Source organism: Vidua macroura, chromosome 1 (assembly GCF_024509145.1).
Source record: "Vidua macroura isolate BioBank_ID:100142 chromosome 1, ASM2450914v1, whole genome shotgun sequence".
Taxonomy (NCBI): Eukaryota; Metazoa; Chordata; class Aves; order Passeriformes; family Viduidae; genus Vidua; species Vidua macroura.
In genome coordinates, this window is record NC_071571.1 from 13,126,170 (window position 1) to 13,384,191 (window position 258,022).

A 258,022-nucleotide genomic window follows, 5' to 3' on the forward strand; every position below is an offset into this window, starting at 1 on the left:
TCCAACAAGGCAGGAAAATGGGAAGTGTAAATCTAATGGTTAAATTTCCACTGATGTATAATGCCAGAAAACACCAGTTTAGGAAACTGAAGATTGACTTTTTTTTTATTTTATTTTTCGGAAACCATTGCTATTAAACAACACTTCTCACTGAAAATGCAGGACTGGTTTCTGCTGCAGTTTGATACATTAATTCCAATAATTGCTGGCATTATGTTTCAAGAATTAACTTGCACAGTTCCATGGCTACTAGAGAAAAGCAAGGAAAATATGAAAATATAAAAATCCAAACACACATCAATATAAATACTCATTTAGAAGTGAAATAATAAATTATTATTTTGGCAAAGCACAGTAACCCTACCCTCAAAGAGAAAGGGACATCTATCAGTTATATTCTCATTGCTTCCATTCCAGAGGAAGACTAGAGAATTACTACTTTAGCAAAAAATAGAAGCAGCAATACTTCCCCTGAACAAAATTTGTTACTTTACCCAACCATGTACATGCAGCACCCCATCTTCAAACTAAATTTTCTCTCTTTCCTCTTCTATCCCCTCCACAGGCACAAGGGAGGGATGAAATCTATCTGCAGACTTCACCATAACCAACCATTTCCATATTTATGAAGACCCAGAAGCTAATGTAAATTTTTGCTGAGATGATAGTTGTGCCTAAGCAGAGGAAACACGAGGGGAAAAGGAAAGAGAAAGAAAAATGATGAAACAAAACACCTGAAGTAGAAAGCCTAGCTCAATTGCAGCTTTTTAGATCTTCTGGAAAGAGCAAATGAAGACAGAATATAGGCAAAATAAGCCTTGCCTAAACTAAGGCTGCTCAGAGGATATGTTTTAGCAGACCTGTGACACCTGCACTTTTTCCAGCGGTGAAGCAGAGGGTGCACACATTACAGTGTGATTTTGCATTATGAGGAACATCTACCACATAAAACCAGTACTCCCTCATTCTGTGATTATGTATGGAATTCTGGGATTTGTTCATCTTCACTGTGAATTTTGTGCTGTATTATTTTTCAGAGACATTTCTTCTCCTAGATGCCCAGAGAAACGTTTGATTGATTAGTGTGGGTTTTCTGGCTTACCCACTAAGTTGATTTGAACAATCCATTTGTTAATATAGTGAAACACACATTCACAATTATAAATTGTTTAACAAGTCTTAACAAACAAGTCCCTTGGTAGTCCTGAAGTTTCTTAAAAGCAGATGGATGAGGTACAATTTTATAGATTGTCTTTCCTATTTGTGAAAAGCTGCTAAGGTCGGAAATAGGCTTTAGTGCAAACAAGGGGCATTGTCAGACAATAAAGAGACAATTGCCTGTGTTAGCACAACAATTAATTTATTTGCAGAGAACCACTCAGTCTATTTGTTACCAGAAATGTGCTAATTATTCCTGCTAATTACATGCAAAACCTTCATTATCACCTATATGAGGAAGAGGACCCCTCAGGTTTCAGTGACAAATTAATTACTGTGTTTTCCTTCTGAATGTACTTCTTGACAGTCCCTGTTATCTGAAAAATAAATTGGCTAGCAGGAAGCTTGTCTCTCAGAGACAGTCTGCAAACTAAAAGTAAACATACAAATATCATATCAAGTCACTACTGCTATTTTTTCAGGCAGATATATTTTGAAGCTCTCAGAAATTCTATATTAATTTACAAGCTCTTAATCCTAATAAAATGTATCATGCACTGCTAAATTCCACCATGTAGCTGCTTTCAGAGTCCTTTACACATCTATAAAACAATAAATAAGATAGCAGGCATTAGGTTTTAAAAATACAACAAACAAACCCAAAGGTAAGCTATATGTCAGTAAAACACTTACATAATTTCAGGGAATAAATGTCATTTAAAATTCATACCTGAAGTGAAAAGGACAGCAAAGTCCTGAAAAGGCTGAATCACTTGCATTATCACCATTCTAATTCAACACGTAGGAGACTTGCCACAAATTCTTTGCAATGCATGTCTGGGGCAGGGGAAAACTCATGCAGAAGGGTGAGGAGGAGGAGGCAAGTAGGATGAAAGTCTTGATTTGAAAGGTAGAAAATGTGGTGAGTAAAAGAGTTGCAGCACAATAAATCTGGCAGAGGAATGAATGAAGAGGCTGCAGTGAATACTCAGCACACAAGAGAAACTGACTATTCAAAAAAAATTATTTAAATCTCTTAAATTTTGCATAGAACCTCTCAGGTAAGTTTCAGCCATTCCTGCATGACACCTTGCCAACAGCCTGCCTCCACTTTCATTAAAAGTTGCTTTGGTGAATTGTGCATCCTGCTCATAGTTACTCAAAACCTCCTCAGTTTCTGGGTTCGGTATCTGCTATTGATACAGCAGAGTATCAATACCTTAACAATTCAGAGTACCAGCAGCATCCATAAATGGGCACATGAGCATCATCCTACAATTCCAGAATGCGCATTTGCAACCACAACTTTAGCAGCAGCTGCAATATGACATTGTACAAAACAACAGCTAATTTGAGGCTGGATACAAATGCTGGGGTCTTGGCAATGTGTCAGGGATGGGAGACAGTATCTCAGACAGGGCTACTAAAACGTTAGAAATAGTTTCACAATGAACCAGGTGATGATTAACACACATGCAAAGTCATATTTCAACAGCCACTCCACCTTATGAAGATAAAGGAGGAGTGGAGGAGTGGATTCAGACTCTGGATGTCTGTAAGACCCAGCCCACTGCTCCAGACCATCAGCACAGAAAGGCAGTGCCCCAGAGCTGCCTGGCCTTAGAGGCTAAGAGAGCTCAACCATGACTGGACCCGTGTCCCTCCTTCACTGTAATTAGCATATCACTTGTCATGCATCATGCTCTTCTATTTAAAACTTATTTTTAAGTATCTATAAGATACTTAATTTTTTTTCTTGCATATGTAGCCCATTTTTCAGACCCTTGTGTTTTGTGTATCAAGCAGTCCAGATAAGCCCTTAATTCACCCAAGTAACCATGTTGGTGCTTTCTGCAATGTTGTCTCTCTGAGGCAGGAAATTCCCAGAAATAACTAGACAGCAACTTCATTATTCTTCAAGTCTAACTTCATCCTCTCGTTTCACCTGAAGCCTTCAAAAACCTCAGGAACAATATTGCTACTAATAAGCTCAGCTTCCATACCCTGTACTACTGAATGCAGTTTCCATCTGTGCATCTTGGTTTGTCTCTTTGTTAGAAGGTAAGTTCCCCAAAACAAGAGACAACTCTCTTGTGTATTCTTGTTATAATTAGCACGTCTTAAACATTACTCAACTATAATTACTGATAGAAGTAGTAGCAGTAGTAGCAGTAGTAGCAGTAGAGGTAGTAGTAGCAGGATGAGAAGGAAGCACAGTGATAGTTTTCCAAATCACAAATGCAGCAAAAGATTCAACATTTGAAGACCAATACTACCTTTATCATCATTTAAAAAAAAACTAAAAAATTAAAAATTAAAATATAAAAAATTAAATTAAAAATAAACAAACAAACAAAAAACCTTTTATGACAAACTAGCAAAGAAAATATGCAAGCTCTCATGTAACCACAGCTGTATGTACTTATAATTTTTGTTTTAATTTTAGCCAATAATTCTGACTGAGGTTCTGGCATACATGCATTGTCTTTGTGTCCTCTAGCTCATCATCTACCTTCACTCAAATAAATCAAAAAGAAAACAAGTGGATGAAAAGGAGTGCTGTACTCCATCTGAGTGCAGCAAGTTGGGTTTTTTTTAAATCAGAGACATTCATGTAAAAGATAGAATGTGCGTGATTTTATTTCCCAAAAACAGTAACTCATAAAATTATGCCTAAAGCTCAGTCCCCACCAACAGCATAGAATCTGTGTTATTGATAGGTATTAGTCCAATCCATGAGGATAATAAACAAAACTTTTTACATATAAAAAGTTCTAATCTCCAAATCCCAGTTTGTTACAGGTTTTTTGTTCCAAAGGATGGGAAAGGTTCCTTTGACATAAGCAAAAAATCCCATCCCTGAAATCTTAAGCACATTTTTTCAAGCACTATAACACTCTGTATGACTGAAAACCTCAAAAAAGAAGAGGTTACCATTGCTGCTAGTCTTCTAACAAGTGCACTCTAACCTCCTGTGCCCAATAGCAGTACAGATCCAGAAAACATAAAATTAACCTACTATCAATCCATTGAAAATTGACCTCAACAAGCAAGACTTTAGGAACAGAATTCAGAAACAGGACTTAACTTACTCATGATAGAAAGTTCTTTTTTAGTTTATTATAGCAGGTCACTCACCAGATTCTTTTGTCTGTTTGTCAATAACAAGAACAGCAATATTTGACTGACCCTGAGAGATGACTGGCAATAGGGATGCCCCGTGGCAACAAAGAAGGATTCTAAATCTGAGGGTCAATTGATGGAGGGGGGAGAATAATCTAAAAAACAGAGGTGCATAAAGAGACCTGCATGGCATCAAAATTATTGAGAACTGGACATGAAGGGGACAACAATGGAAAAGCAAGTGATTCTAGACTATATTTGTTGTGACACAGAGGAGGAACAATACATTGCTTTCACAGTGAAACTTTTGAGCAATAAAATAATGAGTGTGCCTAGCAGGCAAAGCCTTTCTAATTTGCCTGGTCTGAATTATGAGAACATATTTTTGGCCTGGCCTATACCACAAAATATGAGTAGGATTAAGTGCATTCAAAGTAGCTGACAAGATGCTGAAGCAGAAGAGAACCTTCCCACAGAGACGAGAAAGTTGGGGTCAGCACTGGATTAGCTGACACATAAACTGTGTCTTGTGTTCCAGAGGCTTAATCACTCTACTTGAACCTATCAGCATGCAAAAGTAGCAACAAAAAAAAATTATAAACTCTTTGTCATAGCTGGCTTTGGCAACTAAGTAACAAAGAATGACTCAGTAATATGTCTTATTTCTTTCCCATGTATGAAGCTTTTAGAGAGCACCTCCTCCCTTCTTATTCATTTACATCTAGATAAAAATTTCTGTAGTCAGAATTGTTACAGTTGTAACAATTTGGTAGTAAGGTAAGTAAGCTATTTTTTTCAAATGTAGGAGCCTAGAGACTTAGACACCTACAGCTAAAAAGGATATGGATCCACTCCTCCTGAAACCACTGGTTTATCAAGTTCTCCAACAGAAGAAATAAATACTGAAGTGTAAAAGAACTGATCTAACTCAAAATTATAGCACTCGTAGAAGTTTTTTTGCTCTTTTTCTTTTAATTAAAAACCACGTGCACTAAAATACCAAGAAATTTAAAATTCGTTTACATTTGATGAGGAGAGGGAAGTAGTTTTTAGGTACAGGATTTTTTTAGATCTACATTTTCCTTCAGGTTTTCACATGCTCTTGCATAAACATTTCCTGGCTCAAGATTGTGTTTGCTCACACCAAAGTTCTTCCACAGACGCTTTTACTTCCTGCTGCAAAGAAGGGGGAGGGAAGGCAGTGTGCAGTGCAGCACCATTTATCCTCTCCAGACAAGGCTTGATTTAGAAAAGGACCAGTCACAACTTGCTGGGAACAAGAAGCCAAATAAATTATTTTACTGTTTGATTATCCACATCATTCAAAACCTGTGTCAGTGGCAATTGGCTTGCTTCCTGTCGTGCTGGGACCTGGGTTGCACAACAAGTTTGTCTCACAGAGAAATGAGAAGTTTTTGGAATTGAAGGCTCCTGGAACTGTTAGTTTTCAAAAATTTTGTCTTGCACTGAGCACCTTAACTCCTCCCTGTTCTGTAGCACAGCAGCTAAAATGGAGCCATCCTGCTGGAGCCTGTACAGCCAGCAGCTTCCCTAGGGATCCCCCACACCCTTCCCCTCACATTAATGAGCAGCTAACTAACAAAGTAAATAGAAATAAATTAGCAACAAACTTATTCTGGTAGATGTCAAGGAAGAAAAGAATTCTAAAGAGGAATTTAAACAGGGAAAAAGATATATGAGCTTAGCAGTTAATTGTACGAAAGAGTGCTTGTGTAAGGTACCACATTAAAAAAAATAAAAGTCCTTATACAAAAGGCAAAATACTTGTTTAAAAAAAAATAGAAAGTAAGTCTCTGAGGCTTGCACCACTAATGGAACTGTAAGGAGGGATGAAAAATGTTAGCATTATCTCTAGCTCAGGAAGTCCCAAAATTCAGTAGAAAGTAGGAGAGTACACCAAGAAGGGATCATTACGTGCTTGACATTTTCTTACTGGCTACCCCAGGCTGCTGTCAGAAACAGGATACCCAGCTAGACAGATGTTTAGTCTGATCCTGTATGACTGTTCCTCCTTTGTGATAGTAAGACATAAAATGTGGATAGGAAGAAGGTTATGTGCAACCCAGGGATCACATGAAACTTGATGCAAGCACAGCAGCTGACAGTGCAGAGATTCAAACCAAGGTGTGTCAGCTCTGGGCAAATTCTGATCACTATGGACTTCCCCCCTGGGAGAAGTTCATACTGCCCAAAATCCTTCTCATAGATATTAGGATTAATCTAAGGGCACCTTTGGAGACAAACCACTTCCCCTCTCCTCCTCTGGTCTTTCAGTTACATATTTCATTATTTTCAAAAAAAAAAAGAATAAAAAAATAAAATTGATCTCTCTCTGTAAATTAATACCTGGCATCATGCTATTGCCAATGTGGACATTTTTTGCATTGCATTCTCTAGGTCTTTGCAAGAAAACAAGTCTTCCCAATGCCACCAGTCTTTCTGATATGCAAGTCAAAACTTATTCACAAAGTACAGCATTCATTATCCTGCCATCAAGAATTTGGGAACTAAAGCAGACATGCAGAAAAATTTTGCAGTATAGTGATAATGTCACAATGTCAGCCATAATTTCTAAGTTGCACATAGATGGTCCAAATCATCGCAGTTCAAATACAGCTGGAACAATTCCTAGTCAGGAAGAGTTTTACTTCCTCCTTTACTACAGACTACTGTGAAATAAGGAACAACGGTCAAGAAATTTTCTTTCAGCACAACCATCAGAAAGACTACCTGTTCTTGCTCCTGGCCATTTTAATTCATGCTCTTTCAGGCAAGTTTGCTAAAGAAACTGTATCTAGAAAATGTTATACAACAATTGCAGCAAGTAGCCTATAGAGAAGCTTATTTGCTGTGACAAATTGCACAGAGCATGCTGCACACCAATACTCCATATTCTCTTCTGGGTCACTGAATTGATTCTGGTTCAAATTCCTGACAAACCATTTCATATGTAAAGACATCTAAGGACTAACACTATTTTACCAGCTCAGTCTAGCCTCTACTGTAGGAGCTAGGGTGGCCTGCAAGGCAATACACAGCACGGATACAAGCCCACTCAGACATTTCTTGGATTAATATCTAGCTACTGTAATGTTATGTAAAAGGGAGCTGCCCCATTTTTCTTGCAGCAGCGGCTGCTGTCACTGCATTTTAGGAGGAGATGAAGCTGTCCAAGGCTATTGTGTGCTCTGGGAATGTTTACCAGATCAGCTGTCCCAGGTAATTCTGATTCCATAACATCTGCTTCCTGGATCCGAGTCAAGCTGCCAGAGCAGGGCAATAAGCTCTGCCACAATGGAGCTGGTTTGGACCTTGGCTGCAACCAGCCTGGAAATATGGCATGCTGCAACCAGCATGGAACAGTAAAGCTGCCCATGGAATTTAGGTGTCACCTGGGCTACACTGCAGTTAAGGAGGCACTCTTAGAGCCACAGTTTTGGACTTAAATAGCTTACTCTTTCAAATCTCAGGTTAAAAACGGGAGACTTCAGTGGTATGTTTCTCTCAGCAGTATAATATGCTTTACAAATTTATTGTTCAGCTGACTTAGAAAATTGCTTACTGGTTGTGTGCACCATAGCCTGATCCCTAAGATGATTCTTCAGGATAGGTAGATAATATGTGAAATAGTTATAATGGAATGATTTTCACTCTGGAGGCAATCCCCTCATTTTACTTCAGCCATCTTTAAAAACCAGAATCTCTTTCATAATGGGAAGGTGATTTGGTGACAGTACCAGCTTAAGCAATAGCTTCAACAAGGTCAGACCTGACCTTAACAAAATACTCATAACAAAATACTCATGAATGAAAAATACTTAACAAAAATACTCATGAACAAAGTTTAAACCAGGTGGGGAAACTGGCCAGAAAGTAATATTTTCTCTCTGTTCTGATAAGAGATGAAGAAACATAGACAGATAGCTTAAATTAGAGAGCAAGATCCATGCGTTTAAATTATAATAATCAATGTCACCTTGCACCAGAAGAAACAATACACATGCAGAAGGATTTCTTTAAAGATAATGCACTTTAATTACATTGGTATACATTTAGTTAACAGCTATAAACTTTTTCTACTCGGGAACTCTTGCAGACTGGAGACTTGCACAACAAGCCAGGTACACCAGATAAGATTCACACTATATTACGAAAAAGAGAAGTTCTCAAAACAGCAATAGAGTTGTTTAATTTACCTTACCCTACACTGTCTATCAGAAAAACACTAGCTCTTATTACTAAGTAAAAATATATGTGTGTCTATGTAGAGAGAGATACAGAGGTGGATATTCTGTTATTAAAAAAAGGTTAAAGATTTTCATCAATCTTTACATATTATAATTTCTATCATAATGCCCATTCCAGTCATAATTTATAACATGTGGAAGACCACAATTAATCTGCTACCTCTCCAAATAATATTTTAGTGACTTTGGTTTAAGACCCTTCCAGATCAATAGTCCCTCATGACTGAATCTGTGTTTCAATAGGGACTTTGAATAGGTTCAATAGGGACTTTACTGGGGTAGGCAGGGGGGAGGTAACTTCCACTAAACCTGTAATGCTTATCAGTGATACTGGGCAGCAACATTTTGATGCTGTCTGACAGTAGATGAGAAATCACTTTCTAATTAAATGGGAAAGTAGCATATATATGAGGTAACAGCCAGCTTCTGAGTGGGGAAGTAATATCATTTTCTCATTTTGCAGGGTAGGTCTGGCCTGCTTCTTTAAAAGAAGACATTTAAAAAAAGATGACCTTGGAAAGATTTGCTACGTATGGCATATAGAAACTATTATTCCCAAGACTCCACAGCTCCTGAGTGTTTCAAAAACAGGCACAGAAGAATGAAAAAAACAGACAGGTGACAATAATGGCATCAGCAAAATACCTTATTCCTCACTCAAGTATTTTATATTCAAGGCACAAGTTGCAACTCATAAATTTCATTAAATCTACCTAATTTATACCAGAATCCATTGCCTCTTTGTATTTCAAGGGAATAGAAATACATGAGAGATTGTGGACAAAAGTGATATTTCTTGTAGGAATAAAATCCAAACAGAAAAAGAGAGAGAGTTAGGCTTAATTTTCCTTATTATTTGATAAAAAAGCATTTTCTGAGTAAAGGTACAAGTTATTTATGGTTTTGATCACTCCAGTACACTGTTCCATACCTAAGAGTAGAAATGTTTCAAATATTTAACAAATCAGGGCTAATTATACAGAATAATTGAATCCTTAATATAAAGCCTGAGAGACTTTATTCTTTTAACATTACTTGCTGCTGATGTGAATACCATGAGAAGAGATAAAGCCACAGACCTGTTAATACAAAGAAGACAGTTAAAAATTACTTTCAATTTTGAGAAAAACACTAGGCTCTGAATATAAGTTAACAATTAAAGTTTGATTCCCTTTTTTCCCCAAAAAAAAGTTATTTTAATTACTGCTTTTTTTATGCCAAGTGTCTGCTTAACTTAACAGAAGAAATTACTTTTTATTTGAAGCATTGCCTACTAGAAATAAGAGTTACTCAAGGGCAGTGTTTTATTGATAAAGCTTTTTTCTTAATAATCATCATATGTCATAACATTTCACAGGATTCATGAGGTTCATATTTTTTCAAAGGCAGAAACAACTGGAAGTTCTGATCTGAAGCTAACAAAAAACCCCAAAGCACTCTCAAAAGTTGGAGTCATTTTTGCATTTTAAACCCTGTAGATATAGTAAAAGTCAGGTCTTCATAAAAGTGAGAGAGGTTATTTGTTACGATAAGAGCCACCATTTTTAAACTGTTATGAGTATTTGCATACATTTACATGCACTGAAAGCACAGCCATTCAGAACAAACAAGGTTCATTATGAAGACAAACATGCTGAGTATGACTGACTGACAATCTACACAATGGCTGATTTAAACTTTACATTCACCAACCATTTTTCTGAGGAGGAGGAGGAGGAACAGCTAAGGATGCCTTACATCTCTTCGGCCACTTTTTATTTTTGATAAACCCTGGGGCTGCCTCTGTTAAGGTGAGAGAATACACTAAGCCCATTCAGCCTGCTGAAAACCTCTGCTATGGTCTCTGACTTCTAGCAGGCAAGCTTAAATGAATCTCTCTCAAGTAGTGGAATAGGTAGGAAAACTGGTTTATCAAAACACATACACAGTTCCCTTAAACAGTTCAACTTTAAGGCATGTCTGCATGCATTCCTACTGCCTGTGACAATAGTAACACTTCCTTTCAGCCTAATAGGTCCTGAGCCCCATCCTTTGTCTGCTGATTAACTGCTCTATTCATTGACCAGACCACTAATTGCATGCTCCTTATAGTTACCCTACATTACTGTAAGAATTAATGAGACACAATTACAGCTCCCAGAAATCTCAGGCCTAGCCAACTGCAAAGCACTCCAACTGAATAAGAACTCCCCAAGAATAAAGAGAAAAATTCAGCCCATTGTTCACAGGAAGCAGAATGTTTTTTGTTAAAAAATTGTATTTATTTGAAGCTGTTTCATAATTAGGCCCTGGAGAAAAAAAAAAGGAAAAAAAAAAAAAGAGAATAGAGAAAGAACTTGGGAACCAGCATTCACTGAGAAATCACAGAGGATGCAGAGACGAGCACACAGTTCAGATATGAAGAGAAAAAACCATAAGGAAGGAGTGCATAAAAAATTAGTGCTATGAACACTACAAACATCTATAACCAATCAGCTGTTTCAACAGAGCACATCCCACTGTATGAGAATTACCACTAATGCAACCTTATATTTGACAGGTTCAATCTTGAACAATTTAAAATAAGTATATGGAAGCTTCTTCAGTCATGTCTCTACTATAAGACAGAAGAAGAGGAATTTAATTTCCCACTCCCAGAATTTAATATGCATTAGAAGTCAGTGTCATTAGCCATGAAAGTCAAAATGAAGGATAGAAAATTAGTTTTTTGAAAATCACCCATATTGAAAACTGCACTCACATTTAATCTGTGTAATCAACAGCCACAGCTATTCAAAGTCTTAGTGACTACAATCACTACCTATTAGCCTGTAAGTAGTTCAAAAGCTATTATTCTCACTTGAACAATTTTTCAATACACAAGAGACAGCATTAAGTTAATGGAGTTAATATGCAAAGTCAATATTCTTTGTTATGAAGTCATCTTATTCCATTGGTTCCTCTTCAACATATTTTCACCACATAAATTCGATTTAAATTACATATATAGTTTGACAAAGCCAGTGATACTTAAAATAGGGCTTGAAATGCAGCACTATACTTTATAGCCCTACTAACCATTTTCCAGGGTACAATTTATAGCAGCCACTAAGACCCCAAACTAAGCATGTCAGACTGGCACTGCTACATTCCCGAATCAACATCTTTGGACAGAGACAACATTTTTTGTATGTCTCTACAGGGATTCTCAATAATTGCACCTAACTGCAGTAATAGTTTAAATTCATGGGAAATGGATGTTCTTCTGATATTATCGCTCACTGATATCACAGCAGAACACTTTCCTGCATGAAGCAGACAGTTACCACCATGTGGTGCTGAATCCCAAGCAGGAAACAAGGCACAAATATGGATCAGAGACCTTTGTGTTCAGTGTATAATAAGTCCAATATCTCTGTCATAGAATAGCAATCATTAACTCAGGGATCTTTTGTTAAATGGCCCCTGTGGCTGGACTGGTAACAGCAGGGATCGAATTTGCAATCCTCAAGACTAGATTCATCTGTCAGGGAGACGGCAGGCCTACAGATTCATGCATTTCCAAAGTGAGTCTCTAGGACTTCACATGAAAATACCAATTTCAATTAACCTTGGCTGATTAATCAACCTCAGTGCATGGCCACAGAGCTTACATTTGCAGCTCTAGCTCTGGCAGTATTATTTGAACTGGGCTTTCCTCATGTCTTGAAAAAACCTTTGAGGAAAAAAGAAACCTTTGTCTCAAATAAAACATCACCTAGCTTGTTCAAGCTGTTCCTGTTTCAAGCCCAAAAATAGAGCAAGTCTGAACTCCTGCAGAGTATGATGTGAAATTTTTTCTACTAGTGCAAATAATGTATTCTGGTATCTGGTCCAGCCTTCATTTCAGATGTTATGAAGTAACTTAACCAATACAAAATATCCACACACTGGAGGTTAGCTGCAATTTCTAGTTAGAGTGTCTCTCTCTCTGTAAAGAAAAAGGAGTCCTTCCTGCAACAAACATTATGAGCCCACACTTTTGGGCATCAATTCTAAGGTAGAACTTCTAAATGAAAGATTATTAGAGGCATACAGGAAGAGCATTGTAAGAGACAAGGGAAGGTTTCAAGTCATAACCTGAGATCACTCAAAACATTTCTACTCTCCTGTTCCACTACCAATTTCTTTAGAACTACTTGTTATTTATGGTAGTGCATATAGTACCAGCAAAGGACAATCCTGATCCATCAAGTGTTCCCATGTGCTAATTCATGCTGGAACTCATTCACCCAAGGATAATTCCACTTTTATACTTCTCATCCTTCAGTTTGCATGTTGCACATCATAAGCTCCACTACCAGGGAGCGTCCTTCCCTCCTTTTCATCCAGCCTTCTTTTTTCCTGAAAGTAGTTCAGTTAAGCAATGGTTTTGTCTATACTATCTCCTAAGTGTGGTCCCAAAGGTATCCTCAAGACTAGAACCACCAACAGGACAGATGCCAAACATCTGAAAATTCAGGTATTGTCAGGAACTTGCAGCTGTAAGACAAGCCTGTAGGCAGAAGATGAACAGGAGACAGTGACACTAGTCTTAGAGTTGCTCAGGAGGTTATTCTTGGGAGCAAGGTAAGCATAAGCTATGATGTATCATCTCTGTGCAGTGATAAACTGGCACATGAGTCCCTACAGGATGAGGCTTACAGTTGATTTACACTAGAAAGGTTAATATAGAAATTACACTAACAAGACTCTTCTCAAGCAACCCACACCTATCCCTCAAGAGAAGTAAAATGTACAGGTAAAAGAACTCCTTATGCAGCTTCTGCACTGGGGTTTTTGCTGGTATAGCTATGTCAGCAAAAAATTCATATCCCTCCCTGACAGGCCTTCTTGATAACACTTTCAAGTGCAAACCAGGTGTCAGTATTTCTGTTATGATAGAAAAAGAGTTCTACACTAGTCATGAGCTGAATATTTGGCTTTTCATGACCTGGAAAAGTCCTTGCTTCCAAGGAGGTCAAACCCCATGATCATGTTTTCCACCAGCATAATCTCTCATGACCATAGTACTGGTATGGTACTGTATTAACACATATAGAGTAGAAGAACATATATCAGTAGCCAACCATTTATATTCTGCATTCCCATGTAAAAAATATTTGTTTACACTACATTAATACCACAAAAAAATCCAGTGAATGGGAAGCACAAACAGTTCTATACAAAAAAAATTGCTGTGATTTTTAGATTTAGTCTAAAAATTGTTTGAAATCTACTAATCTCTGGACATTTCAGTTGGTTATATTTGGCACTCAGAAATATTTAGATAATTCTAAGAACAGATTCTATAGATTGAATTCCCAGATGCATCCCAGATCATGGAAGAAGCCGACCAAGTACAAATATCTTTCATTTTAATCAGCTTTGTTAGGTAGAAAGTTAACACTATTGGTTTGAAAGCAGCTGGATAGCTTTAAAGACAAGACAATTAAATGCATAAATCTACCACATGGCATTAGGCAACAACACCAGAGCTGAAGAGATGATTGGAAGAAGACATGCTGCCACAGGCAGTGTTGCAGAGGGTCCCTCAAGGATCACCAGCCTGTTCATAACATAATTTACCATATTCTGTCCATCTCCAGTTCAGTTAATCTCTGATCCTGTAAGATTGTTTATGGAATATGTTTAGGCCTTGCACTGATGGAGCAAAAAAAGGCAACAAAAGGTCTTTTGAAAGCACCCCTCATTGGGGTGGAATACACAGGCCATGGTCCACCTGGAGCGCTCCTCAGTACAAACTAAGATGTTCTGTGATAAAAGTCAGCATGAATAAAACAAAGTGTTTGTAACTACTTACACATGCAACACTCACAGCCATTGATTAGCCAAACAGCATGAACCTATGAGCCACAAAAAACAGTCAATCACATTAATTTCTTTAGTTAATTAATTAATTAATGTTCCTTTATTGACTAGAAAGAAGGAAAATATTTCAGAAACAAAAAGCTATCTGCAATATCTAAGCACTTAAATCCCTACCCAAACTGCATCCTACTCCTAAAACTAAGATAAAATTTAGCACGGGAGGAAAGTGTTATGTTGATTTATGCCCTGGTTTACTACTGCTGGTTTCAGAAGAGGAAACAGCAGAACAGAGAGTAGTTCCTGTGACAAAAGCATTAGACTGGCACAAGGTTCTGCATCGTTTAACTACCTGTGATACAAACCCCTACCCTGTCCTTTTTGTCGCTCAAATGAAGTAAAATTTGGCTAATATGCAACTTGAATATTGGCCAGTCATACATTGGTCAAAAAGTAGATTGGACAAAATAGTCAAATCTCTGTCAATTTTGAGGTCTAATTATTCCTTTTATAGCATCTTTACAAGGTGCTCTATAAATGCCAGCAGCCCTACGGTTCACACATGCCATTGGAAGAGGGAGGCCAGTCACTGGAAATTAAGTGCCTTTATTATGTACAGAAAGTGTAAAGAGTGGGAAGAGTTGAAGAGGAACAGACAGTCGAAAGAAATACAGAATAAGATAAGGAAGAAACATCTCCCAAACCAGAAGCATAATTAAGCATCCAAACTGCCAATCAACAGTAAACAGCCAATGAGAGAAATGAGTATGGAAGAATGCAGGCATGTGTGGGGAATTAAGAGGCTATATTGCAGCTAAGCTTTATACATGGAGAGTTACAAGGTATTTAGGTTACTGAATCCTACTTAAGAACATAAAGTTCCACTCAGTTGTACAGGAGATTAGGCACCTTCACATCTCTGCCAGTTTGGGTTCAAGGACTGCTCCCACGGGACGTGGGCTCCGTGCCTCTCATGGGCCTGTCTCACTGCATCAGGCAGCCAGAAGAACATTATGAAGAAACTCTCGATGCACCAGTGACTCGGAACAAAACTCTCACTCTACCATAAATACATTTAATGTCCCACATGTAGGATCATTTAATGAGACTCAGTAAAAAGTAGTTGTTTGGGGGAAGGGAAGTTACAGGCAGCTGCTTATTCTGAACTTATGCACAGGTTCAGAAATTTCCTCTGTAAAGCTGCCAGCCTTTCTCCATACACAATTAACATGTACCATTTGTGTTACTGTGGAACCTGTAAGCCCAGGCTACAGATCAGTCCTACACAGATGAAAAGAAAAAAAAAGGACATGCTTATACACCTGATGCAAGTCGTGCAACCCAAACAGTACCCATAACATAATTTTTAAAACTTTTATTCCCTTAAAGCTAATTAATATCATCCATAGTAGAATTATCATAAAAACATTCTTCATATTACATTTGAACAGGTTTAGAAAGGAGAAATATGCATTGAGCCACAAGGAGAAATACAGATTATTACAGTATTACATAAACTCTGCACAGATAGGAGAAACACCTTCTTTGAAAGCAGTGGGGTTTTTTACATACCTAGATAAAATGTATTCCATGAAAATTACTTACAAAAACTGAACACATGGGAACAACTCCAGTAACTACAGTCTTGGAGGGCTTTCTGTTACAAACACAAGAATATGTTTAGATATCATTTATAACACATACTCCCCGGCAATAATTTACCCTTCCACTCAAAAACCTTGTATAAAGGTACTTCACTGCTACCACACAAAAAAATCAGAATAACTTCAGAGAGAGCAACAAAGGAAATTTGCAACTGACACTAATATCTTCATAGGATAAAGTATATTTTAATGAAGATATTGTCAGGAATACACATGTTTATGCTTCTTTTTTCCCTTCACACTTGGATTTTATTTCATTTATGTCATGATCTACCTTGCAAGTTTAAGAAATGCATCATTTATTCATGACCTCTACTTTCTTTCAGAACCTCTCAGTTACACAGAAGACCAGGTTAAGGAAAAATCAAGTGGTTTGTCTGATAACAGTTAGTGTCAAAACAAACTGTGTATGCTGAATTTCCTTTAGTTGAAGTCATAATAAAAAAAAAACCCAACCCAAAAACCTATGCTTGCTTTTCCATTTTGCAGAATAAACCCTCATAATTAAACTTTCTACTTTTCCAAGTAGCTGACTATGTATTCCTGCACAGCGGGAGGTTTTCTCCACAGACATATTGACTTGGACAATAAACAAAGCAAAAATCCCTGACTGGAATTTACAGCTAAATTTAACCATGCATATTGTTAATAAAATTTGCATATATGTCTTTCTACATTAAGAAAAAATAAAAGTCGAAATTCAATGAATTTGGGCACTGCACTGATTTGCAAGAAAAAAAATAGATATTTAAGTTGTAATTTCCATATTTATTGAGGCTGTATGTCAAAAGAAATCTGTGCACAAAAAATCCTGGTGCTGCCTTGATGAGATTTGAAAGATGACAGCATATTAATAGTAAAGGAGCTTCTCCTTAGCAAAAATGGCTTAAACAGTACCTATAAAACACTGATGAATGGCCACATAATTTTAGAAAGTATTTTAAGCATCTCTTATTTCTCTGTCCTTCAACCACAAAACAAGTAAAAGCAGATACCTTGTTTTGAAGTAATATCACCCACCCTTTCCCCTCAGTGTCAACTTTCCCTATGAAACATCAACAGATCAGTCAGCATTGACTTCTTACAATTAAAGTTGTTAAAGGAAACTTTAACTGATACTTTTTCATTGATTTTTTGTCACAACACTGCATCACCACTAGCCCTCCAAACCCATGAACTATCAGTAGCAAACATTTTTAGTTTTTGTGTCTCTCTTTTCACAGCATCCTGGACATCTGGATGTTTTAGGAATTTAATTTAAAGGAATGAAGGTTTCTAGTCCCTTTAAAACTAAGTCACTTTACTTGGATCTGCCTAGCCACAAAAAGGAGACAATGAAATGTAGTTCTGTCAGCATAAAACCTTTTAGATAAGCAAAAAACTTTCCCACTAAAGAGAGAAGATCATACTCCTTTGAGGTACTTTTCCAGTACAAAAGCTGGATGTATTCCAGGGATTATGCTGTTGGTTGGGTGGTTTGGGTTTGTTTTGTTGGTTTTTTTTTTTTTTCTTTTCTTTTTTTTCTTTTTATTTTAACTGAAACAGTGAATTTTTATCAGTAAAGCTCTCATTAAATTATGAAAAAATGTTCACATTAACACAGCATGTACTTTATGGCTTTTAATACTTATCCTTGGGCAAGGACACCATTCAAGGACACCTTTAACCTTTGCTTAAGTCTTCAGAGTTTGGCTACTCCTCAGCTGGAGGAGTGAGAGGGCAAAAGTGAGGAACTTGGTCATCACTTAAGGCATTACCTACAGTTGACTGTGCAAATAAGTGGCCCCGTCATTCTTTTCTCAGGTTTCAGGTGAAACAAACAACCATTAACACCCCGGTGAGATGCACAGATCAGCTCTCACCTCTCAAAGCACTTCTAGCACACACTGCAGGCCTGGGAGGAGATCTCTCAATCCTGCTCCTGAATTTTTCCTTCAAGTACAGCCACAACGTTTTCCTTTTCTAACCAACAAGCCGTGCTGTGAGAGAAGTGCACTACAAGAAGCACCTCTAGCACTCAGCCTGTGCCTATAAACAGCTTCACATCATCCCAAGGTCTCACTGAGCCTCCATAAAACAGTATGGCACCCTCCAGAGCACCTTTTGTCACAAGAGGTCACTTCAGATTTTTTTGCAAAGTGCTGCATTCAGATATGGCGGGACAGAAATAGCTGAGGAAGTGCAGGAGTAATTTTATTCTGCAAATGCACAATAAAAACTGGGTAAATAACCTCAGTGACACGGGAAGTCTCTGCATTCTGGTCCAATCATAGGAAACAAAAAAACTACAGGAAGATATGACTTTCAGTGAGGTTACCCATGAGAAGCTGAGAGCTCACCGGGATGTGTTCATGACATTGAGGTCAGCAGAAGTCAAGGATCACAATTCTCCAAATACAAATTGCTGAGCAGGAACCCAAGGCAGCAGTTAAACATTGCAGAATCAGGCACTGAAATTAACGAGTTAAAGATTAATTCACTCACAGACTGTGTGTACATGGTCACCTCATGGGGCCATCACCAGGAAGACAAGAGATCTTCTTAGAAGAACTGGCTCTACCAGAGGCTAATTAACAGATATGCTGACTGTAAATAAAAGCAGGAGGTGGTAAACAGAAAAGAATAGAAAGTTTGATGGGGCTCCCAACAGATGCTGTGTGTCAATAAACGTCAGTTGAAACTTAGATGCTGCTTTTGTGCTCTCTTAAGGAAATCATTATAATCACATTATTCTGTAACACAGTCTAGCCTAATCTCCATGCCTCATACTAGAGAGGATATTTTTGATCAACTAGACATTTGTTAATTACAAAACCAAGCACCTCAAATCTATTTTGTTTTACATACAGAATGAAGCAGTGAAAATTATTACATCCACATTTACTACCCATAAAACTAACAATACCCATAAAGCTAAGAACTATTTTTCATATCCCAAACTAAATTAGTGGCTCTTGTAAAAATATTGTTTGCTTCAAAAATGCTTGTTAGATAGCATAAACATTCTACAAAACAGACAAGAGATTGATATATATAATGACAATTAGGCTTTTTAAGCACAGAAACAGTTTTTCAGTTTATCCTCATAATTTCCTAAATCTGTAGATGTATGCCTTAACTCTGGGTTTTGACATTAGATTCTTTATATATATTTTACCACAGCATTTGCCTTCACTGTCTATTTTACAAATTTTCTGCAATAAAGGATTCTCCATAAGGAAAACAGTTTTAATAGTACTGAACACTTAAAAGATGGTGATATTCATTGTCCATTCTCTGCCCCACACCCCCAAAAGTTAACTCCCACTAAAAAACAGATTTTTTGTTTCCTAATCCCCTCTCCCATTTAATCACCTGATTTGACAAACCTTTTCTCAAGCAAACAGACATTTTAAAGTAACCAGCATCACTGACAGGAGGACAGGCTATTTTGCATGAGAAATTTTACAGGATGTAATCTTCACTTTTCCTTGAAGTTAAAGTAATTACTACTTAGTACTGAAATGAAAGAAATTTAATAGTGTCAGTCCAATTACTTGTGAACACATGTTTATTTTGCACCCAATTACTCCCCTCAATTCTTCCAGTTTCAAGAGAGGACAGATTTTGCAACTCTATTCGCTTCTCAGTTCTTGACATTATCATAAAAATTCTGATTAAGCCATACAAATTATGTGAGAGAAGTTGCACTATTCTGCCATTCTTGACACACTATAGAGACAGGATTACAATATCTTCTTTCACTTCACGGAATTTCTAAACTAATTTAAATAGAATTTACATATTTTTTACTGCTTTTCTGGGAAAGCATGAACTTTTTATTCTACTTTTTCCAACTCATGAATTCTAATATACAAAATTTCTTCCTTGTACAATGATTATTTGAAGTAATGCTAATTGACTGTGGAGCCCTGTACTTCAGAAAGGATTTAGATTCCACACATGAGCAGCTGGTACCATATGAGCTCACTCTTATGCTTCAATATTGTGCTTTTTCTTTCTCTGTTGTCCTTCCTGCCACACTTTGGGTTGATGAATCTATTTCTCAACAATGCTCAAACTCTTTCTTTTAAATGTTGCCTGGCTATTATATTTTCTTGCAAATATTTATTTTAAATAGTTCTAAAATAATAAAAGGGAACTTCTAGTACTAACAATGTACTGTTATAAAATTGTGCTGACAGAAATCTGAATAAAAAGCGTCTGCCATGTCAGGAAAAGAAATAAAAGAGACTCCATCTATTTTGGTCAATATAGCACCCAGGTAAATTTAAGCGCACAGGAGTAAAACTAAATATATATTTTTTCAGGAAATCATAAAAATTCTGAAGAGTTTATTAAAAATATAGGGAAGAAAACCCTGCTGGTTTACTAAGAATATGCTCCTTTACAGATTTGACCATTAATGCCTGTGAAGACTTAAACAGCATAGTATTATTTAGCAGTCATGAACTAAGTTAAACTACCATGAAAACAAAGTTAAGAATATCTGGAAAGATATTTCTGTAAAGCTGTTACAATACAAAATAAGCAATAAAGAATAAAAATGAACTTTTGCTTGAGAAATGCCACATGTTGCCAGTTGGTGGTAGCTTCTGGCTACAAACTGCATTCTGACACTGAACTATTGACAGAACATAACACATACTGAAACTAATGCAGATCATACTAATAACTTTCCTCCCTGATTTTTAATATTTGCTTTTTTTTTCTTTTCTTGTAATAATACAATGTCCAGTGAATTTTGCAGGAGTTGCACTAATGTTCTACCCAACAACTTTGGAAGAACACGCAAAAAGGTTCACAGTTGTATTTAAGACATAGTTGTTGCAAATTTTTACTTCTACAAAAAGCAAAAAAGAAGAAATGGAAGCTGCAAAACCTACTTAAAAAAAAAATCAACAGAGTGCTTGACTCCAGAATCACAATCTATTCAGACAAAATTCTCTATTCCTATGCTTATATATTTAGTGATTCTCTTGCACTTTTCTCGGTGAAAAAATATTAATTTTTGATAAATTTTGCTGAATTCCAGATGGCCCAAGCCCCCACTTACTCATTTGTCAATGTACTTCTCCTCATCCAAGGATGGCTTTGACAATTCAGATCAAAGGTCCATTTAGGTCAGTATCATGCTTCCAAAAGCAGTCCATAAGTCAGAGTGAAGAGAGCATGAACAAAGAGATCAAATACAGTATTTTCCCAGAATAACTCTCTAGTACTTCAACTATATTCCACTCAAGAATTCCTGAGATTGATGTAATTTATCTATTTATCTTGCCCAATGGACCTTCTCTTTCACTTATCCAATTATCCCTTAAACTTATATAAACTTTTGTATCACAATGTGTCAAAGAAAGCTACCCTGGGCAAAGAACTAGGAACTGCATTGTAGTGATACTGTTTTGTGCATAGTCAGTACACAGCACTCATATTTTCCTAGTAAAACACAGCCAAAATAAAAGAATTTTAATTTTTTTTTTAATTTAAAAAGCAAGATTGATGCATCCCTTGAAAGAAACTGAATTTGCACATACCCGAGTGAGTTGAGTCCAGTGGGAATTAGCATTCTGAACACAGTAAAATGCTGCAATAGCAAGAGTTATAACAAGCTTGAATATAGCTTGAAAAGCAGGCAGATGTCATGAGTGAAAAAACAGACACCCTAACAAAAGCAGCCAAAAAACTCTGTAAGCCTCCCTCAGTCCAACAACCAAATTCTGATCCAAGGAGGTTAAATATAGGGCTGCTTGAAATTTTTCCACTGCATCTATTTTTGATGGGAAATGAGGCTTTCAGCTAAACACTTTCTGGTTGGATTGTTTGGGGGGTTTTGGCATGTCTAAATATGTGCTTCAGCAAGTATACTTTTCTTACCAAAAAGCCAAACTTATCAACAAAAATATTTTGATTGAAAAGTAGTATGTTATTAAGAAATGGCAGTGTAGCATTTCATTGTATCTCCTGCTTACCTGCTTTATGTGGTAGATCTCTATCAACTAGGCTTACCATTTAAATGAGAATTCTGAGGACAGATTACTTTGAGGGATTCCCCACTAACAGCACTCTCTTCAAGGAGGAAAGATCATGGCAAAATGTCAAAGGTGGAAGGCAGCCTTAGCCTTGCAGAGCAGGGCCAGAAGGCACCCAGTTTGTGATGACAGAGGAGGAATACAGTAACATTTTTCAAATCCAGAAGTTTTAGTTTTCAGATAAATTCTTCCAAAGTCCTCTGAATTCTGTCAAAGTATTTTTTGTTTCCTGGAAAATTAAGACAAAAAAGAAACAGAAAAAGCTTTTTATTTTTTTTATCCAAAAGTCATGCAGGAAATTTCATGGGTCAAGAAAAGTCTTTCTTTCTCATTAACCTGCAGATTCAAACATATCACCTGGACCCATCCACCCACAAATCAGAAAAAAATTAAACAGCAGTAAAATGTTTCAAGTTTTCTATCACAGTTCTGCTAGCAGGACTGTTCAAAAGCCAAAGAGCTAAACCCAAACAAAAACAAACAGAGTTGAATGGATGTGATAACTTCATGTGACCCCTAACTTATAAAAGACCAACCAGCCTACCTTACGGAATCAAAGGATGAAGATGAGATTCATACAATGGCTACACTTACTAAGTAAGAAATCTATTACACAAAAAATGTATAGCAAAATTAGCAAAGTGGCAAGAAAATGAGATACTCCAGTTATTATTTCCTTTCAGGGTTCTCTTTTCAGTAAAGTAAACCAGAAGGAATAAATCCAGTAAGTCTAATACAATAAAAAGTATCAGCTATCCCAACATGGCTATTAGCATCCCTTTTCTTGGAACCCCACAATCCCCTGGAAGAACTGAAAGCTTTTCATCCAAAACCAGGCCCTGACCAGGCCAAGACAGAGAAACGCTCAACTAATACTACCAGGAAAAATGTTACAACTAAATTTCTAGTATTTCTCTCCCCTTGTGGCTGTTTCCTGACATACAATTGCATACCCTCACCCCAACTGCAAAATAAATGTATAAAGAAAATAAATAAAAGATAAGAAATCAATTTTGTAACACTGTAGTGAACCTACAAAAGAACTGCAGAAAAGCTCATGCCAGTGGGGTACTTATTTCTTCCCCCTCACCATACACAGAGAGGACTATTCCTGCAGTCATTATGCCAACTAAGAATTAAGAAAATTCAAAGGAACTGGCAAAGAAATAACCTTAGTTTAGAACTCAGTGAGTAAAATGAAAGGAAGGACATTTTGCTATTACAGTGAAATTCCTTTCAACACCTTGCTTTTCAATCACACCATTATTTTACTGAAATAAAAACAGAGAAATGTTTTTAGCAGTTTCTGCTGAGACCAGGCACCTGAGCACTCCCTATGAGCAGTTCCAAACACTGCCTAATGTTGATTCCCTACAAAGTGTTAACATCTTTGACTGTCTAATGTCATAAAGTGAAAAGTACTAACACAATTTGTCATTCTCAAGGCAAATTTATTCATCAAAATTAGTACAAGCCCAAGCTTGCTGTCCTTACTCATATTTGGAATAACCAACCACAGTTGTGCCAGCAAAATTAGTACAGTGAAGAATTAATCTTACAATTAATACTAATTGTAAGAATAAAAAAAATATTTAGAAGAAATGAAATACAAAGAATAAACATCCAAAATCAGTGATGAAAGATACATCTGTTATTTCAATTTTATCTCCTGGACAAAAATTTCAGTAAGAATTTTCAGTGTGATTTTTTCACTCAATATTTTAAAAATTACTACTGGGCATCCATCAAAAATTGGGATTGGAAGCAGTGAAACTTAAAAAATGTCTACTTCAAACATACACAAAACATGATTCCCTTAACTTATAGTTTCACTGACCTCCAAGGTGAAAAAAGTAGCATCAAAATTGATGACCAACTTCATATTGTTCAAGGATTTAATGACATGTTTCTCTTCAAATCAGTTATACAAAGTTTTGCTTTCTTATATCTGGGTTTTAGCCTTATCCATGCCTTTCAAAATAAAGCGTCATTTTTTCATCAGTTCACTTCTTACTCATAAGCACATTACCTCTTTAGTTTCTCATCTAATTTACAGCATGTGAGAGGGTATATGTGCAAGCTAATGTCTCCGTGTAGCTTATGCAGAAGTTCTTCGCTCAAAGTGGACTACACTGCTTAATTTTGTCTCTGCACCAACCTTCTTCCACGAGACTAGATGAGCTGGCACAGAGCTGCACACAGGCTGGGCTGGATTTCTTCCCAGGAGTCCCACCACAGCTGTGTGACTGTGGCAACTGAGCCATCCCAACTCTGACTTACCCTACATGAGAGACAACCCTGCATTCCCCACCTCCTCTGTTGTGGCTCTTCCTTTCACCCTGTCAGTACCAATACTCAGAGTTGGTAAGAGTTAAATGTGCTATTCACCCATCTGCTATCACCCAAACATGGACTAAGTAACAAAGTCAAGGAGGTCAAGTTAATGATAGAGTCCCCTTAATTCCCCCAAAGCTATGACATCAAAGTCCAGGTACCTGCAGGTCATACCATCTTAAGGCCAGGTGGAAGTTGTAATTTGGAAGCTGCCAATCCCAGACAGGTAAGGCAGGGGCAATGCAACAGCAGTGGATATTTACCAGAAGTTTTGCAGGGGTTTACACCCAAGTTGTTAAAACGAAGATCTCCAAAGCTAAAGACTGGCCAAATGGACTTCCCAGCCCATGCTGGGATGTGATGGTGAATCTGCCATTCAAGCAGATATATGAGCATTAATTACATTTTGGTGGAGCATGGAGACAATCACAAACATGACTGCAGGAGTCACTGGTGTGCCAGAGGCCTGGACATGCTTTCACTTTGAGAAGACAGTGGTGCATGTTTATACTCATATTAACCCCCAGAGACCAGACCTCTCCCTGTCAAGCTGAATCCACATCACCTTCCTGAGATGCAGGAGTGCATTTACATACTAATGTTCTAGCAGTAGCCCAAAAGTAAATTCATTGGTACCTGGGTAATCAGAGGAAGACAACACTACTCACTCTGTCCATACATACCTTACATACATTATGGTTAGCAATTCAACTGCATTAAGTTTGTGCTGTTCTCCAAATACAGTAACAATGGATCAACAGACTGTTTAATTCAGTGCAATTTGTCTTCACGAGTCACAAGATTTATCATGTGTGAAACACCACACCATGAGGTATTACAGTCTGTAGCACAGGTGGATTATAAATGCAGCTTGCTAACTAGTGGTGGGAAAAGAAAAATACAATATTTCAGAAAAAAACCTCAAGAACACTTATTTTCCTTCACAATCTTTATCATCTGTATTTTCTTGCATTCCTTCCTCCTGTATTGCTTCACTAATGAGAATTGAAGCAATATACAATTACACTGAGAGAGCCAATACTTTGCAGCCCAATCACCAACTGCACAGTGTGGGAGAACAGGGCTAAAGCCCTTCAATATGAGCTCATCTTATACTGCCCTCATGCTAAACTGCTGTTCCCACTGGCTCCTTACACTCATTCTGCAGCTCATCCTCCTTCTCTAGTGAAGCCCATGCACTCAAAGCAGCCTCAGGAAGAAATCTAACCATGGTCTGCTCTCATATTCAGCAGAAAATCCTCCAGCCACACTCAGGGCCACAGCTTGCATCTTCACTATCAGAGCAATACTCAGACCACAGCACTGATCAATCCCTTTGCGATCATCCTTTATGACAAAATAACAGCAAAGTTCTCTTCCAGAAGTTTCTCCTCCTCCTCTGTCACCTGCTCACTGCACTCCAGGAGTAGCTATTGCAGCACATTGTATTCAGCTTATTTTCTTGTTTCCTGAAGTCTCTCTTCAATCTCACTGAACAACAGTAGCACCACCATGGTACTGTGCCCATCCCCGATCAGATCTGACAAGCCTGAAAAAAATGTAAGCAGAACATTGTTCTTGCCTACAAAAAGTTCTCATGAATCACAATAAAGTACACGCTGGCTCAGAAGATGTATGAATTCCATTTCTTTATTTTTTATTTATTTATTTTTGTAAAAGGAACAATAACAAACTGTAAGACAGAGATGCACACTGTATTTATTCTCCTATCCTTATTTCTCTTCAGGTTTCACAGCACTGGATTTCTGCTCATAATTTGTGCTTTTTGGACTTGCAGAAGTACAAACCAGGCAATTCCTCCCCACACTTGGATGTGCCATCATGTTGCTCAGTTCTGGACCACATTTGGCATTGTGAGAGAAAAGGATAGAATGGGGGGAAAAAACAGCCTCCCTTAATTTTAATTTGAACTTTTTAGGGGAAATCTGAACATAGTTAGATGCAACAACTCTACCTCACTGTGTTTACTAAATGCTCTGTAAAAATACCCTTTCTTCCTGCTCCTATTTATCCTGTCCTCAAAAAGTTCCAAAGTTTCCAGTTTCATGGTGTTGTTCAATGTATTGTCCACGCAAAATCCCCTATGTCTTGCAGCTAACCAGCATTTGCTTAGACAGTCTCTGCACAAAGCTCTGTGGCCTGTGATAGGAAGGAGATCAGCCTAGCCAGCCCTTCTGGGTTTAATCCATGAAATTACTGCCTTCAGTCAAGGCTTCATTCTAACAAGATTATTTGAACAATTTCCATGGACCAAGTTCTTCTTTTCAAACACATTTATAAAAGCACCATTCAGTGACCTATCCAATGCAGACAATGCCACACTAAAATTTACTGGAGAACATTCAGTGGGAATTAAAAAGCAATTTTTTTCAATCTTATAAACTAAACATCTCTATTTTTACAGAAACCAAATGGCATGTTAAATCCAAGATTTCATTAAAAAAAAAAAAAAAGGCAAATTTACTTATTTTGAACTAAAATGCCCTGTAGTTACCATTACCATTACCTGGTTTGGTGGGATCCATATAATTCCAAATGCAAAGCCTCAGATGCACAGAAAAATTAGGCTTATGTTAGAGGGGCCAGTGCCAAACCTAATTCTTTGACTAAAAGAGGCGTGAGTGTCTGTGGCAACAAAGATCTGTAGTGACAAAGACTAGTCACAAAGTGACTAGATTTGACAACAAGTCAAATCTGTAACTTTGTAAAAAGTTATAATATCTGTAACATTCTTGCCAGCTTTATATTTCTGCAGGATTTGATGACTGGACATCTGTTTTGAAATCCCAGGGGGGGAAAGTGCTCTAAAGTATTCTGCATTGCTATAGCAAAGTTCAGCTTTTCAGAAAAAGCAGCTGCTGAATTTTCTGGAATAAACACACAAACCATTTTAAAGACTTGACCCTTGATTCCTTCATCACAGGACTTCTAGGGACTTCAGGGAAGTCTCCAAATATGAGGAACACACAATGGGCTCTGATTCCACAGTGTTGAGCTAACCAGGCTGCTTTTCAGTCACATAAAGCAAAGCAGCCTCCTCACAGCTGTGCTGTTTTATATACCTGAAAGACAATTTAAAAAATTATCATGGTCTTACTAGGGAATGTGGATATGCAGTCATTACTAAAATGCCATAAAGTTCCATATTACCAATTCTGTCATTACTGAACAGCTTCAAGACACACAGTATCTTTGTGCTGCATCTCTTCTTCTCGCTGTAAGAAAACAAGAGCATATGAATGACAGCAAAAATGAAGCCAAATGTACTGTTGGGAAACTTGGTATTCTCTTATTTCTAGGAGAGTTACAGTGTAATTCTAAACTGCAGCATTCAGCATGTCTCCTGAGCTTCCTCGCTGAAATATAGCAATGGAAATGTTACAGCATCTGTGTTGCTTTTGGAAGCCATCACCTCACATCTGCTGTCTCTGTAGTGTAAAGTTTAAGTTCAGCATAAAAAGGTACTTTGTAACAGGCAAGAGGAATCCTGACAGAGTGGTAATTTACGGACTCGCCCGGCTCCCCCGACTAGACTCACTCAGTTTTACATTCTGTAGAGATTTTTAAATAAGGTGCGCTTCAAGCAGCCACCAGCAAAAGAGTCACTTCTTAAAATGGAGCATCGCATTCAGGACTGGAGACTTTTTAAACCTCTATCCGTCACTGAGTCCTGTGCCAGACGTTTTCTTCATCGGGCATTGTTCGATCTCGCAACACTTTCCACAATGGTGTTAACTAAATTAGCGCTAAAATAACCACCTGCTACTTTTGGAAAAGTTCTGATTGTGGTCAGAAACAGCACCGTGTTTGTAACAGCGGGACCGATTCCACAATCCGAGCACGCGGAGGAGCGCGGCCCCCGAGAGCTTCCCAGTCCCGTGCGACCTGGGCTGGGCGCCGGGGTCGGGAGCGGCGCTCGGTCAATTGCAAATCAATTGTCCTTACACAGCGGGCGAGTTTATCGCCCCATCATCGCCCATTTCCTCCTAACGGGGTAATCCGCGCGTTCGCTCACACGGCGACAGCAGCCTGTTGGCTCAGCCAACAACCCGGGGATTGTTCCTTGTTTGGCCTCACGCGTTCCATTTCCTCCTCGGGCGCCCCGCACCGCCCCCCGGGGCGGGCTCGCTCCCCCCCGGCCCCGCTTCTCTCCGTGTGACTCCCCGCGAATCACACGATTCCCGCCGCCGGCAGACGGGCCCCGCCGCGTTCCCGCGGTTCCAGTCATTAGGGCCGCAGCGGGAGCGCCGCGCGAGCGCCAGGCGCAGCAGCGCCTCAATTAACAAACAAACGCCCCGTCCCGGGAGCGCGACAACCCCCCGGGACGGCCCCGCCGCGCTCGCAGCCCGCTCCCGCCGCCGCCGCTCCCCTTAAGGTGGTCTGGCTACGGCGGGGCCACCGGTACTCCCGCCCGCCCCCCTCCCCGCCGCGGAGCGGAGAAAAGCGGCGACTCCTCTCGCGGCCGACCCGCGGTCCCCCGGAGTGGAGGGCGGGGGGAGCTCCACAGCGCGGGGCGGCGGCGGCCGAGCGGGCATGCAGCCGCCGATGGCTCCTCTGCCGGCCCGGGCGGGACACGCCGCTCTGGGCGCCTGCAGGCGGCTCCTCGGCGAGTCACCGCCGCGGCGCCGGGCTGGCGCGGGCGCTCGGGAGCCGCGGCCGTGCCAGGACCGGCCTCCCGGCGCTGTCCCGGGGCTGTGGGTCAGTGGCCACCCGTCCCGCGGGTAGCGTGCGCCCAGCGCCGGCCGCCGAGCTACGGCCGTGTCCTTGCCCAGCTTGGAACCGAGTGTCCACCTGCCGGGGCGCGGGGCTGCTCCCCGCCGTCCCACCGGGAGCTGCCGGCGCCGGCCGGGGTGCGCCTACGGCACCGCCTGAGTACGCCCCGGCGAGAGCCGCGACCCGCGGCTGTCCGCGCCTCGCGGGTCCCCATGTCACCCGTCACACGCTGTGACCCCGGCCCCGGGCAGAGCATCCAGCGCTGCGCTTGCACCGCGCGTTGTTCGGAGCTCCGCGCCGGGGCCGGGGGCGTGGGCAGCCGGGGCGGCGGGGCCGGGTGTCGGCTGCGGTGCTGCCGGGATCCCCGGCTTCGCCGCGCTCCCACCCCCGTCACCAACACGTGCAAGGGGATGGGGCAGCGCGCACACTGGTACGGGCGGCGAATCCCTCGGGCAGCAACGAGGTGATACGAAACCCCTTCCGAGACAGCCCCGAGCGCTACTTAAACTGCAGCTGCGGTGACTACGGCTTGGCCGGGAGCCCTTAGGGACAGAGGTCCCCTGCGCAGCCCGGGTCGGTGCATGGCTGCCGCAGCCCGCGCACCACGGTGCAGAGCCGCGCGTCTCCGCACGGACAGGGGCCGAACAAACACCGCCACGTCCCCGCAGCCGCTGCGACCCAGAAGCGCCCACCACCGCCACAGTCCGCCACCGGCTCCACCTTAAGGAGCCCCGGGGCCCGCCCCCCGCGTCCCGCCCGAGCGCGGCTGATAGGCGGGCGATGCGGCGGGGGCGGGGCCTGGCGGCACTCGCTATAAATATTCATGAGAGCGGGGCGGCCGGAGCGCCGCTGCCGGGGCCGGAGAGCGAGAAGTTGGCGGAGGCGCTGCCGCGCTCGACCCGCGGCTCAGGTGGCGCGATCGCGGCCGGGGCGCCGGGCAGCCGGAGAGGGACCCAGCGCAGGGCGAGGACCGGCCGGCTGGCGGTCACCCGCGGAGCCGTGCGCTCGGGCGGGCGGCAGAAGGAGCTGCTCCGGCCTCCCCAGCTCCGGCCCCGCCGCTGCCCGCCCGCTCGGGGCGGTGGGAGCCCGGCACCGCCTGGTCCCCGGGACGCCTCAGCCTTCTTCACCGCGCCACCCGGGGGCTGCCGGCGAAACTTCTCTGCCGCCGCCACCCCGTGCCCGGCCGGCGCTGGAGCAGCGGCGAGAGGAGCTGCGCCTTCCCCTGCGAAACCGACCCCGCGGGGAGCGATGCGACGGCGGCTGAGGGGCCTCCCGTGAGCCGACCCCCATCCTCCGGCGCCGAGTGGGGTCTCCCCCTCACCGGGTGCCCCGCGGACGACGGAGTCCGGCGGGGGCTGCGAGACCTCTCACCTGCGACCGGCACGGAGGGGCCGCCCTCCGCCCCCCCGGGGGTAGCCGGGGCGGGGGGGTGCTGTGGCGCCGCGCTCCCTGCGGCTGCTGAGCGGGACGGGAGAGGAGCCGGGGCCGCCGCCCGCGCGCCGCCGAGCATGGAGTGGAGTTACCTGTTGGAAATCACCTCGCTGCTCGCCGCCCTGTCCCTGCTGCAGCGCGCCGGCTGCGCCGCCGCCTCGGCCGCCGCCGCCGCGTCCTCCTCCTCCTCCTCGGCAAAGGAGCTGTCGTGCCAGGAGATCACCGTGCCGCTCTGCAAGGGCATCGGCTACAACTACACCTACATGCCCAACCAGTTCAACCACGACACGCAGGACGAGGCCGGGCTGGAGGTGCACCAGTTCTGGCCGCTGGTGGAGATCCAGTGCTCCAGCGACCTGCGCTTCTTCCTCTGCAGCATGTACACCCCCATCTGCCTGGAGGACTACAAGAAGCCGCTGCCGCCCTGCCGCAGCGTCTGCGAGCGGGCCAAGGCCGGCTGCGCCCCGCTCATGCGCCAGTACGGCTTCGCCTGGCCCGACAGGATGCGCTGCGACCGCCTCCCCGAGCAGGGCAGCCCGGACACGCTCTGTATGGACTACAACCGCACGGACCTCACCACGGCCGCGCCGCCGCCCGCCAAGCCCCCGTTCCGCGGCTCCAAGCCCGGCACCCCCGCCAAGGCGCCCCCCGCCGCCGCCGCCCCGCCGGCCGAGGCTCCGCGCAAGCCGCGGCCGCCGCCGCCCTGCGAACCGGGCTGCCAGTGCCGGGCGCCCATGGTGTCGGTGTCCAGCGAGCGGCACCCGCTCTACAACCGCGTCAAGACGGGGCAGATCGCCAACTGCGCCCTGCCCTGCCACAACCCCTACTTCAGCCCCGACGAGCGCGCCTTCACCGCCTTCTGGATCGGGCTCTGGTCCGTGCTCTGCTTCCTCTCCACCTTCGCCACCGTCTCCACCTTCCTCATCGACATGGAGCGCTTCAAGTATCCCGAGCGCCCCATCATCTTCCTGGCCGCCTGCTACCTCTTCGTGTCCCTGGGCTACCTGGTGCGGCTGGTGGCGGGGCACGAGAAGGTGGCGTGCAGCGGCGGGGCGGGCGCGGGCGGCGCGGGGGCCGGGGCGGCGGGGGCCGGCGGCGGCGCGGCTGCGGGGGCGGCGGCGGCGGGGGGGCGCGGCGCGGCGGGCGGCGCGGCCGAGCTGCAGCCGGAGCTGGCGGTGGCCGAGCACGTGCGGTACGAGAGCACCGGCCCGGCGCTGTGCACCGTGGTCTTCCTGCTCGTCTACTTCTTCGGCATGGCCAGCTCCATCTGGTGGGTCATCCTCTCCCTCACCTGGTTCCTGGCGGCAGGCATGAAATGGGGCAACGAGGCCATCGCCGGCTACGCACAGTATTTCCACCTGGCCGCCTGGCTGCTCCCCAGCGTCAAGTCCATCGCTGTGCTGGCACTCAGTTCTGTGGACGGGGACCCCGTGGCTGGCATCTGCTACGTGGGCAACCAGAGCCTGGAGAACTTACGGGGCTTTGTGCTGGCACCTCTGCTCATCTACTTGGCCATCGGCTCCATGTTCCTGCTCGCTGGCTTCGTCTCGCTCTTCCGTATCCGCAGCGTCATCAAGCAGCAGGGTGGCCCCACCAAGACCCACAAGTTGGAGAAGCTGATGATACGCCTGGGACTCTTCACTGTGCTCTACACCGTGCCAGCTGCCAGCGTGGTTGCCTGCCTCTTCTACGAGCAGCACAACCGGCCCCGCTGGGAGGCCACGCACAACTGCCCCTGCCTGCGAGACCAGCAGCCTGACCAGGCCCGCCGCCCTGACTATGCCGTCTTCATGCTCAAGTACTTCATGTGCCTGGTGGTGGGCATCACTTCTGGTGTCTGGGTCTGGTCTGGCAAGACCCTCGAATCCTGGAGGGCCCTCTGCACTCGCTGCTGCTGGGCCAGCAAAGGTGCTGCTGTGGCTGGGAGCACAGGGGCAGGAGCAGGTGGACAGGCAGTAATCACCACGGCAGGAGGACTTGGGGCCGGAGGTGGTGGCTCACTCTACAGCGATGTCAGCACCGGCCTGACGTGGAGATCAGGCACCGCCAGCTCTGTCTCCTATCCCAAGCAGATGCCCCTGTCTCAAGTGTGAGGAGGGGGAAAGAGGCCAAAGGTTAGGGATTGAGGGACACTGGCCTGCCTAAAATGCCTCCTCACTGTTTGGTGCCATTAATGAACCCCTAATGGTCCTTATTAGCCACAGCTTGTATAGAACAATGCAGCTGGCAGAGGCCCCAGGCTCCAACCCCCTCCTCCTTCCCCTCCATTCATATGCAGGGAGCATGTACTTCAAGGAGCCAGCTTATTATTTTGCTGGCAGAGGAGGGTAGAGGCTCACCCGTGTCTTGCAGAGGGCAAGGCACAGCAGCTTCTGAATCACTCTGGACTAAGAGCAGCTCTTTACTCATGGGAGAGAGGGTCTTCCTCCCCCCGTCCTGAGGTGGGAGTCTGCTGGGGACTGCAGGTTTTTGGGATGTGGGTGACCAGGCAAATGCCTTACAATATTGACTGAATCAAAAAATGTCTTAATTATACACCCCAGCTAAATACGGGTTTCCTACATTAAAGGATGTATTTATATAATTATTTGTTACCTTGTACAGATGTGTAAAATATGTATATATCCAAAGCTATACAGTCTGTAAATTTTTTTGTAAAAATTTAGAGGCTACCCCTGTAAGAGCAAATATGAGTATTCTATTTTGTCAATAAAATGACTTTTGATAAATGACTTTTTCAAGCTTTTCTGCTCCCCCTGCCCTTGTTATTCCAGCTGCTGTATCTTTAGGTAGTTCCATAAACTGAACTACATTCATGCTCCAGTCATTACCTGTTAAAGAAGTGAGATGTGTAGACACAAGAAAACAAATCATTCAACAAGTTGTTCTGAAAAAGTGTTTGCCAAAACTGGGAGGTGCTTTACCATACTTCTTTCCTTTTTGAAAGATGATGGTGTCTTTGAGCCTTTACAAAAGAGGCTCCCATGGCATGTTAAGTATCCTTTTAAAACGGGTGTTATTTTAGGAATGTGCACACCCTCCTCTCATATCTGTTGTATACACTTCTGTAAGCACCTGCCTTTCCTAGGATGCATACTGAAGTGTAAAAAGTTAATGTTTTAAATTCATAGCTCATGTACTATGGTGGAACAGTGAGTTGAGATTTGTTAGATCAATCTCTTCTTAACAGATTAAACTAACATCTTAACTTTTGTATATCAAATATGGTCCTTTTTCAAGAGAAAAGGTATTGTTCTTCTGTCAGGAGTAAGCTAATTTATTTGAGCAGAAGGCTGTTGAATTAACAGAAGAATGCTTTGGCAATTGTTGAACTTTTTACCTGTCTGCCCAGTGGCTCAGAACATCATTCCTTTAAGAGGAGCTAAATGAATAGGGTTAATCTGTAGGGAACTTGGTTTCTTTTGAGTTTGGGAAAACTTTGATCTTTTCTCTTCACCAAACGTGATGTATAGTCTGAAGTTTCTTTCCCTGCTGCCTGGTTCCTCTTGTTGCAGACCAATTGGCCACCATGGAGCCTTAAAGTTCTTCAATTAAAGGGACATGGGACTTTTTTTTTTTTTTTTTATTTTAAGAGGAAGACTTGTAACAGTTAGTGAACACCAGAGGGAAAAGGGAGAACAGCCTTTTAAACAGCTTTTCCCTGCATTGTTAGCCAGACTGCAGGCAGCAAGGCATGGCTTGGAGCATTATAGAAAAGAGCTATGAATGCCCTACAGGTGGTCTGCTCACATAATCTCCCCAATTTAAAACATTTTCCTTTACAGGACAATTGCATTACAAAACTCCCTTCTCTTTTGGTCCTAATTGAACCAAAGAACTACAAGATTTTCTTTACTGAGTGTCCAAAAAAAAATTAAAATCTATTAACTAACATTCTAATCTGTTTTCTAAAATGAGAGCCCTCAGAATACCAGGAGTAAAAACTGCATTAGACATTACTCCAGATATTTTTGCATCTTCTGCTTATATTCTGTCAAATTAGCAATCATTTAAAAGCAATTGGTTAGGTTGTGTGCTAGCAGTGAAAAGATAGCCCCAGGTCCCTTATTAACCTGCCAATCATGATAAGAGATGGGCAGCTACCCTACTAATGATGCAGATATCAGTCATGATTTGTGGGAAAAACCTTGTTTCATTGAGCACTGACTTGATTATGGTGTCCCTTTCAAAGATCTCCTGACTTAATAGACCCCACTTCTACAAAGTTGCCAGGAACATGAAAAGGAGTATTTTAAAATGCTCCTAATTCTTTAATGGGAAAAATAATTTTAACTTCTTAAATACAAAGGAAATTCCACTGGGATTTATACATGGTACCTATTTATGCCCCAATTGACCAGCATCAGAATATTGGCATAGCTGTAAGTTGAAAGGGCCATACTATTTTTCTATATTGCTGGAAACATTTTTTCATGGTTGTTATTAAATCAACGTGGCACTTTTCCCAGCTGTCAGGTCTTCCTGATGGGGAAGACCCACATAGCACAATCAGTTCTGCAGATAAAAATCTGAGTTCCTTCCCCTCCACCAGGTTCTAGCAAGGAAGACAGAGGAGAGGTAGTCACAACTCTTTTCTGAGAATTTATTTAGATAGGTCTCTCTCAGGCTGCTGGTGCAGTTTGCTAGCACTGAGATAAAAGCACTTCTAGTAAAAGAAAGAAGTAGCCCTTTGGCTTAACCTCCTCCAGAATGAGCTGAGAGGTGCTACAGGTAAACTAAAAAAAAGGGGTCACAGAGCTAGCCAGGTAAACAAGATGCCTGCTTTGGAAGTGACTGAGTAATAATGCAAAGGTTAAACAAATGAAAATGAGGCAAAATTAAAATCGCTAGAGACACAAACCTGAGGAAATGGAGCTAAAGAAGCTAACTTAGAACTGCAGATTTTTGTGAGTCAGCATAAAATTTGTAGATAGGGAAAAACAATCAGAAACACCAACAGCAAGGCATTTAGGTACATGAAAAATAAAAATCCACAACTACAATGAACTTCACATTATTAGGATGCCCTTTATCAAACTTTAAGGTTAAATTTGCTATGAAGATCCAAAAAGTATTGGTGAGGTGACAGAAATGACATGTTAATTTTCAAGATCTGGTGATAAACTACCTTCTCCGTAAATATGCCAGAGAGGTACTGAAAACAGCCCAAGGAGACCCATGGCCCAAGCCCTGGCCTGCAGAGCAGGAGTGCCATCAGCATCCCTCTGCTGGCATAGGCTCATCCGTGGGCTGGGGCAGCACCCACACGCACTGGCTCCAGAGAGCTAAGGGAAAGTTTTACTGTCACTGATGTGGCCCACAGCACAACTTATATGGCAGCATTTGGGGGGCTGGATAAAGGCAGCTGAAAGCCTTCCACAGAAAGGCCAAACTTCTCTGTTCAGGCAAATTAGCAGAAAAAATTACCAAATTATCAGAAAAACAAGGTTTGGGATTTTTTTTCTTCTCTAATAAGCAAGATACCTTTAGAGAACTCTCTTCTTTTTTTAATTTTTTTCTCCTTTTTTTTTTTTTTTCCAGGACCTTTCCTTAATTTACATGCTCCTGCTTCAGAAAGGAAATCTTACAGATCTTTCTTCTCCTGCTGCAAAAACTAAAAAACCCTACAGCCTCCCAGAGAGCTGGCCTAGCTTTTGGTAGGCTTCTTAAATGGAGGCACAGCAGTGCAGGTGTGCTGCAGAGCCTCAGCAGGGACATGGTACATCCCCTGAGCCCTGCTGCTCAGTCCCTGGGAGCTAGCTGGAAGTGTGCTCCAAAGTTTTCCCTGTGCAGGAGAAGTCCCTGAAGCTTTGATAATCAATCATTTGGTTGGGAAGGGGCTTTGAGAAAAGAAGGAATTAGGAAATTCTCATATATTGTAATAACACAAATGTGACCATGCTTTCTGGGAAGGCTTAGACTGGCACATAAGGAGTGTTTCTCCTTTCTTACACAATATTAAAATATTAGGGTGCTCAAAGCTGTCCCAGGTGGGGTAGAAAAACTGGAGGCAGGGGTGCCTCTGTGCATACATTACCCACAATGTTTTCACCCCAGCTTCAGAGCCTGGGCTTTTTCCAGGTTCCCTCAGGAGGACGCATCTCTAGACACCAGAAAGTGGCTTGTAGAAGAAAGCAACAGCAGTTTTTTACAAGAGGAAACCAGTACTGGGAGATAAGGCAAAATGCCCAAATTTAAAAAGGAATCATTAGCTAGTGAGAAAGAAAGAAAGAAAGACCTTGGGAGAATCCCAGCTCTACTTTGAAATAAAAAATTCAATACAACACCACTTCTTGATCCCAGTGCTGGTGCTCCACACACTTATGTCACAAGTACTGCATGCAGTGCAAAAGCCAAACCTAGCCTGCACAGTAATTTAACCCTCTTAAGCAATAAAAATATAACATTTTACATGGTATAGCCACCTAATGTGAGGGAACAGAGAACTAGTAATAATGTACACTGAAAAATGACAAAAGATGCTCCTGGAATGAAAACTCACCTTGCTGGAGGAAAGCTCAGTGTGGACCAGTCAAACCAGCTTGTGGAATCACAGCCAGTCTCCAAAGTGCCTGTTACAACCTGCCTGTAGCATGCCCTGCTCCTGCACCCCATTCCAGAGCCACACAGCCTGTGTTTCTCCAGGCACACACTTCCACTCCCACACACCATGGTCAATGCAGCTTCTGGCCCAACAGGGAAGGGAGTGAAGAGCAATGTCTCTCCATTACCCATCCTGGCCATGTTCCCTCTTTTTTTGTCCTGCATACCAGAACTGGATGGTATGGAAAGAATAACACATCTCTCCCTAGAATTAAAGAGGCTGGGCAACAAAGGTCACCCTGGAAACAATAGGATGAGACTAAGAAGAATAAAGAGATCTGAAAATGTCAGTCCAAAGAAAAAAACATTAAACAAGGTAGGGTCCCAGCATGTGGCCATGATGAGTTCTAGGCAGTCTTGAAGAGAACTCAATTAGAAATCTTCAGACAGCTCTATTTATTTAAGTTTTATAACTGCTCATCATTACTGTAATCAGGTATATGAGTTTCACTAGTTCAGCAGAAAAGATCACACATAATAAATGCTATGGTGGTATGGAAATAACTAGTGTCTGGTATTAAAATGTGGAGCAACAATCTGAGGTGACTAAGGATAGTCAAATCAGCTCAGAAACTAGTTCCTAAGGTCAAATGCTGAACCAAGCTTTTTGAAGGCTGAGATAACACTTCTTCACTCCTACTAGGCTCTTATCTGTGATCTTAAATCACTTTACATTCACTTGTGACTTAATAGCCAAATTTCTTCTTGTGAGACAGAAATTGCACTAATAATACCCAGGCTAATGAAACCTAAATGCGAGTCTAGGAGAAAAACCTGGATCTCCTGACTCTGCTCTGTGTGCTCAGTACAGCTCCATTTGACGAGCACTTTCTCACACCTGTGTCCCCGCAGACCCCCAGAGGCCACAGCCCCATGCCCGGGGTGCCCAGGTTTGCCAGGCACGCTCCGAATCTGCCGCCGCCCGAACACAAGGGGCCATGGATGCAGCAGGGCTGAGCGAAATCGGCTTGTACAGCACTGGAGGAAAATTGCTCATTCTTCCCATTCCCGACGACAGGCGGGTACGGAGAAGAAGGTTTACGGCACTTCTGGAGTTGCACCGGGCTAGGGATCCGGCAGGCGGAGGGGCGTGCGGGCACAGCGGCGGGAGCGGGATGCGGGAGCCCGGCGGCCCCAGCGCTCGCCATCCCGCAGTGCCCTCCGCTGGGGAGACCGGGAATTCCAGCGCCAGCCCCTTCCACCGCTCCTGCTCCCGCAGGTTTCCCGCTTTGCCCCCCTTTCCGGAGCTTCTCCTCTCCGCGGAGCGCAGCGGGGCCGCGCAGGGGAGATGGCAGCCGCCGCTCCCTGCGCTGACCCCGCACACCACTGCTGACACCCTCTGGGCAGGGCTCACCACCGCTGCGACAAGCAGAGCAGAATATAGAACTAAGACGCTCTTTCCTAAAATCCAACTTTCCAAGAAAAGAGAAATTTAGTCAGAGAGATGCGGCCACATTCCTGTAGATGCCTAATGTATTATAAAGGAGAAAGCTGGGCTATTTCTCTTGAACACTGACTTCTTTAATATGTTGCATTAAAAAAGGGCTCTTATCCCATCAGTTTTGCCTTACGTGTGACTTGTTAGATGCTTTCAGGTGTGCTTTAAATGCATTAGTTAAACTCCAAACTCCAAACTTCTGTCATTGATAATTATACGTGACATACTTCACAAAGAAGTGTTAGTCTGCAATTATCTTTTTCTACTTGACTTTTTTTCAAAAAATAAACTTACAATCAGAATGCCCCATTTTCACATCTTCTGAAATTAGAAAGAATAATTTTCATGCTACGAAGAGACTTGATTCAAAATGTGTTTGAGACACGATACCTTCATAATTTCTCAGTGGTTGAAATCTAAATGCTCTCTTTCAATGTAAATTAGAAAATGTAGCCATCTGGCTTAGGAAACAAATTACTCGCTTTAGCTTTCTGACCAGATGTAGGGAGGGAACAGAGTGAAATTTTTTAGGAAAGGAGGGGGAAATGTTTCCCGTGCAGGCTGTGCAGCTTTGGGCACTGTGTGTTCTGTACATCGCTGCCATCCGGAGCTGCAGCCACTCTGCAGGGCTTTCTCTCTCCAAAACTGTGGGGTGGAAAGCACATTTATCATTGTGGGGTTTAAACTGAAGTTACTTTCTCGCAAAACTCTATATATTAGAGGGAAGGAATTTTGCTATAATAAGTTATAAAACCTTAGTTTTCCAGGACATAGAGCAGGGCATTAGGAACAGCCAGATCAGGAAACCACGGAGACCCACATGGAGCTTCATTGCTGCCATCCTCGAGCTCATTAGTGTACAAGAATTGTGTGTGTTGTTTTTAGCAGCTAAAGAGTTATTTATGGCTTCTATGTTCTCAAGCCAAAGTGAGTGAGGGGTGCAACCAGGGCAAATGCATCAGAGCAATGCAAATCACTGACAAGGCATCATGAATACAAGCTGAGCAGAATTTAAATACAATCCATGAATGAGAGGAAAGATTTGCATGAGGGAAAGAATCATTAGAATCTGATTTAACAAGCAGTACATAAAATGGGCCATTGCAGCTTAAAATGAAGCAAAGCACATTCACGTTATACATTCTTAATGAAAAAAAAAAGCAAAATCACAAAAAACCTAATTTATTAGTAGAGCTTGGAATAGAAATGGTTTTCACAGAATACCTTTAGATCCTGGTTCAGAAACTTGTGCTTGATTGCTTTCTTGAATAGAAGTGGATCATAAGCATGTAGGGTGGTAAGGGCTATTTAAGTGCATGCCAAAGTCCCATTGATTTCAGTGAGATTTTGTAAGATACTTAAAGTAAGCATGTACATAAATGTTTTCCTGAACAAGGGTGCTTTTCTGAATTAGGGCTTAACCCATGAATTTACACAGTGCTTTCAAATATAACTCCTTCTGGGAAAATAGAGTAGACAAGAATATTTTTTTAAAGTGCATATTTCTGTTTGTCTTAGAAGAAGTTAATGGAAAATTATTCTGGATAGAATTTTCTGTAAGGTCCAAAACCAACAGTGAACAATCTGTGGAAGCTGAAAGTAAATAATGTGCATACAGCAACTTTTACAGACTCTCTGTTGGTTTCATCTCAACTAAATTATGGAAGCTTTTGAATATAAGGTGTTATATAGATAATTTCAGTCTCTTGGAAGGAAAGTGATAAGTTGTTTTACATTTAGTAATAATATATTTGGTCTTTGAGAAAAGTAAGAGTATTGCTTTTAAGAAACACCTGCCATTTTTTGTTTCCAGACAATGGCCACTAACGTTGGGCAGAGCAAACTTTTTTTATAATATCTGCTAAAATAAAATGTGTCTACCTCTAAATGTCTTGTCTTTTAAAGTAATGGCTGAAGTGGCAGATTCTGATGCAACTGTGTTTTCCTGATACTAAGAGATCATCTGTCTCTGTCAACACTGGACAATCTTTTTATTTCTATAGAAGCATTGCTCCAGCTGTGTATTTACATTTCCTACCACATTCCTCTGGAAATACAACACTTCTTTTATGCACTTCTCTCAAATAAGTCTTTCGCAACAGCGCACATGAGAATTCAAAGAGCTGTATGACCATGTGGCCATATTGACTGTACTTATGGAAGTCAGACTCTAGTGTCAATTTTTCTTTTTGCATTTTAGAAGATTGTGGAGTGTTGTGGTGGTGGCTTGCAAAATGTCTTTTTGAAATCTATGGATTGTATGACCAGAGTGATTTTTGTCTTTTTTGCTCTTTTCTAAATAATTCTACTGTGAAAATGTTTGGCATCATATACTATTCCAGGTCAGCAGCAATACTGTTCTCCCAGCTTAGCTTTCTGTGTCTCTTTTGTTGAATAAAAACCAGTATCATGTTTGTTGAAAGGTAACATCCTCTATAGTAGTGCTTCTCTAGCTGTTATCACTGCTGAAATATTTCTCAGCATTATCATATGTTTTTTTTTCCCTCCTCCCTCCACCCCTCTCGCTCCAAGTGCCATGTTTAGGTGAAGGCTGAGGTTCATCTCAAGGCTAGGATGTGTAAATAAAGGTAAATATTTCAGTATAGTTTTTTTTTAAAGTAAGGCATTTTATGAACTCTTATTGTAATCAATGGAGTATTAGAAATGTTGTCAGTAGGTCATAGAAGCAGAATCTGGACTCTAAGTTACTTGTGAACCTCAATTCAGTTGCTCAGACATGGGCTCCAGGTGATCCTGGAGATTCCTATCCAGTCTCTACCTGCCTCTCCAAACGAGCATGGGTCTCCTGTAATTTCTGTCATGTCTGAAAGAAAGAGGTGAATATCTCAGTTAACCTCTGGCTGCTCTAGCAACATGGGATACTTTTGTGGACAACTTACTGCAGTGGAGATCTGGATTTGACCAGATCTCCTCAAAGAGTGGTGGAACTATTGACATCGACCTCACAGCTATGTGATAAAGCATAGGTGTCTTAACCTTGAGCTGAACCCTCCCAAAAGAGGCTGATTATTATTTCTGTCATCTCTGTTGCAAGATTTCAATATTTTCTTGCTGAAGGGTTCTTTAATTGCTATTTGCTCAAGTTTTACATTATTTGCTGTGCTCTTTCATGTCTTTGTACAAGCTGGCACAATGTATAATTTTGATTGTTCTGTAGAGAGATTTCTTCTTAGCCACTGCTCTGACCTCTTTGACCCCTTAAAAGCACTCTCTACCTTGTCTGCTAAGGATTTGGACAGGGGAGTGTTGTTCTTGATAAGGCCTCTGATTGGTATAATAATAATTTATTCAGTATAACCATAATTTATTGAAAAGATGTTATTTTAATATCACGTCTTTTGGTAGTCCCCCACATGCTTTCTTCTACCTCTTTATGGTATATTAACTTCTCTATTCTCTAAGTTTTGTCTTGCTGTTGCTTCATTTCCTGACAAATTTTTGAGAGGCTATTTTTTAATTCAGTTTTCCTCCTTTTTGAAATTTTCTTCATTTATCCAAATTTTAGGATCACTTAATGTACATAACCATGTATCCTTAAATCATGCAAGTTCCATCACCTCCTCTAGAGAGCAGCAAATATGTTCAAATAACATAGTAGCATGCTTCAACCTAATGTTTCCTGAAACAAAATCTTTTGTAACTCAGCTTGCTAAGTACTGCTAAAGAGCAAAAAACTATCAGGAATGAAGGTCTTATACCTGCGCCTGGCATTTTCAGACACTGTCTGAGAACTGTCCTAGCCCTGGTATTTAGTGTGGAAGCCTCCTACCTTCTCCAAAAGCCAGCACCAGCTCACCAATATCTTATGGCAGAGGGGAGAAGGAAGGCAACGGGGGTTCAGCCTGGGCCAGGGACCAGACTTGAATGCGCACCAGATCTGTGGGCTGTAAATCTTCCATCTTTACACAGCACTGGCAGCCAAGAGGAAGCACTCACTCTCAGAAAAACACCCACAAGTTCTCCATCCTCCTGTCCATCAGTGGGCGTTTGACAGATGGGACTCTGGCTCCTGGTGTGCACTGACTGGGGCTTAAGGGAACTTGGTGCCTGACAGTGAGCCACAATTGTTTTATATTTTAGGAAAAATAGCCAAGGCAATGTAAAGTCTTCCCAGCTATAGACCTCTTCAGACTAAAGCCACCAGGAGTTTGGACCTAAATGCTACATAAATCTTCAAGAGAAGGACAAAGGTCCCTCTGTTCTTTGAGACCAGTCTCCAAGCACAACTGACAGCTGCCTGCCTGAGAGCTCGCACAGCTGGCACAGTCCTAACAATGCAAACTCATTCTAATGGGGAAACCAATACAACAGAGCTTCCAAAAACATGCTCATGTTCCCAGACCTCGCTGGTCAGGTTTTCTGCCAGTAAAGCTTCTTGGCCTGTATTGACTGTCTAAAGCAGCTTTTGCAAAGGTTTTTCTCTCAGTTAAAAGCCTGGTCAATTAAGCCAACCCCATAGCTGCAAAAGACCCATGGCTGCAAGCAGAGCAGCTTTTCCTCAGTTTCCTGTGACCTGCATTACATGTCATCACCACAACCACCAGTGCTGGTGGCATTCCCTTCAAATTGCCAGGTACCCAGGTACAAATGGGAACCATCTTCCCCAAAGTCACCACCTGACCTCTGTTAGTCACAAAAAATGCTGGGAGACAGTTCTGGACAGACAAAAACTATCACCAGTGTAAGAGTGACTGCCAAGGCCATGACAAAGCAAGAGAGTACTTTCTGGAAAATGGATTTACCATGAGTTGGCGTCTTCCATTGCCTCAAGGGTGCTCAGCTTGTCCCAGCATACTAGCATAACATGGAGGAGGAGATGGATCCAGTCAGGCAAAGAGGAGAAAAAAGCAAGGAATGCTTTGTATGCAGCTAAAGATGATGCACATCATCTTCATTTACACATTTATCACATTTTTCCCCTTTCCTGTGTCACCCTTCATAGCAGGATCTTGCCTCTTCAGTTGCTTTGTGGACTATTCTGCTGGTGGGCTGGATCAGTCAGATACAGCAACAAAGACAATTTGCCAACCAAGTCCCAGCTCATATTTTGGAAACATGCTGCCAAAGATCCTGGAAACGATGGAAGTGGTGCTCCTGGGTGAATGGTGGAGGCTGTACCTTGCTGCTTTTTGAGGTGTGTGCTGGCAGCTGGTGCACTGAACAAACACAGCCTTCTGCACCAAGAGAGCCCACCTGGCATCAAGGCAGAGAGAACATAAAGGCACTGGCAAAATGGGGATTAGCTGGCACTTACCAGCACTTCCTCTTTACAAACTGATTCCTGCAAACATTAACATGGACACTAACATGGAAATTCCATGGAACACTCCACCAAGAGAGCTCAATGCTCCCTGAGATGGTGGGTTAGCTCTTGTCAGGTGCTGAGGCACTCACACCCTCATGATATGCTTTGTATAGTCCATTTTTGAGGAAGATCTTGATGATCCTTCAGTCCAAATAAATTTATCTGTAGTTAACTTTGCAGCCACAGACTTGTGCTTACAATTGTAATAAACAGTTGCCCTGTCTGGCCTTAGCTTTGCCACAGTTTCTCAATGCAACCCTATAGCACGGGATTAGCTTCAAGTGATCTACCAAATTCTCATCAGCAGAACTCCTCAGAGTTCAAGGTGTTCAGTCTGTATTGGCAGGGCCTGCAGGCTGCCTGAGGGATGCAGAGGGCAGCTCTGTAGGGACTGGAGAGACATGAAAGCTGTATTTTGGTGCCCCAGCTGGACTATTCTTATGATGCTTGCGCATACTCCCAAATCGGGTCAGAATTTGTATAGAATTTGTGTGTCAGAAGCAGTGTGGGACTATATTTCAGCTGACCTGGTGTCCAGGCTCTAGTGAGTTGAATCCCAGGTTCTACACAAGAATATTATTGATGGATATCAATGAGCATATCAACAGAAATAAGCAACCTAAATGTTTTGTTTAAGCCTTTGCTTTTAATTTGTAGGAAAACTTCTCAGAAGATAAAGTGTGCTGAGCCAAGTTGTTTCTGGAAATGAGCCTTGTAGGAATATTTCAGGAACTTCATGTATAAATAAAGCAACTGTTTGGATGTTTTAACCAACCTCTGACTCCTTCCCTCTTGCCCCCCCCATACTATTTTAAGGATTTTTGCTGAAGTACAGAGGGCTAAGTAAATAGGGAACATAAGACTATTATTCTAAGGGGTTGTCAATATTTCTGTGTAAAAGTCATGGAATATATTTCTCAGATATGGGTAATTTGAAGAAAATAGTTCCTATTTATCTGCACATTCCAAAGTCTATTGCTATAAGCTCTGAAAATTAGGATTGATTTATTCTAAATTGAAGTAGCTCTGTTTCATGTAACTCCAGCCCATGAGGTGGATTGTTACCATGTCTGTCTATCTATCTATATTACAAAAAAAGATATTTATGTTTGGACCATTCCTTAATATCAGGTCACCTTGTAAATTTCAAAGGTTGATAGTCTGTGGGATCAGCTCTGAGTGACTGATGGGAGACCAAAGTGGGACTGCAATACAAATCCTGTGCTTTTCTCCAGTCATTCCAAGATTAGGTCCCATCAAGTCATCAAGTTATATGTGAAAGCTTCTGGTGAACCCAGACAAACAGGTATCTGTCAATGCATCACAATTGGTAAACTGTGTTACAGATATTCCTTATTTATGTTTCAGAGAAATGCTTTACAAAGAGGCTTGCTGAAAAAGAAAAAAGCTTGGATTTGTTAGCCAATGCACACAAGTTGTTCATCTGCCTACCTTTGAATAGCTCCACTAGACCTCCAAAGATAGCACAGAGCTTTAAAGTTTGTGCCAGAAAGAAAGAGCTCATTGCACTGTATATTGTCTGTCAGAAGTAAGAATCACTCACACTGACTCATAGAGAAATGAGCAGAAGGAGTGGGTGTCTAAGTGGGTGTTTAATTTGTCAGGACAAGTGGGGCTCTGAAAGCATCTTATCCTGGTTTCTCTTAAAAAAAAAAAAAACCGCCTATCTTCAGTGCAAGGAAAAGGCAAGTCATCACAGGGGGAAATGCAAAAATTTATTTTGCTAGGTCAAAATCTCCTGTTTATTTCCATTATTGTTATTTCTTTTCTAAAACTAACATTTTCAGTGCCAGAAAATGCCGTGGTGCCAAAAGTCTCACTGGCAAAATAGATGCTACTCACATAGGAAAGCCAGAAATGAAGGAAATTACTTCTGATAGCTGAGCCCAAATCCCCCATTGTTCTTGAGAGCACCATATATAAACCTCAGTTTCTAACAACAAGCTCAAAATGTCCCATCATCCTCACTCAGTAAATTGCTCATCAGTGCAACCTTTTCAAAGCTAATCCAGTACTCAACATAAAGTGTTACCTGCAGACACTGAATTGGAGACAGCTCTCTACCTCCTGGCATTTCCACAGCAGCGTGAACAGCACAGGATTCTAAAACTGTTCTCGGACTTAGCACTGGGTGTGCACTCCCATGAATAAACTACAGCTGTGGAGATGGCCTGGGACCTCCTGCCTGCCAAACCAAATGGAAGGAAACAGTAAAGTGGGAGAATCAGAAGCTAGTGAAGCAGATTGTGATTATAATCTAGCTACATGGACACGGGATAATTTTAACATAGAGATGCAGTTGATACATTCTGATCAGATTTCTGCCTTGGTGAACTCATCTTTCAGAACTGGCATTGCTGGGTATCACAGGCCAAGAGTTCAGGCTATGAGTGAGCAGAGACCATCTAATCTGCAGAACATTTTAGCAACTCAATTACAATGTAAGACATTGTGTTGTAAAATTACTTCTCTGTCAGTGGAGAACATCAGGCTATTAAAAGCAGATCAAAAGACAGCAGTTAAAGAACAATCTTTTGAACTACTCCACTGGCCTATTTTTTGAGATGTATTTCTTTATTGTCCTAAAATATTACAAACAGTAACAATTTATCTGTTCTCCACTCTAATAATGAAATACATTACAATAATATTATACCCAATTAATATGCTCTTTAAGGATTTATTTTAGAAAGCTAATAATTGAAATAATGATGTATCATGTAAGGGCAGATAATAACTTGAAAGAATACATTGAGGAAATCTCTACATTGCTAACTTCAGATTTAACACTTATTCTGGGCTGAACTGAGATATTCATGGAGAACAACTGCTGCTGACAGGAAATTATACATTCCCTAGACACCTGTCTACAGTGTCTTTCACAAGAGAATAGAGAGAGTCACAGTTTTCTGTTATGCTGCTGAGAGTAAATCAAAGTGACCCAACCTAAAAAGTGCAAGAAGAAGATAAAGTGATTATAACTGACTGAAACTTGGCTTCTAAACTAGTTTGGTTTTTACTTTGATATTTAAAAATATATTACAAAACAAAATAAAATTGAAAAAAAATTGTTTAGAGAAAAATTTAAATATACTTTAGTTAGAGGTAACAAAATTGATTTTTTTTCTTTCAATCATGTTCATGCTGCAGAAACTTCCAGTGATACTTTATTTTGCTGCATAAAAAACATGAAAACTCTGTCTCCAGCTGCCTACTACATACTTATTTAGCAAGAGAATTGCTATTGAAGTGCAACTGAAGGTACTAAGAAAAAAAAAGCATTTTTAAGATATTTTATCATTTTCCAAAAAAAATTTTATTTCTTATGTGAAAACTATTTTATCCTAGATTTTTGGATCAGTTCCAACTCTTATTTCGAGGGAGCTCAATTCTTCCTGTATAATCTCATGGTCAGCACCACATGAGGCTGGATGAGAAAAAAAAAATATATATATATATCTTCTGTATTGTTCCATAAAGCCACTTCATGGGGCAAGTGACACCTGCACTTTGAGCACAAGACAAGGCTTCCTGAGGGCAGTTTGAGGAGTACTGTGCTTTCAACCCATCTCTGAAATGCTTTTCTGAAGTATATAAGTTAAGAAATTATTTAAAGACACATCATTAAACATAATAAGAACCTTTTGTAACATTTTTCTGAGTATGCAATAATTTCTGGAAGGACTTACAAAACAATGCATGTGTTTAAAAGACTAAATTTTTGTTTTAAAAGCAGAAAGCCTTGCTGCTTCTTTGCATCACTTCCATCAGTTCTTTTCTCACTCTAAGACATCTAGACATGCCTATAGCACCACCACATTCGGTGATATTGAGTACAAGGGGAAATTACAGCTGATCTTCTTTGTTTTTTCAAGCAGATCTTTTTTTGCTTTTTTCTTCTCCCCACTGTGGATGTCCCTCCCAACCATCGCTTTTAATTTCATTGAGCTATGGAAGTTCACAACAGTTCAAACTTCCTTTACACTTCTTCCCTTGCTGACAAATCAGCTGACCCTGTTGCATCTTTGTAATTAATAAATGTGACTTGGAGAAATAGTAGTAAAAGACGCTGAGTCATTGCCCTAGGAGCAGGTTGTTGATGTCAGAGGTTTATATTCACTCCCCAGGGAAAATTCCATACCAAATTTTTCTCTTTTAATGTGCAGTTTTTATAAACACATTAAGTGCTTATTACACTGACTCTGAATTATGTTTCAATGGACCCACAAGTCCCAAAATCAGTCAGGTTTGCAGAGATGCAGCACAACCCAAAGGCTACAGTCTCTGCAGACAAATGAAGACATCCACTAATTTCACTTTCCATTTCAAACACAAAGAGGATCTTTCCAATTTCAAATGAGACTCTTCAGTCACTAAAAAATGTCTAACCAGAGAGAAAAAACCCAAACTGTGTCCAGCCACAATGCATTTATTATTTTTCCTGCCCTATTTATATCTCACACCGTGGGATATATGCAATAGACTGAATCCACTTTTGCTCCTTGCATTCCTTCTCACATCTGAGAAGATGCAATGCATCATAAAATATTTCATTGTTGAAATGTTTTGTCAGGGCATGTGTAATCAGCACAGACCCCATTAAAGAGGCTTTGGAGGACGAGAAGTTTAAATATTTAATGTTTTTCTGCCTATGATAAGTTTAATAATTAATGCTGCTTCTACCCTGGAAATGACAAATCACACAACAAGCATGCACAATAAAAGAAACAAACAGAGCTAATGGAGAGGAAAACCTTACTTAGAAGGTAGTAGTTAAAAATGCCTGTAGCCTACCTCAGGATCCCAAAGTACTTTGCTCCTGACCCCAAGAGCAGTTCTATCTCCCTATTAAGCTGCCTAATTTTGGGGGAATACAGAAGAGAAGGGATAATTGCTAGTCTTTACCTTATACATGTGAGCAATAATACACAGGTGAGATAAGCCTGTCTTGAAGACTTCTGCACCCATAGGAGAGAAAAGGTAGACTGTGAAAGCTGTTGTCCCTTCATGCCCTGCACATGGGAGCCAGCCCTTGAGTTATTACTGAAACTTGTTACATGGCAGCCCAAGAGCAAGACTAGACCTGGGCCTGGTCTAAACAGCATCGTAGCTACTCCAGCACCAAGCAGGACCTACAAATACCAGTTCTTGACACCCTTGGAATAATTTGTTTTATAAGACACTACCACCAGCACATTTCTCTGGGTACATGCTCATCCACATCCACTCCCACTGATGATCTGCAGGTATGTGCAACCGTCAAACCCCGCTGACTTGTAGCTAAAAGAAAATTCATCTCATGCACTGCAGTGCTGTAGTGCTGGACCACGCTTATGCAAATGCAACAGAATTAACACAAGGAAAGCACAAAGTGTAATTGTAATAAAATCTTCTGTGATTCACTCAATTTAGACATGTTTTCAAATTATTAGCATTATAAGTCTGTCAGACAAAGAGGGCGAGCACTTTGATAGAGACATTGAGACTATATCCTTCTTTCAGGGTAGAAACCATTTTCCCTAAACCCAGGTCTCAGATAATCATATTGTGGGAGAAATAGGTATATCTAGAAAGTGACTCACCTTTACAGACCCCTAAAACAGTCATGTGACTCATTCCCACCTCCTGAAATTGAGAGCCCACTGTGACTATTTAAGGCTGAGAAGTAACACCCTGTAGATGTGTCAGTGGAGCCAGAGCAGGGGCATCGCTACTCAGTCCCTGTCAAGCTGCTGGAGCACTCCCTGACACCCTTGCAGCTCACACCTCCTTGTTGTCTCCTGAGAAGTTCTCAAGCACAGGACCATGCCCAACAGCTAATGTGGATGCAGCCACTCTGTTTTGGAGGTTATTGTCTTTCATAGAATGGTTTGGGGTGGAAGGGACATTAAAGATCTCTGCCATAGGCAGAGACACTTTCCACAAAACCAGATTGCTCAAAGCTCCATCCAACCTGACTTTGAACACCTCCAGGGATGGGACATCCAGGACACCCACAGTTTCTCTGGGCAAACTCTTCCACTGCCTCACCACCATCAAACAAAAAAAATGTCTCTTTGCATCTAATCTAAACCTACCCTACTTCAGTTTGAAGCAATTCCTCCTTGTCCTATCACTACATGCCCTTGTAGAAAGTCTGTCTCTGGCTTTCCTTTAGGCCCCTCTAGGTACTGGAAGGTGCTATAGTTGAATATCTCAGGTGTGGGCAGACTGCAGCTGGCATCAGTGTCAGAGAAAGGTACTGCCCTGCCACTGCTAGCTGGGAGAGGTATTGCCTTCAAGCAATAGGATCCAGGGGTTTTAAAAATTAACACTTTTCCACAAAACAGTGTTTTTATTTTATTCACTGGCTAATCTTCTTCTTGAGCATCCTGTCTTAGAGTGAGCTTTGAGAATTTAGTATGAGGAGATAAGTTAGGCTTCTGAGAGTAGACAACATACCTTTGCTAAGCTCAATCTTTTGCAATAAAACTAGGTTAGAGTAAACAAGTGTTCACATATACTGGAAAACTGGGTCAGTCACATCACCAACAGTCCACAGCCTTTTTAAATTGTCTACATGCAGAAAACAAAGATGTCACATTTTCTAAAGAACATGTCTCTTAATGTAATACCTTTCAAACTCATATCCAAAGTTTTTGCTTCTTCTCTAATGGAGTAGAGTGTCTCTGCAGCATAACCACAGCCAAGGGCTTCAGCTGAAACACCCTGAAGCCTCTTCAGTGATGCAATGATTTGCCCTGTCAAGGTCACAGCGTAGTGTTCACTCTGGCTTCTATACCCATTCGGACTTTTTTGACCTCAGGCAGCTTGTGCTGCTATAATTTGATTGTGCATCAGGGCTTTTTAGCTCAGCTGAAGGGTAGAACCCTAAAAGCTTGCTCTGAACAACAGAGGAAGAAACTCCAAGGGGAAACTCAATCTGAGGTCTCAAAGCCAGGGCAGTATCTTTAATGAGGTCTTGCTGAAGTCTGGGTCTCATTTGGCTGCAGGGAGTTCCTTGGTGGTCACTGGCACACAAGGATTCTTCAGTGCTCTGTTGTTTAACAGCAAGGTCTCCTGATACACAGCACTTATTGCTGCTGCTGCTGCTGAGGTTAGTGCTGGGATTTTGCTGAGGGACACCTCCAGGATGAAGTACAGCCTCTTCTTCCTCATCAGGGAGAAGCGAGCAGGAGCCATCACTGGTCTGACAGCTATTTGCTACTGGGGCATCCCCATTTGGAGGTGGAGAGGAGCTACTGTGCTGGACTGGGGGAAGATCTATCATGCACTCCTTGTCCGTGCAGAGGTTTGCCAGCAGCTTGTTCTTTTGGTTTCTTGCTGTCATTCTCTGGAGAGCACAGACAAGATCAGCAAGGCTGAGCAGAAAGGACAGACTGCTGACCCCCCAGATGAAAATCATCATGATGGATTTCTCAGTGGGACGGGAGATGTAACAGTCAACAGCGCTTGTGCAAGGTGAGTGGTAGCATGAAAAGCGGTCAGGAACAAAAAATCCAAAAAGAAAGTATTGCACAGCTGCAAAGGCAACCTCAAGTAGGGTCCTAATAAAAAGATGAATGGTATACGCCCCTGAAAAATTAAGGACACTTAGGTTGTCTGCATCACAATCTGCTCTATTGACAACTGCACTTCTACAGAGCTCCTTCACATCTTTGGGGCTTGATAAACCCTTGTTCCTCTTGCACCCATGCACCACACAGTGCATTCTCACAATGTACATAGCTACCTTGTGCAAAACATAAATGCTGAATGCAGCATAGGGCAGCAGGACAGACACGGTCTGAATGAGCCAGAACCTAAAGTGAGACACGGGAGAGAACAAGTCATAGCAAACGTTGGCACATCCTGGTTGCAGGGTGTTGCAGACAAAGCGCTCCTGCTCATCTTGGTACAGGGGGTAGCCTGCTAACACCACCACTGCCATTCGCAGCAGAATTGTTAACATCAGCCAGATCTTCCCTACAAGAGAAGGAAAGGTAAGAAAAAGTCAGATCCCGAGAGGGAAGTCAGGTCATGCAGTGATGCTCTTTTTATACATGAGGCGTTTGAAGAAATAGTCTCCCCTCTTATTAGTTCCCTTTTTATTTTTTTTTTTTTTCTTTTTTTGACTGGGACTGAAAATCCAGTGAAAATGTGTAGCTGACATATTCCATAATCTTCACCTAGACTCGACAACGTAGGAGTTAAACGTACAATAAGCCATGCTAACTGGAACCTAATGAAAACACTCTGATAAAAAGAGATCAAAACTGACTAAACAATCCATTGCACTCAGTTTTTCCTTGTTGTTGGGTTCCTGCACCTAAATTTTGTCCTAGGTCAATAATACAGTTCAGGTAACACAGTATGAAACTCATCTAGACAGAAAAGATTGGTCCATGACATAGTATTTGTTCTTAGTCTTGGCCATGTAAAGTTTACTTTGGCCGACTAAATCTCTCTGTTGTGTCTAGAATGCTACTTACTAGAAAGCTATTAATTAGTTATTATTTTTATTATTAGCAAACTCATGCAAAGTGTTCTACAAACATGCATTTGTGCAAATGTGCACCCCAGACATTTCTCTCTGCTGCTTCTTTGGTTGCCCCACCTTGGACATGATTCCCGACCTTCATTCACCTCAGTGAGCAGCTTTTCTCCACTCACACCTAAAGTTCCTTTCTATCAAACCACTCTATGATTCTATGAAAATCTAAAACCTTTGGCTAGTCAGGATAGGAAGGCTTAAAGATATACCATTCAAATGCATTCTGTACAAACACATATTCAACATCTGAAGTTCAGTTTAGCATTTGAATTTCTCAAGTTTCCTTTTGAATCCTGTCACCGATTCCCTATATAGTTTTGAAAAAGTAATTTAATTTAATAATCCCCTACAAGAAAAGAGGAAAAAATTGTTTGAAAACAAAAAAAGGGGGGGCAACCAACATTAAAGAATTATAAGATTAATTCTGTTTTAATGTATTGTTAAGACATGAATTGTTAACACAGGCAGAGAAATAGCAAGACTCAGTGACTAAAGAAGTATATTATACAGAATTAGTGGCTGAGAAATGTACTGAAAAGCTCAAGTCAATAGTGAATGCACATCTCACATGCACACAAGGTTTTGTGTGCAATCTGTGAAATAGCACTAATACACACTATAAAAGCTTAAAAAAACATATCACAAAGCATTTTTCTATATACAACTATTTATGGGTGTTGCTTTGGAGAATTTTCTTCTGTATTTCCCATAAAGCTATTTCCCAGTAGTTTGTGTGAATTTAAAATATTCAAATATTTCCACAACATCGTGTGATACCTGTTATTGTACTGAACATCCAGTTCAAGTGCCCTCTAAAAACCATTTGTGGCCAGTAGTTTGATTGTGGGCTAGAACAGTAAAACTGCACTCTGTAGTGAAAAAATATGAAGAATATCTAAGGTTGATGAGAGATCAGAGAAACTGCTGCTCCTGGCAAAATAATATATTATCCAACAGTAAATAAATTCAGGCCTTTCCATTTTATCTTTAATCACCTGAGTTGTAGTGGTGGTTTTGCTGTGTTTTGCTGTGTTTCCAGCTTCCTGTCTTTGCTGGCAGGCTGTACTGTTACTCACTTTTTGACAATGGGTCAATAGGAAACACCAACTCTACAGAATCTGTCATCTTTAGCAAACCATGTTTCATCCTTTGGTAGCATTTTTTCCCTGTGAGGACCTCAAAGTGTTTGAAGCTCATTAGTTAATTAGACTCAAAATACTACACACTATTTCACTATCAATTTTTAATTTGAACATGTACGATAGGGAGTACTGCTTAAGGAAAATCAATGGCTCCTTAGGAAGTAGTTTAGCGTGACATACATTTGAGAGATAACCCCTCCATGCATCCCTGTCCCTAAAGACCCAATTTTGATTTAACACACAAGAACAAGCCTCTCCTGCAACCCTGCTGGGGCTCAGCTGGATGCTCCCTGCAGTGCACAGCAGAAACTACAGCAACTGCTGCAGGCAAAGACTCTTTAAAGGGCCCTTGAAAGTTTTTCTCTGGCTCACACTTTGTTCAAAGTAGCCCATGAAAGAGGAACAGAATCTTATTTAAATAATAGGGGTAAAAAATAAACAGCAAACAGTCAGATAAGGAAAAAAACAATGGCATTTTGCTTTGGTTTGTTTTTTTTTTTTAATTGCATATGATCCTTATTTGTTAATAAAAATAAAGAATGAAAAGCAATAATTAACCACAATGGTAGTAACCACAAAATTCTTCCTGTAAAAGAGAATGTCTTCTTCTTTAACTTTTTAAATTTGTTACTCAAGCTGTTGCATACATTCTACCATTCACTTTATGTGGTATAAGTTCAGCATTACTTCTGTGTTGTTTTATCATGATCCCTTCTTCCAGCTGACAGGAAGCCCTGTCATCAAGAAGACCCAAATTTGAAAACCTTGCCAGAATATTTTATGTAATGTTTAGGAAAAATTAGAGAGAAGTAATCTGTTTAACAAGAAAATAAATACATTAACCTCTTCTATCAGGTATCAAGAAAACAACTTACCATAGCCTGAAATTAAGGCTGATTATCAGTAGGGCACTTGGTGGCTTCAGGATATGAAGCAGCAAAAGAAAGAAGAGAACTCTTTTAAAGCACTTACCTACAATAGTCACATTATAGTTCAGCGTGACTATCAAAAATCCCAGTGAGTCCCAGTGCTCCATGTTTGAGCAGGCTCAAAACACTTCCAGCTCCTGATGTCCCAACAGTTTTATCATTTCCAAAGGAGATTATTCCTAGACAGGGAAGAAAGGAGGGAGAAAAAGGGAAGTAAAAAAGAAGACATTTTTGTTGATGGTCAAGGACAGAAATCAGGAACTCAGCCAAAACAATGTGTTGATGAAGGACTATTTTGATGATTTGAACAGGACTGTTAGTTTTGAATGTTGATCTTCTTCAGGCTTTAACACGTTGTCCTACAAAAGCTCTAGCTTGTCAGATCCAATTGCTCCTACCTCTGTGTGGATCCTCTGTCCAGGCAACTGCAAGTGGACAAACAACAGCAGGAGGGATCTCTGCCATTGTAGACTATTCTTACCCTCCCGGGGCATACCAGCCTCCTGGCATTGCTGAGATACTTCAGTGGTGAAAGACAGGGAGAGAGGAAAAAATAGCATAGACCAGGAAATAACAGAGACCTCTCTGTCTCCCCACAAGAATTGCAGATGAGTAAGAGAAGGGGATAGAAAAGGATGAGCATCCCTGTGTTTGAAAGACAACTTCAGTTCAGGTCACTGGAAGCTATTCCATTGAAATTTCCCAAAACCACTTGGTTTCTAAATCAAAACCTCCTTGACATGGCCCTGTCAATCACAGACACACCAAACTCTCCTCTGTGTGCTGAGCCAGCCAGCAGGCTGAGCCTCCCCGCAGGCAAGATGAAAAACAGGAGAAGCTTTAAAAAATAAAAATCCTAAGGGTGGGGCTGGTTTTCAAGACGCCATGAGTCACTCATTTTTAATTTATATATATTTATATTAATATTAAATATTTTTATAAATAAAATTATTTATATATATATTTAATTTATATATTTTGGCTGAACCTGCTTAATACTTCACTCAAATGATCTTAAGGGTGATTGACCATCATTCTCACAGCAAGCAGCTCTCTCTCTGCAGTGATGGAGAGAATTTCCACTTGGAGCAGAATGCCTGTGGGCTCAACAGGAGGCAACTGCACAGCATGTCCTGGACACTGTGCCACTATGCTGCAGCCCAGGAAAAAGCAGGGGTGAAAATAAGACTCTCAGCTTTTTGTTCCTTGCCTCACTTTTCACCCAGGTTACCTTGGGGAAAATAATCTACCACCATCTTCCATCCTCTGTTGCATCAGATTTGGGATGTTGCTCTGTCCTTTTTAACCTGGGCTGTGGCAAGGACAAGCATACTGTGAAAACCTAGTCAGGAAATAGTAACAATCCCTACAAAAGCAGCTGAAGAAGGACTCTGTGTGTGATATAGCAAGGGAGAAAAGTGATTTCCTGACACCTGTAGGGTGCCAACAGCCTGGCACAGGCTGGGCACTGCAGCCCTGCTTGTGTGCTTCGACCCATGACTGCTCTGGGGGAGCAAGGGGAGCTCAGAGGGAGCTGTATGGAGATACTCCATGACTTGGGGGCACTGCAGCTGGGCTGAGCTTTATGACTGAGCACATCTTACCCAGGTAAAAGGTAAAACTAATACTTACATAAAGTAAAAGATACCTGCACAAAGACTTTTTCCCCAGCTGTCTGCTCACAGGTTTTGCAACACCTTGGCAGAACACAGAGTGTCCTCTCTGTAGTAAGCACCATCCTAAGGAAGCCGTAAAAGTGGGGTTTGAAAAGATGGCCCTTCAAAACCCTTTGTCTGTTACCTGTGTAAAAAGATTTTTAATTGCAGTAGTAAATACAGAAACGTTATTGGTTTCAGAATTGAATTATGTAAAATACTTGCCAAACTGCCATTTCTTCTGCTACCAACTTTTATTTATGGTTAGTGATGATGGTTTTAGCTTCATTTACTTACAAACACATGCTTTTTCTTTTTTTTTAACCAGAGATGTGTTTGTGTGAGAGAAATAAGGGAAGGAAGGAAAGCTGTAGAAAGTCAATAGAGAAAAGATGCAAACAGCCAAGATATGAATTATACTGAGGTATGAAGGTATTCCTGGTTAAACACCCTTTGTCAAAAATAAAGTCAGGAATGCCAAGATGGTGGCAGGATATGAATGCTCAGCAGCTGCATCCACACAATAGGCTATAAATTGTCTCTGTCAATATTGTTGGCTAAAATATCCTTGCTTGTCGTTGCTGTGAGACCTCTACCATTTGTGGAAGAGGGATAACAGCTAGGAATTTAAGCCCCCAGATTGTTGCCTGAGGAACTATACCAGGCAACAACATCTGATCCCACAGCATGGGTGCACTGAGATAGGATGGCCCATTTTTTTCCAAAAGAAAGCAGGCACTCTCCAGAGTCACGGTGCAGCTTAGCTTAGGTCAGAAAGCTTGAATTACATTTTAGCTTTTTCAGACAACTTTAGCTTTTTTTAATTTTAGCCTTTCTAGACAGCTCATATCTCACTTGAATCCAGTGCTTCTCCTTTCTGTGGTGCGTCCTCTTCCCAAGCCTCTGCCACCAGTTCACCTTGGGCTCCAGTCTGTGGTAGTTGTTGTAAAATATTTGGTCTCCACAGAACCATATGCTTTAATTTCCCCACCCCTTGGCTCAGCACTATATTTCAAGCCAGGGTCCCCATCATGGCTGAAGATATTCACCACACAATCCCCCTCATTTATTATTTATTTTTAGCTGTTCCTTGTATTTCCTGTTGGCCTGTAAGGACTATAAAGAAATAGGGAGAGCATATTACAGACATGGGTGTAGCAGCACAGGACCCCAGCTCTGCAGTGCCACCGGTGGGTTTGGCACCGTTTCCCACATCAAATGATGGGCACGTGGTGCACAGCCCCACCACTCCACACACTGCAGCTCTAGAATCTCACAAACAACTCTTCCCAACCTAAAGAGGTGTCAAATCTGTGAACTTGCACTACATTCTAGTTAAAAAGAGAGGCAGGTAGAAAAAAAAACGAACATGGTGCTGGATAAAGTTAAACTTTGAAACCGAGCAGTACCTCACCACATCTGATTTTAGGAAAGGCCCTAAAAGCCACTGGAAAGTTTTCAGAAACAAACAATGAAACATAAGACACGACTTAATCTATTTTAAAATTCACCACTGCTGTCCACATTTATAACCCCTTATCATAGGTCTAGAGCTTGATCCTGCAAAAATTTACAGATACGACTCCATCACTGTGAGAGACCCACTGAAACACTTGGAACTACTGGAACTGCATCTCACTGCAGTGTGGACCTGTGCCACCTCTCCAGGCTTAGACCTGGGTTACTTCACAGAGCAAAGACACTTCAGCTAGTCCTTGGCTCAGAATGACAGCCAGAGGTAAGACAGAGTTAGTTGGAAGTCACTTCAGGATCAAATCTGTCACCCGAATGACAGATCACAATCTACATCATACATCAAAAAATCTCCCAGAAAATAAAAGCATCCCTCCAGTGTAGCAAATCCCAAACCCATCTGTTTTACCCAGTCAAGACTGACATCAGTGACACCAAAGTGAAGTGAGAGTTACTGAGGGAGACTGCACCTGGCAATGAAGGAACATTCCTCTACTAATTTAATTAATGTTAAGGCAAAACAGGTCATCATAGCAGCTTCCCTAATAGACAAAGGGATCTGGAATTTTAGCCCAGGTCCTTCGGCGTATTGCAATTTAAGAATGAAAAAATACAGATGCGTATTTTAAAGCCTAAGTTAAAAATCTACTTAGAATGTTTCTAGTTAGCAAAAATTATGTATTAGTGATGAACCTTGCAGTAAATCTAGCTCTTCTGAAGGCAATTTGTGAATGGGGGAAGGGGGGGAATCTATTTGGAAGGAACAGTAAACATTAAAAGGCAATTTATCTTGGTGACCTTATTTTAAAATTTGTGAAATACAGCAGAAGGGGGAGAGAAAGAAGCAAACTAGCCATGAAGGACTATAAGAAATTAGTAGGAAAAGCTGTCCAGAACAAATGCTCTTTTTAAGACGTATGTGCTACACACACACGTATGTAAATCCTCACAGCACTCACACAGCCAAGGAGCCAGCACAGCATGGAAAGCCCTTTGCTTTGCACAGACACATGCAGCACTGCACACTTTGCATTCCCTGGGACCTGTCCAGCTGCCACTTGGGTGTTGCTGCTGCTGTTCAAAAGGAGCCTGTGCCCAGAACAGCCAGCATAGCTACTCAGACATGGAGAAGGCAAGGCGATCACAGCTCCAGCTTTTGGGTACAGATCCTACACACACTGAGGTAGGGGAACAGTGAAAGTTTTCCATCACGAAATATTCCATGGGGAGCTTAAACAATGTGTTCCTATTCCCCACTGCTCAGCCTCTAACCCATCAGTCTCCAGAAGCAGCAGAGTTGAGTGCAAGGAAAGGAAACTTCCAACAAATGCTCCTTCCTCTTCCCCATCTCTTCCTGCCTTCCATTCTCAGGGAGGAGCTGCATGCAGACATTTTCAAATGTACATAAATGCCAATGCATGTGTGTCTAAAACAGCCCAGAAGGACACCCAGAACAGTGAAGTTCAGCTCATTTTTTAACTGCTCATATTGATTGGATTTGACCTTGCTGACTCCCATACCAGCTCTGTCCTCTTGGATGCCAAAGCCTGGTGCCTCAGAGCCTTGCATGTGTTGTCTCACTGTTCCTCTACTAATTTAGTAAACCTAAAAAAAGACTGTGTTCTACTGTGTGCTCTTAGGGATTTAGACCATTCTCCCACATTGTCTCAAACAGAGTCCCTTATTCTAAACATCTGAGTATTCAGCAGTCATATTTCTAAAGGGAACCTGCTTTTAAGTGGAAGACAAATGGAAAAAGCCGCTCTTCCTCAGACTTTGGCTCAGAAACTTCACAGCTACTCAACCAAGAATTTTGAACACTTCAAGACAGATATGAAGGAAAATTAAGTAATGGAAAATATATTCTCATTCAGGAGCTCAGGGTTAATTTCTGCAAAAGTATTTAATTTACTAAGTAGTAAAAGTACAAAATGAGTCCACTGAATTTTCAAAAGCACATTATTAGTTCCTGCTTAACTCCCACTGAAACTGGTATCTACATGAGCACATGACATTATTACTGACATTTGCTCTGCTGTAACATAAAAAAAAATCTTGTATAAGAGAGAGTCCAGCTCTTTTTAAAATTTTGCACTTAACATTTAACACCTAGTTTTACAGTTACCTTTCTTTACAGTGCCAAATACAGAACTGAAGGTTTGGAATGTTTAAGGATCCTGTATTTTATGATGAAGCAGGTGATTTCACATTTTATTAGTGCCCAAAATCTGGCACTAAGGAGTTCTTCCCTCAAGCAGGTCCACACCAAGCAATGATCAGGCAGGCAAAAAGCATGGTGAGCCGATACCACGGAAATCATTTACATAAGAAAAAGGTCTTAGGTAATTGGAAAAGTGATTTTATTATAAACAGAAGATGGCAAGAAAATCTTTGGGTCACCATATTTTAAATTTAATACTTTGTTTCTCAGTGTGAATATTTTTAGAGCTGTGGAGGGCAAATTTCCCTGTTTGCACCATGCATAACAAAAGAAGTTACTGTGCTGGTTCTGGATTTCAGTAAATAAATCTGTCATCTTAGATTTAACATACAGGCAGCCACTGTGGATTTAAAACAAGAGTTCTTTACACCTTCTTGTATTTCATGGCTGATCATTTTAAGAAACAAACCCTTTACTGTTGTTTCTGAACACTGACACTGCTTTTTCTTGTGCCATGGACAGATGCACTGTAACTATGTGGTCATTAAACCAGGCACAGGGGAAAATGCTAAATGAAAGGAGGAAGCTGAAAAGAGAAAAGGGATTTTCCCCCTCTAATTCACATACAACTTAAACTTCAGGAACCACTGCAGGCAGTCCCAATTGTGGATTTCTTCTAACACATGAAGAAATGTCATTTTCAAGTCAAATTCATTCCTATGCAGAAGTCAAAAAGTACATTGTATTAAATGTCATCTGTGTGTTGAAAATATGGCTTTAAATAAATAAAAGCTGTATCCTATGCATAATAAAATCCTTATCCAGAAGGGTACTTCTGTCTAAAGAGAATGTGTACATCTATCATACTGCTTTAGAATGAGAAATTTTGATCTTCAGCCATGTTTAATGAACAATGAAGGGAAAAATATAATACTCCTCATAGCTGCTACTCACAGCTTAATAGACAAAAGAGTTACTAGATTTCTTGCACTGATATCAGGATGTACAACTTACGTGCATCTGGCCATTTAAAGGACAACACGAAAATGAGTTTTTGCACCTCACCTTTATGAGATGCACATCAGCTTATGAGGTTTTATGAGGTTTGTTTTGACCTTAAACTGTGACCTGCTAATAGTCTGTATGTTTTAGTCTACTGTAGCCTTGTAAAAAGTCATTTAAACAAAATTCAGATAGGTCAACCTCCACAACATTAGGAAAAATTACCCCAAATTTTTATTTCAGGATTTGAATTTGCCCTCAGCCCCAAACCTTTGCTTTACAATACAGTCCTACCATACCAGGTGCCTACACTTTTCATGGTTTCTACTTTGTTTTCTTCCAAGAGCCATTTTTAATAATCATTACTAATGAACTCAGCATGTACTGGGCAGTACACAAGGAATTCCCTCATTAAACTGCAATAACATTTACATTCAGTGCATTCTATCAACCAGGATTTTTTGCTTTAAAGAAAAAAGCATCATAAAATTCAGTTTGATGGCTCAGCCCTTACTAAAATTAATAGGCGTTCAATACTCCACTGTCATTCATTCCTTTGAAAATTCTTACCACAACATCAAAAGGGTAACAAGGACCCTGAAGGATTTATTCCAATATTTTAGAGAGCAAAGGAAAACAGACAGGAATGATCAAGAGTGGATTTCCCCACAGGACCCATCCCCAAGGCAGGCTGGGAGCACACAGCACTGCTCCCTACCTTGGAGCAGCTCCCAGTGTTGCCCAGAGGCAAAGAAATCTCACATGATGGATAAATGCATTGGCAAACATCCTGCTGGGTCAAAGCAGAGAGCAGTAGGATTTTGCTAGGAAGGTAAAACACGGCAGAAATTGGGAAGTGTCACAGCATAAGCCACAGCTCATGTCCCAGTCAAGATGGTCACAATACACAGCGTCACCATACAACTTCAGAAAGCTTCAACCCATACACAATAACACCTTACCTCAGCAGAAGGCTTCAGGTGCCTGACCATACAGAGTAACGTCTCATCACTTCAGATAACTTCAAGCATCCACCCTTCCTGTTCTTTAGCCCAACCTTTTATACCCTCATGTTCCTGCATTGCCCCTGTGTGCCCTCTGTTCCCTTTGGTGGTTGGTCAGCACACCTGGGCACTCCATGGCTCATTGCTGTCAATGCTGCTCACCTGCTTCTCACAGCTGTGCCCACTGGGGATGAGGCTCAGCCACAGTCCCGCTCCCAATTACCACAAACTGTGTACCTGGAGGGAAGAACACCAATATAGGTCCTGTTTGTTTCTAAATTATAGTGTGAGAGTCTAATTTCCATGAAGGAGCAGGGATTACTGATTATGCCCCATTTACTTACCCATCCCTTGCACAGCAATTCAGCCTCTCAGTTTACTGTGCCCAGCACAAACACAGAATAAACCACCTCTCATTTCTTCACTTGCTCTCCTTAAGCTTTTTTCCAAAGGTAGTTCCCCCTCAGAACTGAGAAATACCTCCAGCCAACCACCTTTGCCTCAGCAAACCTTTCAGACCACCTGGGCAAAGTGATTTTATCATTCCAAGATATCAAATAGCTTCCACTGAAAATTCTTTCAGTACCAGTAACAGAAACAAAATTTTATTACTACAGCAAGGCACAAACGCAGCACAAAAAGACAAAACAGGGCCATTAGCTCAATCTTTCTGCCTCCTCTGCATTATGACAGATACTTTGCCATTTCAATCTAATCTACAAAATTGCTACCAATTACTGTGTTCCTGACACTATTAAAAATTGTATTAGTTCTTTTAACTGGTGTAGTGGGCTGAGTGCTGGCAAACCCAGGACAACTGGCCACAGACATTTATGGATATATTCCCTTGTGACCTGTACTGTGCCTCCTAACTGCTGTTACTATTTCAGTTTCTCTTCTTTTTTCCCCCTCACATTTTTTATATTTTGCTGCTTTCTCTTTTGACTGCCTTCACTTCCCTTCTTGGGGAACAAAATATTTAGGCCATCCAAAAACTCTTAGGAAACACCTTGAAGAGCAGTTGTTTAAGTACATTAACCCACAAAATTTGCCAATGACGTTTTCATTTCTAGGGACTCAATCCAATAAATCACCAAACAGAATCATGGTATATGATATATCTGCATTCCTGAATAAACTGTATTCTTTTATGTACATGACAAAGGAAGTTATGTTGTATTTATGTATATATAAGATGATTGACCTTTCTTTCAATGGCCGCAGTCATTTATATGCAAAAATATAGACTTTAGAAGGTCTTACATCTTTGAAATTTAACATGTGTGCTTCAGGACATGCTTAAAATGCATTCCCCCACAATAATAATGTGGTTTGTCACATAGAAAGAATCAGAAGGACAAAGTTTTTCACTTTAATGTTACAGCTACTCATGGACTCATTAGTATGGACTAATTCTCCTGTTAGAGGTTTGTGGCAGAATCCCCCAGACCCCTGTTTCTGATCTGCAGGAATTCCTGTGCCAGGTTGTGATGCTCAGATAGGCAAAAGCAATTTTCAGTTCAAGTAATGTGGTCCCCTACCATTCCTTCCTGCCTTCAGCAATTATATGATTCATCCCTCAGGTTCAGAGGTTTCAACTCTTCTAATGTTGATAAAGTAACCCACAGTCCCTCAGGTGAGCTCTGCCTCTGCTCTCAGGGCAGCTGTTCTTACACAAGTGATGAGGCTTCCATCTTGCCTGGCCACTGATTTAATGCACAAACCTCACTAAATACACTGCTGAAGAATGTGCAGATGAACCAACGAAACCAGGCCAGGCTGGAAGGGACCCTGAGCAACCTGGGCTAGTGGAAGGTGTCCCTGCCCGTGGCAGGGCTGGAGCGAGGTGATCTTTGAGGTTCCCTTCTGACCCGAACCATTCTATGATGGCTACCAATAATCTGTGTGGTCTAACACTAAGAGAGGCATTGCTGCTCGTGCAAATATCACATACTGGAGCAGGGAGGAAGCCCAGCCAGGTGTGTTTAAAAGTGCCAGGAACTCTGCCAGCAGGCAGATCCCAGACACTGGCACAGCCCGCAGTGACAGGTACAGCACAGGAGGAGGCCAGGAAGATGCAGAGATTGATGCATGAGATCCATGCAGTGAAAAACAGCTGCAAATCTGTGTTAGGTGAGAGATGCACTGGGGCTGCCCAGTCACACTGACCCAATTACACTTACCTGTGTCCCACACACCTCCACTCGATAACACAAACCAGTGCAGACTCACAGAATTCAATCATTTCAATGCCCAGAGTGGCAGCTCAGGCTTGTGGCTGCAAGGATGAGGGTAAGGAACTTGTGGGGTGGGAAGCCTGAGTTCCTCACCTGCTTCCTCAGTCTGGTGCTGACTCAGCTCAAGGGCACTTTTCCACTGCCCCAAGAGATCCTCTTCCCCCACCCTCCTCTATCACCCACCATTTTATATTGCATTTCAGCCTGATTTCCCTGGGAATGCACCTCAGGTCTTAAAGGGTTGATGGAGTTGGGGCTTTCTGTTCAAATCCGGAGAAATCCTGCATTCAGGAGAACACAGGACATTCGGCAACAGATGCCGAGGCTGTTTCTAGGGACACTTTATTAGGAAAAGCTGAGAGAGATAGATACTAGAGTCTGCTGTAATTTTTTTCTTATTTTTAGAAATTAAAGCTACCGATTTCTTTTGTTCTCTGCACCCCCAATCCTCTGAAGCTCTCAGCTTATACTGAAAGTATTAGAAATATGTAAAATTTCTTACAAATACTGGAAAATGGTTAAAAGTTCCTTGTTCATGTAACAGGATGAAGCTGACAGGCAAAAATCTGCAATCTTGTACCACTGTATTTACCTATTCTTAGTAAGTCAAAGACAAATTCATTCCTCAGCGGGAAAACAACAGGTTCAAATGACATTTTAAATAATTGCTTTTTCTATTAGCAACTGCCATAGAAATTCCTCATCTAATGCAATGAAAACCAAAAATAAATGCTCACATGCATACCTGTACTGAGTAGTCAAGGAAAAGCTCAAGTCTGAAATTATAAAAAAAATCTGAAATAGAAAAATTAAGATGCTGATTTGCTATATATTTTGGAGAAAGCTTAAAACTGATTGCTTGCCCTGGTTCTTTTTTCTAAGAGAAAATTATTTTAGAAAAGGTTAAGGGAAAATGTCACAGCTGGGAATCAGATGTCTGAGCACACAATTTCCGCTAACATATGGTTCAGCTATGTGCACACTTTAAGGGGCAGAACAACTTTATTCTGCCACATGCCAGCAAAACAGACCAGAACAAAAAAAGCCTTTCTGATGTACAAAAATGAGAGGCCGCCACAGAAAAGCAACAATTTCATAGTCTAGATTTCTCACAGGTCAGAAACACCGACAGTGTTCTCACTGGGATTCATGATTAAATGGGGAAGCAGAAGAATCAGGCCAGTCCTTCGATCACTGAAGCTTGGTGTCAGGGTGACATGACCACAGTTTCTCTTGATGAAGTCAGTACTGTCACTTTATGCTTTGAAGTATTTATTTCTGTTCAGCTGAAGGAACCATTGATCCAAAGCCTTCAATCAGGCAAATCTGGAAGATCACCTTACCTGACAGCATTCAAAATTATCAAGATACACCCAACTATTTTCCTAGGTTACGAGAATCATTCCTCTAGTTTCTCAGAGGACAGACTTAGAATAGGTGCCCTATAAAGCACTGGTAGAGAACACATTCAGACTGTGGACTCATCCCTATGGCAGAGTATAAGGTACTTACCTGTTGGTAGTAATAAGTTAAATATTTAAAGTTACAAATGCTTGTGGTGATGTACACATTTAAACCATTCTAACTTTTGTGCAAAGCAATGATGTAAGTTGGAAGATAATTTTCCACCTCTGTTCAAAACTCTGCTGTGCAAAACTACTGTAACTACCAAGGACTTGGGGCTGGGTTGCTATTACCAGGGGATAGGGGGTAGGAGGCTGTTCTCTGCAATTCTTCTCACCTCCCCAACCTGTGACTTCAGAAGTGGGACTGACATGTACTGAGAGTTGTCACAAGCAGGAGACTCTCATTACTTAATGCTCATACTGATGAAGCCCCACAGCAGCATCAGGCTATCCCCGGCAGCTTTTGTTCTTAACAAGAACTCTTACTACTTCTTTTATTTTAACTTTTTTTTTTGGTAAAGTCTACCTTCAAGTATTACTGATTATATCCTAATAATTAACAATGTGTACTAAGCTGTTGCCTACACAGGATGACCTTGTACTGGAAGGCCACAAAAGGAAAAGGATGTTATTATGGAAGTAAGGTGACCACCAATACTTTCCAAACACTGAAATCATGTACCAGCATCAAGCTAGTTCTGCCATTCTAATGCTCGATGTTCAAGATTATTTAGTGTATGTATTTTACATACTCTTCTGTACCATTTTGCTCAGTACAGCCTGGTCTTTCTCCTCCCCAGATCAATGAAAAACACTCTGCATATCCTGTCCCATTGAATAACCCTTAAACTCTTTGCCCGAGAGATTTAAAACAATCACACTTCTGAAAGTATCAGTGCCTTTTGGTATTGAGAGCATAGAAAGTACAAATACATTTCTCCATCTTTATTTCCTGGACTATTTTTAAAATATACACACTGAATTGTGCCTCATAGCCCTTGTAGCACACCACACCAATCCCCATCTTTTTGGCCTCTCCTTTTCCTACAGCAGAATACTTCACTTGCCTGAAATACATGAAAGAGAAGTATGTGGCCACAGGATGATCTGTATTGTTTAAATATAAGACAGCAAGGGTATCACAGCTGCCAGTTCCCAAGATACTGTTTCCATGGAGAGTAATTTATATTAACATCTAAAGCACAGGGGTATGAAAACTCAGAGCAGTGAAGCAAGGAAACCTACAGCTAAGAGAAGAATTAGCTCTATACTTAAGTGTGCAGTGGAATCTCTTACATGAAGGTGATGTCTTACTCTAATACCTGTTTAGAGAAGCCCTCATGTCACATGAGTAAGTCTTCATTTGCTTTTTGAGGATTCACTTCACTGCCAGTGAATTCAAACGGGTGGCAGTGCTATTTTCAGAGATTTTCCAGCTTCAAAGTTTTACTGCATTAGTTACCACAGCACCCCAGTCTATGTGTCAGAGATGCAAGGAGAAAGGTCTGAAATTAAATCAAGTACATTAAGTAAAGGATGTAAGTACATTGGGAAATTCTATTTTATAAAATACAATTTTTGATATTTTGTTGTTATTTGCTGTTCTCCATCTGTTGGGACCATTAATATCTTGAGCTTTACAAACTCTTAATAAAGGTTCTGGACAGCTCATAGGTATACAGCCACATTTCACCACACCAAGAAGCTTGCTTAGCTTATCTTCACTAAACAATATCTCCAGGTGTAACAGCTGAAAGCCTCTGCTGATAATACCAAAACACATTACACATGGAACAACAACCCTCTTTTTTCACACCAAATTGCATCAGGCCAACTATTCTAGAAGGAGCACAAGAAGTATAGTCTATTTGTCCTGCTCTGTCACCTGCCTTTCTTCAATTTGCCATCCTGTTGCTTCTTTCTTCAGTGGGAAGAGTGCAGTGATCCAGGCCAGGCAAGAAATAAACTCGAGTCTGGCTTTCTTGGATATAATCATAGAAAAGCTTGATTAGGGAAGGACCTTAAAGATAATTTAGTTTAAATTCTCCTGCCATGAACACTTCCAGGGATGGGGCATCTCCAGCTTGTCTCAGCAACCTGTTCCAGTGCCACAATGCCCTCAATGCATTCAGTCCTTTTCAAGCTGTGGTTCTGCAACTCAGCAGTTACTTTTTGTGGATTCTCGTAAGATCCAGAAAAGCAGGTTCACACACACTATGAAAAAATCCTTTTCAACATCATAATCTACGTCTGCTACACTATTGTTTTCCTTATAAGCAGCAGCTTTTCTTCTAAATCTTGTTTCCCTTTTTAAAGCATTTTCACAGAACAGTGGTCGCTACACATCTGCCATCATTACCTTCAGTTCATGCAGCTCAGTCTCACGAGTTCTGTGGTTTCCTCAAGATGGAGTTCAGTTGATGAGAAGAAAGACAAAAAACAGCAGAAAGACACTTACTGCACTTTGGGTGTAGTACATTTCCACGTACATCTAGGTGAACTCACACAGGTATGTTTGTGTTTATAGTTGAGCTGATTTCTCAGAACCCAGTTGAGATAAGTGGGAACTTCACCGCAGAGTAGGCAAATGCTGCCAACAACTGCCAATTCAAGAAAAAAAAGTTCTGATTACAGAAAAATGTGTTTTACACAGAAGTGAGAAAAGTACTAAAAGCTAGGCTGAGTGGATTCCACATGAAGACCAAGAAGAAGCAGAGAGCAACACGAGCCCACAGAGGATGTGCAGCACTTCAGTCAGGAGTTTAAACATGTCACTGGGAAATGAAATGCTCATTACCAGCTAAGGATGACTGTAAATAGTTTGTTGCTTCAGGTGTTAAGATTTCGGGGTTTTTTTCTGTTCTTTCAGTTCCTCTATCCCCTCCTCCCACATACTGCTATTTTTATATATAGCCAACACTACCAGATGTCATTCTGTCATCTGCCACCATTACACCATTGCCCTTTTCTGATGAGGTTTTTGTTACTTCTAATCTTTATATTATAGCCAAGATTTCTGGCATTAGGGGAGCTGGAGAGAAAGGTGTTAAAACACAAAGTCTTAGTTCAGACTCCGTAAATGTAAACAGCAATTATGCAATATATGTTAATCTAAGAAAAATCCCAAAATCCTTAACAAACCAAAACCATTACCCTGCTATAGGATAGGATTTTGTATATTTTTAGCAATAGAAAACATGCATCATTTGAAGAGCTGACTGGATTTGTGGAAGGTGGACAAAGGTGATTTGACCATATTGTTTTTGCACTTCATCCCATGACTCCAGTGCTCCCAGTCCCACATGACAGTGTCTGTCAGAATGATATATGTCACTGACAAACCATGAAATACAAACAGCAAATCAATTATTAAGAGGCTGCATGGTGGAAAGAGGAATTATGGCCAAAACTCTGGGCTGCATACAGATGAATGATTAAAACCTTACAAGATGCCTTTTTCAAATATTGATCCAATTATCAACATGTAAATGACCAAACAAGTGGCCCACTGGCTCAACATATAAAAATAATTCATTAAGACAATGATACTTGAAGGGACAGGTTTATTATATCTCCTACACCTTTTCAGTTCTGAGCCGGTGACCAATGCAATAATGAAAACCTTAATCCAGAAAACATTTACAGCAAAACACAATGTCTTTGTGCTGTTAATCAAAATGTTATATGGTTCTCCTCCCTTCTTACATCTCCAGCGATTCTCTAACTTTGCAATGGTATTTTCCATACAGTAATGCTGAAAAAACTGCACTAAACACAACGTAAGCCTAAATAATAATTCATTTTTAATTACCTGGTATAGAATACCTTGCAAACAAAAGACACTTTTCAGATTTACTGACAGGTACTGTATTTTTTGGCAACCCTGGAACAAACCAGAAGAAAAAGCAAAGAATCATTCTATAACCATGAGGAAAAGAAACATCCATCTAAATGTAGAGGATTCATATGGTAAAACTAAAGAAAAAAATCCACACTTAGAGCAGATTTTTTTTTAATTCTTAGTGCAAGAAACATAACCAAGTTAATCACAGAATCAGTACTAATTAAGAATATGGAAAATTCTCCTATACAGAGGTAGAGTCCAGTGCACAAGGCTAAAACGATATTCAATAGTCTAAACAAGACTGAGCCAGGTTTTACGGAATCCACTTTTTAAAGTATCAGACTGTATGTACATACATACAATAAATAGACTATACAATCTTTAAAGTAGTTTAATAAACTTCACAAAAATTATAGTAGATGCATTGATATCTTTACATAATCCAAAGTTCATATCTCTATCACCCAGAAATGGATAAAACCAATATTCCTGATATCAAGTTAAATGGAAAATAGTTTAGCAAAGTGTTGATAAATCAAAATATTTTACATATTTTAAAGCCTAAATTTATGCTTATAAAGGATGAATTTCAAATGCTCTGAAAATGTTCCTTTTGATACTATCTGTAAAGAGGTTTCAAATGCTGTAATTTGTTATAAACACTTGCCTTACATTCCATGTTCAAGGGAAAATGGACTTGGATACTCACAGTTCTGATGCATTGGCACAACAAGAAGTGATGAGAATTAGATTATTTTAATGGCCCAAAGAACATCAGGAGAATTTATGGACAAAGCCTTCATGTCTCAAACTAAAGAAATCACATTGGAAAGCTAACAGGAAACCGTTTGGTTTCACTGCTTCCATCCTGTGGTGCCTCCCCGCCTGGAGGCCCCGGATTAGCATCACTCTGGGAGCCAAGCGTGCGTCTCTGGGCCCCCAGGTAGCTACAAGCCCATAGGGCTTAACAAAATAAACATGGAATCTTTGTGGGTTACAACAGTAGTGCACAAATCAGGGACATCTGCTGCCATTCCCTTCAGTGATAGTCACAAGGACAGGTTTCAGGGAACTGAGAGCTTTCAGCTGTATCTTTCTAAACTGTGCAAAAAAAAAAAAAAAAAAAAAAAAAAACCCAAAAAAAAAAAAAAAAAAAAAAAACCAAAAAAAACCAAACCAAAAAAAAAAAAACTGTGAAAAAAGGGAAATAAAGTCACCCTGTGGTGTTATGAAGCAAATATGCTTATACTGACAAGTTATTTTGTATAAAAGGTTCTTACAATTGCCAAGGTGGGGAACAGCCACAGTAGGAGCGAAATAATAACAACAGAGGAGTTTCATAATCTGAGTTGGAAATTATATTCACAGTTCAGTTACTTTTAATTTCTATAAGCACCTACACTGAAAAACATGAGGGTTTGTATTTTAGATTCCAAATCAAATCTCCTTGTGACAGATACCTTGTTAAGATTTCCATTCTGCTCTTCTACAGGCCTTCTCATTGGAACAATTTTTTTTATTATTTTTTATTTTATACAAACAGACTCACTTTGATTTAAAGTAAACATATAAAAATTGAGAATATTGCTTGCAACAATGGACCTGGAGGTGAAGGAATGAACTTGTCAGGCCATAAAAAAAAAAATCTCCTTCAAAATGAATGAATTCTGCTAAACTTCTAACGTTATGAAAATCTGCAAAAAGGATCACAAGATCTGCTGCAAATTTCAGAGATTTGGCCCAAGTCTTATCATCATCTCAAGACTTTAACAATTGTATCTTTATATTGCGGAAAAATAAATGATTCCAAGTACTCAGGAAGGCACACGCACCCAAGTATACTATAAATAAAACACATAATGAAATTACAAAGATCTTCTGATCCCTGTACACACTTTTGGTTCAGCACTATGGTCAAGTTCTCTCTTTTGAAAAACAATAAAAGGCATACAAGAAATGTAACATATGCATAATAATTAAGAAGAATAATGCTAATAAGACAGGTTACAGAGAAAAGTGCAGTGAAAAAACCCAACGCTATTTATTCAGGGGCTTGTGCTACTGCAAATACCGACTTTTTATTTCCTGCTGTGCAAGGGGAAGAATTTATCCTGGGAAGCAGCAATGAGGAATGCAAAAAAAACAACAACAGCAACAAAAAAAGATATTAAGAGAAACCTTTAAGATGGAACTCTCCCAATGTCATTCCTCTAGTGCACAGTCATCTGACTACATTTTTTTTTTCATGCTGCCATTTCCCGTCATGAGTACAGTATAATAGAAAATAGCAGAGTTCTTAAATATTTTTCTGCCTCTACTTCATTTTTTTGTTTCTTCTTCCAAGCACCCGATTTGCTGTTTCCTCATAAAAGCGTAAAGCTGTTAGTGGAAGTGAGAAAATAATTGTTGCCGATCTTCTCTCCCGAACACCGATTTCTCCATTTCTCCTTCCGTTAGGTATTTCACTCGTGTGCTACACAATGGGGAGGCACTGTAAAGGCAGCTTGAGAGATTTAAAAATAAAAAAAAAAAAAGTCTTTTTTTCTTTATCCCCCCGCCCCCAGCCCACTCTGAAAAAAATGGATGGATGAAACAGTACGTCCGTAGGAATATTCCAGTCTCCTCTGTTAGGAGATAATTGCAGGGGACCATCTAACCACAGTCAGATTGTCAGCACTGACCGACCGCTTCTTTGCAGCTTTCCTGAAGTCCTTGTATTTATCTTCACACAGGCGAGAAATGGCCTGCAAGAGAAAAGATGAAAAACCCTCAATGGCACTGCCCACAGCTGTCCAGGTAAAGCAAGACTAAATGCAGATTTCTACATACAGGTGGAATTACAAAAGTCATTTCATTAAGCAAAACACATAAACATATGAAGACATTCTCCTCAAATCCTAGTTTTCATTTCATTTGTCTTGGAAGGAAGGCTTGCATTGCCTCACATGGCAGGAGAAGGACTCAGCATACCTCAAGCCTTTTCTCTGAAGGTGAACCATCACAAACCTCACTGAGGGAGCTGACAATGCTTATCCATTTCTACAAGGTAATTGGTGTATCATTCTTCATAGATGAAAAATCGTGGAAAACTTAATAAAGCAACTATAGAAACTGTAAGTGTATTTGGAGAATTTAAGAATTGCGTGGCTCCTAAATATTTTATTCCCTAAAAATCTTGTAGTAATTATATTTTTCTCTGTTGAGAAATGGTCTTGCAGAACACTCACCCTGCTTTGCCTCCTGAGCTGATGTTAACTCACCTTTCAGAAGCAGATGATCATTTCTATGTGACCAGGCTATCATATATAGTCCCACAGGGAAATGAAACTCATATTCAGAATAATTTAATTCATGTTATAAATACATAGTCATTTTTAAACCTTTTGAAAAGAGAGACAAACATTATTCAAGTCTCAATGCCTTTTATGCTATACTGGAGTTAATGTTTGATGTTTCTTCTACTGATTTTAGCCAAGTTTAAAAATAGTATTTATTATGGACCTCACATGCATGAATTTACTGTTCCCTAAAATAGCCTATTAGAGTTCATATGGCTGGGACAGGCTGTGGTTGGCATCAGTAGAGATGTTAACTCTGGCAATCAAACTGCAGCGCTGCAGAGAAAGCTCACTGCAAGGAGTATTCAAGGTCAAATTCAAAAATACGACAAACTAAAGCAGCATTTTTTATTTACTCAGGAATGCTTTCAAGTTGTGCCTTAAGATAAGATGTTTAATAAAGAGTACTGTACAAACAAACCCAGTAGAAGTATTTGATTATAACACAAGGCATTACAAATAATTAAACATCCTGACTCCATGGTTCATCATTTTCTCTCTTGATCTTTACCTCTATAGCACAGCAAATTGTAGCAGTGAAGAGTCCTTTAATTTGAATAGTCCTGCAAAGACCAGGGCCATGTATGGCAGAAGCACACAACTCATACATCTGAGTTCACCTAATGCTCTGGTCAAGCCAGCCACAAAACATCACTAAATCAGAAAACAATGCTAACAAAACAAAACAAACTCAAACCCCATAACAGCATAAAACCTACCACCACCAAGAGAACAGTTGCTACTTTTTACTTGAAAACTGCAAGTATTCATATTGTTTCTTAGACTGTAACTTCATGCACTTAAAACTCCTTAATAAAATCTTATTTAATTTAACCAGGAACTTGATGGACAAAGAGTTTCTGCAATTGAATCAGATTTAAAATTCAATAGGTTAAAAATGTTTATCTATGAAATACTGTGCCACGGCATGACAAAGGGGTGAACTTAGGTGGAGCTCATCTTCTTTTAGCTGCCAAATCAGACTATTACCTTAGGCATCCAATAGTCAGAGAAGGTAATCACTTCAAAATTGCCTGTGTGACACAGGAAAATTTCTGTTCTGGCACTTGGTCAGACAAAATGAAATGTTGCTTGGAAGTGGCACTTAATATTTGGCATCTCTAGGCTATGCTGATGAATCATATGGATAAGAAACACACTGCCATTTAAAGCAGCTCTGTATCTAAAGATGCCTCTTCATCTGCAAGTAAGTTAGAAAATCAACATTTGGAGCCTACTTGGCAAGGTAGTTAGTCAACTTTAGTATAACATATGGGGAAACAAGAAAAGCAGAAAATTGTAAATATTTACTATTGTCCTTCAGTTAAAATAAATCAAAATAGCTATAATCACCTTTCTATCATCTGATAATTCTGTTGCTTTTACTGCTAGAAAAAGAAACCAATTTTTGACAGTTTGGGACCATTTCTCATGTCAAATCAAAACATTCCTAAAAACCAGCAACACTAATCCATCATGTTAAATTTTGTTGGACTTGGCTGTAATGTATGTATTCAGCTAGAATGCATACACATATATATTCTTCCATTATACCCATGCATACACAACTAAAGTCAGTTCCCTTGCTGAATTATATGACTCTTGTAGAGATTCCATCATTGGAAGAGGGGACAAATAAGGAGAAACAAGGCTGGAGAATGACAATAGTAGTTAGTAGTAGTAGTAGTAGAAGCGGCAGTACAAATTTTGGCTGCACGCATGTTTGTGAAGGGCAGGAAAGCAGCAGGTTATGGGCTCATTATCAGGAATGCACAAAGGCACTGTGAGTGCTGCACACCCTCCAAAAACTGACAAACCAGAGGAAACTGAGCAGGGACAAACAGCAGGTAGTCCTCCTTAATTTATAAAGCATGAGAAAAGCACAACTGGTTACCCCTAAGACCCAAAAGGTGAGCTTTGCTCTGTTTTGCTCTTCCTTTTCTTGCTGGCTTTGAGGGTTCTGAACATACAAACACACAGAACTGCAGTCAATTCACTGTGACACTGGAAAGCTGTAGAGATATAAAGACATTTCTCTGCTTGTAACTTACATATTTTTCTCCTGGTTTTGTCTGTTTGAACCATGGGGCTATATCTCTTTCAGGTCAGGAAAACAGCACATATTTCAAAGGGTTTGAGCTATGTGCTCAAGTACCATCCTAACAATAAAGATCTCAGACAACATCAGTTAAACTGGGAGTGCACTAATGAGTGCTCTCAGAAAATCTAGCCTAGAAACAAGCACAGTGCTAAGATCACAAGCAGCAATAGGACAGACATGTTTTGTCTACTTAACCCAAAGAGCAGAATCTGACTCATATTTAGCTCAGTACATGGGAGAAAAACCAGGTGCACGAGTAGGAAATTATGAAATAGTGGATTCAGGCTGGACACCCAACAACCTTTTTGGCAGAAAAAATTCTCCCATATTAGAAAACAGGTCTCAGGAAAAGCAAAGGAACCCTTAACATTTGACATAATTAAAAGAAAGAACAAAACACACTATAACATATGCTGTTTGGAACAAACAGCATTGGCAGGTGGACAGAGTGGATGATCTAATGAAAGTTTATTTGCCATTTTTTACCTGCCTGATTCCATAGAACAGGAGAAAAAAAACAAGAGGGTTCATAAAAATGGTTTCTAGCTACTAGGTGGACTGGTATAACAAATCCAGGACACTTCAGTCCACAGATAATTAAAAGGTAAAAAAAAAAAAAAATTCCTTTCATTTTGTCATTTAAAAGACAAAGCTGCTTTTTAAGTGTCAATTCTGAGAACATTAAATAAGAGAAAACCTCCACTGCAGATGCTTGAGAAAGTGATGTAATTTTTAACAAGTACTGCAATCTCTCGTAACACCTCTAAGCTGATGGATCTTGTCCAGCATTTCCCTGTGGTGAGGTACATTTCTTACTAGCCTCGTCCTTTTAGATCTTTTTAGGGTGTTTTTTTCATCATCATGGGTATGTCAACTTCATGATGTTTGCAGAAATCACAATGCAGATTCTGCCATGTCAGATCTAATGCTTCTGTTTTAAATACAAAAAAAACTAGATTTAAAATGCAAAAATAGCAAAAATATCTTATAATATAGCTATTTCTCTATGCAACACCTTTTGTGATCTCAAATTCCATAGGTTGTTTTAATCTTAGCACTGAGCAAGGTCTTTTTAGTTTATCACACAAGGCAAATCCTTCCACTGCATGAATACATTTGCTGTGAGGCTGTTGTCTTTCATCACAGACTGCAGCTTTTCTCTCGGTATCAAAAATATCACAGCCTGTGTGGTACTACATCTACTCCACTTGACAATCCAGGCAACTGTTTTAAAACAGAGAACTCTGGTCTGAACAGCACACGAGAGACTACAGAAGTGCTGCAAATGCATTTTGATGACTCTTGGCAAGCTAAATGCTTAACTGTGCTCCGGGAACTGGGCTATAAATTATGCTGTCAAGTACTTTCAAGGGCACTCTAATGACAACCACGTACTGCCAGGGAACAAGGCAGTTCCCTTCCTTCTGGCCACAGAATATAGAGGCAAGGAGGTGGCAGACCAAGCTGGTTCACAGCAGATACTCCTCCTCTACCCTGAAGACATCCCTTGGCTAGCAGGGTCCTTTACAGCCAACTTCTGCTGGCATGCCCAATGGGGAAATTTTTGATAATACATATTTATTGAAAAAACATTCCATTAGTTCTTTTTAAATATGCCCTTTCTTTAGCTAGTACAGAAGAATTACTACTATTCTCTGGCTATTTACAGTCATTTCCCATTTTTCTTTTCTTCTAAGGTTTTAGGAGCTATCATTGTTACATTCATTTGTAACCTGCTGTTATACATTGTGTGTGATATAGATGGACAGTTTTAAGAAACTGTGGGCTAAATCAAAAAGTAATTCCCGTAATTTTATATATGTAATAGCACTTACAATCAAGACTCCCGTAACTCAGTAAAACACCTCTTTTCAAGTAAGATTACAATCCAAATGAATTTTTATTTTAATATTCTCTTTAATAGAAAGAAAATCTGATGCAAATTTAGATCACACTCCATACATTCTTATTGGAGCTACCTGTGCAATTTAGGAAGAATATTTTAAAAGAATGGGAAATAAATATTCAATGAAATTTTCTTTGATTCTTTCTCCACCACTTTTAGCTCCTATTAGAGTCACAAACAAGTCAATTAACCTTCCCACGCACCATTCCCCCCCACAAAAATGTGCATAGAACTGCCTGCCTGTTCTACAGGAGCACTAGGAATTTCAGAACATGCAAAGCTCAGTCTAACCCACAGGCAAACAACTTCCAGTGCAAAGATGTTATATAATTAAAGATATGTACTCTTAGAAGCAGCCAGCATCTAATGAAAATTTTCAAAATTAGTAACAAAATGCACACCCAGTGCAATAATGCCCATATTTAAAAAATATATCCAAAAAACTAGGAAAAATATGTTGCAGTCTTGCAAAGGGCCCACAATTAGCTGATAATTTAAATCCCTCCTGTGTCTGGTATTCACAGTGCCCAGCATTTTACAGGTTCAGACCACCCAACAGTGCTTCTGGCATATGGGATATCCACATCTCATAAGCATTCATGACTTATTCACTGAAGGCGTGTGCTCATTTCCGTTCTCCCTTTACTAAGAAAAACATCATGGGAGATAAACGCGGATCCACATGAAACTAAGCACTTGCAGAAGAAGAACATGGAATAGCTATTTTCAGTAACATTTGTTAATATTCTGTCATTTAAGGTGGATAATCAGTTTTAAGAAACTAAATGAATGAACAACAATAGACGGTGAACACAATAATGGTAAAACTTGTGGGTACTTTCACAAGGCCAATATAGACAACTGCAACTGAAAAGAAATGGAAAGCAAGGTAAGGTATGAAGCAAACTGGGTCAAAAAGCTGTCCCCACAGCCATGAATACTCAAAGCATAAATAAAACCATTATGAAATTCAGGCTCATGATATCTAATATCTCATGGGAGTATCTGGGAAGAGATGGGAGAAGAGAGAAACAGCACAGAAATTCCTAATTCCCCTATATATTTAATACAGAGCAATCTAAAAAGAGTCTTACCTCAAGTTTATATGCCCTGTCCCTGCTGAGGGGCTCCAAGGGAAAACTCAGGTTATTTGCTTCTGCCAGGGAACGTAAATCAAAATAATACTTGGCATAAACACTGGAGGGAACATTAATATTGAACTGTAACAGCTCAAGAAACTGGCGTTCCAGCTCATTCCTGTGGAAAGGAGATAAATATGGACACATATTTCAGACTGTGCATTCTGAATGTGATTTTACTTTAAATTGCAAATGGTAAAAACCAAGTTAATTTTTTATTCTTGCCATATGCAATTATCCCAGCCTAAGGTTTGACCTTCTTTACCAAGTTCTATCGGTGTACTCACACCAACGAGGAATAGGAGAGATGCTGCACCTTGCAGCTGCTACTGCAATGCCAATCAAATGCAGATAAAAGTTTTGCTAGTGAAAAGGCACCTTCATCAGTTTAGCTAACACAGTTTTGGAAAGAAAACCTAGCAGGGAAAAACATTTCTCGTAGTTTCTGCTTTACCTCCACTAGGTGGGTCTGCACACACAGCAATGCCACAACACACATACCCCTGCCCTAAATTTGTCAGGCTCCTCTCATAAACACTGCAAATTAACACATAAATCACTGAAGAACATATTTACTCCCTGCACCTCTTCATAATCAATTGTTTAGAATTAGTCATGAGAAACCCAAATTCTTCATCATACTCTCTTTATGAACAGAATAAAGCAATTTTTCCCTTAGACATGCAACCGAAAGTCACAGTCGTGCTCACATGTTTTTCAGCATCTAAACAAAACATGTTTGTCCAAATACCTGATAGGAACACAGCTCCTGTTTGAGTTCCCACCCTGTAAAACTTTAGTATACAAATACATTATTACCTACACCAATACATTAAAAAGTACATTGAGAAATAACTCAACTAACAAAATTAAGGACTGGAAATTTTCATGAATTGTTCAGATATCCTACTTAATACTTATGCAGGGACATATGATACATTCAAAACAGCAATTTCAAAATATGAGAAATAAATAAAAAAAAAAAAAAAAATAGGTGGTGGAAGCTATCAGTGTTTGCTGAAGAGCCCAGAGACTGCACTGCTGTGCTTCCAGTGGGCATTGACTGATGATTACGTTGTCTTTAAGTTACATTTTGACTGCTGTGCAAATGTGCAAGGAATATGAAATAAAAGTTGCACAGTTGGCAGTAGAAGAGGAAGGATCTGAGGATAGAAAGTACTAGTACAGTAGTTTTTTAACACTGAATTATTTTTCTCCTTCTCACTCTTTACCCTCATATAATTCTTACATCATAAGCATTGTCCTTCCTTATCCTCACTCTCTGTGCCAAAATTCTATGTTTATATAATGATAAATGCTAATTAATACTAAAAGACTAACTAAAAGCTGGATATGGAGACTTTGGCTTAAATTCTCACAGTTGAAGATTCCAATTTAAAAATCCAAGTAAAAAAAATTATAGAAATAAAATCAAAATATTACCTTTACATGTCCTTTTATACTGCCAAGATTGTACATTCTGCAAGCTAAGCCTAAAGTTCTATGTTAATTGATAATATAAAGCCTATTTTATTGGAAGAAGACATTGTCAGTACCCTATTTGAAGAGTACCCTCAAAAATCTCAAATACACAGCCTCAGTTTCTTATTATCCCCTATCTACAAGATCTCAAAGTTGGATCAATAGATTAGCTACAGGTCAGATAGGACAAAAACATACACATATTTCTTACTGAACTTATGTAATTTAACTAACCACCATACCCTTCTTACCTCATACATCTCCCTCAGACTGCTTTAGCATGTGCTTTCCTGGTCCATTCCTCAGAAATTCAATATAATGCCACATACATGACTACAGATACCCACTGCACTTCAGTACTCCCAAGTTCTCCACTCACTTTTAGGCACAGTTCACTGCACTGATGCTGACTTATAAAACCCTGAAAGGTCTGCTTGATGCTTTGCAAGATACACTTATGCTAAATGATTCACACAAATGGAAGATTTTGACCTAGATCTTCTGCCTTACTAATACAATGAAAGGCCCTGTCTTGCTTAGAGCCAGACACTTCAAAATCATCACACTGTACTGTCCCAGCTAACTAAAATATAAGAAAGAAAGAAAAAGAAATTCACCACATTGCAGATAGAAGGGAAACAAAATTTGGAAAACCTGACAGCAGGAACATAAGCACCAGAATCTTTGCTGGGGGATTCACACAGAGCCCTACACACAAAGCCCATGAACTACATCACCAAGTACATACAGAGAGCTTAGGCTCCCCAGAGGCTTCTGGGTTTCCAGTTTCTGAGAATCACAAAGTCTTTTAAGGAAAGGATAAGACACTGAAAATCCTTGAGGACAAGGACTCATCACAGTTTGGCTTAGGGAATGTGCAGTACAGAAAAGGGCTGATGTGAGCACAGGTCTGCCATGTGAGTGTTGGTGTTATATAGCTCAAGGGCAGCTTCTAACAGTAGCACCATCACACGTGTTTGTCAGAAACAATAATCTCTTTTTCTGTTTCCTTTTGCACTGTCTTCAAGAAAAGCCCTGAGAATTATCAATTTCAAACCTCACATTTATAACCATTCCTGATTAATACTGTCATATGGCACAGTGAAACCTGTGACTCTGCTTCAAGCTGTTCAGCACTGCAGCTCAGGTCCCAGCTTCAGGAACACTTTAAAAGCACCCAGATTTGCCTTGGAGGAGAAGTGAATGGAGGGAGACCCTTAGTGCTACTGAATACTCAAAAAGCAGGAGAAAAGGATCAAGGGGAAAAATTTAACTTTGCAAAATCACTTAGATTCCACTTAGTCAGTTAAGGAACCATTAGCAAATTATTCTGCATGGAATAATATTGCACACAGAAATGTCAAGGGCCCGATTTTGGTTCTTGTCCATCTTATCTCCCTCTTATTTTGGAAACCTCATTCTGTCTGGATTTTTAACATCTTGTAAACTAATGCAGCAGGACACTGGGGGGTGAGGGGGGGAAATGCCAAAACCCAAAAGCATCCATTTTAAATAATGGCAATAAATAACTGGGTGATCATCTAAAGATCATTAAGATAATTTCCTTTCCTGCCTTACATATCCATTTACATCTGCATGGAGAATGAGCATGACAGTAAATTATGCTGACATGAATACATGCAGGTTCACTGGATGTGGGGAATTTTATCAAACCATACATTTAAATATTCTGTAGATCTGTTTTCATTATTGTGCATGAATATCCAGTGGTAAAATACACTTCAACCAGAAAACAAAAAAAAATCACATCTTCTATGTAAGCAGCTGTCAAGCCGACCTCATGCCATCTATCAGCATTCACCATGGTTAGATACAACACAAATATACAAACTTTGTTCAATTGATGAAAGAGCTTCCCATGACCCTCACAGACACAGATCTTGGCATTCATTGACAAAGATAAACTTCACTCACATGTCTTCGACTGTGATATCCTTCAGGATCTGGCAGTAATCCACGTTCCACACTGCCTGGTCGTCCCAAACTTTAGATGCCAGTAGAATTGCCCCCAGTACTATTCGCTTCCAGTTTGCTGGACAAATATCTATCTCTGCATAAGTTAAGAGTCTTTCAAGATATACCTGTGGAAACACATCAAAATCAATACTTGATCTATTTTGCTACTAAGTAGAAATGAAAAAGAAAACTATTCCCATTCCAGCAATTCTAAAACAGTATGCTGTTAAAAATGCTTTCAAGAAGATGATTTTATTATAAAAGTTGTAGTTTCACATGCATGGCATGTTAATGCAAGGCTCAAAACTGGATGTGACAAATCCACTTTAGTTGGCCTTTGCCTTCTGATCCTATTACCCATTTCAAGAGGTCAGACACCAGACTCCAAAACACACCATTTCTTATTTAGCTGTGATTTCCCCCTGCCTGCCATCCTAAAGCTGAAGAAAATCTTAATGTTATGTTATAATACTGTAAAACAAAATATCACTAATTGCTAAAAAATTTATTTTCCTTCTTAAGGAAGGCAAACTGTTATTTAAGAACAAAATTCCAAATTATGTGTCAAGCCCATTAGTGAAGATGGAAGTTTGACTTTTTATTTAGCAGATCATTCTGAAAAGACTCTGACGTACAAAATCTGTTATGGTGAGACTGCAGAAACACAAAGCTCAGTAAGAAGGTGGCACATGGATCTCCCTGATGTCTGCACTATCTGGGGGTTCTGTGCAAAACACTGTCTTTTGCTTTCCCGACAGCCTGTGTAAACAAGCTCCTTACACTCTATATCACACAAGGCAATTTCTCAACTTTGCAAGCAAAACTGCTCCTCAAATAATGAAAATACAGCATTCCCTGGAGTCATCCATGGGAAGCAGAAAACTTCTTTAAAACAATACACTAATGCTGAAAGCTTCTTAAGCAGAGAGCATATGTAAGCTGTAATATTATGCCACTCAAATTAGCAGATGAATTTAACTTGCTTCTCATCAATGCAGAATTTGACTCTCTACTGTTAATGCAAACCTTTTAAACCTCAACTTTTCACATACAGTTTTAGCAGATTTATAATGAATACTCCACATTTATAGTATATATATATATATAGATAGATAGATAGATAGATAGATAAATAGAGCATACAAAAATCACAAAATATATCTTTTCTAATGTACAGTTCTAGCTTAGAAAGAGAAAAAAGAAAAACAACTAAGTAAGGATTTTGTCGGGGCTGAAATTCAAAGGCACTTAGAGAAGAAAACATAAACAGGTAAGAATTATATTGCAAGGAAAGACAGAGAATCACAGAATAGTTTGGCTTGGAAAGACCTTTAAAAGCCATCTAGCTTGAACCCTCCTGTCATGGGCAGGAACATCTTGCACTAGACAGGTTGCTCAGAGTCACATCCAGCCTGGCCTTGAACACTTCCAGGGATGGGGAATCTCCTTCTCTGGACAACCTGTTCCAGTGTCTCACCACCTTCACAGTAAAGAATTTCTTCCTAACACGTAATCTAACCTCTTTCAGGTTAAAGCCATTTGTAGCCTGTTCTATCACTAGAAACCCTCTCCAGCTTTCCTGTAAGCCTTCTTCAAGTATTGGAAGGCTCTGCAAGGCATCTCCAGAGCCTTCTCTTCTTCAGGCTGAAGAGCCCCAACTCTCTCAGCTTGTCATGGGAGAGGTGCTCCAGCCCGCTGATCAGCTTCATCACCCTCCTCTGGACTTGCTCCAGCTGATCCATGCCCTTCTAATGTCAGAGACCCCAAAGCTGGATGCAGCACTCAGATGAACAGAGCAGAGGGACAGACTCCTTCCACCTGCTGCCCACGGTGCTTTGGATGCAGCCCAGGACACGTTTGGCTTTCTGGGCTGCAAGAGCACACTGCCAGGCCACGTCCAGCTCCTCCCCAGCCAACACGTCCAAGCTCTTCTTGGCAGGGCTGCTCTCAAGCCATCCTCTGTTCACATCCTCTGCATTTTGTGCTTGGGATTGCCCTGACCCACGTGCAGGACCTTTCAGCTGGCCTTGCTGAACTTCATGAGTATTGCACAGGCCAGCCTCTCAAGCCTGTCAAGGTACATCTGCACAGCGGATGAAATTACACCTCAGTAAAAAGGCAGCATAAACTTGCCACTATTTTCCCACCAGCACATACTTGAGAAATCAGAATTAAAAATTAATCAGGAGTTTGAGAAGACTCTATTCCTACACCTACTTCATTACCATATTGATGCATCTTCCAATAGCATGTTGAGGGTTGTGAAAAATCACTCTTGCTTCCCTGGTGATAACTTGGGCTTGACTCCAGATACACTGTTTGCTGGAACGAGGCTCTTTATCATACTTCAGTAAAACTGAGGATGATAAACAGCTCCCTATTAGAAAGGCACTTAGTGTAGCTTTCAACTCCTTTCTTGAACATGCCTTAAATAAGCATTTATTTTGTTCGCTTGCTGTGGCCTCCTTTACTCAGCTTGGGTTTCAAGTATATACTCAAGTAAGAGAAGACAGAAAAAGAACAAGACTACTTGCAGCAAATACTTGTTAAAGTTAATAAGGCCCTCAGTCAGTGTGAGAACTCACTGTAATCTAGGATTTGTGACATCATCAGTGTACCTTTAGGAGACATTAGTGTAGGTCTTCAACTTTTAATCAAGCTCACCCAGCCACACACACAGTCTTTCTTCTAGCTGTCCCTGTGTCTCTCTCCCAGAGAGAACCCACTGACCACAGATTGGGAAATTCAGGCTGGTACACACTTGAGCTGTTGCCCTGCTGATGTACAGCAACCTCATAACAGCAGCACACACAGAGCCAAGTGAGCTGTCTCCAATGTAAATGTGCCCAAAGTTCAATATTTCTGATAAATGGAGCTGGTTTCATTTCAGAGCATTTCAATATACAACGCCCTAGCGGGACACAGTTCCGGCCCACAATGTCCCATGATGGGACATCAGAGTAGGACAGGTAGAGTCTGCCATGCACTCACTACTGCAGGGGGTGCTTCTGGCTGCTGCAAAGATGTGCTGAATCAGGAGAGACTTCTGGAGAACAGCCAGGTGGCTCTCAGCCTGTTTGAAGAGGAAGGCTGGTGGGGTGGTTAATCACTACTACTCATCCCAAACAAACTCATTGCGGGTGGGAGAACACCACCTGCTTCTGCTGGCAAAAGCCAGTGAGTCTTCCCACACACACACAGGGAGGCATGCTCCACCTCATTAAAAAAAAAAAAATCACTGAAAATGCTGGCCCTGTAATGGTAAACGTGAGGTATGGAAATATCATCTGTATGCAATAATGTCTAAACAGTGTCTTAGACACAAGGGTCATTTTCTTGAATACTGGTTTTGTATCAAACAGGAATTTTGAGTGTACTATGTGGTTCAGTGTATTTTTCTCTTGTAATGAATTTCACTGACCTAATTTTCAAAAGCAAAACACTTTCTACATCTTCTTCAAAACTAGCTGCTATGAAGTAATATAATAAAGTTGAAATTTAAACAGTCACAATAGAAAAGAGTATTACAACTTCCACCTCAGAATGCTGGAATAAATTGGCATATATAGCAAAAGACAAAAAATGCAGAAGAAACAATGTGAAAAAAAGCTATTTTTCTTTCTTTTTTTAAACATAAGTCTAAGAACTATCTGTCTTTTTGATTATTTTGACAGGTGTTCTTTTATGGAACTAGAACTAAAGGGCTTTTAGAGTCTAGAGGTTAAAATATGATTTGCCTCCACCAGCTTTTAACAGCTGTATCCATGCTCAAGAATGGAACCAAAGCTTAAAACAAATTGAAGCTGTTGCACCATTGTTACTTTTTTCCAATTTGCTTAATCCCTTGCAGTGCCCTCAGCTTTTGAGGCAGAACTTTTCAGTACTTCTCTAGTAAACATTCAAAAGCTGGATTCTCAAAAGACTCAGATTTATTTTGCTTTAATTTAACAACTAGTTCTGCTCAAGCACTTTCATAGCATCCAAGAGTCATCTTCATCACATTTATCATTGCTCACTTAGTTCCAACTGTATGTATATGTATTTTTTACAGAATGATAACAAGACTGCTTATACAGATTAAAATTACTGATGTGACATGAGCAAAAACTTTGAGTGGTTTCAGTCAAACAACACACACTTCTGAATTCTTTCCAGCTGGCAAAGAACAAATACAACTCAGTGTTAGTAACAACAACACTACAATATTCAAAACTCATTTGTACCATAATTCAAATCCTAGCTGAAACGAAAATACAATTCTGACTGGGAAAACGCCAATGGCCATTGGTCTGTCCATATATATTTATTTACACACTCAATACCTCATAGTCTGGTACCTCCATTATTAGTCTACATTCTGCATTTGGAAATGAATCACCTGATTTCACATGACTGTCAGTCTAACAAGCTTTGATGGACAACATCTGCACCTCATTGGAGACTTTTAATAACTAAGCACACGTCAGAATGCACACTGCACAGAGTTAAGATTTCAAAGGAGCAATATTGCATTATTATTTTCCATCTCTTCCCACAGACTAACACCCAGCTTTCACAATGACTGACCTTTATATCAGCAAATTATTATTTAAACATAAGTGAAATCTATTTGGTGATTTGCCTCTGTTAAAAATTCATTTATCTGAATGAAAGACTTTATTTATACTAATTAAATAAAATTACCACTCCATGTGTATAGATAATCCCAAATTGGCTGGAAGTTCAATGAACTCTGGAGAGGTTCATTAGCTTAGATGTAGCACCACAGGAATGTAGTTAAATGGTTTCCAAAGCCATTTCAGGTCCAGCAGAAGTACAGAACTGATTTGTTTCAGCACATATCTTCAGCTCTTAAATCTGACGAACCTGAAACAACTCCATGCTGACCTAGTTTGGATGCCTCTGATCCTGACTCCCAGGGCCTGGACTTGCAGTGGCATGCTAAATAGCATTAGGCCATCCATTATAACCACTAGTCCTGGGGGGCTTTTCTTATCCAAACACAGAACTGTAACATGGCACAAACTACCAGGATCAGCAACAGCATCCAAGGCCCAGCAGTGCTGCTCCAGCAGGGCCACTGCTGAGCTTGAACTAATCCCCAGGATGGTTATGTGCAGGTGGGTGAATCCATCCTGCTCTTCCCAAGTGTTTAATAGTAACCAACCACAGTATCCTGTGTTGTCCCAGCTACCTAAGATGTCAGGCTCCCCATGATCCTGGATAGCAGTGCTGGTTACACAACATTCCAATCAACATAAATCGTTTGAAGAAACTGAAAACTAAAGATAGCACTGAAGAGTTCATTTTTAATTAGTGTGAAACAGCATCTCATGTTTCCCATCTCAGAGGATATTATAGCAGACTTTGGACATTATATAATACATTCAAGTAGAAAGTTAAAATACTGGAGAAGTTTCTTTCCCTTTTTTCCCTTCTTCAGGAGGATACATACCAAATGTGAAAGTGTCAAATAATTTCATTTCAGTACTTCACAATCACAAAAACCACTCATATTTAAAAAAAAAACTATGAGGTTCTTATAGAAGTTTTGCTTCTTTTTGTAACTTCATCTTGAAGCTGTTCAACATTAACTTCCAATACTCCACTGACATCTCTTATCACATTGGTGTTGCAGTCTAAACACTAAAAATACAGTAGTTCTTTTTTTAGGCTTCCCTAAAGCAATGGAGAAGGTTTTTTGGGGAGGTTACGAACTTTTCATCTTCAGAGAAACTCAAAACTCAACTGGTCAGGCCCTGATCAGCCTGGTTTGCTTTGAGAAAAGGCCAAACCAGACATGATCCCTAGAAGTCCCTTCCAACCGAAATTACTATGCAATTATATTTGTATGCAGTACTAGAATTTCCTGTGGTGCCACACTAAGAGGTCAGGAATTGTGTGTTGCCCCCAAGGAAGCTGAGTGGAAATCTCAGCACACTCAAGCAATGGGCAATCACCGAGGAATGTCACTGACATGACTAGAATAATTCTGAATTTTGAGGCAGCAGCAAAAGCAAAACATTATCTTCTCCCATGTAGTTTTTATATGGCCTTATGTCAAATTCTATCTCTTATTTTACCAATAAAACTCTAGTGGCTTAAATTATTTCTCACTTGATTTACATTGACAGAAAGGAGACAATGGCTTTGCTATTTTAATTACTATAATTGAGAATCTACAAATTAACCTTTATTTGCAAACACCTCATTCCCTCCCTCATCAGGTAACCCACACTGTAAATTTCAGGAGCACAGAGTAACAAAGACATTTCCATCCCAACATATTATGAAGAAATACAGAGTCATGTCTCTCTAATGAGAAAACTTAAGTGTGTCACAATGCCTTGAAACTGAAATGATATCTTTATGAAAAAGATTATAATTGGTAGCGGGTCTCACACAGCCAAATCACGGCTCTAATCCAATCCCTAAACTGCCATATGCTCTGTTCTAAGCTATCAGCCAGTTCCCTACCACGACTCTCCAGAAATAACCATAGTTTGCAATTGCCCAGCTGGGCATTTAAAATATTCCACAAAGGTTTGGTGCCACCCATTTGGTGGAAAAGGACATCATATCATTGTGGTCCTTGCAAATTCATCCCATTTTTACTTCTGAGACCAAATGGTGAAAAGAAGTAACAAAAGCAGTCACAGAACTATAAAAAAAGGTGAACAACTGCAAAGTACCATTACAGATATTTATAGAAAGCACAAATGGAACTGAGAGAAAAGTTACCCATCTGCAGGTTTGCCCCTTAAATTACTCCTTTTATGACAAATACTTATAATCCATGTCAAACACACTCCAACTGTTAGGCAATGTTGACTTTCCAGTCTCAAACTGGGATCTTATTCATTCTTTGCCCACACAGAAGCCCAAGAGGCATCAGCAGATTCACACTCTTTGAATGCCCTCTTTCCTTGCGATTTAAAAAGAATTCCCCCTCAATGCCCACCTCAATTGTTCTCTTTTCATTAAGTGCATATCCCAGCAACTCTAAGGCAAGAACTAAGTAGATGTGTAAGTATTAACTGATAATCACTCATGTGTTGTACATTGGGCTGCAGTCAAAAGACAAGACCAGCCCTAAAACCAGGGGCCAGAATATCCTTATCCCACCAGTACCCAGAGCACAGGTTCCTCCTGGCCTCCTCCAGCGTGTACCCTGAGCCATGTGCAGCTGCCAAGGAGCTCAGGATCGACAGCACAGGTCGAGGGACCTTCTCTCTACACTTTGGAGACCTTCTTCTCATGTGGCCAAGTGCTGGGCTTTGGCACCTCCCCAGGAATGCTTGAAGATCAGACAAAGGTGGACACCAACACCAGCGGATACACACAGCTCTCCTAATGGGTTCCTTACACAAGACAGAGCCCGGCTTCACTGCCTGGCCTTGCTCACACCCAGCCACACTCAGGCTGCCTCAGTCACACCAGGCAACAAGCACTGCTTTGGATTGTACTCCAAGGTCTTCAGGGAAACCGGCATCTTCCATCAGCTGTGTAAAGTTGGAGGTTACACTGGGCCAGCAGAAAAGGACCTCTGCAGATCAAGTGTCTCTATGGACTCTGGAGACCCTTTTGTGTTTTTCTTTCCTTTTAAACAGGCATCGGTTTTTTTATACATCAGTTGAAATATACTTTTTAAATAAAGTATTTTATCAGCATTCAAAAGTAAGAACATCTCAGTGAAAGGAAACCAATAAAAAAAACTTTCACCATTCCTCCAAATACCCAGAAAACAAAACAAAATTCTCTGCAAATACAATAATTTTCACAATACAGCTCAGCAGTATTCTCTCTTTACCTAAGTGCTGAAAATGTGACCAAATAATACAGTAAGATCTCAGGAACATCTGGCTGGATTAATTAAATCCCTGTTTTTCATAAGGAGAATTTATCCTTACATACTTCAAATTTCAAATTTGCTAATATCAAATCCCCTCAGTCATACTATGAACTCTTTAAGGTATTCTAAAAGCATGCTCCTCTGAACTTCTCAGAATAATTCTGCTCGTGTACTGTATGTATTTACATATCACTGTATCTGATCTGTCTACAGCATGCAGACCCAGCATACTTGCAAATGCAAAATGAAACCACTACGGACACAGAAGTATATTAAAAGAGCCTTAAATTTGGCCTATTTGCAAAAAACTCAGGAAGTTGTGCCAAGGCAAAGCAGAAAACTTGAACCATTCTGCTCTTCAGGTCTAGTTCATAGGATTGTTTTCACAGAACAAAAGAACAATGCATAAATATTTAATTGTCTTACATGCAAACACTGTATTGTTTTCCTGTTCATATGGGTAACACTCCTGTTCACATTTTTATTTGCCATCCAATTAGTAGATTAACACAAGTACAACTTCCCACCTCTGCACTGAGGGAGATGCTAAAGAGGAGACAGGCATTTCTCAGTTTTAGCAAAGGTGGGAATACTCTGGTGCAAAAGACTTTTTTCAATAAGTCAGGTCACAGAATACAGTTATGCTGATCACTGGGGTTAGAACCACTAGTCACAAGCTTTAAATTAGCAAAACAATTCTTAAAACTAATTTTATTCTTATGGTATTATTTTAGAATAAATAATGTGAATTAGCATTTAATTGTTTCAACCTGAGGTTTTAATTTTCTACCTATCAGTGTGGGAAATCTCTTGGCAGCTCTGGAGGCTATGTGAAAATTAAATTTTTAGTTTAATTATAAATCGGTTTTGCTGTAATAGTGGAGGCTTTAATTGAAATGTTTTAATTAAGTACTTGAAGCCACACAATGCCAGCTTTTTGCTGCAGAATAGCTTATCTCAGTCTGGAGTTTCACACTTACTCAGCTCCTGTGCTGAACACAGACTGCTGTAGAACTGATTGTTACTGCTGCTTTTACCTGGTTAATGCATGTATCAAGACAAACAGAGGGTGCATTCAACCACGCACCTCAGACTATGTTAATAATGTGGGCAGTAAAAAATGGTGCTTAGAACTGCTTAAAAATAATTAGAGTGAGTGAAAGGAAGATAAAACTGTAGCATCTTGTTCAAAATGTCGCTGATCCTCACACTTCTTGCCTTCTGGCAGTCCTCCCAGGAGGAACAAGTGGCAGACAGGGCTATCAGATTGCTCTCTGATGGACAGCCAGACTATGGCAAAACACAAGCTTCAGCAGGGAATGCTGATCTCTCCTTCTCCAGACAGGATATCAAAACTGAAAGCACTTGCAAGGTTCATAAACAGCAGTATCAACATTATTAAGATTTCAGGAGTGTGGGAAGGGGGAAAGGGTCACTTGCTTTTTCACAGATGGGTTTCCACATATGAGTATTTCAAAAACACAATCTGTGTCTGGGGCCTCTCCTGATGACACAAAGAAATGGGTTCTAGAAATACAGAAGAAACTGAGAACAGCAGCAGCAGAATTTCACACTTGTAAAACACTATGTACAAACTCTGAAGATTTCTGGAAAGGGGGGTCAGGCAGGTGCTATTATCCTGACAACACAGGCAAGAATAGCAGAAAATGGTAAACACTGATCACCTGCCCCAAATCTATCCACAAACATCTAAACATCTGCATGGCTGCTCTGAGAACTTGGCTATGATACATTTTCCTGTTACCATTATACTGGGTAAAAAAATAAAACCCACCTAAGTTTTCAAGCACTAACAACTATGGAAACTGCTTCTGGAATATAAAATATTAACTAAAAACATTTATACTTCAAAAGAATTACTTGCAAGGGAACCACATAAGAACCAGAAGAGGCAAGGAAGTAGTTATATAAGACTTGTCGGAAAGAAATTCACATGCATTGCAGTATCAGAAAGGTAATGCTATTAAATAAGGGAGAAAAAAGCTCCCTGTCTTTCTACTAAACAGTGCCCTCACTGATCAAATAACTTAAGACTGAATAACAGATAAATACAACAAGGTATTTGACAGTGAGTTAATTATATTACAGAAGAACATACTGATTCATACAACATATCTTGTCTCCAGCAGAAAACACTTATGAAGAAAAGGAAGAAGGACAAGCACTTAGTACTAAGTACTACTTAGTACTGCAAAAGAGACAGGCAAAATGTCATTTCAGAAAACAAATATTGGCTGTCAAGCAACTAGGTAGAGTAAAACTACAAAATGGAAGGGTGGAACACTGGAGGGTGTTTCTTGCCGTATTTCTCTCATATTTCTGTTCTTTACTGGCTAGTACAACTCATTCTGGCTTTCTGAAGGAGAAAAGCCTGCCAACTAATCTTAGAAGCCAAGGGAAATAGATTAACAGAGGAAATTAGTAGGCCTGGGCTTCAAAATTCACCTTCTCCAATTTCCCCTTCTTCCATCTAAAATGCATAACTAAGCTGTCATGAAACCACGTGTTGTAGTGGTAAAAAACCATTTTGTTATTTTAAAATCTCTGAGTGAAGAACATGGCCAAAATTGTGACTGAAAGCTGAAGAGACTTGTCAGAATTGGCAGGATATAAATTTCAAGAAAATTAAGAAATTCCCAGCTGGTAGAGATCACTTTAGCTCTTTTAAACCACATTGCTATGCTGATCCACACCTGCTGAAAATTTGAACCTTCTTTTGTGTTGTGCTATTTTTAAGCAGCTAAACTTCAGACTTGAGTACAATTGTTCAATCCCATGACAAGTATAGTGGAAGTAGAAGAGAGCCAACATGTCCCAGTCACTTACTGAATCCTTCATGAGCCAGTCAATTCTTATTGGCGCTATCAAATCACCTACAGCTGTTCCTAAGTCTCTCCTGGAAGCTGCAGAGAGACACAGCAAACCCCCCAAAAGCTGAAGACTTTCTGCTTTTAACATTCCCTCATGTTCAGACCACCTATGCCACCTACATTTTCTATGAGTCACCTTGGTGGCCTGTAACACTCTCAACTCTGTGAAGGACAGGACCTCAGGTTTTGTGTCACATGTTACCCAATCTCTTCTTCCTCACTTACTCTACCCATGAAATGAACTATGTCATCTCTTCCCATTAAGAAATTTCCTCTGTCTCCATAGTGAGAAAAAATTCCCTGGCAGCACCTAGATCTATGAAGTCATACAAACGCAAGTTTTGAGAACAAAACTGGGTCTGTCAGATGGCTGATGTCATCCTTCAGACACTCACCAGGGTGACAATGGCACATTCAGCAGTCAGTTGAGCAGCACTGAACAACGTCCGGACAAAGCGGTAAATCTGTTTCTGCTCCGGGTCATGTTTGTCATAGTCTGGTGGCACTTCGGATTTCTAAGGAAGAAATACTTCCAAATAGGTGACTGAAACAAAATGAAGCAGACAGAAAAAAAAAGACAGTTCACATGAAAGGGAAGGAGAGGCAGATGAACTTACCGAAAGGGGATGAAGGTTTTCATCAAAAATATCTAAGAGCATTCTTCCGTCTGTGTCCCTAAAAGCATTAAAACCAAAGTACTGTCATTATCTGAACACAACAGCACACAACCCTCACAGACACAAGTTCAAACTCCAACCATTCAAACTCCAACACTCCCATGCTGTGGGGTGCTTAGAACCACTGATGAAATGTAATTTTGAAATAGAGGTTGGACCTACTCTGCCATAAGGCCCTTGTGTAACATGAAATTCATATTACAAAACATGCTAAAACACTCAGCTTTCTGTGGCCAAGATACAAAACTGTTGTGCTCTTTACTGTTAGGCTTAAGAAGTACTACTACAAACTTGATAAAATCAGCCCAGCTTACTCTCCTTTTCTCCGTTTTTTAACTTACTCATGTCCACCCCTGAAATCTCTCATCTCATTATTGCTTCTCCCTCCTTTATTACCAGCATTGTAAATGCTTACTAATATGCAATGCTATTTTTACAGTCATCTTTTACTTAATACATACATACTTTTACTTTATCTGAAAAACCCTATTATACTAATGAATTCTGAAAGCCAAAAGAAACACATACAAACAAAAATTCAGACAAAATAATATTCCTATTCATTGGTTTTATTAGAAGTTTCTCTGAAATCCCTGTAGCTCAATATCAGCATGCACGTTGATGCAACTTCACAAGCCTAACATCCAGGATGCAATATAAGATTTTTGGTCTATATAACTTTGGCAAGGACACTAACAAACACAAAACCAAGAAGTATAACTGTACCAGAACAGGCACTTTCTGGACAGATGCATCAATGTGATCTACTTATTACAGTTCCATCTTTATTTTTAGCATCCCTGGTACTCTGATCATACAGTTAACAAACAAACCGCTGAATATATTTTCTATCTTTACTTAGCAGCACGTGCCTCTCAGAGCATGCAAACCACAAGTTTTACAGTGGACTCATGTCTGCAAAATAAATTTATTAACTCAACATCTGAAGGCACCACTTTTTCTACTAAAATTGAGGCTAACACTGGAAAGAAACACATTTTTAATATAAAAAAGAGCACCTAAATTAAAACAAACAACAAACTAAAACCAAAAACCAACAAACAAATTGGGTGACTGGAGTAATTACTAGAAAATTCCTATCAGCAAGAATTCTAGGCCAGACTCTTTTAACCCTACCTAAAAAAAACAGTATTTAAATGCAGAAGTAGTCTCCCTGAAATGATTGGTGTGCTACAGTAAACTATGGCACTTCACAATGCAAACAATTTCCTATTTTATTTCTTCACATTGTAGCTGCTGTATGCTATGAAGTCATACCTGACTGTCCTCAAAAATGTATTTAAAAAAAAACTTGAGAGGTTTTTGTCTTCAGTACAACTCATACTGTGCTCTGTCAAAAATGGACCATCTACTGATTACCCAAGTATTCTTTATGGTTAGTTTGCTGGGGTTTATTTATTTCTTTAGCAAATTCACCAATGCTTATGCATTTCTTCAAAAACAAGATGGGTATAGTTTTTTATCACTTGTTGAGTAGCTAAGACAACAAAACATGAAGAAAACTGATCAGTATAACCATGACAGGAGACACTGGGAAAGGGAGGAATGATAATTAGAATGTTACAATCAAATGATGTGTGAGAAACATGTGAAGAAATATTATATTTCATGCATTAGATTGGTGAGGGTTTGAAATATTAGGAAATAATTTTGGTTTAAGTCTGCTACACAGGAGAACAGGACCAACTAAATACTGTCTAAAACGAATAATTCTCTGGAAAAGCAGATGCTTGATTCTTTTTCTGTCAAAACGAACCTTAAGTCAAAGAGTTACAGTGGTTTCATACTCCCCATCCCCCATAATGAACCAAACTCTCCCACATACATCAACAACTTCCTTTTCTCCTATAATAGCAGGAAACAGAACATATGTTTTGCTCTTGCTGTTTCAGCAGCAAGCACAACTGAGTGCTGTTATCACATTGTCCCTCCATTCCCAAATCAGAGAGAACCCAAGACCCAGCAGTTGTTTCACACCCCTCATTTCAGAGTGTCTAACTGAGACACACGAGCCTGGCTCCAGCATCACTTGTCTGTCCCAAGTGCAGGCACATCACTTCCCCACCCCAGGCACATTCCAGGGAAAGCAGCAGCAAGCAGTTTCCTGAATCAATCACCTCTCCATCCCAAAAGTGAAAGGACAGATAACAATTTTCCCAAGAAAGTAATGTCAGAATGCATTTGTTTTCAAGATGCTGACACAGTACTCTTCATTTTATAAAGGTCTGGTCTCTCTGTCTACCAGTTGTAGGTCAAATTTGCATCAGGCTCTGCAAGCCCACGAATGGGCATAATTTACTGCAGACAGAGATCAGCTCCCTGGCAATCAGCATAGATGGCCATGCACACTGTGGCTCTGGATGCCCCTGGCTCTGGATCCTTCCTGCTCACTTGCAAACTCTTATACTGAGGTTTCTCACCCTTTGTACTCTCTAATGTGCCTGATTCTCTCAAGCCTTTTACTCAGCTGCCATGCTACTTAGCAGAGCACTTAATAATTTATTTCCACAAAACTTTGGAGTCTGATTATCTTTGAGATCTCTATTATTTAGTCAAGCATAGCAAAAACCAACTAGCTAACCAAACTAATCCAGGGACCATGGAAAAAGTGGGGAAAGGACCCACAGATGGATAAACAAGTAATCCAAGCATGACCACTCATGCCTTATTTCCTGGTAAATGAGATTAAAAGTTCAAGAGAAGATTTCACTCCAACTTTTCATTTATCTATTGCCATGTTTCAGTCCAAGACCCACTGATGTCTTAGAAAGTCTTCTAAGAGCTTTCAGCAGGAATCAAGCCCTAAGCCTTTCTGCTCTTGTGCACATTTAAAGGATTCTCTTGAGTTGTCAGCCTTGTTTCAAGAAGGGTGATGGGTTCCACTGACCTGAACCATGGTCCTGAATGACGTACCAGCTGAACTTTAAACTCATGAGTAATTCCTTTTGTTCTAGCTGGACTTCTTATAGTCCAGAAGAAAAAACATTTAAGTGGCTTGATAAATCAAGATCTAAGCCAAGTTCTCTGAAAAGGCCAATTGAAAAACCATGGACGCTGAAGTCACTTAAATTATTTATATAACCTCTCCTTAGAAATGTCAGGAAATATTATTTTAGGATACCATGACGTATCATGAGGACAGGGAATTTAAGATACAAAAGCACAATTCAACATGAAGAAAATTCATATATGTGCCAAGTTACTTTTTAGAGAATCTTTTTTCTATTCAATTTCAATCAACTTGAATGAGCAGAGATCTAAAACATACTATACCAGGAGAGATAAGCCAGGACTGGCTCTGTTTCTGAGGCATCTTGAATTACATCTGTTCACAATGCCACTCTTACTATATAATTCATCGGTTTTATTTCAAAATCCTAACTGATTACTGATATACACAGTTAACTTTACAAAAGTGCAACTAAAAATATAAAACTGAAAGATACTATTCATATTTTTTTACATGTAAGTGCAACATGTGCAACAATGCAAACGTGCCCACTGCATATATAACCAAGCACTGTATCATCAGAGCTTTTCAATGTTGAGCTGTACTTCCATTTATAATGGCACTTAATGCTCCAATTTTAATTTTTCTATGTAAAATAATACATATAGGAAATGCGTTCTTATTGCTAGCCTGTAAGTTAAGAGAACTACTACCCAAAAACATTTTGAAAGAAATTAAGCATGGATTTTTAGGGTTTGAGCAGTTCACTTGTTTCAATAAAAGATATGTTCAGTACAAGATTCCACAATTCACATACCTGTTTTTGATGTGGTAATATATTGCAAGAGCTACACTGTAAAGAAAAATACAGAGTTAATATCTCAGGACTGCCAAATTATATTTTCTGTCATATTGCATGCAAATTCAAAACTTAGCACAAAACATGACAAACAGTATATGGTCAACAGCCTATTTTCTTTTGTTCACTCTTAGATGTCAGGAAAACTGCTGTAAACAGGCAATTTTATAATATTTGTTTTGTACACTCCAACTACATCCTTTTTACTAGTAATTATTTTACTTCATAGTATCATCATATTCATATTATTTTCATATTTCATGTACCAAGTTGCACATACTTTCCATTTAATGCCCTACTCCACAAAACCCAATGATTATACTCCTACTGACTTCCAAGGCTGAAGACAAAGCATCACGGGCATTGGACATTCTCTTTAGTTTTGCTGCCAGGTTAACACAAAATGTTTTAATCACCATTGGCTTATGATTGCATATTGAAATCCATTGCTTGTGTCTGTCTTTATATAGCTGCTCAAACAGCAGACTCCAGTAACACACTCCTACAGTTTTATGGCATCAAGTTACTTATTTTAACTCAGGAAAGACGACTCCCTGAATAACTTACTGCATTATGCATTTACCCTACTCTTAACCACACACCAAAGCACCCCTGTTTATATTCTGCACACAAAGTGTCCTTGTATTCACAGAAAGTTAAGATTTTGATTACATACATAACTAACTGATCTCATTCCCATTTGAGATGGAACAAAATTAAAGCATGGATTCTTAGGATTATCCTACAGTTTCCAGCTCCCAGCTCATGCTTTACTCACAATACGTTTTTATTGAAGAACGAAGCCGAGCCAGCACTCTCCCTACTTATTGCAGCAGCATAAAACCAATCTAAGCTAAAGGCGAAAGAGGATGGAGGAGGGAATTCACTGATTCTCTTTGTAGACAGTTTGTTTCATCAATAATTCACTGTAACACACTTATGTGTTATACTAATGCAAAATTTCCCACTTTTCCGTAAAAGGCCTTTTAAGAGTCAATCTATTGCTCTCTGATTTTATTCCAGAATTTTTACATCAAAACTGAGATACTGCATGTTAGGAAAATAATATGTTTGAGCTAAAACTCTAGCAGAATTTAAAAATATTTCAGGTTTGATTGGGGTTTTTTTTTTGAACAGCCATACAGTAGAAAATATTTTTCTTGGTTAAAGTAAGTATTTTTTACTAAATTTTTATGAGGTTTTACCTATTATTATTTTTATTCCATGTATTAGAAGTTCTTAGATCATACATGCTTTTTAATTTTTTTTTTTCTACAGACACATATTTAAGGAATCAAGAGACAGTGTGTACCATGGACATTTAAAGACTACAGTTGCTACTGAACACAAGAAAAACACACATTTATGAATGACTTTGATTTGACAGAAAGATATTAACAAAATGAATTAATCCTAAAATTTAATTTTAAATTATGCCCCTAGGAACACACTTGCAGTTCCAGTTCACTTAATGAAAGCAGATGCAAGAACCTATGTGCACAGCTCTGCTTGGTGCCCATATGGCTGCTTTTGTAACAAAATGTCAAATTAAGTTTAGAAAATATTTACTATTTAGAAATCTGTATCAGAATCTGAAAGTCTCTCAGGGCTCATCCAAGTTTCATTCTGCCTTTCATACACTGGTTCAGCTGGCACTGAGAGTGCAGAAATGATGATTATGGAGCTTTCCACCACCCTATCCCAGCCACCCCGACTGCTGCAGATGCTGCAGTGGATACAGTAATATTTTAAACACATCAATGCATAACATGACCTAGAAGAGATAAATAAGCTGAGCAAAATGCCTCCCTCTTAGATTTACCTATGTGCAATAGTTATTTTCCTGCAGAGACTGCAAGGTGTGGGGAAAAAAATGAAGTTGTACTACAAAAGCAATAATCCTACCGTGTCCTCACCCTTCAACCTGTTAAATGTGCAGCCAGACAGAAGATGCAGAAACTTTGCGTTCCAGAGTTCAGTTTCTCACCCTCTGTAGTCCCTTTTCAAGCTCTCTGAGCCCTTGCAGCTTCCAAACCTTCCCATGCTGGCAGCCTGGCCTCAGCCCTGCAGGACCCCTTCCCCATCCCAGCACTGGCTCTTCCAGCTCTTCTGCTCCCCACAACTCTGCCCACGCACCTGAGACTCTCCCAAACACACCACCCTTTTCCCCACCACCAGCTCGTCCTTCTGTGTCCTGAAAATGTGTCTTGGCTGCTGCACCTGAGCCCATGTCTTCTTCCCATGAGCCATGGCAGTTCCAATACAAAAAGAGACCCAAAACCCACCCAAAAGGCTGCACTTATTCTGCATACAAAGGATTTTAGAGCAGAAGAGTATGAGATTCAACAAGGAAAAAAGCTTAAACACCTCAGAAATGCAAAACCTTTTTCAAGTGTTAATCAGAACTATTTTTAAGTTAGTGACAGAAACCTGAAGAAAAGACTATATTCCAGGCAGAAAGAGCTGACGAGGAATCAGGCATCAGTTTAACTACAAAACTGTTCTCCTCTCCCCTCTTTTTCCTGTAACAGAAAAATTAAGGACCGTCTTAGTGACCAACATTACAAACTCCTTTGGATGTGGTAGTCTAATAGATTTGTCTCTCATGTAAACACCTCTGCAGCAGAGATACTGTCTTAATAAATTTTTGAATTTGCATACACCAAGGTAACCAACCTACAGACAACTCAAGAGAGGCTATCAGCAACCATTAACAAAAAGCACAAAATGCCTGAGCATTTGGTCTCTATTTTCCCCTTACTGTACAAAATGTAAAGAACAATACTCTACAAATATGAATTTCATTTCTCTCCAAAAGTAAAAAGGCACCAGTGAAACTTAAAATGCTCATCTAAGACATCACCCAGTAAGTCTGGAGCATGACTGATGAAATAAATTTATTACTTCAAAAACTAAAACTGAAGCTTGCTTAGTAATGGTTTATAAATACGTATACATAAATACACACATAAAATGTAAGTGCTAACAAAAATAAATAAATTGTAAAACCCACCATTTGATGGTATACTTGAGGTTTGGTTGACTGACCGTGCTGTCATCCAGGAAAATAGTGGAGCAGGAACTGTATTTCCTTCTCAACTGCCCAGGAGGATGCTATGAAAAACATGCAAAAGAACAATGGCAATTATGTAATAGCAAGGCATTTTTTTGAGGAAATGTAAGAATTTAAAAAAGACAAATTTCTGTCTCTCACAATGACACACACAGTAATGTGATCACATTTGGAAGCAGTTCAGAAAGTTCAGAAATAATTAACAGCGCAAAAGTCACAAAAATCCCTGCCAGAGACTTGCTAATGTTTTCAAGTCCCAAATCCCCTGCATCCCTCCTTCCCCAAAACCATGCAAAAACTTTTCTGCAGGCTTACTCAAATACATACATACAATTGGAAAGCAAAGATGAATAAGACCTATATTTTTGTCCTCATTCCAAAAGAGTAAATGGAAGAGTGAAAAAGAAATTGTGTTAGCAATGAAGACCAGTTTAGCAACAGATATAAAACCATGCTTGAAAAAAAAAAATTTAAAACCCTCAAAAAAGCTAATAGAATGAAGTAAGGGAAAGAGGTCTTTACAGTAGAACTACAAAATTAATAAGGAGAATTCATTAATAACAGATTGTTATGAGAAAGGAAGAAAACTGATCAAAGAACAGAAGAAAAGAGTATAAGCAAATTTTAAAAACCCACATCTTAAAAGAAAAGGCCTTCAATATATTTCAATCCTTTTTCTGCACTACCATAGAAAAACATTGGAAAATTCAACCAAAAAATTGGCATTTGAGAACTCTATTTATTTCTAAACATTTTTTTGCTGAGAGAGCTTCTCCATCAGCTAAGAGCAGCCAACACTCCACCAGGCTAAAGAGAGCAGTTTCAGTCACATCAGCTAATAGCTCTCATTGTCCCTAATCGTCTTTGATTCTATCTTGGCTTATTCCATCTACACTAGCAAATAACTTGACCAAGAACCTATGTCAGGAAAGTGAAGATCAGTCAAATTACACATTTAACTCACAACAGAATAGGTTTAAAATTCAGTTGACGTATCAACATGGAAATTTTAATTCATCTTACAATTAATGTAGTTCCCAGCATTTCAGTGGAGGGACCAATGTCAATACCATCAGCGGAATTCAGAGGTATTTACCAGCTCAGAGCAACTGAGTATCCAGGATACAGTCCTGTGACTCCTACCTCAGTACATCTTCCCCTGCCCACTTTCCAAAACAGATATTATTACAAGTGCCAGCATCCATCAGTTCACCAATGCTCCTTTTTCAATAGGCAGCTGACTTCTTAGCAGCATTCACTACACAGACAGATTCCTGGTAAAACCCACACACATCTAAGTCATATTTCTGTATTTCACAGCTATGAGTGAAAAACCACACAGTCTCCTGTTAATAGAAAAAAACCCCAACATTTTCTGAAGCTGCCACAATTGTAGAAACATTATGTTCAAATTATCTGAAAGCTTACCAACAAATTCTCTCAAGGTCCTTCACTTGACCAGTAAAATTGTTGGCTGAACTGCTTTTCTTGGAAGCAAAAAGGTTTACTGAGAAAATGAAAAATACCACTTTTCAAAAATCTTACAGGACTTCAGGACTTTGGAAAGGTACTTTGTAGTACTTTGAAAGCTGACAATCCATCTACCTTCCAAGCTACTGTATGTTAGGCAAGAAAGAGAAAAAATTAGAAGTACTGTGAATATTAATGTCATAAAATTTATTATCTAGCATTGCTGCACACAAGAGAATTACTAGGGGACTGGTGTTTCACAGCCCTTATTCTACCACAGTTTAGTTTACATTCTGCATTAGTCTGTTGAGTACCTTCCACAGGCACGATAAAGACAAAGCATCTTGAAAACAATAAAAATGAGACTCTAGTGGCTGGGGAAAAAAAGGGAGATGTACACACATCTCCGCATTGTTATTAAAAAAAAACAACACATGGAAAGTTTTCTTTCTGCATAATAAGTGTCAACATGCTTTAAAGGTTTAGATAAAATTTAAGATAAATATACCGGATTTATTTAAGGGAAGCACAATTGAAAAACAGAAAATAACTCCGTAGCAACACCACTATCAGATTTAAATTTGCCTATGTAAACAGCACTCTAACATTTGACACACGTCAATAATTAGAGCAATGCACCTTATTTCTGAAACTACCACATCACAGAACTCTTCTTGGATTTTCAGCCCACATCACACTTCGTTAGGCTTGGAACTTTTCACACCTCAGGAAAATACGTGGTGTCTCATGCCTCACTTTCTGTTCACAACAACTTGGCAGGAAGGAAAACCTGTCCTAATCAGAAGAATGGTGCCAAGTATAAAGCTACATCCTTGGGTAAATATACACACACCTCTGCCATGTGAATAACTGACCTGTCAGGACTTCAACATTCCCAGCTTCTACTCTGATGTCCAACTGCAGCCATATGATGCAGCAGGTAACAGATTTTTCTGCTTTTTCCAATTGCTGGAAAACACCCTCATTTTCATATTTTATCTTGACTAAGCTGGGAGACATCTGAAGTCCCACAGTTCAGTCAAACAGACTTTTCTGAGCCTCCATAAAATGTTGCACAGGAACCTTCTCCATCCTTGTAAAGGACAAAAGAGGTTACTGAGTATCAGCTCAGAATTCAGCACTGTCCTACAGACAAACTCCCTTCTGTGTCCATTTCAATGGGATAGGTCCATGACCAAAATTGTACAGGAGCTTAACACCTTTGTATTTCAAATCCATCACAGCTGACCACAAAAATACTCCCAATTAGACAAGTCAAAGAGACTCTAATTAAGAAAACAAAACAAAACAAAAAAAAAACAAAAAAAAAACAAAACAAAAAAAAACAACAACAAAACAAAACAAAAAAAAAAACAAACAAAAAACCCAAAACAAAACAAACAAAAAAAAAAACACCAAAAAAAACCACCCACAAACAAAAAAACAAAAAAAAAACAAAAAAAAAACAAAAAAAAAAAAAAAAAAAAAAAACAAAAAAAAAAAAGAACTGAGGATGACTATAGAGCTTTGGAGAAATTAGCCAAATCATCTAACGAGATCCTTCTTAAATTCTATCCCCCCATAAAGCTGGCACAGTGAAAAAGACAGACTGGTACACCTCCTTTTGTAAATCTTCGTATGCAAAAATGAGCATAGGACACATGTGAAGCCTTGACAACCTCTGCTATTACAAATATTTACTAATTCAAAGCACCTCACTGATATGAAGTGGGATTCATTTTACATGTATTTTCAGCAGCTGCAGTACTATTTCTGTAGCCAAGAGATTCCGTAGATGTCACGCCTCTCAACTTCAGCAAGACTTCCAACTTCATCTCGCATAAAATTCCCAAAGGGCAAACTAAGGAAAACGTGGCAGGTAAAAACTACTTGGAAAATTATATTCTGGTCAGTCAGGGATCACTTTCAAATTGGAAGGTTGAAGTAAGGGACATTCCACAGAGGTCCAGTCAACTCCACATAAAATACTGACCAACAACTTTGATCACAGTATCAAAGTTTTTTTTTTTATTGCATTTCCAGCTGAGATTAACTTGCAGAGGACATTTTTCTTTAAAAAATGCAATATATCAATAGACTTTATAGAGCTACCAGGTATGCAACAGAGTAGAGCACCCATCCACTCTGCTCCACTGGAATTTTATGTCCAGTTTTGGACACTGTATTTCAAGAAAGATGAATTTATTTCAGAGTCTGGAGGACAGAGAAGCAACATAAGTCAGAGATTTGAAAAACTTGATTTACAAGGGACTGTAAAGGCAGGCTGGAAAGGTTGTCTCCAGGAACAAAGCAAAAACAATGGCTTTAAAGTCATGTTGAAGGAAGTTACAAAGAAGGGGACGTTGTTCTCCATGACCCTTGTGGATGGGATAAGAAAGAACAGGCTTATATTAAACTATGGAAAATTAAGATTGTACATGAAAGTGTGAGAAGAGGTGATGGCAAAAACATCTAAGCCATCACCTTTTTCTAATAGTAGGGATAGCTTAAATGACTTGAGCAGTGATAGAATCTCCATCACTGAAAGTTGTAAAGAGATAAAACAAACAGGCCAGGAATAGCTTAGACACAAGCTTCTCTTCTGCTTCTGGACAAGAAATCAGACTGAACAAGCTTTTGAGACAAATTCTAGACCAATCTTCTATCATTTGATGGAGAGGATTTGTAGCTCTTTACTCCAGAAGCAGTTGCTATTTTTCTCATTTGAACCAAAGACATCCACTAAGAAACACTGACATTATAGGTCACAATGAATATTAAATACGTGTTTTGTGGAATTTCTTTCTTAACAGGAAAATATGTAGAACAGAAAGCTCTGCTTTATGACTTGCTATGTTTTTGAATGTGTTACAGAAAAAGCCCTAAGAGATCAAGGTTCAGTTTCCAATAATGCAGGTGTTCCTAACTCTTAAGACTAGCAGTTTTTTCCCCTTGCACAGCAAGTACTAAGCAAATATCACTGCTTTATTTTCTTCCAGCTTCATCCTATAACACTTTCCAATTTTCCAAATCCTGTGTGTTTTAAGATGTTTGAACTACAGGTTTTTACTTGAAGTTTATATAAAAACATTTTATCAGAAATCTAACGGCTTGGTTTGCCATCAGATTCATAAAAACACTACAGAATTGCTTCTAGGCACCTGCTTTGAAAGGGATCATAATGAATTCCTAACTTTTTCACAATGAGACTGTACAAAAGAGTTAATTTCTCTCAGGAAACATCACTTAGAAATTAAATCTAAATTTGTGGGGAAAGAAGAAATGTTACCATTTATTTTGTTAAAAGTAGGCACTTCAGAGGGGTTTTGTGTAGAAACATCTAATGGATGGTGCACACTGCCCAAAACCCACACTCAGAATTGACCAGAAGGGCCAGCTCTGGCCTCTTCAGCAGCACTAAGGTGGCTCTCTGCCCTGATGCTCAGCAGGATTCATTTATTTGGGCACAACATTCCCCTAATGAAGCTATTCAGCTTTTGTACCAGTGCTGGCTCTCAGCCAGTCAGCTTCCAGTTTGGCAAAGCAGCTTCAGCCTTTTCCAGTGTTCTTTTGCACTTGTCCATCAAAAGATAATTTGGAGCTTCTCTACTAAATAATGATAGTAGTTTCTCTACTCCCTGCAAACCAGGTGTAAGTTAGTGCATGATTTTAAAAGGTCCTATTAAATAATATTTTCCCCCATGGAAAAACTGAGGCTTGCTTGCACCCGTCTGTACAGACATGGCCATTAGCTTCCAGGCAGTAGAGGCTGGCCAAGATGCTAAAAGGCAAAACTGGCACATTAAAGTGCACATGAAGCCAAATAACAACAGTAAGCAAAAATACCAGGACTGCTTCTGACTTGGAAAAGGGAGGTTCCTATCTTGAGGATCTTCTGTTGCTTCAGGACATGATTTCGTTTCGACAACATTTTTTCACAGAAGAAACATGATTTTACAGGTCAACAAAGCACTTCCCAAATCAAGCAAACCATGCAACACCATTCTCTACATGGCTCTGCAAAGTTCTGCACTTATTTTCATCTTGCATAATGCCAATACAGCAAAATTGTCTACCTTTGGTGTAGATATATTCACCAGAACAAAAGTAATAGGAAACTGCACCAGTATGTTCATCTTCCTCTGCCAACAACTGCAATTAAAAAAAAAAAAAAAAATCCAGTCCAACTACTCTTAAGTAATATCCCTTGTTCCTCATGATTCACCTTTGTCCTCAGCTGATGTTTCACCAATGTCTGATGAAGTCCAAAACTAGCCTAGCTTAGACTAGATCTGTACTTGCAAGTTTTTGGCTCTCAAAGCTCATCCTTACTCACGTCAACTATAGAAAATTATGTCACCAAACCACTGAGCTCCTGAGGGGTTCAGCAATCACCAGTAAACTCCTCTGCAGCATATGCAGGCCCTATTTAACCACTGATAAAGCACCCTGTTTTACAAACGTGAAAGATTAAATATTTCTTTGACTGTTAAAATCAGCTCAAAGGCTTATATTTACAAAGCGTGTAATTGCTACTGTTGTGCAATTTCACCAGAGGGACTTTATTACATTCCCAGCAAAGCAAGTATTACATAGCCCCTTGTAAAAGAATTATCCTGTATGTTCTCATTCTAACTCAAAAGTTAGCTTTTGTTCCTCCCCATAAAAAAGTTTATCATTTCATACATCCTAGTGCCTTGAGGCTGACAGGAGAGGTAAAATTCTTTACCCTAGAAGACAGGAAAAGAAGCTAACTAAAAGACTTCAGAAAAACACATTTCAAACAGTAAGTTTAGGTAAGGCATTAAAGAAAACCTGTTAATTTTAACTTACTAGATGCCTGGAAAGAATCTTAAGCTGCATCTACTAGGAATGGCATCAGTGTAGGGAATCTGCTAAATGGACCAGGTGGCCTATAAAGGCCCCTCTAGACCTGCTTTTTTGTGATTGTGCAATGGAGAGGAGCAAAGGCCACATTAAGCAATCTCTAGCCGAACTTCAAGAGCACCTGAGAAGTCTCTAATCTATCTTTCTATTTATCTTGTTCTTCTCTTCAAGTAAGGAATGACAATTAAAATATCTTAAGGAATTTGGACAGCAATTATAAGCCTCTCCAATAGCCAGCCTCAGGCAGTCCACTTGAAAACAACATCTCATGTTTTATGTTGTGCTTTGCTTTCACAGACTAAACTACTTTTTAGACTATGTTCCCATTTCAGCATGTATCTTATTTACTCATTAATCACTAGTTGAAAGTGTTTGATTATCAGTCACATGTCCAGTAGTTTTACAACATAGAAGCAGAACAGCCTCTTTATTCAATCTGACGAGAAGGTTTGGGAGCTACATAGGAGTAAGTGCCATACATCATTCCAAGCATGCAAAAAGGCTCACAGAAATTGTTCTTGCCTCAGCACCTACAGCAAAAGACCCAACTGTTCTCTGCAAGTCCCCATTACTGTGTCTGGGGAGAAGCTTCCCCTGATGTGAATCTCCAAAGGGTCACTTACAAAGACCAGGGTTGTGACATGAGTCACAAAGCCCAGTAACTTTTCCCCAGGATGAAGAAAAAATATTCTGGTCTCTACACAGATGTTAGCTTTTCTACTTGGACTGATAAAAACAGTATTTGTTTGCTGGAATTTGAACATCCAGTTGCCAGGTAGCAGACAGTACAAGCCAGTAGACAGTCCAGATCCCTAAAAAAGACAATGATGAAGGGATGCTGTTGCTACAAGGCTGGCAAAGAGTCTCCAGAATAAAAAATATGCAGAAGTGAGACATTACTTACTTTTATTTTCTTTCCCTTTTCCTACCCTTTATCTTCCTTCAGAAATACAGAAATATATGTGAAAAATATCCCTTATTTTTAAGGGGTATTACTGCTCATAAACATAGATTCATTTTAAGAGTGTATCTCGCCTAGAAGAGAAGTAATTACTTGGGCTAACAGAGCATTTTCTCCTTGTCTGAAAGGGAAAATTTCTAGAAAAACTTGAAAAAGTAAACAACCTTTTTTCTCCCCTCAGTAGAAAGAACTACCTACTGCAGTAAATAGTAAAAAGGACTACCTACTGCAACCATAACAAAAGATTCACTCTTTCTCCACCACCTCCTCTAAAAACACAAAATGTGTCTGTCTTCCTGTTTGCTTTCCTTGTACAGGCAGAGACACTGATGCAATCTCTCTTCTCTGAGAAAGGAAACGCCCCTATCTCAGTCTGCATCTTTATCCCTCTCAGCAGCTTGACTAAGCAGATTAAAAGACACGTGCACACCAAGGCAGAATAACAAAAACATAAAATAACAAAAACCAGTGACTGCCAGTGCAATGGGAAAGAGAAGCAGAGTCTGCTGCAACTGCTTAGGAATTAAAACAGGCTAGAAGAAAGCAAACAGGTCAGGTACACTGGAGGTAGGGAATTTCCAGCATCATTCCCAACTTGTCATGCGTCTCCTTGGGCTCTGTGGGAAGACTGAGAGATGGCAGCTCCTCCATAGCACTCTGTCAATCCCTCCTTTCATTCTTTCCCCACCCCAAAAAAAGAGCAGCTGCTGGTTTCTTCCATCACACCTACTGACAAGGTGAATCTGAAACATGGCAACTGTCAGCTCTTGACCAAGTGTAACAAACCAAATCAGGAACCCACCATTTGTGTTTGGGGATCACAGGAAATTATTCAGTCAAATAAAATATCCTACAAACAAAAGCAAGCGAGAAAGAAAAAGAACAGTGGTGTGATCATGCTAAGAAAGTGCATTTTTAAACGAGGAAGAGTCAATACTATTTTTTTTCGTAAGTAATATTTCAAAACTGCATTTGTATAAATTACTATTCTTATCTGTTACTACACAGAATTTGGCAAGCAGTTAAAAAAAAAAAACACCTAGCTTTTCTTGACACTTCTCTTTCTAACCAGCCCCCCATATCACTTGGGAGAAATTCAATTCTGCCTGCAAAATAACCAGTTATGCAGATACTGCACAAAAAGATAAAATATTTTGTTGCTCATCTTGGTTATTTATCACAAAAGGAGAATAAGCATGAAAAACAACAACAAAAAAGATGACATTATGGAAAAACCACAAAAGAAAAAAGTGCTGCATTATGGTGAGGAGTTCTTTTAAAAAAAGGCAAAATACTAACACTACAAAATTTATGTCCTCTGGAATGTTTCCTCCAGAGAAGATGTGGAGACCCCCAGCACTTCACATCAACAGGGAAACAGATGAGTAGCAATAGCTCCTGTTAGCACACACTGAGAAACAGTGGAAAAGAACTGATCTATCAATAGGGTATATCATAAACCATTGTACCATGTAAATAAAACCTATCATTTGTCACATACAACTGTTAAATCTAACTAATTCCTTCCATTTCCTCCAGCAAGGTGGTCTAGATAAACCATGATGGTTCCCTGCAGTCTGAAAATCTAAACACAGTTTCCAGTTACAAGTCACAGCTACTCCTACAAAAATGATTACCCAGTTTGTACACCAGGTTTAGCACACTGAAGATTTAGGAGGTGCTGAATGAATACTTACAGATGTGCTGAAGGAACAACTTAAAATATTACAGGACATGTTTGAAAATACAGTTTTATCTATGAGTATTGCCTAAAAAGCTTAACTGACCTGTAAAGACACAGACATGGTAAGGACTTCAGCCTCATAAAGGTTATTTTTAGCTTTGTAATTCAGAAGAAGTACTTATAAGTAGACTTAAGGTAGCAGTAAACCACTGAGGGAAGTTTACACTACTGCAACCTCAGCCAATATTTTGAATGGTACTTAGGGGGTGGGGGGGAACAAAACAAATTAAGAAGAGGTACAGCACTTAGCACATCAACTGCATGTGCTACTATACTGAGCTCCCAACAACACAACTCCTCAGTGATAGGATCACCCTTCCCTTTTGTGCAATATGTCCAGCCTAAGCTAAAAACACTTTATACCAGAGTTTGCACAAGGGTGCTTCCAGCATCTGTAATAGTCATCTTTGTTAATCTGCTGGAGGAATCAGAACTCACAACACAATTTTTACATATGAAATGGTTGGTATTAAGTACACATTATGAAGTTTACAGGAACCCAGTACACTGGCTTTCCAAGTAATTTTACAACAAGACAACAGCTCTGCAAACTACCCTCACATGCACTATAAAAAAAGGGAATGTTTTATAGGGGAATAGAAGATGAGGACCAAGAAGATCTGCTAACCTAGTGAGGGCAACTTTAACGATTTTGTAAGCCTCAGAGAATTCTGAGAAGCCATGACTTCTCAGAATCTTAACTCTTGGAAAACTGAAAAATCTCAGCTTGCTTTGAAAGCCATACAGTAGTTTCAAAAATACTCAACACCAACCAGTTCTATCAACAAATTAAGCAGTCCTGCCCTCCCACCCCACACAGCAGTTCATTCCTGCCCTCGTGGCTCCCTCCCTTTCTGCAGGTGCGAGCCCTGGAGTGAATCACAATTAGGAACTCCACTTTAGCATTCAGCTGAGTCCACCTGCATTTGTGCCCCGATCCAGTTTATCTGGAGCTAGACAACTGTTCACCTCAGCACAAAGAAATGACGTGGGTATAAACCACATCTGTTTGTTTCAGCAGCTGTAGTGCCATAAAATGACAGCTTATATTTCAAGATAGAGAAAAACTTGAGAGCCTCTCCCCATTCACCTTAAAAGCAAATAGCATTTGGTAGACAGTTAGTTCTTTCCCTTCTCAATTTTACCTAGCTATGACTCCACTATTTCAGCACAAGGCTTCACATACTTGGAATCACACTGGCTCCAGGTGCTTCAGCAGTACAAACAATGCTAACTGAGGTGAAGAACCTGGTCCTGTACCCAAAGCAGGCTACAGGGTATTTGCTCTCAGTTTCACTGAGAATTTGATTCAAACAGAAGAGAACTGAATTGAAAAATGCCCAGGGTACATAAGCATATCAGACCCCCATCTTCGTACTCAGCATGTAGCACATGTCAATTACATTTACCTTGCATCAACACTTCAGAACAACTGTGTAAATACCCAATGCTGTAGTTCCCTGCCAATGCAAACTTGCATACAAATGTGATCTAAAGATTCAAGAGTTTCTGTAGTAATAGTAAAAAAATCATACCAGTGTGTGCAGCTCTTTTTCCCAGACACCAGTTACCTACGTGCGCTGGTTGTGAGCATAATACTGTCTTCAAACCAACAGCTTTTTTCCTCTAACTCAATAGCCAAGGCCTATACTTCAGGATCCTGATGCAGAGCAAACATGTGAAGCATCAGCACCCTCTCAGCGATGTGGAAATCACGTGTGATAACTCTCATTTACTGTATAATATAGACAACAAGGAGAAAGCTGCATAGCGAGGCATTTTCACTTACGTGGTTTATATAGAGACTCTTGCGTTTTTCTCTCACTGCAAAAACACAAAATATGATAGAAATATTACATGACTATTTTTCCCGATTAAGCTTCTTATACACCATTTATAATAAAAAGAACAGGAGACTATGTGCAACATTATAATTGCTTTTGCACTAACCAAGTATATTAATATAGCAAACACAGAAGAAACACATTATCTGTATGCAGAAAGGCATTTATGCTCACTAGTGTGGTAATGGGTTAAAATTCTCATCCATTTGGATACTTCACCAGGTGCTGGTCCACATGGGCAAGCTAATATGCAGTAAGCTGCAGTCCAAGGTAGCAGTGGCTTGGCCATTCTTCCCCAGTTCTCTGTGTGGGTACTCCTGTGGGTATTCTCTGAGTAGGTACTCTGTGTGAGCCACCAGTGCCTTCATCCAAGGTACCTTGCTGCAAAGTGGCCTACACTACTTTGCAGGTATGAAAGCACCTCAACAGCTACACCATGGAGTTAGCAAATTCTCATCACAACTTACTGTGCACTAACTCCCACAGAGAACCCTTGAAACCATATGGATTACACCACTGCCTTCTATAATGATCAGGCACAAGCCTGAAACTATTACTCATGTTGGATGTAACAATGAAAATCTATTTCCTTGGTGAGTGTGAACCAGTCACCACAAGCAATGGTTGCAAGTCAAAGCCACAATTAGCCAAAACAGTCAGAAAGTAAATAGCAACAAAAAGGGAGATAGATGTATGAAGTCTAAATTGTCAGGAAAATGCTTATTACAGCTGATTATATATGCTCTTTCATTTTTTTAAAGCACTTCCCCAATTAACTCACCCCATAGAGAGCCTGCAGAGCTCTGTTCCAGTGAAAACACAACATTTAGGATACAACTCTGGAGGCAACTACCACATAAATCACACTGCAGGATTAAAATAATAATGGTTTCATGCTGTAGGTGATTAAATGCACTTTGGTGCATCATGATTTGAAAGCTATGCAAACCAACGCACTTAGCAAAATAAGAGTGTTCACAATGGTGGGATAGCCTGTCCATTCCCTGTTGGATGAGAAGCCATTATCTGTGATTTATTATAAGCAAGCAATCTCACATAAACAAGGCTGTATGTGTGAATACTGTAAAGTAATTGTGTTTAATGCAGACATAAAATGAAAATAAAAAAATAAGAAAAAACTTTGAAAAATCCTTACATAATTTTCCTCCCAGGGAGCAGAAAGGAGAATCACACATGACAGATGTTAGCCATGTCACTTAGAATATGCTCAGATCCACAATTATGGACATTGTATAAGAAACAGAATAAAACAGGAACAGCAGAAAAATTCTGATGATCTAGTAAATTGTTAAACAGCTTGAAATCCTACTAAAACACTGCACTACACTTAAGTTCCACACACCGTATTTATCACCAGCAAAATACATAAGACATCTACAGGGGAACAACAAAATGATGGTGAATACTTCTAAAAACAGCTGAAGTATTTGTCTAGTACCACATATTGCAATGTACAGGCAGTAAACAATTCTGATAAGCTGTGTGCAAACCTACTATAGCGCTTAACTCAAAGTTAACATCCATTAACTGTGAAATTTTGAACACAGTTAAGTATTTAATCATAGTTTTAATCACAAATAATTATATCACATTCAAAGTTCTTCAAATCCTACAAAGACAGCTGGCACATATACTTCAAATTCCAGTTTAATGATTTTTAGTCGCCTTAATTTTTTTCTTCTGTGTTTGTATCCCTTATTCAATTCCCCAAGAAGGTACAATCCCCTACTATCCAAAGCAAGAATGTCACTCACAGCTCAATCCTATTTGCTATTTCCAGTCTCCAGAAGAATATGTTAACATATTTATACACACCCCTCCCTTTTGCCTGCTCAAGCACTTCTTGTGCACATCTTTGCAAGCACCATGCTGACCTCCTTTCCCTCTCTCCCCATATAACAGAAATTCAGTTAGCCTGGCCTCTCAAGTGAGGCATTACAGGAAGGCAGCTGCTTCTTTCTGTGCTTCTGGCTCACTCTGCCATAGTGTAAGGCTTAACTCTCTCCAGAACACATGCCAGTGGGGAGTCAGGCAGAGCAAAAATCCATTCTGTCACAACCATTCTCTTTTATAATCACAATCCCCATTTTAAACAAGGGGAAGCCAATTATTACACAAGGCAAAATGACTGTAAAGAGTCATTCCATCACTTGCCTTCAGTCAGTTTAAAAATGCTTTGCTGCTCACACAACGCAGTACTGTCTGCAGCAGGCCAGACCATCATGTTAGAATTAACCAGTGCTTTGCAGCATAAACTCCTAACTGCAACTCCAGGATTTTGGGTTTCAGATATGGGGTTTTGATGATGTGAATCCCAATAGATTTAGAGTCGTCAGTTTAAACGATTAAATTTCTACTTTTTTTAAACAACATAAAACTTAAAAGTTGTAATGGAATTCTTCAAGTGGAGCCTGAGATGCTGCCAAATTGTCTCAGTTTTTTGCATTCTACAATTGATGACCTAATCCTACTGCTGCAGAAACTTTCAACTGTTATTGTTGAGCTTTCACAATAGGAGGAAAGTATCCTGAAATTAAAAGGGAGTGAGGAAATACACACAGAGGCATCTGTGTGTACATGCATGTATGTATGTATTTTTCATTGTGCTGTAATAAAAACTTTCACTGCGCCATTTCTATAGACTTATTTTAATGTTAATCATATCAGGATTGAAAACAAAATTCTTGAGGATTACAACTATAAGAATGTCTTGCATTTTGGAAGTTGGAATTACCAACCATTGTTGATAACTCATCTATTTTTGTTTTAATTGAGAAGACTGGTCCTAGCTAACATTAAAAAGAGCTTACTTCCACTTCTATCTGCCTATATAAATACAATTTGAAAATCTTTTTTTTCTGAAGCCCATTGTTGCACTGATACTGCAAAATTTAGCCAGTACATTGAATGTATAAAGCCCAATCTAAGTTAGGAGAGGGGCACAGCTGGAACCCACTGACACAAAACAACATTGCCAGCACCTTGGAGGAGCAAACATTGCCTTCTTGGTACCATGAAGAAAAGGCAATTCCATTGTTGAAGTGCTGTTTGGAAACCCTGGGTTAATCACACCCACACACTAAATAGTGCATGGGTTTCCAGTCACCCACAGCTCACTGGCCAAGCTCAGTAAATTAGGGAGAACTTGCATAAAGCACTCACAGAAGTTAAAAACATAACAGGCAATATTCTCTACCAGCTCCCTAAATAGGAAGAATTCCATACATATGATTCAGCACCTAGAAAATTCCCAGAAGAGATGGAAACATTTAGAAAAGCTCATCTAGCTAGGAATCAAATTAATATTTATTGTGACTTTAACTTTTCTGCAGATTCATTGAATGTTCAAGTAATTAAGGGTTCATTCAGACTACTGACTAAGAGGGGCAGGACAATTTATATGCTTAGCATGGCATCCAGGCTTCACAGAACAAAGACAATTAGAAACCACGTAATAAACTGAGATGCCACATCCTGCCTCATTTTCTTCGTTGCTCTTTGCTCACATGTTGATCACAAACAGGTCAAGCACAGCTCCTATGCCAGGAGAAAGCTATAAGCAGTGAGGCTCAAAGAGCATAGGCCTACTAGAAAGCCAAACATGGACTGTCTGAAGATAACATTGCCAAATCACCCTAGCACCTAGTGATGGACTTGGCCATTTCCCACTGTAAAACCGTGAGATGTATGCTCACAGCCAGAGCCAGATCCTGGATGAAACCTTGAATCCTGATGCCACTTGACTTTCTGTGTATTTTAAATGTCCACAGGTCTTATCTATAGAAATATTTTCACTTACAGTCAACAGGAAGGTTTACCAGCTCAATACTATTCAAGTAATGGAGCAGTTATTTGTCCAAGTTAGGTGTTTTCAACACAGCTAGCTCAGCTCTCCTCTTCTACATCATCTGAAGATGTAGAAGATGTAGAAGCCCTACATGCCCTGAAAAATCCCTCTATTTTCCTCTTAACAAGCACTTTATTGCATTTTAGCTAGGCAACATCCTTGAACAGTGTGGTAACTCCTACATCTCCAGCTCACTTGGTTCAACAAAGTACAGCCTAGCAAAATGCTTAGTACTGGGAGCTGTCCCACCAGAACATGATGGCCCTTGGCAATATATCAGCAGACAAATGTTTGCAGAATCCTTTTATTTCTATACAAACAAAATAGCCTTTGTATTTTTTCCAATGCATCAAGGACAGCTGAACAGATCTTACACTCCCAATGATAACATTTCTATAACATTTCACTAAATTCATTGTTCTTACTCAAAAATATGTTCTCTACGTTACTTAAACTAGAAAAAAGCTTCATAGACCAACTCTAGCACGGGTATAAATACTTTTATAAAATCCGTAAAATTAACTCCATATTGCAATAAATTAACTGTTCTTATTACAAATAAGAATAATCATCCAGTCTGGTCAAAATTTTAGTTGCTGAACCTGGGTCTATTCTGTCCTTTCTTTCAACAAGCTGTAACAAGAAACAAGTAGCATCCATTGGGGATTAGACAGTTTCAAAACACAGCAAATTCACTATAAAACAGACATCAATCCTCATAATACAACTATGGAAATACTACCATATTCATTTGCCAGACTACCAAATCAGATTAGTATGGTAAATGGCATCCAAACCCAAATAATTAGGTATTGAAAGAACCAGGGCTGAATTCAGAATGACAATCTCAAGGTCAAAGGAGGTACTCACATAATCAACTCTTCAATTAGGGTCTAAATGTATATCCCTCTTTGTTCTAGTCATGCTCAAAAACTAGCAAAAAATATACAGTAAGTGAAAACTACATTATTTTTCAAGTGATGTGTTTGACACTGCAATTTACTATGTAAATCAAAAGCAGCATTTATAGGCAGCAAAAAGGAGGACAAAGAATTCATGCTGAACAGTCAGAATTAAAATGCAGGAACTACTTTGAAAATAATGTGTTTTGTATCCATTATTCATTTATTTCTAAACCAGCATATCATACATGTCCAATAGGGAACAAAAGAGACACAGTAAATAGCTTCTATTCTACTAACTCTATCAGGAGGCTTGTTTAACCAATGTTAATTTTAGAAGTCATTTTGTCTAGGTATTAAAAAAAAACAACTAAACTCCAGACAAACATGGGTATATAAAATCCATTACAAGAGGAGAAGATGACAGAATGTTTGAGTAGGATGGGAGTTATTTTGTTAAGAAAATCTAGTACTGAACTCATTTACAGTATCATCTAGATCAGAGAAATCCTGGAATGTCTTTCAGCTAATATAAACCGGCATTTTCTAAAAAGATACTTTCTACACATTTTTCAGAAGCCTAATGTTAAGAGTTAAAAAAAATATCAAGAAACAGTTACACAAAAAAATTTTGGATTTAGAGAAAATATTTTAAAAATATAATTATGTTAAGCTTCATCCATATTTGTACTACTGGTCTGACAAGACAATTAGCTAAAAGTGTGACTACTTAAAACTCTAACATGATGCCTCTAAATGCCTCTTTTTGGGGGAGAGGGGGCCATTACGTATTAAAGGACTATCTCATGCATTCTAAAACAGGGTTTAGAGATAACAATTGTAATAAATTCAGTAACCTACCATCTGTTTGTGATTTACTGAGAAATATCGTACTGGCCCGTGGATGATCTGATGGGTTGAATTCCATGTTCAAATCTGGAAAGAAAGAACAGCACAAAAACCATTTATGATTATACAATGGCAGACATAGATTTTCTCATTCTTTTTAGTAACACCAAGTTTACATACTTAAGCAGCTACTGTAAAACATAATCCATCTTGAGGTCCACTTTTTTATCCTTCTTTGCACAAGTGGTTCTTTTTGGCACACAAATTATTTGCATCAACACAGCTTTGGGATTAGACTTCAGTTCTAAGGGCTGCTTTTGGATTAAAACAGATAAAGCAGCTTGAGGAGCTGGTACACAAGAAGTCAGGAATTTCCCACTTACCATCCCTCTCTTCCCACCATGCCCCAAAGCCACAGCTTGGCACAGGAACACAGCTTGTTATATGTAATTATTGAAGAATTAAGTATTACAAACAAATGCACAACTCTCTACATATTGACAGGTTTCCAAGATTTGACATGATTATAAAAAAGTAGTTATTGCAACTGAATGTAAACAAGTAAAATCTAGACCAGAGTGTTTTATGTGGTCAAGATTAGAAAAACATGGCACTTCCACACATTAACACTCTCTTTGCTGTAACAACTGTAAAAAAAAAAAACAAAAAACAAACCTCCACAACTACAAAAAAGAACCCAAAAAACCCAAACCAGTCCTAAAAGATTTACCAGTTACAAATTCAAATCTATCATACATTATACCAACTTCTATGAATGATCTTCCTTATCAATGTTAAAATCCATTGATTTTATTTGTTCCCAAATTCCACTCTATTACCTATTTGCTAAAGCTTACAGGCCTGTATCCACTGGAAAACATGCTACTAAAATAGTACATAATTTTTTAGCATTTCCTTGCTTTCCCAATGTGGCTTTCTCAACCTTCGCTCTCTTACATTCTATCTCCAAATGCACATTCTCTTGCATTTTAAGCAGGCATTTATGTGAGACTACAGAGAAGCACTGATATGTTTATCTTCTGTGATTATCCCAGCATTTCTACAATTCTCTCATTCCCCTTTCATATCCTTATGAAAGCTCGGTAAAACTGGAAATTAAGCTCCATGTCTTAGGCAAAGAAAACAAAGTCATTTTGCCCCAGGGTCAAGTTCTTCTGTCTACAGCTTCCCCTGTAGCTTTTCCTTTCCCTGCTCTCCTTGCCCTTTTATTTAATAATTTACTAGGTCTTCCACTTCCCTGCATTTTTCTCCTCACCACACACATCTTTACAAATGTACCTTCTATTTGTATTTTTCCATTTTATGCTCTCTTGGTTTCCTTTTCACCTCCCTGCATTCTGTAGCCCATGAGATGAGCAGCCTGACATGCTGCTGGAAACCTGGGCACAATTTCTGGAAAAAAACTTGATCTTCTTCCTACAAGGAAGAACTGAGAAATGCAGAAGTGCAACTTCTCAGTTGGAAATGGTCTTCTTATTACTATTATCATCCATGCCACAAAGGAAAGGTAATCTAGGGATTTCAAGGGAAAGCTATTTTGATTGTCCCAGAAATCACAGACAAGTTTAGAGAAGATCCTGAGAATGTCATATTATGTTAGGAGTTCTGACTTCAAGGGATTATGAACTAGAATGTTTTCATGTTGCTCTATGCATCTACTTTAGATATATAGAAGAAAAAATAATCACACATTGACATAGACAATGCTGTATAGACTGTTTTCCATTTCAGGATGGTTTTTCTGTTAAGCTAGATTCAAGATGTTTTTCCTTATATGAAGAGTAATCAGCACTTAAAAATGCAAAATATATTATCTTTTATCAACCTCTTCATCTTTGATCAGCACAACACATCACCAGAAAAAAAAAAAGCCCTTTCTTTTTTAAAACACTACAGATATTTTTTTCTGCAACCATTTCAAAGTACAGAAGTGCAAATTCAGTCAATAAAATAGGGTCAGGAACACAAAACTGAATCCAGCTTGCAAAACACAGAAAACCAGAAAAGCTTCTTTCCTTCAAGCCTAGAAAATTATCTGTTTGAGCAAAAATAACAACCTGGTAGAGGCTCACAGTTTGTTTGCAGGGCTGAAAAGAAAGGAAAACCAATTGCCACATCTTACAGTCAAGTCGCATCTCCCAGAGATGCCTGTGTTACAAGGTGCTATTTTGCAGAAGCAGTAAACCAACAGAGGACTTAAAAGTCTGTCTGAAAAAAGCATTAACTACCAAAAAGCACTGTGTCTCAGAAAACTGTTATTCTTCTGACAGGAGCTGAAAGAAGGCCAGCAAAACCCCATCTCAGCAGCTGCAGAGGACAGTCCAGGGATTTTTAATTATCTCGGCAGAGCCAATGGTCCACAGCCAGGGAGCAACTGTGGCTCCTTCCCACCACTGAGCCCTACAGAGCAGCACACATCCTCCTCTCTCCACATCTCTTCTCTCACATCCTCCCCAGCAACAGCAAGAACCAAACACATCCATCTGTCCTTCTCAAACTGCCTGCACAAAACTCCAAGGAGGAGAACATGGGTATGGGCAAAGGCAAAGCCTCTTATACCCAGCACAACGCGGCCAGAAGGGGACAAATACTGCTGAGAGGGGCTGGCTCCCCACACCCCTCTGATGAACAGCACAGGTCTTGCAGGCAGAAGCAAGCACTCTGGTGTGCATCTGCAACTGGGCCCCTCCCAGCTCCTCCAGGGAAAAGGGTTAGGCAAATCCAAGCATCCCACTTGTGACACCACATCACTCCAGACCACCACTGCTGCCACACTGGAGTATTAGAATGGATGATTCACAACATGTAAGATTTCACTCTCTGGTGGTTCTTAGATGTCTTAATTAATTGCACGGCTTTAAAATAAATGTCTTTCTAAATATGACAATAAATCCTGACAGATTTGTCACTACAAAACACATTACAGAAGAAAGATCAAATGATACACAAATATGTAACGCTAGTAATTCATCACTAAAGGGCATTATCCATAAAAAGGTTAACTCCATCCTAAAGAAAATAGGATATTCATACTGCTTTTGTGTTATTACTAGTTCTTTCAGTTATTACTAATTCTTTCTTTAGCTATTTAGTTATTACTAGTTCTTTCTTTAGTTTTTGAAAAGTACCATGAAGACCAGCCATAATAGGAAAGGTTTACCCATTTTGTTTTGAAACAGTCAAAGATAAGAAGAGCTTTAAACTCACATAAACAATAGTCTATTATTCAAAAGAGAGGAAAATGAGAGCCAGAATTTTAAGTCTCAAAACCTGTACAAAAATGCTCTTCCTTACTAACAGTCTGCTCTGCAACTCATCACAGCCTTCAAATGAAAGAATAACAGTGGGTACTTCTTCCAACAGTTATCCAGCACTTCAAAATAGAAAACCTATGGTCTTGTAGATAGTCCAAATCTTTCACTGTAGCTTTCTTTTCTGTTAAACAGAATTGGAATGTTTTTCTATATATTTTCCAAGTTTGTTCTGGGTTTTTTTTTTTCGTTACTAAAGGACTGTTAAATTATGCAAAATATAATCCACATCCTGTAAACACCTCAACAGTCTTGTACTCCATGAAAATTTCAGGGTTTTTGTCTTCTAAAGATTAGGAACCAAAGGTTTGTGTCTTTGAATACATGTACAAAGGCACATATCTATATCTATAGGTTGACTGATAGTTGCATATTTAAATGAAACCTAATTTTTGATTAGCCAGAACAAAGTCAGACTCATGCACACTTAAGATATCGTATGTCTAACAGAATTCACACAATTTTGGAGGATTTGGACAAAAACAGTTACAAATGCAGGCAAATACACTTAAGATTGCATTCTCTTATTTGCTTAGCAGCAGCCATATAAACAGTTTTTATAATGGCCATTTTGATGCATCACATCAAAATAAAATCATTCTGAGAAAAAAAAAAAAAAAGTAGATTGTGCATATAACTTAATTTGGTACGTAACTGTGCTGAAGTTAAAGACAACCACCAGAAGACCCCACCAAGATTCACCCTGTACACTATGAGAAACTTAATTTCTAAAGCTACAGCAGCTGCATTCAAATATGGCCATAAAAAGAAGAGAGCTGTAAAACAGTTTGGCTTCAGACTTGGGCTAAAGCCCAGGCAAGATTTTAAATCTCAAAACAAGATCTTAAAAAGCATTACTGAGACCAAAACAAACCTGAACACAGCCTCAGTCTGCACTTTTTAAAGAGCAAAGAGTAAGAATAAAATTTAGATGAGTGCAGAGGTGAGCTACAAGAGTGACAGACTGCTGAAAATGCCTTCAATTGGGAGTCTTGATACCATAGCTGAAGAAAAAAGAAAACTGTGAGGTGTCTGCTTTTCACACAGAACTTGATAACTACTGAAAGCTCTCTCCAATCTAGCACACAATATAACAAAACCAGTGAAATATAAAAGCAGAAAGAAAAATTTTCATTATGACCTTGGATGATAAAAGAGGAAGGACAATTAGGCAGTGAAGCTCCACACCCAAGGAACATGCACTACACTTATCTCGATGTTTTCCTTTTTGAGAAGATTGCCTCAGCCAAACATCTTTGGGCTTTAGTCGAGCATGAGTATTTGGGCTCAATTTAAGAATAACTTATGCAAGTTACTTGCTTATGATTCATATGCAGGTCAGATCAGATGATCCCTTAGGCCTCAAGCCCAAGGTCTGTAAAATCTTCAGAAATAGCAATATTTAAATTATTAAGCACAGAAGCTCAGCAAATCCCAGTGGCACACCTGTAAACTTTTTAAAACTGCACCAAGCTCTGCTGCAATTCTTCAGAAAGAGGTACATTTTCAAACTTGTGGTTAGACTATATTATGCAAGATAAAAACAGTAAAGGATGAGACAATCTTTTGTGGCAAAACATGAACAAAAAACCCAACTGCTTCTTCAACTCATGAGTCCTACTGTGATAGGAGAGGGCATGACAAGAGAATTAAGGATGGGTGCTGTAGCAACTAACTTCTGAGCAATATGCATCAAAGCTTCTGCGTGACACAAACAGGAAAAACCAACAGTCACTGCCTTTCTAACAGTGCACGTGGGCTGCAGCACAGGGAGCAGGTCTGAAAGTGTGTTTATTCTGTTAGAAAAATAAGATGTTATTTCCTTCCTTTTGAACAATGAAAGTCAGGTAAGTTTGCACCACCAAAGCTTTGATGCTGATTTGATAACAGAATAAAGTCTAAGCCAAGTAAACCACTGCTTTTAGTCTTACTCAATTCTGAAATAACCTCGTGAAATTCTCTCCTTCCTTCCCTTTGCCCCTGGCACCAGAGGCTATCACTGCCACTGCACAGCCACCATTACCATTTAGGAAAGTGATAGTGCCCCATATTAATGACTTATACACTTCATTTTTTAAAATTATTTAAAGGGACTTGATCAGAACAGACCTGTCCAGGGCATGCTGCAGAGGAAATTGAGCTGACCAGGCACTACACAAATTACTTTACTTCTTTGCCATCTTTTCTCCACCCACAGCCTGACACTACAGTAACTGTGGGTGGAAAACAACAAAAACACCACAAAGGTTCTTATTGAGCAATTACAAGAATGCAAGCTATGAGTAATATCTAAGCCCTACACTCTTCCAGGAAGGAAGTGTGTCAGAACAGAAGAGAAACAATCACCACAAGAGCAAAGGGAAAGGGAAGCACAGGTGACCTGAGCTAAGGGGACGGCGTTCACAGAGATGTCAAAGGCAGAGCTTTCCATGTGCCCTGACATGGATGGGGACCAGCACGGCTGTGACTCCCCAGGCCAAGCCCCACCTCTGCACCAGCAGGACCTGAGGGGTAATTTGTCCAGCTGGCAGAAAGTGAGGTTGGTGCTCCTGCTCTCACTGTACCAGCCCACAGGAATGAGCTGATGCCATCTGTGGGACGAGAAACAGAAACAGTATTCTCCAGGCACAGACAGGGAGATAAGCTTCCCCAATACTGAACCTAGAAAAAAATGTTGAAATAAATTCCACAAGTCTCATTACACCTTATGTCTTTCTGCTACTTTCTTACTCTGGTGGGCTGCTCTCCTCTATTAATAGCAATTAGCCATGAGTACAGTAATGAAAATACTCCCTTAAACATTATTATGTTATTAGCATTCCCTGAGGAGTTGGTAAGCGTTAAAAGGACACCTCAGCTAACAGGATCTCCCTCATCTGTCTCTAGTCAAATGAAGCTAAAAACAATGACTAAAATAGAACAGAGAGCAAAGAAACAAGATTGAAAAAGGCTATCTCCCACCATTATTATCCATATCCTTAGATTTTATTTTAAAGCACCATAATTTATGCAAAAGAGGTATGATACAACTTGACATTTGGAAAGCCCTCTGACTAAATCTAGCAGTAAAGCTTCCATTTGAGATTTCTGTACATCAATGTCTCCAAAATGTGGGATGCACCAAACACTGGGACTAAAATAATTCGCTGGGATAAATAAATAAAGCACTGGGGTGCTTTCTGTTCAGAGGCTTTCAAAACTTTCAAGCTAAAACAAGACTGAATTGTATAGGCTGATTTCACTGGCTAGTGACAGTAACTGCACCTGCTTTTACACTAAAATTTCCAAGATGTGAGATCCCTTAGTAGAAGTTTCACCTCGTTGTCATTCAAGCACCACACAATCACCGTATACAGATTCAGCAGTATCAGACCACAAGATAACTTCTACAATGCTTCAACCCTAATCTAAGCAGCAGCTAACCTACCACAAATGAAAATGCCTCTCAGCTGCATGCAGTATTCTTGCAAGAACAAATGTTTGTGATCATGTTCCAGTACGCTTTAACATGGTTTATTAAAAGAAAAGAAAGCTGGAAATTGGAAGGCTTTCAAGAGCCAATTGGCTGGAAGGGTAAACTCCTTCAGGTTTGGCTAGGTTGCTGGAAAAACTTGGATGTGATCTTTGCTACCCTGGAGCTATGGTATTCTCTGCCTACCATTCCAAGCAGACAACGGGCACGACATTTCTCAGCAAGTTCCAATTACATGGTGACTCTGTTCCAAGCTCTGCTCTGATCTCAGTTTTCAAGGAAGGCAGAGAGAGTTCATCAATAAAAGAAACCTTCTGTGGCAAATAATGCTCATTTCTGTACAGTTATGCCTGACCAGTCAGACAAGTGACAGCCCAGAGCAGTTCTTATGGGGACAGCTATATTTATTTTCTCTTCTAGAAGCAAGTCACAGATATAACTTTCTACACAGTGAAATACAAGGTTTATATCCAGGATTTTTAGTTTTGTATCACTTATCAGGATTTGCTTTCCCTTACACAGCAGTCTCTCCCAACTAACTAGACACAATTCAAGAGCAAATTAAATGATCTGACATGACAGATACATAAGTCTCTTGTTTAATGTCTCCTTACATTTAGAACATGAAAGATAGCAATTAATAAATCTTTTTCCTCTCAAGCTCATCTCATGGAAGTTTTTCAGACATTCCAGTACTTCACTTAGTAGTTTTTGCTTTAACTGAACTTGGTTACTGCTTGCAGTAACTGCTTGCAGTGACCAAGAATAATTTTAAAAGTTTTATTGATATGTAAGACAGAAGAAGACAAGAAAAAAAATTACTAATGCAAATACCTCTCCATTCCCTTCCCCACAGGAAAATAGAAAGCAAAAGACTATTTCTCCCTATCACATGCAGGATTCAGCATGGACTGAAGAGAGCAACAATTCTGTGCTATTATTAAACCAGGAACATTCCCCTTATTTAAATACAACTGGTCCACTGTAAAAAGTGTCTAACACAACACGTTAAGACTGTACATACATGTATTTCCATCACACTCAAATACTGTTCCTCTGGCTTTTGAGTGCACCATAGAATCACTGAATCACAGAATTACTTAGGATGGAAAAGACTTTTAGGATTGTCAACCCAGCACTGTCAAGTCCACCACTTGGATGGTCCAGCCATATCCCTAAGTGCCACAACCACAGTCTTTAAGATACCTCCAGGGACTGTATTGTCACCGACAGGCTACACAGTTCAATGAAGCCTACAAAGACAGTGCTTCAAATACAGCTGCATGAACTTAGGTTGCTTCAGGCAACCTAAGTTCCACAGCAAACACCCAAGAGAATAAAAACACTTCTTGAATGTTAATGTCTTAAGATGGAGACATTAAATATTATTTCTTGTAGAAGTTAAAATCATAGAGAAAATCTAAGTAAAAGGTATTCTGAGATTAATACTAATGTGAACACAAATACCAGCTGGAAGAATATATGCTCCTGCTTTGTAAGATTTCTAAGTATGCTTTTAAAACGAAATTTTTTAAGTCTTTCAGCCTGCATTAATATCCTAGCAGTAAATTTGGGCAAGATAAATTTAGACTGGGTAACTGTAGAAATTAGTGATGAAAAGGCAAAAGAGAAATTTAAATGCACTACTCGGTCCTTTTTTTCTTCTTATTGTACCAAAGAAGAACTGATAGTCAAAACAGACTTAATTAAAAAACACTGAAATTTATTCAGTTATTTTAAAAAGTAAGCTATATGAATAATGGAATGCACATATTTAAGCAGCCCTAGAGAAACAAGGACTGAAAGGGAAAAAAATTGTTCAAAATTTTCAAGTTTTTCCTTTTGCATTGTTCCAAGTCTTTGGAACATGTTTCAAGGTGTGCACACAGCAGAAATTGAAGACCTATCCCAGTGAGGGTCATTTCCTTCTAGGACCTACACATGAAGATAACTGAGGACGTACTGCAGGCTGGAGTCAGGCGAACAGGTTGACCCTTTTCTTCACGTCTATAGCTCAAAGGAGCACCTAACTGGGACTTCCCAGGGAGGATGTGCATGCCCCAACCCTGCCAGTGTTGAAGGCCAGGCCAGATAAGGACTTGAGCAAACTGCTCTAGTGGAAAGTGTCCCTGCCCATAGCAGGGGGTTGGTTCTGGATGATCTTTAGGGTCCCTTCCAACTCTCAACATTCTGTGATTCTACAGTGACTCCACCACTTCCCTGGGCAGCCTGTGCCAACGTCTGACAACCCTCTCAGTAAAGAATTGTTTCCTAATACCCAATCTAAACTTCCCCCAGCACAACTTGAGGCCATTTCTTCTTGTGCTATCACTGGTTGTCTGGGAGAAGAGGACAATTCCCACCTGGCTACAGCCTCCTTTCAGGCAGTTGTAGAGAGCAATAAGGGTCTTCCCCTGAGCCTCCTCTCCTCCAGGACAAACACCTCCAGCTCTCTCAGCCCCTTTCCCCTAAGACTTGTATTCTAGTCCTTCACAAGCTTCACTGTCCTTTGGACACACTCCAGCACCTCAATGGCATGAAGCATGATTCATTTTACATTATCCTAGAATATCTGAAGTGTAAGAGAAATAAAATACAATAATGGAATGTTGAACAATGTCTATTCTAAAAGCCACTTCTTTAGATCAAAATATCTTGATATACAAAAATATCACTTTCCCTTCACTTATCTGACTGAAAATCTAAGGCCAGCAAAGTGAAACAACTTCTCAAATATGGCATCTTTAAGACTTTCAGTTTCCTGTTAAAATTAATGTCACCTGTAAGAATGGTGATGAGCACAGGTCCGCCTTCCTTCCTGACAGCAGGCTCAAGGCATGCTACAGGATAAAGGACACTGATAACCCTTTAGTTGAAAACTGTCCTCACAGAAAGTCTCCCACCAGTCTTGTAAAAAGAACTTATATATATGTATTTTTTTTTTTTAAAGAAGAGTTCAACAGAACCTAGTCCAAGAATCACAACTGGGCCCAAAAGTTGTGCATATGCAGGGATATCAAGCAGGCATGCTGGAATACACACAAACTGACTCCAGAGCTGAGGAAAAACATTCCCTAGGACATTACAGTTTTTCATGGACAAAAATTCACTCTGAAACATGGTTTTCGTGATACTGATATCGTGTAATATGGCTTTTGGAATGAAAAGCTTACACTGGGACAGCAAGTGGAGTCCTGCGAGTCCATCACACACAAGAGCTCCCATTGCTTCTGACTCCTTGGCACTGAGCAGATTCCAGCCCAGCAGATATGGGTGGCCCGAGCCAGACCCAGCAGGTGCAGCAGCCTCCCTCAAAGGTCTCAGAACTGCAAACAGCCACCTGCCTCAATTCATCTGGGTGAACACACTGTCATGGACACACAGCTGAAGCCAAGCAAAACTGCTCTAAACACTTCTCACCAAAAGGCAAGGAATGCGTGTGGCATTTCAGTTCTGCTGTAAGAATACAAACACGGGGTAAGGCTTGCTCTCATTTTTTCAGAAGCATGGTCCACTCTAAATATTACAAGTAATATAGACAAGAACACTTCCACAAAAATCTTCCCCTCCCCCCAGTAATCATATATGATATAGTTGCCTTCAAGTAATGTAGGCTGGGGAGAAAAACACCAGTGCCCATTTTAACAGCATCTTGCTTTGCACTCCTGGGCTTTGCTGCACATCGCCCATTGCTGCTCATTTTCTCACTGATAACCTTCTCATTTTGTTACTAGACTACACTTGTGGGCACTTGAGAACACAGTACTCAAGTTCACTAACCTTCCTTGATTAAATGCCATGGATCACATCACTGGATGTGATCCTATCACTGTGCCCACCTTCAGGAATACAGGTTGGTGTCTTGCCACTCCAAGTGCATATCTACATAAAGCAGCAGAATGTCACCACCTGAACTGCTCCATCACCTGTTTCCAGCAGGATTTATCAACACCTTAACTATTGCCTGCTTTGTCAACATCACTCGTGCCCCACTTAGGCACACATAGCAACAAAAGGAACTAAGCCACTGTCCTATTAACTCCAAATTTAAATGTATGCATTTCTTTAACGTCCCTGTTACACTGAGCACTATAAATGCTTTCTCCCTAACACACTTAACTTATACACCAATTTTAAATTATTTTTTCTGCCCTATTAGGTTCAAAGGCAGACAGAAGGGAACATAAAGCATTGTGAAAGACTTTTTAAAAATTTAATATTTTTTAAAATACCAAGTTATTTTTCTTCACATAAATGTATCAGAAAAAAATTACATTATGATTCAGTTACCAGTCATTATGATACCTACTTTACTTGACAAATGTAAAATCCTTTGAACACAGTATCATTACAGACCTAAACAAATTACACCAGCTGATGCCACACCAAATTATTTCAGTTGTTTCAAACAGTATTACCATGCTCTCCCACCAAGAGACATCAAGCCATTCATGCCCCGAAAGAGGCTGGCTGCAAACCCAGCTGTTCTTGCCACAAATTTAACCTAGAGGTTAGCAGCTGGTAGGGGATTTTTGTCACTGAGCCAAACACACAATACCAGTCAGTGGAAGTGTTGGGTTAACCTACAGCAAAGTGAAACAATTTTACTTGAAGACAAAGATCAATAAAAAGTTAGCAGCATTATCATCTTTTCACAGCTGACATTATGAGTCTGAATCTTAGATTGAAGCATTATCTGCAGCTTTGCACCAAGGTGCATGCATTTCACCTTTTCCTAAAACACAGACATTGCCACACAGCTCAGTAAGAAAATGCATGACTTTAAAGATTCATTATATATTCTGCAAACCAGGGCACAGGAGCCTGAGCTGCAGCTCAACTCTGCATCTGGAAAAAGGCATCTTATGATACTGTTTGAAGCTCTGAGGAGCTCTCACACCAGCCCAGCAGGGTAGGACAAGTTTACCCTTCCTCATTCCCTTACAGAAATTATTTTGAAAAGTGCCAGTGAAAATAGCATCTTTCCAGGCTCTCTTCTTTTCTTTCACATCCCTACTGAGCTGTGTGACCCAAAGTTAAAGTAAGTAGGTAATCTGTGAAATACAAGGAGAAAAATATTGACCCTGGTTTCTCAGGAAATTTAGTGCAAGTGCATTATACAACACTTGCAAAGGTACATTTCTGACTTAAAGGACAGCAGCTGCTTTTTTAATATGCAAAAATAGAACTTGTAATCTTTTCTGAGGAGGACTCCAGGATATTTGGCAAACTACAATAACAGGTTTTCAATTTTTCCCCTGCAGATTTGTATTCACATGGCAACCAAATCACCAAGCTACCAAGACACAGCGTCAAAATCATACATACAAATTATCACCTAAAACTGAAAGTCAACTGATATTACAAACCTCTCTGATCAGTGAATCTCTACATCTGTCAATGTATGCAAAGGCCCATAAACATACAGTTAAAGCACATGTGCATGTGTATGTACAGCTGTTGTGCTGCCCCATGCCCAGAAGGCTCAGTCCCATTGAAAGCTGGTGGCAGACCAGGTACCACTGATTCCTGAACACGTATCTGCTTCTGATGCTGCCGTGTCGTTATTACCCAGACTCCAGACGCTACACCCTCTAAAACCTGAACCCCTGTAAGTGTCACACTCATGTATCAGGCACACAAAAAAGAGCAAGAAAAAGGAAATTGATAATTGAACAATAAAGAAAAGAGATATAGATCTTTAATAGACATTTATTTTAAGGATTTCAGTTCTTTAATAAACATCTGCTCTCAGAAGAGTCAGCTCAGAGCCATTAAGTGCTGATCTTGAGGAAGCTCCTTACAACAACTGAATGTTATGAATTGTCACTATAGGAGCTACCATTTCCAGTGAGATAAAAAGCAGTATATTGGTATTTTGTAATTTGCTGCGAATTTATAGCAACCTCAAACATTGCCATCTATCTTCATCATGATTTAACATATTAATCTGAATATCTAAATAGCTCTAAACAACCACAGAAAAGCCTTGAATTTACTTTTAAGTTAAAACCCTACAGAAATGTTCTGTCCTTGTCCCAAACATGAAATTACTTCTGAGATTACACTGGCTCAATGCCAGGACTAGTAACACCCAACCACAGTGCAGCAACTAGTTTCAGATTCAATATCTTGCAGCTCTCCAGCTCTTGATAAAAGCAATTTCATATTTGTCTGGTTTTTTTTTCCCTAGTCAGGTGCCATCACATGTACAACTCAAGTCTTGAGGCTGACCTGATCAAATAATGCAGCCATTCTAAATCTAGGCAGATAAAACCTTACAGATCAAACCCAAAACAGGAATACCTGTGCCATTGGTAAAACAGAGGAGAGGCACTGTGGAACAGAACTCCGAGGAAAAGTCACAGAGCAAGGTTAAATTATGTGCAGCATGGGCAAAAAAGTTGAAGGGCTACTGCTACTTCCATTACAGATTAAGAACTGAGGTAAAGGAATAAAGTCAATGCCCCATTAAAATCCCAATGCCATTCTGCACTTAGCCCATAGCTCTGTAAATCAGACTCCAAGCATCAATCTAGGCAGCCAGAAAAAGAAGAGCACATACTTAAGGCATCACAGGACTATCTTGTCCAAACTTTATAGTTACTTTTTAGATGTCTAACTCAGAGCTAGTCATCCAGTTGCCCCCCAATAAACAAAGTATGCACTTCTAAAAGTGCATTTGTTTAGCAGCTATTTCACAAAATCCTAAAACAAATGTTTGGGATAGAACAGACACATCATACTCTGGACATACTGGTCCTTATACACCGTCTATACATGAACCAGTGGTAACAAACTCAGTCAGCTAAGGTTGACACAAATTACTCTACTCTTTGTTATAAACCTAGAGATTTCTGATTTGTCTGTGTCACCCAGGACAGGCTGCTGACTGCTCACTATGCATTATGAATGAAGCTGGACTCTTTGTCCTCACATCCCACTCTCTCTTGATGTCCTCCATATACAATCTTTATTTCACCAACAAATCACACTGGATTCCTACAGACAAGCCTCCACTGCACTGACTGATACATTACTTGGACCAGTCCATTCTCAATACAGCATAAGGCAGGACAGGAATCCTGTTGAAAAACAGCATATGGGCATATAAGAAATCTGGGAAAGACTGAATAAATTTCTTTGATTCTGTCTAATCTTGAAAGTTCCAGAATCAGTTTCTATTCATTAATCTTTTAAGCCTTTTCTCAAAACCATGAGTACACATTAGGTAGGTTGAACATCTGGATCCTTTTTTCAGAAAAACCTGTTGCCCCCAGAAGCCTTCCGGGACCTAAAATGTCAAGTAATATCATCAAACAATTTGGTCTCTGTTCTTCCTCAGGCACAGAGATGGACATTGTCAGACCTCCCTTATCTTTCTGATAAATTTATTGACAAACATACCAGGAAATTAATTAAAAAAATATATATAATAATACACTATACTAACCCAGTCATGCTTCTAACTATTCACACTGACACCATGTGTTGCTTACTTATTAAGCAGTATCTTATTTCCAGATTACAGGAACTGTTCCAGGTACCAAGGCTACTGGAAAGATACATCCAAATGTCAGGCCATATGTAATGCAACATTTTTGAACAAACATTTCCTATTATTGCCTGCCAGGGAAATGCTAATTTAACTCACCAAGTTCAATTCTTCTGAGCCTTTTTGTTTGCCTTAAATAGCTCAGTGTGTTCCAACGTTCATTGCCAAATTCAGACCTGTGCTCAACCTACTAGACACACTGAAAGCAGCAACAGTGAATTGCTACCACAGAACAGCTAAAACCACCACACGTGAGCCTAGAACTCTGCTTTAAGAGTTGCTATGAGACAAGAGAATCAGAAAGACAATGTATTAAATCAGAAAAGAGAATGCCTAATGCAGCATGCTAATCAGACTGATTTCATCAAGTGTCCTCCAAGACAGTCTACCGAGGGAATCTACTGACAGGGAAGAATAACCACATCATTAGCGATTTGTACAGCTGTCAGGAACGCATCTAGCCACACCATAGATTAAATGTTTAAGCAATTGCTAAGCAGACATGAATTTTTTCCAATTCAAAGGTCTATGTCTAATCTGCCAGTAAGAAAATTAAATACAGTGAGCCATTTTACTCAGGACAGCAGTTCCTCATCTCAATTATTATCAGAGGTTTTTTCATTAAAACATGTCAGTTCACATCACAGGAGAGGTTTTACTGGCATGTGTTGAATGTACAGAAGCAGGTACCAAATCCAACTCTGACTACACTTTAAAAGTGAAAAAAAAATCCAATTTCATATATTCAGGAGTCACCGGAAAAATTAACATGTGATATTTACCTGGAGGTCCTACTCTTCTGAAGAACCTATTTTTAACAATGATGTCCTGATACTGAAAATATCCAGATACAGAGTGGGAAAATTGAGCAGGCTTTTGCAATGGAAAGTTACATCTCTCAGATTTTCTTAAGCCCTATCCTTAATGGGATAAAAAACATTTGCATAAGGGAGATTTGGCAGATATACAGAATCACAGAATCAATTAGTTTGGAAAAGACCTCTGAGGTCATCAAATCCAACCTATAACCGACCACCATGTCTAGACCATGGCACTGAGTGCCATGTCCAGTCTTTCCTTAAATACTCTACCAACTCCCTGGGCAGCCCATTACAATGTCTAATCATCCTTTCTGAAAAAAAAAATCCTTCTAATGTCCAACCTAAACCTTAAGACTAACAAAAGGCATTAACAAGGCCACTTGCTTCTAAAACTAAGCAAACACTGAGTGCTCAAAAAGGCCAGGCACAAATTGCAAAAACTATGGGAAAGGAAGCACAGGATAAAGTTGTCACGTTTCAACAACTGCTCTCTGTCATTTTTCAATACATTCAAAACCATGAAATGATTTTAATGAGACGGCAAAGTCTGCAGATGACAGGACATAACATCACAAACAGCATCAACTGTGAAAAATAGCTTAGTTACTAGTTGACAAAATGATAGATGTAAATAAATGCAAAAATTGGGGCAGACAGGAAAAAACATTCAAAATTCCTCTTCAATATTATGAGCTTTGAATATTCCTTCTCAGGAAATATGTTGTAGGAATTGGGAAAAAAAGCAATCAGATATGAGCATACTCAGTCAAACAAAAGGAGGAAGCTCCTCAGCAACATTAATGCTGTGTAACAACTTTTCATACACCACTGAAGTTCTTACAGTACCAATGGTTCAAAAGGGATTAAAGAGGTTCCTAGAAGACAAATTCACTAATATTTGGAAAGTGCATAGTAACACCTCAGGGAATTCCCAGGGTGGAGTCTTAAGGCAAATATTGTTATGTTCCTGTTTTATTATTCTGCCACTGGCTCACAGAGGAGACAGGTGAGAAGGCCAGGCAGAACTTCAGGCAGCAGTCACATTAAAATCCTGGTATATTGCAATCTGATAAACCAGTAAAATAAACATCTTAAATTAAACCAAATAGATCCTTTATTGTTGAGAGCTACCAAAACATGTGAATTACCTAAACCCAAAGCTGGGAATTTACTAGGCAAGCATGCACTTTTTAAGCAAGGAGCAAAGCTGTCACCGCTTTGCAGTTTAACATTAACTAACTTGTCTCCACTGAATCAGACTGCTTGTCCAGCCAGCATCAGATTTATGGCAGCATATGGACTTCCACCCTCAGAGAACCTTTGTGCTCTTCATCCTCAGAAGCATTTGTCCTTCTGGTAGCTCTGGAAAGCAGCAGGAAAGGGAAGTACTGCTTGTCTTGTACAGCAGCTGCAGGAATCAAAACAGTAGTCAGACGTGAAAGAAGTCCAAACCAAATGTTCAGTAAGGGCTCAATTATTGATCTGCTACAGGCCATGTTACTGACCCAGTTACCTCTGAGGTCAGTGCCCTGCCATGCTGCAGTTTTTCTGCTTGGAACAATGCTCACATACCATCTCTCACTAAATACACGTTCATCCACTGCAAATTGCCTAAGGATCTGGACAAGCCCAAGAGGAATTCATAATGAACCTTCTTTTTCCTACTGGTATAGATCTACCCTGAAGCCATAGATTAAACATTTGTAAAACAATGACTAGATTTCTTAAGTTCTTAAAAAAAAAATACTTTTGGGTAGAGAGGAAGAGAGGCTTTAGGTTTTGTGTTTCGTATTTTGAGTTGCTTTTTTTTTTTCTTCTTGAAAATGGATTAAATGCAGAGCATTTTGTAGGCCCTTCCAACCTATGAAAGAAACAAAATTTCAGTTTCCATCTGGGTTATTATCATGTGAAAGCTGACCCAGCAATGGGCAAAGCAGGTGCCAAATCATAGGCTAACTCTAGTTAGTATATAAAAGCTCTTGCTGAACACTTTTACTGATATTTATTACACATGTTATTCAATGTACAGCTTATAATGCATCTATACAACAAAGTGAAATTTCAACAGAGCTTTGCCTGCATGGAGGGACTGGATCCTAACTTCACCAAGTGCCTACACCACTGCCTGACACACCTAAAGAACAGCACTGCTCAGTGAGACACAGATAAATTTTTAACACTTCAGTAAATGCAGATCAAAACTGCTACTGTTTTTTAAACATCCCAAGACCCTGGTGAAATAATTTTTGCCAGTGTTTTCCAAAATACCACAAGTTCGTGATTCTAAAAATTAGATACAGAAAAATGTTCAATGTAAGGTTTGCATTCTGACACACATTTTTGAAAAGAGATTTCCCACACTTTGTAAATCATGATCATTGCCAGCTAGAGAAGCAAATTAGAAATGGAACGTAACAAAGCAAACAAAAAAAATCCTCAAACCATGATGTTTAAATGTTCCCTCACTGCCTTACAGTGCTGTATTATGATTTGAATTACACAAGTGGGCTCTGAGAACTTCCAGACGAAAACTCTCTTGCCTAGAAGGCAACAGCGACGTCTTTCTCTGCCTGCCCCTCATTCACATCTGAGTTGTCAAGAAAAATGGCTTGACTGACCAGCTTTACCTATTGCCTGTGACCATTCTGGATCCAATCTGTACTTCATCTTTGCAATCCCCTCAAAAAATTCCCTGCTACTTTTGCTGTAATAATACTGCAAAATTTGACACCTCACAGCCTCCTTATACAAAATGAGAATTTCAATTTGCTGTTTCTGCTTTGTCCTAGCAACATGAAACACACACATACAATTTGATTATATAATCTCCAGATATGTGGGAGGGATTTGGAGGCTTGCCTGAAAACCTGCACTTCTTATGCTTTCAAAAGCTCAACAGCATGTTTCTCCAAAGTACACATCTATGTAGGTGAAATCACAATTGATTTCCTTCACTCTATATCATCAAAAAGCTACCAAGAAACCAAAAGTCAAAAAGGCAAGAGGGGAATTTTTTTTTAAAAATGAGCTTGGTCCTGCCATAAATAAGAACAAATTAAAAAAAGTTAATGGATTTACACTAATTTACACTAACACTATCCACAATAACTTCAGTGGTTTTAGTCCAAATACCAGCAGATCAGCCACTGTAAAATACAGTCACCAGAACTGACATTGACGTCACTGTTGCTGGCAGCTTTTTCTGAAATCTGTGGACCAGCTGAACCGTAGCCTTTTTCCAATAAGCACTCAGGCATGTACCACACCAGCAGTCCCAGTGACAGAAGTGTTACAAAGGTCTTCTCCCTTTATCTATCACTCTTCCGTGTGCCCTGGTCTTCAGGCAAATGGCAATTTTTCAGTTGCCAATAAAGTCAGTCTGTTTTCATTGATCGGCTAAGAGTTTGAAAAATACCACAGAAGAAGTTATTACGTTCACTTTTGCAGTCTAAAGAAAAGTTCAAATTATTCTGTTTGAAGACTCAAAGAACTGAAGAAAAGCACAGAAAAGAGAGAAGGTTCAATTCGACATATTTTTACAGCACAAGCACTAGCAAGCTGAATCCAGCTGAAATGTATCAGCCTTTGAAAAATCATTAGCATCATCTTTGCTTTCTCTTTCTCAGGCTTTAAAACTTGATGCTGTCTCCAATCTGTATGACTTCAAAAGCAGAAAACTATTTGTCCTCAATATGATTATATCTGCATACTGAAAGCCACTTTATGAATGTTTTCATTTTGACCTTTTTTTACCTTACATTTCTTCTTTAAGATATGCAAATGAAACTTCCACAACTGGTCACCAATTTGCTCCCATATAAATATGTTGAAAATAGCTGATAGTCCTGCAATCTTTTTGAGATCTTAGTCACTTTTTACCAACAATGACAAGAGATGCCATAAGTTATTCTGATCAACATAATATGATAACATATTCTGAAAGTTCACAGTACTTCAGTTCTTCAAAATACCAGGACAACTGAAGAGACAGGAGCAATTTTTGAGACAGTCATCTCAAAAGTCTGCCATGTGCCTCATGCTTTAGGCACACACACCATGTTCCAGGCCCACAGGCCATCAGCTACCAGCATTTCCAGTACTGTCTTTTCTTCAGCACAGCAACAGGAAGATTGTCACTGCAGTTGAGGCAAAAGGCTGTGAGTCCTGAGATTCAGGGCAAGCATTCAACTCTCTCATGGATTCCTAATGACTCAACTGCTGACACTTTCAAGCCTTTCAGAAGAACAGCTGTTTCTTGCTCTTAAGAATGCCATTTAGTTTCTCAAGGTTCATGTAGCATGCTGCAAGGGACTATCTGCACTACAGCAATACAAAGTAATTTCAAATCAATAGTCATGTGCAGTGATTCAGAGGAAGAGCTTACATAGAGCTTATGACAACTTTCTGATTTTCAGAAGTTGCTACTAAGTCACCATATCCTGGCATGCTCTGCTCTATCCTTTCTAGAGCAGACTTTAGTATGTACCTATCAAACTAAGAGGACTGACTAAAACATCCAAACTTGAACCAGGTATTTGAAGAACTAATGAGAATGGTTGAAAAACTTTTCTTAGCTAAGAAAATGAGTCTGGGGACTGGACGATACCAAATGAGCCAAGAGGACAAAGCTGGCACAGGCAGGCTGTGGACAAGTTTGAGATGGGGAAGGGAAGAATATTGGTGCATTTACAAAAGAATTGTGGATCTTCCTCCTGAGCCAAAGCAGAGTTCCAGAAGCGGAAACAGACCAGAGGGTAGAGACTTTTGCCTAATCTGTGTGTAATTTGTACTAGTAACTAAAAAGTAGTGAAGTCTTAAAATAGTTCAAAAGTTTAGGGTGACACATAACACACTCCTACACACGCATGGGTTATCTCAGAAAATCTATATGGATGGAGATCTGGGAAACTGTTGTATTTAGGCTGCAAATATCCTGGTAGTTAGCAGAGATCTGAGAGCTGAAGGCAGTTGGGGTGTTACCCTGTCTATTTTGGGACAGGGTAAGAACAGGTCTAAAACCAGGAAATCTTTCAGATGTGCCAAGAAAGAAACAATACAAACGCTTCCTGAGATACAGAAAGCATAGTAGAGGTCCCAGAACTGCTGAAATTCTGAGACTGAGGAGTGTTCAAGTCATTTAGTGTAAGTTACACCAATCTGACCAGTCAGATCAACTCTGGAAAAGACAGCACACTACAAATCAAAATTCCTGCATTTCTGCCATTGGGTGAATCCATCAATCCTGAGTAAGTTTCCACTTACTGACACTGCAAAAAGCAAGCACACAAAGAGCTACTCTTGAGCTTTAGGACACTATACAGGCAATCCATGTTGGCCTACTCCTATTTTTTTAAACCTGAAAAACCTGAAAACAGCAGAAAACTATTATGTATTTCCCAGAAAATTGGATAGGATTGCACCTTTTTCTTCTGGTAGGCCATAAGCTTGTTTTCTCACTTTTTGTTCCAAGTTGGTCACATTGGTGTCAGAAGAATCATATTTTTACAGAGGGCATCCTTTTTAAAACACAGCTTTGTTCACTTCTGACTCCAAGATGACTGAAATAAAGAGAATTTGTTCTCCAAATAGGTGTAAAATTTCTGTTTAAATGCTTTTTCCACATGAAAATTTTTCATATTATTTTTAACTGTCATAAGAAAAATCTCTCTCTGCCCTCTCTCCCACTTCTCATCACTAGAAAAATTTCATAGCCATTCTGTAATGAATTAGTATGTCTGCAACTGTCATAAAGTAACACACATACAATCAAGTGGAAAATTGTTCCCTTCAATCCCCCCACTGAAACCAATAAGCAATAAAAAATAAAACAAAATTACTAGAACAGAAGCTTTCAAAATATGTTTATTTGCCTCTCTTTCTTTTACCAACATCATTTTTTCCTTACTGGATTTCTCAAAGACAAAAGAAAATTAACAGCACCAACAGCATTTTTAAAGCCACCTTCATATTGCCTGAGATGAAAAAAAAGCAAATGAATGCAAATTTTTGCCAGCTATGTATAACCTCTGCATTATCACATATTTTCACCATTTACAGGCAGATGGTTGATTCAGTGCTAATTTTCCTTATGGCATATGCTTTTCTGTTGAACAAAACTCTCAACAGAAGTTTTTAAAACTTACAAATTAACACATGAGCAAATGCATTGCAGAGGCCTATAAGGCAGTTAGCACTGTCAATTTATGTATATGACATTTCACAGCAATCCAGGCTGCCCTAGTCTCTAGTGTACTCACAGAATCTAACTCCTATTTCTCAGTGGCTCACTTAATTTCTAACTTTCTCATTTCCACATTGGCAACTCCCAATCTTCATTTATCTTTTATTCATAAAAGGAAGAGTAGTAAAGACCTAAGAAATGATAGACCAGTGCACAGAGCATGGAACTCCACCATGGTCAGTGACCTCAAGCCTTTATTATTTGTAGGCAGATGAAGATTCATACAGCTTATTCGTAAAGGTCCTCAATGAAACTTAAATTAAAAGAGGAACCTATTGTGCCATTAGTATTTGATTTCTACTCAGACCTAAAGCAGAGGTTGAAGAAATCTCTTGCTATGGAATACCTTCCTTCTAGTTCACTCCAATATCTCCTGCAAATATTTATATTCTCAACACTACAGATGCAGCCTGGTGTCCACCCAGTTGTTATCTTCCATCTGAGGGTCTGCTCTGTTTTCTTCAGGAGAGTATTAGTCTCTTAATTAAGACACTTGTATATACACATTATTTTGGGAACTAAAAATATTATTACACTGTTGGAAAAATTAACTCTTCTGCTCTCAGAAGCACAGAATTGAACTTTGCAACATGTTTTGGATAAATTACCCTTCAAACTGGATTTCATTACTTCCTTGGGCTTCAGTAAACCAAACAAAAAATTTAAATAGAATTATCTTACCCAGGCCATCAAAAGTAAGCCCTTCTACAATAGATATGACAATTTCCCCATCTCCAAATATAACTACGTCTGCCTAATTAGTAGCAGGTGATGATCATCTATCACTTATTTGACTGTTCCCTGCTCTTATGCATGTCCCATTCCATCTAAGAATATGCTCTAGTACATCCTTTCACAATGATTTCCAATGCTGCCAGGCTTTCAATGTTCTTCTGATCACATCTTACTGGCTAATAAAACATTTGGATAATCTCTCTCTAAATAGTCTCCAGACCACAATAGATTACAAAATCTTAGCCAGAAGTTACTACTCCTGAAAAGTGGAATATGTGCACTTCAAAAGGCCCCGGGCCTCAACTTTAGGCATCAATGTATAGGGCAAAACCTTAAGAAAAATAAACCAGTTACCAAGTTGGTATAAAACACATTTTCAAGATGGCCAGAGGGTACCACACAACAGTAGATGACTGTATTTGGAACAAATACAGTGTACTTTACACTAGCAGCTACATCCCAGCAAAGAGAGCCTGACACACATCACATTTAAAGTGAGCCACGTGTTAGCACAGTTTCAAGTGTATACTTTTATCAAGTACAACTATCATTCCTGGCACTTTTGAAAAGCAGCACAAAATGCCACTAGACACTACCCTTGTTATATATCAGACAGCTTATCATTTTGAAGCAGTTTGCATATTGTTAGTGGTGACATATATTTGGGGACCTTCATCATCATGTAAATAAAAAAGGTATCATTTAGCATCTAACAGCAAATATAAAGATTGAACCTGTATACAGTTTAATCTTTAATTAAATACCATTGCTTATCTAACCCATAGATCTTTCTTCTCTGCTTAATAAAAAACATTCCCATATAGAACAGATTCAGCCTATCCTACAACTGCTGCTGGAATGGACAGCTTGCTGCCAAACTGCTCCAAAATCAAGTTTCTACTAATAGTTGAAAATATAAAGTAAGGCCTTCCATTTAGAATCATATTTCTTGTACTGCACCTTTGAATTTATCATGCATTACAGCTGATACTACACAGTTAAATTCCCTGTTATGCATCAAATGAATGGATGTTCTACCATCATCCTGCCATACTACAACACTGCCTGGAGAAGAGCTGTTGGTTCAAAGCTACAATGACCAATGGCATGAATGACTGTGTCACCAGAATGGCCAACAGATCTAGTTTTAAACCACAAAAACATATGCTGCTTATTTCACAAGCAAATTCATGCTTATTATGTCAAAGGGAGATGTCACCAACCATTAGTGAAAGTGAGTATGAATCTCACACTCTCTCCATTTCCAGCTTTGATACCTTGATCTGTTTTCATTTTTTCCCTTGCCAAAATGTTTTAGACACTTCAGGTGCTTGTGAAAGATGTTCCTTTTTTTTTTTTTTTTTTGAATGGGATTGTCCTTAGACCTTGGAGTTAATTCAGGAAGATTTTTAATTAAAAACAATATAGCCCTTCTGTAGATGTTGTTCTCTTTTTCATCTCGCTTGAATTCCCACAAGTCTAGCTTTCCCCAAAGACAGCTCAAGCGGAAAATTATGACAGATACCTGCAATGTACAGAAACAGCAGGAGGAACAAAATCAACAGGGAGCAGAAACTAAGAAGGAAAAGAGAAAAAGGAGGTAGAATTTTGAGGTAACTCAGCAACTGGGGTAGTCAGCCACTCAGGAAAGGAGTAAACTTGAAAGTCCATAATAATTCCCCTCTCATCCTTCTTTATCTTCTTCCTTGATCTTTTTTTGTATGACATGGTGATAGGTACCGATAACAGAGCTGATTTGACCTGATTATTTTTAATGTTAAAAGAAACAAAGTGTTGAAGATGCTAATAAATAAAATATTACAAAAGTGAGAGGAAAAAATACTAAAAATTAACACTCTAATGGACATTGCACAAAAAGCCTGCAATATGATTTCACTTTCATAAAGGGGTTGTTTGTTTTTAAGGAAAAGAGAGAACAAAAAACTTTTGGCCATTAGGAAAAAATTTTACACTACTTAAGAATTTTATCACTCAGTCATTCTACATTTATACAGATTTGGTTGATTAGGTGGAAGATCAAAAAACTAAAACAACATCAGGGAAAACAGTTACAAAACAGATTTCAGAAAAAATAACAAATCAGGCATTCAAAAATATGCAGGGTCTTATTTACCACAATCATCCCTTCTGGAGCTTGAAGGTATATAAATAGAAACCTTTCACCAAGAGGTTTATTAAATTTCATCAGGAAGCCTGACACTTCAGACAATGAAGGACTTCACATGAACATATTCGTCATGAATAATTAATAAACAGTCAGCTGGTTTGGCTCCTCTAAAAGCAGCTTGGTTCTTTTGTTTCTTTTAGCTGCTACCCTCCTACTTTCAACTGTAAGGCAGACAGCAACATTTTTTCCTTCCTGCCAAACCAGGAAAATACTTCTTAAATACATAGGATGAAACAACTTTCTAGATTGCACAGAGATACAGTACATCGCTATTGTCGCAGTAATTTTGAACTCCATAAGAGACATAAAAGTTTAACAGCTTGACTTAAGAATATTTTGAATAAAATTCACCATTTTTTTAACATTTTTGTTTTCCTTATTCCTAAAATATTGTAAGGCAATGTAAATTGTTTATTCAGAATCATTTTAATACCTTGAGACGCTTAGCATGAAGCAGGGCAAACTCAATGTTTTTGTATTCCACAGTAAAACAAATAAATGTTACTGGTAGAGCACACCAGACTCAATCAAACCATCTGCATTTCTCCCAGATTGCACCTGTTTTATTTTGTATTATACCTGCAAAAGAAAATAAAGTTTTCTTCTGCAATGAGAGATACAGCTGATAGTTCAAAGGAAATTATTCCATTTTTTCCTACACTTTCATAGAGAGAGAACCTGTATCCTTTGTGCCTTTAGAAGCAGAAATATCTACAGTATTATCTGAGTTCTCCAGATATATTTTGTGATCTTTGTAAGTACATGAAACCAATTTCAATTTCCCTTGTGAAAAAAAAAAAAAACAAAAAAGCAAGCTTGTCTGTCATTTTATACAGCCCATGAGGGTAATTTTACAATCACATTTAATATTTGCTTCTGAAACAAAATTTCTAACACCATTTATCCTCTTAATGTATGACATAGTCACTACATGGGCATATTTTCTACTAAATTAAATGAATGCAGTACACAACTCAGGCAGATATAATACCTTGAATGCTAGTAACATTTATGGTTAGGAATGTTATGCTGGAAATGCCAGCACCTCAGTACAGGACATTAATCCAGGAGAGCTGGATTAAGTCCTTGACTTGTCAGGTATTCTACCACAGAGTCCATTTAGTTATTCTGCTCTGAACCCCAAAGTACCAAGTGGACACTGCAAAAGAAGAGTTCCCAAGCTGCAGAACAGTGATATGATGAAGTACAGCAAATTTTGGTCACAAATGCGGCAATCAGAGTGCCAGTGATGCACTACTGAAGACACAAAACAACCCCAAGAATCAAACTATGTGTCTGAGAACGTTGTCCAAACACTTCTTGAACTCTGGCTGGCTCAGTGCTGTGATCACTTCCCTGGGGAGCCTGTTCCAGTGCCCAACCACCCTCTTCAAAAGGGTGAAGAACCTTTTCCTAATAACAGTCTTAAACCTTCCCTGACACAGCTGCATGCCATTCCCTCAAGTCCTGTCACTGGTCACCAGAGAGAGGAGATCAGTGCCTGCCCCTTCCGCATGAACTACCTCTTTGAGGCTGTCCTCATGTGGTTCTTCTGTGCTTGCAGATCAGAACACATGGCACAACAGTCTCCTCTCTCTGAAAGTAGCCAAGAAAACCTAAAATAATATAAATAATTTGCATGTGAAAATACAATTTTTATGCAATTTACACTGAAAGGTGTTAAGTACGCATCAAAGAATCACAGAGTCAAGCAGGCTGGGATAGAACTCTGAGACTGAGTCCAACCTTTGCCTGAACACCACTATATCATCCAGACAGCATCACTGAGTGCCACATCCAGTCTTTCCCTAAACACCTCCATGGACATTGACTCCACCACCTCTCCAGGCATCTAATCACCCCTCCTGCAAATAAATTCCTACTAATTTCCAACCTAAACCTGCCCCAGTGCAGCTTAAGACTATCCTGTCATCCTGATTCCCTGGGAGGAGAGGCTGACCTGGGAGAAGAGGCTGACCCCCATCTGCAGGCTACAACCTCTTTTCAGGGAGTTACAGAGAGTGGTAAGATCATCCATGAGCCTTCTCCAGGGTAAGCACTCCCAGCTCCCTCAGCTGCTTCTCATATCACTTATTCTCCAGACCCTTCACCAGCTCGGTTGCCTTTCTCTGGACTTGCTCCAGTATGTCAATGTCCTTCCTGAACTGAGGGGCCCAGACCTGGACAGAGGACTTAAAGTGTAGCCAGTTTCTATTATTCTGAAGTAACCTGAATCATTACCCTAATTATTCCCATAAATATCCTGAGATATCATGCTCCTATTTGTCAGAATAAGCAAACTCTTATCACTTGTTCAAGGTACTGTTCCACAACTGAAATAAATACACAAGGCAATGTTAATGTATGAGTATTTCATTGTACTGAATTCTGAAAAAAAATTGTATTTGGCAAGGCTAATAGTCTTCAGCACACTCAGCTGATAAGCTTATGTTTCCAATATGCAGATTTTGCCCTATTACTTACAACTTCGGAAAACTTTGGAAAAAGTGACCAGAAAACTTTCAGCAAAGTCCCAAGACTTTGGGAAGTTCAGCCAAAGTAGTCTGATCTGCGTGCAGCCTTTGTCAGGCTTCCTTCACTTTGACAGCCCTTACTTACCCCAGGTGCACACTTCCCCTGTGGTTACAGAGGCACCACACACAAAAGAGGCAGCTGTAGAAACAAACCTGCAGCACCAAATGAAGATAGCAGCTAGTGCAAGGATCTCTTCCTCGTGTCACAGAAAACAAGATGTGCAGTGGACTGTGTAAAGAGAAACCAGTCTCTAGTGATGACAGAAAAAAGGTTCCTCTGCCTCCAGACAGAGCTTGTTTGCTGCCAGGCAAAGCCCAAACTTTACAGAGGCAATATACAGCTGCAAGTTTCTTATGTGCTGCATGTCTGGACTTGGCAACATTAGATTAACGGTTGGACTCAATGATCTTAGAAGTCTAGTGCAACCTAAAGGATTCCTAAATTTCATTAGGAAGGAAAGGATTAAAAGGATTTCAACTCTTCATAAGTAGCAACTCTCAACCAACAACAGCAGCTTTGCTAAGAGCATGAACTGCAACATAACACACAGAACCTGTAAACTGAGTTCCTCAGCACTTAGAAACGAGACCAAATTAGCAGGCCTTTCAAAATTATTCTGTGTATCAGCTCTCCATCTGCAGTATAAGGATAAATCTGATAAAACTCCTGGAAGTTTGTGTCCACAAGCACTACTGTGTAACTTATCTTGGAACAAGATTTGATTAGTAGGAGACCTAGGTCTGTGACAAACAAATGAGAAAGATGCTGAAAAGCAGCCCATTAGGTGACCAATGCTACTGAATAAGACAAGAAAGTGTCCACACTTCTGGATTGTGCATAGCAAGAGGGGAATAACAAGATGAATTAAGATTTAAAGGCAACTTGAACTCTTGATAGTTCCTATTTTTCAAGTGTTCAATTATTGGCTCTTAGTATTTTTTGAATGCATTATTTATAATACAATTCATACAGAGGATGCCCACTGCCCATCAGCTTCCAAACATGTTCAAGAAATGTTATATTGAACTTCCTTTACAGAAAAAATTTAAAGGAACAGGAACTGTGCTTCACAACTGACCACTATATAATTTTAAAACCAGGTTCTTCTCTTCTGGTTTTCCAGTTTAGCATTCTTCTGCTGAAGTAGTCATCTGAAGTAAAAGACTCTTAGCCAAAAATGAAAATAAACAAACAAATAAATAAATCCCCACTGAACTATGGGAAAAAATGAAGCAAGTATTATTAACAAATTAAATAACTTTTTAAATAACTACTCTGAATTTGAAATTCTTCATTACAAGTGCAACACTGTAAAAACTTTTAAAATTTTATTTCTTTCTAGATTATCTATTCATTGCCTCCAGAAGGCAAGAATTAATAAACATATATATTTTACTGTCGGGGACAGTAAGATGTTCAAGAGAATGAGTGGTTCCTGCTTTACAATTCAACTGTAGAACACATGACAGCCAAAGTTACTTGGTTGTCAGCTTCCCAAAAATAAAATAAATGACACAGTCCTTTATAATAATTGCAAATTGTTTGTAAATGGGAAAGCATACTGTTAGTACATAACTACACAGACTCTTACTCTGAATAAACACTACTTAAGTCAAGTCTTAGCATCAACCGAGACAGGGAAATGTTCGACCAGTGTCATTTGGTCTGCACAAAGAACAAAACATATGATGCTGCCAGAACAGTTTTTTATGCTGCCTCTTCAAATTCATTAATGCGTGCTCCCTTACACCGTGGGGTGTTTACCAAGTAAATAAAGTAGCTTAGCTGTTAGTCTCGTTAATCTCCAGTTCTTCATTAAATAGCAATCAGTACTCAATTCCCTGTGAGGTTTTTTCCACTTAAAACAATGCTTACCCACATAGAAAAGATAGAAGAAAAAACAGGAAAATTGGAACAACAAATGAAGGTAATATTCAGGGCATAAAAATAACCACCCAAATTATCTGTCTCTGCCACAGTATTTCATTAGTGCTTATTCCACTAAGTGCTACATTTCACACAAACTGCCCTTGAAGAGAAAAATTGTTCAATTGTTTGTTAACTAGCAGGTATTTCATAGAAGATATTGGATAAAAAGTCTAATTATATGGAAATCTAAGCATTTGTAAAAGCACTGTTGCTCAAAAAGCAACTGTCTTTATCCATCTTGGCAACAGAGTAGGTACGTACGCAAAGTGGCTCTGGATTCGGGCAAAGCAAACAGGGAGAGGCATGAACTATCTGCAGACAGTTTTCATCATTACTATTATTACGGTTATGCATTATTGTTGTTGTTATTATTATTTTTTCATTCTAAAACTGGCTTCCAAAGAGACACTTTCATCAAAACTCAGTGAAACTCAGGTCACTTGGCAAAGTATTTCTTGGCACACAGAACACACTACCTTACCCAAAGCCCACGAAGTCTACCAAAAAATGAAATAATGATTACAGAGTATTTATATATGCAACAATTTTCCTATGCACTTGACTGAATCAAAACAGTTGTCATTTATTAAAAAAAAAAAAAAAAAAGAAAACGAAAGGGGGAAAAAGAAGAGGAAAAAGGGAAAAAGAAAAACAAAAAACAAAGAAAAAAAAAGGAAACTATAGGATGCATGTTGCTAAAAAATTAAATAGGAAAGTACTGAGAATCTTACTACCCAGGTTAGGAAATTTCAGCTCTCTCTTTTCTAAAGTGACACCTACAGAAGTGCCACACTTGCTCATTTCTGTTGTTCGCAAACAGGGCTCGCAGACAATAGATGATGTCAGTGTTTTGGCTTGTAGATAAATATCCAAGCATAACACTATTTTTAGCTAACTTCCTAAGGAAATCAGGCATATCTAACTGTGCTAGCACTCAGTCCTCTGCCCTGAAAATTTCTGAGCGCAAAACCTACTCCGACAAATTCTGTAAAAGGCTCAGTAACTCAAAGGAACAACGTGCCTGCGTACTTTGGGAAAGCTGGCAGGCTGGTATAGGGAAGGCAGCGTATCAAAGACCTTGTTAAAAGGAAGGAGGTAGGGACAGTTCATCCCAAGATGTGGTGGCTGGCCAGCAACTTGCCATTTCCAGCCCAGAGATAGCACTTGTGTCCATTCAAAGACAGGAAAATGGGGGGAAGTGGGGCAGAGCAGCATAGCACACAAGTTACAAGCAACTATTAAGAAAAAAATTAATTAAATTTAACAGAGAACTTCATTGGACTTGCTCCTCATGAAACACTACATACATCTGCATATAGCACACTATGCTCTGTCTTGGAAGGAAGATTAGCTCAATTGTTTAATGGGACTTATCCATATCTGATTAAAATTATCCTAAGTGCTCCCCACAATCTTTAAAATATGTCCCCTGGCACTAATAATTTTATGATGAAAGCTAAATTATGTTCCGATCAAATTAGAAAAATTGAGGCAAATTGCATTAGGCTATTTAATACAAATGTTCCTTCTGAACAGCAATTTCATGGTTATTCTCATATCCTGTAGGAACAAGGACATAAAGGTGATCTGTGTTTAACCAAATCTCCAGATGCAATGAGAAGCAAAGACATGGGAGATCTTAACTAACAGCATCTGGTTTTCCTCTGTGTCAGTGCCCTATTGCTGGTACACAACATAAATTACTTTTGTATCACCAACCAGGACATCACACCACCCCATGTCCATTAACCTGTTCTTGGTGCTATGAATTTGGTAAGTGAATTTTCCTACACTTTCCAGATGTTCTTTTTCAAAAGCAACTGTAATGCTCCAGTAGCATAGAGCATTATCTATTTGTACATCTCTTTTTCTGATCCTAGGTTTTCCACTCCATGGCCCCAGAGTTCAATTTTTTCGAAGTTACATAATTTATCTTCTCCCTCTTTTGGATTTATTTCTCTTGCCCCGGGGCTTTGGTTTTTATGTTTGTATTTTCTTTTCTCTTCCTTAGCAGAAGAGAAATAAAGACAACTTTACTTCTCTCTCCTCCCCTGACATCAACACTGAGCACTCAGCTATTTCTTCACTAGGTTCATTTACTTCCTACATTTTCTTTACCCACTTCCATCCATTCAGAAACACATGCAGCACCAAACAAAGTCAAAGCAGCTGCACCAGTGGCTGTCCACTCTGTAGCAGCTGAGCTACCTGGACCTCCAATATCAAAATCAGAGTCTGAAATAAATTGGCAGGGCTCACTCAAGGGCTCCAGCGCTGTAGAAAACAGAGAAACAGTTTCAGTATGTAAGAGGTGAGGTGACAGAGACTTCTGAGGCACCCATGTGTTCACTCAGTCCACAGGCAATGCTCCAGTGAAGGGGCCCTGTGGCTTCAGGCAGCCAGAAAAGATTCAGTGTGAAGGAGAAGAGATGACCCAGGATACCATGAGTTACTGAAAAACAGGAGCATTTGGAACTTTGGAGAGCCACATAGATGCTGCAGCTGGGACAAGGGAAGTGTTATCAATTTTCTCACATGCAAAGGACACACTATGTTTATGTTTTCAATACAAGAAATTCAGTTGCTAAAATAGAAAACTGCTATGTAGGATAAGTGTGCTGTAGAATAAAGCAGCTTAAAGGAGGGACGATTCAAGGGGTTTGCATGAGAACAGCAAGAACTTACATGAGACCAGAGAATAGACTACAATACTAAATTGCATTTAAATATTACTAATTTTCCCCCCAAAAAAAGAACAAAATAATTTTTCTAGGCTCACAGTTAACCTGTCTTGCTAAATAAACCTTAAATTATGGGCTAGTCACCTCAGGCTCCTGCCACAGTTGACAGAGATTAATTTATTGCCTATGTGTTATTCTGGGGATATTTCAACATGGAATAGGGAAATCGACTCAATTTGGAGAAGAATTACCTCAAAAAAACCAAACCAACACAAAAAAAAATTCACTAACATGGAATTAAAGCACTACATTATTTTGGTGCATCCATAGAACAAACAGCAGAAAGATGGTGAGTAAATCTGCAAAAGCACATTGAAAACTGTGATAGCATGTGGCTGTGCCCTGGGTTTGCCTTAATTGAATTTTAGGTGAGGAGAAAAATAGTTCCAGCTACAGGTTGGGAATGGGATCTGCTCTCCAACCTGTCTAAGCATACTGTTCTCTCTCACGCATGGTCTGCAGCTTTTCTGACCTCCCCATGCTCACTACCTTTCAAATGGCTGAATTCCTCCTGGAAAGCTGGCAGCACCTTCATTTTTCTTCCCAGCAGAAGTGACTGATCCTTGCCTCCTCCATCTCTGATTTCTCTAGCAAGCTCTCAGTCTTCCCACACTGCCCGCAGTCCTACTATGGATACCTGGCAAGCTAGAACACACCCACTAAACGTGTGCATCTCCTTCACACGTTCTGCACGGCACCTCAAACAGAAGCACATGTGAAAAAGAGACAGAAGGATATTTCATTAGGATGGCACACTGCATATCTGATTTAACAGTGCATCTGTTATGCATATATTCTTTATATAATTCATATATCTCACACAATTGGAGACAAGCATCAAAATTATTATAAACTGATTATATAAATTTTATTATCTGTCTCCTGTCTTGGCAAGCACTTCACACAGCCGGTTTAGGAACACTTCAGGTGCTTGTCCCCTCCCTACATATCTGAGCCTAAGGATGGTTGCCGCTATATACCATCAGATACACTCCCACTTACACCAAGACTTTGATCTTGGAGACACTAGCACTAAAAATTTCAGAGGAAGCTGAAAAGAGGTAGACAAAAGAGAGAAGAAATAAATAAAAGACTAGGCTAATGTAGGTTCTCACCTCCACAGGCATCACTCAAGTTAAAAATTATGTCAAACAGTAAAACACTAGATCATATTCCTGTCAAAAATTCTGTCCATTTTCAACTCACTGCAACTTGGTCATCTTATCAGAACTATTCTTCCCCCCCTACAATTTTCTTAGCACTAAGTTGAAGCAATAGTATTTCCCAGCATCCTATATTCAAGGAATGTGTGCAAATATCAGGCTAAATTAAGGGTGTTTACACACCACTGAATGAGCAGAACTAAATGGTTGTTTCAGTGATAGGCAGTTTTTCAGAATACCTATCAACATTTCTAAGGCATTTATCACTGTGGGATGTTCTGACAAAAAAGCTTCATTCTTTTTAAGTCCCCAAAGACTTCCCTTTTCAGTGCTGGAACAAACAGTGGAACAGAAGGTGGAAGAAAATAAATTGCCACATAAACGTAGGCATAGAAAAATCCTTCAAGTCATTACGTTACTGTGTCTTCTTTGCTCTGGGCACAAATGACTGGTACAAACAAGACAGAACCACATGCATACAGCCTGTGAACTCATCAGGGGCACATTCATAAGGCATATGTACTCAACTAATTGCTTTGGGAAAGAAAACAGTACAGAGGTCTACACCTACAAGGGTTCTAAACTAATTGTAGGGCAAGCAACATTCAGCCCTGATTTACAACAGGCCTAGGTTTATTACAAAGCTCCAGAAACTGTCTCCTGTTCTGTACCATGGAACACACACAGAACAAAAACTTAAGCTTGGGCAGGATATTTCAGGCCAAAATGTTTAATCAGAAGAACAAATTAAGAAACTCAAGTGTTGAGGATAAGCCTTTTGCTATCACTTCTGCATGCTACACATGTATTATCTAGGCTTTACATGAGGGATTAAGCATCACATGTGCCATCTATGAACTTGCAACCACTCTGTAATGTGTTTGCTAGTGGAAAAAAAACAAACTAAGCATTTACAGGCTCTTATTAAACATCACTTTAAAGACATGAGAACAAGCACCTTAGTGATGTTTAAAGCTCTTCTGGGACTGACCCTAGTATTCCCGAGGAAATAACTACTGCAATACACAAATATGTAGTTTGAATTTTATTTTCTCTTTAAGAAAATAAAATTTTTTACACTGACACTCCTCCAAATGACTAAAATGGGTCATAATACCTTTATCAGAAAAAGTACATATCTTCATAAGGCAATATTCATTATTAAATCAGTAGTTACATTTTTAAGAGATGTATGTAGAAGCTACATAATTGTTTGTCACTTATAAAAACAGCAAAGGTTCTGCAGACTGAAACAGCTGCTCGATAAAATAAAGGGAGGTGAGAAAGACTCTGAATAAGATAGATGTGTATTTAAAAATAAATAATGCTGTGGATGATGGAGGCCCTTGTGCAACCTCATCAGGGTGGATGAATTCAGGACTTATGATCTCTGCAAGGATATTTTCCACAATTTATTTTAATCAGACGGTAATGAATTTTTATCTCAATGCAATATAATAAGAGCTTTCTTACAATGTTTAACACTGTATTAAAAGAGGTATGCTTAAGACCTGCAAAAGGAATTACTGTGCTACACCATTTTTAGCCTATGACTCAAGTTGCTGACCACAGAACAGAAAAGTTTTGCATTATGCAGGGTAGATAAAGGCATAAAAGCTGAAGATTTACCTGTCATTCATTTCAGAATAAGGTATTTAAAAGATATATTTACAAGCACATAAATGTCAACTGCATTTTTGCACTAAATAGGGCAGAACTTCTGCTACAAGGAAAACAAACCAAACACCAAAAAAATCCAGCCTTTACGGATCTTCTTCTAAAACAAAACTTTTTTTTTTTTTTTTTCTTACCCAGTTATGAGGGAAATAAAGACTTTTATGGCTTTTATTCCCATTCAATCCCAATTATAAACTGTGTAGCAGCTGGTCAGCAGCCCTGATGAAATGAAAGCATCCACAGCAGCAGGACTACTTCTGTGTTATGCCATATACACTGCAAAGGCGGCTGTTTATTCAGCCAGTGGGTTAAAATGAAGCCGCACAAGGAATTTCAAGAATAAAGTATCCCTATGGAAAAAAATCACCAACTGAAAATCGCCTAGTGGCTTCTCTGTTACCAGTTTACTGACAGAGGTGGGAAGTGAGAGACAGTGCTGTCCACAGGTATTCTCCTACACAGAGAAGCAGAATCCACCGTGGGTCAGTGGGAAAAATGCAGAGCAAGCCCAAAGTGACCCTGAGGCTGTGAGGAAGAGCTGACAGCTCCAGAATCCCTCTGTTGTTTTTTTTTTTTTGTTTTTTTTTTTTGCTAGAGGTACATTTATGCAGTTTATAACATACTTCCAGAAGCCTAAGATCAGCCTTATTCTACATTCTTCCTCCTGGGCTGCAAAAGGCTGCGTCAGAAGTCATGCCTGCTTACTGAGGGGTTTTATATAACTGCCCTCGACAGGCACATGAACAGTGTGTCAGGACACATGATGCCTTCCCAAACCAGCCTTCACCATTTGACCTTACCTGGACAGCAGCACTGGTGGAAAACTGCAAAAAGAAAACACTAGCTGGAAACCTCAGACCCAAATGACCCACAGTAGTTCAAGGCACAGTAAGCCTGGACAAAGTTTATCCACAACACATATTGCTCAAGAAATTAAGAAAACTGGAAATGTGGCTGTGTAACAGCTTGTTGGCAAACAAATTAAATGCATTAACAGGTAATCATAAGGAAAAAGAAAATGTCCCTGTTCTCCTCCTCAGGCTTAACAATGTGTTTTTAACTGTTCCCTTTATGAGCACCAGGAGACCCTTCCATGAGACACTCAGTCTCTGCTTCTGGAGGGAGTCACAATCCAGCAAAAAAGACTCCAGGAAATTCCAAATTTCATTTTCACTTGAATAGAGGGGCAGTACACATGCAGACTTGGCCTACAACAGTGTGGAAGCTTAGCAGAAGACTGAAGGCACACGGGTAATTCAGACACAGCTCTGCCACCCCATTGTGAGGGCTGGTCCTGGTGGCAGTGATGGGCACCACGACCAACTACTGCCAACTGAAGGATAACACCCAGGGGCCTGAGCAGTGAAATGAAATCAGGCATTTCACAGAATCACAGAATGATTAGGGTCAGAACATGCCTGTTTAGCAAGGTCTATAAACCAGAACCTGGCACCCCTACAAACACAGCCCATACACAAACTAGGAGAGCAGTAAGGGCTCTCCACCACCCCACACACTGCAGATGGGCAAGTAGGGGTGCCTAGCCACAGCTGGGAATTTGCACAAAAAAAAGAAATGAAAGGGGGGAAAAGCAAGGAAAACCTTCCACAGGGCAGATGAAGGTCACAATATGAGAGGAAATGCTAGATAAATGCAACAATATACCTTAAGAAAATGAAAATACAGCACTGTAAGCCAGTATCACTACTATAATAAGCTTGGTTATTGTTGTAGTTTGCCTTGAACAGCAGCCAATGACATTTTAATAAATTGATCAAATGTTACCTGGTCATGCAAAGAATTTCCACCTGATATAGAATACTACTTTGTAACATCAAATATATTTTTCAGTAATTTCAATGCAACCTTTTACCTTTCAGAGCAGCAATTCAACATGCCAAGATTAAAGAATGTTACCTCTCTGCTGGGGGTGGCAGAACATTTTAGTGACAGCTGTGTCCCATAAACTGAGCTAAAAACTTCATCTCACTAAACACTTCAAGAAGACAGTTAAAATAAACATAGAAAAACAGAAGCCTTGAAAGTAGGCATTTTGCAGACCATATTTTGAAAAAAAAAAGTTTCTGTTAATACCTTGTTTGAACTGTTCTGACTTAATTCCTTCCATCATCTGTAACTACTTTGCATGTCACCAGTCTTTAATCTTTAGTTTTCCTTACAAAAGCCAGGCTGCCTGCTCTCAGGGTTGACCAAGTAGTGAAATGCATGAACAGAGGACAAATTTACTGCTTCAGAGAGCTATCTTTAGAGACTCAAGCTTTCCGTGTGCTGAAGTTCAGCCAAGTCCTTTCTGAAGCATTTTTAAAACATCATTTCTATTGCCTCATTGAACAAAAGAAAACAACTTGGTTTTCTCTCTTTTAATCTACTCCTTTAACTTTGTCCTTATAATAAGCTTCACTTAGAAATGGCAAATTTGCCAGTCTGTGGAGATGAACTACTAAGCCACAAAACATTATGTCCTAGAAGGTAAGAACCAATGTTACTCTAAATGCACATTCTGTATACTGGCTGCTTAAAACAGAGCAAGACAACAAAATTAACCACTATGTGAAACCTCTGAAAAATATTCCTGATGAGCTAAGAGTGCCTCTAAAGTTGAGTGAAAACAAATTTAATTAGCTCAGTTGTTTCATGATGCCCAAAAGGACTTTGAAAGTTTTTCAGATGAAAATGGAATATACTTATACAGAAATTAGATACTAAATTTAAAAGACAGGAAGGAAACATTTCATACCAGATACAAAAAAAAAAAAGCAGATGACAAATTCGGAATACCTAAATCAACCCAGCTTGTCCCTCTGCAGTACTTCAGAAGGATGCCACAACTTTGATGAGACCTATACTGACCAAAGAAAAGGCAAAAATCAAATCAAGACCTCAGGTGCACATTCCATGCACTTCATACACCAGACATGAACTCCAGGGAGTAGCCCTTGTTTATATAAGGCAGGATAAGAAAAAGATCTATTATCCCCACTAGCAATCCCTCTTGTTCTAGTTGCATCATTTTCCTGTCTAGGAGCAGAAGCATTTATTTTTTTAAATATTTAATATATTTAAATATTTTTAATATATTCCATCTTAAGAACCACTAACCTCTGTGTGTCTCTGCCACCTGACAAGCATCATGGCCCATTCGATAGGACACCACACTTGGCATAAACCAAACAGATCTTTGTCACAAATATATATGTATGGTGATTTTACATATATGTCACAAATATATAAGGTAATTTTTCTCTAGCTAAATGACTCAGAATAAGAAGCATCCTTGAATATAAGACAGAAAAAATACACAATGCTTGTCGGATAGGTTTTTGAAGTAAAATATTGAGCCTTGCATAACAGAAAATATAACAAAAGAGAGTAACACTAAAGCATAAAATGTTTCTCATTTTATTCAAGTAGAATTGAATTCTTGCTGAAAGCAAGAAATCAAACAAATCCATCCAAAGAAATCTGGCGGTTTTTACAAATAACCTTCACACAAGAATCAAGGCTCCCTTCTCAAAAAAATAAATGTAGATGAAAACATCTGGGGCTATTGGTAGGAGAGATCACTTTCCAGCTAAAATGGAGGTACATTACCAAAACAAAGGAGTGAACGGTACCAAGGGAAATCTAAAGAAAATCAGAGAAAGGCAGCACAAAAAAATTTGTTGAGAAGCACGATGTAAGAGACTTTAAGCCTTTAATTACTAAAACCTGAAGAAGGAAAGACATTAATAGCTCCTTCAAGATACACCAATTTCATCAGGAGAGGACAGAAACTATTTTCCATTACCATTCTAATAATGGAAAAATGCCCAAGGGAATCAAACCCAGAATGCAGAGGAAAGCACATGTTTCAAAAAGTGTTTGTGGCAATAAGCTGCAGAGAGCCAACACCCACACTGTTCTCTGCAGCCACCTCTGCTGAGCCCTCCCCTCCAGAGAGCTGGGAGCACCCATGGAAAAATAGAGAATGGGAGATAAAAAGAACTGCCCAGCCATACAGATAAAAGGAAAAAGCAGCCAGGAAAAAAAAAAAAAAAAAAAAAATAAAGACTGGAAAATGGACACTCCTTCTGAAGCTGCTGGGAGGTTCCTGCACAGAGGGGCAATTGGAGACTGATGTTCCAGAGGCTTTTTGCTGCCCTGAAGGAACACTTCCATCTGTGGTCTTCTCCTGCTAGAAATGACCAGGAATACACTCAAGAGACTTCAAAACAATGATGGCAAAAACACTGTGGGTGGTTTAGTTGGTCTGGGGTTTGTTGGTTTGTTTAAAAATTTTCCAGTAACCTGCCACAATAAGGAACTTGAGTGCTTTTTGCTCATTCCAGCAGCATGGTCAGTTACCAGATTATATAGCCTCTCCCTGAAGGTGAGTGCCTCCTGCAGCAATGCCCAAGCACAGCCCCTCCGGGAGGACAACTCCCCAGGAACACTTCTGCAAGGAACCCGTGCTGAACAGAAATACAGATACCATCTCTAGCACCCCAAATTCATAGCCCCAAGGCAAAGCCTACCCAATTCCATCAACACCACTTAATTAATTTTTCAAGAAGATATGGGGGCAAATAGCAAACCAAAGGCAAAACAGATTAGCAAGTTTTTGCCACAGACAAAGAATGAAGAGCAGCTATAAAAAGGGCACTGTTTGCACACAACTTTTTAAAAGTATTTATAGGAAACAATTGCTAGAAATGCACAACAGGCACACCTCTATCCAGGAAGGAGCTGGAGACTATAAAAAAACCAAAACCCCACACCCAAAACCCCAAAGTGCATTCCTGGAGACTGAACATCACTCCTTCCTTGCTGCTGCCACAGCAGATGCAGAAAGCAGTTTGTGCCAGCCCACACTGGCTCTGGCACACCCGTGCACACAGACTCACAGGGACACAAGACACATTTGCTGCAACTCACTTCTTCGCCATTAACAAGAAAAGCTTATTTTGAAAACCAAATGACAGAAGTAAAGATTTGGGAAGCCTGTTGAGTCCCCACATTTCTTTCTTTTCCTATGCATTCTATACAACATAAATACTTCTGTTAAAGGAGAGAAAACAACAATTCACAGGATAACTTACACATGTTCAGCTAAGTTCACGACCCCCTCAGGTCCACTTTTGGTAGTGGTCCTTGGCAGTGCACTGACACTACCCAGGCAACTCTACAGCCCAATTACCACTAATGCACAAAAGCCAATGGGACTATCTACCTATTTAATATATAAAATATATTTATAGATGTCAGGAAAAAATATTTATTTTTGGGAAAGCAGTACTTCCTGAAGTGATGTAGTCAGGGAAAACTAAACTAAACATAAAATTAGAACATAGCTAGAAATAAATGAACAGCTTTGAACTTAACTGTCCAAAAAGATATGAGAGAAAAAAAAAGGATTATTTTGATTATTTCCACTGTAATTTATTATTTCTAAATATCACCAAGTTAATATCATTATCTTGCTATTAAGTCCATTTTCTTTAGATTAGTAGATTCCATACCCAAATACAGTATATATTTTTAATCCTCCGATTCTTGTTCTTTCTTTAAAATAATAATAATAGTAAATACCTGCTGAGAAGAGTGAGTTCAAGTAAGCTTCAGGATGCACAGGCAGCCCATTACACAGTCTGCTTCACCCAGCATTAAACTCATTTTTGAACACAGAGGAAGAAAGAAGGATTAGTTGCCTGAATAACTCTTCTGGAAGGAGAAAATAATTGGATTGCAAAACACAGAGTTAAGGTTTGTCTTACAAAAACAAATATAATGTTTCTATACTTACCTGCACTTCATGCTGAAGCACAGGAAGCCACAAAGTATCATTAAAGGTATTTGTATATTCAAAGGAATGTTTTGAAGAATCCTCCTGGTCTACAAGACAGGATGCTGGCACAATGGTTGCCTCTGTTGATTTTTCTTCACAATCCAGCATTTTAAAAGAAAATCATCTTACTTATATTGAAGACCTACTGAAGATTTTGTGTAACTCAGCTAAAATAGATATATCTCCACATCAGGAGTACTTAGGTGACTCGATATACTTGGAGGCCTAAGACAAATACAGTGGCAATATTCACAGACTGAAACTTTGTCAGCAAACATCAAGGTACAACACACAAAGCTACAGGTCTTCCACAGAGCAGGCAGGGCAAATAGTTTCTTGAGACATAAGATAAAAAAGATGACACATTAATGGTGTGTACACCAGAAGCTCAAACAACTCATGCCTGAAGATGCAGGAAACATGAAGCTTCCTGGGGAAGTAAATACAGATTTTAGTCCCAGGGTTAAAAAACAGCAATGAACAAGTACTACACATTTACTTGGTCTCACTTTGGAGTGGAGAAGCTCAATTCATTAATTTCAAAATCAATCTTCCATCTACACATGCTCCTGCATTAAATCTAGGTCTAAGATGGTGGCCAAAGAAGACTATAATGTAATTTGTTACTTGATATAATTTTGTTACTAGACATAAAAGGAAGCATAGATTTAGTACTGGGCTAAAAATTCCAGTCACACAACCTTAGAAGTCCATGGTACATCCACTCAAATCTTTAAACTGTTTTGTTATTGGTGTCTGTGCCATAGCTAGTGCTTTTCATCAGGGAAAAGGTTTGTAGTAGCTGGCAGTAATTGAGGTGAAGAGATCCCTACTGACATAATGTGTAATTCCACAACAATTTCAATCATGAAACTGCATTACAGAAATGGATAAATTACAATAATAAAAGCAGGTGTGACAGTAGGAGAGGAACTGTAGGAAATATCTTCCCCATATAAGAAAGGGTGCATCTAATAGCTTATTGGATTTATTTTCTGCAAGTTTAATCATGTCAGAAAGTATTTTACAGTGCAAGTATTTCTACCAAATAAACTGTACAAGCTAAATTAAAAAGTTACACTTACTGAGAAAATTATTCAACAAGAGTCAGAGTGGCAGATTTACCAACCTTGCAAGGAAAAAATATATTATATACCTACACTGCTAGATATTTTACACATACAAAAAATCCGACAACAAAAAAATCAAGAATACAATAAGTGCACTTCTGAGAACACTGCTTTGATGTGCATTTGTGTTTTGGAAGCAAAGGAGTCATCCCTCAACAAAAAGAAATGATCCTAAATGTCACCCAAGTACAAATCACATGGACAGCAGCCCATAATGCCCCACTCCCAATCACCTTGTCTGCATTTCACTGCACCAATCTGTCTAAAAGTAAAAAATACAATTAGTGTGGTGTCTTCTGAGACTTTGCAATCACATCTCACAGTCCTTCCAGTACAATTAAGAGCATAGAGAGATGCAGTAATTTGCTGGAGTCCATTTTCTCCTACACTGTATGCAAAAAAATCTTGAAGGCAACTCCTAACACTATTTAAATCAGAGAAGATGTATGTAGAGGAAAAGCTGGAGAAAAGATGTCAGGGGGTAATCTTTAAAGAAACATAATACTGGCTATGCTTCAAAATTACAACAAGCTCCCAAGGGAAAGGGAGCATGCCACTGCCTGAGAGATTTAAAAACCTGAAGTGGAGAGTTTGGGAAGAAAAACCCAACATCAAAACCCCCTTTATTAGCAGTTCTTGTCAAAACACCAGTAATTAGGCTCTATATAAAATAATCCAAAAACATGCAAAGTAGAAAATTAGCAAGTAATAGTATTTTCTACAAATGTCATTCTGATCTCTCATCCTTTTAAATTTCAGCCCTTAGAGACTGTCAACCATTCCTTATGTCAACTGTTCCCCACGCAAACCATTGCACTTTTTAAGAAAAAAAAAAAACAAACTGCAGTCTCAGACCCTGAATTTTTCTTAAAATAAATCCACTGTTGATTAGGGAGGAGAAAGAAAAATAAAAAAGGAAAAAAATCCAGAAATCAACTATTGCTTAGTCACATGAAGAGTCCTCGTGCTTCCAACAACAAAGCTGAGAAGGAAAGCTAGTTTGAATGCCTGCAGTGAATCCTGCTAAAGCTAAAACTTGAAGTCCATACATTGTAAAGAAGATAAAGGTCCAGGCTTTCCTTAGCCAGTTATTAATGTGAACAAGCTTCTGAAGTGAGAGGTTATGCAACCATTAAAATAAAACAGTCAAGACCTCCCAGTAAGATCTAAAGCAGTGCCATATGGTAAGTAACGGAGGGCTTTTTTTTGCATTATTACTTCCAAGAACACTTAGAAGCATTTGTTCAGATCTTAATGGAATTTATGATAGCTTTTGTCCTCCTCAGGAATCGCTGCTTATTTTTATCTATCAGAAAGGCAACTGCTGAGAGAACATTATGTACTAGAGTCTTAATATTTTCAGAAGAGGAGACAAACATTTTTCAAAATGTAGGTACTTCCTTAGTCTCAGGCATGCTGTCAAAAAAGTAGGACAGAAATTTGCTGTGCTAGAGAAGTAGCACTCCTCACTCTTCTCACCTGCAGTGCAACAGCAGTGACACTAAGAAATCACAAGGAAGAATCCTGATTCAGGTGACATTTGCAAGGCAAGTAAGAGAAACCACAATTACCAACCACCATTTGCAGTTAATGTACATCTTAAAAACATCAACACCACTGGCCCAAATTAGCATCATATTAAAGAGATCACAGAATCACATAACAGTAAAGTATCATTTGTTTCTATATCACGATCTTCCAAAATCAATACACAACCAAGGAAGACATTTTAAAAATATCAAAATTAAACAGAAAAATAAAAGCACGTTCAGAATACAGAAGCTTGCTTCAAATTTTAAGAAAAAACATAGCTTTTGTTTAAATTATTTAAAAAAAAACAATATAGCTGATACAGCAGATTCAACTTGCATATTGCATTGATCTACAGCTTAGCCCTATAAAAACTGTATTTACAGAAAACATAGCTGGGACAGACGTCACAGATGTTTTCCTCCTACACCTCAGTCACCTTATTAAAATGAAACCTCAGTGCAAAATTCAAGCCTAGTGTAATAAGCATAGCTAATTTTTTTTTTTTTTAAGAAAACTAATTAATCCCAAAGGTCTATCAAGGCATAGTAGAAGCTTGTACAGGGTTAGGAAAAGCAAGAAGCTTTGAGCTTGCCTATGCTGCATACTCTTCATATACCAAAGTCCATTAGGAAAAAAAAAAAAAAATTGAATGAAAGCCTAACAAGGAAAAAACCTCCCACTCAAGAAAACAGAAGTTACATTAACACTGCATGTATTTTTTTACTCTTCTTTTTTAAAAAAGCCGTGTAATCTTAATATTGCTGCATTTAACTGTACAATAATTCCCACCTGACCACTAAAGCAGATAAAAATATAACCTCCCTCCAAATTAAGGCAGAAACACCATTAAAATACCAAACTTCCCTGCAGGGCAGTTTGCCAGAAAACAGATCCAAGTGTCTGGATTTCCTCCTAACTGTGTGAATGCCTAAGCGCAGAGGAAGAGCCGCTGCCCGCGATTCCCTCGCAGGACGGCGGCACGCACACCCAGCGGGTGGAACGCGCTGTGCGGCATCCCCAGCCACCTGCACTCCCCGAGTGCTGCTGGAAGGGGAGAACAGGACACATCGTGGATGGCTGCAGGCCCTTGAGGGGTGTAACTGACCTGGCTTGTCTTTGGCAGCTCACTTTGCCAAGTCATCTGAAATTTTGGTGTTTATGGCTTGAACGGAGCTGACAACTCCCCAAGGGGCAGAGGCACAACTCCTCCCTTCCCCACTGCACCCCAGGCAGGGCCCTGCTGCTGAGGGCTCACCAGGTGTGCAGTGCCTGCCCATGACCAGGCATCTCCTGGGAGACAGGAGTTCTGCATGTGGCAAAGAGGAGTCGAAAGCACAGTGCCAGCCCTCCCAGCCAGGCTGGGCAGGAGCCAGGCCCAGTGGGCAGCCCACAGACTGCTCACATCTGTGCCACATACACAACCTCCACAATCCCTCCAAACCCATTTACAAGCCACCTTCTAGAAAACTGTCTTCAGCTCCCTTTATTTTACAAACTGGAAAGTAAGGGAGTGGATTCTTGCTGTCACAGATCTCACAGGTTCTGATGGTTTATCGCACACCTGGCACACATAAGGTACCAACACCAAGGGCAGGCTGTCATGAGCTATAGTACAGACAAGCCCTACTATGGCTAAATTATGTCCCAGAGGCTGTATGATGGACAACTTCCCATCATTATCATCAGAGCAGCAACAAACAGGACAGAAAAACAGCAAAACAGCTCCTCTGGAAGAGTGGGGAAAAACAGTGGTTGAATAAAATGGCTAGATGGAGAAGACTACTGATTTGGCTTCAAATTTATCATTGATTATTTAATGGAATAAAAGACTATAAATAAAAATGTAATTTACCACTCTGGCAATGATTAAATTTATCAGTCAGAGGAGTATGTGAGAAAGGTCAGAGCCCAAAAACCACTAAAAGCAGTATTTTGATGAGCGTTAAATTCTTAAGAAAAAAAAATTCTTAAGAAAGAAAATTGCACAGATACATTACTACATAGTAGATACAATAGAATGTATTATTAAAGCCATAATAAAATCTAATAGTTGGAAACAGTGATAAATACATTTAGATAAAACTCACATTTACCTGGGAGGATCATTAATCTTCAACATTTTATTTATTGTGGTGATTCTTCTAAGTGTTTGTATGGGGTTTGTATGGCTGGGTTTTGGTAGCAGGAGTGGCTACAGTGGTGGATTCTGTGAGAAGTTGCTAGAAGCTTCCTCCATGTCCAACAGAGCAAATCCCAGTTGGCTCCAACATGGATGAGCTGCTGGACAAGGCCACAGGGCTGCAGAGATCCACCTGCAGCCCACAGAGGAGACCTATGCCAGTGCAGGTGGGTGCCTGAGAGGAGGCTCTGACCCCATAGGAGGCTCCTGGCAGGGACCTATAGAACCATGGAGAGCACAGCCCACACTGAAGCAGGTTTCCTGGTGGGACTTGTGACCCCCATGGGGGACTCATGCTGGAGCAGCCTGTCCTTGAAGGACTGTACCCTGTGGAAGAGTGACCCAGTTTGTGGAGAACTGCTGCCCGTGAGATGGACTCATGTTGGAAAAGTTCATGGGGAACTGTCTCCTCTGGGAGGGACCCCAGGCTGGAGCAGGGGAAGAGCTCCTCTCCCTGAGCAGCCTGAGAAACGTGTGATGAACTGACCATAGCCCCAGTTCCCATCTCCCTGAGCCACTGGCAGAGACAGTAGAGCTGGGAAGGAGGGAGGGGAGGGGGGAAGGTGTTCTTACGGTCTGTTTTTACTTCTCATTGTCCTGCTATGATTTTGTTACTAGTAAATTCAATTAATATCTCTAATTCTAGCCTGTTTTGCCCATGATGGTGGTGAGTGACCTTTCTCTGTCCTTATCTCAACCAACAAACCCTTTGTTATATTTTCTCTCCCCAGTCCAGCTGCAGAGAAGAGTGACAGAGAGGCTTTGGTGGGTGTCTGGCATCCAGCCAAGGTCAACTCACTACAGTCTTCAAATTGAAGTTGAATGTTTTTATACTTTAAGAGTAAATACTTTCATCAGTTTAAGTTGCTATAAGAACAAAAAAAAAAAAAAAAAATTAATATATGAGAATACATGCTTGGATTTGCCCAGTACTGAAATAAATCATTTTATCTGAGCAATATAAAATTCTCTGGAGTGACCTGAAAACAGTGTTTTCACAAAATCTTTCTCCATCTGAGAATGTGAATTTAGAAGTACTTTCCTGTATTATAATTGTAACTGCAGATTAGAGAAGTGTACCTGGGGACAACATAGATTTTTGTTGACCACTCAGCTGATGGGGAGACTTTCTACAGTCTCAAAACATTGGAACCTGCCACACAGCATGGGATGCCTGAAGGAAAAGTGCCTCAAAATATTTGAGCCATTTGCATAGCATCGGTGAATCACTGAAGCATCTCAATGTGAAACCCCCTGGAGGGAAGACTAAGCAGGGGTGACTTCAAAATTTCAGAAATACAACAGCAAGACAGCAATGAGATATTTTTAGTTTTCTTCCAATGCATTTGCCACTGACCTATTTCACTGTGCCACATGGGTTCAAAATCTTATTTCTTAAGGCAGGAATTTAGAAACTAATAAAAAAAAATCAAGTAATGGATATAAACAATCCTTTATACTGTAAATTCAAATTGATATTTTATTTTATTTGTAGAAACGGGGCACCTGCCTCACTGTCAGTACAGGGGCACAGCCACTGACATCCATGACACAAGTAACAACCTGTTCAATCATCCAATATTTATCTGCAGGCTGTCTGAAAACTTTTGCAAATATATTAGTGGCATGGTTCTCTCTTTCAGTTAAAGGCCAAAAGAGTAAGCATGGGTGGTAAATTCTTGGTAAATTTTTTTTCTTCTTGGTAAATTAACGTCAATCTAATCTCCATTGAACATAACACTCCTTAAGAGTCCTTGCCTGCTCAGACTGATAAAAATACCAAAAAAAAAAAAAAGAAAAAAAAAGCCATACAGGCTCAGAAATCTTACATCTTAATTTAAAATAATGGAAAAAATTTTAAGTATGAACAAAGTCACAGCAAAGAAATAAAATTGCAATGGAATTGCCTGTGGCTAGAACATAATGAAACAACTGAGCAGCTGCAGGAATGCTCGATTTAGCTACACCTTCAGTGTAACAACTCACCCATTCTGATACTATTAAGAGAAACAAGACGCTGAATATTGACACGAGGATAAAAACACCTTTCATTAACCTAGTCCATAACTGCACCATATGTTTAGATGTTCTATGAATCAAGGCACTATACAAATTCAGGCTATTCACAACAGAACACACTTTGTGAATATTTTCTAAGCCTGTTTTTATTTCACAATCTTTCTATGGTGGTATCTTCCTCCTTCCCAAGCCCTAAAAACATTAGCTTCAGAATAATATGTACAGAACAGACTAGACTGCAGAAACTGTAGGGAAAAAACATTCTCTAACAGTAACAAAACCAGCAGCAGTTTTTACCTCTGCACGTTTTCCAAACTGCAAACTTCCAGACTAACAAATCCCTTTGTTAGTGGGGGAGGGAGGAATTGTATTACAGCTTTTAATAAACATTAAAAATGTAAGCTAATTAAGAACTAAGTTCTTTTTAAAAGTTTCCAAAACTTTTTTTTTAATTTCCAGAGCCAAGGAGAAAGGAAAGCTGGAGAACTGCAGACAGCATTTTGATTTCTTACACATTACCATGGACATTAGCAATAGTAAGGCACGAGACTCCCTAGCACACTGCAGCTATGTACCCAAACCAAATCTCTCCTGCTGTTCTAACAGACAGATTTCTGAATGTACCAAAAATATTCTGAAGCCAACACTTAAAATAAACATCCACCACAAGCAAAAGGAATTGCTATATTGATGTGGCTCCTTTCATCCTGCTTTGAAACCATGCTGAGATCCAACGATAACAAGAAACAGAGGAGGCAAAGTTTGTCACTGCTCTCTGCTGCAATTTTCACATCTGTTTCACAGCTCTTGGAAAGCCCATTTCCATTAATCTATGAGAAAAGACAGGAGATAAAATTCCCAGGCTGCAGAGGGCATTAGGAGACTTTCCTAGCTGACTGTACACTAAGAAAGAACTGTAACACCCAAATTACGTTACTGTGAATAGACGGAAGATGCTGTAATTCTATTCCTCCTTTTGTCTTAATGGAGTTATTTATGTTGCAATCTTGAGGGCAGACCACTTACCAAAGACATTGCCAGCCACCTGCCTAACACACAAAAAGAGCAGACTAAGAACAGAAGGTGACATCCTGGTCCCATTCAGTGAATCTGGTCTGTGCTTTCCTAACTTAGCCTGCAATTAAATTATCCATTTTTAACAGTTTACGCATATTGCTGCTGCTGCACATTAACATTTAAGCAAATTCTACCAAACACCCCAGAGATTAGTTATCAAATCTAGGTGAAGTAAGGGAAATGACTGAAAGCCTCATCACAGAGAGTTTTAAATTGCTTTAAAGCTTCGCTTTTGTCATATTTATGCCTTTTAAAAATAGCAACAAAAATGTGTTTGCCTTTCAATATTATTAAAACATAAGCATAACAAGTTGTTTCAAAGTTGAACTTCCCTAATATTAGTATCCTAAATCAAAGAGGGACAGAATACTGGTCATATACAATTTCCACAGAAATTATATACACTCAGCACACACATTAAGAATTGGGCTCCTTTAATTTAAGAGATTAATTTCACACACCTGGCCTCGAAGCATGAATCTCTGTTTTTATTAAGAAATATCCAACTGGCTTCCCTCTTACACTAGCAAAAGCAATACTAAAAGCAAATACAGGGTCTGACAACAACAGAATCTACAGAGAAGAAGGAATGAAACCAGAAGGAAGAGATGGAAGACTGTTGGAAAACACTAAATCAAACCATTCATCATATATATGTACCATGTTTTCTACTCTCTGGTACGACACAAACTCTCTGTACTCACCATATTTGCCACAGAGGAATAAAAAGAAAGATGTCACTAAGGAGCATCTACCCCCCTGATATAACCTTGAATTACTAACCCCAAATACTAAGTTTACCAAAGTAAATGTTAGAGAAGTACCTTCAAGCTTGAAGAACAGTTTGTGATATTAAAGTATGTTAGTACTCAGTTTGCAACCCTAAATACAGAAATACAGTCATTTGAAAGAGAAAAATTAGTGGAACTAGCTCCTCTGAATTAACCTAATAATCAAAAACCACAATGTTATTGATCCATATGGTGGGAGCTGTATGGGTTGAAAGATATTTGAGAGTTTACTTGCAAGTCTAAGGTAAAACGCGTGTGGTCTCGGTGCAAGTCAAAAGCCCAAGTCCACATATGACCAAAATTCATCTCATTTAATCTGGACCAGCTGCCTTCCCAGTAGGACATGTGAGAAGAAACTGTTTCTCTGAACAACATTGGCAGGAGGAAAATAAAACTTCACAGCACAGCCAAAAGCTGGAGAAGTCTCCATTTGTGCTAGTTTAAGGAACAGAGAACAACCATCCCATTGCCTGCAGGATGTTCATGATCTAGCATCATAATTAACACCACTTCAGTTAAACTGCATATGGGAAAGCAGCAGGAATTAAGAGTAAATACCAAAACTCCTGTCAAATGGAAAATTATTTTCAACCAGCTATGAAAACCTGTCATTATCTCTGTGACTATTTACTGGGCTGTGACTCTCTCTTAACGGTCCTTCATTCGAACTCAGACAGATGATAAACAAGACTTCAAATTTGTTCAATTTTCCCACTCGAGATGGGGCAGGAGACATTGACATTTGCATGGATTTATTTTTACTTTTCAGACAGGATTTAAACATAACCCTACAAAATACTTCCCATTTGAGGGGAACAGGAAAGGTTTGGGGAATCACACCTCTTAATTTGCAATCTCCTTTTTACGTAGTAAAATCCTCATTGTACATTTCCATAAGTATGAAGGAAACCAAGATAAATAGTTCCGTTTACCACACACTTTGTGGTTTAACCACAAAAAATAAAATGTAGTTGGCTCATGGGAGAATGTCTGCACGCAGTGGAGCCACGCTTGAACCAAATCTATACCTAAGACTGGTTCAGCTATGACCAAGAAGAAACAGAAGTCTCTGCTTAATGTATTACACAGTACATTCAGCATTCTACTTCTGATGTTGTCTGACAGAGGTTTCCACTAGTTGGCATCCACTGAAATATGTATGTATGCTTACTTATGTTATATACGACCCTCGAGCTACAGGCATACCTCACTGCTGATCAGTAAAATACATCCTTAGAGATGATGTAAGGTTAAGTCCTTCACTTCCACCTCCTAGTACAAATGTATTCCTCCTTTGTTTTAAACTTTACCATACTAGAAAATGGTAAATCTTAGTTCATTCATTTCTATTCCTGTTTTGTCACGTTACCCTGACAAAGAAGGAAAAAGTTCTTGATCCACAATCAACAATGAGATCAACCAGAGAATTAAGCGATAAGAGACAAAAAATGCAAGCAATGTTATATTTTTGTCTTTTTCCTCCAACATCACACTATTGCTGAAATTGTATACAGGAAACAGAGGAGAGAACAAACTCAAAAGAACTTGTAATGAAAAGATAGCCAGAGCCAAATCAACACTTGTTTTATTTCAACCCAAAAGAAAGACAAACTTCTACAGATGGAAGAGCAAACACTGGGAAGGGTGACCACTTGCAGGCAAAAATGGTCAGACATCTGAAGAAATCTGCTGAAGCAAGGGAGCTGTCCAGACAAACACTTCTTCAGCAAACATCTCTCTTACAAGACACCTTCCCCTGTGAAAAAACTATTAAGTGACAACCTTCCATGTGTCTGTAACATGCCACTGGCCACGCATATATCCTTAGGATGTTACCAAATGTTAGCCCATAATAGAAGCCTACAAGGCTTGCATCAGCACTGAGCACATCCCTAAGAAAAAGGAGAAGAATACTGGCTTGCTCAGGCCATGGGTCCACATTGGATCAGCCAGGCACAGACATGAAGGTTTTCTTTTCCATCACAAAGTGCTCAGCCAAGGGGAAGCATGACCAGCAAGTAGTGTCCCTTTAGCACTGAAATAAATAATGTTAATTACAAACCTCGATAGCAAAAATGAAGCTAAAATGCACCAAACTTGAAAGAGGGGCTATTTGAGGACAGGGAGAGAAGGAGGAAGCCTATTCAAAGTCACCTGGTAAAATGCTAAACTAATTTACAGAAAGAAGATGAGCATTTCCGCAAAGAGAAAGTAAGCTAAAATTATTCTTCCCCAGTCATAAAAACATGTAGAAAACATAAATTCAACAAAAAGTATGAATTTGGATCCCTTTTCTCCCATCCTATGGGAAACAGTTCCTAGCTGCAAAAGTTTCCCAACAGTTCCTAGCTGCAAATTGCTCATTCTTAAAAATTACAACAACCTTGTCAAATTTAAAGAATAAGCTATGCAGAGTCCTCCACCAGATGACTCCTCAAGTCCAATTACACAGCACTCTTGTTTTCAGAAGACAGAATGGGGGAAAAAACTTTATTATTATTAATACTTAATACTTCAGCCCTCTCAGCGAGTGACATAACATAATATATGAATGGTCAATCAAACCATTAAAAAATGTATTGATGTTGAAACTGAAACACTAATGGGGATCTGTTCCTGAAATATCTCAGAACTAAACAAGTATGTATGAAACAAGCTAACCCCACAAATCAGATTGGAAGTTACAGGAACCACAAACTCAGCTGGCTGCTTATGTTTAACAATGTATTGATTGTTCTGGGTAAAAAAATTGCAGGTGTTCTATAGCTTTGGGAAAGGCCTCTGAAAATATTTCTAACACAAGGAAGACAAAAATATATACAGAAGTGCAAACCAAATCTCCTCTTTGGAAAAGGTATATGCGGCTGCTAATTCAGAGGCCAGGTACATACTAAGGTTTTTGGAATCCTTCTGTTTTCACAACTCCCACAACAGAAAAACAACAAAAACACAAACAAAAAAGGTTTAAGAGACTCAAACCCAGTATAATGTTTTATGAGTTTTTAATACATTGGTTATTATATCTGCTGTATATTTTAATGGTTAATATCTACTTTTGCCTCTAGACAGGACACTGCAATTCCTTGCTATCTCAAAGCTGTATGTCTGTTTCAAACAATTTTTTCACCCTCTGACAGTCAAGACTGTTGTTATGCAAAATTAAATACAGCCTCTATAAAATACAGCCTCTAGTAGTCATCCATTCACCTTTCTGAAGAGACATAATTGGGTTAGGATTTGTTCTTGCTTTACAGGAACTTTAGAACCTACCCAATTCTCTTATGATAAAGACTCAGATATGGGAAGCCCGACAGTTAGAGCTTCATAGTAGCTCCATTTCAAGCTCATCCCCAACTGATTCCCGGAGGGAAGAAGCAATAACTCAATTCATAGTGGTAAAAAACCCAGCCTAATTGCCCTTTTCCTGCAACACTGACACAGTGACTTCACAGACAAAACATAAAGGAGCTTTCAACTGCAAAGTAAGGAAAGACTATCCAATTTCTCTCTTAAAGCATGCTGGAATCCCCATGTAATTATGCCAAGATCTCAAAGCCAGCTCTGATAATTAATATTTCTAGGCACTGAAAGACCTTTAAATTAAATCTCCAAGAAGCAGGACTAACACAGAGGATGCAAATTTGGTGCATTTCTGCTTTGAGGCAGGGAATTCTTCATGAAGCAGCAGATTTCAAGCTCACTGTCTCATTTATATGAAACTCTGGAAACAAATATACAATTTACAAGTATTCCCCAAGTTAAAATCAAAGCACGTTGTACATTTTATGTCCCACAGTACCACTGCTTGATAAACACCACAGTCATTTCTCGAATTCCCAAATGTAAAATTTGAAGTCCTTCACACATTTCTGAAGGCTGGTATTCACATGGCAGCCTTGTACCAACTGCACAAGAAACATTTTAATATTATAGTTTTCTATTGGTTACCTGATGGTTAACTGTGTCCTAGAAATAAACCAACTGACACAGTCTTTTCAGAAAGCAAACAAAATATAATCATACCAGAAATTTTGCCTACTATAGGCACATTATGGCAGACAGAGATAAAACCCATGGGGCTCCAGCCTGCCACAGCCCCAGATGATATCAGTGTTCAACTTCAGAGCACACATGAGTGGCTTTGAAAGGAGACACTGTGATCTGAGCTGGCAGATTAGAAATGAAAATTCAAGCCCTTAAAAGGGATTGCATGGTTGAGATAAATAAGCACAGGTGTCACAGGTTTAGCTGGAATTAGCATCAGAATTTGGGACTTTCGAGAATTTAGAATGTTTAAAATCTGTAAATAAATTAATCCAGTGAAGGAAAACAATCTGTCAAAAAATCACTTAATTACCTGGCAGTTACGTTTCTCCACTGAAGAAGCAAAGATTAGAAAGAGACAGAACACATACAGACACTCCCTTCCAAGGGATCAGTGTGCCCACAGGGACCACGGTTAACCCTAAAGCTGTTTTGCTCTCAGCATACTGCAATTCTGTTCTGACTTCAGTTCAGCTAGAAAAGGAACAAGCTCTGCATTACAGCATCCAGCAACAGGTTAAAGCAACCTTAAAAAAAGAAGCTCCACTTCTTTGTGATAAAAAAGCAGTTTCCAGCAATTTTGTTAACCAATACAAAACTAGTATTTTAAATGCTAAGGCATACAGATGCGATTTGGTGTTCCCCTAAATATAACATATCTCAAATTTCCTGGGGAAAAAAAGGCCATTCAATCATATGCTTGAAGCCTACTGAATCATTTGCTTTCTTCAAAGGGGACAAGAAAATAACTCAGTCAAATCTTTCACACACTTAAATGCTGTAACAGAGGTTTTAAAGATTTGGTACCTGTATCTTGATTTCACAGTGCTGTCCCAGCAAGTTACTTAAACAGAATAATAAGCACAGCAGGTCCTCTCTAACTTTTGTACACAATCCAGACTGTCATTGTTCTTGCACTCCTTCCAGGGAAATTTTGGGAATATACTTAAATTATTTATAGAAGTTTTAGTTTCAGATAACTAATAACTAATAAATCACATTTATGGTAAAGAAAACCAGCAGAGGCATATTTGTGAAAAAAGTTAATTTGCATGATTAGGCATCAATTCCTAAATCAAAATTACTATAAAATATCTATTTCTTAGTTTAGATCAGTTTAAGAAACATTAAAACATTAATTAAACATTATTGGTCTCACTTCCTAGCACATTTACATTTCAAGGTGATGCATCTATTTTCTAAATATTCATCCATGTTAACTTCCTATATCAACCATTTAATAAGCAATGGTAATACAGAAACAGAGAGGGAGGGACAGAGACACTGTATCTGCTTAGAATCCCTACAACCATATTTTTGGCCTCTTGCTGTATTTACATGCATCCTTTAGTTCTCAATATCCTGCAGTGTATAAATGACCAAAACTCCCAAACCATTCTCCATTATTTTAAGAATATACACAAGCAGGAATATGTAGGGATTGTCATTGTTACTAGAAGGATTGTGTAATTTTTTTTTTAAAAGGTAAGAATGAGCACAGCATCACGTAGTGGAATTACCTTATGCAAAAGGGCATTTTCCTCACAACAATAGAGAAAAGATAAACTGAAAGTACATAATCAAGAGGACTATAAAGGATTCACTTGACATGGAAAACACTGGAAGCAAATTAATAGGATTTCAATTGCAACAAGAAGCTTCTGGAAATATATTAATTTCAAAACCAGAATATTTTAACTATTCAGAACAAGGTAGAAATAAGAACAGTCATCCAGAAAGCTGGCAATTCTTTAGTAGTCTATAGGACTTTCTACACAGCAGTCAGAATGAGGTAAGGCATTCCAGCTGAAATAGAAAACAAGCAGTGTTCATGAGTAACAGAACTTTTTCTTTTAAGCATGAAAATCTATGATGAATACATCAATAATATTTCAAGAGCAATACAATTAAAACTGGAATTACATACTAATAATCAAAGAGATAACTTAATCTCATCAAAATGACAGAAGAGCAGCCTCACAGAGAAGCTGGCTTTGTTAGCAGATACAGCTGAAAGGATCAACACAAACCAGAATTAACAATATTAACACCTGTTTGCAATTAATTTCTTTAACTAGAGCAACATTCTTCCCCTCCCTAATGACAAAGTTAAAACAGAAAAAATAACTGAGAGATTTGCCAAAGCAAAGACTTCAATTTTATTAAATCTCAAAGCTTTCTGCTGCCTTTCCATCTGCCTCACTGGAATTTCAATGCCCATCACTGAACAATTTCTGGTTAAAAAAACAATAATAGGACTCCTGCCAATAGTGGACTCTGACTGTTCATCCATCAATTAAATATAGCCACTTCCAGGCAGAAACACAACATGTGCTGCTGTACCTTGTCCCCAGCACAGCTGCCACTGCTGCACACATCTAAAGAAAGCAAGACAGAGAATCCACCCCAGAGAACAGCCCTGGGCAGGGACACTGCTAAAATGCCCATTTTCCATATATAATACCCCATGTCACACTGTACACCTGCACTGGAGGTACTGATCAGTGGGTTCTCTCTTATCGCTAGATACAAGAAAGGGCAAAAAGCCAAACAATTGGTTATTACATGTTTAAAAGCATTTACATTTAGGAAACAAACAGAAGTCAGCATCTGAGACATCAGTGAAGTCACAGGCGGTGACTACAAATAGATAACAGCAATAACAGATCACAGAATAATACCACCTTCTGTCTATTTACTTTTATATCCAGACTTTGCAAGCATCAGACAATATAGAGACTTTCCTGGAATTTCAGTAATGACTGGAAACAGCTTTTAAATGGTGGCAGAACAGATTAAAAATGGACAAGATTTCAAACCTCAGAAAATGAACTGGGTACGGGACAGTTTGAAAATACTGATACCTACATTTTATAGGTTTTATCTGACGTGTTCCTCACTAGGTTTCAAATCAAGATATGCAAACAGATGTACAAAATTTAAATCTATTTAACTGAACAAAAATTGCCACGGTAAAAGTATTTTCTTAATCAGTGTTCTGGATAGGCTTTAGATAAAATCCATAAAAATTAAGGAGCAGACTGTCACCTGTTGACTACCATAAAGTGAATATTCTGAACACTAATCTTCTGTGAAATACAATCTTTCAGGAGTTTTTTTCTATTCATTGGAAATGAAGGGGAACTGAAACAGTAACACCACAAATGCATGAGCACTTGACTGTGGTTTCAAATTGCAATATTGCTTCCTCCTTGAATATCTATCTTGTGAAAAAGTGCAGTATGGAATTCGGAGGTGGGGGAGGGGAGCGACAGAATTTTTTTTCCTCTTAATCTATTGTTTAAGGCATCATCAGACTTGATAACACAACTCAGTGGCTAGTCCTCAACTTTAGTTTGACCTCTAACTTTTAATTACCATTCAAGTATGTAATTCTTGCAATTACTAAAAATGCCTATATAACCAAGTGCAGTATATTCTGGAAGAAAATGCTTCCTTTTATCCAGTACCAATGTATTTCCCAACATAAATCCAGTTTTCTTTTTAGTGTATGCTAACAATGCTCCCCAATACACAGAGCAGCAAAACTGTAACTGTTAACGGAAGTTTCATGTTTCCAGTTTCTTTTCCCCTTCACACACTGCTTAGGCAAGGAAAACCCAGACAGGGAAGCACCAGCTGATGACTCCACTGCATTCCTACCAAAGTGTAATTATAGGACATGCAGTACTCAAATCACTCCCAGTAGTCTATGCAAAAAAGTTGAGACCTAAAGAAACCATAAGTCTGTGTACAGCTCCTTCAGAAATCAGGAGGCCGAGGCTAGAATACACTAATTACTGAGATTTAGAAAGCCTATCCTAGTTCCATAGCTGACTGAGAAACATGCCCCCTTGCTCCTCCCTTTAAGTCCAAATCAAACATCAGCCTTTATGGCCATGCAACTGTGCAGCACAAGCACTAAAATCATATTTCACACTGAAAATTCAACTTGATTCCAACGTCCTTAGAAAACATGTAATTTTTTTTTAAGTACAAAATTAAGTAAACAAAAAATAATTAGTACATTTTAGCATTCTAGTCAACTCTGAAAACTTGTCATTGTGTGCTCCTAGACCATCAATGTAGCCTAGGCCTTATGAAATTAAAGTGTCAAATACATAGGGATGCCTGCTGCTCACATACCAGCACAGCTCTGTAGGACTCCAGCACGTGCCCTTCTGCCTGGGAAATACAGGCATTCCTAAACAATCCCACAGACAAACTAACTTTCCTGTACCAAAAGCAATCCAAATCTAATACAGAGGTTTATAAACAAGCAACTTTTTTTTTTTTAAGGCTAGTACTATCCTCCCTTTAAAAGAAGAGTCACATCTAAAGACAGTTGTAATTCTTGCCTCTGTGTTAAATGTTTACAGGTATTCTCCAGTTCTGTAAAGCTCTTCTAATACAGCACAGTGCAGATGGTCCTATGCACTTCCTCGGAGCAGCTGCTGCTGTCAGAGACATTGTCTTGGCCAACTGGGATTTCTCAAATTCTCTGCTATATGTGAACACAACACTTGAACACAAGTATGTAAGGCACTTTTTGGAAGGAAATAAAATTTAATGAAGGCTTATTCTGCATTTATTTTTTAACTTTATTGAGTAATCAAGACGTTTGGCTTTCTAGAAGTTAGTCTCATTTAGTGAGTATCTTAACATAATATACACATAGCAAACACTCATCAGAAAATGACAGAGGCAGGAATGGACCCCTAGTCTGAAGACAGGGAGGGAGACAGAAGACCAGTTGGTCAGCTACCTGTTAAATACACTTTCACTGAGAAAATATTTGAGATAGTAAAAAAATCTGTCCTTTGCTAAAACCCAGGTGGTTGAAAAGGTAGAAAGGATTTTTTTTCCACAGCTCAAGGTTCTAGCTATTATCAAAATAGCTATAAATTAAACTCCAAGTAGAGATGAACTGAACTTCACTCTAAAAGAAAACTGCAAGTCAAATGTATAATTTAATGCCAACTTAATCTTCAAAGGAAGACCAAAGTTGCTGCTCTTGTCAAGCTACATCTCAGCCAAGTGAGCCCACCACATGCTGTTCACCTTGCAGGTCCCATCGGGCACCTCTCGGTGTGTGTCCTTTACATCTTAACAATCAGTACAGAAGAAGGTATTTTCAGCCAGGACTGGTGAGAATGAAGAACTCCTATATGAGCCAGGAACTAAGGACCAAACCCCAAAAGGATACCTTGGTTTTGACTGCAAACAAGGAGGTTATTTTTCATCTTTTTTTCCCCTCTTTTTTTTTTTTTTGGAGAACAAACAATAGAAGTCAAGAAGAGCTATTGTACAGTATACAGAGTCATAAAGGAATTAGCAAAGTAAGTCTTTGGCTGTTATCAACTTTATTTAATTTACACATTCCTGGCAGGAATCTATGTCCCTAGAATTTCTACATTCACACAGAACCCTGAATTTTCTTTAACAAAATGTTTTAGTTGTGAGGGTTTTTATATACATGCACATAAATACATGTATACATATGTACATGTACACAAAAAAAAACCCCAAAAACAAACCCCAAATAGCACCATAACTAAAACAAAATCTATTCCAAATCTTACTTTATTTTTTTTTTTACTTTATATTCAAGGAAACAATTTTACTACAAGAACTAGATTAACTTTTTCTTTGGTCTAAACTGGCAGAAAATCTCTCCATTTCTCTTCATGCACGCCTCTGAAAAATTCCACACACTGAAGGAACTGCCAAACCTCAGATCTAACTTCAAGAGCTTCCTTGATACATCACCTTGGAAAATAAAGAGACAAATTTTCCTAAATGTGATTCTACTAAATTCCCTGAGAAGGTTATTGGAACAAGCAAATTAGGGATGCTGCAACTTCTAATACAGCCTGCAGTTCCAGTGAATAAAACAATTATTTCCCCACCCACTTTAAGTCTTCTAGCATCTTTTAAGGGCTTTTCATTCTCTCACAAATATTATTCGTTGACATGGAGATTGCTTTGCTTGAAAGATGCCAACTGATATTTTTAATTCTAGCATGCAGCATCAAGATATTGTCTTTAAAAAATATTTAATATCAGGGAAATAAGAGAATTTCCATTAAGGGGAAGAGGACATCTATTAACTTAAAAATAAATTCTGTTCCCAAGAGTCAGGCACAGTATTTGCAAATTATTTAATATTCAAATAGTTTTCAGCTTTCTTTGTTCGTATAACCAATCTCTTTGGGGTTTCTAAATTTCATTTTTCTGATAGAGAGCCAAGGACATTTCTTACTGCTGTCTCAGCTTGAAAACAAATAAGTTACCCAGCATTAATATATTATATTAATAAGCACAAGCATGAACACATAAAGTGTTGTTCATCACAACAACCTTCATTTGCAAGTAATTTCTGATTCTCCATTGTTTACTACGTCAATGTACCACCATGGAGATGACAATGATCCCTTTTAATCAAAGGAATGAAGCTAATGGAAATAATTAATGCTAACTACCAACATACTAGCTATTTATTTAAAACACAAAGGCATGTTCCTGGACGCAGCTGCTATATATTACCAAGGAAACTCTTTTTCCTCCTACCTATTTTAAATTCAATTAAGAAAATACATTCATCCCAAGTTTAGTTATGGCACCAAAAAATGCTATCATGACTGAGTCCGGGATAATAACTTCAGCTTGCTATGATAAGAAAGGTTACGTGTGGCAAAACAATAAACCCTGCCAAAAAGGGATAGACAGAAGACAAAAGAAAAGGATGCAAGCAAAATTTAGATTATGAAAAAAGACCACCAGATCCAAACAGCAAGACAGACAAGTAATGCCACTTTTCAATGGCATAAAACTGCTTTTTCAAACCAAGTCTTGGGTTTCTCTCCAAACAATAAGTAAATACTGTCAAATCTTACTTGAAAGATGCCAGAGAACTTTCCAGAGATCAGTCAGGTTCCTGGGTAAAATTTATTTTCCAGGTTACAATTACCAACTCTCTAGAAGACATCAATAATAAAGTTTTATCAGTGCATACTTGCATGCAATATGCATATTATTTTCTATCAGATACAAAGAAAAAAGTACCTTAGTTTCTCTTTGAGGAAAGAGAACTGCAGCAAGCAATAGGACTAATAGGACTATTTAGAAATCAGATGCTATATCCTCTTTCAACAACTGCCTTGCTGAATACTAAGAGTCTTGCAAGAGCAAGTTCCATGTTCTGAATAACTTCAACAAGACTTATTCTCACATGGGCCCTGGTTAGAAAATTTACCATAGGAATTAACTGTTTGATAACAACAAGCTTCAATGCTTTAGTATCATTGCAAATGTGTTTTACAGCCAGCAGTGCACTTGAGTATACAGTTTACATGCACTGCTGAACTGAAGCTTCGCACTTAATTATACACTGCTGCACCCCTGCCAAAACATTTTCAATGTGAATTATCCCACCCCCCCCCATTTGATAGTTACCTGTAACAGCTTATTTCTGGTATTCCTGCATTAAAACTGTTTTACCTCAATGAAAACCAGGATTAAAACCTCCCTGTTACCGAAGCAGTGACCCTTGAAAGGGGAATAACGTGCTCTGACTCCATGTTGCAGAAGGCTGAACAAATTGCTTTTATTAAGCTAAATTATATTATATTAATACTATACTATACTAGAACTATATCATACTAGAAAGATACTAAAGAAAAACCCGTGACTGTCTCCAGACAGTCACAACACAGCTTTGACCCAATTGGCCAATCAATCCAAACAACCATCACCAGTGTCCAATTAACAAATCACTCTTCAGTAAACAATCTCCATAACACATTCCACATGTGCCAAACAACAGAAGCAGAGAATAGAGATAAGAATTGTTTTCTTCTTTCTCTGAGCTTTCACACTGCCTCGGACAGCTTCCCAGGAAAAATCCTGGGAGAAAGAATCATGTCTCTCTCTGTTCAGAGAATGTGAATACCACACCCTGTAAGAACTGAAAATGGCTCAAGCAAGTCAGCACATTCTCATGAAATCTAGTTGCAGTAAAATATAATTTTTATTGCATAAATAAGACAAGTTATACAGCTACAGCCACATTTGACAGTGTGCTGACTTAGCCTGTGACATTCCCCCCAGCTTTGATTAGCACAGCATCACCAGTGTGAAGGTGGAGATGATGGCATGGCCAGCAAGGGGAGCACAGCAAGCACTCATGACCATGGCAGCAGCCTTTTGCAAAACACTTTCCAGAAGTAGCTGGCAGAGATAGAGAGCTCTTCTGACCTACAAAACAAGAGCCCAGACTAACAAAACCAAGAGAAGGAAGAGTACCAGACGTGGTCCCACCACGACCTGGCAGGACAGGACTGGGCTGGACTTCAGGAACCCACAGTGACAGCACAACTGCCCTTCCAGCCCCTCAGGGTGCCACCTGCTCTGCCAGGTAACCCTGGCTAGAAGAGGCCAGCAACTAATCCCACTGGGCAATGCTGAGCTCGAGCACATTCCCACTCCTTCAATAGAAAGAAAACCTTTTCAAGAAAGAGACCCTGTCTTTCAATTAGGACACAGCAAATTAGTCAGATTTGAGTCCCCTAATAGAAACCAAGCAGGTTCTTCATTTGCATGAGGAAAGAAATGCAAAAACACATGGTTAGAGAAGATTTACATACAGCTGGACACATTGAATAATGGGCAGAGTATCAATTACAAAGATGGTAATTACCAGGAAATTTCTTCCATGAAATGCAGATCTTAAGACTCCTACTGACTAACTCTCTTTTCAGCTTTTTATTCAAAAGAAAGCAGTGTATATGCATTCCACAGTCTTTAAAAAGAAAAAACATACACAGCTTCACAGCCTGTTTTAAGAATTAAAACTCATGCACCATGGTTTATTTATCCCAAACTGTAATTCAGGACAAACATTCATCATAAAACACACATCTCCAAAAGATATGAAGAAAATTATAGAGATTAAAATGCACTTGGAAGTCCAAAGACAGTGCAGAAACACAGAAATCTTACCAATTTGTGGATAACCATCATATAGATCCGAGATAACTATTTGCTTGTTTGTAAAACATGTAGGAGAGGGAGGAAAGTAGGAATGTGCAGCAAATGTTGAAGTGAAAACATGATGTAAGATAATACAGGGCTATGAATTCAGTGTTGACAGTTATGATGCCACCCTGGAATCTTCACTGACCGTGCTCTAGAACAAATTGAAATTGTTGTGCACTTCTCATCACTCAAAAAGAACCACAAAACAGAAGGGGTCAAGTAAGAGGAGATGAGACCAGGATCAGGATGTCTGTGTGGTGTGGGTAGAAGAAGGTTGGGCTGAGCACAGGCAGGAGGCAAGTAAGGCAGATTATGACAGAGTGACACAAAACAAAGGGGAAGAGGGGAAAGGAGATAAAAATCAGACAGTCTTGGTTAAGCAACAAGGATGGAGGAAGCTCACAGATATCCCAAGGACAAATGGCACACTGGGTTTGCATCAGTTACCCAGCAGCAGAGCCCTGAGCTGACCTTGGCCTCCGGGGCAGGAGGACACCTGGGCACAGGGGCAGGAGGACACCTGGGCACAGGGGCCATGGCCAGGCCATGCTGTACAAACCCTTCCTTGGTGCAGGGATGCCAATGCCAGCGCCTTCTCTGCAGCACCAAGGCCTGGCAGCTGCTGCAGTGCCAGCACCATTCCTCACCTGAATATCCACCCTGTACAGTCATGAGTACACTTGCTTTTTCCCTACCTTAACAAATACATTGGTACATCCATGGGAGCCCATTTTGAGATATTCATCACAAAATCAGAGACAAAAGAACTACAGAAGTGCTTCCTTATGTTCTTTTCGCCTTTTCTACCACAATCATACATACATAATTTCACTGCTGTTGAACTGCAAATTTATATTCAAAAATTAAAACATGCAGTAAGGAGAAAAAAAAAAAAAAAAAAAACAACCAAAAACAACCCCACAACCAAATATGTGAAAATATGAGAGCAGTTGTACAATATAAGTTCAGGTTCTCATGTAGTAATATAAAACCTCATCATTTGGATTGCACACACTGTGACTCAGATACTTGTTACAAAAATAATTCTTTACCATAATATTTTTAAAGAAAAGTGATTTAATGTCGAGAGCTTACTTTTCACAAAACATTAATTTCCAGTCCAGTTTAACTTGGCACTGTCTCCTTCACTTAAATATCCATTTTTGCCCAGGGGAAATTAGTTTCTAGATTTATAATTTGCATCACTGTTTATATATGGAATTTTGAATTATTTTTTGTTTCTTTTAGCTTTCAAAGGCCATATTGGTTTCTTTTTCTCCATGAAACTAACAGTTAACTATCTCCTTATTCTTTTTATCACAGACTTGATCTCTAAGACCATCTCAGTTACAGGAATCCTTCCTGTCCCTAATCCCATGAAAAAGTACAGAAAATCCTCCATACAATTACAATTCCAATTTCTATGTCTGACACAGAGGGAGTAACTGTATATTGTGAATGCAGCATTCTAGACACTTACCCCAAGTGAATTATCCTAGAAGAAAGGAGGACATTTAGCTGCACGAAGTGTGATTTGAAAGCTTAAAACACAATTGCATTTCCAAACTCTTCACACACTTTCAGCCTCCACTGACTGACTGAAAAAATGCATATGGATTTCTGCCAGCCAGGAATAGTCACAACAACCAGCTCCAAGGAGATGCCACTGAGAGCTGTGCATTCACAGGGAGCATCAGGTGGGACTGACACACAGCTCAGAGCACAGGCACATGCAAAAGATCTTGCTGTTCACTTTTGTAACTGGATTTTACCTTGATGTTTATTTTACTATCTGAACTTTGAAATCTTCTGCACATGCTTTTAACAAGAAATATAATACTAACCAGAAAAAAGTTCATGTATCTTAATTTCAGAATCCCTTTTCAGGAACTGAAAATAGCAAATAAAAGCAAATAAATCAATCATTGATTACTGTTTAAAAATTGAAACCCTAGGATTTCAAACCACATGTATGAACAACTGTGTGAAGTGGTTAATTACAAACTTTATTTTAAAAGTGATAGTGAACAGGGCAGAGAACTTCACATTAAAGATCATCCTCAACAGATTTTACTGAGTTTGGATTTAAGATTCTGCATATAGCAGATTTAAGATTCTGCATATAGCAGCAGCTGAAACTTTGCCAGCAACTAGAAATAAAATTCTTTCTAATAAAATCTGAAACTGTTTTTTCCCTAATTACATACAAAGCAGAATAATGCTATGAATTGTTAGGCAAAATATTCTGCCACTGGACTTATTATTATGAATTTTAACTCAGTTGATTTCATTTCTATATTTCATAAACTTAATTAATAAAAACAAAAGGAGTCTTTCAAAGTTCTCCAAAATAAAGAGAAAACAAAAACAGGAATAAAAAGCGACTTTTAAGATCCCAATTCCTAATAGCTGTGGTTCTACCTCCCAAACACATGGGAAACTGCAGTTCTATAATAAGCAAACCAACTGTCTGGAACCCAAAATTTCTTTTAGAATTATCTGTATGTTCTCAATTGTAACTTCTTCTTTTTCCAACCTGTATTTCACAATGGTTATTCTATAACAGCTTTTTTTGAAGAGGAGGAAGTGGGGGAAGACCCACACCAAATTAGAGACTACAGTTTACTGAATGAAAACTGCATATATAAGACAGAGTCAACTTTTTTCAAACTAGAAAAACAGATGAGGTCTAAAACACCTAATATGAGCCTAGGAATGAAGAGATCTAATTAATTTCAAATGTTGAAAGACCTTCTTCAAGGTCTTTAGATCACTTGCATTACTTTACAGCACAACACAGCTCACCAAGTACTTCAGAGATGTAATTACTGCTTGTAAAGCCCACTAACCACAGCCTGAAAACTTCTTTTAGTCAAAGCAGGGAAGCATGGTCTGCTGTGTTCAGATCAGCTACAATTCCCAAACTTTGGATCTTCTAATCTAAGACATTGTCCTTCGATAGGAAGGCCAGGAAGGAGGATAAAGAAACCACCATATACTTAGCTTTAAAATGAAACTATTAATAAATAGCATAAAAGCATAACTAATGCCAGTCATTTCACATACACAGCCTCATCTGCTGACAATTCCTAAATTACCCCCTTCATAGAGAGCTTGCATAGAAGTGAAAAAGTGTAGGATAGCAATGTAAAATATCTTTGCTGACCAAGCACAGTTTCTTTCCCATGCAGTACTACTTTCAATATCTGAAATGAATGTATTTTTTCTAGGAACAAAGATGGTAATAAGTATCTTTTTCAGTTGGAAGTGTCCCTTAAGATGTCATAAAATAAATAACAACATGGCAACAAAAAGGTACCACTTCCCGGAATACTGATGTGCAGGGATAAAATGCAGAACAGAAATAATTTCAAGCATGCCAGTAATTCTGAATTCAATCCTGAATCAAGAAAAGAACCCCTGTACCATTAAGTCTTGCATCTTCACTTAGTAACACTGCACTTTTATCACGTCACTTTGTGTAGCCTGACTTTACAAAGCCCTGGAGTACTCTGTAGCTGTATCTATGTAAGCTTTGTCTCCTTACAATCCAACTTTCAGATGAAGGAACAATTCATCCATTCCCACTCTTAATGAAATACTAACACAGCAAAGAAAACAATCTTTTAAAATTTCAACACATTCTCATATTGGTTTCAATATTGTTGAAAGTAAATACTTTCACTTCCCATCTGATATCTTCTGGATCTCGGCCACAGCTAAGAATCATTTTGCAGACAAAAAAAAGATAAGCAAACCAGAAGTCTGAGCTACAACTTTTTTAACTAAGGCTGGGTGGAGTTTTATTTAAACGAAAATTAGGTGTCAGTAGTTGAAGGCTGACTCTTCTTATTGCAGAGAGAAGGATTTTACAGCACAGATTCTCCCTCTAAGAATCACAGCAAAAAAGAGCATGGGAAATGTTACACAAGGTGGATGAAAATTTGCTTTTAATCTTGGGATTAGCTCTATTCCATAACCGTGTCTGAGCATTCAACTATTGCAGTTTTCTGCAACATTTTCACACCAACAAAAACAGTAATAAAGTGCCACTCACAGCACCAAAAACATTGATTTTATTGATACATTTTGTTCAAACCACCATAAGCTACAGGAGGAGGACACAGTTTTCAAGTGCAAACTGCACCTATTGGTGGCATACCAAAGGTATTTCAGCAACATGGTCACAGCATTACCCTGACTTAAAAGAAACAGTATTCATTTCCAAAGAAATAAAGGGAGAAGTAAAAAAATAAGAGTTGGACCTCAATGATCCTTGTGGATCCCTTCCAACTCAGAATGTTCTATGATTCTAACACCAGTTCAAGGAAAATGTGAATCTTGATGATCTGAGAATCTTGTCGTAGCTGAATGACCTAAAAAATCCTTTCCAATTTGCAGGCCCAAAATGTTATAAGCATGATGAGAAAGGAAACAAACAAATTAAAACAAAAGGGGGGAAAACCAGGATTTTGTGCAAATTCTCCAACCAATTTTAATTAGCAATTTTCCATCATTGCCAACCACAGCTCTTTAGCCAGCTTCTATACTAGTTAAGGATTAGAAGCAGGAGCTTTAGCCTGAAGACTAAGTTCTTTCTCAACCCAGTTCAGGCTACTGAGCACTCCAAATTTAAAACCAGTCCTCCCAGAAGCAGCACAAGGGTTGGTGATGCTCCTACTGGGGCTTACAAAATCAGCAACAAAAGCAAGTTTAAGCTGAGCTCAGTAAAACCATCTCTGAATTTTGGTCAATTTTGCAAAAGGTTTCAGCTAAGGAAATTAACATCCCAACAGTCCATTTCAGAAATTCTGGAATATTTGCTTTTAAAGTTGGTTTGTAAGGAGATAAAAACTCCTTACAAACTGCTCGTTCTTCTTACAGAAGATACAGGAAGTAGTAACTACTCCAGTGAAGGCACCACCTATGCATATTGCTTGGAATCGGCCATCTAGTCCATCCATAGTCATAGATTTAAAAGATTTATTAATGCTTACTAGCTCTTCACATACATTTCAGAGAGGTATGGCACATATATTAAATATTCTGCAGGATGAAGTGAAAAAGATCAATCCGTATGTCAGAATGCATACAGAAAATTAATAAATTTTAAAAGTTCTATTTATCCAAGTCCAAAGACTGGAAAAGAAGCAAAAGTAATGTTGATTGATTTCTACATGGAAAGCTCAGAGAAAGGCTATATATATGTTTTCAGTTTGCAAAGTGTATTTCATATTCTTGCAAAGATGTTAAGCAAGGAAGATATTTAGACTATGTGTGACGTGCAGCTGGTTGGCAGGACAAGGACAAAGACAGCTATCAGGTATTGCTAAACATTGCTCACTTATTTCCCTTCCAGCCTCAGGATATGCGAGCAGCTAGAAAAAAGCATTCATGATGTCAGTAAGCTGCTGTATGGTGTCCCACCAGGACTGGTTTTTGTATCATCTGACCTGAGTAAGGCCTGAAGATGCAGTAAACATACCCTGGAAGTCTGAAAAACCTTCAGTAAGCACATAAAATTAGGCAAACCAGCTATGACCACACAGTGAAGAAGTTTTCATTCCTTTTAAATACATTATTCTTATTATAAAACCCAATTGAAAAAAAAAAAAAACAATATAAATTCAAAAATATCCAAAACAACTCAAAATACAGTAGTCCTTCCATTTTCTAAGACCTATAATTTTAAGTTTTATCCTTCTGTTTCAAGTACCAATTTACCCAGTCAAGACTGTGTAACTCACTTTCAAAGAAAATATTAATCAGATGGCAGTGCACTAATAAAATTTCTCAGAGGTAAATTCAGATATGACTAGTCTTAGTATGTGCACTTCTGAAAGCTTCTGCAGCTAAATATGAAAATACTGACTTCATACAGGGTGTAAATTTATTGGTTTGATGTGAACAATGTAAAAATGAGGTTTTAGGAAGGTTCTGTACGACACGATGGTGTCTCTTAGGAGAAGAAGGGCACAGTCAGAATAACCAGATGAGGGTGATAACAGAAGAAAAAAGAAAGCTGTGCAGGAGGCATCATTAGCAAGGTGCAATATAGGCCTAGGTTCACCAATGTAGGCCACAGCAGGCTGCATTTTTAATTTTTTTAATTTTTTGATGCATCAGAATACAGGGGTACATTGATACGTGACCTCTGACAAATGCTTAGGCAGATAATGCCAAATACCTAAACAGTAGTACTGAAAAACACATAGATCACCTCTGTGCTGGAGTTCTGGCTAAAGGAACATGAACATTTTTTGAAAGAGAATTTTCTGTAAACCAAATAGGCTTTGTTTTTAAAGAAGGGCTATCCTTTTACAATCTGTGTTTTAGCAGGAATGTCTGTGTGCAGCACACTGGATGTTTAATTTGCTTCTGAAATGCTCATGTCTTGACTTTTGTGAAGTAGGTCAGTTCCTTCACAATGTGCAACCCATCATGCCCTAGCTCTTGAAAACACCAGTATTCCCTTTCAGCAAAATTCCATTAGGTATATGGGGCAGACATTTTAAAACTTCCTTGTATTTTGCTAAAATCTCATCATTCTTATAAAACCCAGCATACAATACACAAATAGTAATTAATCCCATGTCAGAGACCATCTTGCGCCAGTTCCAAGAAGCTGGAGGAATGAAAAATACATAAATCAACAAATAAATAGCTTTTTAAAAAGCAGTCAATTCTTAGGAGCCCATGCATTAAGCAGCAAAAAAATTAACATTGACCCATCGTGGAAAGGGCTGAAAGGTTTATCAGTGATGCACAGCTGCACAGGACATTATCTGAGCTAGCAATGCATGATTAGCAGAAGTTTACAAAGAAGGGAAAAAATAAATCTGATTTTTGTAGGATGAAGGAAAAAAAAAAGGAAGAAGCTGAACATTAAGAACCATCTTTTCTTGAAATAGCATAGGAACTCTCCATCTAGTCTCTGTTTCAAGAACAGCCTTTCGGCCAATTTCATTGTATGGTATCATCTTTGCTTCACACCATCATATTTGTGGTAAGACATTCCCTTTCACCCCCCTCACTACAGCTCCATACTTGAAAAGCTGACTGTAGAAATCATGCTTCAAACAGAGGAATCACACCTGAGCACATGCTGCCTTTTCCCAAGTTAAACTACCACTGGCTCTGATTGTGCCTTGCTGATGTAAAGAGCCAGGGGAGCCTGGGCTGTGGCAGCCCAGCCAGTGCGGACTTACACGATCCATACACCAAGGTGCTTACACGGCTTGCACAGGCAAAAGTTTGCATCCAAAGAGATACAGAATCTGGCACATAAAGGTCTTGACCATGATTACTTATGGCTGTCATAAACTGCTGTAAAAGAGGTCTTGATGGCAAACAGATGCAGGAATCTACAAGTTATGAATCCACTGCCACAATTTTTTAAAAAGTAAACTTCCAAAAGTGAGGCACTGAAAAATGTGGAAGCTCACCCTAAGCAATAAATAATCATCAAGACCAGAAGGTAACCTCTGTATGTTACAGTTACCTTCTTGCTCTTCCTCAAAAAGAAAAACATTAAAAATCTGTTAAGTGTTCTTCATTATCATGGGCCTGTAGAAACTAACACTAAAATAAACAAAAAAGCATTCAGAAACAAACAAAACCAAAGCATTCTGGTGAGTGCACAATATTCAGAGAGGCAATTTTGCATGTGTGGATTTTTGTAGAAGTCCACTACCTTCTTAGAAATTTGAGGAGAAGAAAACAGAGGAAGAGAGGTAAATTCAACTTTATGATTCTCTGGAAGAATATCTTGATAAATTCCTCCTCATCAAAACTCTTTCAAAATTCTCCTTCTCCTTCAGATACCAATTTATAAACAGTTGTAAAATATTACAGAAATTAAGATTTTTCTTGCAAAGTACCAGTGATGTAGAGGTACTTTGTAATAAAACCAATTCCTACTGGAAAATAATTTCTCCACCTGTTCTTTGAAAAACTACTAGTGCATTGGGTATGGAACTTGAATTAAAGAATTCAAAAGCATGATTTTGAAGGCACATTTTATGAGTATTTCCTTATGAAGTACCCAAGACAGGCAGACGTCAAACAGTTCCACTAGTACTAAAATTTCCAGTTAAATTACTCTTTAAGATTTGACATCCCTCCCTCTTTTTTTTTCTCTCTCTCATACTGCCAGAAACAGGGCCTGGAACAGTGAAAACCACGCATCTCTTAAAAGCCCACAGCTGATTTAAAGGTTCTAAAAGTTCTTGATTTATTCAAGTAGCTTTACCCTTCAAAAAATAAAATGCTTCCTGAATTTCCATCAATATGAGCATGAAAACAATTGCCCCACAAAACACAGTAACTAAGCCACCGCATGACATGATTTTTACAATTCCTAAAAGTACCAGTGACAAAGTAAATGCTTGTTAGAGACACGAATTTGCACTTTGAGACCTGTCACTGACACATATACCCAAGCAGGATGGAAGGGCTCTCACTTGAAGAACAGTAAGAAATAAATTTGAAGTGTCAAAAAAGCTTCCTTTCAGTACATTAGTCTTTGTCATCATTTATTTAATTTAAAAAAAGGCACATTTGGCAACACTACCAATTTGAGAAACCTTATGACTTGCAGGAACACTAAGGAATAAACATCCAGCATTCTCTCTTCACAACACAGATAACCAGACTATTGTTCTTTCATTCTAAAATGGCAAAAACATCTTCAGAGTTCTCTACTGTGAAGGGTTTTTCCTACCCCAATGTCACGTCCATAACATCTGTATGCCATACAACTTCAAACAATCTAACAACAAAAACATAATAGTTAGTCTAATACAAAATAAAATTTCAGAAACAAAGAATCACCCTATTACATTTAATACTCAGTCATTATCTTTAACCAAGAGACCGTCAATGAGCGTGACTCCAGGGTAACAGACCTGCAACAAAGCACGCTTCAGAAAGTTGTTTTATCCCAGTCTGCCCAGTTGTTTTGAATGTACAGACATCTATTACCCATCAGTCTCCCCAGTGAAAAATTAGTTCTCAGACTCTATCCACAAAAAGGGCCAAGAGCAGAGTAAAACATAAAAAGGAAACCCGTAACTGTTCATTCACAAATTTGGACAGGTTGCCCATTTGAAACTGTGGCATTGCACTGACAATGGCCCCAGATGAAAACCAACAAAACGTAAAAATAAATAATGCATGAGGTGTTTTCTGTGTTCCAACAACAGGTTACAACTCTACACTTGACACATGCCACAGTTTAAAGAAGAGAGACAGAACACACATGTACCTTGACACAACAAATGAAACAACCAACCAATAAAGATCTGGGTTTTTTTGCAAATAACTACTAAGATGCAGGAACTTATCTGCATTGCATGCACATTTTAACAAGTACTCATGCACTTTATTTCCATCGAAGCCTTTATTCCCATCCATTAAAAAAAAAAAAAAAAGCACAAAAAACATACTGAGAACAAGGCACAAAATCCACACATCTCTGACCAAAAACTTTACTGCAGCCTGTGTTGCTATAGATGGAGAAATCCGTACCATCAGAGAGAGCTGCATCCTGCTACACTGTACACCACTGATTGCTGGAAGAATTAATCATTCACAGATCAACAATTGGTTCTTTCATCTCCCTGGCTTTCTCAGATCAGACCTTTATGTATTTTTTTCCACCTACTGATCCTGTTACACTCCATTTTTCAGCTGCATGTAGCAAAGATATCTGAAAAACATTCCTATTTCTAGAATGTACCTCACTGAAAGAAACCAGTGAGGGTACCTATATGCTTCCATGGGATTCACAACTTTACCAGTGTCAAGAAGTGACTGAACATTGAATTCTGCACTAATAACACAATGTAATAAGCTGTGAAAAAAATGTAGAAGGCAAACTGAAGGGCACCAAAGTCCTACTTTCTGGCTTTCTACCAAAAGCAGTTCATGTGAACAAACCCATGAGATAGCTGACCTTTTAGCAAGTAAAGTTTTAGGACTAAATACTTCAGCTAATCAAAAACTAAATTACATGTATACATTAACTCAGCCCACATCTTTAAAATAAAGCTGTATTCTGGCCAGCCAAACAGCACCACATTCAGTCACGACTAAACCAACAGGAATGTGGCTTTTTTAATACCTCTGCAGAGAAAGAGAGGGCAAGACAGTATTCATGATGAGCACTGCGCCTCACCATGACAGTAACGGAAGAAAAAGTCACTGGAAGAGAAGGTTGTCATGGGAAACATTTCTCCCACTTTTATCGCTGGCAGGGTTTGTCCTTTAAACGCTCACCCCTGCAGAGGCCTGGCAGGTGACATCCCGGCAGGTGACGTGAGCTCGGCACAGACAGCCCTGCCAAGGGCGAGGGACGCTCCCCTGGGCCACAGCCGAGCCCCGGGTGTCCGAGCCCGCCAGGACTGCCCGTAATGTCACCTCACGATACTCTGAAAGGCGAAGGGTCTCGGCAGCGCAGACCCGGGGCTGCAAAACTGCACCCTGCCAGAGGATGCGGCGCGGTGCGAGGATGCTCCCAGCCCCCGCTAGAAGGGTCCCGCACAGCTCTCCCCGGGGACACGAGCAGCTCTGGAGGCGGAATGTACCGCGGCGTCCCCGTGAGCCCCGCGGGAGCGGGCACGGTGACCAGCACAGACCGCGGCGGCCCGGAGGGACACGGTGCCGGGGCAGCGGGACCGGCCGGCCCGGCCCCACCCGCGGGGGAGCGGCCGGGGCAGAGCCGTGCCCGCCGCAGGGAGCGGAGGGGAGGGGAAGGGCTGCGGGGGCTACCCGGGACGCCCGCCCGAGCTCACCGTCGATGTTCTCCCGGTCGCTGATGTGCTGCAGGTTGCAGCCCGTGTCCTCCCGGCTCAGCTCGGCCTCGGGGCGATACGACTCCAGCCGAGAGTGGGCATTCCGGCGCAGCTTGGGGCTGGAGGAGACGCAGCAGGACGTGGTGTTCCCCATCTTCTCTGCCCGGCCCCGGCCCGGCCCGGCTCGGGAGGAGGCGAGGGGCGGCCGGTCAGCGGGGGTGGCGGGAAGCCATGGGCGGCAGCGGCGACAAGAGGGAGCGGCGGCGGGGGAGGAGGCGGCGGCTGCGGCGCCCTGCGGCTGCACTCGCCGGCGGTTCCCCCCGGCGGCTCATCCGCGGAGGCGGCCCCGCAGCGCGGCCCGCCGGCGTGGGCTGCGGCAGCTAAGCCGCCCTCCTCCGCGGGCGGGCAGCGCGGGGCCCGCCGGGGCACAGCCCCATCCTCCCCCGCCCCCGCGCAGCCGCCGGGCCCGCTCCGCGCACGCACCCACGCGGCAGCGTCGCAGCCTCCGCGGCAGCGACACCGCAGCAGCAGCAGCGGCGGCAGCAGCAGCCGCCCCGGGCGGCCCCCGCGAACCGGTTCCGGTTCAAGCGGGCGGTGACGCCTCCCGCCGGGCGGGCTGCGGGAGCGGCGGCGGAGCCCGGCTCGGCCGAGGGGCTCCCGGCGCGCTGGCCCCTAGGTCCCCGGCCCTCCTCGCTCGATCGTCCCGGCGCCGGGCGCTCCCCTCCCCGCGGGGGCCGCGCCGGGCCGAGGCCACGCCGCTGGCCCGGGGGCTCCTCGGGAACCCCCCCCGTGCTCCCGTCCCCGCCGGGGACCCCGCGGGCCGCCCGGACCTAGGCCGGAGCCCTGCCCCCGCCGTGGGGACCCGCATCCAACCGGAGACAGTCACTGGTGTCCCAGAGATTTGCAGGCACTGCACGAGTTCTTTGAGAACTTGTTAAACTCTCCTGTGGACTCACCGTTCCAAAGATAACAGGCCACAGAGAAATGAGAGGGTGTTAAGTGCCCCTTTGTAGCACCTTCCCCGTGTTTAGGGCTTTCCCAGTCAAAATCCACTTTTGCCCTATTCAAAGTAATGTTAAAGATGGGAATAGTGCATGGCTCTCATTAGTCTTTTTTGTTGGGTTTTTTTGGGTTTTTTTTTGTTTCTTTTTTCTTTAAATTTTTGTAATCTAAGCAAATCTCTTGACTGCTGGAGGTCTGAGTCATGGTAGTTGAATGGGTACACTGATAATTTGACAAGAGAAAAGCACTTTTCTGTGTTTATAAAAGATGCTTTGACTTACAGCCCTGTGTCCAGGAAGCCATTACTTAATCTATCAGGCATCTCATCTGATGTTTTCACAAGATCTGCTCAAGACAGATGATTACATGAAAGACTTGTAAATTTTTATCCTAATTTTTTTTTTCAGATCACACATTGCAAAGAAAATTAATTTGTTATTTTCAACTACCTTTTGAATGTTTATTGATGCAAATGTACTCTAGTGGGGTACAAAGAATCAAGAAGAAAGAAAAAGAATTTGAGTTTTTTTCAAAATCAAACTGTTTTGGGGATGTCTCCTCTAACTAGTTTTGTGACACTCCCCTCCCCAAACATGGATGGGCAATAGATTTGGAGTTACATTGTCCCGTTGTGTTTGAGTACCTCAAAAATTAAGGTTAGCTTCTTTTTTTTTTTTCTTTTTTTTTTTTCTTTTTTTTTTTTTTCAGTAGTTTGCATCCAGATAAAAGGAAGATCTTTGCTGAGCTCTGGTTTAGAAATGCTGTCTAGGAGGATGTCATGCTAACTAGTGCCTCCACCAGTGTCTTCTACCACCATGTCATCACTTGCTGAGGGCACCTCAGCCCCTCCACTGGAGCTCACCTGCTCTCCAGCTGAGCCTGAGCCTGCTCAGACCAGGCCTGACCTTAACCTGGCAGCAGGCTAGGTTAAATCTCAAATGGGCATAAGCAACACAGTTTTTAAAGAATCAAATCATCTCAATATATATACAACAGAACAGTAAGATGTTACTGAAATGCCTGGCTTACCACATCTTACAAGAGGACCTCGAGCTAGTGAGATCTCTGTGGAAGAGTTATCTGACCTGCCCTGTTAAATTCCACCTTCCTGTGGGAATCAGGGACATGTGCTCATTTGTGGCCTTTTCAACTCCATGTGTCACAACTTCACATGTCATTACTCCTAGGGCACCAGTGCCATTGTCTTTTAAGTACTTTTTGGGTAATGCTAACTGGGCAACTGTTGTCTTGCAGTATCAATCCCACTACATTTTTTCATAAACATTTCATAACCCCTAATTATTTAGAAACTTGTAACAATTGTAAATCTATTGTAGCAAAATCTTAGACAAAACTTGCAGTTTATACTACTCCACAATTTTCATAAGCTTTGAAACAAAACAGGCCACATAATGATGGAGATGGTTAATTACAAAGTTTGCTTCTCTAAATGTGTAAGTAGAGCTTAAAAAGACATGCTTTCTTTGTTAGAAATGATTGATTTAAACTTTGTGTTTTATTTAAAACTAATATTATAAAACTAAACATTGCAATTGCTTTAATGTATTTAAAATTTGTGATCATTGGCTGTGGCCACTAATCACTAGATGTGACTATGTGATCACTAGATGGATGCCCTTTAAGGTCCCTTCCAACCCAAACCATTCTATATTCTATCCATAATTCTATTATTCTGTATAGCTACCTATTTTCTTACTTGGAGCCTTTCATTCTAAATTTTTACCTATATTCCTTCTCTTTTCACTCTGGGAGCTTGCTGAAGTTATTATAATGACAAAGGTGCTACAATACATATTTCAAATCAAAGAAAAGGGATGCTCCTCTAGGGTAATGGTATCCTGCTGGTATGTAAGAGCTGAGAACAGGTGAAATTTATACCATGGAAACATATTTGAGGTTTGATTATTATTATTTTATTTCAGCTATCTGAAGTGCATGATGCAAATGTAACTGCATTATTTAATAAATATTCATACAGTAAAGCAGGTACAACTCACTGTATCTTACTGACATGCTTAGAAATCAATGTATGTCCTTCTTTGATTAGAGATTATTCTGTTCTTGAGATTTATGATTTATGTATTTTTATGGGTTTGCCCTCTAGAGCAACTGCATCAGCTGGGGAACACCATAAAGCTCCCTAAACTAAGGCCAAGGCTTTCACGATTGGTCAGTGCTGACATACCTTTGTTTAAAAAGTGCCTATTCCTGCACAAAAATATTTTAAATCTGTAGCATCTCCACTGTATAGAAGATACTTCACTATAGAAAAGACAATGGATTTTAATAGGCTAAAATTAATTATGTGACCCATTAAATTTTGTGATTAAAATCTTCCTGGAACATTGTCCAAAAATGACCTTAAGATAGATGAGTGGTGATAACCAGATCTTTTGGTTCTGCTCATCTTTCAAATACAGGCTGAGAAATTCACGTCACACAATACCTTCCCCACACCGCCATCTGATGTTTAGTTGGGGTTGTACTCGCAGTTTGGGTGTACAGCCACTCTAAAATGCCATTGTGTCAGTTTTCTCACAGAGCTAATCATCGTCTCGAGTATAAGCAAAAGCTTAAAATTAACATTCCCATGTACAAAGTGTTCAGCCTGGTCAACTGAATCATACCCTAGACTTTGTTGATTGTAATAGCTAATTTTTTTTTATGATAGTAATAAATTCCAAATCAGTTAAAACCAGTCATGAACACACCTGAGAAATGTTATTATCCCTCTGACAATTCTTATTGTTAATATTTGCATTTATTGTTATAAGCCTGAATTCAGTCGTATTAGCAGACTTCCTTCCTGAAGGCAAGTTCAGAATGCATCACACTTGATTCTGACCCAGGCTGTATGGCCTTTTACTGTGCTGCTCCTCAAGGGAATGCATCCATGGATCATGTCTTAGATTCCCTCCCACAAGTATTTGCATAGACTACTCCTATGGCAGATTTCCTCTTTGCTGAAGGTGTTGATTCTTCCAGGGTTAAGACAGTATTCTCTTTCTTGGAGGTAGAAATCCAGTGCCTGCCAGAAGACATCCTTTCAGCCCTGACACAAGTTATCTGCCAGCCCCAAGCGCTGAGCCATTGCCAGAGAGAGGTGGACGTTTCTGTGCATAGCAGATAGCTGCAGCTACTGTTCACAGGAAAGACACCCAGACCTAACAAGGAGTGTGTAAGAGATGTGACCCGGTTTAAAAATACACAAATTATATCAGTGGAGTTATTCCTCTGGTGAATGGCACATTTGTTTCTCAGGAATCAAGTGCCTTACTGGAATCAGTGAGAAATGGGGAAAGAGTAAATAAAGATTTCTTTTGAAGATCAAGGCAGAAATTTGGGCTATTTGATTAATGTATTCGACTTTAGTGCATAAATTGGGATATTAGTCTCATGCTAGCCCATGAGGAAATACTATTCTAGGCAACAATGCAAAGCCCTAAGTCACACTCCTACTCTGAAGTGTGTGGCAACCAGAGGACTCTGCCTATTGCCACTTACTATACAGGACGAAACAGTTGCTTCAAGAAGGAAGGTGCTACACCAGAGAGCAAGTGTTGGAGTACTTCCCGAAACATCCATAGCCCAGATAAGTGCATATTATTTTATATTACAATCTTTTTTATTAGTGCCATGTTTCTCAGCTTGAAATCACTGCAGAAAGAGGCAGTTTCCCCACAAGTAGGGGAAGATTGTTCATTGTTTTAGGGGAAACACTTGAAGAACAACGGTGCTAGAATATTTTTACCTATATATATACATATATACACACACATATATATATGTAACTTTTTTTTTTTTATTTTAATTTATTGTTTCTTCAGCGACTGAACGAGATAAGATCTGCATTCAGAAGCAGCCAGAAACCCATGCATTGCGCTTATGGGGCAAGATCACCCACACTGCACAGACCTGCAGTGAGCTTTGGGAGGGAGGAGGCAGGTCAGCAGAGTGTTCCATGGATGCCCTTGCATTGTGGAGGAAGGCACAGGCAATTGGATTTAACCAGCTGGGTGGAATTTGATTTGATTAGCTTTGGCACAGTTTCACATACTCTCAATTCATCAGTGAATGGAGTAACTATATTGGAAAGCTACTGGGGAAAAACAACATTGCCCCTGATGCTACTGTCACAGGCAGATAGAGCACAATCCCATACAGGCTCACTCTGTGTTTTCCTCTCTTCATTGTCTCCCTAGTTAGTTTTTTTTGTGCCAGTGTGTGTCTTCCTGTATCAGGATTGGCTGCCTTTTCTTGGTCTGAGATCTTGGCATGTAAAGAGCAGTAATTACTCCATGACTCGACTATGAGCAAGGGTGGGAGTGCCCCCTCTTGAACAATAAAACCCCTTGTAGAGAAAAGCCTAACTAAACAAAACAAAATGTGTAAAACCAGGCAGTGCTGCCACAAAGCACTTTGCTAGCTAGAGAGTCTATATGGATTATGAATAAGAGCCAACTGTGTTTTAATCTGTCCTGCCTGTGAAAGATCCCATTCTATGAAGGCATATGTGTTAGTCTCTTCTTATTTCATACAAGTCTAGGCAAATACAACTTCTTTAGTTTCAATGTAGCTGTGCCTAATTTCCACCAAGAATAAGAACTGAACCAGGCCCAGCAATTTGGGACAGCATGTTCATACAAAGCCATCTTCTCTCAAATTCATCTTGAAAAAATAACATCCCCTACTTTTACCCACTGTCAATACCTCATAATTTTGAGTATCAGTTGTGGCAGCTCACAGTTAAAAATGTTTTTGTGTAGTATGAGCTTACAAGTCCTGTAATATGAGCTAATAAAGGGTAATATGCAAGTAACTGAAGTATTTCGAAACATGGCTCACCAGAAGATCATGTGTCTATCATGTGTCAGGCTGAGCTCTCTGTATGAAGAAGAATATGAAGGAAGTTTATTGCTTTATCTTACAGCTCCCCAGAAGACCATCCTTTAAAGTAGAATAAAAAAAAGTGCTTTGTTTGAAGGATAGATCTGAAGAAAAGTTAGAGGTTTCAGAGACAGGGAATCAAGCTAAATATGGTGAGCTGTACAGATGAATCTCAAGAATTATTCCTGTGAAACACATTCTCAAGTTATGTTCCCCTAAGTATTAACATCTGTCTTGAGTGAAAATAGACTTTAATCAGTTGATTTCCAAATCAAGAGGTGAAATTAAAAAGTAAGAACTTTTTTTAAAAGAAGTATGAAAATTAAATTGAAGCATCAATGTTTTCAATAGAAAAGTGTCCAGGAATGAGCCTTTTTGATTTTTAGCAGGTTACTACAATTGTGAATACCTGTAGGAACTCAATTGGAAATGTCGAGAGGCCAAAAACCCCCATGTATATGTCTGGAAATACAGAAAATGGAAATATGGATATTAAAGGTAAAGAACCAAAAATTAATTAATGTACTTAACAAATTAGCAACTGATATGTCATTTTGAGTGTGTACTTCTTACAGATTTTGTTCCACTTCCTCAGGTCCTATGTGGCAGGACATTTTCTTTTGAAGAACAATGCAAGATTGAAAACTATACATGAAAACAGGCCAACAGTTTTTCTTGTGAATTCTGGCCACTATCAGTGGTCATTGATATCAATGTCCTTTGAGTAAAAGGCTACAAAATCAATGAAAGTAATAAAAACATTACCTCTTTGTATTGCAGAGTTCTTTCCCTCTCAATGAAAAGTATCCAGGGCATTAGCAAGCCAACAGAAATGAAATTGAGGCTTTCCTGTCAACATTTAAAAATTTCCCCTCAAATACAGCAAAACCTGGCATGATACTTAGATTAAGTTTCCATTATCTGGGGAAAGGGAGGGGAAGAAGAAAGTTTTTTCTTTAATCAGGTGAAACTCATGGGTTTTTGTTATCATTTTAAACTATGAAACCAGAGAGACAGGACTAATGATTGTTTTATTTTTGAGAATAACCACCCAGAGATTTGCCCACAGTCAAGGAACTCAAATTAATTTTTCTGCTCCATTGCAGACTGTGCAAGACTTTCGAAAACCACTTAACCCTCATATCTCATATCCCTTTCAGTGAATGGGAATCATAAAATTTACTATATGAAAGGGGTTTCTTAAGACTAAAATTTTTAAAACAGCAAGTTGTTGATGTGTTACAGGAAAGGGGACCAAGTAAATAAAATAGAGATTACTCTGTAATCACAGATGTGCTGTCCTCCTTCCATGGTGCTTCTGACATGCACACTAACACTGCAGGATGCAGGCATTGCCAAGATCATCTTTAAATTATTAAATTCTTGTCTGTTGTAATACATTTTTCCACTTGTGTAGCTTATTAATTTTGCTGTCACCATCCCTCAACAAGCAGATACATCAGCTGATAGAAAAAATGCCAATGTGAGGATAGCAAGTTCATAGGTTAAAAAAAGTCTTTCCTCTATAAATAGAGTTGGTATAAATCACAAGAGTCTGCAAAACAGGCCTGGGAAAATTAGCTGCTGACCTAAAAACACTTCCTGTTGGCTGTCTGGGAATCCATTTCACACAGTTAAAAGTGACAAGAATTAAAGCAGCTAAAGAAGCAGGACTTTATGGTGAAATAAAGAATAAAGTGTCGTGGCAAACATGAAAATAAAACCAAGTGCAACTAATAAAAATACAGCTATACTATCGTACAAGTATTCTAAATAATCAAAAGGCAAAATGAGCCATACTTTTTAAACTTTTAATGAAGAAATAATTATTATATGTTTTCGGTGTCCTGCAGCCCTTGTGGCAGCTCTGGAATTTCAGGAGCTGACCAGCCAGCAGGCCCCATGACCTGCAGTTGCATCTGGCAATGTGTGGTTAAACAGGAAACTCAGCACAGCCATTTCTGTAGGAAACTGCTGACTAACATTGGGAAGAATCTAGTCAATTTGAATTATACTTCAAATTAAAGAGAATATAATTAATGAAGACATTTTTATCTCAAGTAAGGAACTAGCTTGCTGTTTTTTATTCAAAGTTAATGCTACCCTTCAGTGCTGGAACTCTTCAGCTAACACTTCACCCAAGTGTCCTCTGCTGTCACTCAAAAAATGCCCCTTAGGGACTGCTTCAGGAAATAAAATGAGTGCATTAAAACAGGTATTTTCTTGGGTCCAGCTCACTGCATCACCAGGTTTATTGCAGCGTATTTCTGTTGTGCTCATGCATGTGACATTTCTATAACACCGATTAATTCAGTGATGAGTGTCTCTTTACTTTAAAGCTACTTAACTGGAAATGATTTAGAGACACCAGAATTTTACATTCCAGGAACTTTGAACTGTCACATTATTTGACAATTAAGGTCTAAAGAATACATAAAAGCATATAACAAGATATGACTATAAATTGTAGCCCTCTAGATAAGCTTAGCTCCAAACAGAAAAGAAAGACCTCCTCAAATTCATTTTGAAAACCAGAAAAGTATCTTGTGTAACACAGAATAGCTGTCTAAAAGCATATGCACATTTTCTTCAAATTTTGTAGTAAAACTCCTAAAATTGCAGCATGACCTTTCCAATAAATGACAAAAACACATTAAAAAATACTTGTTTGTTTCTGTAATCTCTCATTTAAAATAATTTCTAATGCTGGGTGAGTTACATGAATTTTAAAATTTGGTACTATATTACAAAGAAAACTTCCTTATTTGGAGTGCTTAGGCAATTCAGGTTGCCCCTTAAATTGCAGCTGCCCCTTAAAGACCAGTGAAATGCAATGTTTGGACTCTAATTATGTATTCAAGCTTACAAAGTCTCTAACCTCAACCTTAATTGTCTTTGTCCAAAATAAGACAAAGATACATCTCACTGTTTAATATTGTGGATTATCCATAAGCATAATACAGTATTTTGTCTGAGCCTGTTAATTGGTTTCATAATTTTCCCAGTTCTTCAGACTGAGTTATCTTAAGAATTCACAGCTGGTATGGGATTGCCTACATAGCTAAAATATGTGTCTTGTCTAATATTTCTAATCAAGTATGTGTTGGCAAAGTGTTTAGGTTCAGGATAAATCATGCTGCTGGCCACAATGTAGCAAACAAAAGGAGAAAAAAATTATACATTACATAATGCAAAATAAATTTTCTATCATTCATCTAGAGCATTAGGGCCCACAGACTCTTTGAATTAGATCTATACTCTTAATCATGCACAATCCCATTGATAAGAGTTTTTAAAAGTGCCAAAAAACAAAACAAAAAACCTAAACCAGCTCTGCAGAACAAAACTTCCCAGAACAACCACTGGGAGAAGCAGAAATACAACCACTGAGTTAACTGTCTCACTGCAAGTGCTCACTCTTGAAAATATCCTGCTTTTAGATGTGCTTAAACTTAATGTACAATTTTGCAGGTGCCATCAAAGCAGTAAATGTGTCAGTGGCCCCTGCAGAATAGAGCATCACTAAAAACTGCACAGTAGAGTCTATCCCAAGGAGAGTCAAATCACTTTGGCCCAATGACTGCAACACTTGAACAAATGTACAAGAATCATTTCAGAAGGGTTTCTTGCCACTCTGAGCTTTGGAGGTAAAGGCCTCCTTTCCAGTGAAAGTAAACAAGATCCAACAGTCTAATTTTCACTTGCACCACTGAAAATCTCAGTTTACCACAGATGCATCCAATATGCAGAACTTCTTCCAGATCCTACTAATGGTACACAAAGTATTTCAAAATGGCCAACACTGAAAGACAAAAAACTGTCCCCCTTTCCTTTCCATGGGATCAGCACATAACCAGAGGAAGGAAAAGCCTTGTCTGCAATTCCTTCGCTATGCACCTCAGTTGGGAACTTTTGCTGCCCCTAATGATAGTTTCCCAATTTTTATATTCCTGTCCTCAAAACCACAAGATATATTGACACTCATTCTGAATCATGTGTTCACTGTGATAAAACCAGCTGTCCTGATCTCCCACATGCAGGATCATGTCTGTTTCCCCCTGCCCACATCATTATTTGTATGGCCATAGAGGAAACTCAATCAGCCTGTTCTGCTTGAAGTTAATCAGGCAAAGTTTTCAGCTACTCTCTAACCCAGCTTACCATGTAATTGTGCTAACGTTCTTACCGGCTCAGGAGAAGCAGTGGAAATACGTGACTGGGGAAAGATAGGACTGTTTTTCTGGGTCATGGGCTCACTCAAGGGGCTTAAGTGACTGAGACAGCAGCCTAAATTTGGGAATCATCTCCGAGAGCAAATGTATTCTTCATGAATCCCCCCTATCACTACTCCTATATTGCCAGTTGCTTTTGCAGGACATTTCAATGTTTTTTCTAAGATGCTGAAATAAAAGCAGGAGGGGATTTTTAATCATGTGAATTTGACTAGTGCCAGACAACTGTAGCTTCAGCAGTTTTATCTGAAATCTTCCACTGTGCTCTTCTCTTTGTTTTGGTTCAAGAACCTAGAACATCAGACAGCATTGCTGAGCACAGACCAAGAACCAGAAATATGTAATACAGATGCTAAAACCAGCACTGGCTTTTTATTAATCTGTTACATTTACCTATCATGCTGGAAATAATAATTTTTAATTACCTCATTTCACAAGCACAGTTGCTGGGTCTCTGCTGGTGCAATACTTGAAATATATTTTTAAGAAACAGATGCAAAGTTTTCTGCCATGCCAAAGGAAAATTAGAATTGTAATGTTCTGTCAAAGGAGGAGTTATATATTTTTTGACAAAATAACAATTTTCATGGAAATGAGAGGCTATATAGCCAAGTGAAACTTAATCTCTTTTCATGCCGCTTCTCAAAAAGAAAATATTAACAGTTATTGCACAATCACTCACCCACTCCAACTTACTATTAGTTAGACATGTGAAAACTGCAAGCTATGTGATTCTACTTCCAAAGCTGTGATGTCATGCTAATCTTGACTCCTAGCAATCTACTTGAACATAAGAGAAGCTAATAGAGAAAGATTGAGAAGGATTTTATCTGGCTGTTACCTTCACAAAACCAACAAAAGTATGTTACATCAGGATATAACAAATTATAATAAATTTGAGGTGATTTACCCTTTGAGGAAGGGCCTACAAATGCAAGGCTCTCTCGGTGCTTCCTAACACCTTTGAGATTATAGAGTATTATTTATATGTGAAGCACTGGCATGAGGGTCCTGGGAAACTAACTTTTACACATTTGGAGAACAAGCATAACCTGGAAGAATTAAGTCTTAGCTTCCTTGCAGCTGTCTCAAAGTTTACTGAATTCTCTCTGAAATAAAAGAAAAAATATTCCTTCATTTCTTGAAGTCTAGGTTAGGAATGGGCAGTTTTAGTTCTGAGCATTTTTGAGATAAAGGTACTTGTGTATTGTTCCACATATCTCATTAATACTTTTATTTACAGAAATATTTCTTTTACCTTTTACTGTACATATCTGGGACTTCAGCTGGAAATATTTTTATAGGCAGAGGCCAAAGTTTTTCAGATTGTGTCCATGATTTCTAGATCCAGATATGTTCCTATTGGACTAATGCATTGCCCATGTCATATGGCTGCCATCTCTATGTACATTGATTTTTCACATTTCCTGTAAAGTTTACAGCATTTTATATTCGCTGTGTATATCAAGTATTCTTGCTTTTTCTTGCCCCTGAAGTCTGGGAAATCCTACATTCTTTTCTCTGTCAAGGCATTCCAGGGACACTTTTCATTTTCAAATGAGGGACACAGGCCCTTTTTAGTACCTCTATTTTATGCATTTGAGAATCATTTACATCTTTGAAGCTTCTCTCACCTGCAATACATACAGTGATGAGTAGTGGCTGTCTTGGTTATTGTATCCTGTATACTCAAAAAAAAAAATTGTCCATTTGCAAGTGTAATTTTGGAATGTCTATAAATGTAACTTAATAGAGAAACAATTCCTACCTCCACTGTCAAGCTTCTGCTGCAGAACTTGGAATCTGCATAAGGCACAGGATTGCCAACAGCCCTGGGACATAAATCCCGACTCAGGCATATCCCAGTCCTTTCCTGTATGCATGGGAGTCCACCACCTCCAGTCTTCATCCTGTTTTTAGGGCAGCTCTCTGGGGAATACACATTTAAAGTGAGCTTTGCCTCATTTCTGTACTTAGCTAACAAGTCTGTCATGGTTTAAACCCAACCCACAGCTCAGCTCCATGCAGCCTCACTCTCCTCATGTTGGGATACAGGACAAATTTGAAGAGTAAAAGCGAAAAAACCTTATGGGTTGAGATAAATACAGTTTAACAGGTAAAGCCAAAGCTGTGCATGCAAGCAAAGCAGACAAGGAATTAATTCATCACTTCCCATGGGGAGGCAGCTTTTCAGGCATCCCCAGGACAGCAGGGCTCCATCACACCTGATGGTGACTTGGAAAGACAAGCACCATTGCTCTGAACATCCACCCCTCCCTTTTTCCCCCAGCTTTACATGCAGAGAATGGCACCCTGTGGAGTCATGGTATCAGCATGTACATCTTCAGTCATCTGGGGTCAGTTTCTTGTGTCACCCCATCTTCCTCACAAGAAGCAGAAAAGGCTTCAATGCTGTATCAGCACTGCTCAGCAATAGCTGAAACATCTCTGTGTTATCAGCACTGCTCTCACCACAAGTCTGAGGCACAGCCACATACCAGTTACTGTGAAGAAAATTAACTCTACCCCAGCCAAAGCCAGCACAAAGTCAAAGAAAGCAAAATTAAGTCACTCCTACAAAGTAAAAATGCATTTTTTACAAATAACGAATAGCATGCAAACCCTCAGACCCCAGTGGTACAAGACCTTATCTGCCTGTAGAACAAGTGGATTAAAACACTAAGCCTGAATAAACACAAAACCCAGTTCTCTAATGAGGCTTGAAAGAGAAATGTTGCACAACTGGGATTCCATTTTTTCAGATTGTATTGCTACACAAGATCTGGAACTAATGCTGTTTTCAGCTCAAACATCTGCACAATAAAGCTGTGCTATCTTCACTAACCACCCAACTCAGCAGAGCTCCAATGTGATTTACAGAATTTCCTTTGCAAGACTGTCATCCCCAAGCATTGGACAGGAAACTTAGGCAGCAGACTGAAGTATCAGGATTTCACCACTGGCGTAGTATTTAGATCTTATTCCTTATCCTTATTGGCTATAGTAGAAATAGGAAATAGGTTACAGGTTCAAAGATTTGAGATTCTGAAGTCACAGAAGTAAACATCTCAATGAGAGATGCATTATGCCATTAACTAAGCATTATCAAACACACATTTACTCTAAGCTCCAAGCATTTAATGTATGTTGCACAGAGAAGTGCACATGAGATATTCTGTTTTGCTCATTCTCTTATTTTGAAATGCATTTGAATTGCTTAGTCCTGTTCCTTCATCACATATCCATGGGGAGTATAGGAATTATTATATAGGAGCAGGCATTCTAAGCACCGTCTCTTCTTGTGTTATGGGCATCATGGATATAAGTTAAATGGCACCCACTGGTCTTTTCAGATCCAAAGAGACCAGTGGAACATATCACAGTGAACTTTAATGTTGTTCTAATCCTTCTGGGGTTTCACACTCCTGGGCTGTCAAGAAAGAAGCCTTCACTGACGTTTTATATTGAATTTGAGTTTAGGGTTTTTTTTTTTTTTTTTTTTTAGTATAAGAAAAGAACTGAAACATTACTCCATTGCAGACCAAGTATTTTTAGCCAGCCATAGCAGGAGACAAGTGCCTTCATCACTAACCAATTTCCTTTATATAATAAAGGGAAAAACATTGCTAAAGAAAGTATTGAGGTACTGATAGGTTGCTAGAGGAGACTAACTCAGTATCTGTGTTCAATTTTCTGAGAAAGGAATATACATCTCCATCTGGTTTTTGGCAAATAAGGATCTCAGTTTTGCAACTCTTTATGCCACTGTTATTTTCACCATTGATCTGAGTATCCTGAAGTCTATAGTTACTGCACATATGCGTTGGAACCCTATTACATATGCAATTTAACTATATGGACCACACATTTTTAGGGATAACTATTTTAAAAGTCCTATTTCAACAAGCTGATCTGTTGAATTAAAATTAAAAGCTTTTGCTATGCTACCTCCTAATGGAAATCAATTTACATAAAGGGAATGGTAAGGTGCACAGAAACTGCAGGAGCTTAAGGCAACCACTGTTTTCCAGATGGGATTGAACAGGCCAGGTGTAGAGAACTGGAGAAGCAAGATCCATAATATAACATAACCCTTTAAATCAGGATTTTTTGGTGAGGTACTGGTAAGAATGAAAGCATAAATACAGAACAAAAAATAGGTTTCTGTCTGCACAGAGAACTAATCACACGTCCTAAAGCTGTCAGCCAGTACCAGTGGCACATGGTACTGCAAATGAAGACAAAAATATCTTCAAACATTTTCAGATATGCACTGATTATTAATTTATGTTGTTCATCTGAATAACATAACTTTTGAAGTTGACATTGGGAACCCATATAAACTAAATAACTATCTAGGTTAGACTAGAAATTTGGGTCAGGGAACTTTATTGCAATATACAATGTTCAAATTTAAACCTCCCTAACAAAGAAAAAGAAAAAACAAATCTTGTGAAGAATTTCGGGTTTTTATTCTGAGACTGCTTCACAGGTAACAGTGAATTCTCATTTACATAACAATGCTGAAAATTAACTATTGACAAAGATCCAATGAATTTTAACAAAATAGCTCCACAACACTTTATAATATCCTCCTGGGATTGTGTATTTTCAATTCCAAATGAATAGCTGACTCATTCCCAAGAGTTGCAGAGGCACACATTAGCTTAAGCCCTTCTTGTATTCTTATACAATTGTTCAGCTCTGTAAATATCTATAAAATATTTCTACAATACATTCAAAAGGTTAGGAACTACTCAGAAATAATTTTTTACTTAATGCTAAATAAGTTAAAATATACTAGTTGATAAGGAAGAGTAAAGAGAAACAAAATAATCCTTATCTAGTATTTAATGGTCATGATTATCTCTGTACTTCAAGCTTAATTATATCCAAATTCACCAAAATAGAAATATTAATGAGAACATGATATTTGACTAAGCATACTGCAACAAGGCCAGATTTTGCTGAAGTCAAGGTTTTGCTGTTTAAAATGGGATGTGAATGAACTTGGATATCTCGGTCTTAAGAGCTCCTGACATGGCTACAGTTTTGCTCCTGTTAAGAGCTACAATTTTTTTAGTGCTCACAGAACTGCTGCTTACAGTCAACCTAACCTGAATGCCTAACACAACCTGATACCATTAGGGTTTTCAGTTAGCTGCAAAACCTACTTCATACTTTCAGATCAAACTTGACATATGAAGCCAACAAAACTATTACTACCCTTTAAAATGACATAATCCATGCCTGAGATGCTCATGGCACATCTTCTATGGCACAGAATCAGGATCACTGTCCCCGATGTGTAGGATGTATCAAACTCCTCCTCTGCCAAAGAGCATTCAGTCTCGCCTCTCCTGGGAAGTCTTCAGGTACCATGCTGGTCAGGGTCTGCTGTCTGTACACCATTATTCTGATAATACCATCTCCCCTTCCTTACCACAGTTGTTTCTCTGAGGACTTTTTCTTCAAGATAAAAGTTAATCTGTCTTGGGAAGGATCAGGAATTTATAACATTGGGGTTGAGTGTATCTTGCTTAACTGCAACAAAAAAAAAAACAGTCCTCTATTCCTAGCTGCCCTCTGAACTGTTTGTTAATTAGTGGAAGGAAAGGGACTTCAGCAAGAGCAAGTAACTCCATCCTCAGAGTTATGGACTGCATTATGGAAATGCTGCCTGCTATCACACTGAAATACAGAACTAGTCTGCAGAGAAATACCTAGAGTTTAGATTATCATTGTTAGGTAAGACAAGTATCACTTCAAGCAATCAGGAGAAAGGAGATGAACTTTCTACACCTATTCACATGAACTTCTCTATTTAATATAAGTAGTCATGTACTGTGTAGAGAACTTGTACACACTGTATACATCAAATTACCAGATATCTGAAGTTTAGACATGCAACAATTTACAGGACCATTTAGTATCTGGTCCTTAAGATACGGCTATTTCCCATAGCAGGTTCACAAATGCCACTGCAGTTCCCCTGGGTACCATCAATGTGGGATACTCTTCAAGGTTTTCACCCTCTAGCACTTCTGCAGTGATGAGGCACAAGTAAATCTGCAGGCCTAGTTCTGGCTGTGCACCAACTCTGCTCTTCAGGCAAGTCTGCTTCTCTCATCACAGGGCATACTCAGTTTCAGGAACGTTGAAGTAGAACCAGCTGTAGCACTCCAGACTCATTTAGTACCACTACTACAGAGTACTGAGCTAAGACAGTAGGCACAGCTATTTTTTCCAGCCCCTTTGTTGCAGTATATTCCTTCATTTTGCCTCAGTTATCTACTGGCTTAGTGGGTTTTTTTGGGTAGTTTATATGCTACAAGGTCTAGTTATGCTTTCTACTACAATTATTGACTGACTTGAGCAAACAAAACCTGCTCATTTGGCCTAAATGTCATACCTGATCACGTATCAGCTACATTCCTTGTAGCTGATATTTTTGAATATTTTTCATCATACTTTATGTTGCTAAAGATTCCAAGTAGATGAATTAATTAGGAATAAAACCTTTAACCACATTTAAAATGTATTTAGCCACTGTCCTTATGATTCTATTCATTTGACAGGCTTATTTCCTTATCAAGTATGTATTTTAAAACAAAGCTGCTGTCCTGACACCACTTCTCTGCATTATTGCAAAACTAATATTGTATTTTAATAGGATTATTTTATATCAGGAATTCCATTTAGTCTGTTTCATTTTGCTGGGCATCTGTTCAAGATCCCAGATAACTAATCTCTAAAAAGTGACCTACATACTTAACCATTGTCCCATTCATAAGTGACACTAATGACTCATATTTTCTGTTTGATCTATACATAATTTCTCTGATGCAACTGCATAAATCCTTGTACTTCAGTAATTTTAGCTATGAAGATTTTTCCAAGAGTAATTCAGACAGACAAGACTACCCCATATCCTAATCAAAATTTATGTGGACACTGTTAGTCATGCTTTCCTTTGTCCTAAATATAGTTGTTCTGCAGTGCATAATGAAGCCATGAAAGCACTAGGTTTATTTACTTACAATTTCAGTGGAGGCAGGCATCAGAATCAGATTTTTTACATAATCTGCTGTGAACTGAATCTTTCAGATTCTTTAGACTGGCTGGACAGTTATATTTTGTATTTTCAAAACCTTTGCAGGGGGCAGAGGAGTATGTGAGGAAATGCTTTGGCCAGACTTCAAGTTTTTTGTGAAACTTCAGAGTAGAGTTTTGATAATTTTATTATGGGAGTGCCCTCTTCTTGCTTGAAGGAAGCTTTTCCTTCCTTCAAGTTTGAGCATATGCCTTTATTTTTCCTTGGTACACTTGAAAAAGCTCTTGGACATTTCTATTGCTGTTCCCTTAGTGTGCATTAAAAAGAATAACAAGTTCCCTTGCCACAGGTGGAAGCTGACCATCTTGCTAGAGAAAAAATCAAACTTGAACTTTGTTACCCAGAGGCAGCTAGGCTCTGCTAGAAGAGTCATTGCTCTGAGAAAAAAAAAAAAACTTTGAAAAACAAACTAAAAGGAGCCAATAAGAAGTGATACTTCCAGAAATATTAATAACTTGAGCAAATTCTCCTATATGTGGTTCTGGGCACATGAGCAGTAGAAAGCAGAGGTTCTTTTGCCAGTCATTTACAAAGGAGATTTGGTAGAAATGTATCTCCAGAGATGTCTCTTGACCTGAGCATGCAGGTGTGCATATTTGCACGAGTGCATATTTGCTGCTGTGCATATTTGCATGAGTTCTTTCTGTTCTCTGCTCATACCTTTCCAAGCTGCACAATGGGACCTCTGCTGCTGGCTAAGGAATTGTAACATTTCTTTCTTTCCTTCTTGGAAGTGGGGTGGTGTGAGGGTGTGTATAAATTGGAAACAGAAGGACTTTTTGTGAAACCAACTGATCTATTCGAACAGCATGAGATGTTGTTTGAGCATAATGTTTGTCCCCTCAGGAATGCTCTAGTCTGGGGAAGAGATACACAACGAGATCTAACACTGGCCAAAACAGCTACACTGAAAACAGCTGGGAGAGCAAATCAGTTTTATAAGCTTTGCAGTCATACACTACAGTGAAAGTGGATACTGACCCCCTTCAGACTGTCTCTGTTAAAACACAAACTTAACTGTTACCAAGTTAATATTTTGGACTGGGAGAAAAATTTGCATGGCATTTGTAGCTGGCTTAATTGTCAAATTATATAAATATTTAATTTAATCTCTTAATAACAACAGTTCCCAAACCACATATATTTTCATTTTTCATAGAATAGGCCTATAAACTTACCATATGCAAATGCATTTGTTGTTCTAGATCTTGACATCACATCTCATGTATTTGGCTAATTCTCTTGAAAGAGTCAAAAAAAATTCTGTTTAGGTGCTCAGTTCACCCATTTCACAGGTGCTGTGGAAAAACACACATATGAACTGTCCACATGGCCACTTGCAGATGTGTCTGTGGGAAACAGAATGCTATATAGTCATGCTGGTAATGCAGAACTGTGCAATTTATTAGAAAAGTAGAATCTATCTATCCTGAAGAATTATTTTCTTCATTACTTTGTCTTTACCTTTTCCTGTGTTCTACATTCCCCCTTTTTACTTCTCCCTTCCATTTCCAGAATGATATTTCCTTATGCCAGGATTAAAGCTGCATTATTTCATTTTCCCTTCACATCACTATATCTCAAAAGATACTTAGCTTTTTTATTGTATTTAATTTCTGTGATCTAGAATTAATAACAACTGTGCCTCAAAAGCAGTATTTGCAATAGCATTTAGATAAATATTATTATTATTATAAATAATTCCCATTTTGTCTTTCATTAAATGGGACTATTAATCAGAGAGACTATAAATTGAAAAACTGTCAATATAATTTTTTTCCTCTTGAAAGGCTATCACATTTTAAATCACTTATTTCTAAATACATGTTAACACAGGAACAGCAGGAAAAATGAGTTTCTGTCCGCAACAGCCACACAACACCCCACCCCCCCCAAATCTCCCCCATAGGATACAAGAAATTGCCTACTTTTTGAACATCCTTTGCCTGCTTTGTCAGTTTGAAAATAAAGTCCAGACATTTATACTCCACAAGGTGTCACTCTAAAACAGCTGGAAAAAAATCGTGTCTTTTTTTGCTTTGAACTTTACCCAGAAGGTCAGAAATCACCAGCATTTCAAATTTAAGACTGAATTATCATATTCTACTCAGTAGAATTATCATATTCTACTCAATGTAACAGTATAGGCAGTGGATATTTTTTCTTGCAAACAGTGTATTTCAAAATCAATCTATTTTTAACATATTTGCCTAGCTGAAGTGTGGGTAAGAGGAAAAAAAAGAAAGTGTGTCAGTAACTGTTTCAATCTGGGGGAGCATCCAGCAAGTATTTTATCAGGATACATTGTACTCTCCTTTATTCAACTACCACTGTCTCGTTGAAGACACAGAAAACAATGTCAGACCCAATAACTTAGGTCTGGAAGGTATTCAAGCTTTTTAATAAAATACATTTTGTCTATAAACAAACTGTGCTTTTAAACAAATATAGTACAATCTACAGACATTCAAATATCCTCCAAAAAATACAAATAGTTGTCAGCAACAAAACTTCACTTTCTATGGTTCATGGGCAATCAGTGAATTAATTCTCTGGAAGCTAATAGGAGAGAATTCCCAGAAAGTTTTCTTGAATCTAAAAAAACTTACATTCCAACTTCTCCTGTACTAAGCCCATGCCTCCATTGCTAACTCCCTATTTTCAAGAACTTTTGAGAGATCTTTGACACATCTATGAACTTTAATTGCTGTTGACCACCAGATTCAAAACATACTAGAAGAAATGCGATACAAACATGAGCAACTGTCATTTCACAGGAAACAATATTAGTATTTCAGGAAAATGAAAATCATCAATGAGAAAGAACAAAGAATGTATGGAACAGGTCTGATAGTACGAGGGAGAGAGCTGTAGATAAAAATTTACAGAAGATACAACAAAAGAAAGTGGAACTGATTTTGAAATGTTAACACTTTTCATCCTGTGCTCACTGCTGCAGAGCTCTGATTCCTACATAGACCAATGGGGCTTTTACACAAAAAATACAGAAATTAAAAAAATAAACAGCAACACATCCAAACTTACAATAGCTTCTTGTGTTATACTCTGTAACAGCACTGTTTTCAAACACTTTGTTCAATCTATCCTAACTTTCCCTGTTTTTCTGTGGCTGTATTTCATTTAGGACCATTTCCAATAGACACACTTCAGAAAAGCTAATTAGATCAGGCCTCAAATGAGAAAAAAAGAACCATGTCTGCTTTGAAGATCTAAACAGATTTGGGCCGCTCACTTGTCATGAATGCTGCAGCTCCAGGCCCGTGTCTGGATCTTTGAAGTAACTGACAACTTCACTGGTAAAAATGCAGAGGTGTCAAGGATTTCAGCATCTTTTTGTTTGTATGCCAACTGACAAACTTCAGAAAGCTGTTAGTTCACATAACCAGGATCCTGGAGAATCTAGATCTTCAGAATCAACTTCATCAAGCAAAACACCTCAGTATGCATTAAACTTAAAAATGTGTTTTCAGTTCTCTCACTTCTGTAAGAATTAATGGAAGCTAGAAATGTGATAAATACTTTGCTTAGGGGAAAAAAAATCCTTAAGAGAATTATTTTAGAAAAAAACAACCCCCTTGGTCCAGACAGAGCTTGTTAAACAACTCTGCAGCAGCTTTTACCTGGTGTGAGTACAACTACATTGGGAAGGGGTGGAGGGGAGAATCATGAAAGTGAGAATATTAAGAGCCTCATTCAAGGTTGTTTCGAAATTGTATTTTTGAAGCCACAAAACAAAAACAATGACCTGGCTAGATAACCAGATTTCTGAACTGTGACATTTTTATAGCCATAACTCCATTCAAGAGATGTATTAATCACACCTGATTTCACTGACAAAGGCTATTAAAAGAGAGGAAAAAGCTCAGCAGTTACCATAACAAAGACACTTCCTTCACTGTTTTTTCCATTCAAGTCACACAGAATACAATGAAGTTTTTTTTGCCTCTGTCTACATGCAGCACTCAACTCACACACTACTCTCTCTCAGACTTTGTGCATATACACAGCTTTTGCTTCATACTGTATAGAGCAACCCTGTTGCAAGAAGGAAGTTCTAACTCAGAATTAAGAAAAAAATAGAAACCTGAGAAAGTAGACTAGAAATTCATTAGACACAGAAGAATAATTTGATTTTTGCTACCTGCCATTTCCAGTTGGCATGACAGACTATCAAATTGCTCTAGAATTTACCTAAATTATTTTCCTCAATTATTAAATCAAGCAAATACTAGAACACTTTTGCTGGAATAATGAGATCACTGTTATTCTCATCCACAAGGGCCTCATAGTGCCTTAAGAAAAATCTCAAAAAAACCTAGACCCTCTCCCCACATGACACTGTTTTCTACAAAAAGGCTGACAACCAAAAGGCAGTTACTTCTGTCAGCTGCTTAACAGCTCAACACTCAATACAGTCTTGCCTTGTACACACCCACACACTAAATACCAAGGGGATGAAACAGGAAAAAACTGTGGGCAAAATGAGTCAATCCAAACTAGAAGCTGAGCAGACCCCTTAGTTTTCTTTGAAGTGATATTTAATTCAGAAAAAGATCACACTGAATTTAGCTATCACACTGATGTCTGCAGGGTACCAGTACAGATCAGCAATTACGTGTGACAAGAACAGAAGGAAAACCAAGCAGAAGACAACTTGCACTCCTCAGGACTGCATAAATGCAGAAAAAAAAAAAAAAATCTGCAATTATTCTTGCAAACAGCAAAATCTGTGGGAATAACAATCAAAAAGTCCTCCCAAAGAAGTTAAATCCACACCCACTCATACAACATACTTATTTTAATCCCTTTCTTCACTGGCCAAAACAGCTGAAGCTGTTTTAGAGAGTCCAGAGAGATCTGTCTGGATAGTCTACAGAGATTTCTTTTTGCACATCTGCTTAAAGAGGGAAACAGCTATGACTCAAAGCTGTACCTTAAGAGGAAGTTGACTATTACATTCCTCACCACCCACAAGTCTAGGAAGCTGAAGATATTTTCCAAGGGACTATTTTACCTGAGCTACATGAATATCTATTTTGAAAAAAAAAAATTAAATCCATGCAGGCCTGTGTACACACACTTTCCCTCCAAGGCCAATCCTCTAGCTGTCTTATCTTGAAATTTGCAGTTGTGTGGTTCCAGCAAGAAAGGAGTTTCATACAATAGAAATGCAGTTTTCTAACAGGAAGGAAAAAAACACCTTTTTTTTGGCCTGTTTTCTTGATAATGAAAAAACAAAACTCTTAGCTCTGCCAAATCAAAACTTGGGCAGTGCTCAAATTCTCTTGTAATAAACCAACTGAGATTCACTTGCTGTTTCTTTATAAAGAATAATATTGTATTGAAAAGGCCTTTTTCCTGCAACACATCCATCAGTGTTTCAGTGTGTGCCTGCTGCCCCGAAGGCCAAGTCCATCCTGGGCTGCATCCAAAGCAGGGTGGTCAGCAGGTCAGGGAGAGGATTCTGCCCCTTTGCTCTGCTCTGGCAGGGCTCCCCCTGCAGTGCTGCATCCAGCTCCGGGGGCCCCAGCACGGGAAAGCCATGGACCTGTTAGAGCAGGTTTGGTGGAGCACCACAAACATAATCACAGAGTAGGAGCGCCTCTGCAATGAGAACTGCCTGAGATGGCTAGGCTATTTCATCCTGGAGAAAAGAAAGCTCCAGGGAGATCTCACTGAGCCTTTCAGTACTTAACAGGAGGCTAGGGAAGAAGGAGAGAATTTTTTACACAGGTAGACAATGACAGGACAAGGGGCAATTGTTATAAAGAGGAGAGATTCACATTAGATATTAGGAAAGAAATCTTTACTCAGAAATTAGCACTCAACAAGTGTCTCAGTGAAGATGTGGTTGCTCCATCTCTGGAAGCATTCAAGGCCAGGTTGGATGGAGCTGTAAGCAACATGTTAGTAGTGAGTGGCATCCCTGCCTATGGCATGGGGGTTTGGAAGCAGATGATCTTAAAGGTTCCTTCCAACCCAAACCATTCTATGATTCCACTAGTAAAGAAATGAGTATAAACTACACAGTGGAATAGACAAGGATTCCTCCCATCAAATTTCTAACTGTAGTTAGTACCAGATACTATTGTGAAGATAAAGGGGACTTTTTACTGGAGACATATCTACCACACACACACAATTTTCTCTCTATTTAAGTTTCCAAATCCCTTGTTAGTCAGAAGCAATGCCTACCTGTAACAGAAAACTGACTTTGCCTGTGACAGAGTGACAGAGCCACAACAACTTACTTGTTGCACTACAGAGGCTGCAACATGGACCTGCAGACTGCATTCAGCCTGTCCAACCTGAACAGAACCTTTGACTTTTGCTGACCTTAGCACTTCAGATGTATTTTCACAGTGAAGAAGGTATTTCAAAGTTTACTTTACTTTTGTTCCAAACCTACATCAGAGCCTTAGAGGCCAGAGGTATCTTGTTACCTCCTTCAATCAACTGATGTGGCTGCAGGAAGTGAGAGAGAATACCTCTTCTTACAAATGGTGTCAACTTAGGTACTTAGTGGGATTTTCAAAATATTCAAGGAAATGATCCTGTGTATTTCAAGAAATTTAGGAAAGAAGAAAAAAACAGGTACATAAATCAACCCACCCAACAGGGTCAGAGTGAAGAGGGTTAAATGCAAATTGAGTTTAAATTAAATTAGGAAGTCTCAATGACTTCGGTATGATTCCATCCTTCCTCCCCTTCCACACACTCACACTCTCACACACACACACCCTCAGTAAAGCCAGTTAAGTAGGAAACAGGCCTCTCTTCCTACCACATCAGTAAAGCTATTTGTTCCAGCAAAGCTCCCAAATACTCTGCTCATAGACTGTACTGGCCAAACAATCAGGTCACTCCTGAATTTAAAAAGTACCCAGAAGCAACTTTGCATATACACTAGTTTTTTCAAAGCACAATGGAAAGTTGGCACATACTGCATTTATGAGAGCTGTAATCTGGTTTAAACATGGGTTTATATTAAAACTCTTCGGATCTCATCTGTAGGCTACTTCATAACTCAGTCAATCAGCAAATAGTCACTTATTGGAAAGCTTCCTTCCTTAGGACACCTTGACCACCACTCAGTAGTTTGCTGAAATTGTGGAAAGAACTCAATCAATCTTCATTCTCTACAGGCAACTATCTACAGGTCTAGAATGGGAAGTATTCAGGATGAATATTTAAATTTTGACATATAGACCTCCAGTGAATCAAGTATTCTGCAGATTACAGAAAATTTAAGTAAATAGCAGCCACATAACAGAGAACTTCTTACAGGTATTTACAATATACTTAGCATCATGTCATGAGCTTAGTTGTGCTTTTTTCCCTTTGTCTTCTTTCAGATACTCATGGATTTTAAAGCATCTCAACCAGTTTTTTAAAGGAAATCAGACACTACACAGGTTAAACAACATGGTTCTATTAAAAACTATCTTCAACCATGGCACTCAGTGACAGCAATACAATATTTTTTTCCACAAAGCAACTAATATAAAAATATGCCATAAAATCATCTGTAGGCTAGTATGCTAGTACATACATATAATCATAACATTCTTTTATAAACTCTTTCCTGAGATACCTTGGGTTGTTTGATTTTCTTGTATTACTGGATGCAGTATCTTTATGATTCATTTAAAACAATTGCAAAATATTTTGAATGTGCAGGACACTCAGTAACATGTAAAAAGTAATATGTAAATATATGGCAAAGAAACAGCTCTTAGAAATTATGCACTTTTTTACTTTGTTATATTTTTTAGCATTTGGCTCCTTGGGAGACAGAACGATGGTGCATGAAAAACCTGAAATTAGAGCTATGAATTGACAAAAAGCAGGAAAGCATTCAGGAATGTTAGGAGTTGGAATATATTATAAATGACACAAAGAGAAAGCCGTAAGTCATGTTGGCTATGTATTGTCTTACAAAGCAACTGGACATATCTTAGTTCACAGTATAATAAATATTTTTACTAATCTGTTTTGGAAGAGCAAATGTCTTTTAGGGTTTCAAGCTCCTGTATAAGTTTCTTGTTCTGAACTTCTAGCACTGCAACACGACTCTCCAGACATTTTATGTATTCTTTCTTCCGACGTCGACATTCTTTAGCAGCTTCCCTGCAAAAAGCAGAAGTAAAAAGTGCAAACAAAAAAGCCATTTGCATGCCATTAGAAAGCTCAGCAGAGTATGGAGACTATGACAGAATTCCAAATTTTGGAATATCTCCCAAATCAGTCTGAAAACACTAAGCAAAACTGGGTTCCACAAGGGCCTCAAGTGTCTCTTTCTCAAGTTCATATGGCAATCTGTAGAATTGCTTCCTCTCATGCCTTGATTAAAGTTCATAATAAAGGAGGTCCAAATGAAAGACAGTTATTCTGCTTTATGACAATAAAGATCTTTGAGGGCCTTGAGTTCCTCAATGAGAGTCTTGTTTTGGTTTTCAAGCACAGCCACACGATTTTCAAGACATTTGACATATTCTTTCTTCTTTCTGCGACATTCTCTGGCAGCTTCCCTGGAACCAATACAAGGCAAATAACTACAGGAACAGCCACAATATGGCAAAGACTGGATAAATGCAATTACCTGCAATCCCTGTGGTTCTACAATAACAACCACCGCCACCAACAACTGCTGGATTGCACAAACAGAACATCGGATAACAGCCAAAAGCAGTAACATAGTTAAAATATAATCCAAAACATCTAGAACTTGAAACACATCCAGCATCACCAAATACAAAGATGGAACCAATACACAAAAGAATTTAGAAAAACAGGGAGTAAATGATGATGTATTGATTTGTATTGTACTAAACATTAGGATGAAAAGCAGCATTTTTTCTTCCAGTCACATTCTACTTTGTGTGTGTATAAGGAGCACTGTCTTCTGCCATCAAAATCTCAAAACCAAACCCAGAGAATATAGTTTCAGAAAAACACAAACATAACACTACTCTCTTCAGATAAAAACTAGATGCCAAGCTTACATGAAGATAAAAACTTACAGCATGTTGTAACAATGTACAGTACAATTTAAGTCCAAACAAATACAATTTATTAGCATTTCAGAACTGGCTGCCTGAGCACATTTCAGCCACATGAGTCTGTGGTTTTTGTTGCTGGCAAATGATAGCCTGAAGCCATTTTTGTAGTTCTGCTCTAAAGTCTCTAATATTTGAGCTAAACACTTTGGCTAGTGGGGTCAGAAGCATGGGACTAAACAAGCATTCAATTCCAGAAGAAATATTAAAAATACTGGGAGTTCTCCTTTACCACCTTGGAACATGATAAACTATCAAATTGTGAGAGGCTAACATTCTAGCAAATTATGAGCTATAGCATAGGCACTAGTTTTAAAACTGAAGAGAGAAGAAACAAAAAAGAAGCACAACAATGCAGCGATCCTCATAAGTAATTTAAAATAAAGGACAGGCATGAGAGCAAAGCAATACCATTAATTCAATTATAAGACAAGTGGCTAAGCAGTGTATTAGAGATCTGCAGAGCAGACTATTTCTACTATTAATCTGCCAGTGACAGAGGTGGCTACACATTTTAAAAAGACAGACTCCCCTAGGAACAGTAAGAAGAATGCACAGAGAAAGACTGACATTTACAACATTCAGTCAAGTCCATGACAACTAATTAAAAAATATACAGCAACTTCACACAATATACCTCACAAAATGACAGGGCCACTGCAAAGTATCTCATCCCAGCAGTCAACTATTTAGCAAAGTCTATAATTATCATTCCATCTTTGAATAAGTCCTCTTCACAGCATCATTAATGGACAGCTGCTAATGAGATCCTCAGCTATTTTCCTAACCAATTATTTGCTGGGATGCTTTAAAATTAAAAAGGCCCTATTGGTCATTTTACTGTCAGTAGTGGGAGAGGACAGGAAGTAAAATTCAACGAAAAGTGTAACTCTGGATTATCACAAAAATTATCTGATACTGATTTCTGAATCACCTAATATTTTCAAACTAAAAATACATGGCTATAAGGTCAACTCTAATCTTCCAGAGTTAACAACCAATACTCTATGCTAGAAGGACATGGGATGACTGACAAAGAATTTCCTGCCTTCCTTTCATCAATTATAGGCAGTACTCATGACCTTAAGGAGAAAACTTTGTTATAATGTTTGTGGGGGAGGGAGAGTGGTTTGCAACACTGACTATGAATTACTATATAGTCTTACCTATTTTTCAAAAGTCTCAGCTCTCTCTTGCGTGTTGCCTCTTCTGCCATTTGCTGAGGGCTGTGCAAAGTCCCTGGTGAGGCTGCCATAACCACTCCCTGAGGTAAGGTAGTAGTGGGAGTTCGAATCTGGTAAGCTGGCATGTCTCCAGTGGCAGCTGTATAAAAGAAACATATTTTAAAATGTATGGTAAAAAAAAAGAGGTATATCTGCAAATAACAGATTTCTGGCAATGATTTATCCAGGATCCCAGATACATGAATGATTTCACAGGTCTGTAATAACACAACTATATTTTTTATCTTAATAGCATTTATTTCCACTCTGTAAACTAGCTGAATTGCTCTAGCATGTGGCCCCACTAGCCAGCTGGACTGAAAGCTTCCACATGGCTTTCTTCAGACACCATGGGGAAAGCAGTTTGAGAAACAGTTCAAGCAGTGACACTTACTTCCTGTTTGCACAATCCCACAAAAAGAGGGTCCTGCTGTTGCAGCCACTGAGGTTGATATGCTACCCTGTTCTCCCTGTACAGGACGCTATTTGCTTCAGAAGACAAATTTCTCCTCCTTCTTTGAGATAGCAACAGTACCAGCTTTACAGCCTCTCCTCCTCTTAAAACAGCAGTTTGGCAACCTTGGAAAATGAATGAGAGCTGCTGTTGCTACAATGAAAAGGAACAGACAACTGCTCAGGATGTACAGGCATTTGTTCCCTGGGCAAGAAGGACACACATGGGATGCTGCAGCACTAGCAAGCAACAGGAGGCAGTGGTGGTTGCACAGGAAGGAGTGTAGCTGCACAGTAAATCAGAGGGCAAAAGTTCAGATTCAGCTCCTGAGCTTAGCAGTTCTGTGCCCTCCTCAAGCCAAATGCTGATCTGATGTGACTTGAAACCAACACCTTTCTTACAGTCTCACGTCATTTCTTTGTTTCAGATGTACTTGTCCCTACGTGATGTACTCAACTTAAAAACACTGGGGAAGTCCTAAGTACTTGTGTCTTGTCTGACAGAAAACAAAACCAAACAAAAAATTTATTCCTCTTTACATTCTAAGCAAGTATTTACCTATTTCTTTCCATAAGTAATTTATATTATGATAGAACAAAACTTCTAATTTTGTAATTAAAGCAAATGTATATAGCTGATGTTTCAGAGGCTATTGTTACACTTAGCTTATACTTCAGTTCTTTAAAGCATTATTCAAATAATGGAAAAACATGCCTCACAGTTTAACCCCAGCCTGCAACTAAGCACCACACAGTCATTTGTTCACTCCACCCACACAGCTCCCCAGCTGGATGAGGTAGAGAAAATTCATAGGTTGAGATGGGAACAGTTTGATGGAAATAAAATAAAATGCAATGAAAAGGAAAATAACAAAAAGAAAGAGAAATAAACAAAAAAAAAATGCAAATTAAAAGCAACTGTTTACCATTCACCAACTGATGTCCAGCCTGTTACTGAGCAGCAGGCCCCAGGCCAGCTTTCCCTACAGTTTATATACTGAACATGATGCCTTATGGTATGGAATATCCTTTTTGGCTATCTGGGGCCAGCTGCTCTGGCTGTGATCCCTCACAGCTTTGAGTGCACTCCCAGCCCACTCACTGGAAGAGCATGAGAATCTGGAAAGTGCAACAACTGCTGGGCAACAACCAAACCATGAGTGAGCTATCAACATCTCTCTCATCCTAAACCAAAAAACAACACTGTACCAGCTAATAGGAAGAAAATTAACTCTATCCCAACTGGCAGTAGGACAACTTGGAAAAATAAAAGATAGACAAAAACATCTTGGAGAGGCTGACAAATTGAGTAGTTAAAAAACAACAGTTAACTATAGGGGGGGAAATAAACTTAATAAAAATATACTATTATTCTTACTATATTAATGCAAGTGTTTCACTAATTCAAAACAAAAAGATAGAATCAAGCTGTATTTAGACTACAATTCCACAGCCATGTCCTGAAATCATTATCAGCTTAAACCCTGTGCACCTCCCCCTGCTCCTCAGTCCTGAGGGTAAAAGTGTTTGTGGAATTACAAGATGAACTGGACCAGTGAACTGACCTGGATAATCCCCCGGGGATGTGAGAGGGAGGGAGGGAGGGAGGGAGGGAGAAATCAGCCCCGAAACAGCCCTCTGAGCAATGACAGGCAGCTGCCTGAACACAGGGCTTGGTGGTCTGGTACATCTACAGGGGAATTGCTTAACCCTTTAAGTCCTCCACATTTCTTAGCAGTCCGAGTCACGTCAATGGAATGATACCTCAGCTAACTATAAAAATGGAATTTTAGCAACTCTTCAGGCTCACCTTTATGCTGGCCACATAACATATCTTGTAGACTCTATGGTAAGAACTACCTTTTTCTATCTCATCACTAGTTATTAAATTATCTTGATTTGCCTTAGCTACAATGAATTAGAAATCCAAGCAAACCATTTTATAGATGAAGTCATGGGGGAAACCTCCACAACCCAGATCATCTCAGCCTGGCAAGACCAACTGCTTTGTTGTCTGTGTCTGACTTATGCTCAGATGGCAGCAAACAGGACTTACTGCAGCTTTTCTGCAGAGGACTCAGTGTGATCATGTACCTCCAGCAAGACTTAACAAAAGCAAGTCCCTATCTCAAGCTGGGATCAGCAAACACCACTGGTAAGTATTCTAGTCTGAGCAGGTCCCAGTAGTGGCAGTCTCTGCCTGACCGTTGTCTCACTTATAAATCTGCCAGCACAGGAAGAGAGATAAATAACTATTCTTGTGGTACCACCTTGCCAATCCTGATAGCAGTTTAGAAACAAGAAAAAAGCATAGCACAGCATTGACAAAGTATCTTTTAGCTGAGCAATAATATATGTTTTATGATATATCATTGCAAAAAATATTTGGAAGACTGAAAAATGTTTTGTATATTAGCTCAAGAAATTACAATGTAACTGACTTCCCCAGAAAAACGACCTTTGGAATGATGAAATGGGCTCTAAACACAGTAGGATAAACTTCATTTTTTTCAAAGTTATTTTAAGCCTAGTTATGTATCTATATTAGAATGAAGCATACCTTCCATTTCAGCATCTGAGACAAATGTCACACACACTTCATCCAGACTGCCAAACTTCTGTGGCTGTTCCTAATGACACTTCACAAAGATTTAATGTCATTCCTAAGGTACCAGAAGTAGAACTGAGAGTGTTAACAAAGCAACAAACCTCGAGTTGGTGCTTTTCCCTATTGCATTGCCTCAGGTAATTTTTTTTTCTTTTTACTCCTTAAAATGCAAGGGAGTAAAAAAATCACTGAAAACCTGAAGTTGTGACTTACAAAAAGAAAATTAAGAAAGCCAAAACACAGCTAGTGAAAAAAAACAACAAACATGCATTTAAAAAAACAAAAAAATTAAAAAAGCAACCACCTCTTGGAAAAAGTAACTTGCTGAACACTAGAGAGCATCCCTGCACTCAGTTCTTTCAGTGGCTACCCAGGAGAAAAAATGCCCGATGTATTTGGATGCCTATTCTCCCCCTCTGTGAGTCATAATGGTGGGACTTGATTATCAAGGGGTTTTTAACTTCACCATTAAACAGGCTACACAAGGCATGAATCATTATTCCTCTGAGCATTAAAATCGACCCGGAGAAGATACTTATCTTTGGATTCATGAAACAATGTGCGCCAGCACTGAGCAGCAGCACGTAGGAGCCGGCAGGGAAGTAGTTAATGTTACCAAGCTGCCGGAGGCAATTGACGAGGCAGAAAGGAACTGACTAAATCGCAGCATGACTTGGAGCTGACGTCAATGTGTACCTTGTTTGGAGTTTAACTTTTCCAGTTCCCTACTGCAACACGATTCCAGGAAATCTAATGACGTCAGCCTTTTGAACTCAATTAGCTGAGGAACAGACCATTTTAACAGTGGAGGAGAAAACAAGCAGGCTTTACAATACTTCAATTATTGCCCTCAAATTTGTTTCCATTCAGTGTTTTTTTAATACTGGAAGCATAGGATTGATTTACACTACCGAAACAATCTCTATAAAGCTAGGTTGAAGCCCTTGGCTATCAAATTTGTAGCGTCTATTGCTCAATAAAAAAGGCAGTTGTCATTTTTACAAAGCAAAAAGCAATTATAAACACAGTAACATATATGACTATCACCACAATAAAGAAAAATGCATAAGTAGAGTGGTGGATTGTTTTCAGCAAAATCCTGCATCAAATAATAAAGAACAGTTATTGAATCAATCTGTGCAAGAACTCATGCACTAACAGTGATTTTTAGTTTTTCCCCCCAAACAAAACTGTTAAAATTGCTCTGGAATCCGACACTAAGTAGACAGAATTAGAAGCTATTTGTATGACTTTAGAGAGATGAAAGAACTACAGCAACAGGTTCAAAAGAAAATGTCACAAATATTAACTAAACACTGCACAGACATACAAAAATACCATGTCAGAGGCTAACAAAATTTTTACCTGTTTCATCTCCTGTAACAGCCATGATCAACTTCTGCACACACAATTCTGCTGCTCCTCTACCAGAGCTCAGCATGAACTGTTCCAAACTACCAAGCATGTGCAGGATTACAAGCAAGAGCACTGACATCACAATGACCTCACTTGCTTACCGCTGTCATTAACATGCTCCATCACTGGAACAGCTCACTGAAACTGCAGCCCAAAGAATTCCTTTTCCAGTAAACCTGTTTTTTTTTTTTTTTCCTCTTCCATATTGCTATAATCCTAGCTTTGTTCTTTCTCCCTGAATTATTCATAAAGCTACAGAAAGCACTCACCACAAAGCAGGCTGTTAAGACCTGAAAATTCACAGCACTGACTGACAGAAATTAAAACGTGGTTCTAGCATTCATGAATGAATCCAAATGATAAAGTCATGATTGGATAGAAAATAAGGAAATTTAAAACAGACATGCAGTTGTTTTCATTGGAACAGTTCCAGTAAAAGGCAGAGAACTCTGTTGGACAGACATGCAAGACAGGAAAGCTTAATAAGCTGTAACAAATAGGTAAATGAAAGGCTACAGCTCCTCACTTTGCAGGAAAACCCACAACCCACTCATTTAATTTCAGTTAAAAGCTTCAGAAATTATTAAGGAACACTCCAACGAAGTAAGTTAACCTAAAGCCAGTGGTTTCATATGCTGTAACAAGCACAACAGTAACTCTGGGTAAAGGCTACCGCTTCCCCCTTCTCTCCTTTTTCAAAATATGTCCAAGAGATCTGGCTGACTCTTTTTTAAAATTACAAAAACAACAACTCAGTTCTAAGAGAGTTACTCCTTATTTACATCAATGGAAATGAAATTAGTTTCAGACCAAGAGTCCAAGCACTGGTTTGTATGTAGGGCACAGCAAACTTCTAAGGTCTTTGCACTAAACAAATTCAGACTGGTAATTTATCAACTGTGAAACTGTGCTGGATGGCAGCAATGGAAGCATCAATGTTTGTATTGATGTTCTGTGTTTTATATCCTGTGCTTACAGGAGTGTTCTCTAAACCTGTAAATTGCAGGATCACTTCAGGATCATATGTACAGAAGATCAGCACTAAAGCACAAGAAATTCAAGCCAGAGATTTCAAATATCATTAACAATATAATGAAAACACACATAGATCCTAACAGAATGATTTTTATATAACTTTTCTACACTCACTTTCACAAATAGTCAAAACACTTCCTTCTGCAGCTAGCAAAAAAATCCTTAACCCTTAATGTATTAGGAAACTGCTCATACACTAGAACTGCCTCTTCTTTTGCCTACAAATGTAAACTTGTAGCAAATACAATGTCACTCAATTGGATCAATATATTTGGCACTTTTATCCTAGTATTTTTCCACACCACAGGTTATCAGAAAATACCAAACACAGGGTTTATGTGATCTTATCCATTATTACATGAGATTCATTAACAAATACTTTAGAAAAAATATCAATATATATGCTATCTGAAAGATTCTGAAACAGAATCTGAAATAGATCTTTTCTGTTTCCAGGCATTGTTATATTCTTTTCTTCTTCTGTGATAAAGAAAAAAATTATATGCTGCCTACCCAAAATCATTATAAAAATACATTATATAAAAAAATTTTTAAAAAGTTGTAAGATTACTAAGCAGAATAATTTTTCTGTTATAATCTATGTTATCACAACATTAGGTGAACAGTCAACTACAAAGTGCACATAAATGACAAATGTTCATAATCTGTATTCCAACAGACTTTCTAGCATAGGCAAGATGACCCATAATAAGGACATTTCAGACACTTGTATATTCAACTTACTCCATTGTCTCACTCCATTGTGATTAACTCAGGTTTGCCGCCTACATACAGCTGTATTACTATAAACATCTTCAAGTGCTTTCACACTATTTTTATACATCTCTTTTTGTACTATAGATGTTGTTTTTTCTAAAGATTTTCTAGTATCAATAGCATGTAGAATAAGTTGAAGCCTTTTATCTTCTTGTCATCTCCATGTTAATGCTCATTTACTGTTTGCTTTGTACTTTTCCCTGTATGTTATGTCACATTTTTCTTCTATGTTAACATCTATGAGGCTCACTAAAGCATTGGACTTTGAACCAAAGGAATAGAGAATTCCAGGAAACAAACTTCTCTGATCATGGACAGAGAGCAAATCAATTTAGTTAAAAGTATCCAAATGCTTCCAAAAACATGATGTAGAAGGTATTCAGTTACTATCTCTGAATCCATTTTGAAAGTTTCCATCACAGGCAAAACACTTAATGGACAATTCCATCTTGTGGAGCCCATTGCTGAGACTGAGTAGCCCTGTCAGAGAACAGGGCTGTAATGGAGAGCCTGTAAAGGAAAATCAGTCAAATGGAATTCCCAACGACTGAAATGCTGCCAAATAAAATCTTCAAATGCTGTGCTTCTTCACAGACTTGGGAAGTCTTAGGAAGCAGCTAAGGAGTTATTCTTTCTGCCTCTGACACCAAAGCTCTGAAGAATCAAAGCAGTACCTATAAAATACTACAATCAATTATTGTACCTGGAGAGATGGAGGCAGCCTCTGACTTAAGGGATGTGTAAGGCACACACATAGAAAATATATTAGACTTATACTCAGAAAAACATGCAGTACTAGTGTGGGAAATTGGTTTGGGGGGCAGCCAAATTTGGGTCCTAAGGTGTTTTCATCTTACAGTCTTAAAGCACTATAAATGCTTCTGGAAAGTCTTGGGACAACAATGTATTTCAGCATTTATTTGATGACTCTCATCCACTCCATGAATACATATCTAAATCCTTCCAAGCTCTTCTCATGGCTTATTTCAGATATCTGTTTTAGCTTAAGAAAATTTTTAGAAAATTTGTTAAAAAAAACGTTTTTAAAAAATTCTGTATATACTACATAGCTATTAATTTAGTGTCTCCACAGAGAAATCTATCTCCCATTTTCAACGGTTTTTCTCCCATTTTTAAAGGTTTTCATCACATCATGTGTGCACTTGATAGGACCTTCAAAGTGTTCCTCTCAGAGAAAACTAGCTTCAGTAAAGGATCTGCTTTCTAGTAACTGCAAGAGCCGTAAGTTGAAAGGAAATCCTGCCCTAAACATATGCCAGAATCTTCAGAATTTGTGTTTTATTAACTGCTGAAAAAAAACAAATTATATATTAAACAAATTCATTTATTAAAACAAATTATATATTAAACAAATTCATTTATTAAAACAAATTATATATTAAAACAAATTCATATATTAAATGATGTGCACCTTCAGCACCTTCTCACTTCAACCTGCAAGAGTACCTTTATTCCAATTAAACACGTCTCAAAATCTGGACAAGACAATCCAAAGCAGAAAGTGATGTTAGACTGCTATTTCATTCTTTTTAACCAAACGTAGTAGCTGCCCTACTAAGCAGAGAACCTGAATCCCTTCCTAAGACTCCTTCATCTTGCTATGAGTATTTTACCTAATAGTGCAATAATGTCAACACAAAATAAGAAATCTTTTAAGAAAAACTGTTTAATACAAAAAAATGAAAACAGAGAAGACTATTAAAATATACCTTGAACAACAACTTGGCTTCCAGGAACAAAAAACTGTTGCGTGCCATCAGATGACTGTGCTGCATATTGCACAATGGTAGCGCCTGGCTGAGGAGCACCTGAATTTGTCACAGTCTGAATTGTACCACCTTGAGATATGGTAACTAAACAGAAAAAAAAAAAAAAAAAGGTAAGTTAGGCAATAGAAAGACAAAACACATGCTAAAAACATGAAATAAACATTGTTCTATAGGAGTCCTGGTCCTCTCCTTGCTTAAGGATCAATTGTATGATAAAACTTAGATTTCCACAAATATAAAGCCTGTTGTGCAGTATATGCCATGCATATGACGGACAAAAAGCAGTGGTCGACACATTTTATCTCTATGTTTCCAGAAATATTAACTCTACAAAAATAGTTCAAATACTGGGGAAAACATAGTAGCTCCTAGCCATATAAAAGTGATGTTATAAATACTAACATAAAAGTTATTAAAAAATTCTTAAGAAAAGCTGTTTATTGACTCTCAGTAAACAAAAACCAGGACACCAAGACAAAGGAAGAGAAAGATGTCCAACACTAACAATCTTTTCCTTAGTGTAAGAAAAAGTTTAGCCTAAGATTTAACCAGGTTGTACACAGTTGTACAGAGCCCAATACTCATGCAAAAAGAGAAACAGAACAAAGTAGGGTTCTTCCCTCAATGTAGCAGCAATAAGAAAAAAATATACTTTCCCCATTAAAAAAAAAAATACTGCATTCTTGCCATAATCAAATATTTATAAAAATGAAATTCCCTTGAGATATTATTAATTGTATATTCCTTTTGAAATTAGCATTATCTCTGAAGGACACCACTCATCACTGGCCTCCACCTGAACATCAAACTATTGACTGGACCTCTTTGAGCCAATTCCTTATCTACCAAGTGATTCACCAGCCAAACCCACATCTCCTATGTTAATTAAAACAATTCCAAAACTTTCAGCTGAGAATCCAATGCCCAAGAAGTAAAAAATCTTTTCTCCCCCAAAAGATATTTAAACTATGAACATTGTATTTAAAGTGATCTGAGATGTTATAAAAGTCAGACACAGAAAAAGATTCAGGCTTGCCAACTCCTCTGAATTCATTGTCAGATTACAGTATTTGACGCCATCCTTGAAGGTTCAGCTCTGCTTATCTCAGTAGAGGATTTGTTAGATACCTATGTGAATTTTAGAGATTGCTGATTTCAAATGTTCTGTTTTGGCAACAGCAGGTTATCTCAAAAGCTCAACTTCAGATAGAAATACTGGAAAGAGACTGAGATTGCCAAATCCCAACACTTGAATTAGCTTCTTTTGGGGAAAACATGGAACTCCTCTCATGATTAATGAAGTTCAGAGCCTCATCTGCAATACTCAAACAGGGTTCAGCATGGACCTCGAGTCCTGCCCTTGGAATGAGGATTATGTAACATAGGAATTAGTTGGATGCTGCACACAGGCTCTGTAAGGCATTGAGGAGAAGAGGAAGAGTTGTGCCAGGGTGTAGAGTGCAAGTCTGGCTTCCAAAACAGAAAGTGCCCCATTTTAGGGCAGGACAAAAGAAGAGAGAACCAAGAAAAGTAAAGCATTGTATCCTCTACTCTTCACAAAGTCCAGGACAAGAGCAACAAGATTTGTCTACTCTACCTCCCAGACAAGTTATAAAGAGCCAAATTCGGCCTCTCAGAGTTAGCACCAGGAATGGTGGTACATCTACACCATCACAGAACCATACCACAGAAAACCCAGTCAGTTTGGCTTCCTAAGCAGTAAAACATCAGCACAGATGTTTACAGCACAAAGCTCTTGGCTCCACAGTGAACCTGGGTAAACAATTATGTCACAGCTGAGCAGCAATTATTAATTCAGATCCCAATCCAGTTCTTTATAAACAAAAGTGAATTAACTCCGGTAACTGCCTCCCTTACAGGACTGATTCCTGCCATATTCCCCGAACAACACACTGCCCGTCCCCCCCATTCACTATCCTGATCTCAACCACTGCACACACTTTGTTGTGCTGGAACTCTACTGAAAATTGAGCCTTTTATAATGAGTACAGGACTTTCCTGGACAGTCCCTGTAGCTGAATGTCATGCAGGTGGATGGATGCAACCGGCATCTTCTCTTCCAACTAGGAGTGAGGACAGTAGTAATACAACTCTGAGTGGTATTCAGAAAAAACCCAGATCTTTTTCCCTTCCAAAACTGAAAATGGAACTAAAGTTAGTATTTCCCAAAAGACTGCTTAATTCTCCAATTGTTAAAAGTCTATTCTAAGACAGCAAGTAACCCAAACAGCAAAAGATCTAACAATTTTCATTCCCTCTGCATTTTTTTTGTGCAGATCATCATGATATACACAAGGAGGCAGGGGGGTGGAGACACTGGTTCACACACTCCTAACTGAACAAACAACTCTTACACATTAAACCACTACCACAGGTGAGGAAGTAAATTTTTTTCAGTATTAAATAACCAACATGACAGAACTACAGCCAATTCTTATCTGTAGTCAGATAAGAATACAAGGCTCCTACACAAGACAGCACCTTGTGCAAAACTACCCATTTGCCTAGCAGAAAGATCACACATATGTTGATGGAGGTAGCTGGCAAAGACATTTTATCTGGTCATGCCAGTCTGTCTGCTTCCGTAAGCCAAAGCCAAGAAACTCCAAGGAAAAGGGTATTGGGAAACCATGGCAACATACCATTTTGCCTGGTGAAAAGTAAGTAGAGAAGAGCCATCAATGCTGCTAATAGACAAAAACACATTTCTTTTCCAGAAAAATTTACTTATCAAGTTCTTCCAAAAAGAGTCATGCCAGACATTGAGACATAAACACACAGTCAAAATGATCTTTTCAACTAAAATTGCCCTTCCTTTGCAGGAATAGAGAGAATAGTAGAGAAAAAAAGGAACCAGCAAATGTAATAACATAACACCTCTTTTAAACCAGGCCACAGTACAGATGGCCACAGTGACACCACAAGGCCAGCTCTTCATTGCCACGGACACTGCACAAACTTAATGCATAAACTACTGAGTGCCTGCACAGGAGAACATGTGCAGCCCATGCTGGCCAGGCAGAGAGGAGTCCTCAGGCACAGAAACGACAGGTAGAAGCACAGAGTTATTGACAGGAAGCATAAAAGATGAAGGAGGTACATAGAGTGACCCTCTGCATCATATCCAGTCTAAAATCAACACTGGCTGGATTTGCTACATTCGCACCCAGTGTTCCTGGTTTTAGCTAACAGCAGTTCCTGAGGATTACAGGTAACCAACAGGAAGGCTCAGAAATGCTTCAGATCTGTGCTTCATGTATGTAAAGACCAGGGGTCAACAGTTAAGCTCTCTTCAGTAATTTCCAAATTAAGACCCCCTTTATTATAAGGAAATGACCATCCTTGCTACCACCTGGTCTAATTAAAATACACAGACTTTGCTGAGGCAAAAGATATTTTGACTTACAAAAGTGAACTTCAAAAAAAAAAAAATAATATTAATGAACTAATAAATTCAGCAAGAAAAACTATTTCCAAAAAGAAAAAGCTCTCAAAACAAAGTTTTTGAGCCAAAACCAAGAGAGTCCATGAAGGCTGACATTGTATTTTGAAGCAATGCCCTATTAAGATGAGAACCTTAATTATACAGTACATGTTTTATGCTACAACTGTAACTTACTTGAAGAAAAAACAGCAAAGAACAGAAATATCCCATGCTTGGCTTATAGCCAAGTTTAAATTAAAACACATTAGATTTAATTAAATTTTTGTGGATTCTGTTCTCACATTGTCAGTGCTGCTCTCTGTTGCTTAATTTTCAGAAGTAAATGTCTGATTGAACAAGAAACCAAAACCTTTGAATTTTGTTATTCACTTAAACACTTCCCTATCATTATTGTTTATAGTGTGTACAAATGAAAATGTATTCCCCTAAGAATCACCTCCTGCAAGACACTGTGGTACAGTACAGCTACGGCTTCCCAGAGGAAGCCATGATTAAACCTAAGCTCTGCAATTTCTTAGAAATCCTATAGGTTTACAGGCTCACTAGGTAATACACAGACATTAGAACACTTTTTTTTTTAAGTCTTGAAATGGCAAATATATATATTCTTAATTAAACCTAAGCAAAATAAAAAATACAATTCAAAAATTGAAGAAAAATATTTAATTTTTCTTAGAATACAAGAATACATTAATACATGCCAGATTCTCTACTGAATAGTTGTAATTTCGGATGATGATATTCTTTTCCACAGAAAAGAACACTTCAGATGCTGGACATCACACAGCAAACATTTATTTATTTATGTCTAGAGCTTACAGAAAGGGTAAGAAAAGCAGCCTAGGGGCATAAGCAAAATTACTTTCTATGCTGAAAGGATAGATAGTACAGGAAAATTCTGTCTTCTCGCCATTAATAATTAGCTTAGTTACATAAATTAAAAATAACTGAAGAATTCTAGGGGTGACTAGAACACAATTAGAGCCATTCTATCCTCTTTTATATGCTACTGCAGTGTTTTAATAGACTTCCTCTGTTTTCTCATTTCAGGAAAAAATCTCCAAAACATTTCTTATGCAATCTTCCTGTCATTATATCAAAGGAAAAACACCTGCACTTTAGTGTGTCTACTTACAAAAAGTCATTAAAAACCCCTACAAACTGTAGAAGTGAAGCTTTATAAAACACATAATTTTAAAAAGAGTTGTTATTACAAAGTTATCCAAATTGATAACTGCTTATCTGATTATGTCCAAAGAAGCCACAGAGTTCAAGTTATGCAATACTTCTCCTATAAACACAGGAATAAAAATATCCAAAAGCAAGCCTATAGAACAGAACTGTGAATCTAACTTTTAACTTGCATTTGGATGATGTATCCTATGTTGGAAACCATGCTTTAGGTTAATTCTGTGGTGAAAGTGTAGATACTTAAAAGCTGGTGACAAAAAGACACAGTTCTTCTAAAAAAGAAAACAGGAACTTAACAAGTAATTTAATACTGCAACCTTACATTTCAAAAAACTCTACTTGCCATTTCATATAATGAATAGCACTAATACATAGCAAATCACAAGAATTTGAATCTGCAATGATTTGTATCATTAAACATTCACATAAAAGTGTCAACATTTTTCATTTCAGCTCAGCCTCACCTCCATATTTTAATGCATAGAAGCTCTAGAATGACTAAATCTAGCAGCCAACAAATACTGATAGATTAAAAGTCTATAATCCCCATGTTAGAAAAAATTAATAACAATTACTTAGAAATACAGAATCTCTTATTCTTCTTCATCAAAATCAAACATCATCTACTGCATTACACAACTCCTAGAAACAAAGCTTTGCTATCTCTGTTCTGCATCATCACATAGTACATTTGCAAACATACGGTATTGCCCTGTGTTAGTATGATACAGGCTGGTTGGCATGGCCATTGCGGAAATACCAGAAGGCGTTCCTTCATCTTCTGACTTCTCTTCTTCTTCAATCTTCGCTACTGCAGGTGCATCTGATGAGAGCTCATTCAAAATTTTTCTAAAAAGAGAATGTAAGTAATTTTATGTACTTGAAATCCGTACCCATAAGAAAATCAAAGAACTGACTTTTATCAGACAGTTTTGCTGTAATAAATAAGCTGCCTTTAAAACCAGCAAAACCAAAATTAAAAGTCCTTACCGGTATGAAGGCCTTCTTGAAAGTATTTCCCTACGCTTTTGAGAATCAATTATCACTTCTGATTGTGCAGCTTCATCTGCAATCGATGCTACCTGTAATAGCAAAGTTCCTGAAATTCATAACTTCATTAAAAAAATTAGCAGCAGAGTAAAATTTTTTTAAAATCCCTTCCATGTTTACCTATGGGAAGTTTGTTGACTTATTTATCACTAATCATATGATTTTAGATGACTTTTTTCAATACAAATCACCAATTCTGAAGTTACCCAGACATAGCCACTCAGATAACATCTTCCATTTGAAAAAGGAAAAAGTCAATATAAAATCCAGGTTACTTTTCTGTGAATGACACTTAGACAAAGTACTGGAAACAGATTTCTTTAAACATAAAAAATTATACAATTTAATTAGCTCTTAAAGTGAAGTCAAATATCTAAAATACAGAATACTTCACTAATGTGCTTTAAATAATAGCATACAATATAAAAGTTTCCTCTACCACACCAGAGCTATTTTAAAAATAACTTTATTTAAATATATACATTTATTGGACTTACTAACACATTCATAAATACAAAGGCATTGCTTAGCAATGTTGTACGAGTTTTGGAAGTGCCTGAGAAATCCACAGTATCTCATTTTCTCAGACCTTTAGTATTTTCATATATTCTTCTTAAAATTACTGCAGACAACATTAAGGCCTAGGGCTGAATGACACTTTTGACCAGCACCTATCTTACTACATAGAACTGAAAGTCATTATTGAACAAGGAAAAGGCTTTATTTTCTTAGATTCTTTTAACTACTCAGAACTACTGCTGTGCTGAGATTTCCAAATTGAAATAGTGTGAAAACCTTTTCACATAAAGACAGACCAGACTCCAGTTTCAGATTAAGCACTTTGTTAAACTAACAGTGAAGACTAACATCTGGGAAAACATGATGTAAGAGACTAGAAGACTTCAAGTGTTTGAACCAGCTGCAGTGGAAGCTCAGGGAATACAAGGAAGAGCTCTGGAATTAATGCATCTCCCAGTCCTCAGTGTTTGGTACCAGAAACAAAACCTGCCTGACCTCAATAGAAAAAGAACTGTCTGGAAGGTTCTGGAAATTTATAGGTCTGGGTCACCTCAACTCAAACCTGTATAAGTTATAGGTCTGGGTCACCTCAAGAACTCCACCTTGAAGGAACTGCAGGTTGTTGCAGAACAAAATTATCTCTTCACTTGTTAATTTTATTACATTACACTTCTGTGTAAAAGTATTTAATGTAGCCTCATTTGGCTGGGTAATATGCAACAAACATCATTAGAACTCTACATCTGCCACCTAGGTGGTGAGAATTACTTCTGCATGTGTACAGATGTATAGCTCAAAACCAGACATCAGAGCTGACTGCAGAGATACAGCTACTTCAAGAAATTTGTAGTCCTCCTTTTGCAGGAGAGACCAATGCTGAGCAGCAGAGAGAGATCCTGAAAGACACTTCCCTCCCAATATACCTTCAGCAATCTCCTCATGGATTGACCTTCAAGCCTCTGGCATAATTCTTCAGAAGTAAGATAGTATTGCACAGCCAAGAAAGAGCCTGGGCACCGTAACTCAAAACAGAATTTTCATTCTGCTGGGGCCTGGGAGTTAATAAATAATCTATTTGTCCCAGGACAAATAGCTCAAAAACAAGACCTTAATTGTCTTTAAATTGTCATGTTACCCTAACAGCTACCAATAGACCCCCTAGTTTGTGAAGATGGCTGAAGAAGTTGAGAGCAGTCATACTTTAGGAAGAAGGTAAGGAAATTACAATGATTTAATCATTTTAATGTGTGTATTGGTTTTGCACAGCATGGTTTTTGGTAGCAGAGGGGCCGCAGAAGTGGCTTCTGTGAGAAGCTGCTAGAAGCTTCTGTGATGTCCAGCAGAGCCAATCCCTGATGGCTCTACAGATGGATGTACCACTGGCCAAGCCCAGACCAATTAGAGATGATGGTAATGCCTCTGTGTTAACATATTTAGGAAGAAATCAAAACATAGGTTGGGGGCATAGTTTCAATTCTAGTTAGAAAAGAGGAGGTAAGACACGTGAGGGAAACAACATGGAGACACCAAGGTCAGTGGAGGAGATGCACTAGATGCTGGAGCCAAAATTCCTCTGCAGGCCATGGTGAGACCACGGTGAGGCAGCTGTGCCCTTGCAGCCCATGGGGATCCATGGGGGTGCAGAGATCCCCCTGCAGCCTGTGGGGGAGGTGCCCATGCCAAAGTAGGTGGATGCCTGGAGGAGGCTGTGGTCCAGCGGGAAACCCATGGAGAGACAGGTCTTTCTCCCACTTTGGAACAGCCTGTCCTTGGAGAACTACAGCCTGTGGAAGAACAACCCATGCCACAGCAGTTTTGGGAGCATGGTTTGCCCATGGAAGGGACTCACATTGCAGCAGTTTTGGGAGGACTGCTGCTCAAGAGATTGGAGCCATGCTGGAGAAGTTAATGGAGAACTGTCTCCTGTGGGAGACCCCACAGTCTCACTGGGGAACAACTTCTCTCCCCGTGCAGCAGAGGAAAACCTTGGGTGATGAACTGACCAAAATGCACACATTTTGTCTCCCTGAACTGTCAGTGGGAAGGAGGGAGGGGCTGGAGGAAAAAAGGTGTCCTCAAAGGCTTATTTTACTTCTCATTATCCTGCTCTGATTTTGTTAGTTATAAATTCACTTTATATCTTTAAGTTGAGCCTGTTTTGCTGTTGGAGTGTTTTCTCCTGGTCATTATCTCAACTCATGAAACCCTTTGTTAAATTTTCTCTCCTCCACCCAGCTGTAGCCGGGGAGGGTGAGTGAACAACTTTCATGGGGGCCTGGAATTTGGCCAATGTCAAACCACCACAATGTGGAAGAGGACATTTTCTACAAGAAATTTCAAAAGTTTTAATTTTCATCATGACAAAGAGAGAAACGAACACTTCAGATCACTCTAATTGCAAAAAACCATGTCCATAATGTTAACGAACGATCAATTTTAATTTTTTCCTGGACACAGTTCCGATTTCAACTTTACCTATTTCAGCTTTATCTGCATTTGAACAAATTTAACTTCAAACTCATGTTAAGTGTTTCCAAGACCTGATACACTACGGGGGGGAACAAGCAATAAGTCAAATAACAATTTAAATCTTCCTACAAATAAAACAACCTTTAACCAAACAATAAGGAATGCTATAAACATATTTTTTCATCTAAAAAACAACAGCATTATGAGAAAAACTTCTGAGCACTTTCCAGTTGAAAATGGCAGATGTTTGAGGGAGAGGTCATGCAAACTTCAACACCAACCTTCAGCATACTTCTTGATTTCTTTTTTAAACTGATATAATTTCCCAAGTTCCCCACTGTCTGGCAGAGATAAGGTAGCAAGTTAAAGCCAAATGATCTGGAGGAAATGCCAGGTGGCAGGATAGTGTACTGAAAAGGATCACAGAAGGGCTGAACATCCTCTGTAATGGATTCTTCTATGGCATCTTCAAGCTCTTTCTTACCCAGATGAAACCAAAGCATAACCTGTAACCAACTAGTCAGTATTAATTGGGACAAAACTTTCCTGTTTCTACTCCTTTGAGAAAGGGTGGGCAGCCAGAGTTCACTCAATACAACAAATAGTCAACTTCCACTCTCCTACGATGACACAGCAGCAGCTGGCAAGAGATTCCTGAGAAATTTCTCCTTCTGAGCTTTGAAAAAAGTCCTCTATATTTGCATGTATGTCCTGACTACACTGACTAAAGGAACAGAAACTGGGAATTCCTAATGTGCTTACCGAATAGAGGTTACTCAGGAAAATTACAGTTGGAAAGAATTCCAATGAAAAAAAGTATTTACTTTGAATACTCTGTTCTGACTTGAAGTTTGATCAAGTATTGGCACCTATCGCACCTCTTTCCACAGTGATCTAGGATTTCAAAACCTTGAGGTCCTATCACCTGCATCTACTGCTCAATAATAAAATATTCATTATCTGATCATGGTTTTATTATTTTTCTCAAATATAAATCCTACTTATATATGTCTTTTTGTTTATTATACTGGAAAGTTACTAAGAAGCCTCTAAAATTAAAGATGGCTTCTCAAGACCGATAACACATGGCTTTTCCTTAATGGGTTGCAATGGCCACAAGTAAAACCCTTCCCTCCCTCTCTTACCAGAAATATCAATTGTATTTAAGCATATATATATATAAAAGCAATTCAGCTGACATTTCCCAAACAGATTTTAAAAAACTAGAGCAGAGGCCTTCCTAGCTACAAAAAAAAAAACACCAGTGGGAGGCCAAGAAATTTTCAAAACACTGCAAATTCATTCTTTCTTGCCTTTACTACTTTTTAAAAACTTTGAAAAGTCTTACACGTTTCGCACCAATCCCTGTTTTCTAGTTCCAGCAACTTCAAACACATGAACATTTGCCACATAAATGTGTGTTTTGAGGCTGCTTGTATTTTTGGTATCCACATCCACAAAAAGCAATACAAGATGATTAAAAACTGCAGGATACACTGAAGTAAGGCCATGTTATAACACAAATTTGCTATTGCAGAAGTTCAGACACAAGTTCCCAGACAATTTCTTATAAGATAAACAGGAAGCATTAAGGAATTGCTACACAATGCTTGTAAAGCTGCTGCTGGTTGGATGTTTGCCACTTTTCCCCCTGCTGTTTCCTGTGCCATCTGAATAAATCTTGCAGCACTGGTTGGGATGAAGAGAAACTGAAGATGGGTTGGGAAAAGATTTATGAGGTACCAAATATTCATGAAAATGTAACAATAAAAAAGCTAACCTGAACAGCTTGCATGTGTGGTGACTGAATGACTGAGGGCTGTGTGGCTTGAATGACACCCTGGACATGAACAGTTTGACCAGAAGGCAACTGCACTAGAGTTACAGCTGGAGATCCTCTTCCAGCACTGGAAGCAGCTACAGAAACCTGCAAAAATTACAATCATCATGTGTAAGTAAGATGCCTTAAGACTTCACCAAATGCTTTTAGAAGTGATAGCTAAAACAGACTGATTTTGTTGCCACATCTAAAATAGCTTAGATGTAGATAATTATCAAACACACAAAATTAAATTATTTTACTAATAAAACTACCAAAGGCGTGTACCTTTCCAAATGGTCTGGAAAGCTTAAAACTGTACCCTAACAAACTGCAATTATTTGGGTTTTTTTCCCTCCAGAGATTTTGTATTTTCTTCTCAATCAAAAAACAAAAAAACAAAAAAACCAAAAAAAAAAACCCAAAACAAACAAATAAACAAGAAAAAACCAACCCAACCCTCAGCCATCACACACCAGATCTGCTGTTGCCAGCATGAAAGTTAGGAAGAACCTCCAGAAATGTAACAAAACCCATGTATATTCACTGGAGTGGAATGTCACTGCAACATAAAGGGCAGAATGTTCTTAGGAAGAAAAAAATTTAGAACTGCTTTAGTTTTGCTTTGTTTATTAGGTAAGAAATTATGCTTTTTGGATGGATGTCTCAAGAGACATGAGAATTCTTCAGATAGCGAAAAATTTCCCTGTTAAATAAAGCCATACAAGGATTTGTAAACGGATTTAGTTTAACAGACTCCTGCTATATATATAATTTTATATATCAAGAAAAAGAGAGTTGGAGTGTATCAGTGCTTCAAACAACAACAAAAATAAAAAACAGCTGAATCTTCTCTAAGTCTAGCACAGCCATAGAACAGCTTTCCCCAGCCTGTGACTCTCAACCCTCAGTGCTGAGGACAAATGGGTGAGAAACAGCTTAACACCTATGGGCTAAGAAATAGTTCAATATTTCTTCTGTTACTGTTAAATCTATTAACAGAAACAAGCAGTGATGCAAAGGGAAAACACTATGATTGATCTCAACTTGTGTGATAAAACATCTCTAAACTTAGAAAAGGAAGACAATGACAAACATAAACCATATCATAAAAAGAAATGCTGTTTTTCAATTAAACTGAACTGAAAAGTCTTATATATTCTGCACATTCAACAATAAAATCAGACTCAAATATAAAATTCTATTATTATTATTCCCTTCCTTTGTTCACAGCTCCAAAGGTATCTGGTATGAGCAGTAAACATAAAATGAGATGAGAGTAAGAAGAAAAACATGAAGAATGCTGAATATTCAAAAAAAAAAAACAGTTAAAGAAACTTTTATAGTTTTTATATAATTACACTGAGGTGTTTTTTTAACCCAAATATAAAAGCAGTTTTCATTCCTGATCCATAAGATATTGCTTGTCTAGGAAATAATCCCTTCTTGAAGGAAGTGAAAAATTTTAACTACTATTAAGATGCACTGCTATCAAAAAGTCCTAATGTTGGTTCAAATTACCTTGAAGAAACAATGTTTCTAGGAAACAAAGACAGGATCTTGTCAACATTCACTATGCAATTGTTCAATGTTGTAGGAAACTGAACCACTTTTCAGAAAACAGAACAATTGAGGGCATTTTTAACCCTGAAATGAGTTCCTTAAATCATTCCTTAAATGGCATGAAATAGTAACAGGGAAATAGGACATACAAACCTTCCCAACCTATTCAATAAATATTAATATTATGAGAAATTTTTCAGAAATAAGTATTTGAGATTAAGCTCCAGAAAGTCTCAAAGATCTGAAGAATAGTATCTATTTTGTGGCAAAGCTTACATCCTAAACTCAAGCTTCAAGCAGGGATCATAGAGCAGTCTAAACGTTTACAAAGCATGCTAACTTTTCAAAACATTATAAAGGCAATTCCACCAAACCTTTCTATTTAGTGCTCTCTTTGTGAGAATTGCAATTTGATACAATGCTCAGTGTGTCAGAAAGAACTTTCTGAGTACAACAGCCATAAAACAGTAAAAGGTGAACAGTTTAAAATTTCTTTTTGGTACACAATGGGTCCGTCACACATAATCAGGAAATAATCCAGTACTTGAGATTAAGAAACTACATTCATTTTAAAGCTCCTTATTCAGTATAACCCCACAGGGGGAAAAAAAAAGAAAACTTCATTCAGCTAATACTTTTTTGGACTAAAGTTTAAAGGAGAAGTTTTGTTCCCATTAATTCAGGTAAGAAATTAAATGAAGAGGTTTAAGTGCTAAGGGAAGGGTAGAATTATAAAATTTTCAACGTTCATATTCTGCATCACATTTATAGATATTGGAAATTATTATTTTGATAATAATAAATATGTACTTTTGATAATAATAAATCTGAATTTTGATTCAGATTTCTCTTAACAGTTTTCAAACTGAATATTCCTGTGTCAACTGAAATACTAGAACATTTTCATGCTATCATGTGTAAATCCTGACTAAAACAGACTTGGCAAAGAAATTTATTTCTGACATCAGTGATGAGCAATGCTACCTTTAACATCATTACTTCAAGGACTGTCTGGCACAGCAGCTGAAAACAATCCACAGAAGCAAGTCAGGAACACAGAGGCTGAGGGGAGGCTTAACACATTGTATGGGTTCTGTGCTCCTAGGCATGCAACAGTCACATCCAATAGCTTCAATAAGTATCAACCATGCAAACCGTAATAGTATGGTCCCATATTTCAGGTATTTGGAAATGTAAGTGCTCCCTCTTCTACGTGGGGAGAGAAAAGTAGCCAGCAAGAATGACCAGGTACTACCTTCCTACTGAGGCACACACTCTTGCAGAGAAAGAGGCTGCCCATCATTTAATTCAAGATACATGGTCCATCTGTACAGTTATCCTGGATATGCTGTGAATGTCAGATATCCTTTCCCTGCCAAGTACTAGACAGGTTACCTTCACATTCAACCTCTCATACCTTCAACATTGCCAAATGAAGAACGCAGGACACAGGCCCATCTGATTTCTGCCCCTGCTGCAGACTCTAAATACTACAAGGACTCTAGAAGTGAAAAGCAATTCTGGAAAAGTCAAGGCAAATCCACACTGGATTCACCTAATAAATGATCAAAGGACCTGCAAGCACCTACTTTTAAGGAAAATAAGGTTAGACTGACTCCAGACATTTGGTGCCACGATACGCTTCAAGGAAGCACAAAATGATGACATAGCTGCACATTTATAATCCTCTAACATCAACTTTGATAAATGGCCAGCATTTGCATTTGGCAGGCTGGTTTTAGAGCCTTACTTAAAACAGCCTTGCGAACTCCCATAGGTCTCAATCTCTAGGGAGTGAGATTTAACACTCTTTGATGTCAAGAGCCCACAAGGACAACCCCCCAAACTGCTAAATTTGAATGGTCCCAGCTTGTAGTAGCTATGCACTCCAGGCTCTAAAAATCTCCCTGAAAATATACTTATGCTTTCTGACAGCAGTTCTCACATTGTAAATCCTGACATATGTCTAATTCAGGGCCAGCAGCAAGAGGTTGACAGATGTTATCTCAGACAAGGTCAGCAAACAGCCCTAATGATAGACAACATGACAAGGTTAACAAAAAGTGAATCGAAGAGGAACCCATCAAGATGTAGGATTAAAGAAAATAGACAACTGAAAGTGTTTTATCAAATCTGAGAAGGGCTGAAGTACATCGATCTTACATTGTTACAGTTATATTTAGTGTAGCTGAGCACAGAGCAACACAGAATGCAGTATGGCTTCTAGAAATCCTGCAAAAGGAACATCTAATTTCTCTTTGAATACCATTGCAGATTTAAGTCTTCAAAGATGTAAGTTTGACTATCATCAACACTATCAGAACATTCCAATACAAGTTAACTTCTTTGCAAGTACAGCTCTATATGTAGCAACAGATGATCTATGCATGTGAGACAACCCATGGAGCTCATCTCAAAACAGGTTGAGAAGTTTTCCATCTCACACCTCTGCTCTTCCCTCAAAGACATAAAGCTTTTGTAAAGGTGTTCAGCACATTTTCAACAGCTTCTAAAGACAGCCACCAATAATTTCACTTTCTTACCTATTTATTCTGGTAGCTGGATCACAAAAACATTACCACGTCAATTAATCAACTGGCTTTTAATTAATTGACATTACCATGTCAATTAATCAACAGTGACAGATGCCAGAAATGAAACTATAAGCTGATTCTATAGTAGGACATTTTATTTAAAAAATAACCATTTAATGGACAAAAAGTGCATCTCATCTTCACTAGTTTCAAATTTACTCATTTTTGCTTTAGTAGAAAAAGTAATTTTACTTTCAGCAGGAAAAAAATTGCAGGAGAATACAGCAGTATCTATGATACAAGCTAAGAAAAAAATGCAAACACTATTTTTTCCTCTACAAATAATGTATAATACACCCTTCTTAGCATTGAAGGTCATCCCATCACACCACAGTGCTCCAGCCCACACATTCTTAATGTCTCCTCTCTCTCCCAACAGGGGAGACATTAAAAATGCTTCAGCACAAACCAATCTCTGCCCTCTAAAGATTAGCATCTTATGAAGTACCTGGTCCATCCTTTTAAAACTAAATGGCAGGTATTTCTTTAAAAAGCCTATAGAGGAAGGGAAAATAAGTCAGCTGTCTCCCAAGAAGAAGAAAAAAAATGTTCCCACCTCCTATGCAGTTGTATCCCTCAGCATTTTGCTAGTCACTCCCTGGCCAAAGTCATAATTCAATTAAATATCAAGCACATTAAAAACCATTACATTCCATCTGGACATAAAAACTCCACGTTTTACTGGAAGGGCAGTCACTTGCTGGTTCAGATGCCCAGAGAGGTTCTAGAGACTCCATCCTTGGGGATATTTACATCCCAGGCAGACACAGTTCTGGCTGACACTGCTTGCACAGGAAGGTCAGATTAGATAATCTTAAAAGGTTCCTCCCAAGCTTGACACTTCTACGATTAAGTCTTTGATAATACACAGAAAACCACAAATTAAAACACAGTGTATTAAAATGTTTTACTTCTGACTGACCAAAACCAAGGTTGAACAAATATGTTGCTAAAAAAACCCACATAGGTGCCATCTCCCCACTCCCTTGGAGATATTTGAAAAGGAGCCCTCAGTTTCAGTGACCAGGAATTTTCACTATCAGTAAGAATCAAAGTCATTCTTTTCTACTATTTCTGCATATTTGCAACAAAATAAGTAAGAGGGATGACTGAAGTTGGCACAAGATGTTTCAGTCACTTGTAGTGGTTGTCTTCTCATAACTGCACTCCTCCACACGCCAAAGAGGGAGAAGGGATCTGTGCTCCTCTGTAATAGTCAAAATACACAGGCACAGCCATGAACTCCTCAGAAACACACAAATTTCCCATCTGGACCACCACAAAACCAGTCAGATGTCCCATACAGGGGCCTCCAGCAGGCTTTAACTCCTCAACACTCAGGCCCAACTCCCCATGACAAAGTGCCTCACCTTCCAAGCCAGCCAGGTAGGAACACAGGCTAAGAAAATCCTACTCATCTTAAGCCAAAGGAGCGTCTCAAAAGGCCTGTCAGCAGTAAGTGTTCTGTCTGGGCAGTTTCACCACAACAAATGCTGTGGCAGAGCAGCCTGAAGGCACTGAGGGCGTGTGAGGGCTGCAGGCCCCGGGAGGGAGCCGGCGGCTGAGGAGATGGGCGCAGGCCCGGAGCCCTCGGGGCGGTGCAGCAGCACCAGCCCCACTTGTCTGGGAGCCCAGGAGAGGGACAGCAGCTCCAGCCACCTGCGCCGAGCAGCTCTGCCAGCTCCAGGACAGCTCTGAGCTGTCCGACCAAAAACAGGGACTCCACTCCAGACTGTTACACTCAGCCTTCAAACAGAGTACACGTCTTGGTTCAGTGTTAACTGAAGGAGATTCACCAATACTTCAGAGTTACTCATTTTAACTGGAAGGTATGAGACCCATACCCCATACAGCTGAACCTTCACGCACAGTACTCAAGCATTAAATACAGACAAATATAGAAAGTGTTATACATTGCAAAATATAGGAGTGCAAAAACTCTCCTACAGCATTAGTGACACCTTTGTCTCTGGATCAACACTAAAAAACCCAAGTGACAGAATTCATAGATGTCTCCTCCAGAGACTATTGCACAAGCCAATAGATTTTACACATCAATCATCATATGAAAATTTGAACAGAACTACTAAAGAAAAAATGAGGTGATGACATCAACAGAGCAAACCAAATAAAATCCTTAAAGAAAAAAAACAAGCAATATTCCCAAGGCTGCATGCATCAAAACCAACAAAAAAAGGTTGATAAATATTTTGCCGTCTACTTTGTGCCTGAAGATCTGACAAAAAGAGCAGCTGCTTTCAGTTTTTAAAATGTGTCTATAATGTAAATCAAGTATCTAACATAAATACGAGGCATCAAATCTTAGCAAATAGCTTCAAACTTCCAATGATGAAAAAATTCTGCAAGACATTTTTGAAAATCAATTCTTTTATTTAACAGAGGGCCTTTGAAAATCCTTTTAAGTGGTCCATACACTTTTCTGAAGCTATAAATCTTAGTACTGTCAGGAACACTATTTCTCTCAAGTGCTGAATATTACAGTACATATTTTTAATGCTTGAGAATTGTTACTATATAATCTTTTATCCATTAACTACCAAACAATAATCCAAGTAGAGCAACCATAGAAAAACATGTAAAGTATGCTTTTAGAAGTCCAGACACTGACATTGGATGCAGAGGGATGAAACAAAACAAGCACACATTAAAAATGTAATTGCAATTAGATGAAATATATTCTGTACAAAAATGGAACTAGGAGAGAACTACAGCTATTTTTATTCGTGTTTCCATTTTTGTTATACAACACATCTTCAAGATACACAAATGGTTTAGATATGTTTGATGTTGTAGCCACCTCCACTCTTTAAGACTGTAGCTCATCTTTTAACAATCACCTTGTGAAAATAAAATTAAAAAATCCCTTTGGTTTACTGATCACTCTTGTCTGAAAGGGTTCCTAAAAATGTTACCTTATAACAGACCTGATGTTGTATTAGTCCTTTGTTAACTACTGAAGGCATAGTTTCCAGTGTATCTTTGCTATATTTTTCCTATTTAATACCAAGACTTATAAAACATGAGAATACCATGAAGATTTATAGTTTAAAAATCATAGCAGTTCTGAGTATCACTTCATTGATTCTTTTCATCTTTCCACATTTCAACTTACCTCAGATCCTGAGGAAATCTGATTCTGGCCTGGCTGACTCTGAAGGGGACCAGCACTTCTCTCTGTCAGAGAATCCACTGCATTGTCATCTTGTTCAACCATTTCCATGGTCATCAGTCTAAAAGTAAGTACATACACATTTAAATAACTCAGTACAGGGAGGCATTATCAGGCAGCTAGGGAGAGTAATTCCAAACTATTTTATATTTGGAGCAGACAGAAAATAAGTATGTTTCTGTCAAAATGAAGTCCTTTCTTCATTCCTCTGCATTAAAATATTCACTCATATAGCCAGGAGCTCTAAAACAAGTATTTTGGAAAGCTGCAGGGAGAGGCAGTTCTGGAGATGGTTCTCAGCGAAGGGACAAGCAGAGTGCCACGGTCCCATGCAGTGCTGCCCACAAAAGGTCCCTTCAGCCTCATGAGCTGCTACAGCCCTCCTGAACCTTCCAAGATGCCTACTCCCTGCTGGCATCTACACTTGAATTGTCTGTAAACTACTCATGGCTCAAGAGCCACAACAATTCTTCTCACTTGACAGGTTTAAAGTAGGATAGATTTCATTGAAAACTAAGAACTTGCTGATCCTCAATGCAAACTAAGAGTTTAAACTTCATAGAGAAAACTTCCAAATCTGCTACATATCTGCTATATAAAAATGCAATTACCTGACAGCTCCTTTTCGATATTTCTTGGCACACTTAGTCATAATGGAAGGTGTGAGATTTAAAACAAGAGCTTGGATCTCTTCGGCTCCCTTTCTCTCCTACCAAACCCTGCACTGAAGGTGTAACATTGAACAGGTGATGTCAAACATTGCCATGGCAACAGGTCAGTTTACAAACAGAACACAGACAGGATAGGGTCAGGCAGAGGCAGGCAGGACACCCTGCAGGCACGCTCCCACCTACACCCTACTTACACAACCAATTGACAGCCGCAAAAGGAAGACATGATATTAGTTGTGGGATTTAAGAGGTGGCAAATCTCAGTTCCCCAGGTTCAGTTTCTGTAACTAGGGGATGACAAGCGTGACTGAGGCCAAAGTTCAATTATTTCAACTGGCTTATAATTACTTTGGTTTCTTCGCAGGACTTGCACCGAGAGATGCAAGAGGCAGGCAAGGACTGCTACCCACCTCACTCTGAGGCTCTGGAATTTAGTCCCTCTTATAAGTTAAAGACATTAAAGAAATTAAATGTAACCAAACTCCTTTTGTGGCACTATTTTAGAGAACGTTCCACAATCTTTGAAGAGAACAATATTTATTAGTTGTTTAAAAACCAAATTTTTGCCGAAAATAAAGGCATGAAAATATGAAAAGATACCCAGTCAAATGATGTAGATAAGCGTATTTCTATGCCTCAAATGGTACTCTACTGACCAGACTTAACAGTACTATAGCTAATAGTAACAAAGCTGCAAAACAATTCACCATTTTATGGGTTAACATGATTATTTCTACTCAGAGAAATTATATACCCCATGCCAGTATCAATTCAGATTAGAATCAGAGGGAGCTATTTTACACCTAAACTCTTTCTACATTTTTCTCTTGCAAGTTACCACTAATTACCTTTTTGTTTAGATACAATCTAATGAAATATCTACTGAAATTTACCAAAGTCTAACAGCTCTGGGGAAAATGTTTTTACCAAGCTTTTCATCATAATTTTCTATAAGATGTTGCCAAAATAAAATATTCTGGGTTTATATATGTGCAATATAATAACAATAATAAAGCAGGGAAAAAAAGTTCTTCCTTTGTAAACTAGGGCCACCCATAAAGTCTCAAATATGGAAGGTCTATGGGGTTCTAGTAAGAATAAGCTTCAGAACAGCTCACACACCAAGAATAAAAAATGCCTAGGTACTGGCAACATATTCATTGTAATCTCTTCCTAAAGATGGGAATATAGTCAGAATTAATTCACTTTATGAAGGCCCTGAAGTATTTTTGTATCCAGAGCCATCTGTCACAGAAAACCAAAAAAAAAATCCACCGAAAACAAACAAACAAACAAAAAAACCCAAGTACTTTTATTCCCACTGAATGCATTTCATAGAATTTTTACCCAGAAAGTGCCATTTTTCATCTTGGAAAAAATTTAGTTCCTGATTTTTAGCTTAATTTCGCACTGATCGCAGAACAGTATTAAAATGTATTTATTTATACTACTTTATCAGGATTTTTCTCCCCAAGACTTTTCATCTGCAGTGCTGCATTAACTAATTTAGCAAAAAGCTACAAAAAGAACATCAGTGCAGCAGAAAATCTAACAAAGCTATTCCCTGTATTTTGGGAAATGCAGTACAGAGTAAGGGGTGTATTTTTTGATTATTTATCTCTAATTAGAAAAACAGCAAGAACTATATATGTCAATGGAGTGACAAACATAATTAAGATTTATGATATACATGGAAAACTCCAAAATTTATAGATTTTCCATCTATAATTGCGTCTATGCTGACTCTCAATACAAATGATTGCTTAATTGAAAATTTTAGCAGGGTGGAGTAAAATCTGAAAATTTGACTGCCATAAAATGCAATCACTACTCTGAAACACAGCAAAATACTTTTCCTAGATAAGCTCAAACCTGCTTCGTTTTGACAATCTCTGTGACCAAATAGTGACTTGACTTATAACAACATCCAAATATAAAGATCCAATCACAGCCTAAAAAAAAAAAAAAAAAAAAAAAATGAAGTATATGAGTAATTTTAAAAGATACATGAGCTATCTTGGCATAAAACTTCAGTGAGAACGATGACTTAAGACAAACTAGCACATTAGTATCACGATTCAGACATGTTACAAGATTAGGAATCTTTGACAGACACAGCCATGGGATCGCTGTCCTGGCAGGAGCAGGTCAGCTGCAGTCATTTGAGCCCACAGGGTCAGCGGTGGCACAGTCACACTGAGCTGTGCCAGTTCATGTGGGCTTGTACACAGCTCAAGACCAGGCACGCCAAGGAACTCCTGCATTTCAGATTAGGCTGTCACTGTCTTCAAAGCACTCTCATAACCTCAGCTGTACAGGGTTTTTATTTCCCCATATTACATATCATGTCAACATGAATACATCAAACTTTTTAATAAATACACAGAAAAAATACTGAGCAATACTATAATTATGCTGTTTCTAAAACATCAGTAATACAGACTCAGGTATGAAAGTATTACTAATCCAATTCAGAAAACCGTTTCCACACATATCACACTCAATCTGTCTGCATTGCAAGCAAATATTAACATATTCATTGCTATTAAGTTTCCAAGAAAGAAAAACAGAATTTTCCACCAAGCCTTTAAAATCCTTTATAAAAGTCTATCAGTACACTTAAAAGTTTACATAACCTTCCTTCTATTTTTAAGGGAAAACTAAGCAAATAGCTTAAAGTAAGTGGTCTTGGGTCCTGTTTAACATTATATTGTTTTTCTTCAATGTATGACTAATTACATACAAGTTTTAGTGTTATACTCGTTATTAATACATCTTTTTCTTACATTTTTAATCTTAGTTACTTACAAAGACTGAACAATAATTTTAAATACTAGTCTGGATTTTTAAATTAATAAACAAGTTATACCTCTGCACACACATAAAAAGGGGGCAAAAATGGTTTTCCATAATGAAGCAAAGATACTTGCTTCTTCCTACAACTTTGCAAAGAGATCTTCAGGATGTGGCAGGAAGTTTAACTGTTACCAAACCAGCAACATTTCAATATACATAAGCACATGTTTACTGTAGTCACTGAGACTAATGGACAGCAGGTCAGTGATCAGTAGCAGATAAACACTGATTAAGATGATGCATACAGTGCACATCAAAAGCTTCTTCAACTGCGATCAGATGAACCACCCCTGACAGGAGAAATCTGACAGATGGAATCAGCTAAACAAAACCAGAAAATTTTTCCTAGAAAATTTTAGCAATTTACAGCTAAAGATGTGAATTCTTTATATTTTTGCCCATAGGTAAGAGATGAAGGACAGCAGCCCTAGCAATACATGTTCTTTTACAATAAAAAGCACAAGAAATCCTTTCACTCCTCCCAGTACTGCTGTTAGTTTTACATCTCTGCATATCAACATAATATTTAATGTCTATTGGTGAAATTATACTGCAAAAGCAGATTGCTACAGTATTTTGCATAACTAGAAGTGTGTGACTGTCTAAATAAATACCCACAGACATTTTTAAAAACAACTTTTTTATTTCAACCATCCTTTATACATCAGGGACTGTTTACAAATGTGGTTTGATACAAAGGAAATCAATCGTAAGGGGCTACAAACTGTGCTTCAGCCCTTGCTCCAAATCTCTTTGAAGGCCTTTATTCACAGGGAAGTTACTAGAAAGCAAGAATGTGAATTTACAAACACCTGTTTTGCATTTATTGATAACCCCACAGTTAGTGTGGAAACTCTCAGAATACACTCGTTTCAAAAGAGGATTGTGTTTTGTATCAACTCTCTAATAACTGTTTTACCATGCTGGTGGCATGAAGGACACCAGCTGATAAGGTGATCACAGAATTCAGTCAAGTAAATTCAGTCAAGTAAATTCAGTCAAGTAAAATGTGCAGCAGCACAACAGACCCAACAGTTTGCAGAACTGTTTGGTCTGAAACTTTTCAGTATCACCAGAAGCTTCATCACTAAGGTTCTTGTGTCTCCTACAGTCTTATTTCCCTGTTTTCTTCCCCAAACCCCAAAATCTTAAAACCCCAACGTGCCATTACTCTGAGCACAGGCAATGCTACCTGGTCACTCGGCACCTGCCACCTCAACCATGCTGCCAGTGCAGCGCAGAGCCGGCTGTGAGCGGACACACGGCCCTGTTCAGAGGGGCCCAACCAGCCCCTGGGTAGGCCAGAGGATCAATCAAGCAAGCATCAGTCCCCGTGGAATCACTTAACACGCGGTTGCACTCAGCACCAAAAATTATGCTATCACAGCAGTGGGGGATGCAGACAAAAGTTTCAAGAAAGACTTCGGACTCACGAAGCCCACTGTGATCCCTCCCCACTTGCTCTGACCCAGCTCCGAAAGCTCTATGGGCAAGGTTATAACCGGGAGTAACGGACTAAGGCACAAACGCCACCGGGCACCCACGCTCCCCTCGGCCGGGGCAGCCCCGCGGAGACCCCAGCACGGGCCGTCCGGGGCGCTCTGCCCGCAGCAGGCAGGCGCTGACCCCGCTCCGAGCCGCAACGCCGGGCGAGCCGAGCCGGCGTCCCGAGCAAGCGCTGGAGCCACCGCCTGCCGGAGCCCGGCGAGCGCCGTGGCTCCCGGACGGTACCGGAGCCGGCGCTCCGCGCAGCCCTTCCGCAACTCCCGGGATGCACAGCCGCCTCGGGGCAGCCCCGCAGCGCCGTGCGGGCTTTGTGCTGCCGTCCCTGAGCGCAGCGCGCCCCCGGCTGCCGACGGGAACGCGCCCCCGCCGCCTCCCGCGCGCTCCCGCGGCGGGGCTGAGCCGAGCGCGGCACAGCGCCTCCCGCCTGCCCTGCCCGTCCCTGCCCGTCCCTGCCCGCCGCGCCGCCCGCTGCCCTCCGCGCTGCCCCGCTCCCGGCCTGCGGGGGGTCGGGCTGCGCGCACACGTGTCCCCGCCCCCTCCCGCACTCACCCGCCGCCCTGTACGTGCTGCCCCCGTCACAGGGGGTGGGGGGGATCGGGCCGGGCGGAGCCGCACGTCGGCCTCACGTCAGCGCTGATGCAGCCGCGCCGCCGCGGGGGCGCCGAGGAAATGGCGTCTGTGGGGCCTCCCAGCGCCAGCGGCCGCGGCGGGAGGCGGAGCCGCGCGCGGGCGGCGGTGCCGGGCGGCCGCGGGGCGCAACGGCCGCGGCGCTGACCAACCGCCGCCGCGGGGCCCCGCCGGCGCCGCCCATTGGCCGGGGCGGGACGCGCCGCGGTGCGGGCGGGGCGGCCCCGCGCTGCCGGGGGCGGGGGCGGCCGGTAACAGCCGGGGCAGCCGCGGGCCCGCCGCGCTCCGGGCGTGCGATAGCGGGGCGGTGCCGGCCGCTCGCCACGCCGGCCGGGCCCCGCCGATAAGGGCGGTTGGCTGGGCTCCATCGCAGGGTCCAGCCCCGGCCGTCCCCGCGCTGACCTAGGGAAGGGACACGGCACAAGCCCTGGTTGCCCCTTGGGCGGTGCCGGAGCCTTGACGGACACGGAAACCTGCCCAGAGGCCGCCCCGCCGAGATGCTCCCCGCAGGTTGTTTTGTAATTCTCCTTAGTAAAAGCACGTTCCTTACATCAGTCATTCATAGTATGACATAGTATTTTACATTTATTTGGCTAAGTAAATCAGAAAATGCCAAGAGGCAACAAGAGGGAGCGACGTGCGTGTTTCTTCGCTCGCTGCCACGGGATTACGCCCAAATATCCTGAGTCATGTTGGGTTTGTGCCGTAGGTGTAAGCACGTCCTTTGCCGGAAGCGCAGGGCCCGTCGGCTCAGGGTTAATAATGTTAAAATGCTATAAATGCGTAAGCCATAAACTTTGCTGCTATGGGTGTTTGAACATCATATGTTTATTGCTGATCAGTATTTTACAAAGTAGTGTTACAAGGGATTATACTGCAGTTAATTTCAAATTATATACATCACTGCACATATATTCTGAAGTTATGTAATGTATTTACCCATTTTTATGTTTTCTTTTTTTTTTACTGTAAGAATCTACTCAATGTGCTATATAAACATGGAAAACCTAAGTTAATTTCACATAATTCATTATGATTGAAGAATTGGAGGATGTGTGTGTCAGGATTGGTGATAGGTCCACACAGGTCAAACACTCAGTCTTATTCATGGCATGGAGAGAACCTGCGTGTTGATTTCCTGTGTTTAAAAAAAAAAAAAAAAAAAAACTCTTATCTCTGACTTCATAAGAGATGAATCATATTTATTTGCAAAGGTTTTGCCTTTAAGCATTTAGTTCTTTAGTTTGCTTCACAGGAGTTACTTAACACAGCTATCAAAATCACAATCTAGTGGAAAAAATACAGAATCTTCAATTACCACTCTTGCTTGTAGAAGTTTTCAGTTTTCATCCTATTGAAATATTTGTTGAAATATTGAACACCCCCTTCCTGTTTTGCATTCTGTTTCCCTCCCTTTGTTTGTTGCATATATATTATGTGTCTGTTCTGGGTTTTTAAATAGGAGTTTCTCTTCCTGTAATTATTTCTGCTTTAAGATCTCACCCATTACATACACTATTGCTATGCTCATTCATTAAAAGATACGTTTTCTCTTGTCAATTAAAAATATTTGTTAGAATAGTAAGATAATCAAATGAACAGACAAGTGTTAAACTACTGAGAATTACTCTGCTGAAACCTTTGGAAGAAATTCCAGTTTTGCCTTGTGTACTCAAAAAGCCAAAAATGGCTCTTATGATATTAGCAGCACCTCAAAAATATTTTTGAAGGTCTTATGACAAACAGGAAGAAATTTCAAATGAGAGTGTTAAATAATGGAAACCACTGGAGTGAGTTACCTGTAAACAAAATGAGAATTTCCATGAACTCTTAGGGCCTGGATTTGGACAAACAGTTATTTTTTATTAGTTTTCAAGCAAGCCATAAACACTTTGAAATGTTTAACTAAGAATTTATTACTATTTATACCATTTCTCTCGTAGTGAAGTGTGTCAGAGGCATAAGTGAACTGCCAGAGGGCCTTAGACCTTGGTGATACAAGGATGACTAACCAGATTTGGCTCTTGATGCAGCTCGTTGAAGTTGTTGGGCTGGAAGAGGAAGAGAATGAAAAGGGACTTGTGTTGTGTTCTTACCACAGCAGGGCTGGGGTACCATGTTTGTTACCTGAGGCCAGACCCACCTGTGCCACAAAAGTGCTCACTTCGACTAACAACAGTTCTCTTTAAATTGGGATCAATGCCTGATGTGAACCCATTTAATTTGTTGTGATTTTCATCATTTATGTAAGAACATAAACTTGAAATCCAGGCTCTTTGCTGCTATCAGAATGACCGCCTGAGTCATCTTTTCTCTCTATCTCGAAATGTCCATTGCTTTTTTCTTTTTTTTTTAAACTTCAGTGGGCAGAGCCAGTAAGTTTCTTTCAGCCTGGATCAGTTCTTAAGTCTGATCCACTCCACCATCACACAGAGAGAAGTACTACCTTAACCAGGGAGGGTAATAGATGAACAGGGAGTTGGAGCAACTTCATTTGGAACCAAAAAGAAACATGGTGCTCTTTGCAGAGAACATAAATATTCCACCAATGCACATTACATCAGTAGGAGTGCTATCTCTATAATTTTCAGACAACTGATTCTACATATGGATCTCAAAGTTATCTTTTAAATAGATTTTTTAAGGGGATTGAAATAATTTTGTGCATTTCAGTTCTAATCTTATGAAACACCTGTTTAGTTTTCTTCTTAAAAAGTTCATGGATTGGCATAAACAATGACAGCAAAATGGATATGCTACCTAGCTTAGTTGTCAATTTCTCTTTAATTAGAATCCAGACATCTGAAGATAATACAGGTAAAACTGACAGAAAAAAAAAATAGACTGGTATCCTATTTGGAATAATACTGATACTTACTGATTAATAATTTCACCACAAGTCTCCTCATGGACCACTCCAATTTCAGCTGATCGTTGAATAACCCTACCTCTACTCTTTCATTGCCTGCAAGGAAATAGAGGGACAAGTGCAGATCTTGCAGAGTGGTCACAGGAAATTGCAGTCAACACATAGCCACTGTTTTCACAATTTATTTCGTGAATGCGATGAAAGTCAGAAGTAGCCAATATCTGCATGCTGCAACAGAATCCTGATCAGTCTGAAAGAGAGAACAGATTAGGCAAGTACACTTTAATGAGTGTAAAATACAAGACTAATAATTTATTTTACCTATTCTTTTCTAAACTCCTAGAAATGCAAGAAAAATATGGATTTCCATTAGCTAACAAATAGAAACAGAAATGGCACACCCTTAGAAAGGCAAACATTGAACTATATTGTAAAAGGTGAAAGGTTTGTAAATATTTTTTGAATGTATATAGTTTGTTTTTTAAGTTAACACATCTGTATAATTAGAAATATTTTGTAATATCTCATTCCCTAAACTGTGTCAAGTTGGAAATAAAACTGAGTAGTACGAGTAGTACAAGAGCAAATTGATGATCCTTTTATTCTTATTATTTGCTGTTGCCATCACTGGAACCACTGAAAATCAATACTGCCTAAATTAGTGCTGTGCTAAGGCACTGCCTTGACGTTTGTGGGTTGTATAAGCCAGAAGCACAGGAAGGAATAGCCTTGAAGAGTCCCAGGTCTGGCTTAGAAGCCTGGCCCAACTGCTGTGAGGTTTTGTAGTACCTCAGTTAGATCTAGTTTGCCTTGTGCCATGTAAACGGTAGGCTTTCTTTATTTGGAAGGGTTTGACATTATTATTGGGGAAGGAGGTATCAAGTACTATTCTAGGTCCATTTTTTAAATTATTATTACTTTGATTTTCTTGGGTTTGTAATTTGATTTTGGATAATAAATTGCAGTAATGTGATAATATTTTACACTCCAAAGATGAAATACAATATTTTAATATGGTTTGTTTGTGTTTGTTTTGTTTGCTTTTTTTTTTTGTTTGGTATGTCCTGCAGTTTGAAAGGAGGTGCTTACTGAGGCACCAGAACATAGCAAAGCAAATCAGAGTACACTAGCAGCTAAACTCTGATCACTTTATTAATCACTGCTTGAACAACAACACAAATGGCTAAAATGATTTGTGAATGTATAGTTAGATGCCTGGTATGGTGTTTGTAAGTCATGAGGAGAATTGACAGGATTCAGACTGTTTCCTAATCTACCAGTCCTAGGTTAAGTCTCCAGCACTGTTGTCTCCCTACAGGCTGGAGCCAGAACAAACAAAACAATGGAGAAACCTATAGTCTGGCAAATAACTTGACATTGTATAAATTGCTGCATACTCATTTGTTGCATATTCATTTAATGAGAGAAATTATTATAATGGGAAAATATTATTCTGACTAGGGAACTATAAAAGGCATCTGAAATGTTTAAAGGATTGACTGGTGACTTCAAGATATATGCATAATGATATTTCTGTTGCAGCAGAAAAAAGAATGCTAACTTAGATCTACTACATGAAATTTTCATTTGCTGTGCTGAACAATAAACTTTTCTTATATAACACCTTCCTCATAACATGTATATAACATGTACTTCATAGTATTCATAACCATTTACAATTTATTACTGCTTGTAGAGATCTTTGAACTTTTCAGGTGAAAAGTACCAGATTTGTATAAAGCATTATTTTGTACTTATAGCATGGATATTAAATTTCCCAATAACTGCTTGAGTTGTATTTAAAATTTAAATACATAAAACTTTACTGTTAAAAGTTTTCTGAATAGGCTGTGTTAAGCACACAGAAAACAGTTTCTAGTTAAATGTGAATATACTGTGCCACAGGAATATGGATATCCCAAACAGTTGGCATACACTTGTGCCTTGAAAAAGATGTACCCTGTAAGGCAGAGTAAGCCAGTGCAGGAATGTGGCCAGCACTAATAGGACATTGAGGAACTACCTCACACAAATGTGAGTGACATGAAACATTCAGATTATGTAGTAAAAGCCAAACATATACAAAGAGTTCATATTTATTAAAAATATTCAGTGAAAAAAAATATATATAAAAAGAATTTTCATTTGGTTAACACAGTGGCTGTAGACTAGATTTTCTAACAACTGTAGGTTGTTTTTGATGGGGGAGCAGGTTGTTTTGTGGGTGGTAAATGGTTGTAGTTTACAGTGAAGAGCAAGAATGCAGAACATAAAATGAAAAGCAAAAGCTGCTGAATAAATGGAGCAATGTAAAGGTGTCTGGGAGCTATAACGAGAAGGAAGAGGTACAAATGAAAAATAACTAAATGGAAGAGTTTTCTGTATAACAGAAGACTGTCAGGCTATTTGCAATGTGTTTATGTGAGCTTCTGTATTTCTTTCATGTCAAGAATTGTTAGTTCTTAATCTACCAGTGATACAGATAAATGGCTAAAGAAACATATTTTTCTGAAAAGGATATATCTTTCATCAAATGCTAGCTCAACTCATCTCTTTGATGATGCTATTTTGTCAGCTGGTTTAGTTATGAGCTGTTTTTTGTCATTCTATTTGTCTAGTACTTTTGCACATTACAGGAGGTTTCCATCTCCATTAAGTATGAAATATGCATTTTACTGGATCATTTGAGAGACAAATATATATACTTTTATAAAATAATTTCTCAAGAAAACCTAAGGACATTGAATGATGCCTAGTTTAATTTGGAAAATGACATGTTAGAAACGGACACTAGACATGTCCCATTTATCATATTTTAGTAGAGACAGATACTATTTGCTCTTTCCCTCCCCCCCCTCCCTTTTTTTTTCTGGAAACAAAAGCTCTGCAAATTCAGCCTTGTCTCAACATTAAGTTATGTTGCCTAAGAGTCATCACTATGGGTTCTGCAGTCACCAAGTTCAGGTGTTTTTCTTCCATCTGTGTGTATATTTATATGTACTGTACACACAGATGCCATAGAGCTGTATGCTACCATTTTTAGTATAGTGGTAGAACCACTCAAGATTTACATGACTATTTTCTCCAAAACATTGTGCCTAGCAAACAAAAAGCAGCAGCTGCCTTCCTCTCACAGCATCTGCTCATAAAGTCATAGGATTATAGGAGGTTGGAAAAGACCTCCAAGGTCATGGAGTCCAACCTGTCGCTGAACACCACCTTGTCAAATAAACCATAAGCACTAAGTGCCACATCCAGTTGTTTCTTGAACACCTCCCAGGATGGTGACTGCACCACCTCCCTGGGCAGTCTGTTCCAATAGCTGACAACCCTTTGAGTGAAGAGATTCTTCCAACCTGAACATCTCCAGTCACAACTTGAGGCCACTTCCTCTCATCCTGTCTGGTTGCCTGGGAGAAGAGGTTGACCCCCACCTGGCTACAATCTCCTTTCAAGGAGTTGTAGGGAGAAATAAGGTCTCCCCTGAAATTCCTCAAGGCTAAACACCCCAGCTCCCCCAGCTGCATTCTCATATGACTTAATTTTCTGTACACTTCACCAGCTTCATTCCCCTTCTCCAAACATGTGCCAGCACCTCAATGTCTTGAAGTGGCAGGCCCAGAACTGGACACAGCACTCGAGGTGTTGAGCAATGTCTTTTCACTGTGTTGCTGCATCTCCATGAAAGGATTATTTCACTATGATTTTTAAAAATGATTGTACAGTGGTGCACATGATCTATGGACCTTTTATAAAAAGGCACTGCTAAAAAGGGACTTGAGCCACTTTCTAAAGACAATTGCATAATTTCTGAATCAAAAGGGGAGACATTTAGAATAATATTGTTTGGTTCATTGCTGGTACTATAAAAAAATCTATTCCTGGCTCATGACCTGGTAACAGAACTTCCTTGGAACTGCAGCTTCCCTTCCCTTGTGGCGGCATCCTTTCATGGCTCTCTCTCTCTCATTTCCACCAGCAGGGGTAAGCGATGATGTTTGAACAGTTCCATGTCCTCAGCTGTGTCACCCCACTTCCCTAACTTGTACTAGCTTTGGGATTTTATGTATATTAGGTAAAGCATGAAAACTACAAACTAGCTTATTTACTAGAGTAAATTTCAGGGGTAGTTTCATATCCAAATTAAACCTGAAAGCAAAATCCCAGTAATTAACACAAACCCAGCCAGATGATGTCTCAGCCAGGACTCCTTCATTTTTAACAATTTAGAAAATAAAGCCACCTAATAGCTTCTTTAGAAGCTTTTGGCATTCTTTTCCCAAATGCTTAGATAAGCAATATGATGAATAGAAACACTGAAACCTCTTTCATGCCAGGTTGCTTGTTTGTTGGTAAATTGTTATATCTGGTTCACCCAGCCCATAGCAAGTACCCGAGCCGTTGGCATCTGATGCACTTACTGAACAGAAAGGATTTACAACCTTGTAATTGAACACACAAAAGCTCCAAAATCTTTTACTCTTTTGATACCTCATATATAAAGCTGTTTAATATCTGAAAATTCCTGTAAGTAGAATCATTTAGGCTCAGTTACTGCATCATAAAGTCTTGGCAGCTCATTGATATCTAAATAGAAGTGCTAAATACACAATTTTGCTTGTCAATAATGTTGTAGAATATTTTTTGGCAATTTTTTGGGAAAATAAAAAGGAAAGAAAAACTAACTAGATTTGCTCAGACAGATAACTTCTTAGCTACAATGACATGAAAATAAATTTGTGCCCCTTTTTAATAATAGATGGAAAAAAAATTACATTTGCAAATTTTTTTTCCAAGCAATCCTGTGGAAGGACAGAATAAATCTGGGAGTTGAACTAAACACTTGATGGCTAACAAATAAATGTTGTTTGAGAGAGTTCAACTTTTGTTAGTTTTCCTATTTCATGGACAAAAAGGTGTGGGTTTTGTTAGTTTTGTGGTAGGTTGTGCAAGTTGAAACTCCTGAACTGCTATTTTTTAATCTATTCAGTACTGACATCTTGTGGCCAGGAGTGAAGTGAGCATCTGCTTCTTAATGAAAATTAAAGGGGTTAAAGCAGATAAAATAATCACACATTTTAAATTCTTCATAAACTTAAAAAATATAATAATAATAATTAATTACTGTGTATTTTTATAATCACAAAGAATTTGTTCAGTTTATACATATATTTTGCACATTACCATATGAAAGACAAATACCCACAATAAAAGTCTAGATTAAAATAGCTGTAATGAAATAAAGGTCCATTTTTGCTTTCATTTATCTTGTTTTCAGAGGCAAAATATTATTTAAAAATTTTTGTATTATTATCTGCATCAATAATGCAGACTAACTTATCTAGTAAATTGAATATAACATGAATGTAACATAAATAATCCAGTCAATATTCTAATTTTATACATGAAAAAGGCTAATGAATATGTTACTCTAAAAATAGGATTTTAAATCAAAGACAAGAAGAGCAGATAGTAACATGGAAAGCATTTGCAGATGAGGTGATGGTGGTGGGGAATGGGGATACTCAGTTCAGACTGCAGTCTAAACCAACTTTAAAATAAAGCATTAGGTGATATAGTGGCACATTTAATACAGTGATTGTTTTACCTCAGGACTGTGGGATTCCTAGTTCTGTACCAGAATAATACAGTGTTAGTTGTAGCATCAACATAAACAAAATAGACAGCTCCTTCCCAAGGAATTAATTACATAAGAGTAAAGAAAACAAGTTAATGCAAACAGACAGAGAAACAGAAGTATCAGGTGAGAGAAAACTGCATATAAACAATGGGGGAACTTAGGAAATACTGCAGTACTGGTTAGGACAGTGAGCAGATTTGATAGCAGATGTAATCAAAGAAACATAAATTTGTGTATGTGGTGGCAAAGTTTTAAGGTGGTATGTGCATGTAGTAGAAAATAACCTGTGTCACTCACTACTGTAATCAACAATATATAAAAACCAGTAAGAATTTATTGGGAAGAAGTTGACTTCTCCATAGGACTATCCTGCAAAAACTCCCAGAATTTCCATCTGTTCCCCATCTGTGTCTTCTCTGTCTACAACTGCTGAAAGACAACACTAAGCCTTAGTCAAACAGGATTTAAAGTAGGTCTGCACATCTGCTGTCATCAAGAAATGCCACCAAGAATGTCATCAAGAATTGCTGTCATCAAGACATGACTGAGCCAGCTGAGGACACCATTAATTGGTCACGCTTTGCCAAATGGCAACATTCATTGCTGGCTGTTTTGGGCACATCTGCACAGCAGTTTAATTCAGATGATCAACATCTGGGCTTCAGCAGGTAGGAGCAGCCCCACCACAGAGCTAGCACTGAACTGAACTCACTGATTCATAAATCACGTATCCACTCACATAAAGCATTGGTGTATACACACAAGTTTTAGTCTTGCTCTTGGCAGATACATTATAATTATTTCTTAATAGACTGTATGAGAACCGTTGTTCTTTTGGAAGTGCAGGCAGCGCTGTGGGAGTGGCGAGATGAGCTCAGCAACACACACAGTAATGCTCTCTGCTTGCTCATCTCAGACTCCTGCAATACCCCATTCTGTGAACACCTGTTCGGTGTTTTCAGGTGGTAATTCTCTGGACACCATTGACAAAGAAACATGATGAAAAGGATATTGAGATTTTAAAGTTTTGTGACTTAAGAATTGTTATTTCCTAAATAAATTTAAATCCAAGAACAATTTTTAGATACCTTACATAAAAACAGTAATGAATGTTCATGTTCTTCCTCTGAATTATGACTCCCTAATTGTGCTTCCTCAACTTGTAGAACAGTGTGCAGAATAGTTGAGGATGTGGTACCTAATTAAAGTCTGTGCTTATTGTGAATATTCATAATTTCAGAAAATTGCTACATGATTCTTCCACGCTGAACAACCAAATTATTAGTTTTGAAAATTCCTTCTTTCCTATATCTATGTTTCCAGTTTATAACAGTTAACTCAGGACTAAACTTCCTCATATAACAAAAATTTAGAAAATATGC

General features: G+C 39.2%; 4 protein-coding genes across 20 annotated transcripts; 1 reads left to right on the forward strand and 3 right to left on the reverse strand.

The window, feature by feature from the left end:
- The first annotated feature begins 30,647 nt into the window (after positions 1 to 30,647).
- FZD8 (frizzled class receptor 8) lies at positions 30,648 to 33,302 on the forward strand. Its single transcript, XM_053995170.1, has one exon. The coding sequence runs from the start codon at positions 30,648 to 30,650 to the stop codon at positions 32,661 to 32,663; it is 2,016 nt and encodes a 671-aa protein (XP_053851145.1). The 3' UTR covers positions 32,664 to 33,302.
- Positions 33,303 to 50,733: 17,431 nt separating this feature from the next.
- GJD4 (gap junction protein delta 4) lies at positions 50,734 to 54,669 on the reverse strand. Its single transcript, XM_053996533.1, has 2 exons — positions 54,606 to 54,669; positions 50,734 to 51,923 (listed from the first exon to the last, which is right to left on the reverse strand). The coding sequence occupies exons 1-2, from the start codon at positions 54,667 to 54,669 to the stop codon at positions 50,734 to 50,736; spliced, it is 1,254 nt and encodes a 417-aa protein (XP_053852508.1).
- A 14,377-nt stretch (positions 54,670 to 69,046) lies between these two features.
- CCNY (cyclin Y) lies at positions 69,047 to 189,287 on the reverse strand. 6 transcript variants are annotated; one of them, XM_053984693.1, is made up of 10 exons: positions 188,972 to 189,286; positions 116,148 to 116,222; positions 110,462 to 110,496; positions 99,551 to 99,651; positions 96,496 to 96,531; positions 92,648 to 92,705; positions 92,426 to 92,545; positions 81,246 to 81,412; positions 77,784 to 77,946; positions 69,047 to 72,088 (listed from the first exon to the last, which is right to left on the reverse strand). In XM_053984693.1, the coding sequence occupies exons 1-10, from the start codon at positions 189,123 to 189,125 to the stop codon at positions 71,972 to 71,974; spliced, it is 1,026 nt and encodes a 341-aa protein (XP_053840668.1). In that variant the 5' UTR covers positions 189,126 to 189,286; the 3' UTR covers positions 69,047 to 71,971. The 6 variants fall into 6 exon arrangements, with proteins under 6 accessions (XP_053840668.1, XP_053840688.1, XP_053840685.1 ...); XM_053984713.1 differs by lacking the exon at positions 188,972 to 189,286 and adding an exon at positions 169,047 to 169,065; XM_053984710.1 differs by lacking the exon at positions 188,972 to 189,286 and adding an exon at positions 116,316 to 116,363.
- A 24,875-nt stretch (positions 189,288 to 214,162) lies between these two features.
- Positions 214,163 to 248,243, reverse strand: CREM (cAMP responsive element modulator). Of its 12 annotated transcripts, none has more exons than XM_053984787.1 (11): positions 248,053 to 248,243; positions 245,014 to 245,093; positions 243,082 to 243,194; positions 242,414 to 242,531; positions 235,085 to 235,231; positions 230,257 to 230,348; positions 230,027 to 230,115; positions 224,550 to 224,693; positions 216,925 to 217,109; positions 216,474 to 216,630; positions 214,210 to 214,378 (listed from the first exon to the last, which is right to left on the reverse strand). In XM_053984787.1, exons 3-10 carry the CDS (start codon positions 243,120 to 243,122, stop codon positions 216,490 to 216,492), a joined length of 957 nt encoding a protein of 318 aa, XP_053840762.1. In that variant the 5' UTR covers positions 243,123 to 243,194; positions 245,014 to 245,093; positions 248,053 to 248,243; the 3' UTR covers positions 214,210 to 214,378; positions 216,474 to 216,489. The 12 variants fall into 12 exon arrangements, with proteins under 12 accessions (XP_053840737.1, XP_053840781.1, XP_053840800.1 ...); XM_053984746.1 differs by having other exon boundaries at positions 229,970 to 230,115; XM_053984755.1 differs by lacking the exon at positions 214,210 to 214,378 and adding an exon at positions 214,694 to 214,779 and having other exon boundaries at positions 229,970 to 230,115.
- Between the last annotated feature and the right edge of the window lie 9,779 nt (positions 248,244 to 258,022).

Excerpts from the sequence above, each read along its gene's own strand:
- FZD8 (XM_053995170.1), top strand. The coding sequence starts at position 30,648 with ATGGAGTGGAGTTACCTGTTGGAAATCACCTCGCTGCTCGCCGCCCTG.
- CREM (XM_053984746.1), bottom strand. The coding sequence starts at position 243,122 with ATGACTAAGTGTGCCAAGAAATATCGAAAAGGAGCTGTCAG. Across the intron at positions 242,532-243,081 it reads TATCGAAAAGGAGCTGTCAG|ACTGATGACCATGGAAATGG; the intron begins GTAATTGCATTT and ends ACTTACTTTTAG. Across the intron at positions 235,232-242,413 it reads AGATTTCCTCAGGATCTGAG|GTTTCTGTAGCTGCTTCCAG; the intron begins GTAAGTTGAAAT and ends TAATTTTTGCAG.
- CCNY (XM_053984693.1), bottom strand. The coding sequence starts at position 189,125 with ATGGGGAACACCACGTCCTGCTGCGTCTCCTCCAGCCCCAAGCTGCGC. Across the intron at positions 92,706-96,495 it reads TATTACCACATCAAAAACAG|GGACACAGACGGAAGAATGC; the intron begins GTATGTGAATTG and ends TAATGCTTTTAG. Across the intron at positions 77,947-81,245 it reads GATATCACAGTCGAAGACAT|GAATGAGCTGGAACGCCAGT; the intron begins GTGAGTGAAGTT and ends TCCTTTCCACAG.
- GJD4 (XM_053996533.1), bottom strand. The coding sequence starts at position 54,669 with ATGGAGCACTGGGACTCACTGGGATTTTTGATAGTCACGCTGAACTAT. Across the intron at positions 51,924-54,605 it reads CTATAATGTGACTATTGTAG|GGAAGATCTGGCTGATGTTA; the intron begins GTAAGTGCTTTA and ends CTTCTCTTGTAG.